At 42.5% G+C, this 288,358-nt stretch overlaps 1 protein-coding gene across 1 annotated transcript; it reads right to left on the bottom strand.

Moving 5' to 3' along the window:
* Positions 1-84,171: 84,171 nt before the first annotated feature.
* Positions 84,172-243,343, bottom strand: vps50 (VPS50 EARP/GARPII complex subunit). The gene is made up of 28 exons (XM_033991520.2): positions 243,195-243,343; positions 240,366-240,434; positions 238,583-238,705; positions 227,168-227,239; positions 225,080-225,133; positions 223,206-223,276; positions 222,820-222,937; positions 208,943-208,978; positions 194,959-195,041; positions 193,104-193,146; positions 189,613-189,711; positions 184,909-185,049; positions 170,807-170,933; positions 169,992-170,077; positions 168,842-168,936; positions 168,051-168,149; positions 156,909-156,999; positions 150,317-150,499; positions 145,938-146,056; positions 141,904-142,010; positions 141,164-141,285; positions 126,254-126,334; positions 106,987-107,132; positions 105,584-105,680; positions 105,338-105,496; positions 89,579-89,700; positions 86,975-87,164; positions 84,172-86,040 (listed from the first exon to the last, which is right to left on the bottom strand). Exons 1-28 carry the CDS (start codon positions 243,225-243,227, stop codon positions 85,921-85,923), a joined length of 2,886 nt encoding a protein of 961 aa, XP_033847411.1. The 5' UTR covers positions 243,228-243,343; the 3' UTR covers positions 84,172-85,920.
* Between the last annotated feature and the right edge of the window lie 45,015 nt (positions 243,344-288,358).

The following is a 288,358-nucleotide window of genomic DNA, read 5'->3' as shown; positions in this document are numbered from 1 at the left end:
TTCTCTGGGAGGCTTTAATAGCTTTGTAGCCCGTATAGAATTTATTTGCTGTGAGATTGGCAGCCCCATGCAAGATAATCCAACCTGAATGATGATGGTGGCACCCAGTGTAACTTCTGGAATAAGGTGAATATGAACTGACTATGACTATGACTGATGAGTCCCATTGTGTATTACACAACAGGACCAACCACAGTATACTTAAATGCAGAAGTAGATGACTCATTAAGGCCATGAGTGATTATGTAAAATAGAATTTGGATGATAGTTCACACTTTAGGGTAGTCCAATGAATTGAACTTATAGCAGATAGTTCCTTACTGTAAACAGTTATAGTGCAGTTTCTCCTGAGACACATGTTTAAGCCAGACCTTTCGCAGAGCTGTGTCAGAATCCTTTGGCCAACATGCAGAATTCAACCTTCTTTTGTCATAAAGAAGCTAATCAACAATTTCTTTAAAAACGCTGTTGAGTTACAATCACTTATTCCTTAATTATGGAGGATGTTTGTAGGGTCACATGTCTGCTGCTGTGTGTTGACTATTTGCTGGATGCCACTCTTCATCCTTTTTAAAGGAATAGCAAGCTTTCCTTATGATGCCTGCTCCAAATACACTGCCTGGCCAAAAAAAAAGGTCACACACTTGTTGGACTACATTTAGCTTTGATTACAGCACACATTTGCAGTTACATTGTTTCAATAAGCTTTTACAATGTCACAAGATTTATTTCCATCCAGTGTTGCATACATTTTTCACCAAGATCTTGCATTGATGATGGTCGAGTATGATCGCTGCACAAAGCCTTCTCCAATACATCCCAAAGATTGTCAATGGGGTTAAGGTCTGGACTCTGTGGTGGACAATCCATGTGTGAAAATGACATCTCATGCTTCTGAACCACTCTTCCACAATTTGCGCCCAATTAATTCTGGCATCCTGGTCACACGGGAGGAGCTCGGAGTAGAGCCGCTGCTCCTACACGTCGAGAGGAACCAGTTGAGGTGGCTCGGGCATCTGCTTAGTATGCCTTCTGGACGCCTCCCTAGGGAGGTGTTCTGGGCATGTCCCACCAGGAGGAGGCCCCGGGGAAGACCCAGGACACGCTGGAGGGACTATGTCTCTCGGCTGGCCTGGGAACGCCTTGGGGTCCCACCGGAGGAGCTGGAGGACGTGTCCGGGGTGAGGGAAGTCTGGGAGTCCCTGCTTAGACTGCTGCCCCCGCGACCCGGCCCCGGATAAGCGGAAGAAAATGGATGGATGGAATCCTGGCATTGTCTTCTTGGAATATGCCCGTGTCATCAGGGAAGAAAAAAAATCCATTGATATTCAGGTAGTCAGCTGACCTCTTTCTTTGAGCACAGACTGTTGCTGAACCTAGACCTGGAGGACACTCGTACCTATTTGTTTAGTTAAATCCAGGTGGCGACATTTTTTTGGCCAGGCAGTGTATGTTGTAATGATTGAATTTCCTGTGATGGAAAAGACAGAAAATGTGTGTGTTTGTGTTTCATGAGTGACAGAAGTCACGGGCTCAGAAGTGCCCTCTGCCGTAAGTCAGGCATATTGTGTGCCTCACCAAGTGAAACCTTTTACTGCTGTTTGATAATTAATCTGCGAGACTAAACACATTTCAGAAATAGATTTCATAGAATAGAATAGAACAGAATATGGAAATACAAAGCATATCATCAGAGTGTTTTATTTTGTTATATACAGAGGGACAGTGACACATTATTTGCATCACATACCAGCACAGTTTGTGAGGAGTGATACTGTACACCGAGTGGCACAGCAAGGTGCTGCCTCACGGTGCCCCCCCTCCCTGTGTTTGAATGGGAGTTACGGACATGATATTTTTAATTGAAAAAAATATTGTTTGGATTGGATTCAAACTGAAAAATTGGTTTATAATACATACCAGATGACAAATATCAACATTTATTATATTTTATTATTATTATTATTATTATTTTGTTTTGGGGTTTTTTGAAGATTGACAGGTGAGGCTCTGCTTCCCCTGCGTCACCTGAATTCTGAATGCATGTCACTGACAGCAACTTGCCAAACCTGATGTGATGTAGTTTCATTAGTGAGATTCAGCTGATTGTGTTGTGATAGTGCTCTGAAGGGGGAGTGACTTAGCACAGAGAACAAAGAGAGGGGAGACTCAGATTGTCTGTCAGATGTTTATTATGCTTGAAATTGACAAATGAAATGCAAAAAAGTGATGGAGCAGATTTCACGTTTGGAATACTATTCTGCAGCAGATTGGACATGGAGGATCCCACTTAGTTTGTGAAGATAGTTTATTCACTGGATTATATTCTTTGGACCTGTACGGAATGAATGAGACCCACAACCAGAGTCCTCAAAGTTAAGTGAAGCCCAAATCCACATTTTTTACTTTTCTGTAAAAATAGCTTTCCTGTCAGCACTGTGGTGATTGAAGGTGAAGAATATTTGCATATTCAGAAAGATGAGTGCCACTGCTTACACTCAATGTGTAGATTGTTTGTGTGGGTGACGCAAAAATATATGTACATTGCTGTAAAGTTGTAAAGTAAAGGCGACGGCCCGAATGTTAACAGATTAATATAATGTTAAAGTAATGCCTCCTATTTTGTTTTGCAAATTACATTCTAGAATATATGTATAATTAAATTCCTCAGTTCAATTCTGTCAACAGGACTAAAGCTTTAGAGGCACAGTTCACACTTAGCTAACAAACAGAAACTGTAAACAAACACAAACTGTAAACAAACACAAACTGTAAACAAACACAAACTGTAAACAAACACAAACCATAAACAAACATAAACCGTAAACAAACACAAACTGTAAACAAACACAAACCGTAAACAAACACAAACTGTAAACAAACACAAACTGTAAACAAACACAAACTGTAAACAGACAGGTGTGTTAGCTTCAGTGTAGGTAGCGCCTCCCATCAGCAGTTATAAGGCAGTGTCTCACATTTATAATCTTTTGGTATTCCAGAATATAGTGTATGAATTATACAAATAGTGTTTTTAATCATCGAGCCCATTTGAAATGGTAGGATTGTGAAAACATTGGATTGGGTTCACAAAAGACATTTAATTTATACTGAGATTTATACTGCCTGCTTTTGTCTCATGTGGATAGGTCCAGTAATTACAGAGATATTAACCATAAACCAGGGACAACAAATCTGCATTTTGACAGCTAAAAGTCAAAGATGATTAGAGACTCATGGTTCTCTGTATTCTAGGCAGGTACAGAGACTGGCAAAAAGATGACTCCCATCCTCCTGATAATGAGTTGCTTGGCTAGGCTAAGTTAAAGTTAGTGATGACAGGCAAGTTAAGAGCATAGATCTACAATAAGAACTGGATAAGACATTCCGGTCAGATTTGTTTACTTTGGATATTGTTCTTCACGTAAAGCCAGGAACAGTGAACACAGTTAACAGAGTTGTTGGACAAATCGTTGTTTCTGACAGGCAAAGGTAGTCCAGGTTTGAGTTTGCTGATGCTCAAAAGATGCTCAATCTGTTCAGTCTTTGATATTACACTCCGTATGTTTATGTGTCCTTCGAAAATCCCTTTTGGTTTATTGAGAGGATTCCACAGGACTGATTAACAGTTTGAAATAGTTTAGTCTGTTGTTGTTTCAGTGACATGATAGTCTGTAGCGCATTTGTGGGTCGCAGCCGCAGGGAGGTCATGTTTGTCTGTGTTTTTATCAAACTGTTTATCTGTATGCTACCTTGTATTCCTGAGAGGAGAGCGTCGGCAAGGCGAAGTGTATTTGGGGTTGTTTCTATAGAATCGCAGGCGAATCCACAGGTCCAGGGTTTAGGTCAGGGGTGTCCAAACTTTTTTCAATAAGGGCCACGTATAAAAACACAGACAAAACTAAGGGCCGATTGAGGGCCATAGACTGATTGCCGCTGGCACTGTGTGGGGGGTCAAGTGCCTTTCTTCAGTACAAAACGTGGCTGAAGAAAACTTGCTGGCTCCACGTAACCACCAGCACGACGGATGGCCAACATGTACAGAATTCAATTCAATTTTCAATTGAATTGATTCGATCCATTTATTTTTGTAACGCCCAAAATCACAACAACAGTTGTCTCGAAGGGCGTTCATGTTTTGGTTGATGGGGGAAACTGGAGTACCCGGAGGAAACCCATCCAGACACGCGGAGAATCATGCAAAACTCCACACAGAAAGGCCTGGGCAACCCGGGGATCCAACCAAATCCTCTTGCTGTGAGGCATGAGTGTTGCCACTCAACCACCATGCTGCCTACACACAAAAACAAAACAACAGGAAAAATCAGACAAAACAAGAAAAATCGGCCAGGCGAGGAGGAGGAAGGGGGGGCGGAGGAGGGCCAGGCGAGGAGGAAGAGAGCCGGGCGAGGAGGATGAGAGCCAGGCGGGTGGAGGAGGGCCAGGCGGGGAGGAGGAGAGGGTCCAGCTGTCATCGGGGCATCTGAAAGAGTTACACTCCACAGGGGGAGTGGGACAGGGGACAACATGTGAATAGCATTGCTGATGAGAGAATAGGGCAAAGTAGAGGATAGTGCTCAGGTTGCCATACTTCCCCCAGCTAGTTATCTGCTACTGCAGCCTATCTTATCCCGGGTTTTAATGTCCCTAACTCCCTCACTAAGTAACCTGGTCATAAGCTCCTGAATCACATTCAGGACATGAGATAGGTGCAGCACATTGATGTTAGACGGAGAGAAAGGCTTTATTTTCCTGTGTCCATTCAAAGCAATGTAATCAGGCAGCTTCCTAGGTGTTTTTTGGAAAAAAAGGGTTGGTGCACCTTGCCGCCATCTTGTCACGCAGTTCTTAATAATAACCATGCATGTGTTCTTTGTATTTTGTTTAGATTTTATTGTTGGTATCAATATAAATCTTGAACCTCCTCCACAATTTTAAACACAGGGCATCTTAAAATGTGATGCCGTGTGAACATAACCTTTTGCTGATATCTTCTGTGTGTGTGTGTGTGTGTGTGTGTGTGTGTGTGTGTGTGTGTGTGCACGTGCACATGCATGCATGTGTGTACATGTGTGGGGAAATGAAGTCTGTATACACATTCACATCATGGGGACTTGCTTCCCTTATGAGAAGAAATGACGTGAATCGTCTAAAGTTTAGATATGGGTAAACGTTACTGTGGCTGCACTTATTCTAAAGTTCAAAACCGCGGTCAAAGGTTAATGTAACTGTACAAATTTTTCTCATGTATTTGATCAGAATTTGTTTTTCCCCAGTACCAATATGAGGTATAAACACTTGAGGTAAAAAAAAAAAAAAAAAGCCCACTGCATCTAATTATAAAGCGTTATATTGTCCAAAAATAAGTGCACTATTAGCATGCTCCTCCTTGAACCACCACCTTAACATGGTGGAGGGGTTTGAGCATCTGAATGATCCTGGGAGCTATGTTGTTAGGGTCTTCATGCTCAACACCAACGCTGTTTACAGTGTGGGCAGAGAGCTGCTGACCTCGACTGGGGATGTTGTCAGACGGTGAAAGGAATACTTTGAGGATCTCCTCAATTCCACCGTCATGTCTTCAAAGGAAGCAGAGACTGGGGACCTGGAGGCAGACTCGTCCATCACCCTGGCTGAAGTCACTGAGTTGGTTGGCAAGCTTCTCAGTGGCAAGACGCTAGGGGGGATAAGATCTGTCCTGAGTACCTGAAGCCTCTGTTCAACATCAAGTGGTGGTCGGGGACGGTGCCTGTGGAATGGCATATTATCATGATGAACACATTTCACTCACTTCCCCTTCATGCAATCAGCATGCATTTTACTAATTTAACTACTGCACATTGCATCAGGGTTGTGAAGTTGTAGTGTATTGTGTTGTGCCAATCTTTTGCAAAAAAGGACAGGCTCAAATAAAGCATGGGAGAGATCGTAGGTTTACTCAAACATGCATGGATGACATAAAAAAAATTTAAAAAAAGACCAGCACACGAGGAAGCAGCGTTATAACATGGTAGACAGCTCCAAAAGGCCTTCTACTCCTTAATGGGCCTCTCTAAACTATGTTATAATGTTTCCCCATCAAAAACATACCTGGAGTTTCATTCACACATATTTAACACACAAACCCTGCATATTTAGGTGTATTTAGAGTTATTCTCTCAAATGGAAAACATTTTTAAACTCCATACACCTTCACTAGAATCACTTGGATCATTTCAGCCCTGGAATTGCCGATCTCTACTGAACTAAAGGTAAAAGGAGCTCTTAAATTGAACTATCACTGCATGACATCACAAGGTCAAACGGAGCATTTTCAATTTTGGGGATGCCAACAGTCAGGTAATCCAGGATTACTCAAACACAGCTTTTTTAGGAGGCAACAACATTCTAACATGTCTTAAAGCTCACAGGAGTCCATTTTATGTAATATAGAACCTAAAATATCAGTCTCCAGGAAATGAATATGCCTATGTGATGCCCCCATAAAGCATGCAAAGCTGTGTGTGTGTGTGTGTGTGTGCAGGTGCAGGCAGCTCTGAAGAGGCAGTGGGTGCAGTACAAGATGCAGTGGGGCCAGCGGAGGAAAGAACACTGCTCCATGCGCTCCACCTCCTACACAGCTACCTCCATCACGGAGGTACCAGCTTTCATGTTCCCTCAGGACCCCCATGACAACGGCCGGCACCCCGACCACACCGAGCCACTGTTCCCTAAGATGGCTGATACCTATGCGTGAGAGGAGGGTTGAAGGACAGCTCCATTGTCTCCCCCATGGACCCTGTTTTTGTGGGACATACCAGATCTCTTGTCTGACCAGCCAATTCCCTATACATAAGGGCCTCAAACCTCCATCCTGACTTGGGAAAGTCCAACCACAGCCACTGATTTGTAGCAAGTGTCTCTCAAATGCAGAAGATATCTCCTTTTAAAATTTCTCGTATCATTCAGGAAAAAATATATATAACTTCTTATACGAGAGATAAATAAGAGTTTGGTGCTTCGCTTGTTGATTCTGCAGAAATCCAGTCTGTTTCTTTTGTTTTTTTTTTTTTTAATATAAGAGGCCATGTTTGTTTTGACACATACGGACCATGCTTGTCTCTGATTGGGTAATCCAGCTGTGAATCATGGCCTGTGGAATTGGGGAGAAAGGCTACGGTTCCAGACCCACTTATTTTATTGGGTGGACAGGTGACCAGACCACCTCTTCTCATCACAAACAAATCTAGTATTTGATTTAGAATATTTACTTTTATTTACTTAATAATTCTCATTTTTGACACATTTTATGAGCCTGAGCTGCTTTCAGTCTTGCTGCTTTCTACCTACCAGTAGGACAAGACAATTATATATATATTAAAGGTACACTATGTTTTCTGGTGGAACTGCTTGACTCCAAGAAGTTATTGCTTGCCTGGAATGTTCCATAATATGACATGAAGTTTAAATCTAGTTTTATAGGGTTGTTAGGTGGGATTTCACTTATGGGTCCAAGGCACAGTAACTGATTGAAAAGAATAGACATGCTTATAATTTACTTTACTCTACTTTTTTTCTTTTTTAGCTACAACGAACCTCACGTTAAAAAGGGATTGCAGTTGCTTAAAGAAGACATATTGTGCTTGTGTCTGCTATACATTTATGACACCTGTGGATCATAATTTGTACATTTGATGTGATTTTCATCACAAAATTAATCTAAAATGATTGAACAAAAGAAACAAGTCCACTGACTTCCACATTAGAAAACTACAGTGGGCACTGGCGTCGCCATAAATGTCATCCCGAAGTTGTCGCCACCTCCGATGGGCAGCTGAAATTAAGTTAGCTAGCCACAGATGTTTGTTTTTTTTGTAATTTGTACCAAAATGACAATGTGATGCTGCCAAATCCTACACAGATTACAATCATTAGAGAACGAAAGAAAGTACAGAGCAGTGGGGATAACCCAGTGGCATCTTGAAAATAAGCAATTTAATATTGCACAAACATGTATGTAAAAATGCATGAATCACTCCAAATACAACTTCGGGTGATTAAAGGATGAGAGGAACATAAATAACATCGTTAATAGCTCTGACAAGTCAATTTTGCAGAATAGGTCCGCTTTAATGCTAACAAGATGAAAGTGTGAAAGTGTACAGGACTGAGGTAAAATGCCAGGCTAGACTGAACTAGTGTTAATGGGATATGTTATTCCTACATTATTGACATTTTTAAACAATTTTTGAGTAAATATACAAGGTAACTGTCTCTTGTATGATGAATAAGAAACAAGAATTAACATAGTATTTATTTGCATAGTATTTATTGAACTGCAGGTGTTTGTACTGTTCCATAACACCTTGAAAAAAACTACATTATTACTGATACAGATATGAAACTTTGCCTGGTGGTGTCATTTGCTTGTTTTCATGGAGACAGATATGTTTAATGCTATACTGTAATACATTCCTGTCAAAGTAATGCAGTCTTAATGGAGACAAACCAGTGGTGGATACTTCACCTTAAAAATGTTACATAATGCAACTTTAACAATTAGTAGTAGTAGAGTCAAACTACTCAAAACAAGACCAGTATTCTAAATTCAAACCTCTTTAACCCAAAAATGCTTTTTCAACATATGAACAAAGAGGGTGAATAGTACAGGTGTCTCTTACTACTGTAGATAACCCAGAGTTAGGCAGGGCACCAGGGGTAGGTATAGCATTAGCCTGAGCAATGAAGACCCCTACTGGTGGTGCTGCTGCTTCCCCTTACATGGAGCTTTGCGTTTGCGCTGGTTAAAGGGCATATGATGTTTTTCATATTTTGCTCATTCTGACTTGGTTTGGTGGGATAGAACCAGTGGTAAATATTTATCACAGTTTTACATCACTTAACTGACAATTTGTGGAAACAAGTTGAAAAGAAAAATACAGAAAGCAGTGATGAGTTCCAAAAGGGAATACATCCAAAATGTAGTGTCGTAACCGGTGGGGTTGGGTGGACCAAAGACGTGCAGACCCGGGGCAGATTTACAGTGTTTATTTACAAAGTGGTGAAATTCAGTTCAAACACAATTATTATCCAGCGGGGAACAGGAGCCAGAGTCCAGGGCAGGATCCAGGAGCGGAGCGCGCGGTACGGTGCTGGAGCGAGGTGTGGAGGATGAGCCGGGATCCGGGAACGTGGGCCACAGAGGCAAAGACCAGTAGACCAGAGCCAGGGAAAGGAGCAGGATGCAGGGCGAGGTCCAGGGGCGTAGTGTGCAGGAGACAAGGTGAAACAGTACCATGCCAGGTCGGAGAAGCCAGGCGGGAGTGGGGCCGGGAGTGCGGGAGCTGGAGCAGTGCAGGAGACAGGATGTGGATGATGATACGCAGATGAACCGGCACCGAACAGGATGTAGATAAGCAGACGATCTCCCCCCGAGTGTCTGGTCCTGGCTCCACTTATCCTCCGCAGCAGGTGGAGGTAATTGCACTGATGCGCTCCAGGTGCGCGCGGGAGGAGCCAGGAACTCCGCCCAGCTCCAGGCTCAGACAGGTAGGGGAGGGGAAAGCACACAGGGAGACAGAAAATGCAGGCATCATGACATGTAGAGACTTTTTCCCCAAAGTAATTGTGTTAGTAACTTCATTACTGTGTGATGAATGTAATTCATTACTAGATAAAGTAACTAGGCCTATTTAATTACAATCCTAATTCCAGCTGTTTTTACAAGTAAAAACAAGCTATATTCAGCCTTATTTGTGTGTCAAATTACCAAATGACTCTGGGTACATGTGGTTGGTGATTTTGAGCTCTCCTCCACAGACCTCAAAATCACCAACATGGACTCACAGCTGTACAGCGCAGGGCAAACAGCTATCCCCTTTATGCAGCAGACACTGTCCAAGCAATGCATTTACCAAATGCACGGATATTAGAACATTACAAATATGTACATGACACATGAAGGCGCTGGAAAACCAGAGGTGAACCACCAAGCAGACATAAGACCAGCTGCACTTACAATAAGAGCAGAGGATAGAGAAAAAGCAGCCCTGGCATCTTTTTAGTAATCTGTCAACTCCAAGCGGGCATACCACTGTAGTCGCCCATTTGTTTTCCCATCACAGATGATAGCAAAAGACAAAATTTAAATATGTCAACTGGACAAATTGTTGTAGGAGTGAAGACGTTTCACTGCTCATCTTCAGTTGAAGAAGCGGATTGCATGTGCAGTGAAACAGTTGTCCAGTTGACAGATTTAAATTTTGTCTTTTAGTATGGATCAGACCTGGACGACTGAGGGATTACAAAGACATCCTATCACAAGAGTTGAAAAATAATGATGTGTATCCATAAAATCCATAATAGTTGGCATATTTCCTCATGTGTGTTGAAAACAGTGAGTGTTCAACCACCTTTACAGCCACCTAATGCTGCTTCTGATTGGTCAGCTGTACAGTCAATCTCCCTTTTAGACAAACACTGTCTCAAACAAAGGACAAACTTTGCAGCTCCTCTGAATGAGACAAGAGATTCGGATCTGTCACCTGCTGAGACACACCGTAAAATAACAAGCCCTGTTACATTAGGTAGATTATTCGATGCCAGTCAAAAAAACACCGTTGCTAATGCCTTTACAATTAAGCGCTGTTATTCCCAACACTGCATTTAACAAAGTAAAGGCGTTGTCATTTATTTTTAATAGTCTATTCATAAGGTTTGGCCCTTGTTTACTATATAGTTGATAGGTAACAGTTATGAAATTACATATCATATATCATATCTGCTGCCTGTGTCCAGGCTGCCCAGGAAATAAAATGATAAACTTCACCAAAATTTACAAAAAAAATTACTGTAAAGACTTGGAAAGACTAGAAGAAAAAAAAAATCTTCAATATACTGATGTTAAAGTGGGACTTAACACCTAAACTCCGCCCCCAAAACCACAGTAGTAGCTGAAGGACTAAGGTGGAAAGTGAGGGGGTGGTAGGGCGAGGTCTAGAGAAATAAGGAACATTCAGCAGACTTGAAACCCCACCCCTTCAGCCAGGTATTTGTAATTAGAAACACCTGGCTGTAATCAGGGTAATCTTGCGTGATGTCACATAGTACTTGAAATTGCAGAGGCTACTGAAGGCAGCAGAAACTTAGATTTTGGCATTTTTGACCAGAAAGCTATAAATTTAACTAGTTTGCCAAAAATGACTAGGAACAGGAGCTAATGCTGTTTAAACACCATATACATAGTTTAGTTGTCTCAAAGTCGATTTAGTGTTTAGTTCCACTTTAACTTTGTTAGTGTAGTTTGTAATAGTGTAGTTTGTCATATGCACTTTAGCAGCAGTATTCATAAATGGACATAGACAACCTGCTAGCCACCACATTCCACATGGGAAGTGAGCGTGGGTGTACTTCTGGGTGTGCTCCACTGACTCTGGCTCCAATTCACTTTCTATTGAAAAACATCAGCCCTCTCTGTGTAACTGCTGCTGTCAGATTCATCATTTTGGTGTGATGTTATTTCGCTATTTTGTCCGTAAATTAAGATATGAACATCAACATCATCAAATCAGGTGCCTTCTTTCCCTGAGGTCACTCTTGCTAGTGTTTAGCAACAGGTGTGATTGACATCGCCACTAACCACCTGCTAAATCAGTAATGTGAACCTTCAACAACCTGACTCTAGATTGGCTCTTTGGTTGCTATGATACTCGTGGTCCAAATACGAAAGTGGACTCCAAATTGGCTCCTATAACTGCTCGCCTTGACAAGTTTGATTTGGCTCGAGCTGAACGCTGTGGGTTATGTCACGCACTTAATCCACATCTTCATACAGTCTATGGCAGCATTGAGCACTGGAGCCACTCTCTGTACTGGGGCTGTTCTGCTGAGTCAGGCCTGGACTGGAGCCGGCTTTTTGTGCTTTTTATGCTCTGAACCACTCTCTTGGACCTGTTCCTCTTTGTAAGGCATTTAATCCTTACAAAGCATAGCATTCATAGGCTCCGTCTCAATGTGTCTGTGTCTGGCTCTCTCTCACTGCAGCTGCCAGGACCGTGTAATAGTGTCATGTTATGGAAATGTTTAATAGCAAACTGTCTAATTTTTAAATAACCTATAGAATAGGGATGAGACGATATTAAAGTTTAGACTAATTTTTTATTGTGGTCAAAATAATCGCAATTAATGATATTATCACAATAATTATTGACCTGTTAACATTCCCCTACTTTACAACTCTACAGCATACTATACTTTTGCATCACCCACACAAACAATCTACACATCAAATGAAAGATACGGCGCTCATCTTTCTGAATATGCAATACCTGCCAATCACCACAGTGCTGACAGGAAAGACGTTTTTACAGAAAAGCCAAACATTTGGATTTGGACTTCACTTAACTTTGACAGCTCTGGTTCTGTCAAACATCAACATATTCACACAAAGTTGGTCTCATTCGTTCTGTACAGGTCCAAAGAATATAATCCAGTGAAGAAATTATGTCTGCGAAATAAATTGGATCCTCCATGTCCAATCTGCTGCAGGAAATTATTCCAAATATGAAATCTGCTCCGTCACTTTTTTGTCATTTGTCATTGTTGTTTTGTCAAGTTTGTTCCCCAGTGTTAAACAAACGCATTAGCTTCTGATTGACACCAAGGTTGGCAAATAAAAAGGGGGTTGTGGATTACAGGAGCCTCAGACAGCGAATCAGTGCTACAGATGACTGAACGTATATGCCCCACTCTCCGCCTTGTAGAATCAACCAATTACATTACACACATTTAGTGATGTTTTCCCCTTACAGCCAATGAGCAGTGGAACACAATGATGTATGGTATGTCATGGTTTTCTCTAAACAGACGGAACATGAGGAGTATATGAAGGCTGTGTCCCAATCCGCCAAATGCGCTGTTCAAATTACCATTCAAAGTATCCGACCGAAAATGTGTACTCCTCAGTGTAACTGTCATCTTGTCGAAGTGGGACAGTCCTTGTCGCACCGGAAGTGACGCAAGTGCCCATCGACAAACACTTAGAACGATGCATTTAAGCCACTTTGACTTGACTTAATTGTAGGTAAAATATATCATGTGTAATTGTTAGGCTTGCTTCTGTTGACATAGTGCACATTCAGACCATTGTCTATTGATTGAAAGGTATTGTTTTATTCTGCAGTTTGCATTATTGTAGGTAAAAATATAAGATGTGCACACATTGGCATCTCATCTGGCGTGCTCTGGTGCCTGTGGAGACTTACGGATCAGACTTGTTTATTGTTGATATCAAAATATAGTTCAGACAGCGATAACTGTGCTGCCCAATAGGTACAGAAGCTAACAAGTTCCATTGCTATGGCAGAGGTCCGACTTATGGGTAAACACCAGAACTAACATCTAAACATCGCACTGAAACTGCAAACCTGAGGCAGTCTGGTGTCGTAAAAGCGATTATAATCGTACATGATGATCACGATTATTCGTGGCATAAAAATGCCACAAAGGATTAAATGCAGACCTTTTTTATCACAATTAGCAATATTATTGTATATTGTCCCATCCCTACTATAGAATACTGGTGTTGGATATGGGCTTTACTTAAGTAGATTTTTTCATGTGATACTTTTACTTTTTTTGCTCCAGTATCTTTACTGTTACTTACAAAGTAACTAAGTGAGTACTTCTTCTACCACATCACTCTTGTCCTCCAACTGCCTTATTTCCATAAAACAACAATTTTTCTCCTCACCACATTCAAAGCTGTTCATATAACCTCCTCCACATCTCTGTCCCTTTCACATCTCTGACCTCCTCCACGATGCCACTCCCTCTCCTTTTCTCCAGCTCTCTGTCCTCTTTGTCCCTCTCGTCACCATGGGGGGCGGATCCTTCAGCTGCTCTGCTCCCACACGACCTCTGCAACATCGACACCCTTCCTCTCTTCAAATCATGACTCAAAACTGACCTGTTCAGACATTGTCCACCCATCCCCTTTTGTATTGTGTGTTTTTATCCACCTGATATTTATGTTTTGACCTTTTTCTGTACAGTGTACTTGGGTGTTTTGAAAGGCGCTTATAAATAAAATGTATTTACAAAGTGTTTTTGTAGTGGTTTAGGGGATGATATAAATCCCTGTCTGTCTCATCACCACATAACACAGTTGGATTTGTTTTTTCTTATGTTCCTCGGGTACTGGCAGATACTTAAAGCCATATTGAAAACAGCATCGGAACTAAAAAAGCTAGACTGGTGCACCTCTAATGTATGTCATAGATGATGTTTGTTTGCTATATGATATATAGCAAAAAAAAAAAAAAAAAACAGCAAACAAACAAACCCAGTGCAAACTGGGTTGTGTGAAATGACTACTCTGTGTGAGTGGGTCACAGGAACAACATGTGATCACAAATCCAAAATACTGTTACTACTGGTACGGCTCATTGGAATGGTTTGGTTTTCATGTTTTGGGTCACCTACTTGACAATATTTTGAAGAGTTTATATAACGAATTGTTGATATCTAATTTATTGTCTGATTTATTGAAGTTTAACTCAAGAAATGATGCAAAGTCTGTTGCTCAAATACTAAAATCTAATCTTGTCTCTGTACATCTTTTGGTTTGTAATATATTAAAATGAACCCTGGCACTTAAAATGCTTGTATTTATAAGAAAATGTGGAAAAAATACAAAAAAAAAAACAATACAGACTTATAGTCAAGTAGAAGTTACATGTTTCATGTGTCATTTTAAGATGTTTTTCTATCCTCCATTAGAGTCTCACCTTCACTGTAGAGACCAGAGTCAATGAAGTACACAGCATATCATCTGTGAAGTACACACATAGTCATCTGGTCGGGACCCTACTGTATGTACTGAGATGACAATATAGACCTGTATTTATCAGGATTAACAAAGCTGTATTTGCAGTACAGTGTTTATGTAGCAGATCTCTGGACATACAATACTACAGATAGTACTACAGTGCTAACACACTCCTCTTGACCCAAGCCCCAGTATCTGCTCTGACCCAAACTGAACCAATCTGCTCCAATATAACTGGCTTCATTTAGGTCTCAAAGGCCCTATATGTGTTTTTCTTCAAAGTATCTGAGTAAAATGAGTCTCAGCCAAGTACAGATACTGTATATTAAAAATTATAAAGCCTCTTTTTCCCAAGAATCAGGAAGTGTATGCTAACATGCTAGTTGGTCTTAGCATTATCAAGACAGCAAACTCCATTCTATCCTCTGAAAGTTGTGAAAAGCTCTTATAAATGAATTACAATGAATAATTAGGATTTCTGGAAAGCATAAGGAATGTGAGAAAAAACTGTTAAAAACATGGGTAAAAAGACAGGTACAGTGCCTTTACTATTATCACAGCAAAACTCTGTCGCTCTTAGCTATTTCAGATCAAGCAAACTTAAATATTAGACAAAGTTAACTCGCAAGTTAACACAAAATGCAGATTTTATTGCCGATTTTATTTATTAAGGGAAAAAAAAAACATCTGAACTTACATGGCCCATGTGAAGAAGTAATTGCCTCCTAAACCTAATAACTGGCATGAACCGTTGTTTTAAATCAGCCACATTGGAGGGTTTCCAAGCATGAAGCGCCTTTTTAAGGTCATGCCACAGCATCTCTATTGGGTTCAGGTCTGGACTTTAACTAGGTCACTCCAAAACCCTCATTTAGGGTTTTTTTTTAAGCCATTCGAAAGTGGACTTGCTGGTGTGCTTTGGATCCTTGTCCTGATGTAGAACCCAAGTGCACTTCAGCTTGAGGTCATGAACTGATGGGCGGATATTCTCCTTCAGGATTTTTTGGTAGAAAGCAGAGTTCATGGTTCCTTCAATCACAGCAAGTCGTCCAGGTCCCGAAGCAGCAAAGCAGCCCCAAACCATGATGCTACCACCCCCATGTTTCACTCTTGGCATGATATTCGTTTTATCAAATGCTCTGTTCATTTTATGCCAAATGTAATAGGATGCACTCCTTCCAAAAAGTTCAACTTTTGTTTCATGAGTTCACAGAATATTTTCCCAAAAGCTTTGGGGATCATCAAGATTCCCAAAGCTAAAGTGATACGAGACTTTATGTTCTTTTTTTGTCAGCAGTGGCTTTCACCTTGGAACTCTGCCATGCATGCCATTTTTGCCTAGACTCTTTTTTTATGGTTGAGTCATGTACACTGACTTTTACTAACACAAGTTATGCCTGCCGTTGTATAGATGTTGTTCTGGGTTCCTTTGTGATCTCTTGGATCAGTCATCGCTGTGGTCTTGGGGTAATTTTTGTAGGCCAGCCACTCCTGGGAAGGTTCACCACTCTTCCATGCCTTCTCCATTTGTGGATAATGGCTCTCACCGTGGTTTGCTGGAGCGGTTTACCTTGTCAGACAGGTGCTATTCATGTTATCTCTTGATCTGAAAGGTCTGGCAACAATCAAGTCCATGTGTGGCTATGAAATTGAACTCAGCTGTAATATGATTAATCACAGTTACCTCATTATTTAACAAGGGGTGCAATTACTTTTTCACACAGGATCGTCTAGGTTTGCATATTATTTTTCTCTTAACAAATAAAATCATCAAAAAAAAATGCATTTTATGTTTACTTGGGTTATCTTTGTTTAATATTTAAATTAGTTTGATGATCTAAAACAGTTAAGTGCGACACACATGCCTGGATTTCAGTGGCATTCATTTCTTGATAAATAAAACGTGAACAATCGACTTTGGTTTGACAGTTGAAAACCACTCAGATACATGAGTAATCACAGATGTTTTTTAAAAACAGTCACATTTGTGTTTTATATTATTCAATTATTAAATTGAATATTGTTATAAACGCATATTTTGATTATGTAGATTTTTAAGCTTTGACACGTTCTGATGACAGTGTTTTAAATAGTTGATAAGAACCCAGGGAAATTCTGGTGAAGCTGGAGTGTTGACATTGTGTCTTATTCCTACAATTTGGGTTCATCACGTCTCACTGGACCCCTCCCCGAAATGCCACCTTAACGTGGTGGTTTGAGCACCCGAATGATCCTGGGAGCTATGTTGTCGGGGGCTTCAGGCCCCTGGTAGGGTCACCCATGGCAAACAGGCCCTGAGGGACGAGTTTGACTAAGAGCGATTCAGAAGCCCCACATGAAGAGGAAAACAACAAGGCCACTTATGTTGCCCCGACTGGCGTTACTGGGGCCCCACCCTGGAGCCAGGCCTGGGGTGGGAGCACGGCAGCAAGCGCCTAGTGCCCGGGCCTTTCCCCACGGGGCCCGGACGGGGGCCGTCCTCCCCTGGACCCACCACCTGCGGGTGCAGAGAGATCCGGGCGGCAGTCGAAGGCGGGGACCTCGACGGCCAGATCTCCGAACATGGAGACTAGCTCTGGGGACATGGAATGAGTCCCTGGAGGAGTCCCTGGGAGGGGTACTACACAGTGCACCAACCGGGGACTCCGTTGTTCTCCTGGGGGACTTCAATGCCCATGTGGGTAATGACAGTGACACTTGGAGGGGCATGATTGGGAGGAATGGCCTCCCCGATCTGAACCCGAGCGTTTTTTTTTTTGTTATTGGACTTCTGTGCTAGTCACAGTTTGTCCATAACAAACACCATGTTTGAGCACAAGGGTGTCCATCAGTGCACGTGGCACCAGGACACTCTAGGTCAGAGGTCGATGATCGACTTTGTTGTCATGTCATCTGACCTCCAGTCGCGTGTCTTGGACACTCGGGTGAAGAGAGGGGCAGAGCTGTCAACTGATCACCACCTGGTGGTGAGTTGGATCCACTGGTGGAGGAGGAAGACCAGGCAGGCCCAAGTGCATTGTGAGACTCTGCTGGGAACGTCTGGCGGAGCCCTCTGTCAGAGGGGTCTTCAACTCACACCTCCAGGAGAGCTTCTCCCTGATCCCAGGGAACGCTGGGGATATGGACTCTGAATGGGCCATGTTCTCCACCTCTATTGTTGATGCAGCTGCTCGTAGCTGTGGTCGTAAGGTCTGTGGTGCTTGTCCCGGCAGCAATCCCTGATCCCTGTGGTGGACACAGAAGTAAGTGATGCCATGAGGCTGAAGGAGTCATATCAAGCCTTGTTGGCTGGGCCAAGCGTGCCGCGGCTCGTGCGGTCGCAGAGGGTAAAAACTCACGGTTGGGAGGAATTCGAGGAGGTCATGGAGGAGGACTATCGGATGGCCTCAAAGAGATTCTGGCAAACCGTCCGACGCCTCAGGAGGGGGAAGCAGTGCTTCACCAACACTGTTTACAGTGCGGGCAGAGAGCTGCTGACCTCAACTGGGGATGTTGTCGGGCAGTGGAAGGAATATTTTCATGTCTTGTGAGGAAGAAGCAGAGACTGGGGACCTGGAGGCAGACTCGTCCATCACCCTGGCTGAAGTCACCGAGGTGGTTGGCAAGCTCCTCAGTGGCAAGTCTCCGGGCTTGAACGAGGGGGAAAGATGAGGCCCAAATATAAACCCTTCACCAGGACACAGGGCCAAGAGGAGAGATGAGGCCCAAACACCAATTCTTCACCAGGATACAGAGCTCAGGTGAGAGATGAGGCCCAAACACTAACCTTCCACCAGGACACAGTGTCCATGGGAGAGATGAAACCCAAGCACCAACCCTCTACCAGGACACAGGCCTCAGGGGAGAGATGAGGCCCAAACACCAACCTGCCACCAGGACACAGGGTCCAGGGGAGAGATGAGACCCAAACACCAACCTGCCACCAGGACACAGGGCCCAGGGGAGGGATGAGGCCCAAGAGTTAAATGTTAAGAACAACAAACTACTATAGGATCCTGGTTTATAGGATGAAAGCAGTTCTGAATGATAAGAAGGCCCAAGACCATTAAGACATTTAAAAAACAGTAAAAGAACTTTGATCCTGAAACACATGGGAAGCCAATGCAGTGGTGTTAAAACTGGTATAATGTGGTTATTTGAACACAGGGCTCAAGTGGTTCCTACAAACACAGAGGGAAAAGTGAAGTGGGGACAACATGTGGAGAAAACCCTCTCTGCTTTTATCAATAGATCTAAGAGCTAAAATCAACACAACAGTGAATCTGAACCTATGACAAAAGGTGTAACTATTCCTTACACAGCTGGTCTGTCTGAAAACCTTCAGAGAAATTTCAGACTGGATGTAATGATGGTCTATCGCAAATGCTTTAAGACAGAAACTGGTTCACCCAAAGGACAAAACCCTGATCCACAAACAAAGTAATGTGGTCTACTCCATTCAGTGTAGTGAAGAGTGCAGTGAGCGTTACATTGGAGAAACTAAACAGCTACTCCATACACCATCAAGAGATCAGCTCTGGACCCCAGTCTGCTATACATTTCTATCTCAAAGACACTAACCACTCCTTTGCAGATAGTGAGGTACAGATCTTAGCCAGAGAAAAGAAATGGTTTGAGAAAGGAGATAAAGTAGCAATTTTTGTTAGGAAAGACAATCCTTCCTTGAACAACTTAGACATCATCCATCTTCCTCTATCCTCAAATTTAAATCAAAACAAGGAAACAGGTAACAAGGAAAACAACAGGTCATATGCTAACAGGCAGGAGATTAGGGGCCTGAACGATTATTTAAAATATGACTTGCTCACACTTAGTGTAGTTAGCTCCTCCTTTCAGACAAATATAAGGCAGTGTCCACCAACAATCTGACCAGAACTGAAGAAGTGATCTTACCAGAACTGAAGAAGCAATCTGAGTAGAACTGAAGAAGCAATCTGACCAATACTGAAGAAGCTATCTGACCAAAACTGAAGAAGCAATCTGACCAGGGGTGAAGAAGCAATCTGACAAATTTTTCTTTTGCTATTTTCTTTTTTGCATACTAGACTGAGAGATTCACAGACATCTTAAATGAGTGTTGGAGATGATTAATTGTACAAAAGTATTTCTGTTGTCTGTGGTGGCTTTAACAAAGTTTGAATTTCTTATATTTAAATTCTTTGATGCTCTGTGTACATTTCCTGGTTAATTGTAATTTTCCTTTTCCTCCATTTTCTTTCTGCTGCCCTACAGTTTCTGTTCAGTTGTTTTAGTTCTGCTTTTCTCCAGGCAGGTATGGGTTTGGCATGAGTCTTTACAAATTCCAGTGGAGCAACCTGGCCAAAGGCAGACTGAAGCTTACTGTTAAAATGGTCAACACAGGGGGCAGGCAAAACAAGTGGAGGAAGATTTTCTAAAACTTCAATAAAATGTGTAGCCACTTCAGAGGTCAGATGGTGCTTCCCCACTGTTCTCACAGAGGTCTTCCTCTACAAAACCAGTGATTTAAAAAAAACACACAGTCTAGGTCAGACACAGCCAAGTCAACAACAGAGGATACATTAGTGGACAGGTACTCTTACTCGAGTAATATATTCAAGTAACAGTACTGTACTACAAGTGTAGTGCAACTACAAGTGACTTGAGCTTTATGTAACAAAATGAACTGATTTGAAATATATCCTTCAAATATTATTTAGTTTTTCTCCTTTGGTGTCTAACCTTTGAAAATGCATCATTTAATGTTTTGCACTACCACTTACAATATTATCATATGTTTTGCCCAGATAGTTACTTTAACAATTACAACTGGATTGTACAAATGTGTTTTTTTTGGGGTTTTTTTTTACTGTTAATGAAGTAATTCCTTTGATCATTCTTTGTACTTCTACTTGACTAATACTATTACTTTGAAGGAACAGTATTCTTACTTGGGTACTTTTTTGTTGCTTTACCCACTTATGTTTTAGGACGTACTTAATGAGATTTTATAATGGTTGTGTGAATATTGGCTGATGTTTTTCTGGTTTCGCATCGTCCTATCCTAAGGTCCTTCATGGCCAATCCAGGCTGAGGAGATGAGAACTTTAAAGGGGGGTATTAAGCAAAATAGTTTTTTTTTTGTTTGTTTGTTTGTTTTTTTGCTTTCTCCCATGACATCTTATAACATTGCTCCCTCATCAAAAACATGCCCAAAGAGGTTTTAGATGCCATCCATGCATCTTTCAGTAATTTAGTGATCTCTCCTGCATCCTATTCAAATCCTCCTTACAGTTAGCTGTAAGATTCTGTCCATTGCTCCACCCACAAGCCTAAGTCACCCATGCTCCCAGACAACAAATCTTCAAAAATATACAAAAACATGATACAAAGCTGTACACAGCAACTTGCAAACCTGATGCGTTAATACCCCAAAGAAGTAAATTGCCAAAAAAAATAAATAAAATTGCATCCATGTTTTAGTATGGCAGTATTTGTCCAGGCCTCAGGGTTGGAGGTATCTGAATTTCACTGTGCCTTTTACTTGTTCATGATCCTATACTTGGTACAGACTTTTGCTGTGTGAGGTATTGTTATTCACTCTCTTCTCTCAACTGTGTCACATCGATTAATAAAGTTTCTGAAATTCATCTTGGCTCCTGTATTTTCTTCACTTAAACATTATTGATGAAAAAACCCTATACCCAATTACCTTTCAATGTATTTGAGCAAAATGTGTCTTGCCCAATACAAATATATTATATAAGCAGATATTGAGGTCATAAAAAGTTTGCTACGTGCTGTCTGCATTTAATTGCTTAATGTTTAATGAGAATCAGGGAGTGCACTGTTAGCATGCTAGTTGTTGTTACATTACCCTGGCTGTGATATTACACAGTGACACCTTTCTAGGATCATGGAGTGGTTTCATTGTAGTTCTCTATTCTCCGCCTACTTTGGGGCTTTTTGTTAATTTTGAAAACGTACCATGACAGACAACGAAGTGTCTGGGATAGTGTCAGTTATTGTTATTAGAATAAATTTAAACATACAGGCCCTTTAAAAATACAGGCCCTTTAAATATAAAATATAAAAATAAAAAAGAGCTCAAAAGAGTCCAAAAGACTGGATATTTTTATATTAAATATGACAGAAGTCAATGTGACAACTAATTTCATCTAAAAACTAATCAAAGAGAAACAACCAAGACTAGGATTTTTATTTTTTTTTAAATGATTCAAACTGCCGGAGCAGTAGTGTTTACCCTTTGGAATCATGCATAATCAAAATAAAATGCTGCTCTAAATAAATGTGGGATCGTAACTCTTATTACGATAACAAATGTGTTTTTTGTGCACAAATCTCTCACTTGTGTTGCTTGCTCTGCTTCTGTGCTGATTCTTGTGTTGGTTCAGCATTAATCACTAAAAATTTCAGTGCTTTTCTAAAATGAGATCCGATTTGTCGGAACGACTGACAGGGGGGACCACAGAGACAGAACTCGGGGAAAAGTTTAACAATGTTTAATAACAATTTTAAATGTGCAAATGAAGAAGGCAGATCGATAAGGGAGTTGACAGCGGGGTGTTTGCTGTGGTCCACGAGTAGAGCATGAGCAGCGGGGTCTGAGACAAGGTGAGCTGGGTCAGAAGAGGTGAGGTTCACACCGGTCATGGAGAGCTGGGTCGGAGACAGAGGCACAGAGCGGGAGCGGGATCTGAGGCGTAAAAATGTCCAACTTAGAACCAGTCACAAAGAACAAAAGAATTTTGTCCTCCCCAGGCGCAGCTTGATTGCTGATTACGTGCAGATGTGCACGGGAGGAGCCCAAATCTCCGCTCAGCTCCAGGCTCAGATACAGAAGGGAGGGGGGAAAACAATGCAAAAAAGGCAGGATAGTCTGGGATCATGACAGTACCCCACCCCAAGGGCGATCTCCCGGTGGACCCCCAGGCTTGTCAGGATGGGCACGATGAAAGTCTCTGACCATTTCAGGGTCTAGAATGCATGCCCTGGGCACCCAGGAGCACTCTTTGGACCCATGCCCTTCCCAATCCACAAAATATTGAAGTCCCTGCCAGCGGACACCAATGAGCCGCCGGACTGTGAAAGCCGGGTGACCATCCATGACTCAGGCAGGAGGAGGGGGAAGGAAAAGGTCACTGGTATGGATGGGCTTGAGTTGAGACACATGGAATGTAGGGTGGATGCGGAGAGAAGGGAAGCTGAAGCTGAAGCTGTCGTACTGTGGATGGATTGATGACTTTGGTGATTTTGAAGAGGCCCAGGAAGAGAGGAGAGAGGTTCCGGGAGTCAGTTTTGAGTGAGATATGTTTGGATGAGAGCCAAACTGACTGACCTGGCTGATATTGGGAAGCGGGGATGCAATGCCGGACTGCAGCTGCCTTCGTCCTGGCCCCAGATTGGAGAAGGGCTGCTCTGGTTCTTCCCCAGACCCTACGGCAGCGTTGGCACCGCCAGGTCCTCCAACGGGAATAGTGGGGCCTGGTACCCTAGTGGGGCTTGTAACGGGGATAAGCTGGTAGCGGAACTCACCAGGGAATTGTGCGAGTAGGCAGAAGGCCTGTCACGAAGTCCATTGCCACGTGGGACCACGGTCGTTTCAGGACTGGTAGCGGTTGGAGTAGACTGGAAGGTAGCGAGTGGGAGGCTTTACCCTTGGCACACAGCTGGCACGCTGAGACATAAGCCCTGGTGTCTTTGTTGATGGTGGGCCACCAGAAGTGACCTCTCAAGAGGGAGAGTGTGTGATTGACCCCTGGATGGCAAGCAAACCGTGAGTAGTGAACCCATTCATGTACCTTGGAGCGGACAGGATCTAGAACAAAGAGAGTACCAGGTGGGCCATTACCTGGATCAGGATGGGTGCTGAGATTGGGCTGACGTAGGATCGGGGCTGAGGTGAATAGGTCCTTCAGCTTTTCAAAGGTGGACTGGGCCTCAGGGGTCCAACAGAACTGTCTGGAGGGAGAGGTGAGTTTAGTGAGGTGAGAGATAACATGGCAAGTCCCTGATGAAATGCCTGTAGAAGTTGGCAAACCCAATAAATCTTTGTAGTTGTTTCCTGTTGGTGGGCGTAGGCCAATCAGTGACTGCTTTAACCTTTTCTGGGTCGGCTTTTACCTGTCCACACCCCACAATAAAGCCCAGGAAACTGACCTTATCCGCATGGAACTCACACTTCTCTGCCTTGACATAGAGTTTATTTTGCAGTAGTCGCTGGAGGACCTGTAGCACATGGTGATGGTATTCCAATGGGGACTTAGAAAAAATCAGAATGTCATCTAAGTACACAAATACAAAATGATTGAGAAAGTCCCAAAGCATGTCATTGATGAGAGTCTGGAAGACTGCTGGAGCATGGGTTAATCCAAAAGGCATAACTAAATATTCAAAATGTCTCAGGGGAGTATTGAAGGCAGTCGTTCATTCGTCCCTTTCTCTAATGCACACCAAAGGTCGAACTTGGTGAAGATGGTGGTTTTGTGGAGTGGCGTAAAAGCGGAGTCAATGAGTGGCAATGGTATCTATTTTTAATGGTGATGTTGTTGAGGCCCCTGTAGTCGATGCATGGTCATAAGGTTTTGTCCTTTCTGGCGGCAAAGAAAAAAACAGCGCCCAAGGGTGAAGAGGACGGATGGATAACACCAGCGGCTAGGGAGTCCTGAATATCCCATCATGTTGTCCAAACCATCAACCTGTATGCTCGACCCTATTCCAATCAGACTCCTCAAAGAAGCCCTCCCCCTAATAATAGATTCCATCCATAACATAATAAATATGTCGTTAGAAAATGGCTACATTCCTCAGTCCTTTAAGTATGTTGTGATTAAACCCCTTTTGAAAAAACCTAACCTAAATCCTGATGAACTAGTCAACTATAGACCTATCTCTAATCTTCCCTTCCTCTCAAAAATTCTAGAACGAGTGGTGGCGAAACAGCTCTGCCGCCACCTGCAGGACAATAATATATTTGAAAAATTTCAATCTGTATTCAGAGCTCACCACAGCACAGAGACTGCACTGCTTAAAGTAACAAATGACTTACTACTAGCTGCTGATAACGGGCTGGCTTCAGTCCTGGTCCTACTGGACCTCAGTGCAGCGTTTGACACCATTGATCACAACATTCTACTGCAGAGGTTAGAATGTGACATTGGAATCAGAGGGACCGCCCTCAAATGGTTTAAATCCTATCTATCAGATAGGTACCAGTTTGTTAGTATAAACCAGAGCACCTCTCCCTGTTCTAAAGTAGCCTGTGGTGTTCCACAAGGATCTGTGCTTGGTCCAATCCTATTTACTCTGTATATGTTGCCATTGGGTAACATTATCAGAAAACATGGCATTAATTTTCACTGCTATGCTGATGACACTCAGCTGTACTTATCAATGAAACCAAATCAGACTGATCAAATAGATAAACTCAGTGCCTGTGTGAAGGACATTAAAACCTGGATGACCTTGAATTACCTGCTCTTAAATCCTGAAAAAACAGAGGTCATTGTCGTTGGTCCCAAAGGTCAAAGAGATTCTCTGTCGGACCAGATAATCTCACTCGACAATGTGAGTATAGCTTCTAGCCCTACTGTAAAAAATCTTGGAGTCCTATTTGATCAAAATCTCTCATTCACAGCCCATATAAACCTAGCTTGTAAAACCGCATACTTTCGCCTGCGAAATATAATTAAAATTAGAAATATTTTAGCTAAAAACGATGCAGAAAAACTCATCCATGCATTTGTTACTTCCAGACTTGATTACTGTAATTCTCTGCTTGCCGCCTGCCCCAAAAGTACTATAAGGAGCCTCCAGTTGGTCCAAAATGCAGCGGCCAGAGTCCTAACAGGAACTAAAAGAAGAGACCACATCAGTCCTGTACTAAAATATCTGCACTGGCTTCCTGTCGAGCTTAGAATCAAATTCAAAGTCCTCCTCCTGACATACAAAGCCCTAAACGGTATGGCCCCATCCTATCTGCAAGATGCTATTGTCCCGTACCAGCCAAACAGAGCACTCCACTCTCAGACTGCAGGACTATTAGTGGTTCCTAGAGTGTCCAAAAGTACAGTGGGAGGGAGAGCATTCAGTTACCAAGCTCCTGTGCTATGGAATCAACTCCCTGCTGATGTTAAACAGGCCCCCACAGTCTCTGTATTTAAGACCAGGCTTAAAACCTTCCTCTTCGGTATAGCGTATGACCAGGTTACATAGTGAGGGAGTTAGGGACAATAAAATAGATAGATAGATAGGCTGCAGTAGGAGATAACTAGCTGGGGGAAGTATGGCAACCTGAGCACTATCCTCTGCTTTGTCCTATTTTCAGCAATGCTATTCACATGTTGTCCCCTGTCCCACTCCCCCTGTGGAGTGTATCTCTTTCAGATGCCCCGATGACAGCTGGACCCTCTCCTCCTCCTCGCCCGGCTCTCCTCCTCCTCGTCTGGTCTTCCTCCTCCTCGCCTGTCCGATTTTTCTTGTTTTGTCTGATTTTTCCTGTTGTTTTGTTTTTGTGTGTAGGCAGTACGGTGGCTGAGTGGCAACACTCATGCCTCACAGCAAGAGGGTTTGATTGGATCCCCGGGTCGCCAGGCCTTTCTGTGTGGAGTTTGACATGTTTCTCCCCGTGTCTGGATGGGTTTCCTCCGGGTACTCCGGTTTCCCCCATCAACCAAAACATGAACACCCAACTGTTGTTGTGATTTTGGGCATTACAAAAATAAATTCATTGAAAAAATTGAATTGAATATATTGCTGCATAGTCTCCCGTTCTGGTTTGGAGAGATTATAGAGCCAATACAGGCACTCACACGCCTGGCAGCATCGCAGGTCCTACTCTGCAGTAAGGGGCACGCAACCCAGCTGCATTGGCTCCTTTGGTAGAGGTGTCGCTGGGAGTTGGTTAACTGGTGGTGGCAGTTCACAGACCAGATAGATGAATGGCGTTTCTCCCTCTCGGCTAGGGAAATCAAAGATTTTAAGTCAGGTGGGTCGTCTCGAGAAACAAATTCGTCCTTTAATTTTTTACTTAGTCCTTTCACGAAAACTGCTTTTAGTGTGCTGTCGGTCCAATCCACCTCCACCGCCAGTGTCCAGAACTCAATGGTGTAATCTGCCACTTATATGGATCCCTGAAGGGCGTCAGCTTGATAGTACGGGTGATGGAACACCAGTTTAAAGTCTCTCACAAAACCACCAAAAGGCAAACGGTCTATAGCAGTGTTAAAAATTTTTGCCTCTGCCCATTGGAGTGCTATCCTCCTCAATAATCCACACATGTAACGTATTTTCGCAGCGTCTGATGTAAAGCAGGCTGGACATTGTTGAAACATGGAGCTTCATTGAAAAAGGAAACCCTGACACAGGCTGGGCTGACCTGAATATGGTTCCGGATCCTTGCCTCTCGATTCCGGAGGGTGCAGCACTGTGGTGGGAACTGAGAGCGGGAGAGTGAGCAGAGCGGAGACTTGGTTGGACACCTGGGAAATTTGCTGGGTCAGAGTGTAGTTACAGTCAAGCAAGGTCCGGATGGTTTGTTCATGTTGTCCAATGATTATTCCATGAGGCTTCCAGTTTAAACTCTCCCACAAAACCATCAAAAGGCACATGGTCTATAGCAGTTTTTGAAAATTTAGCCTCTGCCCATTGGAGTAATCACTCTACAAGCAAACTGTTAAAATTCTGGATAAAAAAAACAAACCATTTTCACCACTGTCCAATGTTACCATACCTTTAAAATACAGTTAAAACAATGGCTAATTGCAAGCCAGATCTGTGAACACTGACTTTATCCACTGTCGCTGCCCCATGCTGGCCTCTTACCCTGTATCTGTGCGCGATTGTCATGTGTGTATGCATGTGCTTTCTTTATGAGTGGTGGTGTGTAGTTGAATGATTGTTGTGAGTCTACCATTTTATGTAAGAGTGTATATATTTCTCAACTGTTTTCTATGTATTTATTGTATTGTAATTTTTACTCTTGTTTTTTAGGTGGACAGTATCTACTGTCAAGGGACGATGGATGAAAAATAGCCTTTGGCTAATTCTGGCATATTTACAGAAGTGTTGATTAATATGCACTGTCTCTGAAATAAATAAATTAATTAATTAATTAAAAATGCGAAAACGCCCAGTGTAGTGTTTGATCAGGCCCCATGTTATGTAGCTTGCCTTACGCCTACTAAAGTTGACGGCTGGTGATTAATTAGCTATACGCCGTTGGATGTGTGAGCATAGGTGTAAAATGGACAGTAAATTAATGATCTTTTTATTTTTCATAATTTAATAGAAGAAGAGTTAAGGCGTCATCAGTTCTTTTTAGATTGAATGAAGTAAGTAACTCATGTATTCTGTGGAATATCAATAGGTAAATCTAAGGTTCCAGGTCATTGTTTTCCCATTTGTAGCTACTTCATAACTTGAACAAAATATACCTTCTTAATACGCTATAACAGAGACAGAGGTAACCAATATAATTTTTACATTCATAGTTTATAAACCAGAGTTTATAAACCAACACACCATCAGGGAATAACTGCACATACCTTTATTGAATGTAACTGTTTCTTTCCCCCAACCAGCGCTGAAGAATGTACTTAAGTTAACCTGAGTGTGCCAGTGCTGGAAAGTTTTTTTAATCATGAAGACACATGGCCTGACTTTTGGCTGAGCAGGGAATCCTTGGCAGTGCTAATGTGTCTTCTGGAGCTGGACCGACGGCACGGATGGGGTGCTGAGCTTGAGGTGTTGGTCTTCCTCTTCTGGCTGGCAAGTAGAACATCATACCGGGTGGTCTCCCGAGTGTTTGAGATACCACGCTCCACTGTCCACCGCATCGTCCACAGGGTCACTAGGGAGGTGGTGGCCCTGCGACACAAAGTCATCCACCTCCCTACCAATGATGACTTTGAGGCAGTGACCCTTGGGTTTGTATAGCTGGCGAGACACAGGGCCTTTAGGAGAGCAGCTGAGGCAATAGATGGCTGCCATGTAAGAATCAGGCCACCCAGTGGCACTGATGGTCAGAGCTACAGAAACAGGAAACTGTTTTCCAGCATAATCCTTCAGGCTGTCTGTGACCATCAGGGCCATAGACATAGACACCTACGTGGGGTTGCCTGGTTCTGTTCATGATGCCAGAGTGCTTCAATACAGTCCTCTGTACCAGAGAGGACTGGATCCTCCTCCAGGGCACTTCATCCTTGGAGATGGAGGGTACCCCTGTCTCCAGCGTCCACTCCCCCTCATCACTTCCTACAAGCGGCCAGTGCAATGTGTAGGAGCCCAGCACTTCAATTTTCATCATTCCAAGGCACGTTCAATTATTGAGCGTGCCTTTGGAATGATGAAAACAAGATTCAGGTCCATCTTTTTTCATGCACTGGAGGTTCATCACACCTTTGCACCAAATGTAAGTGAAATGTTAAATATTATGAAATATGTGATTGTGAAAGACTAAATCTGTCGTAATGACAGGCTAATCGGAACAAGCAATGGAAGACTTGGGAATGAGTTACAGTGTTTATTTACAGGTTGTGAATAATAGTCCAACAAAGTTAATAGTTCAGGTGGGGAACACGAGAGGGATGCGGGTCTGGATCCAGGAGCGGAGCGAGCAGCGCAGCAGGGCTGGCAGAGCGGACAGCACCGGGGTAGGAAACCAAGAGCGAGCCCGGGAACGAGGAGTGCAGGGACGGAGACAGGGCAATCAGAGACAGAACCAGGAGCAGGGTCCAGAGACATAGAGAACGGTGAACAAGACGAGGCAAGACTGTACCAGAGTGGAGAGGCGAGGCAGGAGCAGAGCCTGGTGCACGGGAGCCGGGAAGGTCCGGAGAACCAGATCTGGAGAGCAGCATACAGGAGACCAATGAGCAGGGTAAAAAGACAAAAATGCAAAATCAAGACAAGCTAGAGTATTCACGTGAACACGCGGACGATCTGGCACCGAGTGTCTAGTCCTGGTTCCTCTTATCCCCGGCAGGTGGTGGTGATTACGCTGATTAGGTCCAGGTGCGCACGGGAGGAGCCAGAAGCTCAGCCCAGCTCCGGCAGGAGGGGGAGGGAAGTAACAGGGCAGGAGACAAAACAGGGACAGGAATAGTGTGGATCGTGACAAAATCATATTTTCTTGTCATAGGTCATCACTGTTTGTCATAGGTCATCACTGTTTGTGCCGTCCTCCACAACATCTGCCTTGGGGCAGGAGACGCTGTGGACCTGGAGGACAAGCCACAGGAGAATGTAGTGGAGGAGGAGGGGGACAATGAAGTCGAGGCCATTGCTGGAGCACAGTGGTGGACCAGCTGTCTGCTGAGGTCTCTGCCCTGGAGGAGGTTCCCATGGATCAGGATTATATGTAGGTATTTACATAATAGCAATTTTCAAATTCTTATTGGAAGTGTTTCAGCGTGATTACCTGTAAACACTGTAACTGTAAAGAGATGTGATGTAACATGAGCAGTACTGTCAATATTCTTTCCGATTTCTCTAAAGGGACATGCCAGTCATCTATTGCCCCAGCCAGCCCTGCAAACCCAGCCCATGAACGATGCGGTGGACAGTGGAGCAGCACCCGATGTGAGAGCCCCACATACCAGCCAGAAGATGAAGACCTCAATCTCAGCACTCTCAAGTCGGTCCAGGCAGATAAGGTTGATTAGCACTGCCAAGGTCCCTGGAAGTGTGTGTTAATGATTAAAACCTGGCACTGGCACACTCAGGTTTATTGATTTGCACTTTACTTTAGTGTTTAAAGTTATTACGTTAATAAATTGTAAATAGTACTGTATTTTTACATGACATTACATGTCTTTGTTTAAGACATGTAAGATGAATGTAAATATTTGTAAAGAAAAAGTCATAAATGTTTCAAAATCAAACTGTTTAATTTTCATCAATTAATTTTTCCAGAAAACCAAATAATCTTTCAAAGCACTCCTTCCTCTCCTCCACATCCCTCCCATCACGCTCCCTCTGCATTCTTAAATCCTCCCTGTAGAGCTTCACAGTTTCACTTTCCCGCTTCCTTTTTCCTGCTTGCCCTCCTCTCCTTTGTTGCGGCTACTGCTGCTACTCGTCCTCCTCCCGCTGCTGTTGCTGCTGTTGCTGCTGTTGCTCCACCTCCTCTTCCTCTTCTTCTTCCTCTTCCTCCTCCAGCGGCTGCAGCTGCCAGGCAGTACTTGGCCCTGGTGTGTCCTCAGGGATAGAGGCGATGAGGACAGGGGGGTTGATGGAGGCCCTCTGCCCCAACACCTCATCCATGGGGACAAACCAGGGCCAAGTTTCAGCTGTTGCCTTCCCTGCCACACCTTCCCCGCTCTTTGGATACTTGCAGTCTTTTGACAGAATAAATGTTAATACAAGACATGTGAAAACAAGATTAATACAATGGTTTATAAGTACAAATGAAAACAGTACACATTCAGATCATGTACACACTTTATATTTCTTTTGCAGATTTTCCCACCTTTTTTTGGCCTGAATTTGTGTGACCTTCCCCTCCAGGCCCAGCTTCTGCAGTATTGTCCTGAGTCATAAAGAAAAACATTCACAATTTACCAAATTATAAATACAACAGCGTATAATACATTGACAATCAGAATGTTCTACAACACTGTTACAAATTTCCTAGAGTTATTGGAAACATTTGTTCATTTGCTATGCAGCACATTCTATCATTCCATTTATGTAGTTCATTATGTCTTTTTTAATATATTTTTGAGTCTTCTTTGGTAAAGAAGGTAGTTTTGATGATGATGATCAAATGAATAATTCCAACGTTTTTGTGAGCAACAGTCTACTGAAAAACATGTACGTTTATTTCTCCACGTGATCTCAGATAAGCATCTTCAGGGCCATTGGTTAGCCTCTTCTGTACTTCTGCTCACAGATGTACCGGCTTCTGCTCACAGAAGTACAGGTTTCTTCTCACAGAAGTACCGGCTTCTGCTCACAGAAGTACAGGCTTCTGCTCACAGAAGTACAGGCTTCTGCTCACAGAATTACAGGCTGTGGATAAGACAGGAATGAAATAGGTAAATCCAGCTTAAGTCATTACTATCCACATATGTACAAATGTAAATGTATTAAATTCGCAGTAAGGGCAACTTTAATGTATTTCTAGGGAATTTGTTATATTATCTGGGTATATCACAGTGCAGAGAGATCTGGGCGGCAGCCTTGACGACCAGATCTCCAGACATGGAGACTAGCTCTGGGGACATGGAATGTCACCTCGCTGGGGGGGAAGGAGCCTGAGCTTGTGCGGGAGGTTGAGCATTACCGACTAGATATAGTCGGCCTCACCTCCACGAACAGCTTGGGCTCTGGAACCCAACTTCTTGAGAGGGGTTGGACTCTCCATTTCTCTGGCGTTGCCCGCGGGGAGCGGCGAGCTGGTGTGGGCTTGCTCATTGCCCCACAGCTCAGCCGCCACGTGTTGGAGTTTACCCCGGTGAACAAGATGGTCGCGTCCCTGCGCCTCCGGGTCGGGGACAGGTCTCTTACTGTTGTGTCGGCCTACGGGCCAAACAGCAGTGTGGAGTACCCGGCCTTCTTGGAGTCCCTGGGAGGGGTACTGGACAGTGCACTGACTGGGGACTCCGTTGTTCTCCTGGGGGACTTCAACGCCCATGTGGGTAATGACAGTGACACTTGGAGGGGCGTGATTGGGAAGAACGGCCACCCTGATCTGAACCCGAGTGGTGTTTTGTTATTGGACTTCTGTGCTAGTCACAGTTTGTCCATAACTAACACGATGTTCGAGCACAAGGGTGTCCATCAGTGCACGTGGCACCAGGACACTCTAGGTCGGAGGTCCATGATCGACTTTGTTGTCATGTCATCTGACCTCCGACCACGTGTCTTGGACACTCGGGTGAAGAGAGGGGCTGAGCTGTCAACTGATCACCACCTGGTGGTGAGTTGGATCCGCTGGCAGAGGAGGAAGCCGGACAGACCTGGCAGGCCAAAGTGCATTGTGAGGGTCTGCTGGGAACGTCTGGCGGAGCCCTCTGTCGGAGGGGTCTTCAACTCCCACCTCCGGGAGAGCTTCTCCTTGATCCCGGTGGAGGCTGGGGACATGGACTCTGAGTGGGCCATGTTCTCCACCTCTATTGTCGATGCGGCTGCTCATAGTTGTGATCATAAGGTCTGCGGTGCTTGTCGCGGCGGCAATCCCCGAACCCGGTGGTGGACACCGGAAGTAAGGGATGCCGTCAAGCTGAAGAAGGAGTCCTATCGAGCCTTGTTGGCTCGTGGGACTCCTGAGGCAGCTGATGAGTACTGGTGGGCCAAGCGTGCCGCGGCTCGTGCAGTCACAGAGGCAAAAACTCGGGGTTGGGAGGAGTTCGGGTGGAGTGCCATGGAGGAGGACTATCGGACGGCCTCAAAGAAATTCTGGCAATCCGTCTGACGCCTCAGGAGGGGGAAGCAGTGCTTCACCAACACTGTTTACAGTGCGGGTGGAGAGCTGCTGACCTTGACTGGGGATGTTGTCGGGCGGTAGAAGGAATACTTTGAGGATCTCCTCAATCCCACTGTCACGTCTTCCGAGGAGGAAGCAGAAACTGGGGACCCGGGGGCGGACTCATCCATCACCCTGGCTGAAGTCACTGAGGTGGTGGCAAGGCTACGGGGGTGGATGAGATCCGTCCTGAGTACCTCAAGTCTCTGGATGTTGTGGGGTTGTCTTGGCTGACATGTCTCTGCAACATCGCGTGGCGGTCGGGGACAGTACCTGTGGAATGGCAGACCGGGGTGGTTGTGCCTCTGTATAAGAAGGGGGATCGGAGGGTGTGTTCCAATTACAGGGGAATCACACTCCTCAGCCTTCCCGGTAAGGTCTATTCCAGGGTACTGGAGAGGAGAATCCGACCGATAGTCGAACCTCGGATTCAGGAGGAGCAGTGTGGTTTTCGTCCTGGTCGCGGAACACTGGACCAGCTCTATACTCTCCATCGGGTCCTTGAGGGTTCATGGGAGTTTGCCCAACCAGTCCACATGTGTTTTGTGGATCTGGAGAAGGCATTCGACCGTGTCCCTTGTGGTGTCCTTTGGGGGGTGCTCCGGGAGTATGGGGTCCGGGGCTCTTTGCTAAGGGCTGTCCGGTCCCTGTATGACCGGAGCAGGAGCTGTTTTTGCATTGCCGGCAGTAAGTCAGACCTGTTCCCAGTGCATGTTGGACTCCACCAGGGCTGCCCTTTGTCACCGGTTCTGTTCATTATATTTATGGACAGAATTTCTAGGCGCAGCCAGGGGCCAGACGGGGTCTGGTTTGGGAACCACAGGATTTCATCTCTGCTGTTTGCAGATGATGTTGTCCTGATGGCTTCTTCAAGCCAGGACCTGCAGCAGGCACTGGGGCGGTTTGCAGCCGAGTGTGAAGCGGCTGGAATGAGAATCAGCTCCTCCAAATCCGAGTCCATGGGTCTCGACCGGAAAAAGGTGGCTTGTCCTCTCCGGGTGGGTGGTGAGTCTCTGCCCCAAGTGGAGGAGTTCAAGTATCTCGGGGTCTTGTTCACGAGTGAGGCAAGGATGGAGCGTGAGATTGACAGGCAGATTGGTGCAGCGTCTGCAGTGATGCGGTCGCTGTATCAGTCCGTTGTGGTAAAGAAGGAGCTGAGCCCAATGGCAAAGCTCTCGATTTACCGGTCAATCTACGTTCCTACCCTCACCTATGGTCATGAGCTATGCTCTGGGTAATGACCGAAAGGACAAGGTCGCGAATACAAGTGGCTGAAATGGGTTTCCTCCGCAGGGTGGCCGGGCGCACCCTTAGGGATAGGGTGAGGAGCTCGGTCACACGGGAGGAGCTCGAAGTAGAGCCGCTGCTCCTACACGTTGAGAGGAACCAGCTGAGGTGGCTCGGGCATCTGCTCAGGATGCCTCCTGGACGCCTCCCTAGGGAGGTGTTCTGGGCATGTCCCACCGGGAGGAGGCCCCGGGGAAGACCCAGGACACGCTGGAGGGACTATGTCTCTCGGCTGGCCTGGGAACGCCTTGGGGTCCCACCGGAGGAGCTGGAGGACTTGTCCGGGGTGAGGGAAGTTTGGGACTCCCTGCTTAGACTGCTACCCCCGCAACCCGGCCCCGGATAATCGCAAGAAAATGGATGGATGGATGGATGGATATCACAGTGTTTTTACCCTTACTTCCACGCCACCTGTGCAGAGAATTTGGCCCCTGTGAACAGGTGCACATTCTCCCCCCTCAGGCGGATATACTCCGCCGTCTGCTCCTTGCTCCTTAAAGACAAAAGAATATTCTTAAATAGCAAACAATATTAAACATTATGATTAATACACAAATATACAAGTGTAAGGGATAATCCACTCATTGTTACAATTACACAGCGATTACTGTAAACTCAATTTAACGGGAGTCGCCTCATACAGATCAGAATTTAATTCTAACAGTTTCATGTAGCAACAGTTTCATGTCACACTTCTTGAACCAGTTGAATCCACGTGAACCAGTACTTACATTTAAACGTGTACTGTACGCTCTCCATTTTCTTCTCTTTTTTGCGTAGTTGCAGTGCATGATGGGATATAGCAGTGCGTGAACTGTGCATGGATGCACACTTCGGTTACATCCGATCTCCATGGAAATGGTGGAAAGGGCAGGGAAGGTTTGTCGCGCGCATTCAGTCAGGTGCATTGAAATGGGACAGCCCTTGTCGCGCCAGAAATTATGTAACTGCCCTTCGACGCACACTTCCAATGGTGATTCTAAGGCCATTTTGGAGAATTGGGACATGGCCATAGAAGGGAGGGGGAAAACAGAGCAAAAATGCAGGACAGACTGCTACAGCCGACTCGTTCGCAGACACCACATCACTAGACAGTATAGCAATACTTCTGCTCAAGAAAAGTCAATTTTATTTATTTATTTATTTATTTATTTTGTTTTCAATAAAGTAGTGTTATTTTTTTCTATTTCATAGCGTAGTAAAAGAGTTAATTCTGTCAACAGGACAAAAAGTTGTGGAAGTGAAGACATTTGGCTGCTCATCCAAGTTCTTCAGTTCTGGTCAGATAGCTGGTGGACACTTCCTTATATGTATCTGAAGGGAGGGGCTAACTACACTGAAACTGTTAACAGCTACTGTGTCCAGTTTCAGCCAAATGTGCCTATATTCACCCTTAATGGTGGTGGCTAGCTCAATTGTTCTCTTTGTTTCCTTTTTTTCCTTTGTTTTGCTTTGGATCTGAGGACGGAGTTATAGATGGGGGACAGCTGATGTTTAAGGCTCCCATTATAGTTTAAGGTATATAGTTTTTTTTTCTCTGGCTAAGACATCTTCATAAATCACAAATGTATGTAAATTAAATAGGCAAAGACCACTCACATAGCAATGCAATCAGAACTATCACTACTAAAGTGTACAAAAGTTTGTCTGAAACTGAACTAGTGCTATTTAATAGTAATTTCAGATGAATAAGTGTACAAGCATGTAGTCATGAATCTGCTACCAACAGAAATGAACACAAACACAAAGACGCTAATATTTGGGACAATAATTACATTTACATGTTTACAGTCAGAAGCAGTCTTTGATGTTTTTTCTTCTTGTCAGTTCAAAATGAAACGTATTCATGTATTCATATATTTTAATCATGGGTTCTGGGATGTGAATTGTTAAGCCCATTTTTTGTAACAAATTTTAGTTTTACATATATTCATGCATATTAAGTTCTATGTGAATGTCCATGTCCTTTCCAAACCCATCACATGTTCTTTCTACTAATATGTGGCAAATTCACCATTAGCCACAGGTTCCTTCACTGGTTGTTGTGTGCTTGTCCGTGAATATCACTTTCATCCATACACATATGGACAAAATTTTCGGAACCCTTCAATTAATGAAAGAAAAACTCACAATGGTCACAGAAATAACTTGAATCTGACAAAAGTAATAATAAATCAAAATTCTATTAAATTTAACCAATAAAAGTTGGACATTGCTTTTTAACCATGCTTCAATAGAATTATTTAAAAAAATAAACTCAAGAAACAGGCCTGGACAAAAATGATGGTACCCATAAAGACTGAAAATAATGTGACCGAAGGGACAGGTTAATCCAAGGTGTGTCCACTAATCAGCATCACAGGTGTCTACAATCTTGTAATCCGTCATTGGGCCTATATATAGGGCTACAGGTCGTCACTGTGCTGTTTGGTGACATGGTGTGTACCACACTCAACATGGACCAGAGGAAGTAAAGGAAAGAGCTGTCTCAGGAGATTAGAGAGACAATTATAGACAAGCATGTTAAAGGTAAAGGCTATAAGACCATCTCCAAGCAGCTTGATGTTCCTGTGAGTACAGTTAAACATATTATTCAGAAATTCAGATCCATGGGACTGTAGCCAACCTCCCTGGACGTGGCCACAGGAGGAAAATTGATGGCAAATCAAAGAGATGGATAATACGAATGGTAACAAAAGAGCCCAGAAAAACATCTAAAGAGATTAAAGGTGGACTTCAAGCTCAAGGAACATCAGTGTCAGATCGCACCATCCGTCGTTGTTTGAGCCAAAGTGGACTTAATGGGAGACGCCCAAGGAGGACACCATTGTTTAAAACAAATCATAAAAAAGCCAGATTGGAATTTGCCAAACTACATATTGACAACCCACAAAGCTTCTGGGAGAATGTCCTATGGACAGATGAGACAAAAATTGAAGGTTTTGCCAAGGCACATCAGCTCTATGTTCACAGACAGAAAAATTAAGCATATCAAGAAAAGAACACTGTCCCTACTGTGAAACATGGAGGAGGCTCTGTTATGTTCTGGGACTGCTTTGCTGCATCTGGCACAGGGTGTCTTGAATCTGTGCAGGGTACAATGAAATCTCAACACTATCAAGGGACTGCAGAGAGAAATATGCTGGCCAGTGTCAGAAAGCTTGGTCTCAGTCACAGGTCATGGGTCTTGCAACAGGACAATGATCCAAAACACACAGATAAAAGAGGAAAACATTGGACTATTCTAAAGTGGCCTTCTATGAGCCCTAAGCTAAATCCTCTTGAGCATCTTTGGAAGGAGCCGAAACATGCAGTTGGGAAAAGGCACCCTTCAAACCTGAGACAACTGGAGCAGTTTGCTCATGAGGAGTGGGCCAAAATACCTGCTGACAGGTGCAGAAGTCTCATTGACAGTTCCAGGAATCATTTGATTGCAGTGATTGCCTCAAAAGGTTGTGCAACAAAATATTAAACACACATGTTAGATTGTGAGTGACACCAAGGTTGGCCAATAAGGTGGGGGTTGTGGGTTACTAGAACCTCATACTGCAAATCAGTGCTACAGATGACTGAAAATTTACACCCCACTCTACCCTTTGTAGAATCAAGTAATTACATTACACACATTTAGTGACATTTTCTCCTTACAGGCAATGAGCAGTGGAACACAATAATGTATGGCATGCCATGCTTTTCTGTAAACAGATGGAGTTTGACAAGTGATCTTCAAACAATACCTATACAATGGGGCTCCAAGTTAAATAACTTAGTTCTAGCAGACTCACAATCAGGCTATACATGGGACTATTTTTTAAGAGGGCAAAAGCTTGCAGGCTAGCAAGAAGGGGTTGAGGTATGACTCAGTTATGAAGATTTTGAACACTTCCTTACTGGGCTCAGGCTAAAAGCTTTATGTGGATAATTTTTATACTAGCCCCATTCTATTTTGTAAAAAATGTGTCAGCCTGTGGCACCATCAGAACAAACAGACAAGTATACCCCAAGACTACACAAAATATGGTGGACTGCAGAATGCCCTATGGCAGTATAAGAGGACCCCCTACGTTTTGTCCCATAGAGGAAAGTGAAGGATGACACAGGCCAGGACTAAAACAAATATGTATATGATGTTATTGTGAATTATTGTGCCTTCTTTCTCTATAAAGGACACTGTAGATCAAAGGGTAAAATCTCTGTAAGCACCAAAAGGCCTTTAGAGAAACTCTTGTCTTGGAGCAGGCAGAGGCAGGAGCCATCAGAACACAGCAGGAAGAAGGAAGCAGGGAGAAGCATCATCGTCTTGTGTGCATCAACTCGGGCAGTGACAAGACACAAGGCAAGTGGAAGTGCAAGAAGTGACATGCCAAAACTCCAGTGAAACGTTTAACCTGCAACATACCCCTGTGCTTCTAGCAAAAAAGAGACCGCTATAATAACAGGCACACAGAAAACAAGCCATAATCATGTACAGTGTGTTTTCAGTTTGCAGTGTATGTTTGTTACATTATGACGTGTGTGTGTTTGTTCACTGTTTGCAGTGTGTGGAGTTTGTAAAAATATATTTATTTTGACCCATGCCACTTGTTTTGACTATATTTTATATACAAATATACATTTATGTTGTGTTTTGATATGCTATATAAATGTACATCAATAATAGAGCAGCTAGGTGTGCAGATACACACAGAAGATGCTAACCATCACAGAAAAAATTGAACTTGTGGACATGCTGAGGGAAGTTACGTGGCTGTAGGGTGCCATTACGGAATAAATGAATCTTCGGTTCATCAGATAAAGAAAGAGGAAAATAACATAAGGACGACAGCAGAAATACATTTTAACGAGGATGCAAAAAGAGTTGTAGCTGCCCACAACAAGACCATCGTAAGGATGGAGTCTGCTTTAGCTTTGTGGATCAGTGACTGCAGGAAAAAGAACATTGCGAGATAACATTACAGCAGAGCGGTGCCAGGACAAAGAGGCACAGTCAGAGGAACTGTGAAATATGCATTAGTTACTATTAATAATTTCTTATGTGTCCAGCCTCATAGGTTGATCATTAAATTTAAATTTGTTATAGTATTTCTAAAGGCTGTCATTTTTATTTACAGTACAGAATAGTATTTGGTTTCGTTCTATAATATTGTTTGTATTTTTTTTAATCTACGAAGGTTTGAACTTTGAGAGTGTTTAAACAAGAGAGAAATGTGAGAAAACGTTAATGCCTGTCTGAGAAAAGTGTATAAAGTGTGTGGAGAGGGCTTTAAAAAAAAATATATATATATATATATATATATATATATATATATATATATATATATATATATATATATATATATATATATATATATATATATATATATATATATACATATACAAGTCTGGGAGTCCCTGCTTAGACTGCTGCCCCCACGACCCGGCCCCGGATAAGCAAAAGAAAATGGATGAATGGATGGATATATACCCCTCCCTGAACGCCACCTTTACGTGGTGGAGGGGTTATAGTGCCCGAATGATCCTGGGAGCTATGTTGTCGGGGGCTTCATGCCCCTGGTAGGGTCACCCATGGCAAACAGGTCCAAGGGGACGGATCAGACGAAGAGCGGTTCAGAAGCCCCTTATGAAGAGTATAAAAACAAGGCAAGCTACGTCGCCCGGACCGGTGTTACCCTGGAGCCAGGCCTGGGGTGGGTGCTCGACAGCGCGCACCTGGTGGCCGGGCCTTTCCCCACAGGGCCCGGCCGGGCTCAGCCCGAAGGAGTGACGTGGGGCCGTCCTCATGTGGACCCACCACCCGCAAGAGGATCCGTAAGGGGCCGGTGCTTGAAGATCTGGGCGGCAGTCGAAGGCGGAGGCCTCAACGACCGGATCTCTGGACATGGAGACTGGCTATGGGGACATGGAATGTCACCTCGCTGGGGGGGAAGGAGACGGAGCTTGTGCGGGAGGTTGAGCGTTACCGACTAGATATAGTCGGCCTCGCCTCCACGCACAGCTTGGGTTCTGGAACCCAACTTCTTGAGAGGGGCTGGACTCTCCATTTTTCTGGCGTTGCCCGCAGGGAGAGGCGGCGAGCTGGTGTGGGCTTGCTCATTGCCCCACAGCTCAGCCGCTTCGTGTTGGGGTTCACTCCGGTGAACGAGAGGGTCGCGTACCTGCGCCTTCGGGTCGGGGATAGGTCTCTCACTGTTGTCGGCCTACGGGCCAAACAGCAGTGCAGAGTACCCGGCCTTCTTGGAGTCCCTTGGAGGGATACTAGACAGTGCACTGACTGGGGACTCCGTTGTTCTCCTGGGGGACTTCAACGCCCATGTGGGTAATGACAGTGACACCTGGAGGGGCATGATTGGGAAGAACGATCTCCCTGATCTGAACCCGAGTGGTGTTTTGTTATTGGACTTCTGTGCTAGTCACAGTTTGTCCATAACAAACACCATGTTCGAGCACAAGGGTGTCCATCGGTGCACGTGGCACCAGGACACTCTAGGTCGGAGGTCGATGATCGACTTTGTTGTCGTGTCATCTGACCTCCGACCGCGTGTCTTGGACACTCGGGTGAAGAGAGGGGCTGAGCTGTCAACTGATCACCACCTGGTGGTGAGTTGGATCCGCTGGCAGAGGAGGAAATCGCACAGACCCGGCAGACCCAATCGTATTGTAAGGGTCTGTTGGGAACACCTGGCAGAGCCTTCTATCAGAGGGGTCTCCGGGAGAACTTCTTCCTGATCCCGGGGGAGGCTGGAGACTTGGACTCCGAGTGGGCCATGTTCTCCACCTCTATTGTCGATGCGGCTGCTCATAGTTGTGATCGTAAGGTCTGCGGTGCTTGTCGCGGCGGAAATCCCCGAACCCGGTGGTGGACACCGGAAGTAAGGGATGCCGTCAAGCTGAAGAAGGAGTCCTATCAATCCTCGTGGGACTCCTGAGGCAGCCGATGAGTACAGGCGGGCAAAGCATGCCGCGGCTCGTGCGGTTGCAGAGGCAAAAACTGGGAGGAGTTCGGGGAGGCCATGGAGGAGGACTATCGGACGGCCTCAAAGAAATTCTGGCAAACCATCAGACGCCTCAGGAGGGGGAAGCAGTGCTTCACCAACACTGTTTACAGTGTGGGTGGAGAGCTGCTGACCTTGACTGGGGATGTTGTCGGGCGGTGGAAGGAATACTTTGAGGATCTCCTCAATCCCCCCGTCATGTCTTCCGAGCAGGAAGCAGAGACTGGGGACCCGGAGGCGGACTCGTCCATCACCCTGGCTGAAGTCACCGAGGTGGTTAGCAAGCTCCTCGGTGGCAAGTCTCCGGGGGTGGACGAGATCCATCCCGAGTACCTCAAATCTCTGGATGTTGTTGTACTATCTTGGCTGACACGTCTCTGCAACATCGCGTGGTGGTCGGGGGCGTGGCGATCGGGGACAGTACCACTGGAGTGGCAGACCGGGGTGGTGGTCCCTCTGTATAAGAAGGGGGACCGGGGGTGTGTGTTCCAATTACAGGGGAATCACACTCCTCAGCCTTCCCAGTAAGGTCTACTCCAGGGTACTGGAGAGGAGAATCCGACCGATAGTCAAACCTTGCATTCAGGAGGAGCAGTGTGGTTTTCGTCCCGGTCGTGGACCAGCTTTATACTGTCCATCAGGTCTTCGAGGGTTCATGGGAGTATGCCCAACCAGTCCACATGTGTTTTGTGGACTTGGAGAAGGCATTCGACCGTGTCCCTCGTGGTGTCCTTTGGGGATGCCCCGGGAGTACGGGGTCCGGGGCCCTTTGCTAAGGGCTGTCCGGTCCCTGTATGACCGGAGCAGGAGCTGTGTTTGCATTGCCGGCAGTAAGTCAGACCTGTTCCCGGTGCATGTTGGACTCCGCCAGGGCTGCCCTTTGTCACCGGTTCTGTTCATTATATTTATGGACAGAATTTCTAGGCGCAGCCAGGGGCCAGAGGGGCTCTGGTTCGGGAACCACAGGATCTCTGCTCTTTGTGGATCCTGATGGCTTCTTCGAGCCAGGACCTGCAGCAGGCCCTGGGGCGGTTTGCAGGCGAGTGTGAAGTGGCTGGGATGAGAATCAGCTCCTCTAAATCCAAGGCCATGGTTCTCGACCGGAAAAAGGTGGCTTGTGGGTGGTGAGTCTCTGCCCCAAGTGGAGGAGTTCAAGTATCTCGGGGTCTTGTTCACGAGTGAGGGAAGGATGGAGCGTGAGATTGACAGGCGGATCGGTGCAGCGTCTGCAGTGATGCGGTCGCTGTATCGGTCCGTTGTAGTGAAGGAGCTGAGCCGGAAGACGAAGCTCTCGATTTACCGGTCAATCTACGTTCCTACCCTCACCTATGGTCATGAGCTCTGGGTAATGACTGAAAGGACAAGATCGCGGATACAACCGGCCGAAATGGGTTTCCTCCGCAGAGTGCCCTCACCCTATCCCTTAGGGATAGGGTGAGGAGCTCAGTCACACAGGAGGAGCTCGGAGTAGAGCCACTGCTCCTACACGTTGAGAGGAGCCAGCTGAGGTGGCTCGGGCATCTGCTCAGGATGCCTCCTGGGCGCCTCCCTAGGGAGCCGAGGGACTATGTCTCTCGGCTGGCCTGGGAACGCCTTGGGATCCCACCGGAGGAGCTGGAGGATGTGTCTGGGGTGAGGGAAGTTTGGGAGTCCCTGCTTAGACTGCTGCCCCCGCGACCTGGCTCCGGATAAGCGGAAGAAAATGGATGGATGGATGGATAAATATATATATATATATATATATATATATATATATATATATATATATATATATATATACATTTATATATATATTTAGCTGAGCTTGCTAAATCTGCAATCTGGTGCAGCCATCTTTTTAATGTATCTGCACGCTGTCCTTCAAATAAATTTTAAAAAATAATTATATAAATATATATATATTAATTAATCGTAAAAAATAAAGCTTTCTACTGCGGATTTTGCCTATTGTGGGTTATTTTTGGAACGTAACCCCCGTAATAAACGAGAGAACAATGTACTTTTGAAATTCAGAAAAATCAGTTTTGTCTTGCTCATAGACTATATACAAGATTATCCAAACATGAAGCATTCAAAATACAACTTTGAGCAAACAAATTTGATACAAAGTTGACACAAGTTGTCTTTACACAGCCTTGTACAACGCCTTGTAACAGATCTGCTAAAATGCGGTTATAGAGAATGAAGCTCTCTCTGAGCTTGTAGACACTGGGGTATCGTCCTGCATCCAAGACAAGGACAAACTAAATGATAAAGAGAGCAGGACAAATAGAACAGGGAGTAGGACAAATGTAGTTTCATGTGTGCGTCCAGATGAAGTGTGTGTAATGGGGTCATCTAAATGCATGAGGAACACAGGACATGGCCAGCGTGGAGGGGGTGATGTCCACATGATGGTACTCAGACTTTGCCTCACAACAACCCATACACATGGTCATATAAGAAATAAAAACATAACTGTGAATGTTAAAACTCCACTTAAACAGGGGGTATTCCACTTTTATGATGTTTTTGTATATTTATGGAGAATTGTCATGTGAGAGCATGGGTGATGTAGTCTTGTAGGCAGAGCATTGCACAGAATCGTGTAGCTAACAGTAAGCAGGGTTTGAACAGGACCTGGGAGAGATCGCTAAAATACTCAAACATGCATTGACGAAATGTCAAACCTTTTCAGGCATATTTTTGATGAGGGAACAACATTATAACATGGTAGAAAGCTCCAGAGTCCATTTTACATAACCCCCCTCTTTAATATTTTATGTATATATCAGATGAAGTAAATCAGTTGCCAATTTCTTTTGTCAAATCAGCAACATTTTGTTGAACTGTGATTTTGATGTGAGTAGGAGACTAGATCTCATGACATTTTGACTGAAAAAGTGCCTCCTGCTGTTCTTGAAGTTTCCGTTGCAATACTGGAATGTCCCCATTGTCTTTTACCTAATCTTAGATTTTGCTTTTATTTATTTTTTTAGTGTGATACTACTTTCACTAATCTACCTCTCTCACCATCACGATAAAGAGCTGTGCAGCTGTTGGCCCAATGGGATCCAATAAAAATGCAGTCACAATAAAGAGCCATGCAGCTGGTGGCTCTTTATTGGTGGAGTTTTTTCCGTTTTGTACCAAATGGCTAAGCAAAGCTGCTTAATCCTATATCGCTGATTAAGAAAATAAAATTGGAGAATGAAGAGTGTACAGAGCAGTGACTATGTATCTGTGGAAGTGATACTGTCTCAGAGTCTTGTTCACAGGTGAGGTTAGGATGGAGCATGAGACTGACAGGTGGATCAGTGCAGCGTCTGCAATGATGCAGTCGCTGTATTGGACTGTTGTGGTGAAAAAGGATTTGAGCTGAAAGGCAAAGGTCTTGATTTACCAGTCAGACTACGTTCCTACCCTCACCTATGGTCAAGAGCTTTGGCTTTTTGACCAAAAGGACAAGATTGTGGATACAAGCGGCCAAAATGAGTTTCCTCCGCAGGGTGGCCGGGCGTCCCTTGATAGGGTGGGAAGCTTGGTCAAACAGGAGGAGTAGTACAATGTAATTGTAATATATAGACCACCTAATGAGAAGGATGTATTCTTTGACATGCTAAAAGATGTACTCAAAGCTTGTAATGACACGGAAACCATAGTAATGGGTGAATTTAATCTGAAATGGATGGACAAAATACGATCTAAAAAGTTAAGGCACCTGGCTAAACAATTTAATTTTACTCAGGTAATAAAGAAGCCAACTCCACCAAAACATTAATAGACTTGATTCTCACTAACAAAATTGATTGTGGTAATAAAACTTACAATTTGATAACAGGTTTATCAGACCATAATCTAACCTTAGTCTCAAGGAAACTTACCAAATCTCGTTATAGAAATCAAAATAGAGAGAAGGTGTATATTTCATTTATTCCAAAGCGTGACCTGGAGCTATTAGATACTGAAATAAAAAACACTGTCCAAATTGATTTAGTCAGCGGTCAGGATCCTGAGCAAGTGTGCAATACTCTTAAAAACTCAATTGCCCAAATTATTTCTAAATTTACAAAAACGCAACCACTCTCCCATGGCTGAGGGAAGGAATATGGCTTTTAATGAAAGAAAGAGACACCGCCTTAAAAAAGTATCTCAAGACAAGACTTAGTACAGATCAATGGACTTTTAAAAGCCTTAGAAACAAGGTCACAGGTCAGTTAAGAAAGGCAAAAGCGGATTTTTTCTTAGACATCATTAAACAGGCTAAAGGTAACAGTAAAATGATATGGAAGTGTATTGATAAATTATCAGGGAACGAGCGGACGGGGAATGGCCCCATTGAACTTAACATAAACTCTTGCACTGACAGAGCACTTTTGTCTGGAGCACAAGCCACTGTAAAGGACAGCCTAACTGTAGCCACCATGTTCATCAACTATTTTATTTCCTCCATCTCAGAACTGTGCAATGTATCAAACCCAGAGCTGCCTGCTACATCATTTGCAGCTTCAGTTGGGACCGTGGATTGTGGCAACACAGGAGGCCCATCCTCCACTCAGGTGGAGACACTGGACCTTCATAGTGTGAATGAAGACAAAGTAAGCAAAATAATTTCATCATTCTCCAACTCAAGAGCAAAAGACTCATGGGGGCTTGATTCACTCTTTTTAAAGAAATAACTGCTGAAGAACCACAGAAAACTGCTGTGGTGATGCCTATTTTTAAAGCAGGAAATGGTAAAGATACTAAGAACTACAGACCGATTAGCATCCTCCCAGTTGTCTCTAAAGTTATTGAAAAAATTGTTGCTGAACAGCTGGTTGATCACCTCGACAATGGAAATATGTTACATCCTATGCAATTTGGTTTCCGATCAAAACATTCCACGGACACAGCATGCTGCTATTTCCTCGAGTTGATCAAATCCAGTCTTGACAAAGGAGGGGTGGTTGGGGCTGTTTTCCTGGATCTTCGTAAGGCATTTGAAACTGTAAACCACTCTGTGCTTTTGACCAAAATGCAAAACTTTCATTTATCTGCAAATACTATGAATTGGTTGCATGTGTGTGTGTGTGTGTGTGTGTGTGTGTGTGTGTGTGTGCGAGGAAGAGGAGGATGAGGATGTTCTGTCCTTTATAATCTGTGTTTTTTATTAAAGTTACATACCACTTAAGACAACTCCAATAGATTTCTGATGCCCTGTTCCACCTTGTGATGTCATGATGTGGGAGTTTTCAAGTTAACAGCTCCTTTTACCTTTAGTTCAGTAGAGATTAGGAATTCCAGGGCTGAAATCATCCAAATAATTCTAGTGAAGGTGTATGCAGTTACAAAACACAGTGGAGCACTTCCTCAGTTACCACATGATGACATCACAAGGTGGAGGACAACACAGCCTAAATATACTGGGCTGTGTGTTAAATAATTCTGGGCATGGTTTTGATGAGGAAACAATACTATAACATAGATCAAAAAATTGGTTGATATGGGCCCTTTAAATACTAAAGTGTTTCTGAGCCTCTCCCCACACCCTGACCCACTTCTGGCCCCTGCACCCTTCACCTGGACTGAGAGCTCAGTGAGATCATTTGAGCACCGGGAGCCTGCTCTTACTAAAGCCATGGACCTGAAAGAATTGCTCCCATAGACTGTATAAATAAATGGACATAGCTAACCTGCTAGCAGGCACGATTCAAACAGGAAGTGATCATGGGCACACTCCTGGCTCCATTGACTCTGGCTCCAATTTGTCCTCTCTCTGTATCTGCTTCTGTCAGACTTATCATTTTGGTTAAAAAGTTCATTCATATTAAACTGCTCTACATGATCCTGGGGTTTTTATTTCACTATTTTGTTCATAAACCAAGATATGAACATTAATAACAGACAAATGAGCTGACTTCTTTCTCCAAGGTCGCTAGCTTTACAACAGGTTTGATTGACAGCACTGCTAAGTGCTTGCCCCCTGCTACTCAGTCTGCCCCTCAATCTGTTGCTGAGTTTGCCCCTCAGCCTGCTCCTCAGCCTGCTCCTCAGTCTGCTCCCCAGCCTGCTCCTCAGCCTGCTCCTCAGCCTGCTCTTCAGTCTGCTCCTCAGTCTGCTCCTCAGCCTGCTCTTCAGTCTGCTCCTCAGTCTGCTCATCAGCCTGCTCCTCAGCCTGCTCCTCAGCCTGCTTTTCAGTCTGCTCCTCAGTCTGCTCCTCAGCCTGCTCCTCAGTCTGCTCCTCAGCCTGCTCCTCAGCCTGCTCTTCAGCCTGCACCTCAGTCTGCTCCTCAGTCTGCTCCTCAGCCTGCTCTTCAGTCTGCTCCTCAGCCTGCTCCTCAGCCGGCTGCTCAGCCTGCTCCTCAGTCTGCTCCTCAGCCTGCTCCTCAGTCTGCTCCTCAGCCTGCTCCTCAGTCTGCTCCTCAGCCTGCTCCTCAGCCTGCTCCTCAGTCTGCTCCTCAGCCTGCTCCTCAGTCTGCTTCTCAGCCTGCTCCTCAGCCTGCTCTGTTTGATCTGAGGGTGAGAGGAGGATAGGAGGTCCCAAAGAGAAAGGGGGGTCTTATCCAAGTCTTCCATCAAAATTTTAACAAAACATTTATGTTTGAATCAGTCCTAGTTCTAATTGTTGTTTTTCAACTGAGGACTAAACTAGGTCTTAAATAGGGCTGTCCAAGATCTAAACCAGGTCTGAACCAGGACTAAACCAAGTGTGAAGCCCCAAAGAGTGTCTTATCCTCAGCGTTTTCTCTTCTGTGAAACATTTCCATTTTAAATCCACAGTGGGATTAGCAGCTCATGTGTTATGCATATCTCTCTCTGATGATTGTGGAGCGGCACGAGGAGGACGTAGACGCAGAGGTGACGGGTGGATCCAGTGCTGCTCCTGCAGCCGATTGATGGACTGGAGACAGGGCATCGCGGGGACGCAGACACCACATGTCAGGCGTGACCGGCAGGTGTTGGGGCGAGTGGCTATGCAGAGGACCACAATAGGCACCCCACACACCGTTGTGGTGCTCTAGATACCCACACATGCAGTGTTCATGTGTTAATTAGTTCTGTTGTTTAATTATGTTCTCATTACCTTTTATATGGTTGACCCTTTATCCTGGCTCTTCCACCTGTGACCTGTTTGTGTGTCAGCCAATCATAGCTTGCTACCTTTACCTCTCGATCAGTCACCTCTTGAGACGTTCAAGTGCACTGTGTTCCTGTGGGTCAGTGTGGCTTTGCTCCGACACCATGAGCCTCCTAGATCAGATTAGGTATTAACTTCTAATGTGATTCTGTTCCATTTGTGTGTGTGTGTGTGTGTGTGTGTGTGTGTGGGGGGGGTGTGTGTGGGGGTGTGTGGGGGTGTGTGTGTGTGTGTGTGGGGGTGTGGGGGTGTGTGTGTGTGTGTGTGTTTTGTTTGTTTTTTTTATAAAGATGCTCATATTTTGCCTGTGTACTCATTGTTTGTGCTCCAGGGCTGCAACAAAATCTTTTTGGTTTTCCCAAGAAAAAAAGGAGCTGAATATATCCTGTGCTCTTACTATTATAAAAAGACACAACAATAACAACTGAGCCTGGGCTGTCAGAGGCTTAACCTGCAGATAGAGGGCATTTACATGTTTGTCTCATTCGCTGCATGTGGATAGGCCTCAAGTGAAAGCTTAGAATCTCCAGAATTCACTCACTGAGCAGTAGAGGCTGCACTAGAACAAGTTAAGAATTGCCGCTGAGTGCTGAGGTTAAGATTCACATTCAGACCAGACAGATCTTTCACCTCATATCTGGAGACACACGGGTCATATTTATGGAATTTAAAATCAAAATCTATCATGTTTAATGGACATTTTCCCAGTGATTTTTTGTTCACACTCAAAATACATCAGTTTTTTTTAAATTTACAGCCTTCAAAAACCCATTAAAAAAAGTCAAAAACATACACAATCAGTTTGGTTTCACATGTTTATTGGATCAGAATAACTTTAAATTAGTTGCAATAGTGCATTTGTGTTTTACATCATGATCTCATGTTTGCTCCAGTCCCAAGCCTCAAACATAGTGGCATCAGCAGGCTCCATATGCATCACATACACACAGCAGGCTCACACAGCCAAGGGACGCTCAGTGTGGAGGAGGGTCAGCGTGGAGGAGGGTCAGCGTGGAGGAGGGTTAGTGTGGACGGTCACTGTGAAGGGTAAGTTAGGTGGAGGGAGAATCTGGAAAAGAGTGAGTCTGGAAGGACAGTGTGGGAGATGATTAGTCTGGAGGGTAAGTCTGGAGGGTCAGAGTGGAGGATCAGTGTGGAGGGTCAGTGTGGGAGACCCTGACCCTCCACACTGACCCACTTTCTGGAGGGCCAGAGTGGAGGGTCAGGGTCTCCCAGGGTCAGTCCATAGGAAGGTCAGTCTGTAGGAGGGTCAGTCTGTAGGGTGCGTGTGGGAGGGAGTTAGTCTGGAGGGTCAGTGTGGAAGGTGAGTCTGGAGGGTCAGTCTATAGGGTCAGTGTGGAGGGTGACTCTGAAAGGTCAGTTTTTAGGGTCAGTGTGGAAGGTCAGTGTGGGAGAGGGTCAGAACATTTTGTACAAATCTAAACTACATGGGTCGGCAGTTGTAAATAATGCAGAATAAAATAGTGTTTGTTGAGGAAATGATGATACTTCAGACGGCAGCTGCAAGATTAATGGCAAGGAGGGTCCAGCCTGTGCTCCAAAGCCCAACTTTGGAGTCAGCAGAGGTCAGAGGGGAGCCCAAATCTATACCTCCCACAGCAAAACTCTGGAGTCAGCAGAGGTCAGAGGGGAGCCCAAATCTATACCTCCCACAGCAAAACTCTGGAGTCAGCAGAGGTCAGAGGGGAGCCCAAATTTATACCTCCCAAAGCAAAACTCTGGAGTCAGTAGAGGTCAGAGGGGAACCCAAATCTACACCTTTTCACCAATACCATACAATTGAGATAATAACGAAAGCTGTGCAGGTCACTGAATTTTAGTATACTTTTGATGAACTTGTGATTAGCTTTGTGGGATATGTCAAGTCTACAGCTAATTCTGTGACAAAAAAATCACTTTGGTTGAAGCAGATTTCGGATTGTAGAAATACATGATATTTGTGGAAAAAACATAATTTTCCATTTGTGCTAAATGGTGCTGGAGTGGAAAACCTTTGTTTGGTTTAAGGTGAGGTATATTTCAAATGTCTCTCATCAATGATAATGACGTCAGTATTAAAACCCTGAGTTAACACTTAATTTAACAGAAAAAAACAAAAATGCAAAAAAACACAAATGAATGAAGGGCTGTAGCCTTTAGTCAATGAATCAGTCGAGTCTTAATCAAGTCATTATTCTATTTCAATTATAAAGGGTAAGTGTTTGTCCACTGATCCAAAGGTTGGAGATTTAAATCCCGCCCTCAACATAAAAATCATTGGTAGAACGGTCAGATCCACTGACTCACAGGCTGGCGGTGCGATTCCAGCTCCAAAAAATTGTAACACCCCCAGTGTCTGCGAACACTAGTGTATGAATGTGTGTCTGAATGTCAGTTTGAGCGCCTAGAACAGACATGTCAGACTCAGGCTCATGGGCCAAATTTGGCCCTTAATATAATTGTATTTGGTCTGTGAGTTCATATAAAATATGTATTAGAGCTGGCCCGCTGGCCACCATGCCAGTATAGCGCATGCACCGTTAATACTACAAATCCCAGAATGCTTTGCAAATGCGTTGGTGCCAGCCCATCAGTTCACTAATCACTCCCACCACACTTATTAGCATCTGCTACCTGTCACCTCACTCAAATTTAATCCACCCCTTCTGAAAAATGGCTAAACGAAAGAGAGAAAACAGGAGCTTTCAAGGCAGGTGAGAGGCAGATTATATGTCCACCATTGTTAAACTGTTTACAGGTTTACAATGGTGGACATATACATATCCAAACCTGTTTTATGTGTGGAGCCAATGTGTCTATAAGAATATAACATGTGACGACGCTATGAAACAAAACAACAGGACAAGTATAAGGATATGAACGAGAAGCAAAATCTCCAGAAGGTGAAGGAGATGAAAATAAATCTGGGTTCAGAGCAAACTATGTTCACCAAAGCAATATCCCAAAGTGAGTGCTGTAAAGGCTAGTTTTATTGTGGCAGCAGAGATTGCCAAATCAGCCCGGCCCTTTAATGAGGGAGAGTTTATTAAAAAGTGCATGGTCAAAGATTGTGACATTGTTTGCCCAGATAAAAAGCAAGTGTTTTTAAATGTGAACCTGAGCAGAAACACCATAGCTGAGAGTGCTTGTGAGCTTGCCACCAATGTACAAGAACAGCTGAAGAAGGGGAACGATTTTATGGCTTAATCACTCGCTGTAGACGAAAGCAGCGACACATCTGACACTGCCCAGTTATCAGTCCACTCTGTGGAGTGGACTCGAATCTTTCCATTATGGAGGAACTTTTAGGATTAAAATCCATGCATGGCACAACCACAAAAAAAAGAAATCTTCGAGGCAATTGTATCAATAAAATGAGGCTGCCCTGGGATAAACTTGTGGGACTGACGACAGATGATGCACCCGCATTGTGTGGTCAAAAGAGTGGACTGATGAGCAAGATTCAGGAAAAGATGCAGGAGAATGATGCAGGTGAGCTTACAGTTTACCACTGCATCATACACCAAGAAGCCTTATGTGGCTAGCCTTGAAAATGGATCATATTATCAGCACCATAACTCGAGTTGTTAACTTCAAAAGAGCCAAATGTTTGAATCACCGGCAGTTCCAGTCCTTTCTGGAGGAGTTAGGTTCAGAATATAGAGACGTGCCCTATCACACAGAGGTGTGATGGCTTAGCCGAGGAAAAGTACTGTAGAGATACTTTGAGCTACATGAGGAGAGCTGTCTGTTTATGGAGAGCAAAGGCAAAGACACAAAAGTTTCAGTGTAAGCTGGCATTCCTGTGTGACATCGTGAGCCATCTCGATGCTCTAAACCAGCAGCTTCAGGCGGGACCACATCATTACAGACATGTATAGTGCAGTGAGGGCTTTTGGAGCCAAGTTGAGCTTGTGGGAAACTCAGATGCTGCAAGGAAATTTGGCTCATTTTCTGTGCTACCAAATCATGAAAGAGCAGACCGCTGTGTTGCTCACTGCAGAGTTTGCTGAAAAACTAAGCATACTTAGTGCAGAGTTTTCCCGATGATTTGCAGACTTTGAAACCCAGAAATTCAGATTTGACCTACTCAGCAATCAATTGTGGTTGACGTGAGAAGCGCACCAACCAACCTCCAAACTGAGCCAATTGAGCTCCAATGAAGTGATATGCTCAAGTCAAAGACTCGGCACAATTCCCACGGTTCCCGAACACTGCCACAACTCCGTGCACAAGCTGCTCAAATGCTCTCAATTTTTGGCAGAACAACTCTTCTCTTTGATCAGGATGAACAAAACACCACACAGGAGTTGTCTCATGGATGACCTGATGACCTTCTTTCAGTCCTGAGGATTTCCTCATCTCTGAGCTTGACCCCAGACTTTGATGAAGCATCTGCTTTGGACCCATGTGCATCAGAGTAAATCAAAGTGCAGCAAAGTGACCTTGAATGTGTTCTTTATGTCTTTGGACTGTTCATAGTTGAAAGATTGGATTTTCAATGAGGCAAGTTGTTATTTTTGACTGGTTGTTGGCTTGTGAAAAAATATTTACATTTAAAAGGAGACCAAAAGCGACAGATATTTTTTAGAAATATTAATTCATACTACTCTGTGTAGTCTTCTACAAGTCTGTGTGGCCTTATACTAGTCTGAGACATCTTATATTAGTCTGTGTGTCTTATACTAGTCTGTGTGGTCTTACACTAGTCTGTGTGGTCTTATACTAGTATGTGTGGTCTCATACTAGTCTGTGAAGTTTTATATTAGTCTGTGTGTCTTATACTAGTCTATGTGGTCTTATATTAGTCTGTGTGGTCTTATACTAGTCTGTGTGGTCTTATATTAGTCTGTGTGTCTTATACTAGTCTATGTGTCTTATACTAATCTGTGTGGTCTTATACTAGTCTGTGTGTCTTATACTAGTCTGTGTGTCTTATACTAGTATATGTGGTCTCATACTAGTCTGTGAAGTTTTATATTAGTCTGTGTGTCTTATACTAGTCTGTGTGGTCTTATACTAGTCTGTGTGTCTTATACTAGTCTGTGTGGTCTTATATTAGTCTATGTGTCTTATACTAGTCTGTGTGGTCTTATACTAGTCTGTGTGTCTTATACTAACCTGTGTGCCTTATACTAGTCTGTGTGTCTTATACTAGTATGTGTGGTCTCATACTAGTCTGTGAAGTTTTATATTAGTCTGTGTGTCTTATACTAGTCTATGTGGTCTTATATTAGTCTGTGTGTCTTATACTAGTCTGTGTGTCTTATACTAGTCTGTGTGGTCTTATATTAGTCTATGTGTCTTATACTAGTCTGTGTGGTCTTATACTAGTCTGTGTGTCTTATACTAACCTGTGTGGTTTTATACTAGTCTGTGTGTCTTATACTAGTCTGTGTGTATTATATTAGTCTGTGTGTCTTGTACTAGTCTGTGTGGTCTTACACTAGTCTGTGAGATCTTACACTAGTCTGTGTGGTCTTATACTAGTCTGTGTGTCTTATACTAACCTGTGTGTCTTATAGTAGTATGAGTGGTTTTATACTAGTCTGTGTGTCTTATACTAGTCTGTGTGTCTTATACTAGCCTGTGTGGTCTTATATTAGTCTGTGTGTCTTGTACTAGTCTGTGTGGTCTTATACTAGTCTGTGTGTCTTATACTAACCTGTGTGTCTTATACTAGTATGAATGGTTTTATACTTGTCTGTGTGTCTTATACTAACCTGTGTGTCTTATACTAGTATGAGTGGTTTTATACTAGTCTGTGTGGTCTTATACTAGTCTGTGTGTATTATATTAGTCTGTGTGTCTTATACTACTCTGAGTTGTTTTATACTAGTCTGTGTGTCTTATCCTAGTCTGTGTGTCTTGTACTAGTCTGTGTGGTCTTACACTAGTCTGTGAGATCTTATACTAGTCTGTGTGGTCTTATACTAGTCTGTGTGTCTTATACTAGTCTGTGTGTCTTATACTAGTCTGAGTGGTTTTACACTAGTCTGTGTGTCTTATAAAAGTCTGTGTGGTTTTATACTAGTCTATGAGGTCTTATATTAGTCTGTGTGGTTTTCTACTAGTCTGTGTGGTTTTATATTAGTCTGTGTGTCTTATACTAGTCTGTGTGTCTTATACTAGTCTGAGTGGTTTTATACTAGTCTGTGTGGTCTTATACTAGTCTGTGTGTCTTATACTAGTCTGTGTGGTCTTATATTAGTCTGTGTGTCTTGTACTAGTCTGTGTGGTCTTACACTAGTCTGTGAGATCTTATATTAGTCTGTGTGGTCTTATACTAGTCTGTGTGGTTTTACACTAGTCTGTGTGTCTTATAAAAGTCTGTGTGGTTTTATACTAGTCTATGAGGTCTTATATTAGTCTGTGTGGTTTTCTACTAGTCTGTGTGGTTTTATATTAGTCTGTGTGTCTTATACTAGTCTGTGTGTTATACTAGTTTGTGTGGTTTTATACTAGTCTGTGAGGTCTTATATTAGTCTGTGTGTCTTATACTAGTCTGTGTGTCTTATACTAGTCTGTGTGATCTCATACTAGTCTGTGTGGTCTCATACTAGTCTGTGTGGTCTTATACTAGTCTGTGTGTCTTATACTAGTCTGTGTGGTTTTATACTAGTCTGTTAGGTCTTATATTAGTCTGTGTGGCCTTATACTAGTCTATGTGTCTTATACTAGTCTGTGTGTTACACTAGTCTGTGTGGTCTTATAGTAGTCTATGTGTCTTATACTAGTCTGTGTGGTTTTATATTAGTCTGTGTCTTATACTAGTTTGTGTGTTTTATATTAGGTTGTGTGTCTTATACTAGTCTGTGTGTCTTATGCTAGTCTGTGTGGTTTTATACTAGTCTGTGTGGTCATATACTAGTCTGTGTGTCTTATAATAGTCTGTGTGGTTTTATACTAGTCTGTGAGGTCTTATATTAGTCTGTGTGGTTTTCTACTAGTCTGTGTGGTTTTATATTAGTCTGTGTGTCTTATACTAGTCTGTGTGTTATACTAGTTTGTGTGGTTTTATACTAGTCTGTGAGGTCTTATATTAGTCTGTGTGTCTTATACTAGTCTGTGTGTCTTATACTAGTCTGTGTGATCTCATACTAGTCTGTGTGGTCTCATACTAGTTTGTGTGGTCTTATACTAGTCTGTGTGTCTTATACTAGTCTGTGTGGTTTTATACTAGTCTGTTAGGTCTTATATTAGTCTGTGTGGCCTTATACTAGTCTATGTGTCTTATACTAGTGTGTGTTACACTAGTCTGTGTGGTCTTATAGTAGTCTATGTGTCTTATATTAGTCTGTGTGGTTTTATATTAGTCTGTGTGTCTTATACTAGTCTGTGTGGTTTTATATTAGTCTGTGTCTTATACTAGTTTGTGTGTTTTATATTAGGTTGTGTGTCTTATACTAGTCTGTGTGTCTTATGCTAGTCTGTGTGGTCTCATACTAGTCTGTGTGGTCTCAAACTAGTCTGTGTGTCTTATACTAGTCTGTGTGGTCTTATATTAGTCTGTGTGTCTTATACTAGTCTGTGTGTTATACTAGTCTGTGTGGTCTTATATTAGGTTGTGTGTCTTATACTAGTCTGTGTGTCTTATATTAGTCTGTGTGGTTTTAGACTAGTCTGTGAGGTCTTATACTAGTCTGTGTGGTTTTATACTAATCTGTGTGTCTTATATTAGGTTGTGTGTTTTATACTAGTCTATGTGTCTTATACTAGTCTGTGTGGTCTTATATTAGCCTGTGTGGTCTTATACTAGTCTGTGTGTTATACTAGTCTGTGTGGTCTTATATTAGTCTGTGTGTCTTATACTAGTCTGTGTGGTCTTATACTAGTCTGTGTGTTATACTAGTCTGTGTGGTCTTATATTAGGTTGTGTGTCTTATACTAGTCTGTGTGTCTTATATTTGTCTGTCTGGTTTTAGACTAGTCTGTGAGGTCTTATACTAGTCTGTGTGGTTTTATACTAATCTGTGTGTCTTATATTAGGTTGTGTGTTTTATACTAGTCTGTGTGTCTTATACTAGTCTGTGTGGTCTTATATTAGTCTGTGTGTCTTATACTAGTCTGTGTGGTCTTATACTAGTCTGAGTGTTATACTAGTCTGTGTGGTCTTATATTAGGTTGTGTGTCTTATACTAGTCTGTGTGTCTTATATTAGTCTGTGTGGTTTTATACTAATCTGTGTGTCTTATATTAGGTTGTGTGTCTTATACTAGTCTGTGTGTCTTATATTAGTCTGTGTGGTTTTATACTAATCTGTGTGTCTTATATTAGGTTGTGTGTTTTATACTAGTCTGTGTGTCTTATACTAGTCTGTGTGATCTCATACTAGTCTGTGTGGTCTCATACTAGTCTGTGTGTTATACTAGTCTGTGTGGTCTTATACTAGTCTGTGTGTCTTATACTAGTCTGTGTGGTTTTATACTAGTCTGTTAGGTCTTATATTAGTCTGTGTGGCCTTATACTAGTCTATGTGTCTTATACTAGTCTGTGTGTTACACTAGTCTGTGTGGTCTTATAGTAGTCTATGTGTCTTATATTAGTCTGTGTGGTTTTATATTAGTCTGTGTGTCTTATACTAGTCTGTGTGGTTTTATATTACTCTGTGTCTTATACTAGTTTGTGTGTTTTATATTAGGTTGTGTGTCTTATACTAGTCTGTGTGTCTTATGCTAGTCTGTGTGGTCTTATACTAGTCTGTGTGTCTTATGCTAGTCTGTCTGGTCTCATACTAGTCTGTGTGGTCTCATACTAGTCTGTGTGTCTTATATTAGTCTGTGTGGCGTTATACTAGTCTGTGTGGTCTTATACTAGTCTGTGTGTTATACTAGTCTGTGTGGTCTTATATTAGTCTGTGTGTCTTATACTAGTCTGTGTGGTCTTATACTAGTCTGTGTGTTATACTAGTCTGTGTGGTCTTATATTAGGTTGTGTGTCTTATACTAGTCTGTGTGTCTTATATTAGTCTGTTTGGTTTTAGACTAGTCTGTGATGTCTTATACTAGTCTGTGTGGTTTTATACTAATCTGTGTGTCTTATAATAGGTTGTGTGTTTTATACTAGTCTGTGTGTCTTATATTAGTCTGTGTGGTTTTAGACTAGTCTGTGAGGTCTTATACTAGTCTGTGTGGTTTTATACTAATCTGTGTGACTTATATTAGGTTGTGTGTTTTATACTAGTCTGTGTGTCTTATATTAGTCTGTGTGGTTTTAGACTAGTCTGTGAGGTCTTATACTAGTCTGTGTGGTTTTATACTAATCTGTGTGTTTTATATTAGGTTGTGTGTTTTATACTAGTCTGTGAGGTCTTATACTACTCTGAGTGGTTTTATACTAGTCTGTGTGTCTTATACTAGTCTGTGTGGTCTTATATTAGTCTGTGTGTCTTATACTAGTCTGTGAGGTTTTATACTAGTTTGTGTGTCTTATTTTAGGTTGTGTGTCTTATACTAGTCTGTGTGTTATACTAGTCTGTGTGGTCTTATATTAGTCTGTGTGTCTTATACTAGTCTGTGTGGTCTTATACTAGTCTGTGTGTTATACTAGTCTGTGTGGTCTTATATTAGTCTGTGTGTCTTATGCTAGTCTGTGTGCCTTATACTAGTCTGTGTGGTCTCATACTAGTCTGTGTGTCTTATACTAGTCTGTGTGGTGTTATACTAGTCTGTGTGGTCTTATATTAGTCTGTGTGTCTTATACTAGTCTGTGTGGTGTTATACTAGTCTGTGTGGTCTTATATTAGTCTGTGTGTCTTATACTAGTCTGTGTGGTTTTATACTAGTCTGTGTGTTATACTAGTCTGTGTGGTCTTATATTAGTCTGTGTGTCTTATACTAGTCTGTGTGGTCTTATACTAGTCTGTGTGTTATACTAGTCTGTGTGGTCTTATATTAGTCTGTGTGTCTTATACTAGTCTGTGTGGTTTTATACTAGTCTGTGTGTCTTATATTAGTCTGTGTGGTTTTAGACTAGTCTGTGTGTCTTATTTTAGGTTGTGTGTCTTATACTAGTCGGTGTGGTCTTATACTAGTCTGTGTGGTCTTATATTAATCTGTGTGTCTTATACTAGTCTGTGTGGTTTTATACTAGTCTGTGAGGTCTTATACTAGTCTGTGTGGTTTTATACTAGTCTGTGTGGTCTTATATTAGTCTGCGTGTCTTTTACTAGTCTGTGTGGTCCTATACTAGTATGTGTGGTCTTATACTAGTCTGTGTGTCTTATACTAGTCTGTGTGGTTTTATACTAGTCTGTTTGGTCTTATACTAGTCTGTGTGGTCTTATACTAGCCTGATTGTCTTACACTTGTCTGTGTGGTTTTATATTAGTCTGTGTTTCTTATAATAGTCTGTGTGGTTTTCTACTAGTCTGTGTGGTTTTATATTAGTCTGTGTGTCTTATACTAGTCTGTGTGTTATACTAGTTTGTGTGGTTTTATACTAGTCTGTGAGGTCTTATATTAGTCTGTGTGTCTTATACTAGTCTGTGTGTCTTATACTAGTCTGTGTGATCTCATACTAGTCTGTGTGGTCTCATACTAGTCTGTGTGGTCTTATACTAGTCTGTGTGTCTTATACTAGTCTGTGTGGTTTTATACTAGTCTGTGAGGTCTTATATTAGTCTGTGTGGCCTTATACTAGTCTATGTGTCTTATACTAGTCTGTATGTTACACTAGTCTGTGTGGTCTTATAGTAGTCTATGTGTCTTATACTAGTTTGTGTGTTTTATATTAGGTTGTGTTTCTTATGCTAGTCTGTGTGGTCTTATACTAGTCTGTGAGGTCTAACATTAGTCTGTGTGGTCTTTATACTAGTCTGTGTGGTCTTATACTAGTCTGTGTGTCTTATATTAGGTTGTGTGTCTTTTACTAGTCTGTGTGTCTTATGCTAGTCTGTGTGTCTTATACTAGTCTGTGTGATCTCATACTAGTCTGTGTGGTCTCATACTAGTCTTTGTGTCTTATACTAGTCTGTGTGGTTTTATACTAGTCTGTGTGGTCTTATATTAGCCTGTGGGGTCTTATACTAGTCTGTGTGTTATACTAGTCTGTGTGGTCTTATATTAGTCTGTGTGTCTTATACTAGTCTCTGTGGTTTTTTACTAGTCTGTGTGTTATACTAGTCTGTGTGGTCTTATATTAGTCTGTGTGTCTTATACTAGTCTCTGTGGTTTTTTACTAGTCTGTGTGTTATACTAGTCTGTGTGGTCTTATATTAGTCTGTGTGTCTTATACTAGTCTGTGTGGTTTTATACTAGTCTGTTTGTCTTATATTAGGTTGTGTGTCTTATACTAGTCTGTGTGTCTTATATTAGTCTGTGTGGTTTTCTACTAGTCTGTGTGGTTTTATATTAGTCTGTGTGGTTTTCTACTAGTCTGTGTGTTTTTTTTATTAGTCTGTGTGGTCTTATATTAGTCTGTGTGGTTTTACACTAGTCTGTGTGTCTTATAATAGTCTGTGTGGTTTTATACTTGTCTGTGAGGTCTTATATTAGTCTGTGTTGTTTTACACTAGTCTGTGTAGTTTTATATTAGTCTGTGTGTCTTATACTAGTCTGTGTGTTATTCTAGTTTGTGTGGTTTTATACTAGTCTGTGAGGTCTTATATTAGTCTGTGTGTCTTATACTAGTCTGTGTGTCTTATACTAGTCTGTGTGATCTCATACTAGTCTGTGTGGTCTCATACTAGTCTGTGTGGTCTTATACTAGTCTCTGTGGTCTTATACTAGTCTGTGTGTCTTATACTAGTCTGTGTGGTTTTACACTAGTCTGTGTGTCTTATAATAGTCTGTGTGGTTTTATACTAGTCTGGGAGGTCTTATATTAGTCTGTGTGGTCTTATACTAGTCTGTGTGTCTTATAATAGTCTGTGTGGTTTTCTACTAGTCTGTGTAGTTTTATATTAGTCTGTGTGTCTTATACTAGTCTGTGTGTTATTCTAGTTTGTGTGGTTTTATACTAGTCTGTGAGGTCTTATATTAGTCTGTGTGGTCTCATACTTGTCTGTGTGGTCTTATACTAGTCTGTGTGTCTTATACTAGTCTGTGTGGTTTTATACTAGTCTGTGAGGTCTTATATTAGTCTGTGTGGCCTTATGCTAGTCTATGTGTCTTATACTAGTCTGTGTGTTCCACTAGTCTGTGTGGTCTTATAGTAGTCTATGTGTCTTATACTAGTTTGTGTATTTTATATTAGGTTGTGTGTCTTATGCTAGTCTGTGTGGTCTTATACTAGTCTGTGAGGTCTAACATTAGTCTGTGTGGTCTTTATACTAGTCTGTGTGGTCTTATACTAGTCTGTGTGTCTTATATTAGGTTGTGTGTCTTATACTAGTCTGTGTGTATTATGCTAGTCTGTGTGTCTTATACTAGTCTGTGTGGTCTCATACTAGTCTGTGTGGTCTCATACTAGTCTGTGTGTCTTATACTAGTCTGTGTGGTGTTATACTATTCTGTGTGTTATACTAGTCTGTGTGGTCTTATATTAGTCTGTGTGTCTTATACTAGTCTGTGTGGTCTTATACTAGTCTGTGTGTTATACTAGTCTGTGAGGTCTAACATTAGTCTGTGTGGTCTTTATACTAGTCGGTGTGGTCTTATACTAGTCTGTGTGTCTTATATTAGGTTGTGTGTCTTATACTAGTCTGTGTGTCTTATGCTAGTCTGTGTGCCTTATACTAGTCTGTGTGGTCTCATACTAGTCTGTGTGTCTTATACTAGTCTGTGTGGTGTTATACTAGTCTGTGTGGTCTTATATTAGTCTGTGTGTCTTATACTAGTCTGTGTGGTTTTATACTAGTCTGTGTGTTATACTAGTCTGTGTGGTCTTATATTAGTCTGTGTGTCTTATACTAGTCTGTGTGGTCTTATACTAGTCTGTGTGTTATACTAGTCTGTGTGGTCTTATATTAGTCTGTGTGTCTTATACTAGTCTGTGTGGTTTTATACTAGTCTGTGTGTCTTATATTAGTCTGTGTGGTTTTAGACTAGTCTGTGAGGTCTTATACTAGTCTGTGTGGTTTTATACTAATCTGTGTGTCTTATATTAGGTTGTGTGTTTTATACTAGTCTGTGAGGTCTTATACTAGTCTGAGTGGTTTTATACTAGTCTGTGTGTCTTATACTAGTCTGTGATGTTTTATACTAGTTTGTGTGTCTTATATTAGGTTGTGTGTCTTATACTAGTCTGTGTGGTCTTATACTAGTTTGTGTGGTTTTATACTAGTCTGTGTGTCTTATGCTAGTCTGTTTGGTCTTATACTAGTCTGTGTGGTCTTATACTAGTCTGTGTGGTCTCATACTAGTCTGTGTGGTCTCATACTAGTCTGTGTGGTCTTATACTAGTCTGTGTGTTATACTAATCTGTGTGGTCTTATACTATTCTATGTGTCTTATACTAGTCTGTGTGTTAATACAATTCAATTCAATTCATTTATTTTGTAACGCCCAAAATCACAACAACAGTTGTCTCAAAGGGCGTTCATGTTTTAGTTGATGGGGGAAACCGGAATACCCGGAGGAAACCCATCCAGACACGGGGAGAAACATGAAAAACTCCACACAGAGAGGCCTGGGCGACCCGGGGATCGAACCAAACCCTCTTGCTGTGAGGCATGAGTGTTGCCACTCAGCCACCGTACTGCCTACACACAAAAACAAAACAACAGGAAAATCAGACAAAACAAGAAAAATCGGCCAGGCGAGGAGGAGGAAGACCAGACGAGGAGGAGGAGAACCAGGCGAGGAGGATGAGAGCCAGGCAAGGAGGAGGGCCAGGCGGGGAGGAGGAGAGGGTCCAGCTGTCATCGGGGCATCTGAAAGAGTTACACTCAACAGGGGGAGTGGGACAGGGGACAACATGTGAATAGCATTGCTGATGAGAAAATAGGACAAAGCAGAGGATAGTGCTCAGGTTGCCATACCTCCCCCAGCAAGTTATCTCCTACTGCAGCCTGTCTTATCCTGGGTTTTAATGTCCCTAACTCCCTCACTATGTAACCTGGTCATAAGCTATACCGAAGAGGAAGGTTTTAATCTGGTCTTAAATACAGAGACTGTGGGGGCCTGTTTAACATCAGCAGAGAGTTGGTTCCATAGCACAGGAGCTTGGTAACTGTGTGGCCTTATACTACTCTGTGTGTTATACTAGTCTGTGTGTTTTACTAGTTTGTGTGGTCTTATACTTGTCTGTGTTGCGGGCATGTCATTTTTAACACTGTTTCTTTTGTATAGCGCTTGCACTTTAATTATTTGTGTTCACTGTAAATAACAGTATCTGGTCATTGACAACTAACATTACTACTCATTGTTTTATTGTAAATATTTATTTGGTTGCCCGGAAATCACGTGACCAGTTCCAAGGTAGGGCGCGGCAAATTTAAGCCGGCCTACTGAATCATAGTAGGTATGTGGAGAAGCAGCCACCAGACTTGGGTCTGTGCTGCTGTCGGGACGTTGATCGGTGTTATTGCTGGCTCTTCTGTTATGACTTTACTGCACCCCCAATAAATGATGAAAAGGGATCTTTTCTCTGTGATCATTTTAAAGAGTGCAAAATCGTGGTGTTTCTGCCCGGTTGGATTAAGTTGGACGGAGTAACTATTTGGACTATTGCTGTGGATTACTGCACCACTTGGCACCTGTCAGAGGATTTGGTGAATAAACCACGAGGGAGCAGCTAGCGCGGAGCTAACACGGAGCTAGCGCGGAGCTAGCGCGGAGCTAGCGCGGAGCTAACGCGGAGCTAACGCGGAGCTAACGCGGAGCTAACACGGAGCTAACACGGAGCTAACGCGGAGCTAGCGCGGAGCTAACGCGGAGCCAACGCGGAGCTACGGCTAAGGCTACAAGGCTACTACTCCAAGGACAACAACGCAAATCATAATCAAATCCAAGGTAAAACTGACAACTTTTCAATCATGTCTGCCTCACAACAGCAAATGTCTTCTGAGTGGGAGAATATGTTTGAGGAAATAGAAGTAAAGTTAATCACCTTACCTGTGTTGGAGCTTATTGACATTTGTGCCATGCTGGAAATAAACATTAATGATGAGGATAAGGACTCCCCCCGAAAACTGAGAAGGCTCATACTTCAGCATTTTGACTGTGAGGATATTATTGTGCTAGAAGATGGAGGGATGTCTTTATTGTTAAAAGTAAATGATCGCATTGATGAACTGAAAACGCTGTCTAAGTCTGGTCCTACATCACCCCGGCACCCTCTGGTGGACAAGGTTGGCACTGCACCAAACACTGAACCTGCTGCAAACCAATGCACTACTCTTCCCAGTGCTACATTTAATGTACCTGAAAGAACGTTTGTACAACAGTTATACAGAAAAGACTTTAAAATAATTGGACAAATTGGGGAACATAATCAAAAAGACAAGTTGGGATTTGCAAGTTTAGACCGCCAAATTGCAAAAGCAATCAAGAAGGGATACGATGAATGTGATATTGTGGATGCTGTTGTTCAAGCTATTGTTCCTGGCACAAAACTCAGAAGTTACCTGGAGAGTAGAGCTGACCTTTCACTGCAAGCTCTGAGACAAATTTTAAGGACTCATTTTGTTGAAAAAGATGCTACTGAGCTGTATCATTCCCTCACTCGTGCTGCCCAAGAACCCAGAGAGACCCCTGTTCAGTTCCTTGTTCGAGCCATGGACTTACGGCAACAAATACACTTTGCTACTGAGAGAGCAGAAAATGGATTACAGTACAGCCCAGAGCTGATTCAGAATCAGTTTTTACAAACAATACTCACCGGACTCCAAGATGACACCATCCGCACGGATTTAAAACCATACCTCCAACACCCGGGAGTAACGGATGAAGTCCTGCTGGAGAAAATGACTGCTGCCTACAATCTAGAAATGGAGAGGAGGAGCAAGCTGTCAATGACAAAGGCCAGAGTTAAAGTGTCAGCAGTGAGTAATGATTCGCACTCTACAGTTGCAGAGAACCATGGTCACCAAAGTAATCCTACAAGCAACAAAATGCCAGATCAAGCCCAGAAACGTGACACACTGCTGGAGAAGGTGGACCAGGGAAATAAAGCCATTTGTGAGGCAATTCAGAACCTCACCACTCAGCTGTCCAGCCTACACCAGCTTCCAAGGCAACAACCATTACCGCCACCACAAGCAAGGGGACAGGCCAGACAAAACTATAGCAGGCCACAACCAAGAACACGCACCTACAGACAGTGTCAACAGTGTCAGCAGACAAATCCAGGAGGAAGATGTGATCACTGTTATAAATGTGGTAGTACAGACCACTGGGCCATCGGCTGCCGCAAAGTTCCCAGAAATGCCACAGCCTCCATCAACAAAGTTGAAAGGTTGGTACATCTTGGTAAGACACAACAAAACCGGTTCTGCACCACAGCGCCCCTCACTGGCAAACAACAACAAACAGCCAAGCTAGTGGGGAGAAGGTGTCTTGTTCGAGCCTCGCTGAACAATGTGGACACCACAGTGCTATGGGACACCGGCTCACAAGTTTCCATCGTCGGAGCTGAGTGGAAACGGAGACACTTACCGGATGTTGCACTGAGGCGTGTGGAGGAGTTACTGGACGAAGGAGGACTTGACCTATCTGCGGCAAATGGTACACACATTCCATATAAAGGCTGGGTTGAAGTGGAGTTTAGGCTGTCTAAAAATGCTGTCGCTGGAATGAGTGAAAAACCTGTTGTTGTCCCAATTCTGGTCACCCCTACTGAACTTGAACGTCCCATAATCGGATTCAATGTAGTTGAAGAGCTGGCTTTAACAAATGAAGGGACAGAGAGCTGTATTTCCAGCGGTCATATGATAAAAAGACTTTGTTCAGCGCTGGAAGTGGGACAGAAAACTGCAAGAGCTGTCCTCTCTGTTTTAAAGAGACAGTCACGTATGGACCAGCCCCATATTGCACGTCTTGGGAGGATGCCTATCCATGTCCCAAGGAACAAAACCATTGAAGTCCAATGTAATTACGTGCAGGGTGTGTTCAGTGGAGCTCACGCCATTTTGGAACCTAGCCCAGAGACGCCATGGCCCACCGGTTGTAAAGTGAGGGAACAGCTTATTCTACTCCCCCAGACCAACACAAGAATTAAAGTGTTTGTTGAGAATACCACAGACACTGACCTTACGCTATGTGGCCGTACGACGCTTGGCTGGTTACATAGTGTTGATGCAATCTGTCCATTAGAAGCTAAGGCACCAGACCGCAGCACCTCATCACCGTTGGAGCAATCCAGTCAAGTACCACAGGGGGAGCCCTGGGACCCGCCCGTGGACCTGAGTCACCTCTCTGCAGAGCAGCAGCAAGGAGTGCGGCAAATGCTAAGGGAGGAGTGTGATGTTTTTGCCAGAGATGAGTGGGATGCTGGCTGTGTTACTGGCTTACAAATGGACATTAACCTAAAGGACAATATTCCCGTGCAAAGAACATACAATGCAATCCCACGGCACTTGTATCAAGAAGTTAAAGCTCACATTCAGGACTTGTTAAATAGAGGCTGGATTCAAAAGTCATATTCTTCCTACTCATCACCTGTCGTGTGCGTGAGGAAGAAGGATGGTAGTCTCCGTTTGTGCATTGACTACAGGCTGCTAAATGAGAAGACACTGCCAGACCGTCACCACATCCCCAGAATCCAAGAAATCCTGGAGAACCTCGGAGGAAACTCTTGGTTTACGGTTCTTGACCAGGGCAAAGCATACCACCAAGGCTTCATGAGTGAGAAGAGCAGACCCTATACAGCATTTATAACACCATGGGGGCTCTATGAATGGATCAGAATCCCATTTGGACTCTCTAATGCTCCGGCTGCTTTTCAACGCCACATGGAGGGATGTCTGGGCAACCTCCGGGATGAAGTCTGTGTGCCCTACCTGGATGATGTCCTTGTTTACAGCCGCACCTTTGAACAACATGTGCACAATGTTCGACAAGTCCTGAGGAGACAGCGAGAGAGTGGAATCAAACTAAGAGCAGGAAAATGTGACTTCTTTAAACCACAAGTCACCTATGTGGGGCGTGTCATCTCTGCAGAGGGCTACAGGATGAATCCGAAGGAGGTGGAGGCAGTGAAGGCGCTTGTACACCAGACCCCAGCCACCGTCAGAGAGGTGAGAAAGCTTCTTGGTTTCTTAAGCTATTATAGGGCCTATATCCAAGATTTTTCTATAACTGCTAAACCTCTGTATGAGTTGCTTGCTATGCCCAAGGGTCAACCGAAAAGCAGCTTAAAGAAGAAGGCAACAAAGTGCGTCAGTGCCCAGCTTCCACCCTCCTATCCTGTCCAATGGACAGAGAGGCACAGAGTCACGTTGGAAACCATTGTAAAACAGCTGACAAACCCACCTGTCATGGCCTATCCTGATTTTGAGTTGCCATTCATTCTGCATGTTGATGCCTCTGAAGATGGACTCGGTGCAGTTTTGTATCAGCGTCAAGAGGGAATCCTGCGTGTGATAGGCTACGGCTCCAGAACACTATCCCCGGCTGAAAAAAACTACAAGCTGCACTCAGGTAAACTGGAGTTCCTTGCACTAAAATGGGCCATTACAGAGCGTTTCCGTGACTATTTGTTCCATGCGCCACACTTCACTGTCTACAGTGACAACAATCCACTCACTTATGTCACCAAGTCTGCAAAACTCAACGCCACTGGACACCGCTGGGTTGCAGAGTTGGCAGACTACCGGTTCACTCTGAAGTACAGACCTGGAACAGCCAACAGGGACGCTGACTTCCTGTCCCGTAGACCAACGCCCATTGAACATATCATTCAGGAATGCACGGAGGAATGTGAGCCAGAGGTCATGGGGAGCATCGGCAAGGCCCTTAGGACTAGCCAAGCAGGTGAAATAAACTGGATTTCTGCTGTCACCTGCAATGCTGAGGTCTTACTACAAAATGGAAGCACTGTACCACCTACTCACCCACTCTCCATTGAAGATATCAAAGCCAAACAAGAGACCGATTCAGTCATCCAGAGAGTCTCGAATCTGAAAAAAAAGTATACTTACCTGAAATATAAGGACAAAATAGCTGAAAATGGACAAGTGAGAATATTGCTGAGGGAATGGCAAAGATTAGTGCTGGATGAAGATGGACTTTTGTGGAGAAAAACAAGTGGCAGAACTCAACTGGTGGTGCCAGAGTCCATGAAGCCCCTGGTGTACAGGTACCTCCATGAGGAGATGGGACACTTGGGAGCCGATCGGATGGTTGCTCTGGCCCGAGAACGTTTCTTTTGGCCAAAGATGAGGCAGGAGATGGAGCACTATGTTACACAAGTTTGCAACTGTATCAAAAGGAAAAAACCCAACAGAGTTACAAGAACACCATTGCAAAGCATTGAAACCTCTGCACCATTTGAAATGATCTGCATTGACTTTCTACATCTGGAAAAATGCAAGGGGGGTGAGGAGTACATCTTGGTTTTAGTGGACCATTTCACCAAATATGCACAAGCCTATGCCACCAGAAATAAGGCTGGGAAGACCGCTGCAAAGAAGCTGTTTGATGATTTCATCCCACGCTTTGGGTTTCCATCAAAGATCCACCATGACCAAGGGCGAGAGTTTGAGAATCAGCTATTTGAAAAACTCCAGAAGTACAGTGGCATTCATCACTCCCGCACCTCACCATACCACCCCCAAGGCAACCCTGCAGAGCGCTTTAATAGGACCCTATTAAGTATGCTGCGAACACTAGGGGAGACTGAGAAGACAAGATGGAAGGAGCACCTAAACAAGGTTGTTCATGCCTACAATTCCACCATTCATGAGGCAACAGGGTACTCTCCCTTCTTCTTGCTCTTTGGACGTGAACCAACTCTCCCAGTTGACCTTTTGTTTCCAAGGAAGCTCGACGACAACTCAGAGAAACAGACCCTTGCTGGTTACGCAGAGAAGTGGAGGGAGGCAATGCAGGAAGCATACTCCATTGCGCTGAAAAGCATGAGAAAATCTGCAAAGAGGGGGCAGGATTATTACAACCAGCGTGCCTGGAGCTCTACTCTGATGCCAGGTGACCATGTGCTGGTGAGGAATCTGACACCTCGAGGTGGTCCAGGGAAGCTCCGCAGTCACTGGGAGGACACGGTACATGTGGTCATTGAGAGCCGAGGTCCAGAGAGCCCAGTCTATGTGGTGGAGCCTCTGAACACTGGAGGAAGAAGACGTGTGCTGCACCGAAGCCTGCTCTTGCCCTGTCCTTACCTGGTTGAATCGGTTCCTGTGGTCGCCAGTCCGAAAAGGAGAAGAACCAGGGTATCACCACCAGAAAGAAAACAAAAAGCTAGGTACAACATCCAGCCTACAGCCACTGAGAGCTCTAGTGATGAAGACTACCACCTCTTCATTCCACCTGCTGCTCTGTCACTAAACCCTACTGCCAGTGAATTCCAGCCCAGGGGCCATACACAGAGACAATCAGAGCCAAGAGCTGTACCTGGAGCTGACGTTGTCGTCTCAGGGGCAGATTCTGATGAGGAGCAAATGCAGGAAATAGCAGTGCCTGAATCTGGAGCATCCGCCTCTGACACCTCTGATGCTGAGCCTTGTCATTCGAGACCGGTTAGATCGAGACAGCCTAGGCGCCTCTACACCTATGACCAACTTGGTGAGCCGACGGTCCGAGAGCTCCAGAGCTGTCCAGTTGGTGTGACGAGATCAGCAAGGGTTCGAGACAGTTATTCCAGCTCACCTGCCACTCCATATCCTTTTATAACCAGTCGTAATGCAGTAACTAATAAGCACTTTATAAAGTAACAGTTTAAGCACCTTATAACTTGCACCTTTTTAAGTAATCATGTGTGATACTATTTCATGTGCTTCATTATGTTTGGTAAATAGTACATGTTTTATATTTAGTCTGGTTAGACATGGTTATTATGTCTTGCATAATCTTGGGTATTTGAGTAATTTTCCTTGAGTCAATCCTGAAGATTGGGAGGCCTACCAATGCTTCAATGGACTGACCTGCCCAGAAGACACAAGGGACTTTCTCTAGTCTTGTATTGTCACCATGCCAAGGACTATTGAGGAATGGACACTGCATTGAGGTTGCTTAAGTTTGTACTGTATTAGTTAATAACACCTGCTATTGTGACCTGGTAATAGTGAAATCTCATGGCACTGGTGAGGTTAAAGGAAAATGTTTAACGTAACATTTTTTTTAGTGGGGGAGGGTGTTGCGGGCATGTCATTTTTAACACTGTTTCTTTTGTATAGCGCTTGCACTTTAATTATTTGTGTTCACTGTAAATAACAGTATCTGGTCATTGACAACTAACATTACTACTCATTGTTTTATTGTAAATATTTATTTGGTTGCCCGGAAATCACGTGACCAGTTCCAAGGTAGGGCGCGGCAAATTTAAGCCGGCCTACTGAATCATAGTAGGTATGTGGAGAAGCAGCCACCAGACTTGGGTCTGTGCTGCTGTCGGGACGTTGATCGGTGTTATTGCTGGCTCTTCTGTTATGACTTTACTGCACCCCCAATAAATGATGAAAAGGGATCTTTTCTCTGTGATCATTTTAAAGAGTGCAAAATCTGTGTGGTCTTATACTACTCTGTGTGTTATACTAGTCTTTGTGTTATACTAATCTGTGTGGTCTTATTATAGTCTATGTGTCTTTTACTAGTCTCTGTGGTTTTATACTAGTCTGTGTGTTATACTAGTCTGTGTGGCCTTATACTAGTCTTTGTGGTCTTATATTAGTCTGTGTGTCTTTTACTAGTCTGTGTGGTCTTATAGTAGTCTGTGTGTTATACTAGTATGTGTGTTATACTAGTCTGTGTGTTACAATAGTCTGTGTGGCCTTATACTAGACTATGTGGTCTTATACTAGTCTGTGTGTCTTATACTAGTCTGTGTGGTCTTATGCTACTCTGTGTGGTCTTATACTAGTCTGTGTGTTATACTAGTCTGTGTGGCCTTATACTAGTCTATGTGGTCTTATACTAGTCTGTGTGTCTTATACTAGTCTGTGTGGTCTTATGCTACTCTGTGTGGTCTTATACTAGTCTGTGTGGTCTTATATTAGTCTGTGTGTCTTATACTAGTCTGTGTGGTTTTATACTAGTCTGTGAGGTCTTACACTAGTCTGTGTGTCTTATACTACTCAGTTTGGTCTTATATTAGTCTGTGTGTCTTATACTAGACTGTGTGGTCTTAAAATTGTCTGTCCATCCATCCATCCATTTTCTTCCGCTTATCCGGGGCCGGGTCGTGGGGGCAGCAGTCTAAGCAGGGACTCCCAGACTTCCCTCACCCCAGACACGTCCTCCAGCTCTTCCGGTGGGACTCCAAGGCGTTCCCAGGCCAGCCGAGAGACATAGTCCCTCCAGCGTGTCCTGGGTCTTCCCTGGGGCCTCCTCCCAGTGGGACATGCCCAGAACACCTCCCTAGGGAGGCGTCCAGGAGGCATCCTGAGCAGATGCCCGAGCCACCTCAGCTGGTTCCTCTCAACGTGTAGGAGCAGCGGCTCTACTCCGAGCTCCTCCCGTGTGACCGAGCTCCTCACCTTATCCCTAAGGGTGCGCCCCGCCACTCTGCAGAGGAAGCCCATTTCAGCCGCTTGTATCCGCGATCTTGTCCTTTCGGTCATTACCCAGAGCTCATGACCATAGGTGAGGGTAGGAACGTAGATTGACCGGTAAATCGAGAGCTTCGCCTTCCGGCTCAGCTCCTTCTTTACCACAACGGACCGATACAGCGACCGCATCACTGCAGACGCTGCACCGATCCGCCTGTCAATCTCCCGCTCCATCCTTCCCTCACTCGTGAACAAGACCCCGACTCCTCCACTTGGGGCAGAGACTCACTACCCACCCGGAGAGAGCAAACCACCTTTTTCCGGTCGAGAACCATGGCCTCGGATTTGGAGGAGCTGATTCTCATCCCAGCCGCTTCACACTTGGCTGCAAACCGCCCCAGTGCCTGCTGCAGGTCCTGGCTCGAAGAAGCCATCAGGACAACATCATCTGCAAACAGCAGAGATGAAATCCTGTGGTTCCCAAACCAGGCCCCCTCCGGCCCCTGGCTGCGCCTAGAAATTCTGTCCATAAATATAATGAACAGAACCGGTGACAAAGGGCAGCCCTGGCGGAGTCCAACATGCACCGGGAACAGGTCTGACTTACTGCCGGCAATGCGAACACAGCTCCTGCTCCGGTCATACAGGGACGGAACAGCCCTTAGCAAAGAGCCCCGGACCCCATACTCCCAGAGCACCCCCCAAAGGACACCACGAGGGACACGGTCGAATGCCTTCTCCAGATCCACAAAACACATGTGGACTGGTTGGGCATACTCCCATGAGCCCTCGAGGACCCGATGAAGAGTATAGAGCTGGTCCAGTGTTCCACGACCAGGACGAAAACCACACTGCTCCTCCTGAATCCGAGGTTCGACTATCGGTCGGATTCTCCTCTCCAGTACCCTGGAATAGACTTTACCGGGAAGGCTGAGGAGTGTGATTCCCCTGTAATTGGAACACACCCTCCGGTCCCCCTTCTTATACAGAGGGACCACCACCCCGGTCTGCCATTCCACAGGTACTGTCCCCGACCGCCACGCGATGTTGCAGAGATGTGTCAGCCAAGACAGCCCCACAACATCCAGAGACTTGAGGTACTCAGGACGGATCTCGTCCACCCCCGGAGCCTTGCCACCGAGGAGCTTGCCAACCACCTCAGTGACTTCAGCCAGGGCGATGGACTAGTCCGCCTCTGAGACCCCAGTTTCTGCTTCCTCCTCGGAAGACGTGACAGTGGGATTGAGGAGATCCTCAAAGTATTCCTTCCACCGCCCGACAACATCCCCAGTCGAGGTCAGCAGCTCTCCACACGCACTGTAAACAGTGTTGGTGAAGCACTGATTCCCCCTCCTGAGGCGTCGGACGGTTTGCCAGAATCTCTTTGAGGCCGTCCGATAGTCCTCCTCCATGGCCTCCCCGAACTCCTCCCAACCCCGAGTTTTTGCCTCTGTGACTGCCCGAGCCGCGGCACGCTTGGCCCGCCGGTACTCATCAGCTGCCTCAGGAGTCCCACGAGCCAACAAGGCTCGATAGGACTCCTTCTTCAGCTTGACGGCATCCCTTACTTCCGGTGTCCACCACCGGGTTCGGGGATTGCCGCCGCGACAAGCACCACAGACCTTACGACCACAGCTACGAGCAGCCGCATCGACAATAGAGGTGGAGAACATGGCCCACTCGGAGTCCATGTCTCCAACCTCCCCCGGGATCAGGGAGAAGCTCTCCTGGAGGTGGGAGTTGAAGACCGCCAAACGTTCCCAGCAGACCCTCACAATGCGCTTGGGCCTGCCAGGTCTGTCCGGCTTCCTCCTCCGCCAGCGGATCCAACTCACCACCAGGTGGTGATCAGTTGACAGCTCAGCCCCTCTCTTCACCCGAGTGTCCAAGACACGCAGTCGGAGGTCAGATGACACGACAACAAAGTCGATCATCGACCTCCGACCTAGAGTGTCCTGGTGCCACGTGCACCGATGGACACCCTTGTGCTCGAACATGGTGTTTGTTATGGACAAGCTGTGACTAGCACAGAAGTCCAATAACAAAACACCGCTCGGGTTCAGATCGGGGAGGCCGTTCCTCCCAATCACGCCCCTCCAAGTGTCACTGTCGTTACCCACATGGGCGTTGAAGTCCCCCAGGAGAACAACGGAGTCCCTGGTTGGTGCACTGTCTAGTACCCCTCCCAGGGACTTCAAGAAGGCCGGGTACTCTGCACTGCTGTTTGGCCCGTAGGCTGACACAACAGTGAGAGACCTGTCCCCGACCCGAAGGCGCAGGGACGCGACCCTCTCGTTCACCGGAGTGAACCCCAACACGCAGCGGCTGAGCTGTGGGGCAATGAGCAAGCCCACACCAGCTCGTCGCCGCTCCCCGCGGGCAACGCCAGAGAAATGGAGAGTCCAACCCCTCTCAAGAAGTTTGGTTCCAGAGTCCGAGCTGTGCGTGGAGGCGAGGCAGACTATATCTAGCCTGTAATGCTCAACCTCCCGCACAAGCTCAGGCTCCTTCCCCCAGCGAGGTGACGTTCCACGTCCCCAGAGCTAGTCTCCATGTCCGGAGATCCGGTCGTCGAGGTCCCCGCCTTCGACTGCCGCCCGGATCTCTCTGCACCCGCCCTAAAATTGTCTGTGTGGTCTTAAAATAGTCTGTGAGGTCTAACATTAGTCTGTGTGGTCTTATACTAGTCTGTGTGGTCTTAAACTAGTCTGTAATGTCTTACATTAGTCTGTGTGGTCTTATACTAGTCTGTGTGGTCTTATACTAGTGTGTTTGGTCTTATATTAGTAAGGGTGTGTTTTATACTAGTCTATGTGGTTTTATACTAGTCTGTGTGTTATACAAGTCTGTGGTCTTAAACTTGTTTGTGTGGTCTTATATTAGTCTGTGGTTTTTATACTAGTCTGTGTGGTCTTATACTAGTCTGTGTGGTCTTATATTAGTCTGTGTGGTTTTATACTAGTCTGTGTGGTCTCATACTAGTCTGTGTGGTGTTATACTAGTCTGTGTGGTCTTATACTAATCTGTGTAGTTTTATACAAGTCTGTGTGGTCTTATAGTAGTCTGTGTGTTTATATTAGTCTGATTGTCTTATACTAGTCTGTGTGGTCTTATACTAGTCTGTTTGGCCTTATACTAGTCTATGTGCCTTATACTACTCTGTGTGTTACACTAGTCTGTGTGGTCTTATAGTAGTCTATGTGTTTTATACTAGTCTGTGTGGTCTTATACTAGTCTGTGTGTCTTATACTAGTCTGTGTGGTCTTATACTAGTCTGTGTGGTCTTATACTAGTCTATGTTTCTTATACTAATCTGTGTGTCTTATACTGGTGTGTGTGGTTTTATACTAGTCTGTGAGGTCTTATATTAGCCTGTGTGGTCTTATACTAGTCTGTGTGTTATATTAGTCTGTGTGTTACACTAGTCGGGGCGTGTGCGGAGAGATCCGGGTAGCAGTCGAAGGCGACCAGGACGAGGTTTTCGTCCTGGTCGTGGAACACTGGACCAGCTCTATACTCTCCATCGGGTCCTCGAGGGCTCATGGGAGTATGCCCAACCAGTCCACATGTGTTTTGTGGATCTGGAGAAGGCATTCGACCGTGTCCCTCGTGGTGTCCTTTGGGGGGTGCTCTGGGAGTATGGGGTCCGGGGCTCTTTGCTAAGGGCTGTCCGGTCCCTGTATGACCGGAGCAGGAGCTGTGTTCGCATTGCCGGCAGTAAGTCAGACCTGTTCCCAGTGCATGTTGGACTCCGCCAGGGCTGCCCTTTGTCACCGGTTCTGTTCATTATATTTATGGACAGAATTTCTAGGCGCAGCCAGGGGCCGGAGGGGGCCTGGTTTGGGAACCACAGAATTTCATCTCTGCTGTTTGCAGATGATGTTGTCCTGATGGCTTCTTCAAGCCAGGACCTGCAGCAGGCACTGGGGCGGTTTGCAGCCGAGTGTGAAGCGGCTGGGATGAGAATCAGCTCCTCCAAATCCGAGGCCATGGTTCTCGACCGGAAAAAGGTGGTTTGCTCTCTCCGGGTGGGTGGTGAGTCTCTGCCCCAAGTGGAGGAGTTCAAGTATCTCGGGGTCTTGTTCACGAGTGAGGGAAGGATGGAGCGTGAGATTGACAGGCGGATCGGTGCAGCGTCTGCAGTGATGCGGTCGCTGTATCGGTCCGTTGTGGTAAAGAAGGAGCTGAGCCGGAAGGCGAAGCTCTCGATTTACCGGTCAATCTACGTTCCTACCCTCACCTATGGTCATGAGCTTTGGGTAATGACCGAAAGGACAAGATCGCGGATACAAGCGGCTGAAATGGGCTTCCTCCGCAGAGTGGCCGGGCGCACCCTTAGGGATAGGGTGAGTAGAGCCGCTGCTCCTACACGTTGAGAGGAACCAGCTGAGGTGGCTCGGGCATCTGCTCAGGATGCCTCCTGGACGCCTCCCTAGGGAGGTGTTCTGGGCATGTCCCACCGGGAGGAGGCCCCGGGGAAGACCCAGGACACGCTGGAGGGACTATGTCTCTCGGCTGGCCTGGGAACGCCTTGGGGTCCCACCGGAGGAGCTGGAGGACGTGTCCGGGGTGAGGGAAGTCTGGGAGTCCCTGCTTAGACTGCTGCCCCCGCGACCCGGCCCCGGATAAGCGGAAGAAAATGGATGGATGGATGGTTACACTAGTCTGTGTGGTCTTATAGTAGTCTGTGTGTCTTATATTAGTCTGTGTGTCTTATACTAGTCTGTGTGGTCTTATACTAGTCTGTGTGGTCCTATATTAGCCTGTGTGGTCTTATACTAGTCTGTGTGTTATATTAGTCTGTGAGGTCTTATACTAGTCTGTGTGGTTTTATACTAGTCTGTGTGGTCTTATATTAGTCTGCGTGTCTTTTACTAGTCAGAGTGGTCCTATACTAGTTTGTGTGGTCTTATACTAGTCTGTGTGGTCTTATATTAGTCTGTGTGTCTAATACTAGTCTGTGCGGTCTTATACTAGCCTGAATGTCTTACACTTGTCTGTGTGGTTTCATACTAGTCTAGTAGTCTAGTAGTACTAGTAGTCTAGTACTACTAGTATTAAGGTTGCGTGGCTTATACTAGTCTGTGTGGTCTCATACTAGTCTGTGTGGTGTTATACTAGTCTGTGTGGTCTTATACTAGTCTGTGTGTTTATATTAGTCTGAGTGTCTTATACTAGTCTGTGTGGTCTTATACTAGTCTGTGTGTTATACTAGTCTGTTTGGTCTTATACTAGTCTATGTGTCTTATACTACTCTGTGTGTTACACCAGTCTGTGTGGTTTTATATTAGTCTGTGTGTCTTATACTAGTATGTGTGGTCTTATACTAGTCTATGTTTCTTATACTAATCTGTGTGTCTTATACTGGTCTGTGTTGTTTTATACTAGTCTGTGAGGTCTTATATTAGTCTGTGTTGTCTTATACTAGTCTATGTGTCTTATACTAGTCTGTCTGTTATACCAGTCTGTGTGTTACACTAGTCTGTGTGGTCTTATAGTAGTCTATGTGTCTTATATTAGTCTGTGTGTCTTATACTAGTCTGTGTGGTCTTATATTAGCCTGTGTGGTCTTATACTAGTCTGTGTGGTCTTATACTAGTCTATGTGTCTTATACTAGTCTGTCTGTTATACTAGTCTGTGTGTTACACTAGTCTGTGTGGTCTTATACTAGTCTGTGTGGTCTTATAGTAGTCTATGTGTCTTATATTAGTCTGTGTGTCTTATACTAGTCTGTGTGGTCTTATACTAGTCTGTGTGGTCTTATATTAGCCTGTGTGGTCTTATACTAGTCTGTGTGGTCTTATACTAGTCTATGTGTTATACTAGTCTGTGTGGTCTTATACTAGTCTGTGTGGTCTTATACTAGTCTGTGTGGTCTTATATTAATCTGTGTGTCTTATACTAGTCTGTGTGGTTTTATACTAGTCTGTGAGGTCTTATACTAGTCTGTGTGGTTTTATACTAGTCTGTGTGGTCTTATATTAGTCTGCGTGTCTTTTACTAGTCTGTGTGGTCCTATACTAGTATGTGTGGTCTTATACTAGTCTGTGTGGTCTTATACTAGTCTGTTTGGTCTTATACTAGTCTGTGTGGTCTTATACTAGCCTGATTGTCTTACACTTGTCTGTGTGGTTTTATATTAGTCTGTGTGTCTTATACTAACCTGTGTGTCTTACACTAGTCTGTGTGGTCTCATACTAGTCTAGTAGTCTAGTAGTACTAGTAGTCTAGTACTACTAGTATTGAGGTTGCGTGGCTTATACTAGTCTTTGTGGTCTTATACTAGTCTGTGTGGTCTTATATTAGTCTATGTGTCTTATACTAGTCTGTGTGGTCTTATACTAGTGTGTGAGGTGTTATACTAGTGTGTGAGGTCTTATATTAGGTTGTGTGTCTTATACTAGTCTGTGTGTTATACTAGTCTGTGTGGTCTTATACTAGTGTGTGAGGTGTTATACTAGTGTGTGTGGTCTTATATTAGGTTGTGTGTCTTATACTAGTCTGTGTTTCCTATGCTAGTCTGTGTGGTTTTATACTAGTCTGTGAGGTCTTACATTAGTCTGTGTGTCTTATACTAGTCTGAGTGGTTTTACACTTGTCTGTGAGGTCTTATATTATTCTGTGTGGTCTTATAGTAGTGCATGTGTCTTATACTAGTCTGTGTGGTCTTATATTAGGTTATGTGTCTTATACTAATCTGTCTGTTATACTAGTCTGTGTCGTCTCATATTGAGGTTGCGTGGCTTATACTAGTCTGTGTGGTCTTCAATTCAATTCAATTTATTTTTCACAATGGTCAAAGTTTAGTAAGGCACATACATACATACACATACGTAGCAACATACACACACGTATCAACATACTATCTACAATTCTGTGTTTATATGCTACAAAGTGAAAGTGTCTATCGTTCACCTATTCCCAGTTGACCCTGTGAAAAACATGGAACCCCCAAGAAGCTGTAAAGCTTATGTAATGGGGTCCATCACCCTGTGCGAAACACCCAATGATGGCTTGGCAAGTATTCCTTTTCTTTTACTTTGCCCTACACACATATATATATATATAATATATCTACATATCTATCTATATCTATACATATATATATACACACATACATACACATATATATACATACGTATAACACACACCAACACATACATACATATACATACAATATACACCCATATATTGTATATATCTATATACATACATGTATACACACAATATACATACACAACCTATACATCATATATATGACAACATGTACAATATCTATATATGACACATGCATAGCATACATATATACATGCAGCTGCACACGTATATAAATATATGTATAATACACACACACACATCCACATACGTTTACATACACACACCCGTTATGAGCAGAGAGAAGATCCAATGCAGAACTTGAGCCGCACTAAGTAAGTCAGGCACTATAGCTTCCCAGTAGTTTGCATTTCAGATTTCTTTTAAATATATGTAATGAGGGAGACTGTTTAATGTCAATGCTTAATTCATTCCATATTTGTGGACCTCTATAGCAGACACTAAAGCTGGTACATTTTAATTTCCTAAATTTTCCTTTTAAAATAAATTTTTTCCTTGTGTTGTGCTGATGAGAGGATGATTGCAGTGGGATAAGGTCACACAATCGACTTTTTAGTTTGTGAACCACACTGTACATTGTACAAGCATTGTGATATATGTTACTTTCACATAGCTTTAGAAGACCATATCTGTGGAAGAGTGGATTTGTTGGGGAGTTTGACAAGGACCAGGTGATCGCCCTTATGGCTTTTTTTTGTAATATCTGGAGTTTAGCAGTGTAAGTGGGATCGGTGTTGCACCATATCACATTGCAATAATTCAGGTGCGTCTCAAACAAGGATCTATACAGTGTCAGCAGTGCTTCTGATGGAAGTACATGTCTTATTTTAAACAGTAGGCCAACAATTTTGGATAATTTTTTAACCAGCTCATCAATGTGTTTTCTGAAATTTAAAGATTTATCAATGTATACTCCTAAGAATTTAGTGGAATCAACTTGTTGGATAACTTGGCCATCTATTTTTATGCATAGGTCCTCATCACAGGATTTATGTCTGTTTGGCAGGAAGACAATAAAGAAGGTTTTGTTAATATTTAAAGACAGTTTGTTGCATTTGAACCAAGTATTTACCTTTACGAGATGTTCAGTTAGAAGTTTCCCTAACTGATCCAGGTTTTTATGTGATATAAACAGATTTGTGTCATCAGCAAATAGTACTTTGTGAATGTTGTTGGAACAAAAGACAAAATCATTTATATAAATAATAAATAAGAGTGGCCCCATAATGGATCCTTGTGGGACTCCTGTCTCAATGATTTTTGTGTCTGAATTTTGTTCCTCAACATGCACATATTGCTCTCTTCCACAGATATAACTTCTAAACCACTGGAGTGCTACTTCTCTGACACCATAGTGCATCAATTTACCAAGAAGAGTTTCATGATCTATAGTATCAAATGCCTTTGAAAGATCTAGAAACACCCCAATACCGTACTCTCCTTTTTCAAAAGCATCATTAATTTTCTCAACAAGATCTAAAATAGCCATACATGTGGTGCTGTTTTTCCTAAAGCCATATTGTGAAGGTACTAATATGTTATACTTATCCAAATATTCTACAAGTCTGGAGTATACTACTCGTTCTAATACTTTAGAGAGAGTTGGCAGGATGGATATAGGTCTGTAATTTTGAGTGTCATTTTTATCCCCAGACTTGTATATGGGTATTATTTTTGCCATCTTGGTTAATTTTGGCACAATGCCTTGTGCTAATGAAAGATTAGTAGTGTAGGCAAGAGGCTCAGCAATTTCATTTACTATGGCTTTAATGATTATGCTACAGATGTTATCAGCACCAGTAGTATGAGAAGACTTTAGCTTGTTTATGATGTTGATGACTTCTACTTTACAGGTAGGTTTGAAAAAGAGTGAGTTAGAATAGGAGCCCTGAAGATAATGCTCATAGTGGGCACCCCCTAGTTGACATATATTTTTAGAAAGTTGTTTACCAACAGAGGCAAAGTAATTATTAAAGATATTAGATAAGTTGGTATTTCCATTTAGTTCATTTTGCACCACCGTGTCCGGAAGGACTGAAGGTTTTTGTGTGCGGCTGAGGATCTCATTTAACACCTTCCAAGATTCCTTTTGGTTCCCAAGAACATTATTGAATTTGACAGTAAAAGACATTTGTTTGCTTGTTCTTATTATTTTTGTCAATTTATTTTTGTATTTAGTATATAACATTTTGTTTTGGGTGTTAGGATTTTTAACATACTGCTTATATAATTTCATTTTCTTTTTTATAGACTTTTGAATTCCTTTTGTTATCCATGGTTTGGCATGTGTACTATGCTGTTTAATTATCTTTTCCGGAATAGTTTTAGTAACAGAATCTGTTATTTCAGAAATTAGTGAATTATATGCACAGTTGGGGTCTGAGGTATTGAATACTGAGTCCCACCTTTTAGTTTGAAGATGCAGAATCAGATTTGCAAGGGTTTTGTTGTTTAGAACCTTCATTTTTCTCTTTGCGCATAGGTCGGGTATTTTGTTCTTCAAATTCAAATAATGTATAATGGGATAATGATCTGTGATATCGGAATATACTATTCCAGATTTACATTCAGTTTCTGCTATATTAGTTATTATGTTGTCCAAGGTTGACTTACTTCTCTCTGTAACTCGAGTATGTTTATTGATAGTTGGGAAAAATGATGAGGAGAAGAGAGTATTGAGAAAGTCTGTTCCAATGTTATCTTCTTTAGATATGTCTATGTTAAAGTCTCCCATGATAAGACAGTTTGTATTAGTTTGGTTTATGTGAAGTAAAACATTCTCAAGTTGATCTCTAAAAGTATCACAGTCTGAATCAGGTGGACGATAAATTACTCCTATGATAATAGTTTTTGAATTTATGTTTTTTAGTTCTACAAATAATGAATCAGAATAACCATCATCTAACTTAATATCTGTTCGTTCCTTTACTGAGAATTGGGAGCTTATATATAGACATACTCCTCCTCCAATTTTACCAATTCTATTTTTGTGATATAGTGAGTATCCGTCCAGATTAAAATAGTCAAGATATGTTAGTTCATTTATCCAAGTTTCACTACAACCTATTATCTCAAAGTCATGGCCTATAGTGGCAAGTAGTGAAACCAGGTCGTTGTGATGCTTTTTGATACTTCTGATGTTTAGATGCATCAATGAAAAGGTAAAGTCACTCTTAACATTTATTAAATCTTCTGCATTATAATATTCACAGTTTATGTTCCCTAAAGTACCAGAATGGTGCTGGTCAAATTTTTCATATTCTCTACTACAATTTATGTTTATCAAACCCATATATTACCATTAATTTAATATCAGACATTATTCTTGTCATCGGTAGATACACGTTGGCCCTTACCAGTATTACCATCTTTCTTATATTAGTCTGCGTGTCTTTTACTAGTCTGTGTGGTCCTATACTAGTCTGTGTGGTCTTATACTAGTCTGTGTGGTCTTATACTAGTCTGTGTGGTCTTATGTTAGTCTGTGTGTCTTATACTAGTCTGTGTGGTCTTATACTAGTCTGTGTGGTCTTATATTAGTCTATGTGTCTTAAACTAGTCTGTGTAGTATTATACTACTCTGTGTGTTATACTAGTCTGTATGTCTTATACTAGTCTGTGTGGTCTTACACTAGTCTGTGTGGTCTTATACTAGTCTGTGTGTTATACTTGTCTGTGTGGTCTTATATTAGGTTGTGTGTCTTATACTAGTCTGTGTGTCTTATGCTAGTCTGTGTGGTTTTATACTAGTCTGTGTGTCTTATGCTAGTCTGAGTGGTTTTACACTTGTCTGTGAGGTCTTATATTAGTCTGTGTGGTCTTATATTAGTCTATGTGTCTTATACTAGTCTGTGTGGTCTTATATTAGGTTATGTGTCTTATACTAATCTGTCTGTTATACTAGTCTGTGTCGTCTTATATTGAGGTTGCGTGGCTTATACTAGTCTGTGTGGTCTTATATTAGTCTATGTGTCTTATACTAGTCTGTGTGGTCTTATATTAGTCTATGTGTCTTATACTAGTCTGTGTGGTCTTATACTAGTGTGTGAGGTCTTATATTAGGTTGTGTGTCTTATACTAGTCTGTGTGTTATACTAGCCTGTGTGGTCTTATATTAGGTTGTGTGTCTTGTACTAGTCTGTGTGTTATACTAGTCTGTGTGGTCTTATAGCAGTGCATGTGTCTTATACTAGTCTGTGTGTCTTATACTAGTCTGTGTTTTCTTATTCTAGTCTGTGTGGTTTTATACTAGTCTGTGTGGTCTTATGCTAGTCTGTGTGTTATACTAGTCTGTGTGGTCTTATAGCAGTGCATGTGTCTTATACTAGTCTGTGTTTTCTTATTCTAGTCTGTGTGGTTTTATACTAGTGTGTGTGGTGTTACACTAGTCTGTGTGTCTTATACTAGTCTGTGTGGTTTTATATTAGTATGTGTGTCTTATATTAGTCTGTGTTGTCTTATACTACTCTGTGTGGTCTTATACTAGTCAGTGTGGTCTTATATTAGGTTGCGTTTCTCATACTAGTCTGTTTGTTATACTAATCTGTGTGGTCTTATACTAGTCTGTGTGGTCTTATATTAGGTTGCGTTTCTTATACTAGTCTGTTTGTTATACTAATCTGTGTGGTCTTATACTAGTCTGTGTGGTCTAATATTTGGTTGTGTGTCTTATATTAGTCTGTGTGGTTTTATACTAGTCTGTGAGGTCTTACACTGGTCTGTGGTCTTGTAGTAGTCTGTGAGGTCTTAAATTAGTCTGTGTGGTCTTATACTAGTCTGTGTCTTATACTAGTCTGTGTGGTCTTATATTAGGTTGTGTGTCTTATACTAGTCTGTGAGGTCTTATATTAGTTTGTGTGTCTTATACTAGTCTGTGGTCTTATACTAGTCTTTGAGGTCTTATACTAGTCTGTGTGGTCTTATACTAGTCTGTGTGGTCTTATACTAGTCTGTGTGTCTTATAGTAGTCTGTGTGTTATACTAGTCTGTGTGTTCTTATATTAGGTTGTGTGTCTTATGCTAGTCTCTGTGGTTTTATACTAGTCTGTGAGGTCTTATTTTAGTCTGTGTGGTCTTATACTAGTCTGTGTGGTCTTATACTAGTTTGTGGGGTCTTATATTAGGTTGTGTGTCTTATACTAGTCTGTGTGTTATACTAGCCTGTGTGGTCTTATATTAAGTTGTGTGTCTTGTACTGTGTGGTCTTATGCTAGTCTGTGTGGTCTTACACTAGTCTGTGTGTTATACTAGTCTGTGTGGTCTTATAGCAGTGCATGTGTCTTATACTAGTCTGTGTTTTCTTATTCTAGTCTGTGTGGTTTTATACTAGTCTGTGAGGTCTTATACTAGTCTGTGTGGTCTTATACTAGTGTGTGTGGTGTTACATTAGTCTGTGTGTTTTATACTAGTCTGTGTGGTTTTATATTAGTATGTGTGTCTTATACTAGTCTGTGTGGTCTTATATTAGGTTGCGTTTCTTATACTATTCTGTTTGTTATACTAATCTGTGTGGTCTTATATTAGGTTGTGTGTCTTATACTAGTCTGTGTGGTCTTATATTAGGTTGTGTGTCTTATACTAGTCTGTGGTCTTATACTAGTCTGTGTGGTCTAATACTAGTCTGTGTGGTCTTATAGTAGTCTATGTAGTCTGTTCAAAGGAGAATCTAATTTTTATAGTAATTTTACTATTGGTTAGTATTTAGTTTTCGATACACTTACAACTTTAACTGTATCACTTGCTGAAAACCACTGCACTGTTAAAGGAGGCATATTGTGCCGTGATCTGGCTAGGATAGTTTGCGCTTTTTGTCTATAATAAGTTAAAATAATGATTATAAATAGTTAAAATGCTTCATGAAACACACACACGATCGCACAAGTATGGGGAAGGTGAGCACACTCACAATAAGCACAAGTATTTAATTTTAATTACAAAATTCACTTTCAGTTGAAGTCAGACCACCTCATTGAGCCAGAGCCAGGAATCATTATCAATCAATAAAATCACAAAGGGCTGCAATTAGTTAAAGGAAAAAAACAAAAACAAAAAAGACAAAACAAAACATTGGACATGATGCTCCATTTCTTTATGTTACAATTTGGTGTTTTGGTTCAAGACGATTATCCAATCAGAGAGCAGAATGACCCTCACACGGGTCTCTCATTTGGGTTGCCAGTTTCAATGCTAATGTAGGTTTAAATCTAAAATGCCTCTCTGATCTGAATGGTCACTAACTGAACCCAGCACCTGCAGCCAATCATTAATCAGTGCTAGTGCAGCCTCTGCAGCTCAGAGAGTGAATTCTAGAGATTCTGAGCTATCACATGATATATACATATACTGAGAATGAGAAAATTTTGTATGTGTCCTCTATCTGCAGGTTAAGGCACTGGCAACCCAGGTTCAGTAGTGATTCTAATACTTTTATTTAAAAGTATAAGACCGTAACCTACATACAGTTCCTTTAATAACATGTTCCCTGATGTAAAAAGAAAAACAGCTTCTAACATTGTAGTATAATTTTTGACCCACAAACAAGTTCTCAAATGCGAATTCTGATTAGAAAAATATTCATAACAAATAAAATCATAATTAAATGACAGAAATCACAACTATGAAGCCCCGACTCCAGGCTCGTTTCTGATGAGGTCATCCCAAGCAGAACATGTCACCTTTAGGGCAGGGTGGCAGCTCTAGAGCTCGGGATTGTGTCATCACACCTCAGAGAATTGTTGTTAATGATAAGGTCTCTCTCATTTTTTACCATCTTAAGGATGTGAAAAACAGAACTAGTTAATTTTAAATGATTTGGTCCAAAGTTATTATATAGTTATTATATTAAACATCTCTTACCTTATGCATCCTAATTCACCACGATGAGTTTATGAACACTTTTCACAACTTTGACAGGCCAGAACGGAGTTTGGCTAGCACTAATGCTAACAACAACTGGCACACTAACACGCACTTCAAGATTATGGGACAATAAATCTATTTTAAATTAGATGCAGACAAGTCACAGCGGACTTATTTTGACCTCAAGAGTTGTTTATACACTATATCTGCCCTGGGGCAAGACACATTTAGCTGCAGTACAGGGAATGCAATCCTCAACTGTGGAGATTTTAAGATGCTAAATACCAAATACAGCATTCACTCATTTAGTCATTCAAACGTTTTCTGACGCTATAGTGTGATAAACGTATTTACCAGTTGTGACCCAGTTTGTAGATTTGTTTCCCAGCAGGTTTACTTTTTTATTATATTGTTTTGGCAAATATATCTCTATGAAGATTTTAAATCAACATGGTGGATTTTTAACGTTCAATCCCAAGCTCTGCAGTCATGTTTGGGATGGCTTGTTTCTTCAGATTCAGATTCTTCATGTTTGGAGTGTCACCGTGGAGGTGATGTGGAGGAGATGTGGTAAATGAGTTTGCACACAAGAGGGTCCCCGTTGCTGCTCCCTCCAAAAGGCTCCATGTTCGTCCACTTAGAGTCCAGAGTTTTGGACTCAGACAGCCTAGAAAGAGACATTCCAGAAATACCATGAGAAGATGGACTTTGGGAGTGAACAGGTCCAGAGAATGTCCCTCAGTCTCCATCTCTCTTCCCTTCTCTCCTCCATTTTATCTCTTGGGGCGATCAATGTCGTCGATGGCGGCCAGAAGCTTCTGCCGGGCCTTCTTGTTGATGTGCGAGCCCAGGCACACGTTCACCAGGTTAGCCAGCTGCTTCATGGAGTACTCCTGAAACACCAACACAGCACTTTAAGCAACGTGTATACTAAAGACATGCACCAATATGAAAAGAATAACCATCTATGGACTGATGCTTTGTAGATGTGTGAACAGCTAACCCTTTATGTAAACTATAATAATAAGATTGATATAGGAAAAACATGTCCAAGGCTTAGGTTTTCCTTTTTTTTTTTTTTTTACTTTTAACAGTGTTTTACACAAATTTATTTTGTGTAAATTTTTCTCTCTTCTTCAGTCTCCTCAGTTTGGTTATTAATAAAATGTGGAAGAGATATCAGAGGTCGGGACTTGCATGGCTTGGACTCAAATCAGGCTTTTGATGAACTTGGGACTCAACTTGGACTTGAAGGCCAGTGACTTGACTTGACAGACAAGCCCTGTGACTTGAGACGACTTGAGATTTCTCCTTAAAAAACCAAAACAAACATGTCCCTCCACACGTGGATTTAACAATACCTGAAATACTTTGATATTGTAGACAAAGACTGGCTGTTGAATGTGTGCACTTGTTTTATACAGTTATTATTGTGGCACCCATGGGACTGGTGTTTGGGTGACCTGTCCATCTCTCACCCAGCCTCATCTGGCCCCCTTTCCCCTCCCTCACCCTATGGTTCTTGATGAACTGTTCCATGTCGCCCTCTGTCAGGTAGTACTCCATCCCTCACCGAGCCCCTCCCTCACCCAGCCGGCCCCTCACCTGGGCTGCCCCTCACTCAGCTCATTCTTAACCCTGTCCGTCCCTCCTTCACCCCCCTCACACCCCTCACCCTGTGGTTCAGGTAGTAGCCCGCCCCTCTTCCAGACCCTCCCTCACCCAGCCCCGCCCTGACCCTGTGGTTCTTTATGAATTGCTCCATATTGCCCTCTGTCAGGGAGTACTCCGCCCCTCATCCGGCCCCTCACCCAGCCCTGTCCTCACTCTGTGGTTTTTGATGAACTGCTCCATGTCGCCCTCTGTCAGGTAGTAGGCTTTGATGTAGGTCTCCACAAACTCCTTGTCAGGTACGGGCCTCAGGTCTGTGAGCTTCTCCAGCTTCATGAGAAACTGCTGGAAGTCCAACTGCATCAGTGCACGGCCCTCATTACTGCACTTCTTCACGTTTGCATAGCTACAAAGGACACAAGATGGGTCAAATACTAAACAGGACAAAGAATGGATTAAATACTACAGAGGGTCAAATACACAGGATGGGTCAATTATAGGGGACATAAGATGGGTCAAACAATACAGAGGACACAGGACGAATCAAGTTCTAAAGAGAACACAGGATGGGTCAAATACAGAACACACAAGACGGGTCAAATACAGAGGACACAAGATGGGTCAAATACAGAGGACACAAGAGGGGTCAAATAAAGAGGACACAAGACAGGTCAAATACAGAGGATTCAAGACAGGTCAATTATAGGGGACACAGGATCTGTCAAACACTACACGAATCAAATACTAAAGAGGACACAGGATAGCCCCTCCTTGAACCGCCACCTCAACGTGGTACAGGTGTTTGAGCACCCGAATGATCCTGAGAGCTGTTGTCTGGGGGTTCATGTCCTGGGTAGGGTCACCCATAGCAAACAGGTCCTGAAGCAAAGCCTGGGGTGGGTGCTCAGCAGCAAGCGCCTGGTGGCCGGGTCGGGCTCAGTCTGAAGGAGCAATATGAGGCTGTCCTCCCGTGGACCCACCACCTGCGGGAGGATCAGTAAGGGGCCAGTGCAGAGAGGTCTGGGCAGTAGTCCAAGGTGGGGGCCTTGATGACCGGATCGATGGACATGGAGACTGGCTCCGGGAATGTCACCTCGCTATGGGGAGGAGCCTGAGCTTGTGAATTACTAACTAAATATAGCCAACCTCACCTCCACGGTTTTTGTCCCGGTAGTGAAACAGTGGACCAACTCTATCCTCTCCATAGGGTTCTCAAGGGTTCATAGGAGTTTGCCCAACCAATACACATGTGCTTTGTGGATCAGGAGAAGGCATTCGACAAATATCCCTCGTGGTGTCCTTTGGGGGGTGCTCCGGGAGTACGGCCATTTGCTAAGGCCTGTCCGGTCCCTGTATGACCAGTAAGTCAGACCTGTTCCCGGTGCATGTTGGACTCCACCAGGGCTGCCCTTTGTCACCAGTTCTGATCATTGTATTCATGGACAGAATTTCTAGGAGCAGCCAGGGGCCGGAAGGGGTCTGGTTTGGGGACCACAGTCTCTCATCTCTACTGTTAGCAGATGATGTTGTCCTGATGGTTTCATCAAGCCAGGACCTGCAGCTGACACTAGGATAGTTTGCAGCTGATGTGAAGCGGCTGGGATCAGAATCAGCTCCTCCAATTCCAAGGCCATGATTTACAACTGGAAAAAGGTGGCTTTCCCTCTCCAGGTGGGTGGTGAATCCTTGCCTCCCCAGTGATGCAGTCGCTGTATCAGGCTGTTGTGGTGAAGAAGGAGCTGAGCTGAAAAGCTCTTGATTTACTGGTCAATCTGCTTTCTTGCCCTCACATATGATCATGAGCTTTGAGTAATGGCCGAAAGGACAAGATGACAAAATGATTTTCCTCTGCAGGGTGGCTGCGCGCTTCCTTAGAGATAAGGTGAGGAGCTTAGTCACACAGGAGGAGCTTGGAGTAGAGTCCTCGTCGAGAGGAGCAGCTGAGTTGGCTCGGACATCTGTTCAGGATGCCTCCTGGATGCCTCCCTAGGGCTGTGTTTCGGGCATGTCCCACCAGCAGGAGGACCCAGGGAAGGCCCAGGACACACTGAAGGTACTGTGTCTCTTGGCTGGTCTGGGAACGCCTTAGGGTCACACTGGAGGAGCTGGAGGATATGTCTGGGGTGAGGCAAATCTGAGAGTCCCTGCTTAGACTGCTGCCCCCCCGTCCCGGCCGAGGATAAGCGGACGGAAATGGATGGATGGACACAGGATGGCTCAAATACAGAGGACACAAGACGGGTCAAAGACAGAGGAGACAAGGCGAGTCAAATATACAGGACACAGGATGGGCCAAATACAGAGAACACAAGACAGGTCACTTATAGGAGACACAGGATGGATCAAATACTGCAGAGGACACATAGCAAGTTAACATACAGGATTGTGTATAGAAGATAGCAGACAGGTCAAATACTACAGAAGATAAAGAATAGAGGATAGGTCACATCTAAAGAGGACACAGGATGGGTCAAAAACAGCACACAAAAAACGTCAAGTGTACTGGCGACACAAGACACACCAAATTAAAGAGGACAAAAGCTAGGTCATATCTACAGAGGACACAAGATGGGGTAAATACAGGAGACAGGTCAAATACTACAGAGGACACATGGTGGACAGGGCGGGTTACATATAGAGGACAGACAACAAGTCAGATAGAACAAAGGACAAAGGACAGGTTAAGTACAAACAGGACAAACAGCAGGTCAAATGCAGAGGAGAGAAGACAAATAGTGCATAAGAGAGAAGGTAGTTCACATGTACAAATCTCCAGAGGGCAAATATACAGAGGACAGAGGAGTATAAGATTAGTCCTACCCTTCGACCAGGGTGCGGTTAGCCAGTCGGATGCAGTGCTCCCACAAGACGTTGGACACAGCCAGAGGGATACGCACATGTCTGGACACGTCGGCCAGGCGCTGGTGAAACTGTTCAAACTCCTGACACATGGAAACACAAATCAGATAACTGTTATTAAAACTAGTAATGAAACTAGACATTTGAGCAGGTATCAATACTAAAAAAGTCACATTCACAGGACAGAAATGGATCTTTCCTGAATCTGTTTAGAATGATGTTGAGCTGAACATCATAAGACACATATTATTATAAACCCATGGACCGCTATGAACCTACCTGGACCACATGGAAATAGAACACAAAGTACCAACATTTAATATTGAAAATCACATTCTATTGTAGTATCAGAATTGGTATTGAGTATCGAGTTTATTCCTTACCAACAAAAATCGTGTTTGAACTTTTAGTAATATGACAGCAAAAGTTACAGTATTTTCCGAACTATAAGTCACACTGTTTTCATAGTTTGGCCGGGGGTGCGACTTATACTATGACGCAAATTATATGTGAAATGATTAAAACATATAATTTCACATCTTCATTATTGTCACACTGACAACCGAGCGTGGGTCCTCTAGGCTTGTGTACCAGTATCTATTACTCCTGTACCATTGAAAATTGAAAATTTAAACATTACGGTAATTTAAAAGACATCTGAGAAAGACTGAACAAAAATGCCCCCTAAAAGAAACTTGTATTCTGCTGAGTTTGATGACAGCCACTCAGAAGTGAAAGAGGCGCTTCATGTACCTCCGGAGTTGTTCAGAAGCGTCACCACGGATGAAGAATTCACTGGATTCAGTCATTTGGACTGAGATCGAGAGTAAACTTGTTAAGCTTGTTTTTCTGTTTTAGTTATCTGACTAACATTAACTGTTAATATCTTATGTTAACATACCAGACACGTATTCAGTTCTGTCTATGCTTCATGTAGCTGAATAAATATAAATGTGTTACATTAGCGTGTTGTACTGATATTCAGCCTGTTGTTCTCTATTTTATTGTTATTATTAAAAGTTGCCTTTAAAGATAAAAATGTCTGTTCTTAGTCTTATCATTGTCATTTTGTCAAATAAATTTCCCCCAAAAATGTGACTTACAGTCCAGTGTGACTTATATATGTTTTTTTTCTCCATTTTTATTCTTTTTTCGGCTGGTGCGACTTATACTTTGGAGCAACTTATTGTCCGTAAAATACGTATGTAGAAATATTGTAGCAGTGTAGTCCTATTTCAGACCTGGTCGATCCTTGTTTAGCCCTAAAACTGTCCTGTAGTAGACCTGGCTTAGATCTGATGGTACTCAGAAAAACAAATCTAGAGAATACATACAGCTATATGCACAATGTATTATCTGTTCTATAACTGTTTAACTTCAGCTCCAAATATACAAAATTAATGCACAAGAATGTTTATCAGAGGAATTGGCTGTAATCAGCTTTTAAAAGAAAAGAGAACAGAAAGAAGTCTTAGACCCCTAAAAGTCTAATACCCCTGCTCTGCCCTTGTCCAGAAACTGGGTGTCTAAGCAAGTTGCCAAAACATTCAATAAAACAGAAAAGTGCATATGACAGATTAGACCACTCACTTCATTAAAACATACAGTGGGACAAAAATGTTAGCCACCAATTGTACAAGTTCTCCTACTTAAAGATGAGAGACCTGTAATTTTCACCATAGGTTCACTTCACAAAACTCAACCCACACACAAGAAAAAAATCCAGAAAATCACATTTGATTTTTAAAGAATTTATTTGCAAATTATGGTGGGAAAAAAGTATTTTGTCAATAACAAAAGTTTATTTCAATACTTTGTTATATACCCTTTGTTGGCAGTAACAGAGGTCAAACGTTTTCTCTTACCTAAGTCTTCACAAGGTTTCACGCACTGTTGCTGGTAGTTTGGCCCATTCTTTGGGCCAACTTTCAACTCCCTCCAAAGATTTTCTACAGGATTGAGATCGGGAGACTGGCTAGGGCACTCCAGGACCTTGAAATGCTTTTTCGGTTGCCCGGGCGATGTGTGTGGGATCACTGTCATGCTGAAAGACCCAGCCACGTTTCATCTTCAATGCCCTCGCTGATGAAAGGAGATTTTCACTCCAAATCTCATGATACATGGCCCCATTCATTCTTTCCTTTACACGGATCAGTAGTCCTGGTCCCTTTGCAGAAAAACAGCCCCAAAGCATGATGTTTCCACCCTCTGGCTTAAGTAGGGGGACACGTCTGGCATCGAAGGATTTGGGTCGCTGGTGATGTGGTGTGTTACTGATGGTAGCCTTTGTTACTTTAGACCCAGCTCTCTGCAGGTCATTCACTAGGTCCCCCCGTGTGGTTTCTGGGATTTTTGCTCACTATTCTTGTCATGATTTTGACCCCATGGGGTGAGATCTTGCATAGAGCCCCAGATTGAGGGAGATTATAAGAGGTCTTATATGTCTCCCATTTTCTAATAATTACTCCCACAGTTGATTTCTTCACACCAAGCGGCTTACCTATTGCAGATTCAGTCTTCCCAGTCTGATGCAGGTCTACAATTTTGTTTCTGGTGTCCTTTGACAACTCTTTGGTCTTGGCCATAGTGGAGTTTGGAGTCTGACTGAGGTTGTGTACATGTGTCTTTTATACTATAACGAGTTCAAACAGGTGCTATTAATGCAAATAACGAGTGGAGAACTGATGAGCCTCTTAAAGAAGTTACAGGTCTGTGAGAGCCAGAAATCTTGCTTGTTTGTAGGTGACCAAATACTTATTTTACCAAGGAATTTACCAAGTAATTCATAAAAAAATCCTACAATGTGATTTCCTGGATTATTTCCCTCCATTCTGTCTCTCATAGTAGAAGTGTACTTACGATGAAAATTACAGGCCTCTTACATCTTTTTAAGTGGGAGAACTTGCACAATTGGTGGCTGACTAAATACTTTTTTGCCCCATCGTAATCCTATTTAAGATTTTAATTTTAACTAGTTTGACCTAGTTTGAGAATATTGTTGTTTATAATATTACTTCCTTCTGTTGGCAGTAGATAGAGGTAGGTGTAATTCTATGAATTTAACACCATAAACAAGGGGCAAAGCCCGTCTCATTTACACATAACACACAATATAAAACAACTTTAAAAATGAATGTTAAAACTAGGGGCGGGGCAATAAACAATGATATTGTTTATCATGATAAAAAGGGTCGACAATAATTGTTTTTGGGACATTTTATCAGAATCAGAAGACTTTTATTGCCATCGTCAGTGAACACAGTTCACAAACTAGGAACTTACTTTTGTGATAAAGTGTAACATAAAACACACTGAATGAATACAAATACAAATAAGGGCATGCAGAAAGTTAAAAGATATGCTTAAAAAATAAAATAAAATACTTAGAGGTAGAGTGACCGGTATTATAAAGTGCCGAGTTTTGTGCAGATATTACAAAGCGTTCATAAGAGAAATGGCAGAGGGGAAGAAACTGTTCTTATGACAAGAGGTGCTGGTCCCAATGGACTGTAGTCTCCTGCCAGAGGGAAGTGGCTCAAATAGTCCATGTCCAGGGTGAGAAGTGTCAGCTGCTCACCCTGGACATACTGCTCCCCCCGAGTCCTGGAGACGTACAGGTCCTGTAGAGATGGAAGGCTGCAGCCAATCACCTTCTCAGCAGAGGCACAATGCGCTGCAGTCTGTCTGTCCCTGGCAGTGGCCCCAGAGAACCACACAGTGATGGAGGAGATGGGGATGGACTCAATGATGGCCGTGTAAAACTGCACCATCATCTGGGCCGGCAGCTTGCCTTTCCTCAGCTGCCGCAGGTATATCAGATCGGCATGGCGGTTTGGCTTGTGCTTGTTTTCTGCATATGTTGTTTATTCTGCCCAACAAACACTAAAGGGGGTGTTTTTAAATCGCATTTCTATAGTATAGTAGCCCCCTGAAAGAGGGCACCTAGTAGCCGCCTGAAAGAGAGCACCTGGTCCTCGTCCAGGTGGTCTGAAAATATGTTTTCAGGCACCTTCTATCATCTGTTGCCTCTGGGTGTCATCAAGAACATCCTAAGCTGGGCTTTTTTGATGAAGGAGCTGATGGTCGGCTCCCACTTGTGATCCTGGGTGATGCAGGTGCCCAGGAAGCGGAAGGAGTCCACAGTGGTGATGGGGGAGTCCGTCAGGGTGAGGGGAGGCAGAGGAGCTGTAACTTTCCTGAAGCCCACAATCATCTCCACTGTCTTCTCGGTGTTAAGCTACAGGTTGTTGCTGCTACACCAGGACACCAGCCGGTCCACCTCCTTCCGGTAGGCAGCAGACTCATGTCCATCCGAGATGAGTCCAATGAGTGTGGCGTCATCCGCAAACTTAACCAGTTTGACGGAGTCGTGGCTGAGGCGCAGCAGTTGGTGTACAGGGGGAAGAGCAGGGGAGAAAGTACACAGCCCTGTGGAGCTCCTGTGCTGATAGTCCGAGTGTCCGAGACATTCTTCCCCAGCCGCACGCACTTCCTCCTGTCAGGAAGTCAGTGATCCACCTGCAGGTGGAGTCAGGCTAGTTGAGCAGAGCGAGCTTGTCCTGGAGCAGAGCAGGGAGGATGGTGTTGAATGCAGAGCTGAAGTCCACAAACAGGATCCTGGCGTAGGTTCCCGGGGAGTCCAGATGCTGGAGGACAAAGTGAAGGGCCAGGTTAATGGCGTCGTCTTCAGACCGGTTGGCTCTGTAGGCAAACTGCAGAGGGTCCAGGAGGGGGGAGGTGAAGGACTTGAGGTGGTGCAGGACCAGGTGCTCAAATGACTTCATGACTACAGACATCAGCGCCACAGGTCTGTAGTCATTAAGTCCAGTGATCCTGGGCTTCTTGGGGACGGGGACAATGGTGGACAGCTTGAAGCAGTCTGGGATGTGACATGACTCCAGGGAGGTGTTAAAGATGTCAGCGAAGACAGGAGCCAGTTCCTCAGTACAGTGTCTAAGGGTGGAAGGAGAGACACCATCCGGGCCTGGGGTCTTACGGGGGTTTTGCTTCCTGAAAAGTTTAGTTAGGTCCTGCTCCAAAACTGTGAGGGCAGTGGGGGAGGAGGAGGGGTCCGAGGTGGGTTTGGCTGTAATGTCCATGATGGTGAGGGAGGAGCGGTGTGAGTCTTCAAACCTCGCATAAAAGCTATATAATTTTCCTCACTGGGCCACGGCTCTGTAGGCTCCACTGACCGTTGTGTAGCAATGATCCAGTGTCTTCTGCTCTCTCGTCGGGCATTTAATAAACTGTTTGTACTTGGGCAGTTCCTGGCTCAGATTTCTCTTATTAAAATCCCCCAGGGTGATCAGTAAAGAGTCCGGGAAGGTTTGCTCCACATTCAGAATCTGCTCTGCGAGCACGCGCTGGGCCTCGTGCATGTCCGCGCACGGAGGGATGTAAACAACGGCCAGAATGAATGAAGCAAACTCACGTGGAGAATAGAAAGGCTTACAGTTAATGAACAGATATTCCACGACGGGAGAGCAGTGTTGGGAGATCACAGTCACATCCGTACACCAGGCGTTGTTGATGTAGAAATAGACACCTCCACCTTTCATCTTTCCCCAGAGAGTCCCCGTTGTCTGTCCGCGCAGAGGAGCTGGAATCCCTCCAGTTGAAGCGCACAGTCCGGGATACGCTCGTTGAGCCATGTCCCCGTGAAGCACAAGATGCCAGAGGAAGAAAAGTCCTTGTTTCTCCTCATCAGCAGCGCCAGTTCGTCTGTCTTGCTGCTGAGAGAGCGAATGTTAGAGAGGGAAATCCCAGGTAAGGGTGTGTGAGTGCTGGTCTCTGAAGGCGCACCAAGGCCCCTGCCCGCTTTCCTCGTCTTCAGCGTCTCATTCTTTTGGCCAAAGAGCGAACAAAATCTACTGCAGGCACTAAGAAAACTGGCAGTAGATCAGCAGGAGTCATTGTTCTGATAGTTAAGAGCTCTTCACGGGTGTAAGAGCATGCTGACACAGGACAAACACACAAAAACAAAAAACACACAGCACACCAAATCACCAGGGTGACCGTACATGGCGCCATCTTGGATCAACCGTGATAATGGTATCATGATAATCGTGATAATCACTAACAAAGATAATCGCCATCATATCACCTGAATGTGCAGAAAAAAAATGACTTATCCACAGGGGAGTCGATGGGGAGACAAAAGGGTCTGTTGTCCGGGGCCCCTGGGTCTTAGGGGCCCAGGAACTGTATTAGAGGGAAGGCATGTGAGGCTTATTGCCCCGTGCCTCCATATTTCAGTTGATCCATAATATTCTTTGTATAAGCTATAATTATTCATATCCATAACAACTTTAATCATTATCGTGATATAATCGTTAATTGCTATTATTTTGGCCATGATAATTGACACACAATATTTTGCTATTATGCCATGTCTAGTTAAAACTTGCCACTTGTGCATCAATTGTTGCACTCTGGGCACTCTTGTTTCTTTTATACATTTTTTTTAGATGAATATTGCAATTTGAAATGTGCAAATTATAATATAATGAGCCACATGTGTCACAGTTTTTAATTATGTAGCAGACACAAGCACAATAGGTCTGCTTTATTGCTTGAGTTGTGTACAATAGAATATAGAAAATAGAAAACCTGTGTTGTCATCCTTTAACATGTGCACTATAGCGTGTCAGATTCTATGGAGGTTGAATGTTGTAAACCACAGTAATGCTAGAGTTTAATTGTCTGGGACTTCCATGGCTATGTGCTCACATGTCAGGTAGACAGGGACTTAGGCTCTAGATATATTTGTGTGCTCAAATATTCATGAAACTGCATCCAAGAAGTACAGCATTTCCATGAAAATCACACTGTCACAAACGTAGGGCTTATGGCTTATTAAAAATGCAGGATGTTAGATGCATACGGAAGAATGCAAAGGGAAAGGTCTGTCGCTAACAGCCCCACAACAGTTTAGTTTAGACACTTTCTCAATGGAGTAATTTTGTCCATGCATTCCTCACCACTTTATATGCAAATGAGCAGTGAGTACCAGTGATCAGCCTGCATTCAGGACTGTGATTGAACAGGCCTGCTCCAGCAGCACTCCGGAAGACATGTGACACGACACATATTAGCCCTGAAAATAACACTATACGATGGATGTGCAGAGGCAATGGACTCAACAACACAGCTGGGTTTGAAAATGCACCAATCACCACCTCCTATTTAAACGGATTTTACATGTGACTTAACAGTGCCCTCAGACACAAGGTGGACATATTCAAACGAAATTAAGCTTTTACAGGTTGAACAATTCTAATGCCTCACAGGAGTTTTTCATTTGGGTTGCCAGTCTCAATGCTGAAATCCTAAAAGTACTCTCTCTGATTTGAATTGGCACCATCTAAACATCAGCATCAGAAGCCAATCATTAATCAGTGGTAGTGAAGCCTCTGCACCTCTGTGAGTTCCTGGAGGTTCTGAGCTTTCACATGAGGCTTGTCCATGTAGTGAGAATGAGAAAAATGTGTATGTGTTCTCTATCCACTGGCAACCCAGGTTCAGTTGTGATCGTCATACTTTTTAAAACAGTAAGAGACGAAGCTACATACAGTTCCTTCAAAAGTAGCTCTATTTTTAGAATGAAAATGGTCTTTGAGTGGATGGCACAGATTTGATGAAAGCTGGGGCGCCAGATTTTTAAACCATTAAAGGAGATATTTAAATCTATCATGGTAGTTCCCAGCTCTTATAATCCCTTTGTCTTATTGCCAAGCGTTATTTTTGTGGTACATGCTCAGATTTAGAACAGCTTTTACAGATGTAGAAGTGAAGCAGGGTGGAGATGTCATTCTACAGTCAAAACAGCCACCATCAGAGAGCTCATACAGCACACTGCTCCTTTTTCTGGGTTTGCAATCAATAACAATTTTTATGATTAGAGCATTGATGTGTGGAGAAGTCTGATTATGTCACAAATTGCTGTTTTTACAATATAATGGGGACTAGCCAAAATGTCCACATTGTACTCAATTTTTCCCACGTATATGAACAAAATATGTCATGCCCCTGTACAGATATATTGTATAAGCAGCTCTTGAGGTCAACATAAGTCCACAGAGTACTGTCTGCATCTAATTATAAAGTGCATAAGTGGATGCCAGGAATGCCTAAAGTATGTGAGGAATAACTTTGAACCCCTGCAAACTGTTTAAGATGAGCCATTTAAAAAAAAAAATAGAACATCTTTACTTGCTTCTCCACAAACCTGACTCTTATTGGGCCTGGAGGAGGGCCTCCTGCTGCTTGTTTCCATGCAAGTGTTGTTCCTTTGCCTATAATCTTCCATAGCGTGGCATAAAATATCCATCTCCATGGAAAATGTTCCGAAGTATGGTTTTGATCTTGTATTTCCCTGGAATCATATAGGTGATGTGTCACCTCCAGACAGCTACATACTGTACCTTTAAGACAGTAAAAAACAGGTAGTCCCAGCTTTAATAACCACATATTTCTCGTTTTTCTTCACATTTATCCAGCAGTGCAGTGGAGCTGTAAGAAGAATGGCACTCATGTTCTCCTCGCTTCACAAATTACATCATACTCAATTTAGGAGATGATGACAAAGCAGGAAGGCTTTTCTAGGAGGAATTAACATTATAAGATAGATCAGAAAATAGTGCAATAGGGGCTTGTTAAATTAAAACAAAAATACACATTTAATTACTAGTTAAACTGCGTAAAAGTAAAATCTTAACAGCAACTAAACCAAAACCAATCCAAGTCTAATGTAGGGCTTGATAAGGAAAATTGTGAATATATTTTTTTGGTAAATATATTTTTTTGGTAAATTTTTCTTTTAAAATCAGTACAATACTGTAAAATGGAGAAGTCTGTGTTGATGTGATATATTTATTTTATTGCAATTTTGATATTTTTGCGACATATTGTGCAGACCTATGGCCTACCCCTGCATATAGAGTGACAGTGTTCCATCTGGCAGTGTCTCTATAGACACATGACAGTTACACGATAGGAACAAATTCGGGGTTGGGTGCACTCAGCTCACACCAAGTGACAACTGTGACTGTTGTTGAAACTACCACACTACGGGATGTTCAGACAGGTCTATAGTAAGTTGACATAAGCACCAAAGCTAGTGCTAGTGTGCGGTGGAGGGACTGAAATTTGTTAGTGCTGCTGACCTAAAACTATTGAGAAAATACCCAAACACACACAATATTTTCCTGGCTGTTTCTTATCCCGTGCAATTGAACGCCTCTCCTAGTCTGCACCTAATGTAAATCAGACTATACGGTTACATGCAGTGGGTCTGGGAGTATGTACCGGCTTCTCCAGATATTTTATTGGGACCTTTGAGATTTGATTCATGACTCCTCAATCGTAGTTCCCAAGTTTACATGCATTTTGAAAAATGTGTTGAAACTGAACTAGACCAGTTTTTGTGTTTTATTTTCATGCATGGAAACATGGTCACTGTTAAATCTCTGTAGGGGTCAGATCTGGGGAAGGCATTCTGCATGTTCTCTATGGCAGTGTTTTTCAACCACTGTGCCATGAGATATTGTCTAGTGTGCCATGGGAAATTATCCAATTTCACCAAATTGGTCTCAAAAATATTTTTTGAAAACTAATTATTGTCTGCAAATAGTGTGCCATTGTGCTGTGTCTGCTCTAGTGATTGGCAGAGTAACCATGTAATACACTTCCATATCAGTAGATGGTGGCCGTGAGGCCATTGTAGCCAAGACTTCACCAGCAGACTTAGTTCATGTGTTGGATGTTCTGCACATGGTAAACATTGTAAAGTTACGACCTGTAAAAAGTCTCATATTTGCATCTTTAAAGCCTTGCTGTTTCATACGCAGGTCCGGTGGTTGTCGCGCGGCATGTTCTTGGCCCGTGTGTATGAGGAACTAACAATGTTTCTGACAAATGAGAGGTCCGATTACGCAAAGCTGCTTGCAAGTGATGACTGGTGTGCACGGCTGGCATACCTGGCAGATATTTTTCAGATCTGAATTAACTGAACACACAAATGCAAAGCCGAAATGAAAAGCTACTTACAAGTACAGATAAAATAAAAGGATTCCATTCAAAGGTGCAACTCCAGCAACATGTCGAAAGTGGCAACCCTGAAATGTTTACACTCACCAAGCAACGGCAACATGTTAACACTGCTGCATTGTGGGAAATAATTCAACATTTTTTTTCAGCCAGAATGTCTTAGCTGAGCATCAGTTGTTGAAAAGGACATAACTTTACTGAACCTCATTCTGGCAAACAAAGATATTGCTCACATTTTCCACGGCATATCTGTGTGAGGTGAGCTTTTCAAGCCTGACTGCTATAAAAACTAAAAACAGAGAGAGACTGAGTGCTGTTGAGGAAGAGCTTCGTGTGTGTCTTTCTTCAATTCATGCCAGGATATCAGCTTTGTGTTCATCCAAACAGGCCCAGGATTCACAGAGTGAGTAGAAATATTTTATTTTATTATAAAATACTTTTTCTTTGTGCTTGATTCCTGTTCAAGACACTTTGATGAGAACAACTTTATATTGTAAATTTAGGTTTTATTTTTTTAACATTTTCTGCAGGTGGTGTGACGCGTGATTTTTTTCAATGAAAAAAATGTGCTTTGGCTCAAAAAAGTTTGAAAAACACTGCTTTATGGAGATGACCCAGGTCTCCCACCTCATGCTTGACCACACTGACAACACAATTGCACGTCACTCACAATAAAGCTGAGATTGCCAGAAGTGAACTAATGATTGGCTCATGATTGACTGCCCTTATGGAAATCTTCCTGAGAGCTGCGAGCCCTTTGTAGCCTCAGATAAAAGATGGATGGGCAGATAAATGTAGGGAATATTAAAGAGACACATTAGAGGAGACAAGCGGGAGGAGCTAAAATAGTGAAGAGCAGAGTCTTTAACCAGACTGAACCCTGGTACAGTGCTGCAGACTGCGGTGAATTATTCACACTGAGCATCACTAATTATTCAGTCTGAATGATGGTGGGAATTCACCTCACAGGGACACCCACAGATATGAACACTATACCACTGACAGAACACAACCTCCAACGGTAGTAATGACGAATGCTCAGAAGAACAGGCTTGTGTGATATGATAAAACAAAAAAACAAAAAAAAAAGTTATGACCTTTTCACTCAATATTTATTTATTAATTTTATTTTTGTCTGATTAAAAACAAAAAAACATCAGTATTAATTTCCTGTACCAATACAGGATTTAAAATCAGTACTACGTAAGAGAAAAAATGTGAAATTGCTTTTACTAACAAATGTAGACATTATAGATATGCCAATATGTCCGTTGGCTAATATATCAAGAAGATATTTGCACTTTTTAGTGTATTGGCTACCTTAAATCTCCAGCAGAGGCCAATATTTTGTTTTGGCTGACCTGCTGCCTAAAGAATAGCTATTAAAAACTAAAGAATGACTGCATAGCTCTCTTAAAGGTTTGTGGGTGAGTTTTGGAGTAAATTTAAATTATAGAATTTAAGGAAAATAATACAAATCCGATGAAGAGACAAACAACAAGGCAAGCTACGTCGCCCGGACTGGCGTTACCTGGGCCACACCCTGGAGCCAGGCCTGAGGTGGGTGCTCAGCAGTGAGCGCCTGGTGGCCGGCCTTTCCCCACGGGGCCCGGCCGGGCCCAGCCCGAAGGAACGACGTGGGGCCGTCCTTCCGTGGAGTCACCACCTGCGAGAGGAGCCATGAGGGGCGGGTGCGGAGAGATCTGGGCGGCAGTCGAAGGCGGGGACCTCGACGACCGGATCTCCGGACATGGAGACTCGCTCTGGGGACATGGAATGTCACCTCGCTGGGGGGGAAGGAGCCTGAGCTTGTGCGGGAGGTTGAGCATTACCGGCTAGATATAGTCGGCCTCACCTCCACGCACAGCTTGGGCTCTGGAACCCAACTTCTTGAGAGGGGTTGGACTCTCCATTTCTCTGGCGTTGCTCACGGGGAGCGGCGGCGAGCTGATGTGGGCTTGCTCATTGCCCCACAGCTCAGCCGCTGTGTGTTGGGGTTCACTCCGGTGAACGAGAGGGTCACGTCCCTGTGCCTCCGGGTCGGGGACAGGTCTCTCGCTGTTGTGTCGGCCTACGGGCCAAGCATCAGTGCGGAGTACCCGGCCTTCTTGGAGTCCCTGGGAGGGGTACTAGACAGTGCACCAACCGGGGACTCCGTTGTTCTCCTGGGGAACTTCAACACCCATGTGGGTAACGACAGTGACACTTGGAGGGGCGTGATTGGGAGAAACGGCCTCCCCGATCTGAACCCGAGCGGTGTGTTGTTATTGGACTTCTGTGCTAGTCACAGTTTGTCCATAACAAACACCATGTTCGAGCACAAGGGTGTCCATCGGTGCACGTGGCACCAGGACACTCTAGGTCGGAGGTCGATGATCGACTTTGTTGTCGTGTCATCTGATCTCCGACTGCTTGTCTTGGACATTCGGGTGAAGAGAGGGGCTGAGCTGTCAACTGATCACCACCTGGTGGTGAGTTGGATCCGCTGGCGGAGGAGGAAGCCGGACAGACCTAGCAGGCCCAAGCGCATTGTGAGGGTCTGCTGGGAATGTCTGGCGGAGCCCTCTGTCAGGGGGGTCTTCAACTCCCACCTCCGGGAGAGCTTCTCCTTGATCCCGGGGGAGGTTGGAGACATGGACTCCAAGTGGGCCTTGTTCTCCACCTCTATTGTCGATGCGGCTGCTCGTAGCTGTGGTCGTAAGGTCTGTGGTGCTTGTCGCGGCGGCAATCCCCGAACCCGGTGGTGGACACCGGAAGTAAGGGATGCCGTCAAGCTGAAGCAGGAGTCCTATCGAGCCTTGTTGGCTCGTGGGACTCTTGAGGCAGCTGATGAGTACCAGCGGGCCAAGCGTGCCGTGGCTCGGGCAGTCACAGAGGCAAAAACTTGGGGTTGGGAGGAGTTCGGGGAGGCCATGGAGGAGGACTATCGGACGGCCTCAAAGAGATTCTGGCAAACCGTCCGACGCCTCAGGAGGGGGAAGCAGTGCTTCACCAACACTGTTTACAGTGCGTGTGGAGAGCTGCTGACCTCGACTGGGGATGTTGTCGGGCGGTGGAAGGAATACTTTGAGGATCTCCTCAATCCCACTGTCACGTCTTCCAAGGAGGAAGCAGAAACTGGGGACCCAGAGGCGGACTCGTCCATCACCCTGGCTGAAGTCACTGAGGTGGTTGGCAAGCTCCTCGGTGGCAAGGCTCCGGGGGTGGATGAGATCCGTCCTGAGTACCTCAAGTCTCTGAATGTTGTGGGGCTGCTTGGCTGACACGTCTCTGCAACATCGCATGGCAGTTGGGGACAGTACCTGTGGAATGGCAGACCGGGGTGGTGGTCCCTCTGTATAAGAAGGGGGACCGGAGGGTGTGTTCCAATTACAGGGGAATCACACTCCTCAGCCTTCCCGGTAAGGTCTATTCCAGGGTACTGGAGAGGAGAATCCGACCGATAGTCGAACCTCGGATTCAGGAGGAGCAGTGTGGTTTTCATCCTGGTCTTGGAACACTGGACCAGCTCTATACTCTCCATCGGGTCCTCGAGGGCTCATGGGAGTATGCCCAACCAGTCCACATGTGTTTTGTGGATCTGGAGAAGGCATTCAACTGTGTCCCTCGTGGTGTCCTTTGGGGGGTGCTCTGGGAGTATGGGGTCCGGGGCTCTTTGCTAAGGGCTGTTCCGTCCCTGTATGACCGGAGCAGGAGCTGTGTTCGCATTGCCGGCAGTAAGTCAGACCTGTTCCCGGTGCATGTTGGACTCCGCCAGGGTTGCCCTTTGTCACCGGTTCTGTTCATTATATTTATGGACAGAATTTCTAGGCACAGCCAGGGGCCAGAGGGGGTCTGGTTTGGGAACCACAGGATTTCATCTCTGCTGTTTGCAGATGATGTTGTCCTGATGGCTACTTCGAGCCAGGACCTGCAACAGGCACTGGGGCGGTTTGCAGCCGAGTGTGAAGCGGCTGGGATGAGAATCAGCTCCTCCAAATCCGAGGCCATGGTTCTCGACCCGAAAAAGGTGGTTTGCTCTCTCCGGGTGGGTGGTGAGTCTCTGCCCCAAGTGGAGGAGTTCAAGTATCTCGGGGTCTTGTTCACGAGTGAGGGAAGGATGGAGCGTAAAATTGACAGGCGGATCGGTGCAGCGTCTGCAGTGATGCGGTCACTGTATCGGTCCGTTGTGGTGAAGAAGGAGCTGAGCCCAAAGGCGAAGCTCTCGATTTACCGGTCAATCTACGTTCCTACCCTCACCTATGGTCATGAGCTCTGGGTAATGACTGAAAGGACAAGGTCGCGGATACAAGCAGCTGAAATGGGCTTCCTCCGAGTGGCCGGGCGCACCGTTAGGGATAGGGTGAGGAGCTCGGTCACACGGGAGGAGCTCGGAGTAGAGCCGCTGCTCCTACACGTTGAGAGGAACCAGTTGAGGTGGCTCGGGCATCTGCTCAGGATGCCTCCTGGACGCCTGCCTAGGGAGGTGTTCTGGGCATGCCCCACCGGGAGGAGGCCCCGGGGAAGACCCAGGACACGCTGGAGGGACTATGTCTCTCGGCTGGCCTGGGAACGCCTTGGGGTCCCACCGGAGGACCTGGAGGACGTGTCCGGGGTGAGGGGAGTCTGGGAGTCCCTGCTTAGACTGCTGCCCCCGCGACCCGGCCCCGGAGAAGCGGAAGAAAATGGATGGATGGATGGATGGATGGAATACAACTCCGTCCTTATCGGCCCAAAAACAGTTGTCCAGCTTTTTGGTCATCGGTTTCTCTGGATTCTAAACCCCCCCATATGTGGGCTCCAAACATCACAAACTATGAAACAGCAACACTACTCGATCACACAGTAACACCAGAGATTTGTTAGAAAACATTACCACATGTGACAGAGTTTAGCTTAGCTTAGGTCATTGAAGTAGCAATGACCACTGAAATGAACATGCTATAACCACCACAACTACAACTAAATATATTTAACATACATCTATATATCTAACATAAGCAGGACAACAAAGCACCAAAAACAGACAGGGTCACAACCATTTGACAATAAAATTAAAGTTATGTTTTCATCAAGCTCCACAAATCATCAATTGAACTGAGCTGGAGTTGGGGAAATATTCATTACAGACATATAAACAACTCCCATTTATCTGTGCAGTATACAAAGGTCAAGAATCATGTTATTTTGCTGCCTCATTAAAATGAATGGGACAGAATATTATCAGTAACAGCTACATGTGCAGCTGCGTTGTTACGATATAAACATTTCAGACTTGATTACAATACTAAGGAATAGACTTGATAGTCAATACCAATTCTAATACCACGAAGATAATAAAAACACTATATAGGCAATAGAATGAGATTTTCAACATTAAAACATAGTCATTTACATATATTTTATATTTTCATGTGGCCTTATATCTGTATAATCCCTCAGTGGTCCATGTAGGTTCCATGGGTGTATACTAGTCTATGTGTCTTGTAAAAGATACAACTCAAAATCTGAAGCTGTTCAGGAAAGGTTTGTTTCTGTCCTGTTTATTTTTTTCATCGATACCTGGTCAAATGAGTATTTAGTTTCGATACAAATTTTAGTATCAATTAGTATCTGATTTTCAATAGATTTGACAATCTTCATCAGTACTGGAAGAGCCTTTATCCCTCTGTGTGTGCAGGACAGCAGTGTTACCTTGAGAAGCACATCCACATAGATGTTGTGCTGTGACATGATGTCCCTGATATCCCACTTGACTCCTGCCATCAGCAGCAGCATCTGCTCATAGTCAATGGCCTTGGCCGCTACAATCCAGTATATGGGCTTCCTCAGCTCGCTGGCCGTGGACACTGTCTGCACAGGAGTATACAGGTCTCACATATCATACAGTTTAGGACACAGTTGCAAAGTGGTACTTTGTGTGAACTGTGTGTGAAGTACCTGTGAGTAGAATTGCTGCAGGAAGGGCTTCTTGGCTGGAGGCATCATGGAGTCCAGATGAGACTGGAGCGCCTCAAACTGCTCTGCCAGAAACACGCTGGAACAGGTCATTTTAAAATAGTCAATTTCTGTGCATCCCTATGTGCAAGAATACTGAATGATGTGTCATCTTTAAGGCACCAGACAGCTGGCTTGAGCCTATTGTGCTTGTCTGGGACCCAGAATACACACTTCTTAAATACTTTCCAAAAATGTAAGTCAAATGGTTGTGATTGACAGCTAATATGGGATTTGTCCATCCGTATCAGAAAAGATACAGAAAAAATATATCCCAGGGGACTGACACACACGGTGGATTTCTGCAGAATCAATAAGCAAAGCACTAAACTCTTTAAATGTGAGGTGAGAGAAATATGACTGCATGATCACATTTGGCTGGGCTTGAGACTCAATGGAGAGTGTGGGGACCAGACTGATATCGTTGTGTATAAAAAATACAGAGAGATATCAATCTGGATTGACAATTTTGTCTCTTTAAATCTTCAAGACATGTTTTTGATCCTCTTGAGCAGATTCTAGACTGAGACAGTGACACAAATCTGTAAAATCCATCATGCACAAAAAAAATAGCTCTTTAACTAAGAGATGGCACACACAGGGCAGGGAGGCTACAGGAGGAGGCAGGGGGGCTACAGGAAGAGGCAGGGGCACACCACACATATGAAGATTTAAAATCAGGTACACCCATGCTTATCACACAGAGAGACACTTGTACATGCATGTTGTGCCCTTTGGATGTATGAGGATGTGGTGCCATGTGCTCAGTGTGTGTGTGTGTACCATAGACTATATATAAATGGACGCTAGCCGCCCTGCTCCAAATAGGAAGTGATCAATTTACATCAGAATTCCAATATGAAACTCGGTTCCAAATTCACCCCTATAACTGCTAGCCTTGATGAGCTTCATTTGATTGGAGCCGAACACTATGGGTGACATCACACTGCCTCCACTTCTTTATACAGACTATGGTGTGCACAGATCAATGTGCTGTTGTGGTGGCAGATATTATTTTGAAATTTGTTTGCTGAAGATGTTGTATTTGTGTGCTCTTTTGTATGTGTTTGTTCTGCTAGTGGGTGCTCATTTATTGGTACTCCGTCTGTTAGTGGGTGCTTGTGCTGTGTGCTGGTTTTGACATGGACATATTTTAGGTATTTGTGTGTGTGTTTTCCTGCTCTGTGGGTGCTTGCTCTCGGTGCAAACTCTCAGGTTTGTGATCTGTTTGTTGGTGCTTGCTTGTGGGTACTTTTTTGCGGGTACTTGCTTGCAGGTGTTTGTTTGCGGGTGAATGCTCAGAAGGTGCTCATTTGTATGTGCTCATTCTGCCAGTGGGTTCTCACAGAGACTCGGTGGCCACCACACGCTGGGCCAGGCCGAACAGGGCGCTGCTGTTGCAGAGGTCGACCAACTGGCTCAGGTGAGGGCTGGGCACCTTCTCCTTCCTCTCCTCAGATGCGCCGTGGACCGTTGCTCCCTCAGCGCTCTCCTGAAACACAATTTAATCATTGGCATCTTCACAGAGAGCTGACACTTACTGAGGAGTGAGGCTCATATACTTGTTGTTCCTGTTCCATGAAACATATCAATTGCTATGGAAACAGATCCTGCAAGTAAGCCTGGTGAAGGCCAAGTATTGAACAAGAATTTTACAAGGCTTCATAAAATAAAACCTAGATCAGGAGAATGTCAGCTGCTGTTCATTGAGAGTTAAAAAGTATAACCTCAGGTGGAACTGTAGCTCTCATTTATATTAGAATCTCAAATGTACTTTTGCAAAGACATTACATGATTGTCTTTAAACATTGTCTTTAAACAGAGAATACAGAATAACGTTTATGAATAATAAACAACACGCACCACTGTTTCATCGTGCGCACTAATCAATTTAAATCTATACAAGTGTATATTTTTGAACAAGGAATCATTTATATAAATCAAATGTTTGTGGGCACCATAATGAAATGCACCAGGAGGATTTGAGACGGATAATCAGAGATATAGGAAGGATGACAAGCACATCAACAGGAGCTGATCTCCCTCACAGCCACGAGGGACTTCCACTGCATTAGTTTACTATGTGTTTGCTTCAGACCACAGCAGTGTGAAACCAGAGCAACAAAACCGCAAGGATCCAGCGCCCAAATCAAATGCAACATACAATCAACTTTTTAATGTGTTGCTAATGAAGTCTGTGCAGTGGCCCCAGTGGAACTCCAGCCTCTGTATTCAGGCACATCATATCGTCTCACTCAAATATGAGAGTAAGAAGCATGTCGAAACTCTCAAGACTAAAAACAACAGTGTTAGACTGCTGTGGGAGGCAAGTCATCAGACGAGATCAAAATGCCAGTGCAGGCTCAAGGATTCTATAGGGGATTTTCACTCAAAAGAACAGGCAGCCCAACAATCCTCTGGTCCCAAGTTAGTCAGAAGAACACCCAGCCCCCATACACACACTGGACGTAAGTGGAGCTTTGAGCATTCCAGATAAAAGAGGTGGGTTAATCTGGCTTTAAAACTGCATCAATATTGTGTGGCACATTTAAATGTTTAATTAGGTGGGGTAGGAAAATCTATATTTTTAAAATTCATTCTACTGCTTTATAGGGTTGCAAAAAGTATTGAAAACACAGATATAAGGCCACATAAAAGTATTAAAGAAGGTATTAAAATTAAATGTTGAAACTGAAAATTGATCATAATTGGTATCGAGTCTATTCCTTAGTATCGAAATCATGTTTGACATTTCAGTATTGTGACAACACTCTTTATGACATTGTAAAACATGCATATAAAACAGAATAAAATAATAATAAAGCTATAACTATTCTATTTGAGTGCTGCTTTTAAGAATGTTTTATATTGTATTTATGATTTCTCTTGTCCCCTCCCTGAACCGCCACCTTAACATGGTGGTTTGAGCACCCGTGGCAAACAGGTCCAGGGGGACGGGTCAGAAGCCTTTCATGATGAGCAATAGATCAAGGTCAGCTTTGTCGCCCAGACTGGCCTTCCCGGGGACCCACTGTGGAGCCAAGCCTGGGGTGGGTGCTAACCAGCGACGGCGTGGTTGCTGGGCCCAACCCAAAGGAGCGACGTGGGGACGTCTTCCTGTGGACCCACCACCTGAGGAGGATCCATGAAAGGCAGATGCGAAGGGTGTATCTGGGCAGTGATCAAAAGTGGGAGCGTGTTACCAGCTAGATACAGTCGGCCTCACCTCCACGCACATCTTGGGCTCAAGAACCGAACCCAACTCCTTGAAAGTGGCTGGACTCTCCATTACTCTGGCATTGCCCGCGTGGAGAGACTGCGAGCTGGTGTGGGCTTGCTTATTGCCCCACAGCTCAGCCACCTCATGTTGAACGAGAGGGTCACATCCCTGCACCTTTGGGTCGGGGATAGGTCTCTCACTGTTGTGTCGGCCTACGGCCTTCTTGAAGTCCTTGGGAGGGGTACTAGAAAGTGAACCGACTGGGAACTCAGTTGTTCTAAAGGGGGACTTCAATGCCCATGTGGGCAATGACCGTGGCACTTGGAAGGGCACGACGAAGAACTGATCTGAACCCGAGTGATGTTCTGTTATTGGCACAAGGGTGTCCATCAGTGCATGTGGGATCAGGACACCCTAGGAGGAGTAAGCAGTGCTTCACCAACACTGTTTACAGTGCGGACGGAGAGTTGCTGACCTCAACTAGGGATGTTGTCGGATGGTGGAAGGAATACTTTGAGAATCTCTTCAAACCGACAGTCACGTCTTTGGCAGAGACTGGGAACCCGGGGGAGGACTCATCCATCACCCTGGCTGAAGTCATCGAGGTGGTTGGAAAGCTCCTTGGTGGCAAGGCTCCAGGGGTGGAGGAGATCCGTCCCAAGTACCTCAAGTCTCTGGAGGTTGTGGGGCTGTCTTGGCTGACAGGTCTCTACACCATCGCGTGGTGGTCGAGTACAGTACAGCTGGACTGGCAGACCGGGGTGGTGGTCCCTCTGTATAAGAAGGGGGACTGGAGGGTGTGTTCCAATTACAGGGGAATCACATTCCTCAGCCTGCCCAGTAAGGTCTATTCCAGGGTACTAGAGAGGAGAATCCGACTGATAGTTGAACCTCGGATTCAGGAGGAGCAGTGTGTTTTTTGTTCTGGTCGCGGAACACTGGACCAGCTCTGTACTTTCCATCAGGTCCTCGAGGGTTCATGGAAGTTTACCCAACCAGTCCACATGTATTTTGTGGATCTGGAGAAGGCATTCAACCATGTCTTTTTGGGGGTGCTCCGGGAGTATGGGGTCCGAGGCCCTTTGCTAAGGGCTGTCCAGTCCCTGTATGACCAGGGCATGAGCTGTGTTCGCAATGACGGCAGTAAGTTAGACCTATTCCCAGTGAAGGCTGGACATGCCAGGGCTGCCCTGCACAGCCAGGGAGCCGGAGGGGGTCCGGTTCAGCAACCACAGGATCTCATCTCTGCTGTTTGCAGATGACATTGTCCTGATGAAGCAGGTGCTGCCGAGTGTGAAGCGGCTGGGATGAGAATCAGCTCCTCCAAATCCGAGGCCATGGTTCTTGAACGGAAAAAGGTGGCTTGCCCTCTCCGGGTGGGTGGTGAGTCTCTGCCCCAAGTGGAGGAGTTCAAGTATCTCGGGGTCTTGTTCACGAGTGAGGGAAGGATGGAACGTGAGATTGACAGGCAGTTTGGTGCAGTCCCTATGGTCATGAGCTTTGGGTAATGACCGAAGACAAGATCGCGGATACAGGCGAATTAAATAGGTTTCCTCCGCAGAGTGGCTGGGCGCTCCCTTAGAGATAGGGTGAGGAGCTCGGTCACATGGGAGGAGCTCGGAGTAGAGCCGCTGCTTCTCCATGTCGAGAGGAGTCAGGTGGCTTGGCCATCTGTTCCGGCTTCTCCCTGGATGCCTCCCTGGGGAGGTGTTCCGGGCATGTCCCACCCGAAGGAGGCCTGGGGAAGACCCAGTACATGCTGCAGGGACTATGTCTCTTGGCTGGCCTGGGAATGCCTTGGGGTCCCACCGGAGGAGCTAGAGGACGTGTCTGGCGGGTGAAAAGTCTGGGAGTCCCTGCTTAGACTGCTGCCTCCACACCCCGGTTCTGGATTAGCGGAAGTAGATGGATTTCTCTCATGGATCAACAAAGTTTCAGATCTGACTGGAACATAATGATAAAGCTTCAGAACGGACTCTAAATAGGGCAAAGTGGACCTGGCAGAGTGGACCTGGCAGAGTGTACTTAGGGGCGAGGACCTAGGGGAGTGGACCTAGGAGAGTGGATGAGAGGAAACTAATCTGGCAGAATGGACCTAGGGGAGTGGACCTAGGAGAGTGGACCTAGGGAGTGGACCTGGGAGAGTGAACCTACAGAGTGGACTTGGGGGAGGGGACCTGGCGGAGAGTGGACCTTAGGAGTGGACTTGGGGCTGTGGGTCTGGAGGTGCCTACAGCAGGAGGTGGGACACGAGGGTTCATGAGCCCTTCTCAGCCTGGCTCATGTGGGTGGGGGTTTAGCTGTGTCGGTGTATGTGCATGTGTATGTGCACCTTGTGTGGCTCTCAGTCAGACTGTATATATAAATGGGAATAACTGTGGCCCCTCTCTATGTAACTGCTGCTGTTAGGCTCAGCAGTTTGGTCTTATGTTTGTGCTAATCCATGTACATGATGCTGGTGTTTTTATTTGACTATTTTGTCCCTAAATCAAGAAGATTAATAACAGACCAATAAGGTGTCTGTGTAATCCCTCAGTTGTCCAGGTATGATCCATAGTAAAAGAAAAAATCAAATCTGTCAATTGGATAAAGAGCTGTAGGAGAACTGAAGAACTGAAAAGGCAGCTTTGATGAGCAGCGAAACGTCTCCACTCCTACAACTTTTTGTCCAGTTGACAGATTTGAATTTTTCTGCTTTCTTTCCCCACTCCCACTAGCTTTAACAACAGTTTTGATTGACAGCATTGCCAAGTGGCCCGCCCCCTGCTAAACCAGTGATGCAGGTGGGAAGGAGTGTTACCTGCAACAGCCTCGCTCCAGATTGGTTCTTTGGTTGCTATGACACTTGCAGTCAGAATTTCAAATACTATATGGAACTCGGCTTTGCTTTTTAATCATTTTATACCTCTTCCAGTGCTGGAAAATTTGTTTGATTATGATTGTCTTTTACGTAAACCACATTTTCACATGTTTTAACAACATTTCTGACAAGCCAGCGACATGTCCGGGACAGAAACCAAAGGAATTTTTTCTGTGAACACTGTTGGAACTATCACCAACAAATTTATGATCCCTGTGACTTCCAGTGGTAAGCAGCCCACAGTCACTTTCAGAGAAGAGGGTCAAAAAACAGCTACTTTCAACTTAAAACTGAGTGATACAATGTCTTTTCGAAATCTCTAAAGACAAGAATGCCAAGCCAATGCAAGAACTGACAAAAGACAATGCTAATATAGTTACACTACCCAAAATACAGCTTACAAACTGATTTTTGTCACTGTCACAGACTGATGTCAACGTACAAACAGAAAATGGATTTTTGTCACAAAACAAAAGCAATGAAGTTGGCAAAAGAGCGCAGGCAGACGCGATCTGTGCCAAATGTCAAGGTGGGAGATTCACTGCTATTAGGAGAGGGTGCTATCAGAGATGTGAGCCACAGAGGAATCCAAACATGCTATTAGGAGACGGTGCTATCAGAGATGTGAGCAACAGAGGAATCCAAACTTGCTCCTATCCCAGTTACACTATTTCTGAGATTACAAAACTCATTGTTTTGTAATCTCAAAATTTTTGTCAACACAACGAGGGTGCAGTTGACACCAGAACGGAGCAGACTGAAATCTTAAAAAGGGATTTCATTAAATTATTTGAGGCGCTTGATAAAGTGGAGGTTAAGACATTCATTAGTGGACCTCTTCCTAACATAGACAGAAGGCTGATGAACAAATTTACCTGGGTGTTTAAACTGAACACATGGCTGTTCAACGTGACTACACTACATTGAGAACTTTGATCTATTCTGGAAACAAGAGGACGTGTTTAAGGAAAATGGCCCCTAACTGAGCAGAGGTGGAGGTGAGAGTGCTGATGGAGAACCTCCTCCACACTCTGAGGCACCAGCCTGGACAGGGTCCTGGCCCAGTGAGAGAAAAGAGGAATGAGAGAAGCATCCCTGCTGTGCCAGCCAGAGACCGAGCCAATGTGTCAGCACCACCAGCACTCTCCCCGGCTCCGCTTCTTTGGCCCTCACCTGGTCCCTCACCTACACGTCCCCCTCTCCATCTCCTCGACCCTCACCTGCTCCCTCACCTAAACTCCCCCCTGCTAGCCCTTCCCTGCCTTCACCCAGAGCTGTTATCACAAAGAGCTAGGACACACAGGGCCTCTGCTGTCCCAGGACATACAGTCATGATAAAGATATCATGGTGAGAACCTGTGATCGAGCTATATCTATAGTTACACCACGAAGACTGATTAACAGAAGGATAGACTGTCCAATCAGAGAAATTTAGTTCACATTGCCTGTAATAAGACAATATCTAGTCCTGAAACTAATCTGATACTTGATATCAGATCTTTACGTAACAACATTTTTAATTAATGATTTTATTTCTTGACTTTGTTTTTAACCGAAACACGGGTAATACATTTCTGGTGGAATCAACTCTACCCAACTTCAAATTTGAATCTGAAACACAAGCAAACTAAAAGGGTGGTGGTGTGTGTTTGCTTTTTTAAAAATAATTGAGTTACTCACAGGTTGTCATTTGGTGTGTTTTCTTCCTTTGAGTATGTTTCCTTTAAACCTGAGCTAAAATCATACTCTACTGAGTCATGTACAAACCTCCCAAGCACTGTCTGAGTTTTATTGATGATTTTTCTGATATGCTAATGTGTTTTCCAGAAACACTAAAGAGCTCATTTCTGTCCTTTGGTCTGACTCAGCATGTCAGCAAGCATATCCACAACAGAGGACACACTCTGGACAGGCTCATAAAAGAAGTAAATATTGTCAAATGTCAATGTTGCTCTGTCTGATCATTTCAGTGTCTTCTTTGACTTGTCTGTTATTCCCAAACCAGCGGCTGGTCCTGCAGTACATTTACGGCATGTTAGTGCCACATGAACCATCTCACACCGCTGTTCATTGGCTTTAAGGGGAAAACATCACTATACATGTGTAATGTAACTGCTTGATTCGGGGGGAGGGGGAGAGTGGGGCGTACTCGTTCAGTCATCTGTAGCACTCATTCACTGTCCGGAGCTCCAGTAACCCACAACCCCCACTTTATTGGCCAACTTTGGTGTAAATCACAAGATAACAAGTTTGTTTTGCACTGAGGAACAAAGTTGCCGCTGTCAGAAGTTTATTATGCTTGAAATCGACAAAAGCAAAAAATGCAAAAAGTGACGGAGCAGATTTCACTTTCCTACAGCAGATTGGACATGGAGGATCTAACTTCTTTTGTGGACATAATTTCTTGACTGGATTATACGGAACGAATGAGACCAACTTTGTGTGAATATGTTGATGTTTGACAGAACCAGAGCGCTCAAAGGTAAGTGAAGTCCAAATCCACATTTCTGACTTCTCTGTAAAAAACTGCTTTCCTGTCAGCACTGTAGTGATTACAGTTGTAAATGGTTTACATATTCAGAAAGATGAGTGCCGTAGCTTCCAATTGATGTGTAGATTGTTTGTGTGGGTGACGCAGAAATATACGGACATTGCTGTAAAGTTGTAACGTAAAGGCGGCGGCCTGAGGGCGGTTTGACGGGACGTTAAGGGGTTAATCTTCTCTTTTAATGTTACCTTTTAATTTGTTGTATTGTGATTTTAATGTCTTTCTTATTCTGTAAAGAACTTTGAAATTGTGCACGAACTGTGCTATGCAATTAAACTTGCCTTGCCTACTGAGGTGCACCATAGACTGTATAATAGACAAGGCCTAAGGGAGTGTGACGTCACCTATAGCATTCGTTTGCAACCAAATGAAACTCATCAAGGCTAGGAGTTACAGTGGCTGTGTCTGTAACCAGGGACTGTATTTGAAATCTGAGCTCAAAATGAAAGAACCAATGAGGAGTGAGGCTGTTGAAGGTACACACCCCCTGCCAAACCAGCGGTGTGGGCACTTAGCAACGAAGCTGCCAATCAATTTGTTACTAATACTAGCGAAAGTGTCGGAAAAGCATGCACCAGATTTTACAGTTATAAATGTTCATATCTTAATTTAGAACCCGGTGGTGGACACCGGAAGTAAGGGATGCCGTCAAGCTGAAGAAGGAGTCCTATCGAGCCTTGTTGGCTCGTGGGACTCTTGAGGCAGCCGATGAGTACAGGCGGGCCAAGCGTGCTGTGGCTCGTGCGGTTGCAGAGGCAAAAACTCGGGGTTGGGAGGAGTTCGGGGAGGCCATGGAGGAGGACTATTGGACGGCCTCAAAGAAATTCTGGCAAACTGTCCGACGCCTCAGGAGGGGGAAGCAGTCCTTCACCAACACTGTTTACAGTGCGGGTGGAGAGCTGCTGACCTCGACTGGAGATGTTGTCGGGCGGTGGAAGGAATACTTTGAGGATCTCCTCAATCCCCCCGTCATGTCTTCCGAGGAGGAAGCAGAGACTGGGGACCCGGAGGCGGACTCGTCCATCACCCTGGCTGAAGTCACGGAGGTGGTTAGCAAGCTCCTCGGTGGCAAGGCTCCGGGGGTGGACGAGATCCGTCCCGAGTACCTCAAGCCTCAAGGATGTTGTGGGACTGTCTTAGTTGACGCATCTCTGCAACATCGCGTGGCGGTCGGGGACAGTGCCACTGGGAGGAGCTCGGAGTAGAGCCGCTGCTCCTACACGTTGAGAGGAACCAGTTGAGGTGGCTCGGGCATCTGCTCAGGATGCCTCCTGGACGCCTCCCTAGGGAGGTGTTCTGGGCATGTCCCACCGGGAGGAGGCCCTGGGGAAGACCCAGGACACGCTGGAGGGACTATGTCTCTCAGCTGGCCTGGGAACGCCTTGGGATCCCACCGGAGGAGCTGGAGGACGTGTCTGGGGTGAGGGAAGTTTGGGAGTCCCTGCTTAGACTGTTGCCCCCCGCGACCCGGCCCCGAATAAGCGGAAGAAAATGGATGGATGGATGGATGGAAGGTTTAGATGAACTTTTTACAGTCAGAATAATGAGCCTGATAGCAGCATTAACAGAAAGGGTGAAGATTTTTCAATGAAATTCAATTGTAATCAGAGATCGAAGGAACCATTTCACACCCATGTTCACTTCATACTTGGAATGCCGCAGCCAGTATGTTAGTTATGTCCATTTATACATAGTCTATGAAGTGGACACGGGCTCCCCTGTCTACCTGGACATCACTTTATAGGCTGATGGCAGACCCAGACTGGCATCAGTGTGGGGTGTACATCATAATTGCATGATAGGCTAAATGGTGTGATTAACCAAATCACACTGTTACATGGACTTCCTTTCTCCTGCAAAATATTGCTGTTAGATCAGAGAGTAGAGTGTGGTGATGATTCTGAGCAAAGATTTAGGCACTCTGTCCTTAACTCAGTGTTTCCATTCCACAGTGAAAAGACGAAGTTTGTAGTGTCATAGTACTATTACACATAGTACATTGCTGATAACTTAATGATCATAGTGATGCAGGATAATGTAATTTTCAACTGATACAATAACCGATAATTTCAAGATGTGGGTGTGTGTCATCAATAATGGAAAAAAATGACGAATAAAATAAAACCAATTTTGAAATGTGCAGCTTTTTTGAAAAAAATATTTGTTTGCTTTATTATATAGGCCTAAATGTGAATAAAGCAGACCATAAAATCCACACAAACCCTTAAAAATATGACATTTACAAATATGAAGTAACATATTAGCCTGCTCAAACGTTCAATATAATTTAATTATAGACTTTTTATGTCCCTATGTTTCATACAGGGCTACATTAATTATTCTTACCACATTGTAAATGTTGTTTTTTTGTACTATTATTAACAATATGCTTCAGATTAGTCACATTCTAACATGGACCATGGGCTTCATGCATGCTTTCTGATGAAACGGATTCTGAGTGATACTACGTCAAAGCAGCCACTGACTATAGAGTGAATATAGGCCGTAACACAGCCCTGTGCGCTGTTTAGTGAAATGTGTTTGCATGACACACTTGATTTCCGTATGCACACATGGTCACAGCAGCAGCACCAGCAGGCAAACTTGTCTGGCTGCAGCATGCGTCCTCTTGTTTGATTGGGTGTTAAAATACAACAAGATCCTCACATAGTCCAACCCCATCAACCCAATAGCATCCACGTTAAGCTACAGCGCTAATGACTGTCGCAGTCTTGGCTGCCCATTGGGGTTGTCCCATGTTTTCAGTCATCCTCGCCATGAAAACTTTTCAATGACTTGATAGATCTAATGTGAGAAGCCTGTATTCCCTCCTGTGTCGTGAGGCTGGTACAAATCTTGTTTAATATCTTAGCTCTAAAGATAAAACAAGCCCGAATATGTAAACCCCTGTCCTCTGCTCTCTGCCTCTGACCCAAGGCTGAATCAGGGGGTGGAGCCAAGGCTCAGAGTGAGTGCTATGAGGGAGGGCCTTGGAGGAAAAAAGTCAGTGTATTTAGGGCTTCCAATTATTGGTGAAATATGTTATTATTGGATTTCTCCATGTGATGTTATAATTCCCACTATTGACCTATATTTATCAGTGACCATTGTTATAGTGCATCTCTAACTGATCATGAAGATAATAGTGCAATTTAGCTCAAAAACATGGATCTTACAAGTGACAGTGACACAGGGACAAACTTTAGAGCAAAGACAATCTGTAATTTATAAAAAGCAGTTTCCATCCATCCATTTTCTTCCATTTTCTGGGTCTCCTAGACTTCCCTCACCCCAAACACGTCCTCCAGCTCCTCCGGTGGGACCCCAAGGTGTTCCCAGGCCAGCTGAGAGAAAAAGTCTCTCTAGCGTGTCCTGGATCTTACCCGACTGGGACATGCCCGGAACACCTCCCTAGGGTGGTGTCCAGAAGGCATCCTGAGCAGATGCCCGAGCCTCCTCAGCTGGCTCCTCTCGACGTGTAGGAGCAGCAGCTCTACTCCGAGCTCCTCTCGTGTGACCGAACTCCTCACCCTATCCCTAAGGGACCGCCCAGCCACACTGCGGATGTGAGGGTAGAGGTTTGCCTTTCAACTCAGCTCCTTTACCACAACGGACCGATACAGTGACCGCATCACTGCAGACGCTGCACCGATCCACCTGTCAATCTCACGTTCCATCCTTCCCTCACTCGTGAACAAGACCCCAAGATACTTGAACTCCTCCACTTAAGGCAAGAGCCCACCCGGAGAGGGCAAACCACCTTTTTCCGGTCGAGAACCATGGCCTTGGATTTGGAGGAGCTGATTAGTTAGTTAGTTAGTTACTTTATTGTCCCCGAGGGGAAATTTGTCTTCACAGTCAAAAACACACAGAGAAAAACGCCATACATACATACAATGCCACACAAACACATCACATATATTGGACAAACACAAAGGCAGGTAATTGACATTGTAAAAGTGCATAATGATAATTAGAGTTCCGTAGTCTATAAATTGTTCAAGTTAATAATGGCTGTGGGTATGAGACTATTTTTGAAGCATGCTTTGTTACATCTGAGAGTCCTGTATCGTCGTCCTGAAGGCAGTAGAGTAAAGTACTGGTGCAGTGGGTGAGTGTGGTCCTGTGTTATTGTCTGTGCTATACGAGTGATGGCTTTAGAGTTTAACTGTGACAGACTGGGAGTAGGGAGACCAATGATTTTTGCTGCTAGGTGGGTTATTTTTGTAAATGAATTACAGTTTTTAACTGTGAGCATGGTAAGAAAACATGGTGAACAGTACAGTAGGACAGGTTGGATGATGCTGGTGTACAGAATAAGCAGTAGATGTGGTGAAACATGGAGTCCTTTTAACTTACGGATAACAGAAAGTCTTTGATTGCATCTTTTTGAAATGTCCAGAGTGTGAAGGTCAAAAGTCAGTTTATGACCAATTGTGAGTCCAAGATATTTGAAATGTTCAACAGTGTCTATTGTGATATTGTCAATACTGGTAGGGTCAAATATTCCAGGGCCAAGGGTCATTTCTTGTGTTTTCTTGAGGTTGAGTTGAAGATGATTTTCTTTACACCATGTGGTGAAGTGTGATACAGAGTTCTGATATTGTCCAAGTGATGTTCTCATTCCAGCCACTTCACACTTGGCTGCAAACTGCCCCAGTGCCTGCTGCATGTCCTGGCTCAAAGAAGCCATCAGGACAACATCATCTGCAAACAGCAGAGATGAGAATCTTCTCCGGCCCCAGGCTGCGCCTACAAATTCTGTCCATAAATATAATGAACAGGACCGGTGACAACAGCAGTAAAAGTAAAGGGCCTGGCGGAGTGCACTGGGAACAGGTCTGACTTACTGCTGGCAATGCGAACACAGCTCCTGCTCAGGTCACACAGGGACGGAACAGCCCTTAGCAAAGAACCCCGGACCCCATACTCCCAGAGCACCCCCAAAGGACACCACGAGGGACACAGTCAAATGCCTTCTCCAGATCCACAAAACACATGTGGACTGGTTGGGCAAACTCCCATGAACCCTCGAGGACCCAATAGAGAGTATAGAGGTGGTCCAATGTTCCATGACCGGGACGAAAACCACACTGCTCCTCCTGGATCCGAGGTTCGACTATCAGTTGGATTCTCCTCTCCAGCACCCTGGAATAGACCTTACCGGGAAGGCTGAGGAGTGTGATTCCCCTATAATTGGAACACACCCTCCGGTCCTCTTTCTTATACAGTGGGACCACCACCCCAGTCTGCCAGTCCAACGGTACTGAAAAGCAATTTGCAACCTTTGTAATTTTGGTCACATAGCGAGCCCAAGGCAGAAGAGCTCCCCTGGACCCTTTTTTTCCTTTCCCATTAAGTAAGCTGAAACACAGTTAAAATGTGACACTAGTTTGCTGACTGATTATGTGCACCATTGCGCATACAGTCTTCTCCTTTTAGCCAGGTATTGTGAAATTATATGAAATGAAACATGAAAAAGTGGACATACGCTTCAGAGCCAGGTGGCAGCATAACGGGAGAAAATATGAGAGTACAGTGTTGCAGTGTTCCCTTGCTATATCGCAGTTCACTTTTCAAGGTTTTTAAGGTGTATAAACATGGTGTATAAACATGCATTGTGTTCTGCGTCCTGACAGCCAAATTTACATAAATGTTCGATGTTAACAGTGTGACTCTGAAATACTGGGGTGTCAAAAACACGTTGGACACCTTTACACCTTTACATTTGACGCGCGTCACGGACACTCTTGACGCCCATCCAGAGCGTCCGTTGCATCAGGACGACAGCAGCAGTAAATTTTAACAAGGATGTAAAAAGGGTTATAACTGCCCGCAACAAGACCATTGTAAGGATGGAGTCTGCTTTAGCTTTGTAGATCAGGGACTGCAGGAAAAAGAACATTACGAGACACTACAGTGGAGCGGCGCGAGGATGAAGAGGCGCAGTCAGAGGAACTGTGAAATACGTGTGAGTCACTATTAATCATTTCTTATGTGTCCAACCTTGTAGGCTGATCATTACATTTTTTTTTACAGTATTTCTAAAGGCTGTCATTTTTATTTACAGTATAATCTACAAAGGTTTAAACTTTGAGAGTGTTTAAACAAGAGAGAAATAAAAATATTAATGCCTGTCTAAGAAAAGTGTATGAAGTGTTTGATGAGGGATTTTACAACCTTCGGCAGCACGGTGGTTGAGTGGCAACACTCATGCCTCACAGCAAGAGGGTTTGGTTCGATCCCCGGGTCACCCAGGCCTTTCTGTGTGGAGTTTTGCATGTTTCTCCCCGTGTCTGGATGGGTTTCCTCCGCGTACTCCGGTTTCCCCCATCAACCAAAACATGAACGCCCTTCGAGACAACTGTTGTTATGATTTTGGGCTTTACAAAAATAAATGAATTGAATTGAATTAAAACATATATAATAACTGTAAAAAATAAAGTTTTCTACTTTGCAGATTTAGTTTATTGCGGGTTATTTTTAGAATGTAACCCTCGCGATAAACGAAGGAACACTGTACACACTTAACATAATAAACTGATTACCAACATGAGTACAGTCATAAAGCATAACACCCTTAAAACTGTCAATTTTTTTTTTTTTTTTTTTTTTTTAATTCCATGAGCCTCGAAGATTTTAACTAAAAGTTTACCTAGTAATCTGCAGCTAACATGGGGAAAGGTCCACTAAAATATTTTCATATTTGGACAGATTGGCAACAAACACTATGTTTTTACTATTAGAGGAAAAGAAGCTAAACACATCAGTGTAGCTTGGAGGTAGGATAACATACATTTTTTTATTTATTTGACTGAAAAAGCATAGTTTAATTATGCCTAAACTAATATTTATTCATAAATCGTGTAATATAAACCTCAAATTGATGCATTCAATTCTAGGAATAATGTTTCTGCTTTTACCGAGTGGTCCAAGTGCACTGCGTCATGTTTCCACTGTTCACCGTCAACGAGTGCAATGTGTCTGTAAAGTTAGATTTAAATTATAAGGAAAAAAATCATCTACATGACGAAAACCTTGTTTGCTCCTGCTGCTTCCTTCTTTACTGTCTTTTTAATCATTTTACCTCTTTCAGTGCTGGAAGATTTGTTCAGATATGATTTCCTTTAAGTAAACCAAGACTTTTAAACCATTTTTACATTTTAACTAAATTTCTGACGAGCCAGCGACATGTCCGGGGGAAGAAACCAAAGCTGTTTCAGCTGAACATATGGCTGTTCAATGAATGTGTAGATAGAGGACTGCACTACATTGATCTATTGATCTATTCTGGAAACGAGAGGACTTGTTCAAGGGAAATGGCCCGCACCAGAGCAAAAGTGGAGTGAGAGTGCTGACGGATAACTTCCTTCATGCTCTGAGGCACTGGCCTGGACAGGGCGATAAAAAAAAAAAAAAAAAAAAAAGTGAGAGAAGGGCGAGAAAAAAGGAATGAGAGAAGCATTCCTGCTGTGCCAACCATGTCAGCAAGCCCACCCTCTGGACCTGCTCATTACAAAAGGAGTAAATATTTCAAATGTCAATGTGGTGGATGTTGCTCTGTCTGATCATTTCTGTGTCTTTTTTGATGTGTCTGTTATTCCCAAACCAGCAGCTGGTCCAGCAGTTGTTCAAAGGAGACACATAAATGATAAAACAGGTGCATTGTTCATGGAAATGATACACTTTCAAAATGCCTCATGTTCTAATGTTGATGATTTGTTCACTTGTTGACTCACTTTGGTGACAATCTCTTGGACAGTTTTGTCAGTTACAGGTGCAGTGAGTTCATCTACATGCTGCCTCGATATGTTACCCACTAAATTTCTAAAGTGCTCAACAGTTTGCTGCCACCACTCACTCACATAGTTAATATGTCACTTCAATCTGGAACATTCCCAAGAGCTTTGAAAACTGCAGTTATCAAGCCTCTCCTGAAGAAGAGCAGTCTTGATGCCATGATATTGAACAATTACTGACCAATCTCAAATCTGCCGTTTCTAGGCAAAGTCCTTGAAAAAGTTGTTTACCAACAGCTTATTAACTCAGTGTGTGGATGCAAAACAACTTTCACAACTTATCCATGCATTTGTCTCCAGTAGGTTAGACTACTGTAATGGCCTGCTCACGGGCCTCTCCAAACATCCAGAATGCTGCTGCTCGGATCATGACTAGAACCAGGAAGTACGAGCACACAAGTCCTTGGATCAGGTCTTCTCTGCACTGGCTTCCTTAGTTATACACTTTAAAGCAGCTCTGCTTATGTATAAGTCGCCCCATGGCTTAGGTCCAAAGTACATCTCTGAAATGTTAGTGCCATATGAACCATCTCGCACTCTGAGGACTTCAGGGACAGGCCTCCTACTGGTGCCCAGAGTCAGGACTAAACATGGGGAATCAATGTTTCAGTTTCATGCAGCTAAAGAAAGACTGGAACTTGACAGAGTTGATTTCTTTGAATGCTTTTAAATCTAAACTGAGAGGTCTCAAGGCTGACTCAACATGTACTTTAAAGGTAAAATAAAGGTAAAATAAAATAAAGCTAAACCAAACCAAACCAAACCAAACCTGGAACAGTCTTCCTGAAGATGTTAGACAGGCCTCTACTTTGACAATGTTTAAATCCAGACTCAAAACAGTTCTGTTTAGCTGTGCATACAACTGAAAGGTTTTTATTCTGCACTCTTCTGTTTTAATGTTAATTTTATAATGTTTATTTATGATTATTTTACTTTTGATATATGTGATTTTAATGTCCTTCTTATTCTGTAAAGCACTTTGAATTACTCTGTATGAGTTGTGCTATACAAATAAACTTGCCTTACATTTATCTAAGCTGACTAATGGTATTTTATTTTGATCTTAGGTGAAGACCACCTGGATGGTTTTATCACTGAGGAAGTGGAACATGATTATTATCCATCCATCCATTTTCTTCCGCTTATCCGGGGCCGGGGCCGGGTCGCGGGGGCAGCAGTCTAAGCACTCCCAGACTTCCCTCACCCCGGACACGTCCTCCAGCTCCTCCGGTGGGACCCCAAGGTGTTCCCAGGCCAGCCGAGAGACATAGTCCCTCCAGCGTGTCCTGGGTCTTCCCCGGGGCCTCCTCCCGGTGGGACATGCCCAGAACACCTCCCTAGGGAGGCGTCCAGGAGGCATCCTGAGCAGTTGCCCGAGCCACCTCAACTGGTTCCTCTCGACGTGTAGGAGCAGCGGCTCTATTCTGAGCTTCTCCCGTGTGACCGAGCTCCTCACCCTATCCCTAAGGGTGCCCCTGCGGAGGAAACCCATTTCAGCCACTTGTATCCGCGACCTTGTCCTTTTCGTCATTACCCAGAGCTCATGACCATAGGTGAGGGTAGAAACGTAGATTGACCGGTAAATCGAGAGCTTTGCCTTTGGGCTCAGCTCCTTCTTTACCACAACGGACCGATACAGCGATGGCATCACTGCAGATGCTGCACCAATCCGCCTGTCAATCTCACGCTCCATCCTTCCCTCACTCGTGAACAAGACCCCGAGATACTTGAACTCCTCCACTTGAGGCAGAGACTCACCACCCACCCAGAGAGGGCAAACCACCTTTTTCCGGTTTTCCAGTTACAAAAAAATTGATTTGATATGATCTTAACATTTTTAAGTGAATGAGACAAAACTGCTAATTTTACAGATGTTCATGATGACCATTAGATAATGATACGTGGTGACATGTAGACATTATTTTAATAATCAAGTAATCTTTTTTTTTTTTTTTTTACCTTCCATTGAATATCCTTATATTAGCTGTTATTATATAAAGCTATGGTTTATAGTTAAATACAATCAGTCATTTATAATTAAATACAATCAGTCATTTTTCTGCTTGAAAAAAACATAAACATTTCAGTTCTACTACAGGCCAGGTCAAAATGTCCCTAGGTAAGGCAAGGCAAATTTATTTGTATAGCACAATTCATACACAAGGTAATTCAAAGTGCTTTACAGAATAAGAAAGACATTACAATAACACAAATCAAAACATAAATAATCACAAATAATCATCATAAAATTGGCATTAAAACAGAAGAGTGCAGAATAAAAAACCTTTCAGTCATATGCACAGCTAAACAGAACTGTTTTGAGTCTGGATTTAAACATTGTCAAAGTAGAGGCCTGTCTCACATCTTCAGGAAGATTGTTCCAGGTTTTCGCTCCATAAAACTTAAATGCTGATTCCCCTTGTTTAGTCCTGACTCTGGGCACCAGCAGGAGGCCGCTCCCTGAAGTCCTCAGAGTGCGAGATGGTTCATATGGCACTAACATTTCAGAGATGTACTTTGGACCTAGGCCATGGGGCGACTTATACATAAGCAGAGCTGCTTTAAAGTGTATAACTAAGGAAGCCAGTGCAGAGACCTGAGCACAGGACTTATGTGCTCGTACTTCCTGGTTCTAGTCTAGAATATTTATTCTATCCTGCTGTGGTTTGAGCTCTGCCTTCTGCCCTGTGCTCGAGTCATTTTGCGGCGCTAGCTCTGTGTGCCCATGGAAGTATTCATTGATATGCCTACTGACGGCATCTTTTATTGAACTGGTTTGTTTTCATCTTAAGCTCCTCCATACACGCCACTCCCTAAACTCACTTATGGATCTAAAATACCCTGATCTCTTCAGTGATGTGCAGCCAGTGCTGTGCAGGCTCCATGCAAAAACATACTCTGCATGGAAACAATTGCTGCAATGGTTTGGTCAGTGCGCTTCAGTTTCAAGTGGTTTTAACGAGTTATATTAAACAAATCGTGGAGACAGTTAAAAACTCGATTTACTAATTTAATAATTTCAGCCCTAGTGAGATGCAACAATTATTTGATGTGTCTTTTGATGTCATGTAGTAAAGGAATGTTGTAGCACATTTACACAGTAGTACTCCACCTGATCACATTATGCAAACATAATTTGTTTGGCATTTTGCCATGTTTCAGTTAAAAAGGTAACAACATTTGGAAGTACATACAACTGTCTTTAAATAACCTAATTCATGTGTCTGTAATGGATTTAATGTTTGATTATTATTGACAAAGTATTTCTTGAAGTTCCTTCTGATTGTACAATGAACAATCTTTTTGCAAAGACATTTGTCTTTCTTTACAAACTGACCTAATGCACCTTTGTATTCCCTTGTCAATACAGAAACCCTAATTTAAGAAGGTATATTTCATCACATCTTTTGATCCATTTCCATAATGCATTTCCATAATGCAGCTCTATGGGCTGGACCCATTTTGGAATGAAGTTTGTTTTTTAACAAAAAGGTCAAAGTGGCTAACTGGAAAAAACTGATGGCTAATCCTAGCTTAATTGGGTGTGTAATATTATTTAAGAGAGACTTTTTAATAGCACAACTAGGTCAGCTCTTTCTGGTCAGATTGTGTTAAAACAAAGCTCAGATTAAAGTCTAACTTTAGTAACAGAGCTTCAGATGTAGTCTAACCTTTCAGTTAGCATCACACCCCTGGGAATGTTGATAACATCAGCTGCATTATTATAGTATCAATTATTAAAAACACAGCGCTTATTGACATAGGCATCTGAAAAATGACTTGGGTCACGAGGCAATTATCTTATGAGGACAAGAATATATAAAGTATAATATATTTTGGCATCAGTTCTCACAGCAGTACAAGTCTGAATGCTCCAGAAGTTTCTCTAGCATTGTGGATGATACCTTCTTTTAAGACCAGAGCATTTTGTGCACCTGTGTTTGCAAAGGGAGCCTGCTCCACATGTCCAGTATAATTGTCTCTACAGCATTAGTGAGCAGGGTAATTGAGGGTGCTAATGGAGGGTCCGGTCCATCCAGAGCCCACCATAATGACCCCATAATGGACCCGGCAGCCATAGACTGCTGAGGGCTGAGGGCCGTGGATGTGCTCACATGGCCAGGGACAGGGTAAGGGTAAGGTAACCCGACACAAAATGACAGAAAATGTGCGAAAACAGACTCACCATATCAATGAGGCTCTCCTGGATCCGGTTCAACGTGCTGCGTAGTCTGCTACTGATCAGGCCAAGCCCCGACGCCTCGTACTGCACACACACACACATACACATGTTTACACACATTAGACACATGGGACAGCGCATCCACACAGGTGCTGAGGGGAGTACCGATCCCTCCACTGCGGGATGTGTCCCTTCTGAATCACTTAACCCTTTAAGGACTGAGCACAGTATGGGTCAGTATAGCTCGCCTAGACTTTTATTCTCTTTTTAGCCATAAAAATCATCTTAAACGAAGTATCCGAATTTACTGCATTTTTTCACACAACTACTTCTATTTTACATATCCATTTGTATTTTTTCTTTTACACATCAAATAAATGACTGGGAAAATCCCCGCAGCACCCGTGCTTTCATTCGTCACCTTCGAGGGACAACAGAGGCAGATTACCGTAATGATGGTAAAATATTTAGATAGCCCCATGTCTCCGCTTTGAGACGCCGTTTGAATTTACATGAGAGCATGACTTGTTGCGGAGTTACGCTGCTGGAAAGTCCGCAACCGCGCTCTATCGGCGACGATAGGATCCGACGCTATAGGGTTAAAGGGCCCATGTGACACAGATTTCTGAACTAAGTTCTAATGTTGTTTCCTCATCAAAGTGGACTTGTGTTTTGCTTCATTCACATAATTTAACACACAATCTTTGCATATTTAGCATGTGTTCTTCTCTCAAATGAAAAAACCTTGTGATGTCATATGGCAATACAGGAAGTGGCTGTCAACTTGAAAACTACCACTACTGACATCACAAGGTGGAACAGAGCATTTTGATCTTTGGAGATGTAGACAGACTAATAATCCAGTATTACTCAAACATGTGAATTGAACAAAACACAACTCCAGGTATGTTTTGAGGAGGTGACAGCATTATAACATGGCTCCAAGCTCACAACAATCCATTTTGGTTAATATGTACATATATTTGTATAATTTAAGATGGGGGTTGGGCAATATGGCTTCTTGATTAAATCAGTTTCTTTATTTTCAAAATATGATGTATTCAGTGATGGCAGCTACACTTCCTGGCAGAGTAATGATCCCCTCTTAGGCTGGTTTGGTCTCCTAAAGCTCTCTCCTTGATGCTGGAGCTGTGGAAAAGTCCATTAGTCGGTCTGTCAGAGCGAAAAGCCTCCTTTTTTCATTGGTTTTGCAGGACAGAATATACAGCTCTGTACTACAGAATATACAATTTTGTACACTGTTTCCTAATACTGGAGTTCTAAAAAAATCTCACTACATTTTCCCATGCGCTCTCATTAATGATGTTGTTTTCCATGTATGTTGGTTAGTCTTATCCCATTCCTTTCCTTTACTTTATTTTTTTTAAAGGACAATGTGCAGTTACATTAAAAGTTGGCTGCACCAGATTTAGCATAATGCTACTTTCCGTCTGTAGTCCTAAAACAACAACTAATATAACAGTTAAACAGCAATTAAAACAACAATTAACACATACAATGTAAAAACAATACAGTACAGATCGGTGCAAGAATTCAATAGTACAGATTATTCAGTGTTCAACAGACTAATAAAACAAGTAATAAAGCAACAATAAAATAGTCAAGTAGAAGTAAAATTGCAGCAGTTCCTTAAAGTGCAGGGGGTCAGTATTATTTAAAGTGCAAGAGGTAAGTAAAGTGCCTCAGTATGTTTAAAGTGCGTCAGAAAAAACAATAGCAATAGCGATAACAATAGCTACCAGATGTACCCACGAGGGTAGCATCCGGTAGCTATATATATCCAACTGGTGTGGATACAGCAGTAAATAAGTCGTCTGATAGTCTGGATACCCGTGGTATTGTTAGTGAGCACAAGACTGGTGCTCTAAAAGCCAATCTTTGATGGCCCGTGAGAAGCTGTGAAAATATGCCATGTTCTTTAAGTTGTCTGGGAGCCCGTTCCATTCTTTAATGGCTTTGTAGCAGAAGGCAGATTGGGAAAAAGCAGGCTTCATATTCTACTAAATCCTACATATTCCATTTTCTTCCACCGAGCAGAATACGAGGGATTGCAAAAGTTTAACAAGCTTTTTATTTGTCCATCCCTCCATCTATTTTCTTCCGCTTATCCGGGGCCAGGTCGCGGGGGCAGCAGTCTAAGCAGGGACTCCCAGACTTCCCACACCCCAGACATGTCCTCTAGCGGGACCCCAAGGCGTTCTCAGGCCAGCCGAGAGACATAGTCCCTCCCGTGTGACTGAGCTCCTCACCCTATGCGTAAGGGTGCACCCAGCCACCCTACAGAGGAAACCCATTTCAGCTGCTTGCATCCTGTACCTAGTCCTTTCGGTCATTGCCCAGAGCTCATGACCATAGGTGAGGGTAGGAACGTAGATTGACCGGTAAATCGAGAGCTTTGCCTTTGGACTCAGCTCCTTCTTTACCACAATGGACCGATACAGTGACCGCAGTGACAGCTCAGCCCCACTCTTCACCCGAGTGTCCAAGACAAGTGGCCGGAGATCAGATGTCACGACAACAAAGTCGATCATGTGCACTGATGGACACCCTTGTGCTCGAACATGGTGTTCTTTATGGACAAACTGTGACTAGCACAGAAGTGCAATAACAAAACAACGCTCGGGTTCCTTTCTTTCCTTCTTTCTTTATTAGTTTATTTGACAGGTACAGTGGGCAAAAACTTTAAAGATGCTTTACACCAGATTATAGCTGAAGCTTGTTTCCATCTGTTGTCCCTGAGCAAGTGAGAAATAGAATATAAAATGTAAACAATATAATCAATACACACACACACGCACTACAAATGACTAATTATTACACAATAAAATTTTACAATAAAATCTCACTAAAACTATATCATACAAATTACCATTCTTAATGCTGACACTGCTGATTCTCTAATAATAATTTCTTAACATTAAATGAAAAGTTTTTCATGTCAGAGGAAAGTTTCAGACTTTGTGGCAGTTTGTTCCATCCTTTGATGACTTTGAAAGAAAAACGCTGTCTGTGCGAAGGCCGAGCTCCGTTTCGGTAATCTGTAGTCATTGTGACTTGCGGACCTGGAGGTCCTTGCTGTTTGTTCAGAGCAGAGCTGCACATTTTTTTTCATTGGAGGGGGCACGGCATTATTTAAGATTTTAAAAACTAAATGCACATTTGAAAAGGTAATTAAACTGTCAAAGTTTAACATTGGACAATGATGACATCGCAGTGGCTTTTTGTCCAGTATCTTAACAGCTTGATTATATAAGGACTTTAGAGGTTTTGTTGTTGTCTCACTTGCTTGAGACCAACAAGATATACAATAATTAACATGTGAAATAATGATTGCATCTAGAAACACTTTTGCACCATCGTTGGTAAATTTTTTCGAATGTGTCTAAACAGACAGACTATATTTTTAAGTATTAGAAACTTTTTTAACAGATTGGGGAGGTCATTCCTCCCAATCACGCCCCTCCAAGTGTCACTGTCATTACCCACATGGGCATTGAAGTCACCCCGGAGAACAACGGGCACCCTGGCTGGTGCACTGTCTAGTACCCCTCCCAGGGACCCCAAGAAGGCCATGTACTCTGCACTGCTGTTTGCCCCGTAGGCCGACACAACAGTCAGAGACCTGTCCCTGACCCAAAGACGCAGGGATGTGACCCTCTCGTTCACCGGAGTGAACTCCAACATGAGGCGGCTGAGCTGTGGGGCAATAAGCAAGTCCACACCAGCTCGCCGCAGCTCCCCGCGGGTAACGCCAGAGAAATGGAGAGTTCAGCCCCTCTCAAGGAGTTGGGTTCCAGCTGTACGTGGAGGTGAGGCCGACTATATCTAGCCGGTGACGCTCAACCTCCCGCACAAGCTCAGGCTCCTTCCCCCCCAGCGAGGTGACATTCCATGTCCCCAGAGCTAGTCTCCATGTCCGAAGAGCTGGTCATCGAGGCCCCCGCCTTCGACTGCCCCCCGGATCTCTCTGCACCCACCCCTCATGGCTCCTCCCTCGTGGACGGCCCCACGTTGTTCCTTCGGGCTGGGCCCGACCGGGCCTGGCAAGGCCCCGTGGGGAAAGGCCCGGCCACCAGGCGCTCGCTGCCGAGCACCCACCCCAGGCCTGGCTCCAGGGTGAGGCCCCTTTAATGCCAGTCTGGGTGACGTAACTGGCCTTGTTGGCTTCCTCTTCATGTCTTTTTATTTGTGTTGTTTTATAATTGGTAAGCATGGTACAGCCAACCTTCCCCTTCCCTTTGGCCAACTATAGTGCTCTATATTTTATTCTCAATCTTCTCCACTGCCAAATATTCCCTGGAATAAATGTATCCTATTCGATGAACTCCTTACTCTGGATCTCCACTCTGAAAGGGTACAATAATCAAGGGAGAATACTGATTTTGATTGCCTTCACTCTTGACAAAATTGTCGTAAAATAATTCAAATTCCATCTTTCTACAACCTCCTTTATTTTGATTATTAACAAGTCATATCTGTTTTTATTGGCTCAAGACTTTTGTCAATTTTACACCAAGAAATTGATTTCAAATTCCAGTCAATTCCATATAGATTTTTTATATTGTCTCCTATGGCTGTTCGGTTTTGTGTTATTGGAAATTATTTTGTAGCCAGATCCAAAATCTCCACATTCTGACATTAGAGCTGGTAAAGAAGTATTAGGATTAGACGAATATATCATCATAAAACATTATCTACAAATAGTGTGAGTTTTTGCATCCCTCGATCCATAGCTACACCCTGCATGTTATCATTTCATTTTAGTGACAGACTATGGGTCTCAGGAAATAATGCAAACAAAAAGGAGCTCACTGAATATCTCTGTTTGATCCGGTGAGATAAACCACCTGACCGGATCAAATGCCTTCTTAGGGTCCATTCCCATAATACACACATGGACAAAATTGTTGGTATCCTTTGGTTAATGAAAGAAAAATTCACAATTGTCACAGAAATAACTTGAATCTAAGTAATAATAAATACAAATTCTATGAAACCAATGAAAGTCAGTCATTGCTTTTCAACCATGCTTCGACAGAATTATAAAAAAAATAAATAAACTCATGAAACTAAAAAAATGATGGTACCCCTCGAAAAGACTGAAAATAATTTGACCAAAGAGACATGTTAATCCAAGGTGTGTCCACTAATCAGCATCACAGGTGTCTACAATCTTGTAATCATTCAGTGGGCCTATATATAGGATTACAGGTCGTCACTGCGCTGTTTGGTGACATGGTGTGTACCACACTCAACATGGACCAGAGGAAGCAAAGGAAAGAGTTGTTTTAGGAGATTAGAAAGAAAATTATAGACAAGCATGTTGAAGGTAAAGACTAGAAGACCATGTCCAAACAGCTGGATGTTCCTGTGAGTACAGTTAAACATATTATTCAGAAATTTCAGATTCATGGGACTGTAGCCAACCTCCCTGGACGTGGCCACAGGAGGAAAATTGATGACAAATCAAAGAGAGGGATAATACAAATGGTAACAAAAGAGCCCAGAAAAACTTCTAAAGAGATTAAAGGTGGACTTCAAGCTCAAGGAACATCAGTGTCAGATCGCACCATCTGTCATTGTTTGAGCCAAAGTGGACTTAATGGGAGACGACCAAGGAGGACACCATTGTTTAAAACAAATCATAAAAAAGCCAGATTGGAATTTGCCAAACTACATGTTGACAAGCCACAAAGCTTCTGGGAGAATGTCCTATGGACAGATGAGACAAAAATTGAACTTTTTGCCAAGGCACATGAGCTCTATGTTCACAGACGGAAAAAATGGAATTAATAACTCTCTAAATATCTTGTACCATTCTGAGCTGTAGCGGTTCGCCTCCAAGGGCTTGTTAGCTTTAGTTTTGAAATTGTAGATTCAATTTCATTCCATTCCTTGACCCTGATATGGCCTTGAACTTTTTTACTAATACATTTAATGAAATTGTCGACCAGCATGTGCCTAAAAGAAAAATTAGAATGAAAAATTGTAATAATCCCTGGTTCAATTCAAAAACTGCACAATTAATTAGAGAAAGAAATGCTGCCTGGAAAACCGCTCACACAACTAGGTCTGAGTTGGATTGGGCATGTTTTCGTCAGAAGAGAAATAAATGTCTAGCAGCAATTAGAAAGGCAAAAACATCCTACTTCATGTCTGCATTGATAGAGAGCCACGGAAATCCAACTAAGTTCTGGACACAACAATTATACCTTACCAACTGATATTTTATTAGATTCCTGTATTATAAATTCTAAAGAGGAAATATGTGATGCTTTCAATAGGGATTTTATCTCTGCATGTGATATGTTGAACAATGATGGTCCTTCTGATCTTGATTATGTTGAATCTGAACCTCGGACAGATAACCACATTTTTTCTTTAAGACCTTTCAGTTCCATGGAGGTCTTAAATGCTCTCTGCTCCATAGACCCAAAGAAGTCATACTCTAGACCTTGTAATGACTGACTCCCTCCCTGTCACTGGATTACAGGTGTATGATGTTGGTGTCTCTGACCACCTGGCAGTCACCATCCCTGTGCCCTGTCCCACCACCAAACCAACCCGACAAATCACCTTCAGGAACATTAAAAACATGGACTCCTTCTGCCAACAGCTCCAGTTTCTCTCCCCCCATCTTCACTCATCAACCGACGACTTAATGGATTTTTACAATGCTAACCTTGCCTCCATCCTAGACTCCCTTGCTCCATTAAGAACCCGGACTGTAATTTTCACCCGCTCTGCCCCGTGGTTCACAGAGGAGCTCAGAGAAATGAAGAGGGTGGGCCGTGTCCTGGAGCGTGCATCCATAAAATCCGGCCTAACGGTGCATCAGTTGGCCTACCGGGAACACCGCACAACATACTGCAAAGCACTCACCAAGGCCCAGTCAGAACACAACTCCACCAGAATAAATAACAACATAGGTAACTCAAAAAAACTTTTCTCCACAATAAATCACATCCTCAATGCTCATATCCCCCCATTCCACAGCAGTACAGATTTAAACTGCAACCTTTTCATACAATTTTTCACATCAAAAATAGATAACATCCGTACCTCATTTCCACCATTCAACAGCGCCACACTCGACCTACCCTTAACACCAGTCACAAACATACTCACCCATTTCACTGTCACAACGCAGCAGGAGGTCGAGAAGATCATCCATAAATCTAAACCATCCACTTGCCCACTCGATCCTCTCCCATCACCCCTGCTCAAAACTCACTGCTCCTCCATCAGTCCCCTCATCACAAAAGTAATCAATACCTCCCTAGAAACAGGCCATGTCCCCAGCACCCTCAAAACTGCCATTATCAAACCCCTCCTCAAGAAACCCACCCTGGACGCCAAACCTCTGTCAAACTACAGACCAATATCAAACCTCCCATTTCTCGCAAAAATCCTAGAAAAGGTTGTCTCCTCCCAGCTCCACCGCCACCTCAAATCCAATAACCTGTATGAAAAATTTCAATCTGGTTTCCACCCCTACCACAGTACAGAAACAGCCCTCATCAGAGTCACCAATGACCTGATGAGGGCTTCTGACTCTGGTTCCACATCCCTCCTCATTCTTCTCGACCTCTCTGCTGCGTTTGACACCGTAGACCATCACATCCTCCTACACCGTCTCCAGCATTACACAGGTCTCTCTGGCACTGCCCTTCACTGGTTTCACACCTACCTCACCGACAGAACTGAGTACGTAGCTCTGGGGGTCCCCCAGGGCTCCGTTCTCGGCCCAACCCTCTTCACCATTTACATGCTTCCCCTCAGTCAGCAAGCATGGAATAAATTTCCACTGCTATGCTGACGACACACAACTCTACCTCACCATCTCTCCTTCCTGTACCCCCTCTGCCGCAGTCTCCCATCTCAGCTCCTGCCTGGAGGAGATAGAGGCGTGGATGAGTCAAAACTTCCTGCAGCTAAATGGCTCCAAAACAGAAGCCATCCAATCTGGTACCTCTCATCAACTCCGCCCCTCTCCAATCACCTCTGTTTCATTTTTCGGACACACCATTCCCCTCTCTCCCTCTGTAACAAACCTGGGGGTCAAATTTGACCCCCACCTCTCCTTTGACAATCATGTCACCTCCATTTGCAAAACTGCCTTCTTTCACCTCCGTAATATCTCCAAACTTCGCTCTTCTCTCTCCCTCCCTGCTGCAGAGAAGCTCGTCCATGCCTTTGTCTCCTCTAGGCTTGACTACTGTAACGCACTCCTCATCGGGATCTCTGGCAGGAGCATTCAAAAGCTCCAGTATGTCCAAAACAGCGCCGCCAGGGTCCTGATGAGGGTGCGTAAACACGAGCACATAACCCCCATTCTTCACTCTCTGCACTGGCTCCCCATTCACTTTCGCATTCAATACCAAGTCCTCTTGCACACCCATCACTGTCTCCACGGTGCGGCCCCCACCTCACTGAACTGCTCACACCACACACCTCCACTAAGACTCAGTCAGGCCAACAGCACCGTCTGGTCATGCCCAGGACACGGCTCAAGACCATGGGCGACAGAGCCTTCTCAGTGGCTGCTCCCCATCTGTGGAACGCCCTCCCAGACCATCTCAGGGCTCCACAGACGGTGGATGCTTTTAAAAGAGAACTAAAAACTTACCTTTTTACCTTGGCCTACAGATAAACACCGGCTATTGTTTTATTGCTTTTACACTAATTGTCTTCTGTTTTTAATGTTAATTGTCTTCTGTTTTTAATGTCTTTTTACACTGTAGCACTTTGAGATTTGTTGTTCAAATGTAAAGTGCTTTATAAATAAAATGTATTATTATTATTATGATTAAGTCCACGGGAGCTGACGATCTCGATCCAAAACTTCTTTTATTAGCTGCCCCATATTTTATTCAACCTCTTTTACATATTTTTAATTTGTCAATTCAAATGGCAATTATACCAGAATTATGGAAAACAGCACGTTTTGCCTTTACATAAAGGTGGGACAACTAAAAATGTAAATAATTTCCGGCCAATATCTAAATTACCTTGTCTTGCAAAAGTTTTAGAAAAGTTAGTTTCAAATCAAGTTACAGGTTATTTAAATAATTTCTCCATTTTGATGTCTCATCAGTCGGGTTTCAGAAAAGGGCATAGTACTGTCACTGCAACCAGAAAAGTTTTAAATGACATTTTCTCAGCCCTTAATGATAAACAAGATTGTGTAGCTCTGTTTTTTGCTGTAACTAAAGCTTTTGATTCAGTGGATCATGGAGTCGTCCTGAAGCGTCTGAAGCAGATTGGATTTGACAATGCTACATGTAACTGGTTCCAAAATTATCTTTCAAACAGAACCCAAGCAGTAGTAGCCGATGGTTTTAAATCAGATTTTTTAACTTTAAGTAAAGGAGTGCCCCAAGGCTCAATTTTGGCCCCCCTACTTTTTACTATTTTTATTAATTCTATTGGTCACAATTTAAAAGAAAGCCACATACATTTATATGCAGATGATGCTGTTTTGTATGCAACTGCTCCTTCTGCTGATCAGGCACTTTTAAAACTGCAGCAAGATTTTAATGAAATCCCAAACTCCCTCATAAATCTTAAGCTGTTTTTGAATGCAAGTAAAACTAAGTATATGATTTTTTCTAAAAAACATTTCAGTAACATGCAAGCTACAAACCTTTACACACTAAATGGTACATCCATTGAAAGAGTCGACACTTATAAATATCTTGGGTTTTGGCTTGATGAAAACTTGTCCTTTAAAAAACATATCTCAGAATTATGTAATAGCTTAAAATCTAAATTATCATTTTATTACAGAAACAAATATTGTATCCCAATGAGTTACAGAAAAGAAACAGTGCAAGGAACCTTCCTATCCGTACTGGATTATGGGGATGTGGTGTATATGCAGACTTCAGCCTCTGCTTTGAAACCATTGGATCCACTATTTCACTCCGCCCTTCGCTTTGTTACAGGTTCAAGTTTATTTATATAGCACATCACACTGGTGATGGATTTGTAACTCATCACTGTTTTCTCTATGAAAAAGTGGGTTTGCCATCACTGTCTGTTAAAAGAGAACAGCACTGCATTAAGTTTATCTATAAGGGATTACTTCAAAAACTGCCAGAATACCTCACCTGCTTGTTAATTATTGATATCGGAACATTTAACACCAGATCACGTGACTGCATAAGGCTAAGGATGAGCCACACCAGAACTGAGATGGGAAAGAGGGCTTTTAGCTGTTTTGCTTCACAAAAATGGAATATGCTCCAAGGAAAAGCAAAACTGGACACATTGGTGACACAATTGCAATTTAATAATCTGACAACAAACTTTTATACACACACCTGCGCTTGTTATTGATGTTTTTTATGGACTTATTTGTTTTGATTGTTTTTTCGGTTTGTGTTGTATTTTAAACAGGGTACCCATGAAAAAGAGAGCCCAAGTGCTCTCATTGGGTCCCCCTGTATAAATAAAGATAAATAAATAAATCAATAATTTCTCTCTGTAATCTCAAATACAACACATTGGTTATGTTCCTCAGTTATCATTAGTAACATCCATTTATCTAAAAATAAATCAATTTCTGTTTTATTATCAACTGTTGACTTTGCATATTAATTTGCATAATACAGTTCAAAACACGTTTTAATCTTCCCAGTTATTTCATTTCTTTAGACTTATCCTATAAATACTACTTCTGGCATTTTCCTTTTTTAAACTTGTAAGCGTTTGTTGATTTCCCTTCAATTTCGTAATATCTTTGTTTCATCCATCCATATTCGTCTGTTTCCATGGGCAGCAGTCTAAACAGGGATTCAGACTTCCCTCACCCCAGAAATGTCCTCCAGCTCCTCCGGTGGGACCCCAAGGCATTCCCAGGCCAGCTGAGAGACAGTCACTCGAGGGAGTCCTGGGTCTTCCCTGGGGCCTCCTCCCGGTGGGACATGCCCGGAGCACCTTCCTAGGGAGCCGTCCAGGAGGCATCCTGAACAGATGCCCGAGCCACCTCAGCTGGCTCCTCTCAACATGGAGGAGCAGCAGCTCTACTCCGAGCTCTTTCCGTGTCACTGAGCTCCTCACCCTATCTTTAAGGGCAGGTCATCCTGCAGAGGAAACTCATTTTGACAGCTTGTATCCGCGATCCTGTCCTTTCGGTCATTACCCAAAGCTCATGACAAGAGGTGAGAGCAGGAACGTAGATCGACAAATAAATTGAGAGGTTTGCCTTTAAACTCAGCTTCTTCTTCAACACAACAGTCTCATACAGCGACCGCAGCACTGTAGATGCTGCACTGATCGGCCTGTCATGCTCCATCCTTCCGTCACTTGTGAACAAGACCCCAAGATATCTGAACTCCTCCACTTGAGTCAAGGACTCACCACCAATTCGGAGAGGGCAAGCAACCTTTTTCCGGTCAAGAACCATGGTCTCGAATTTGGAGGAGCTGATTCTCATCTCAACCACTTCACACTCGGCTGTAAACCACCGCAGTGCATGATGCAGGTCCTGGCTCAAAGAAGCCATCAGGACAACATCATCTGCAAACACCAGAGATGAGATCCTGTGGTCCCCAAACTGGACCCCCTCTAGCCACTGGCTGTGCCTAGATAGTCTTTCAGTCTGTCCCTAAAAACAATGAAAACAACCGATGACAAAGGGCAGCCCTGGTGGAGTCCAACATGCACCGGTAGCTGCAGTACATCCAGAACGCTGCTGCTTGCGTTCTGACTAGAACCAAGAAGTACGAGCACATAAGTCCTGTGCTCAGGTCTCTGCACTGGCTTCCTGTAGCTCAACGAATATTTAAAGCAGCTCTGTTTGTGTATAAGTCTCTCCATGGCCTAGCACCAAAGTACATCTCCGAAATGTTAGTGCTATATGAACCATCTCGCACTTTGAGGACTTCAGGGACAGGCCTCCTGCTAGTGCCCACGGTCAGGACTAAACATGGGGAATTGGAAGTTTTCCTGAAGATGTGAGACAGGCCTCTACTTTGACAATGTTTAAATCCAGGCTCAAAACAGTTCTGTTTAGCTGTGCATACAACTGAAAGGTTTTTATAAAGGTTTTTTATAATGCACTCTTCTGTTTTAATGTTTATTTTAATTTTATGATGATTATTTGTGAATATTTATGTTTTGATTTGTGTGATTTTAATGTCCTGTAAAGCACTTTGAATTACTTTATGTACAAATTGTGTTATACACATAAACTTGCCTTGCCACCGGGAACAGGTCTGACTTAGTGCCGGCAATATGAACATATCCTGCTCTGGTCATAAAGACAGTGGACAGCCCTTAGCAAAGGGGCCCAGACCCCATACTCCCTAAGCACCCCCCAAAGGTCACTACGAGGGATACGATCAAATGCCTTCTCCAGATCCACAAAACACATGTGGACTGGTTGGGCAAACTCCCATGAACCCTCGGGCAACCAATGAAGAACATAGAGCTGGTCCAGTGTTCCACGACCGGGATGAAAACCACACTCCTCCTCTTCTACCGAGGTTCAACCGAGGTTCAACTTTCGGTCGGATTCTCCTCTCTAGTCCCTGGAATACACCTTACTGGGAAGGCTGAGGAGTGTGATTCCCCTGTAAATGGAACACACTCTCCGGTCCCCCCTTCTGGGACTATCACCCCGGTCTGCCATTCCACAGGCACTGTAGCTGACGGCCATGTGATGCTGCAGAGACAAGTCAACCAAGACAACCCACAACCCTCAACATCCAGAGACTTAAGGCACTTGGGACAGATCTCATTCACCTCTGTATTACTGCATACACATCCTATAGCACAGGTGGGATCATCTCTCATCATCATTTTCCTCTTTTGTACCTCCTCTCAATAAATTGAAATTAAGGCTGCAGAGTGTTTTCTTCTTCTCAGCTGTCAAAAGCAAATTCACATATACAGGAACATCTTTATATCTATCTGTGCTGTACATCAGAAAGTAGTCAGTTCTTGAGTAAATATCTTGAGTATATATATAAATTCTAAAATCTGCAGTCGTGGGATGCAACTCCAAACATTTCAGTCTTCTTTGCTTTCCCTATTGTCATAACAGTGTCCCATTTGGTAGAGCTTAACATTTGGTTTTCTAAAAATCGTAAAAACAATGTCCTTGAGGGTTTTTCTAAACTTTTAGTCAGAGAACTGTCTCTTTATCCTGCCACCATGTTTGTAACCTAGTTGGAAGTAATGGAAAGCCTCTAAAACACTCAGATGATCCCACGCTGTGCTCCCCTCAGCTCAGAGACAGCACATCAATGGACATATAAACCTGTTAAAAACATCCATCTCTCACCTTTGACCTGCTGCTTTCTGAGAAGAGCAAGAGGAATTAAATTTGCTAATAGGCTCTATTTGTGTTCTGGAGGGTGTTTCCCAACTAGGGGAGCAGAAGCACTTACCAAAAGGTACAAATTATTTCAGATTTAAAAGAAAGGTGGGACTGAACATATCTGAATATATGCCCCCTCCTCCCCCAGGAGGTGTCCAGACGTGAAAGGGCAGTGTCTCTACTCCGAGCTCCTCTCCTGTCACTGAGCTCCTCACCCTATCTCTAAGGGAGCAATAATATTGCAATATATAATATTATTTTATTATTACAATGTATTGCCCATCTCTGTACAAGGCATAAGACTGTTGGGAATGTCATCTGAATAAAAAATAAATAAAAAAATCTTTACACATAATTAAAATAAATGTGTCTTCAAATTGTTTCCAAAAATGTAGAACATGCACGTGTGAATAAGTGAGGGTCTGCTCTTTGAGGGCAGCCTGGTGCCTGAATCCAGCGCTGGTTGAGCACCGGTAGACTGGCTCATCTAAATGTGCCACTATTTACCTCTAGAATATTAATGCGAAAGGGAAAGTCAAACTTCTCCATCTCAATGGGAAGAGGGTACAGAGAGCAGTGCCCCAGGCGACCTGCCACCATATGAACCCTTTCAAACATTCACAAGGAACATTAGCATTTCCAGAGCAGGGGAAATATTAGCATTTTCAGAACCGAAGCTGTGAGGGAGTGTGCTAATGAGAGGGTGTGCATTTACCACAGCGGAGAAGCAAGGAAAGCAGAGCCATTTGTAAAAAGATCCAACTGCAATGTATACGTCATTCAGATATGTGCTTTGTTGTGACTGTTTGGAATTCAGAAAAAAAAAATGAAAGAAAACTTGTCTGACTAGAAAATGTCTAATAACTAGGTTTATATATATATATATATATATATATATATATATATATATATATATATATATATATATATATATATATATATATATATATATATATATATATATATATATATATATATATATATATATATATATATATATATATATATATATATATATATATATATATAACCCATTGAGTTTTTTCTTTTTTTTTTAACATTAGAGACCTGGCCAAAGTAGTAACCAAAACAATAAAGACAGTACAGCAAAATCCCAAAATGTTACATTATATAAATAATTGTATTGTGTTAAGCATGGTGTTGACTGCACAATTATTTTGTGTCTTATAAGAATGTTGGATGTCACACATGTCACACACATGTCACACTCTGCAAAGGTGCACACGATCAGTCATTGGTAACGTGTCTGGAAGTGTACACGTTAGCTGAGACTAGTGCTACGTGATATGCGTATGTAAAAGTTAGAAAATGTAAAGGAATCGGGAGAGATAGCCCTGCTCATGATGGAGCTCTTGTGTTATTAATAAGAAGCTCTTGTGCTGTTACTGAGGAGCTCTTGTGCTGTTTCTGAGGAGTTCTTGTGCTGTTTCTGAGGAGCTTTTGTGCCGTTTCTGAGGAGCTCTTGTGTTGTAAATAATTATAAATCAATGCCTACTTTTTACATTACATGACCTAGCCTCTTTTAGTACATGAGGGGGACCTACTGTGTCATTGCAGCCGAAGAAGGTGTATACGGCGTACAGGTAGTAGTCAAAGAGCTGGGACACACAGTGGATGACATCAAAGGCGATGGGCTTCAGGATGTTCATCATCTGCATGTACTTCCCTGTGGAGAGGCAAACTGCACTTAGCACAGGGACACTACATCCACTGTGCTCTGGTGTATAAACTAGACAGGCAAGTACATACACAAGCTACTATTATTAAAGTAAACATATTAGCTAGCTGAGGTAGTCCTGACTAAGCCTAGCTTAAGATCATCATGGAGATGTGTCCCAAAGTACGGCACTGCAGTGGGATTGAAGGATTGGTCAAATGCAAATGTAAGTGTACTATAATGTACCCTTACCATTATACAAAATAGCCTTTTGTGAGCTTTTAACCATTATATAACATTGTTTCTTTATCAAAAACATACCTTGAGTTGTATTTTGCTTTATTCAGACTTATTTAATACATCTTGTTTCCCAAGTCCCATCCCTTTGTGTGCTCACAGAACATTTGGTATTTAATTTTCCAGGATTGTTACGTTAAGTTCATAAATAATTGTAAGTAATTCTTTGCATACCTGGCGTAAAATCAATCATTGCCTGTAGATAGGCATTATTTTAAGTTCTACAACCTGAAATGCCAAAGCAAAGGTACTCAAGAGCATGTTTCAAGGCCAATAACAATACACATAATGCATAATATTGGTCCTTTAAAAGAGATCTTGCAGACTGACCTAGCAGACGGATGACATTGAGTGTGGTGTTGGTCAGGATGGGCACGTTGGCCTTGTTCAGGTTGTAGTCCGACTTCTTCTTGCTCCGGGTTGTTTCCCGAGAGACGCTGTGCAGAGGTCAGAGGTTGCATGAGTGAGAAAAGTGTAAGGTATCTAATCTGTGTTAACAAGACTAATCCTGCACTCTGACAGCCAGCGCAGACACATGTAATTACAGAATCAAAAGCCATTTGCAGACGGTTATTGAGAGAAGAGCAGCGTCACAGCAGCGGGTCAGTGAACCATTTGACCCACAGTAATGGAGGATTAACATTCTCACAGGGAGCAGGACATGGACATGACTGAATATTGCATCTTTATATATTACTATATTATATATCATAGAATGTACGAACATGCACGGCAAGCTGCGACACTGCCTTGTATCTATCTGAAGGCAATGTCCACCAGCAATCTCATCAGAACTGAAGAAGCGGCTTGGATGGGCAGTGAAATGTCTTCACACCAACAATGATTTGTCCAGTTGACAGATTAAATTTCGTCTTTTGCTATGGATCAGTCCTGGACAACTGAGGGATTAAACAGACAAAGGTTTCGCTGCAAAAATCTGATATAAATTAGGTTGACTTGTGTAAAATGTTCATGTGACAAGCAAATCAACACTGCACTGAATCTCTGGGAGGCTTTCATAGCTTTGTAGTCCGTATAGAACTTTTTTGTTGTGAGATCAGCAACCCCATGAAAAAAAATACACCCTGAGTGATGATGATGGCAGCTTTTTATGTTGTAAAAGCAGCACGTTTCACAAAATGAGATTGCTGTGTGCTGTCTGCAGCTAATAATAAAGTACACTATTCTGATTGGGACACACGCATACATACACATACATACATACACACACACATACATATATATATATTTCTCTCACTGTCTATATCTATAGTTCACTCGCTATGTATTTCAAATATTGCATTATTTTGATAAGCATTTGCCTGAAAAATATTATTTACATGAAGTAATAACGTATTAACTTGAGAACGTTAACATTCCAGCGATCATTTGAGACACACATTAATCTTCACTTGCACCTATGCTGTGTTCATGTGACGTCATCAACATGTCTTAAGAACGCATAGTTTTAAATTGAGGTGGGACATATTCATGGCAGAAATGTGCACTTACAAGTATTCCAAGTATATTACTGGTTCCATGCGCATGAAACTAAATCTGGCACATGGTTTATCTTCAGTCTTCTCTGTTACCTCAAATGAAGTAAGGACAAATTATTTTTCCACTATAGCATCGCAGACTAGTTGGAGCAATATGCTTTAATTATACAGGTGAAAGAACATTAAGCCAAAGGATTGGCAACAGGCCTTTATCTCAATATCAAGTTAATGAATGAGTCCTCCCAACCTCTTTTCTGATTATCATGATCACAAAGGCCAGATAATTCCAATCATTATTATATTATTATACTATTAGAGACCCTCCCAGCAGGACCTATTTAAAATTGCTGCACACAGCCTGGTGCTGACATTCTAGCCTATGCATTTGAATGAGGCAGCAAAGACAGTGCAGACAAACGGTTGTTGTTTATATGGTTGGCAAGAGTAAGACCAGTCATTATTTAACTTCAACAAGAGGTTCCAAATTTCAGTAATAAGTGTGAGCTGCGCCCGCGTGCTTGAGTGTGAGCTGCGCCCGCGTGCTTCTCGAGTGTGAGCTGCGCCCGCGTGCTTCTCGAGTGTGAGCTGCGCCCGCGTGCTTCTCGAGTGTGAGCTGCGCCCGCGTGCTTCTCGAGTGTGAGCTGCGCCCGCGTGCTTCTTAAGTGTGAGCTGCGCCCGCGTCCTTCTTGAGTGTGAGCTGCGCCCGCGTGCTTCTTGAGTGTGAGCTGCGCCCGCGTCCTTCTTGAGTGTGAGCTGTGGAAGTTTAGATTCTTTGCACTTCTAAAGGTTATGCAAATGACATCAACATTAATTTTTGGCAGCATTACAGAGTGTGCACAATTATTAGGCAAGTGATTATTTTGACCATATCATTTTATCCATAATTTCCAACTCCAAGCTCTATAAACTTGAATGCTTATTAGATATAATGCATATCAGGTGATGTATATTTGTGTAACAAGGGAGCGCCCCATATCAAGGTGTGCATAATTATTACACAGATTCGTCTCCTTGGGAAAAAATGGGCCAAAAAAAAATGCCCTCTGAAAAGTCAAAAATTGTAAAAGGTCTTTAAGAGGGATGCAGCACTGCATGAAATATCTAACATATTGGGCGTGATCACAAAACCATCAAACTTTTTGTTGCAAATAGTCAACAGGGTTGCAAGAAATGTGTTGAAGAGAAAAAGAAAAAGAAGAAAAGACCAACCTACCTGGAGTGTCAAGAAGTACGAGGTGTTCAGGTCTCAGAGACATGGCCAAGGTAAGAAAAGCTGAAACCCAACCACCTCTGAGCAAGACACAGAAGTTGAAATGTCAAGAATGGACCAAGAAATATCTGAAGACAGAGCAGAGATTTTGTGGACTGATGAGATGAGTGTGACTCTTAACGGACCAGATGGATGGGACCGTGGTTGGATCAGTAACAGACACAAAGCTCCACTTCGACTCAGACGCCAGCAAGGTGGGGTACTGGTATGGGCAGGTATTATTAAAAATAAGCTACTTGGAACTTTTCGGGTTGAAAATGGACTCAAAGTCAACTCTCAGGCCTACTGCCAATTTTTAGAAAGCAGTGGTACAGGAAAAAAGTCTGCATCTTTCAAGACTTTGATTTTATGCAAGACAATGCTCCATCACATGCATCAAAGTACTCCACCCTGTGGCTGGCCAGTAAAGGCCTTAAAGATGAAAAACTAAAGACATGGCCCCCTTCTTCACCTGACTTAAATCCTATTGAGAACTTTTGGGCCCTTGTTGAGCAGGAAATTTACAGTGAACGAAAACAGTACACCTCTGAACAGTGAGGCTACGGTTGCGGCTGCACAAAAAGTTAATTCTGACCAGATCAAGAAATTGACTGTCACTGAGTTTTTTTTAAGAAATGTGTATTTGTAAATTTTGAGTTTGTTTATTATTCTCACTTTAACAGGTTAAAATAAATAAGTGAGATGGGAAAATCTTTGTTTTTCATTTAGTTGCATAATAATTCTGCACACTAATAGTTGCCTGATAATGGTGTACATGTAGATATTCTCTTAAGAAAGCTAAAACTTCCCCTTTACTACTTAAATGTTCAGGTTTGAGGGTTTGTTAACATTTTGGATTGACCAAGAGGACCATAGTTGTACAATAACAAAATTAATGCTCAAAATTACAGCTTGCCTTATAAATGTGCACACAGTGTATATGAGTACATTGAGTGGCAACGTTATGAGTGTGAATGGCAGTAAGAATATTTTCTTCTCAAAATGCATCTAAAATGTGAATTAACTGCTACATCTTAAAAGCAAATATAAAAGCCTACAGCTCTGCTAAATATTTAGTTTGTACATGACATCTAAAACAAGAAAATCAAATCAACAGTAGAAAAACAGTTAACAGTTAAATTAAAGAGACACTGGATACACACATTTGTCACTGGTAGAGACTTTGGAGGCAGACACAGCTAAACTGAACCTTTCTCTCTTTAAATAACATGTATCTGTGTGTTGAGGAGATTAATTGTTGAAGAGCGAGTTGAAGTGTCCTTTATCTCCCGCTATCGATAGCCAACAGGCTAGGTAAGCTCTGCACAGTCACAGAAACAACAGAAAAACACCTTTCAGCTTTCATTTTGATGTATAAAGCTAATTTGAGCAGGGTCTTTGAGTGTTGATAACCTCTATTCTGCTACTAAAGCTCCGCACAGAACTTAAAAACTCTGGTTACTTAACATAACTCGGTTCTATGAGTGTGTGGGTCAAGGTCGGACTAAGACATACACAGGAAAATTAGGGTCCAAGTTGGTTTCAGACAGCACACGTGCGGGCTCGAGCCGGGCTGGATTCTGGATTATTTTTGGGGACTGATATAAACTGTGCACCTCTTGAGTGGGGCGTCCCCAGTCTTCTCGTCCACATAGTCTTGCTTCAGCTCCTCTGGGACATCACTGTCACTGTCATACTCTTGGTACACGCTCTTCTCCAGCTCATCTGACTCATACTGCGGCATAAACAAAACAGATAACATAAGTCCATATATGCTGCTCTGCAGAGAAACATAGTCATAGCCAAGTGATAGTTACATTTAGACCAGAACATGCTTTAGTACAACACATTGTAAGATTGCATTGATTGGATATTAAGTACTTTCCTGACAATGAAAAAAACAAAAAAAAGTCCCCAATTTAAATTGAAAGTGGTGTTTTATATTGTTATTGGCGTCAATACTGATAATAATAACAACTGATAATAAGAGTTGAATAATGTCTTATATGAATGTAAATACAGCACCCAATACCCATCCCATTAAGGTTCATACCACTGAGAGAATGACTCATCTCCAAATCCAATTAGGCCTGTTAAGTACTGTCATGGGCAACCGCTATGATGTTGTGTTCTTGGGCAAGATACTTAAACCACTCTGCCTAGAATCAGTGTAGTGTGTGTGTGTGAGAGTGATTGGTGGTGGTTATGGCAAATATCACGGCCGTCAATCTAACCCCAAGGTAGCTGTGGCTACAATAGTCTAAGCCTGTGGTCAATAATCGGACTCTTAATCCCAGCAAACCACTGTTTCACCTGTGAATATGTTGGCGACACTGACATCCTTCTTCCAATTGAGAAGTTACTGTCCATAGCCTGGTGATATATATATATATATATATATATATATATATATATATATATATATTTTTTTTTTTTTTTTTTGCCTCATAAGATTGTTGGATGACAATAAATTAAAAAAAAACAAAAAAAAACAAAACAACCCAACACACAAAAAAAAACACACACACACAAATACACCATATATAGGTACTGATGAGTATATTTGAATCTATCAATCATTAATATCTATTGACCTTATTTTGCAGAGAATTTAAGAAAGATTTTGCAGCTAAAATCTGATATAAAGTAGGTTGATTTGTAGCAAAGATGAAAAAGGTAGTTGCAGAAATCAATAGGTTGATTTGTGTGAAATGTCCAATGTTCATGTGACCAACAAGTCAACAGTGCACCGATTCAGTAAGAGGCTTTAATAGCTTTGTAGTCCATATAGAACTTACACAAAATTTTTGGTACCCTTCAGTTAATGAAAGAAAAACTCACAATGGTCACAGAAATAACTTGAATTTGACCAAATTAATAATAAATATAAATTAAAGCCGCGAGCGGCGATGATGATGGGGCGGTGGCCGGCCCCCCACGCGACCGCCCGGAGCCGGCCACCGCCCCCACGCACCATTTTCCCCGCATGGCCACCCCACGGCCGCAACCCGCCCCCCCTCCACACAGTTTCTATAGCGCAGTGTGGCCATCGCATTACAATGGCTGTCCACGGCGTTGAACCGGCAACCTCATGAATAATACAGGTATGGTGAATGAATGAACTTTTTTTCCCCCTTTTGAGTCCCACAATGATCTCACCAGGTTTCATGCCAATCGGACAAAGTTGTGTATTTTACCAATACTGTAGGGGGCGCTATAGTGTTCATTTAGATGACAATTAATAGTGCATTCTATTAATACCCTGATATCACATGTGTGATGAGAATTTCAGCTGTCTAGAACCATGTATGTGCGTGTAAGAAATTTTTTAACGATTTTTTTTTTTTTGTATTTGCGCCCCTGGTGGCCAACCGTGGAAAATGACTCATGGCCATAATGTAATTTTTTGTTTCTTCTCAAGCCACTGATTTATCCCCCGAATTTCGTAGGAATCCCCTACAGTAGGGGGCGCTATAGTGTTCATTTTTATTACAATTAATAATCCATTTTATTAATACCCTCATATCACACGTGTGATGTGAATTTGAGCTGTGTAGACCAATGCATGTGTGTGTCAGAAATTTTTCAATGATTTTATTTGGAGTCTTTGCTTTGTCTTTATGATTTGTCTTAAACAATGGTGTCCTCCTTGGTCGTCTCCCATTAAGTCCACTTTGGCTCAAACGACGGATGGTGCGATCTGACACTGATGTTCCCTGAGCTTGAAGTTCACCTTTAATCTCTTTAGAAGTTTTTCTGGGCTCTTTTGTTACCATGCGTATTATCCGTCTTCTGGATTTGTCATCAATTTTCCTCCTGTGGCCACGTCCAGGGAGGTTGGCTACAGTCCCATGGATCTGAAACTTCTGAATAATATGTGCAACTGTAGTCACAGGAACATCAAGCTGCTTGGAGATGGTCTTAAAGTCTTTACCTTTAACATGCTGGTCTATCATTTCCTTTCTAATCTCCTGAGACAACTCTTTCCTTTACTTCCTCTGGTCCATGTTGAGTGTGGTACACACCATGTCACCAAACAGCACAGTGACGACCTGTAGCCCTATATATAGGCCCAATGACTGATTACAAGATTGTAGACACCTGTGATGCTAGTTTAGATTAGATAGATTAGTGGACACACCTTGGATTAACATGTCCCTTTGGTCACATTATTTTCAGTCTTTTCTAGGGGTACCATCATTTTTGTCCAGGCCTGTTTCATGAGTTTATTTTTTTTACGTAATGTCTGACTGAATCGGTTAAATTTCATAGAATTTTAATTTATTATTACTTTTGTCAGATTCAAGTTATTTCTGTGACCATTGTGAATTTTTCTTTCATTAATCGAAGGGTACCAACAATTTTGTCCACATCTGTATTTGCAGTGATATCGGCAGCCCCATGCAAAATAATACAATTTGAATGAAAATGGCAGCACTCACACTAACTTCTGGAATAAGGTAAAAGTATAAATACATATACTTAAAAACAGTGGCGGGCCATGCATTTCGCCCTTGTGCCTTCAGTGACGTCCCACTTATACATTACGGATGGATGTGTAAAATAGAAGTAGTTGTGTGAAAAAAATGCAGTAAATTCTGATATTTAATTTAACATGATTTTTATGGCTATAAAAAAAGACAAAACCGTAATCAACATGAATAGCTCTGTTATCGCTTTCAAACGAAAAATGCTATTTTACTCCTGGCTGTCAGAAGCTACTGCCCGAACTATGCATCCCTCACTGATTCCATTCAGTGCAAGTCATCAGAGCAGTAATCATCATTCAAGTAATTATGAACATGTAAGAAGTTCAATTGTGTTGTGCAGTATTATCTCATGACGTTGTGCAAGGTACATCAAAATGCACTGTACATGTAAGAATTCATAATACATTTACAAATAAATATATGTTTAACATTTTTGTATTAGGTGGTAAATCTTTCAGACACAATCATTTTAAAAGTAGCTCACATACTGAAAAAGTCTGAGCACCCCTGCATTACAACATCACCTCAATAGGCTAGTCAAGCAACACTTAATTTTAGGAGATGTGAGGCACCGTTCATAGTTGCTAGTATTGAAATGACGGACAAACGCTTTTCCTTGGCCCTGGAATGCAGAATAGAGATCTGATTGGTTATTGAAACTGACTGTATCTGTGTCTACTTACAGTGGACAGGGCCTGCTCTGTTTACTCTGAAGGCCCCAGGAAAATTAAATTTGCCTGACAACCCAAGCTAGATGAAATATAATTGGAAAAAAAACTCTAACATAATAAACAACATTGGAAGCCACTCAATGAAGTGGATATAATATCTCATAAAGAGAACAGAGAATAGAGGATATTTTAGTTTACATATTTATTAAAATAAAATAAATTAACTTTTCTGAGCATGTTTAGGCCAGCAGAGACAGCCTGCTGCTCCTTAAAAACATTTTTTTGTAAATGAAAAATTTTAGTATATTGTACAAGCGGCACGTTTTCACAAAAGGAGACTGCTGTGTGGTGTCTGCAGCTAAAAATACAGTTGTGAAGCAAGACACGGGCACACTGTGCGATGGTGCATGCGAGTGAAAAAGACCAAAGTTTTCCTAGGCAAATATCAGGCTCCAGGCTCTGTGTGGAAACATCTCCATAATTGTAGCTTAGCTGAGGTGTAACAGGTTAGCTAAGGCTAATGCTAGATGCTAGCAGTGCATTTGTAAAAGTTAGTAAATGAAACGAGAAATGGAAAGAGATCTATGTTTGATCTTTGTCCTGGTACGTGCCACAGTTTTTAGCCACAACCCAAGATTTTCCCCACAATCAGAAATCTTTCATTGCAGACAGCCAAAATCACGCAGTGGACACCCAGCTTTATAAGGAAAAATATGAATATTCTCTAATTAATAAAGTTACTATACTCTATAGAAGCAATTAACATCCAATAAAGTCAAGAGAAATCACGCAACACAACTGGTCTAAGGCACAACTACGAAGAAGCGCACATACCCCGTTAGAAGCTAGCACGTCCTCACTCTCCTCGTCCTTCTGCTCGATGTGCATCTCAAAGGGATTTCCTCCCTGGAGGTAGAGCTGGAACAGGTTGAGCTCCTGGTCCGGCATAGGTCCAGATGAGGCCTGTTTGCTGGGGGACACGGAGGGAGAACGGCATTGGCCCAAGAACTTGAACTCCTAAAAGCACATGCAGGTTTGAAGGATTTTAGTACAGTGATTGTCTGAGTACTATTTAAGGCTAACCAGTTTCTAAGCTGGGTAGGCAAAAAGAAATAATTACATTTTTCACAATAGTATTATGATTGTCAGGAGATATGCTGAAAAATCTCTGATGCCTTTCGGCACTTTTCTGATGGATTAAGTATAAGACAAACGCGATGAGGACACTAGTCCATTTCTGCAGGGTGTTTGATTGACAGGCAATGATAAACAATAAAAGAATAGTTATGGAGCTATTCTTGGTTGCGTCTGGCATTGTTAAGTTGCATTTATGGACACCATCATAATTTATGTTATCGAACCTAATATACACACATCGACGAAGAATCAAATATTTGAATAAAATACATATCTTGTTATATTTTTGAAACATTCATTTCTTTTGCTACATTTTAATTATATATATATATATATATATATATATATATATATATATATATATATATATATACACAAAGCAAATAGGTACGAGCCTCCAGTATGTGCTCAAAGAATGAGGTCAACTGACTACCTGTATATACTGAAGGACAAGGTTATGACCATGGGTCCAAAGTGACAATGCCAGGATTCATCAGGCTCAAATTGTGAAAGAGTGGTTCAGGGAGTATGAGACATCATTTTCACACATGGATTGGCCACCACAGAGTACAGATCTTAACCCCATTGAGAATCTTCGGGATGTGCTGTAGAAGGCATCCTCACCCTCCACCTCTACCAGAGGCTTGGGAGCTTAAGGGTTCTATAGTTTCTTTGCTGTTGTACTGTCTGCTGTAGCCACTCCTCCAGTTTGAGAGGTCTGCCCTGAGTGCTCCGATGACCACAGGCATTATTGATGCCTTCACCTTCCAGGCCTTCTCCACCTCTTCTGTGAGCCTCTGGTATTTCTCTAGTTTCTCATGTTCCTTTTTCCTTATGTTCCCATCACTTGGTTCTGCAAAGTCCAGCACAATGGCTTTGCTCTATTGTTTATCCACCACCACCGGACATTGCGGTGGTGGATAAAATGGTGGATAAACCACCATTCTGTCAGTCTGTATGTGGAGGTGTTTCCCAGCTTCACCTTGGGGTCTCCAGTCCGTACTCTGCACAGATGTTTCTGTACACTATGGCTCCACTTGGTTATGCCGCTCTGTGTATGCTTTCCCTGCAGCATCTTATACCCTACAGTTATGAGCTGAAATGCCTCAAGGGACTCTAGCGCTCAAGGCCTGCTCCTGTGCAGCCGGGATGAGAGCCTCTGTCCTTCAAACCAGCTCTCTCAAGCCATTGATCAGATTTCTTGATATTAGTCACTTCATTTTTGTTCTGGTGAAGTCCCCTGCAGGGGCTCGTCCTCCCATGATGGTACCTCCAGCACCTCTTCCTCCACGGCCTGAGACACTGAGCACATCATCTGTTGGGGTCTTGTCCTTGATGCACTTATGGATCTTGGATGTTCCATCCTGGACTGTGGCTCTCACACTCAGTAGTCCTCGACCTCCTTCCTTATGTCTCATGTACAGTCTCAGAGTGCTGGATTTGGGATGGAACCCGCCATGCATGGTCAGGGGCTTTCAGGTCTTAACGTCTGTGGTCTGTATCTCCTCCTTTGGCCAGCTTATGATTCCTGCTGGGTATATGATTTGGGGGCGACAGTAGCTCAGTTGGTAGAGTGTTTGTCCACTGATCCATAGGTTGGCGGTATGATTCTAACTCACACAGATGAATGCTGTCGTTGTGTCCTTAGGCAAGACACTTAACCCACCTTGCCTTCTGTGTCTGCGTACACTGGTGTGTGAATGTGTATGGGTGAGTGGTTCCTTGAAGGTAGAAAAGTGCTATAGAAAAATGTGACCATTTACCATGATTACTGGCAGGCTGTAGCTGTTTATTGCCTAGGTGTTGTTTTTGCCATTGAGCTGACTCCTTAGGACTTGCCTTACTCGACGGAGGTATTTGGCTCTGGGCCATGGCTGCTTTCCTTGTTTCCTCTTCAAGGTTGCCATTTGCTTGTGGAATACCAAGGTACTTGTAACTGCTATTGTTCCTTCTGGGAGTGAGACCCCTACTGTGTGGACTACCTTCCCTCTATTTGTCATCATCTGGCTATACTTCTCAAGCCCCAGTGACATTCCCATGTCTGTGTCCTAGTGGTGTGGATCTATATTTGTATCTATCTATATCTATCTGTCTGTCTACATACATATACAGTGGGGCAAAAAAGTAAGTAGTCAGCCACCAGTTGTGCACTTAAGATGAGAGAAGCCTCTAATTTTCATCATAGGTTCACTTCAACTATGAGAGACAGAATGGGGGAAAGAATCCAAACACATTGTAGGATTTTTTAATAAAATAATTCATAAATTCCTTGGTAAAACAAGTATTTGGTCACCTACAAACAAGCAAGATTTCTAGCTCTCACCTGTAACTTCTTAGACTTTATTGTCCCCACGGGAAGATTCCTTTCCACATACACAGAGCACATCTGACATACACACAGATAAACACCAAACATCACAGTTACATAAACACATTACAAAAACAGACATTATGCCTCAGCGGGGCTGTTTAAAAAGGCAATGGCTGCTGGGATCAGGCTTCTACCGAACCGTGCCCTCCTGCACCTGATCGCCCTATACCTCCGTCCTGAGGACAGAGGGATTAGATGGTCCTGGAGGGAGTGAGTGGAGTCCTGTGTTATGGTGAGTGCGAAGCATTCAATAGCCCGATTATTTAGATCTGTGAGATTGGGTGTGGGGAGTCCTATGATTTTATTTATTATTTTTGATTCTATGAGTTTGGTCCGTTTTTTAACAGTAAGCATGTTATAGAAGCAGGTGGAACAGTACAGTAGGATGGGCTTAATGATAGATTTATACAACAGTAATAAAAGGTGTGGAGAAACATAGTCATTTGAGTTTTCTTATTACTGACAGTCTTTGTTGACTCCTTTTATGAATGTCTGTGATGTGATGTTCAAATTCTCCTCTGTCCTCCACTCATTACCTGTATTAGTGGCACCTGTTTGAACTCATTATCATTATAAAAGACACCTGTCCACAACCTCAAACAGTCAGACTGCAAACTCCACCATGGCCAAGACCAAAGAGCTGTCAATATAACACCAAAATTGTAGACCTGCACCAGGCTGGGAAGACTAAATCTGCAATAGGTAAGAGCTTGTGTGAAGAAATCAACTGTGAGAGCAATTATTAGAAAATGGAAGACATACAAGACCACTTATAATCTCCCTCGATCTGGAGCTCCATGCAAGATCTCAACCTGTGGGGTCACAAGAATGGTAAGCGAAAATTCCAGAAACCACACAGGAGGATGAGCGAATGACCTGCAGAAAGCTGGGACCAAAGTAACAAAGGCTACCACCAATAACAGACTACGCCACCAGGGACTCAATTCCTGAAGTACCACATCTGTCCCCCTGCTAAAGCCAGTACATGCCCAGGCCCTTCTGAAGTTTGCTAGAAGCATTTGGATGATCCAGAAGAGGACTGGGAGAATGTCATATGGTCAGATGAAACCAAAATAGAACTTTTTGGTAAAAACTCAACTTGTCATGTTTGGGGCTGTTTTTCTGCAAAGAAACCAGGACAATTTTGAGTTAAAACCTCCTTCCATCAGCAAGGGCATTGAAGATGTCCCAAACACACCGCCCAGGCAACAAAGGAGCGGTTTTGTATGAAGCATTTCAAGGTCCTGGAGTGGCTTAGCCAATCTCCAGATCACAAATATAGAACATTTTTGGAGCGAGTTGAAAGTCCATGTTGTCCAGCAGCAGCCCCAAAATATCACTGCTCTAGCAGAGATCTGCATGGAGGAATGGGACAAAGTACCAGCAACAGTGTGTGAAACCTTGTGGAGACTTACAGAAAACGTTTGACCTCTGTCATTGCCAACAAAGGGTATATAACAAAGTATTAAGATTAACTTTTGTCATTGACCAAATACTTATTTTACACCATAGCTTGCAAATAACTTCTTTAAAAATCAGACAATTTGATTTTCTGAATTTTTTTCTTATTTGACTTTCGTAATTGAAGTGTATCTATGATGAAAATTACTGGCCTCTCTCATCTTTTTTAAGTGGGATAACTTGCACAATTGGTGGCTGACTAAATACTTTTTTTGCCCCAATGTATACATGGAGGTGATCCGAGGAACGATAAGGTTCAACATTTGAGTATATTTCTTTGAAATTCTTGTTGTTATACAGGATCCTGCCCGCTATCTCGAACTGTGACCTCATCAAGCTCTAGAATGTGAACGCAATCTTAACTGAGCAGAATGTTTCCTTTTTTGTTCTAATATTGTCAGAAGAATGCCACTGTCAGTGTCACTTGTGAACCTGGATGTCATGTTTGTCCCAAATCCAAAATGAAACAAAGGATCTGGCAACATGCTGTCGTCATATTTTATCCAGACTAGTATTAAGGTGATTTGAGCCATTTTAATGTGGTTTAACTTTGTCTGAGAGCCACACAGAATTCAATCGCTTTTATGAGAAACTGTCGCCTGCAGACATACTGGAGCTGGCTTTGGGTCCATACTGTTGATTGGCAAATGAGTTTTTAGTGAGCTCTATCCAAGCATGAAAGAAACAAGATGAAAAATAGATTGTGTTGAAAATTAGCTCCATTTATCATTCAAAGGCCTGTGCATCTGCCTATTTGATGCATGCTGAATATAAAGCGTTCCTCTATAGACTGCATACATTACACCAACCCTGAGGCAGATGGATGCAGATTAGCTCAATGCATGCCTAGAACATTCCACAGTGGGGCTTTAATGCATCTACAGTGGGGCAGAAAGTAATTAGTTATTATAAGTCAGCCACCAATTGTGCAAGTCATCATAGATACACTTCAAATAAGACAGACAAAATGAGAAAAAAAAAAAAAACAGAAAATCATATTGTCTGATTTGCAATTTATTGCAAATTATGGTGGGAAATAAGTATTCGGTCAATATCAAAAGTTCATCTCAATACTTACTGTTATATACCCTTTGTTGGTCATGACTGAGGTCAAATGTTTTCTTTAAGTCTCCACAAGGTTTCACACACTGTTGCTGGTAGTTTGGCCCATTCCTCCATGCAGATCTTCTCTAAAGCAATGATGTTTTGGGACTGTCGCTGGGCTACACTAAGATTTTCTATGGGGTTGAGATCTGGAGACTGGCTAAGCCACTCCAGGACCTTGAAATACTTCTTAGAAAACTGCCCCTTTGTTTCCCGGGCGGTGCGTTTGGGATCATTGCCATGCTGAAAGACCCAAACACGTTTCAGTTTCAGTGCCCTTGCTGATGGAAGGAGGTTTTCACTCAAAATCTCACAATACATGGGCCCCATTCATTCCTTACTTTACATGGATCAGTCATCCTGGTCCCTTTGCAGAAAAACAGCCCCAAAGCATGATGTTTCCCCCATGCTTCACAGTAGGTATGGTGTTGTTTGGATGCAACTCAGCATTCTTTCTCCTCCCAACATGACAAGCTGAGTTTTTAATCAAAAAATTCTATTTTGGTTTCATCTGACCATATGACATTCTCCCAATCATCTTCTTGATCATCCAAATGTTCTCTAGCAAACTTCCGAAGGGTCTGGACATGTACTGGCTTAAGTAGGGGGAAACGTCTGGCAGTGCAAGATTTGAGTCGCTGGTGGCGTAGTGTGTTATTGGTGGTAGCCTTTGTGACTTTGGTCTCAGCTTTCTGCAGGTCATTCATTAGGTCCCCCCCATGTGGTTCTGAAATTTTTGCTCAACATTTGTGATCATTTTGGCCCCACGGGGTGAGATCTTGCGTGGAGCCCCAGATCGAGGGAGATCATCAGTGGTCTTGTATATCTTCCTTTTTCTAATAATTGCTCCCACAGTTGATTTCTTCACACCAAGCTGCTTAACTATTGCAGATTCAGTCTTCCCAGCCTGGTGCAGGTCTACAATTTTGGCGTTCCTTTGACAGCTCTTTGGTCTTGGCCATAGTGGAGTTTGCAGTCTGACTGTTTGGGGCTGTGGACAGGTGTCTTTTTTTACTGATAACGAGTTCAAACAGGTGCTTTTAATACAGGTAACGAGTGGAGGACAAAAAAGCCTCTTAAAGAAAAAGTTACAGGTCTGTAGAGCCAGAAATCTTGCTTGTTTGTAGGTGACCAAATACTTATTTGACCAATTACTTCATTAAAAATCCTACAATGTGATTTCCTGGATTCTTTCCCCCCTTTCTGTCTCGCATAGTTGAAGTGTACCTATGATGGATATTACAGGCCTCTCTCATCTTTTCAAGTGGGAGAACTTGCGCAATTGGTGGCTGACTAAATACTTTTTTGCCCCAGTTCATGCCTGGGTACAGAGCATCTTGTGCTGTGACTTACGTGCAGTTGGGAGATGTTGAAGTTGGACTTGACTGGACACAATTCCCACGTCTCATTTTCCAGGAACATCCTCAGCTCCTCCAGACGAGCCCTGTTTTCAAACCACAATCAGCATGCACTTTATGGTCACTAAGGCATAGTTGTCCTGGATTAAATGTGCTGCACATGATTTTTACTGTCTTAAAGGTCTTACATTATGCAAAATAGACTCTTGTGACCTACTAGACATGTTATCAAAAACATATCTGGAGTTGGGTTTTGTTTCATTCACACATGTTTGAGTAACATCTCTGTGTAATCCCTCAGTCATCCAGGTTTGATCCATAGCAAAAAAAATAGAATCTAGCAACTGGACAAATCATTGTAGATAGATTAGATTAGATAGATTAGATAGATTAGATAGATAAGATAGATAAGATAGATAAGATAGATAAAATAGATAGATAGTTTATTAATCCTCAGCCAGGGAAATTCACCTGTCCAACAGCAAAACAGAGACACAACACAAATTGCACACAGTTATAAAATCACAAAGAATACAAAGATAAAAATATAAAGACAAGATAATAAAGTGCACCCAATGAATAAGAGCTATTATACAGTCTTATAGCAGCAGGAATGGCTGATCTACTGAACCTCTCAGTTCTAGAATGCAGCGAGAGAAGCCTGGTGCTGTGGCTGCTTCTCTGAGCTGACACAGTCTCGTGCAGCGGGTGTCTGCTGTTGTTGAGGATGGTCTGCATCAGACTCCTCATCCTCTTCTCCACCAGCTCCCCAACAGAGTCCACCCTCCCACCCATCACTGACACACACTTCCTGATTAGTTTATCAAGCCTGTTACGGTCCCGCACAGTAATGCTGTTTCCCCAGCACACCACTCCAAAAAACACAGCACTGGCTACAACAGAATGATAAAAAGCATGCAGAGACTCATTACAGACATCAAAGGATTTAAGCTTCCTAAGAAAGAAGAGTATGCTTTGTCCTGTTTTGTAAGCTGCAGTTGTGTGCGCTGACCAGTTCACTTTGTTGTCAAGATGAACTCCGAGATATTTATAAGACTGGACAACCTCAATGCTCTCACCAGCAATTACAACTGGATGATGGGGAGGGAGTTTCGGTCTATGGAAGTTTACAATCATTTCCTTTGTCTTAGATGTATTTAGAACAAGACCGTTTCTCTCACTCCAGACTGTGAAGGCAGCAATAAGGTCTCTATACTCCATTTCGTTCTCTCCTTTTACACATGCCACCACTGCTGTATCATCTGAATATTTCTGGATGTGACAGGATTCAGACTTATATGTGAAGTCAGCAGTGTATAGAGTAAAGAGAAACGGCGACAGTACTGTCCCCTGCGGGGCTCCAATGTTTGTCACCACTGTCTCAGAGATATTGCCACCCACCCTGACGTACTGTGGACGTTCTGTGAGGTAGTTGTGAATCCAAGTGATTAACATGGGATCCACTCCAAGCACCTCCAGCTTTCCTCTCAGAATTTGAGGTTTGATTGTATTGAAGGCACTGGTGAAGTCAAAGAACATGAGTCTAACATACCCCCCTGTCCCATCCAGGAACGAGAGAGTTTTGTGTAACATGTATAAGACCGCATCATCCACCCCCATTTCCTCCTGATATGCAAACTGTAATGGGTCCACAGCTTGCTGCACCTGTGGTTTGAGAATCCGAAGTAAAAGCCTCTTAAAAGTCTCCATAATGACAGACGTCAAGGCCACTGGTCTGTAGTCCTTTACCCCTGTCGGCCTCCCTTCTTTAAGGACCGGAACAATGCATGACGTTTTCCACCGGACTGGGACTTGTCCAGTACGAAGACTCTGGTTGAAAATAGTTTTAAGAGGCAGGGCCAACTCGGACGCACACTCCTTGAGGAGCCTAGGTGCTTCCCCATCAGGACCAGCAGACTTCCGGGGACGCAGCCTGTGTAGCTCAGCACGCACTTCATCAACAGAGAAGCCACGAGCAGCAGAGGTGTAACAGCCACCGTGTGGAGCAAAGCAGGGCACAGCAGCAGAGGTGGAGCAGCCGCCGGGTGAAGCAGAGCCGGGCACAGCAGCAGAGGTGGAGCAGCCGCCGGGTGGAGCAGAGCGGAGCACAGCAGCAGAGGTGGAGCAGCTGCTGGGCGGAGCAGAGCGGAGCACAGCAGCAGAGGTGGAACAGCCGCCGGGTGGAGCAGAGCAGGGCACAGCAGAGGTGGAACAACCGCTGAGTCGAGCAGATCCAGACATAGCAACAAAAGTGGAACAGCCTCCGGGTGGAGCAGAGCAGGGCCCAGCAGCAGAGGTGGAACAGCCACCGGGTGGAGCAGAGGAGGGCACAGCAGCAGAAGTGGAACAGCCAATAGCAACAGAGGTGGAACAGCCGTCGGGTGTAGCAGGGCAGGGCACAGCAACAGAGGTGGAGCAGCCGCCGGGTGGAGCAGAGCAGAGCACAGCAGCAGAGGTGGAGCAGCCGCCGGGTGGAGCAGAGCAGGGCCTAGCAGCAGAGGTGGAGCAGCCACCGGGTGGAGCAGAGCAGGGCACAGCAACAGAGGTGGAGTAGCCACCAGGTGGAGCAGAGCAGGGCACAGCAGCAGAGTTGGAGCAGCTGTCAGATGAAGAAGAGCCGGGGGCTGAGTCAAACCTACTGTAAAAGCGATCAAACTCATTGGCCATGTCAGCATTGCCCAGTGTCTCAGCTCTTTTGTGCTTGTAGCCAGTGATGGTGTTCATGCCCTTCCACACTTCTCTCGTATTATTAGACTGCAGGTTCCTCTGTAGACCACTTCCGAAGTCCCTTCTGGCCTTCCTTAATCTCTTCCTCAGATCATGTTGCACACTCTTTACCCTATTCCGATCCCCAGATTTAAATGCCTCCTTTTTTAAGTTCAAGAGACCCTTAATGTTGCTTGTAATCCATGGTTTATTGTTTGAAAAGCAACGGACTGTTCTCATAGGTGCCATCACATCAGTACAGAAGTTTATATAATCAGTGACTTGATCCACTACCCCATCTATGTCATCATCCGACCCCTGTGCATCAGTAAGTGTTTTCCAGTCTGTGGACTCAAAGCAATCCTGCATAGCTTCGCCAACCTCTGCAGTCCACTTTCGGAATGATCGACTGGTTGGAGGCAGTCTCATTGCACGAGGTTTATAGAGGGGTCTGAGGTAAATCAGGTTGTGATCAGATTTACCCAGAGGCGGCATAGACATTGCACTGTAGGCATCTTTGATGTTGACATAACATAGATCTATAGTATTGTTATGCCTTGTGGGACAGTTGACATACTGCGTGAAACCTGCTAAATGTGAGCTTAAGTCTACATGATTGAAATCTCCTGATATGATAACACAGGCATCTAGGTATGCAGACTGTAGTCTTGCGACAGCTTCCTGGATGACGTCACACGCGACTGTGGGCTCTGCGCGAGGTGGAATGTAAACAGTAATGGCGACGACGTGAGTGAACTCTCGCGGCACATAATAAGGTCTTAAACTGACCGCTACAAGCTCCACATCACGACAGCAGATCTTGTCCTTTACTGTAATGTGTCCGGGATGACACCATTTGTTGTTCACAAGCAGCACAAGCCCACCCCCCTTGGCTTTTCCACACAGTTTTGCATCTCTGTCAGCACGTACCATAGTGAAGCCGGTTATGCTAACAGTGGTGTCAGGGATGTCATCATTGAGCCACGACTCAGTGAAGAAAAACAAGCTACACTCCCGGTCGGTCCGCTCGTTTTTCATCAGACCATCCAGCTCTTCACATTTGTTAGGAAGCGAGTTGACGTTCCCCATTATGATCGATGGTACAAACGGCTTGTATCTCCACCTCCTAGCCTTTAGCTTCACTCCGGCTCAGCAACCACGGAAAGGCTTTTTAAGTTCAGGCGGAATCGGATGTATAATCCCGTTTGATTTACATCGCAGATGTAAAAGCTCATCCCTTGTGTACTTAAACAGGCACATACTCCACGAAAAAAATGAAAAAACACACATAGAAAGACAGGAGCTGCTCGGACTTGCTGCCACAACGTCGGCGCATTTTTAAAAAAAAAAAAAAAAAAAGCCACTTCTTCAGTTCTCGTCAGATAACTGGTGGACACTGCCTTATATCTATCTGAAGGGAGGAGCTAACTACACTGAAACTCAAAACAAATATTTCCAGTTTGTAGGCTAGGTCTGTTGTGCTTTCCAAAGTGTGCACTGTGCCTGAGTCATACTTAGCATAGTCATTCAAGCCCCTAATGTGTGATTTCACACCTATTAGCATCCTGGCTAGGCCTATTGTTCTCTTTGTTTTGCTTTGGGTCTGAGGATGGTGTTATAAATGGAGGACAGATGATGTCTCAGGGCCCCATTACTATTCAGTTATGGATTGTCTTTCCTAATAAAATTTGCTTCTTTAACTCCCCTCTCAAACCATTTCTTTTCTCTGGCTAAGATCTGTACCTCACTGTCTTCAAAGGAGTGGTTAGCGGCTTTGAGATGGAGATATACGGCAGACTGATCCAGAGGAGCTCTCGCAACAGTGTTGATACATTCTCTTATGGAGTGACTGTTTACTAAAGTCAAACAGTGAACTGAAGAAGCGGCTTGGACGAGCAGCGAACCGTCGTCACTCCTACAACGTTTTGTCCAGTTGACAGATTTTATTTTTCTTTTGCTATGTTTGAGTAACCCTTTATTATTAGTCTATCTACATCTCCAAAGCTCAAATCACTGTTCCACCTTGTGATGTCATGAAGTGGTAGTTTTCAAGTTAACAGCTACCCTTTACTCTTTGGTTCAGTAGAGCTTGGAAATGCCAGGGGTAACATTATCCAAATAATTCTAGTAAAGAATCTTGAGTTTAAAAACACAGTGGAGCACTTCCTGCATTATCACATGACATCACAAAGTGGAACAGACAATATGGGCCCTTTAAAATTTCAAATGCTTTATGTTGACAGTTTGAAATCGTTTGAATATTTTCCTTCAATGCTTTTTTTTTTTTCCTTCGATTTGCTTTTGATTTTAACACAGAACAATAATGGAAAAAATGTATAATTTTGATTTGATTGAAAAGTATTGCAATCACAATATAAAGTTTGATATATAGCATGATATATTGCTAGAGTGAAATATGACAATACATGATAATACTGAAACAATTTAATACCACTGACATAATGGGAATAAAGCAGGGTAATTCCAGTAAACTGATTTTTAAATAGACTGTCGTTAAAAGGCATGGGCTGCAACAGAAAAAAAAGCCATAAAAGTCACTTATTCAACCTTCTACTGCTCAAATCTTATTCTTTTACAACGTATATAACAAAAATATTGCAAAGAAATAGTACAAACTAAATATACTGTTCCAGCTTTCATATACTGAATGATATAGTACTTTATAGTACTTATATGACAGGCCTACACAGGTCAGAATAGTTTAAAATACATCCATTAGCAGTTCATATTTCAGTCTCAGATATCACTGCTTAATTACTACAAAAATCCCATGCATATCTCAACAGTTTGTAAAGGTTTAAACTCCAGGGTAAACTTCTAAATGTTTGATATCATATTTACACAACACACTCCTAGTTCAGCAGTGATTTCCATAATATTTGCTGGTCATTTCTTGGACCACTACATGAGTTTTATTATCTTAACAGTAACAGTTCTCTTACTTTACTTGTCCAATCACAAGATGGAACAAGACAATGCCAGACACGTTATGATGGCTAAAATATATTTTCAAAAGAACTCTGTAGACTTTATTCGAAAAAAAAAAAAAAGACTGTCATGTGGACTGGAATGGCCCATTTGTGGGTGCTTTTGCACTAGGCTGAGGACCACAGCAGTAGCAGCACTTGGGAGGGCAGGCTGGGATTGCTGATTGCTCTGAGCCGTTTCATCACAAATAAAGAGAAGGCTGCTGGTTCCTGGGGAGCACTGCACAAATACACTTTCTTGGAGGAGTTTGCAGAGTTAAGAGAAAAGTGTGAGGACACAAACCACTGATAGAATTCTCATTGATACCAGTAAATATTTGTGTGAAATCATACAACAACAAAGCTGCGACACACACATGGCAGCTTTTGCAAAAAAGGGAGAATAGATAAAGAGGAAAGCTGAGACCACAAGCACTAAAGTCTGCTGAGACTGAGTATGTATTCTCGGGAAAACAAGCACCATGAGGACTCACAAGGGCAGTTTGTAGAGCAAAGCACAATGTAGGGGCCTAGTTTCAAGATCTTTACAGAAAAGAAAGTGTTAAAATTAAAATTGAAAAATAATTAAACATTCTTAGACATTTTTTTTACTACTCCACCAGGATTTTCACATTGCAGTTGTTCTTAACATACAACCCCAATTCCAATGAAGTTGGGACGCTGTGTAAAACTGTAAAAAGAATACAGAATACAATGATTCGCAAATCCTTTTCAACCTATATTTAACTGAATAAATTACAAATACATGATATTTAATGTTCAATCTGACAAACTTTATTGTTTTTATGCAAATATTCACTAATTTTGAGTCAGAGGTCATTGTCGTTGGTCCCAAAGGTCAAAGAGATTCTCTGTCGGACCAGATAATCTCACTCGACAATGTGAGTATAGCTTCTAGCCCTACTGTAAAAAATCTTGGAGTCCTATTTGATCAAAATCTCTCATTCACAGCCCATATAAACCTAGCTTGTAAAACCGCATACTTTCACCTGCGAAATATAACTAAAATTAGAAATATTTTACCTAAAAACAATGCTGAAAAGCTCATCCATGCATTTGTTACTTAAAGACTTGATTACTGTAATTTTCTGCTCGCAGCCTGCCCCAAAAGTACTACAAGGCCTCCAGTTGGTCCAAAATGCAGCGGCCAGAGTCCTAACAGGAACTAAAAGAAGAGACCACATCAGTCCTGTACTAAAATAGCTGCACTGGCTTCCTGTCGAGCTTAGAATCAAATTCAAAGTCCTCCTCCTGACATACAAAACCCGAAATGGTATGGCCCCATCCTATCTGCAAGATGCTATTGTCCTGTACCAGCCAAACAGAGCACTCCGCTCTCAGAATGCAGGACTATTAGTGGTTCCTAGAGTGTCCAAAAGTACAGTGGGAGGGAGAGCATTCAGTTACCAAGCTCCTGTACTATGGAATCAACTCCCTGCTGATGTTAAACAGGCCCCCACAGTCTCTGTATTTAAGACCAGGCTTAAAACCTTCCTCTTCGGTATAGCTTATGACCAGGTTACTTAGTGAGGGAGTTAGGGAGTGACATTAAAACCCGGGATAAGATAGGGCTGCAATAGGAGATAACTAGTTGGGGGAAGTATGGCAACCCCCAGCTATTTTTGTCCTATTTTCTCATCAGCAATGCTATTCACATGTTGTCCCCTGTCCCACTCCCCCTGTGGAGTGTAACCTTTCAGTATGTCCCGATGACAGCTGGACCCTCTCCTCCTCCCCGCCTGGCCCTCCTCCACCCGCCTGGCTCTCGTTCTCCTCGCCTGGTCTTCCTCCTCCTCGCCTGGTCTTCCTCCTCCTCGCCTGGTCTTCCTCCTCCTCGCCTGGTCTTCCTCCTCCTCGCCTGGTTTTCCTCCTCCTCGCCTGGTCTTCCTCCTCCTCGCCTGGCCCTCCTCCGCCCCCCTCCCTCCTCCTCGCCTGGCCAATTTTTCTTGTTTTGTCTGATTTTTCCTGTTGTTTGATTTTCCTGTTTGTTTTTGTGTGTAGGCAGTACGGTGGCTGACTGGCAACACTCATGCCTCACAGCAAGAAGGTTTGGTTCGATCCCCAGGTAGCTCAGGCCTTTCTGTGTGGAGTTTTTCATGTTTCTCCCCGTGTCTGGATGGGTTTCCTCCGGGTACTCCGGTTTCCCCCATCAACCAAAATATGAACGCCCTTCGAGACAACTGTTGTCGTGATTTTGGGCATTACAAAAATAAAATGAATTGAATTTGACGTCTGCAACACGTTCCAATAAAGTTGGGACAGGGGCATGTTCACCATTGTGTTACATCACCTTTCCTTTTAACAACAATCAATAAGTATATGGGAACTGAGGACACTAATTGTTGCTTTGCAGGAGGAATCCTTTCCCATTCTTGCTGAATGCACAACCTCAGTTGCTCAGCAGTCTGGGGTCTGCATTGTCGTATTTTGCACTTCATAATGCACATTTTCAATGGGAGACAGGTCTGGACTGCAGGCACTGAGCTACGCTGTTGTAACATGTGCAGAATGTGGCTTTGCATTGCCTTGTTGAAACAAGCAGGGATGCCCCTGATATAGACTTGGATGGCAGCATATGTTGCTCCAAAACCTGTATGTACCTTTCAGCATTAATGGTGCCTTCACACATGTGCAAGTTACCCATTGGCACTAACACACCCCTATACCATCACAGATGCTGGCTTTTGAACTTTGCGTTGATAAAAATCCAGATGGTCCTTTTCCTCTTTTGCCTGCAGGACAAAATGTCCATGATTTCCAAAAACTATTTGAAATGTGGACTCGTCAGACCACAGTACACTTTTCCACTTTGTGTTAGTCCATCTCAGATGAGCTCAGGGCCAGAAAAGCCAGCAGTGTTTCTGGGTGTTATTGATACAGTGAGGCAAATGAGTATTTGAACCCCCTGTGATTTTGCAAGTTCTTCTACTTAGAAATCATGGAGGGGGCTGAAATTTTCATCTTAGGTGCATGTCCACTGTGAGGAGGAAAAAGAATGATGAGTACCATCCAAAGAACACCATCCCTACTGTGAAGCATGGGGGTGGAAACATCATGCTTTGGGGGTGTTTTTCTGCACATGGGACAGGACGACTGCACTGTATTAAGGAGAGGATGACCGGGGCCATGTATTGCAAGATTTTGGGGAACCAAGGAGTGGCTCTGTAAGAAGCATATCAAGGTTCTGGAGTGGCCTAGCCAGTCTCCAGACCTAAAACCAACAGAAAATCTTTGGAGGGAGCTCAAACTCCGTGTTTCTCAGCGACGGCCCAAAAACCTGACTTATCTAGAGAAGATCTGTGTGGAGGAGTGGGCCAAAATCGCTCCTGCAGTGTGTGCAAACCTGGTGAAAAACTACTGGAAACGTTTGACCTCTGTAATTGCAAACAAAGGCTACTGTACCAAATATTAACATTGATTTTCTCAGGTGTTCAAATACTTATTTGCAACAGGACCATACAAATAAATTATTAAAAAAAAACATACAATGTGATTTCCAGATTTTTTTTTAGATTATGTCTCTCACAGTGGACATGCACCTAAAATGAACATTTCAGACCTCTCCATGATTTCTAAGTGGGAGAACTTGCAAAATCACAGGGTGTTCAAATATTTATTTGCCTCACTGTATATGGTTTTTGCTTTGCATGGTACAGTTTTAACTTGCTCTTGGAGATGTCGCGATAAACTGTGTTAACTAACAATGGTTTCCTGAAGTGTTCCTGAGCCCATGGGGGAATATCCACATTCATTATTCATTATTACACATTCATGTCTGTTTTTAATAAAGTACTCCCTGAGGGATCGAAGGTCTCGGGCTTTCAATGCTGGTTTTCAGCCTTGCTGCTTACGTGCAGAGATTTTTCTTGTTTCCAAATAACCTGTTCACCTGTGGAATGTTCCAAACAGGTGTATTTTAAGTATTCCTCAACTTTCCCATTCTTTTGTTGCCCCTGTCCCAGCTTTATTGGAATGTGTTGCAGACATCAAATTGAAAATGAGCGAATATTTACATAAAAACAATAATGTTCATCAGTTTGAACATCATGTCTTTGTAGTTTATTCAGTTCAATATAGGTTGAAAAGGATTAGCAAATCATTGTATTCTGTATTTTTTTGTTTTACACAGCGTCCCAACTTCATTGGAATTGGGGTTGTAAGTGGGTATTTTGCACTTTAGAATAGGTGTCATTGAAAAATGAAGACAAATGACTGGCTAATATGGCTGTTATGCATATAGTGTTCCCACAATATCACATTAAATATTGTACCATGAGGTTCATGCTAAAATAATGTTGTACTGTGAGATTTGGATACTGTTACATCCCTAGTTTTCATGAGGGAACATGCTAGAAATCTCCAAAACTGGTGGTTTAAAGTGTAGTTTGAAGTCTCACCTGTGGTTTAAAGAGTAGTTTAAAGTAGTCACCTGTGGTTTAAAGTGCACTTTAAAGTCTCATCTGTGGTTTAAAATGTAGCTTAAAGTCTTCAATTGTGGTTTAATCCTAATGCGGCGGATGCTATCATTGCAGATAGAGTGCGGTTGCGAACTTTCCATTACCGTAACTGCGCAACCAATTGTGCTATTATGTAATTCAAACAGCATCTCAAAGCAGAGGCATGGGACTATTTAAATATTTTACTGTCATTATGGTAATCTGCTTACGTTGTCCCTCGAAGATCACGAATTAGAGCGCAGGTGCCCCTGGGATTTTCCCAGTGCCGTTTAAAGTGTAGTTTAAAGTCTCACCTGTGGTTTAAGGTGCAGTTTAAAGTCTCACCTGTGGTTTAAGGTGCAGTTTAAAGTCTCACCTGTGGTTTAAAGTGTAGTTTAAAGTCTTCACTTGTGGTTTAAAGTGTAGTCTAAAGTCTCACCTGTGGTTTAAGGTGCAGTTTAAAGTCTCACCTGTGGTTTAAAGTGTAGTCTAAAGTCTCACCTGTAGTTTAAGGTGCAGTTTAAAGTCTCACCTGTGGTTTAAAGTGTAGTTTAACCCTATAGCGTCGAAGGCTATCGTCGCCGATAGAGTGCGGATGCGGACTTTCCAGCAGCGTAACTCCGCAACCAGTCGTGCTCTCATGTAAATTCAAACGGCGTCTCAAAGCGGAGGCACGGGGCTATTTAAATATGTTTCCGTCAATTACGGTAATCTGCCTCTGTTGTTCCGTGAAGGTGACGAATGAGAGCATGGGTGCTGCGGGGATTTTCCCAGTCATTTATTCGATGTGTAAAAGAAAAAATATGGATGGATGTGTAAAATAGAAGTAGATGTGTGAAAAAATGCAGTAAAGTCTGATACTTCCTTTAATATGATTTTTATGGCTAACAAAAATATAAAAGTCTAGGTGACCTATACTGGCCCATAGTGTGCTCAGTCCTTAAAGGGTTAAAGTCTCACTTGTGGTTTAAAGTGTAGATTATTCACCTGTGGTAGTGTTTGAAGTAGTTGACACTCTGGCGTTTGATGGACTCTTGCAGCACCTCAGATTTACTGTCACAGAACTCCTCTCCCACCTGCATGAGCCTGTCCACAGGACAGAGGGAGACATGACTCACAACTAATAAAAAATATACACTTTTGGATTTGACAAACCAGAATAACATTCTCTACTGTCCCTAATACTCGTACTTTTTTATTACAATTTTAGTGCCAACTGGGTTAATTTGTTTACCTGGCCAGCCAAAACCAGGAGGCTTTGACAAAACTTCATGAAGATGAGTGAATCTGGACCTGTATCCTGTCTCTAATTCCAGAGGGCATGATTGGTAAGCAGATTAACGAATTAAAGATATGCATGGTCCGTTTGTGTCTTAAACAAACACAGCTACTTACATGTAAAAAAGGTGAAAAAAACAACAGAGGATAAGAGAAACAGCTCAGATTTTTGCAGAATCAGCAAACAAATCAAAGTGTTAATCATCTCAGGTAAAAGAAGTTTTACTTTTTGTTCCGAATGTTACGCACATTTTAAAAAGGAAATGTCTTCTGCATTTGAGAGACATCTGATAAAGGTTAGGGCAGTGGTCTGTCACGCTCTGTGGTATAATTCCAAACCCTTCTGGATTTGAACAGAATGTCATGGTTTGTCATGCAATTAATCTGTAGCTTTGTGGTCTAAAACAGTCTAAAACAGTAAAAGTCTTTCTTTAGAATAAAACAATGCTGCTTGATTTAAAACAAAAAAAACAGGTGTGTAAAAGAAGAGAGTGGGGCACCTGCTGATGATGTCCAGCACCACTATGAAGTCATCGTACTTAAAACTGGACATGTCTGTGCCCAGGATGAAGGGCTTGACCTTCAGCTGCACGTCCTGTGGAGAGCAGACAGGACTGTCATTGATATGAAACCATACACACAAACACAAACACTCAGACCATACCCACATACACTCAGACCATACCCACATACACTCAGACCATACACACAAACACTCAGACCATACACACAAACACTCAGACCATACACACAAACACTCAGACCATACACACAGACACTCAGACCATACACACAAACACTCAGACCATACACACAAACACTCAGACCATACACACAAACACTCAGACCATACACACAAACACTCAGACCATACATAGATACAAACACAAACACTCAGACCATACATAGATACAAACACAAACACTCAGACCATACAAACACTCAGACCATACACACAAACACTCAGACCATACACACAAATACTCAGATCAATAGAATAGAGGCGTTAATTGTCAGCAGCTGTGCAATTAATTACTGCAGTGTGCATGCATATTAATTAGGCTAACCACTCCTATAAGGTCACTTCAGTGAAAGGTTACTCTATTGAAAAGCGTGTTATGCAAAAATGACATTAGGCCTACCTACTGTCTTTAAAACTGAGCCTATTATAAACCCAACTTGAAATGTAAAAGAGTCAGAGCAAAGTTTTATAACAGTTGAGGATTACATCACTAAGTATATTGGCGGTTATACCGGCTACACTCAAAGATTGCAACCATACACGCAAACTCTGCGGAGCTACAGCTGCTTTAGACACTGGACTGTCATATGAAAACATATAAACAAATATGGCTGCATAATTATGTGGTTTTTGATACAATAAAGATATATATGTATACACTTTATAAATACACAGCTTAGTTCAGTATAGTATTTAGTATTTATTGAGTTTAAAAAGTGTAACAGATAAAAAAATAATAATAAAATAATGAATTTAAAAAAGGCAATAAAACAGTCCATTTCTGTCTGCTGGACAAATACATTTAGTCAGCTGCAATATTGACTATTGTCTTTTTTATTGCAATATCAACACATATTGTGCAGCTCTACACAAACACTGAGGAACTGAGACTGGTTTAGATACTGCACCTGCCAAATCCGCGTCAGCCCGTGCTCCAGCTTCTTCTTCACGTACGAGCGGTCCACCCCCTCGTCTGATTCCTCTGCTATGCCACCTACAGGATTTGTTTTAACAGCACATTACTATTTTTGATTAAATAGTTTTTAGTTTTAGTCAATAGTTGGTCAAGTCATAATTGGGCCTGTCACAATAACACATTTTGAAGTATGATTTATTGCTGCAGAAAAATATCCTGATTAACTATGATATTGAAACTACTTTATAATCACTGACACAAAAAACCTAAAATGAATATTCGATATCCAGTATTTGGCTTGCTGCTGTGGCCGATAACCAATACCAATATTTAAGTTTTAAAACACATAACACTGCCCGCAAATTTATCTTAAGTTGAAGTAAAGATCCTAAGAGCTGTTCAATAGTAACAATATTTATAGATAGATAAATGTTTTTTATTCATTAGTGTAAATATACAGCCATATAGCTGTTCTATTTCCATTTTGACGCATTAGTCTTGTTAAAATGATCTGCCTTGATGATCGGTATCGACCATTGATAACAATTGATACTATATAGCTGAATAATTGATGATATCAACAGATGCCAATACTGCAACTGATACATTGCTCATCCCTACACTTAATATTTATTGACAGTGTATTGACAATACTTTTTCACAAAGTCAATATAGTAATTATGGCCACATGAGAAGAAAAAACTAATTCTAAACAAGACTCCAGAGATCGCAGGCAGGGTAAATGAGTCAGATCATGTCTAGGTATTGGCTACTGTATGTGTAGGGGAGAATGGAACAGACTATTACCTGGAGTGTTCTCCTGCTTGTCGTGCTCCTCGTGCCACTGCATTGTACAGTGGTAGCTGAGCATTACTTCCCATAATGCCTTGCAGAGATCTGTCAGACACGGAATGTAACTGTCCAGTGTAATGTGCTGTGAAAAAAGAAGAAATAAAAAATAAATAAATAAACCGGTCACAATATAATCTTAAGAACTTACAAACAGAATCATGACCATTTTAGAAGCATATATAATATATACATATATATATATACATATATATATATATATATATATATATATATATAAGCATAAATATGTGTTTCCAGTTAAATCCATAATGTAAAACCTCTGCTCTCAGAGAAGATCATACTAGTCTTGTTAGCACTTGGACGGGAGACCGCTGGGGGCCAGTGACAAAAAAATGTTTAGTGTCCTTAAGCAAGGCATTTTACCCACATTGCCTGATACAGTGAGGCAAATAAGTATTTGAACACCATGTGATTATGCAAGTTCTCCCACTTAGAAATCATGGAGGGGTCTGAAATTTTCATCTAGGTGCATGTCCACTGTGAGAGACATAATGTAAAAAAATAATTGGAAATCACATTGTATGATTGTAATTTACTTGTATGTTACTACTACAAATAAGTATTTGAACACCTGTCTATCAGCTTGAATTCTGACCCTAAAAGACCTGTTAGTCCAACTTTAAAAATCCATCTCCAGTCCACTTATTATCATAAATTAGAAGCACCTGTTTGAGGTCGTTAGCTGCATAAAGACACCTGTCCACTCCATACAATCAGTAAGACTCCAACTACTAACATGACCAAGAGCAAAGAACTGTCAAAATGCACAAGAGATAAAATTGTAGACCTCCACAAGGCTGGAAAGGGCTACGGGGCAATTGCAGAGCAGCTTGGTGAAAAAAGATCCACTGTTGGAGCAATTATTAGAAAATGGAAGAAGCTAAACATGACATGCTCCATGCAAGATCTCACCTCGTGGAGTCTCAATCATCCTAAGAAAGGTGAGGAATCAACCCAGAACTACACGGGAGGAGCTGGTCAATGACCTGAAAAGAGCTGGGACCACCATTTCCAAGGTTACTGTTAGTAATACACTAAGACGTCATGGTTTAAAATCATGCATGGCACGGAAGGTTCCCCTGCTTAAACCAGCACATGTCCAGGCCCGTCTTAAGTTTGACAATGACCATTTGGATGATCCAGAGGAGTCATGGGAGAAAGTCATGTGGTCAGATGAGACCAAAATAGAACTTTCTGGTCTTAATTCCACTCGCCGTGTTTGGAGGAAGAAGAATGATGAGTACCATCCAAAGAACACCATCCCTATTGTGAAGCATGTGGGTGGTAGCATCATGTTTTGGAGGTGTTTTTCTGCACATGGAACAGGACGACTGCACTGTATTAAGGAGAGGATGACCGGGGCCACGTATTGTGAGATTTTGGGGAACAATCTCCTTTCCTCAGTTAGAGCATTGAAGATGGGTCGTGGCTCGGTCTTCCAACATGACAATGACCCAAAGCACACAGCCAGAATAACCAAGGAGTGGCTCCGTAAGAAGCATATCAAGGTTCTGGAGTGGCCTAGCCAGTCTCCAGACCTAAAACCAATAGAAAATCTTTGGAGGGAGCTCAAACTCCATGTTTCTCAGCGACCCAGAAACCTGACTCATCTAGAGAAGATCTTTGTGGAGGAGTGGGCCAAAATCCCTCCTACAGTGTGTGGAAACCTGGTGGAAAAACTACAGGAAAAGTGTGACCTCTGTAATTGCAAATAAAGGCTTTTCTTTTTTTTTTTGATTTTCTCAGGTGTTCAAATACTTATTTGTAGCAGGACGTACAAATAAATTATAAAAAAAAAAAAAAATCATACAATGTGATTTCCAGATTTTTTTTAGATTATGTCTCTTACAGTGGACATGCACCTAAGATAAAAATTTCAGACCCCTCCATGATTTCTAAGTGAGAGAACTTGCAAAATTACAGGGTGTTCAAATACTTATTTGCCTCACTGTATAAAAGTGGTATGTGCGTGAAGGTTGAGGTGGTGGTCAGAGGGTCGATGGTGCAGATTGGCAGTCTTGTTCCAATCAGTCTGCCCCAGGGCAGCTGTGGCTACAATAGCACCTTATCTCCACCAAGTGTGAATAATGAATGATGCATAAAATGACTGAGTGTCTGGAAAAGCACTATACATAGCATTATTACTATCAAGGACGCTTTTTATCACCATTACTGTATATACCGTATTTTCCGCACTATAAGGCGCACCTAAAAGCCTTTCATTTTCTCAAAAACCAACAGTGCGCCTTATAATCCGATGCGCCTTATATATGGATCAATATTGGTCAATTATGACACCCGTAGTCAGGAGGCGTCGCCGAAGTAATAGCGGACTGAGCACACTATGGGCCAGTATAGCTCACCTAGACCTAGACTTTTTTTCTTTTTTAGCCATAAAAATCATGTCAAACGAAGTATCAGAATTTACTGCATTTTTTCACACAACTACTTCTATTTTACACATCCATCCGTATGTTTTCTTTTACGCATCGTATAAATGACTGGGCAAATCCCCGCAGCCCCCGCGCTCTCATTCGACACCTTCAGGACAACAGAGGCAGATTACAGTAATGATGGTAAAATATTTAGATAGCCCCATGCCTCCGCTTTGAGACGCAGTTTGAATTTACATGAGAGCACGACTGGGCGCGGAGTTACGCTGCTGGAAAGTCCGCAACCCGCTGTATCTGCGACGACAGGATCCGAAGCTATAGGGATAACGGGGAGACGGGGAGACAGCGCCGGGCGACATACACCACAATCTGCCAATGGATCGCGGATGCCTGGGCTGAGGTATCAGTCTCAACTGTGGTCCGAGTTTCACGAAGGCAGGAAATGTCACTGAACTGTTAAGACAACAGCAGCGACACGGATAATGGCGATTTTGACGAGACGGAATCGGGCACTTTGAATGACCTCGACCAACTGTTCAACTCAGACACTGAAGAGGAAGAACTCGACTGATTCGTGAATGAGGAATAAACTGAAAAAGTGAGCTTTACGTGTTTCTTTCATGTGTTTACAACTGAACAAGGCTGGGAGATATTGTGAATATGGACATTAACGTTTGAACAACGTTGAGTTATTGTTATTGCTTTGCACTATTTCGAGAGTTACTATATTGTGAATGCAATAACTTGTTTTGTGAGTGAACAAAGTTTTCAGAACGTTTTTTTTATTCTATTAATAAAGTTTGACTGACTGACTTATCTGACTGTTTTGTTGACATTCCCTTCAGCGCAGCTCCATCTCGTGGATGCGTAACACAACCCCAGCTACTACAGTAGTTTATATTCTATGCGCCTTATAATGCGATGTGTCCTATATATGAAATTTGTTTTAAAATAGGCCATTCATTGAAGGTGCGCCTTATATTCCGATGCGCCTTATAGTGCGGAAAATACGGTATGTAAACTAACAGCTGCACCAGCTCTCATCCAGGCATCAGACTACAGGACATTTTTCAACCTGCATGTTGGACCTGAGGTATGAATTTTTCAAATGATAACTTAAGGAGGGTAGGGGTAGGTGAAAGCAAGAGAGAACAAGCATTAAATGCAGGACAATACAGGTTTTCAAAAACCCATTAACAAAGTAAGTACGTAATTAGATAATAACAGATCTCTAAATGAATTTATACCCAGGAATCAACGACAAAATGTAGCTGAAGCATTATCATCAGTAGACTGGGAATTAATCCTGTCCAGAGATGATCCTCAACTTTGTAGCAGTCAACTTAATACTGTTAAATATGTTATATCTACCTTCTCCACTAGGGGGAAGAGTAAAATAAAGACAAAACGTTATTTGCCATGGCTGAACAAAGAATATTGGAATCTGATGAAAACTAGAGACCAGTTGCTGAAACAATTCCTGAAAACAGGTCTAATCACAGACAGACAGAGATTTACTCATATGCAAAATAAAGTAACTACAAGTCTTTGGCAGGCCAAAGCTAACTTCTTTATAAATGTAATAGAAAACGCAAAAGGCAATGGTAAATTAATTTGGCAACACCTAAACAAACTACTTGGCCGTCAGTCAAACAAAAATAAGACAGTGGACCTACATGTAAATAACACCATTGTTAAAGAACCTATTTACTTAGCTACTCATTTAAAGAACTTTTTCAATTCAATTCAATTCATTTATTTTTGTAACGCCCAAAATCACAACAACAGTTGTCTCGAAGGGCGTTCATGTTTTGGTTGATGGGGGAAACCGGAGTACCCGGAGGAAACCCATCCAGACACGGGGAGAAACATGAAAAACTCCACACAGAAAGGCCTGGTGACCCGGGGATCGAACCAACCTTCTTGCTGTGAGACATGAGTGATGGCACTCAGTCACCGTGCCGCCAAGACACAAAAAACAAAACAACAGGAAGAATCAGACACAACAAGAAAAATCAGACACAACAGGAAAAATCAGACACAACAGGAAAAATCAGACAACATAAGAAATCGGCCAGGAGACCAGACGAGGAGGAGGAGAGCCGGGCGAGGAGGAGGAGAGCCAGGCAAGGAGGAGGTCCAACTGTCATCGGGGCATCTGAAAGAGATACACTCCACAGGGGGAGTGGGACAGGGGACAACATGTGAATAGCATTGCTGATGAGAAAATAGGGCAAAGTAGAGGATAGTGCTCAGGTTGCCATACTTCCCCCAGCTAGTTACTCCTACTGCAGCTTATCTTATCCCGGGTTTTAATAACCCTAACTCCCTCACTATGTAACCTGGTCATACGCTATACCGAAGAGGAAGGTTTTAAGCCTGGTCTTAAATACAGAGACTGTGGGGGCCTGTTTAACATCAGCAGGGAGTTGATTCCATAGCACAGGAGCTTGGTAACTGAATGCTCTCCCTCCCACTGTACTTTTGGACACTCTAGGAACCACTAATAGTCCTGCATTCTGAGAGCGGAGTGCTCTGTTTGGCTGGTACGGGACAATAGCATCTTGCAGATAGGATGGGGCCATACCGTTTAGGGCTTTGTATGTCAGGAGGAGGACTTTGAATTTGATTCTAAGCTCGACAGGAAGCCAGTGCAGATATTTTAGTACAGGACTGATGTGGTCTCTTCTTTTAGTTCCTGTTAGGACTCTGGCCGCTGCATTTTGGACCAACTGGAGGCTCCTTATAGTACTTTTGGGGCAGGCGGCAAGCAGGGAATTACAGTAATCAAGTCTGGAAGTAACAAATGCATGGATGAGTTTTTCAGCATCGTTTTTAGGTAAAATATTTCTAATTTTAAGTTATATTTCGCAGGTGAAAGTATGCGGTTTTACAAGCTAGGTTTATATGGGCTGTGAATGAGAGATTTTGATCAAATAGGACTCCAAGATTTTTTACAGTAGGGCTAGAAGCTATATTCACATTGTCGAGTGAGAATATCTGGTCTGACAGAGAATCTCTTTGACCTTTGGGACCAACGACAATGACCTCTGTTTTTTTCAGGATTTAAGAGCAGGTAATTCAAGGTCATCCAGGTTTTGATGTCCTTCACACAGGCACTGAGTTTATCTATTTGATCAGTCTGATTTGGTTTCATTGATAAGTACAGCTGAGTGTCATCAGCGTAGCAGTGAAAATTAATGCCATGTTTTCTGATAATGTTACCCAATGGCAACATATACAGAGTAAATAGGATTGGACCAAGCACAGATCCTTGTGGAACACCACAGGCTACTTTAGAACAGGGAGAGGTGCTCTGGTTTATACTAACAAACTGGTACCTATCTGATAGATAGGATTTAAACCATTTGAGGGCGGTCCCTCTGATTCCAATGTCACATTCTAACCTCTGCAGTAGAATGTTGTGATCAATGGTGTCAAACGCTGCACTGAGGTCCAGTAGGACCAGGACTGAAGCCAGCCCGTTATCAGCAGCTAGTAGTAAATCATTTGTTACTTTAAGCAGTGCAGTCTCTGTGCTGTGGTGAGCTCTGAATCCAGATTGAAATTTTTCAAATATATTATTGTCCTGCAGGTGGCGGCAGAGCTGTTTCACCACAACTCGTTCTAGAATTTTTGAGAGGAAGGGAAGATTAGAGATAGGTCTATAGTTGACTAATTCATCAGGATTTAGGTTAGGTTTTTTCAAAAGGGGTTTAATCACAGCATACTTAAAGGACTGAGGAACGTAGCCATTTTCTAACGACATATTTAATATGTTATGGATGGAATCTATTATTAGGGGGAGGGCTTCTTTGAGGAGTCTGATTGGAATAGGGTCGAGCAAACAGGTTGATGGTTTTGACGACATGATGACTGAGGTAATCTCCACCTCATCAACAGGAGTAAATTTATCTAATATTATTAGAGGGTCCATATGGGATATTGGCATTACAGACTGGATTTGCTCAGAGCTGATTTTTGGAGTAGCTTTGTTAATTTTGTCTCTAATGGTTGTGATTTTGTAATCAAAGAAGTGAAGAAAGTCATCACAACTAATGTTCGAGGGGATAAGAGACTCATTAGCAGTGTGGGAGTTTGTCAGCCTGGCTACAGTGCTGAACAAAAATCTGGGGTTATTTTTGTTTACTTCTATTAGATTTGAATAGTATCTAGTTCGGGCTTTCCGCAGAGCGGCCTTATAAGTGAGCAGGCAGAGCTTCCATGCCTTCAGAGACTGCTCAGAGCGCGAGCGGCGCCAAAGCTTCTCTGTGCGTCTTACATGTTGTTTGAGTGTCCTGAGCTGTAACGTGTACCATGGAGCCGGAGGTCTTGGTTTAATGCTTTTCTGTTTTAGCGGAGCTACAACATCGATAGCAGATTTTAAGGTGAGCATTGTTCTGTCAACCAATCGATCAGTGACAATTGGATTAAAATTATTGCCATTGTCACATGACATATCTTTCAGTAATGGCTCAATAATTTCTTTAAACTCTGTAACCGATTTATCTGATAATGTTCTTTTCATTATAGTTTTTTTCTGTGGGGCTGGATAGTCTTTTAGTATAAATTGAAAGGTAATTAAGAAATGGTCAGAGAGTATAGGGTTTTGAGGAAGGACAATTAGATCATTAATCTCAATACCATAGGTTAGAACGAGATCTAGAGTGTGATTGTGACAGTGAGTCGGCTTATTCACACTCTGGGTGAAACCGATCCCATCCAGGAGTGCACCAAAAGCATTACTGAGGCAATCACTGCCGTTATCTACATGAATGTTGAAATCTCCGACTATAACAATCCTTTCCCAGTTCAAGACTAAACTTGAGATGAAATCAGAAAACTCTGTCAGGAAGTCGGCATATGGACCAGGAGGTCGATAAATTATTATAAATATAACAGCTTTTTGGTTTTTCCAATTGGGGCACGTAATGGAGAGTGCGAGGCTTTCAAAGGAGAGGTAAGTATAGTTGGGTTTGGGGCTGAGAATTAGACTAGAATGAGAGATGACGGCCACACCACCACCTCGACCTGTGCTCCGGGCACTCTGAAAGTTCATGTGACTTGATGGTGTAGATTCGTTTAGTCTAACATAATCATTTTCCTGAAGCCATGTTTCAGTTAGGGCTAACAGATCAATATTAAGGTCGCCAATTAGTTCATTTATTAAAAGAGATTTGGAGGAAAGAGACCTGATGTTTAGCAGTCCACATTTTACACACTTATCATTTTGTTTATTCGCGGCACATTTATTTATTTTTGTTAAGTTATGAGATCTGACAGCTTCCTTGTCAGAGTTTAGGGGTGTTTTATTTGTGCTTTTTGTACGTGGGGCACACACAGTCTCTGTCTGTTTTTCATGTTTTCATGTGTTTTTTCTTGCTTTTCATAACCTCTGTAAAGGAGATCACCCAACACTTCACTCCACCTGCTTACACTGATAATATCAGTGACCCTGATCAGGCTCTGTTCAGGATCACTGATATTTCAGACCATGAAGTTGCCAAAGTGATTACAGATTTAAAAAACTCAAAGGCGCTTGATGCAACTGGTCTAAATACACATGTTTTGAAAGGATTTAAGGATCCTCTCAAGGTTCTGGAGTGGCCTAGCCAGTCTCCAGACCTAAAACCAATAGAAAATCTTTGGAGGGAGCTACTGGGAGGAGCTACTGTACCAAATGTTAATATTTGGTACAGTAGCCTTTGTTTGCAATTACAGAGGTCAAATGTTTCCTGTAGTTTTTCACCAGGTTTGCACACACCGCAGGAGCGATTTTGGCTCACTCCTCCACACAGATCTACCCTAGATCAGTCAGGTTTCTGGGCTGTCGCTGAGAAACACGGAGTTTGAGCTCCCTCCAAAGATTTTCTATTGGTTTTAGGTCTGGAGACTGGCTAGGCCACTCCAGAACCTTGAAGACACGAGGATCTTTAAATTCACCCATCTTCTCAATATGTCCTGCCAACATTCTTTTGTCCCAGCTGATTGGAAAGTAGCTGCAGTAACACCAATTTTCAAATCAGGTGCTAAAACAGACATAGCTAATTATCGACCTATAAGCATACTTCCTGTTATATCGAAAATAGCTGAGAAGTGGGTGGTCAAACTTCTCACTGCTCACCTATAAAACACCAAACCTTCCTTACATCCACTATAGTTTGGCTTTCGAACCCATCACTCCACAGACACTGCCCTGTTGGGGTGTCTTCTTAGACTGAAGAAAGCCTTCGACTCTGTAAACCACCAGATCTTGCTGTCCAGGTTTACTCAGTTTAACATCTCCAGCCAAGCTCTTCAATGGTTTACATCGTATCTGTCCCACAAGAAATGGGTCAATCCTTGGGTCAGTTTTATTCTCCCTCCTTACCAATAACCTACCAAATGCTTGTCCAAATATATTCTCACAGATGTATGCGGATGATGCAGTCATATACACTCACGCCAAAAACGTTCAGCAAGCTGCTGATGACCTCACAGCTGCTTTATCGTCGATGCATAACTGGCTTAAGGATTCCTGCCTCTTGTTAAACACCACAAAAACGGTCTGTATGTACTTTTCAAAATGTCATACTGAACTAAAGCAATCCAATGTCTTTCTTAACGGTGTAGAGCTTGATCTGGTCTCAGAATTTAAATACCTTGGATTAATCCTAGATCCAACACTGTCCTTTAAAAGTCAAGTAAAAAAAGTCACCCAGGTAATTAATTTCAATTATCAGAATTTTCGCCACATCTGGAAGAACTTAAACATGACTGCTGCTAAAACCTACTTCTACTCTATGATCATCTCCCACATAGACTACTGTTTAACTACTTGGTCTCTTGCCTGTCCCACAACAATTAAAACCATTGAAAACTTCTATAAAAGAGGTCTAAAAATACTTGATAAAAAACCCATTTCCCACATTCACTGTCACGTTCTGAAAAAGCATAGACTATTGGACTTTAACAGCATGGTCAACCTCAAAAGAGCTTGTCTAATTTACAAGGTCCTACACTCCCTCGCACCACCACCTTTGAAGGAGTACATTAAATATAGAGACAATCTTGCAAGGACCACACGAGCCACCGCCAGAGGTGACCTGCTGATCCTCCACAGACAGACCACCTTTGGTCAGAATGTATTATCCTGTGGAATAGTCTCCCGGTAACCCTGACAGAATGTCCCACATATAGTTCTTTTAAAGCTCAGACGAGAAACTGGTTATGGTCCAATGGTTCAATCAAACATGCACTCACCTATAGTAGCAATGTGGTTTTAACTATTCCATAGAGATATATTTGCCTGTATGGACAAAATATGAAGGGGCGGGGGTGGGCAAAATATGAAGGGGGTGGGTGCAGAATATAATTGTCCTGAACGAGTGGCCAAACTGACTGAAATAATTTGTAATTTGTTTTTTAAGCTTTATTTATCAGATTAACTGTTAATATCTTATGTGAACACTTATGTGGACACTTATTCAGTGACATCACAAGGTGGAAAAGAGCACGTTGAACTTTGGAGATGTAAATACACATAATAAAGGGTTACTCAAATGGGTGTGAATGAAACAAAACACAACTCCAGGTATGTTTTTGAGGAGTTAATATTCTAACATGACTTAAAGCTCACAAGTCCATTTTGTGTAATATAGGACTTTTAAATAACTGTCTGACTTTGTTGTCTACAGTGGCATATCCTTGAATCATGGCATTATGCAAACCTAATTACTGCACACTAATTGTTATTCAGGCAGAATCCTCTGCAGCAGTACAGAGGAGCTCAGCAGGGGGCCTACACCTTAAGAACTGTCTTAATGAGCTACAAATGAACTACTGATTACACTTATGTAATGTGAACTATCTGCAGAAAAAAACATGGAGGCAAACATGAAGAGGAGGGGGGTAGTACATGCAGTACAAGTAGGTACATAGAAACAAACGCAAAAGAGAGTAATATAATTTTCAGCACATGCCCTGGTGTATTCCCAAGACTTGGATATTGAGATATAGTGATTCAGTGCTTCTCTCTAAATGCACTTCCGAGATCAAACACAAACCTAAACCAACACTAAGAATTTCTTACTGTTTAAGTTAAAAAGAAAGGTTGCAAGATTTTTTTTCTTTCATATCCCCAGATCCAAGGTAAAAATGTTCAAAAGCTCATTTCACTGACACCATTGTGAAGTTGATTTAGGTAGTCCACATTGCCACTAGTTTTTGGCGGACTTAAAAAACGTTTGATCAGAGACCAGCACATTTGGGCTGGTTTGAAAACAAAAGCTGAACTATGGAGCACATACATGAGACCACCTGTTTAAAGCATTTTCAGAGGGGCTCTTGTCGCACTCTTTTACACAATACAGTGAAAGTGTGTTGTAAAAACACCCGACCTCGGGGTGACCTGCGTGTATGAATGAGTGCAACCTGTGTCTGACAAGGCTATTTTAGATAAAATCCATCAGCAAGACACTACTGGCCTTTCTTTACATGTTTGCAACACAAAACCATGCACAAAGAGGTACAATCCTCCAGCTAAGGTAACCCTGACTAAGCTGACCACTGGCACACCCCCTGCCTCTGTCTGTGCAGGTAAGCCTTCATCTGTCTGTGCCCCTCAGAAAGCCCCCAGAGCACGTTGCCCTCATGGGACATTTACCACAGGTGAAAGCGTATAGGTGCTGGACTTCAGCACCTTTTCCTCATTTCCCACAAAGTAGGCAAGACAAGGCAAGTTTATCTGTACAGCACAATTCATACACAAGGTAACTTTACAGAATAAGAAAGACATTAGGTCACAATGAAACAAATCAACACAAATAATCACAAATGATCATCATAAAATTAACATTAAAGGAGAAAAGCACAGAATAAAAACCTTTCAGTCATATGCACAGCTAAACAGAACCATTAAGAGCCTGGATTTAAACATTGTCAAAATAGAGGCCTGTCTCACATCTTCAGGAAGATTGTTCCAGATTTTAGCTGCATAAAACTGAAATGCCGATTGCCCATGTTTAGTCCTGACTCTGAGGACTTCATGGACCGGTGAACCTGCTTGCACCCAGAGTGCGAGATGGTTCAAATGACACTAACATGTCGGAGATGTACTTTGCTGCTACGCCATGGAGAGACTTGTACACAAGCAGAGCTGCATTAAAGTCTATTCTCTGTGCCACAGAAGCCAGTGCAGAGACTTGAGCACAGGACTCACATATGAAGTACTTCTTAGTTCTAGTCAGGACCCGAGCAACAGCGTTCTGGATGTACTGCAGCTGTCTTAACGCATGTTTGGAGAGGACAATTAGCAGGCCGTAACAATAGTCTAACCTACTGGAGACAAATGCATTGATAAGTCTCAGTAAGTCTAGTTTTGACAGTACACCTTTGATTTTTGCAATGTTTTTAGATGCAGATGTTAGTGATTTGATGTGGCTGTTAAAGTTCAAGTCTGAGTCCATTATTACCCCTAGATTTCTAGCCTGATTTGAAGGTTTTAGAGAGAGAGGCTGGAGGTGACTGCTAACACTTTCTCTATGTTTCTGTTGGCCAAAGATGATGACTTGAGTCTTGTCTAAGTTTAGCTGGAGAAAGTTGTTTTGCATCCACACACTGATCTCTTGGATGCAGTGGCAGAGTGAATCCACTGGTCCATATTCACCTGGTGCCAGTGAGACATAGATCTGAGTGTCATCTGCATAGTTGTGGTCGGACACATTTTTGCTGCGTATTAACTGGCCTAATGGCAGCATGTAGGGATTGAACAACAGGGGTCCAAGAATTGACCCCTGGGGCACCCCACAGGTCAGGGACAATTTATCTGAGACACATTTTCCAATTTCAACAAAGTACTCCGTTTCCTAGCTAGGACTTGAACCAGTTTAGTGCCATACCAGAGATGCCCACCCAGTCCTCTAGTCTCTGTAAGAGGATCCCATGATCAACAATGTCAAAGGTAGCACTCAGCTCTAAGAGGACCAAAATTGAGACTTTGCCTGCATCAGTGCTCAGGCGTATGTCATGTGCCACCTTGATAAGAGCAGTCTCAGTGCTGTGGTGGGTCTAAAACCTGACTGGAAAATATCAAAGGAGTTGTTTATTTGGAGAAAGTTAATAAGCTGTTGGTAAACAACTTTTTCCGAGTACTTTGCCTAAAAACGTCAGATTTGAAATTGGTTGGTAAATGTTCAATATTGTGGCATCAAGACTGATCTTCAAGAAGTGCAATTAATAAGAATTTATACAAGAGTGAACAACTGTATAGTCCAGATAGACAAAGACGCTGAGAGACAGATTCATTAAGCCAGATCTAGTGTAAGTACTACAGAAAATTAGCATGTGCCTTTTTGTGCTGGCGTGGCAACTTAGTTACCATTAGAAACCGCAAATGTTATTAGTGGTGCAAATGTGACATATAAAAGGGTTTACTGCATGAGCAGGGAGTATGCAGGTGTGTGTGCCTTTGTTGTTATAATAATAATAATGCCATAAATGTACGTTCTGTAATTGAGTAGAGTAATCATTGAATTAGATTTCACACTGTGGACAGCTGAGAGTGCTTAAAACTGGTTAAACACTGCCATATTATGACGACTATAGTCCTGTAGTCAGTTAGTTGATTAATCAGAAGTCTTAGTTCACCAAAAATGTGCATTAATTGACTAATCATTTTATTTAGACTATAAGGATTTATATAACACAGCAGCAGAAAGGAGAAGTGAGTGAGCTGAAGATTTGGTATTTTTCTTTTTTTTTTTTTGGTAAACTTGCCATGAGTACATTGTTTCTTAGTAGTTTTCTGAATACATAGTTTTGCAGGTGTAGTCTTGTGAGTGCAGATACAGTATGCAATAGTTTTGAGAGCTCTTCCCATGCCCCCTTTTAGGCAACCTCCACATGTCTTAAGCCCACTAAGGATTTCTTTAGACGACTACAGTCCTGTACATTCTTTTACATTTGGAGTTAGTGCGGGGCTGTGGGCAGGGCTGTGAGATAGGTACGCCCTAGCCTCAAATACAAGACAACGGAGGATAACCCAAACATGGTTAAAAGCTCCTCATTTCTACCGTTTTAGGCGCAGAGAGCAAAACTGCAACTAACCACTATTTTAGTAGTCAACTAGTCAGTGAGTCATGTTTTGATTAGTTGATGTCAAATGATTATTTGTATTCTACAATGAGACTTTTAAAATATATTATCACCTCTGTCTTTGCTATTAAAATGTCATTTTATAATCCAGATAACCATTATTACAATCAAAACTTGGGACAGATTCATATAGCTGTTTAATGTCGTAAAATATGTGGTAGATAAATTTCTAATTGTATATCTGGGGAAAAATATCCAAATCTGCACTAAAATATCGGCAGACCTTATCTGCAGGCAAGGTCCGCAAGAAATTTGGGGGCCCAGGGCAAGAAGGCTCACATGGGCCCTCCTCTAATATAAATGAATAGATAGGCAGGGGTTCCTAGTCTATGTATCAACTCTTCTGCTTATATGCCATCAGTTGCTCTGTATTATGAACAATCAGTATCAGCATTGGCCACAGGAAAAAAACATCAGTGAATCTCTAATCAAAACATAACTATCAATTTTTCATAGCCGACTTGTCACGATTGGTGGATTAATGGCTGCAGCCCAAGCAGAGAGAATTACCGTGCATAGGTCCTTGTACTGCATCTTCTGGAACTTGGTGTCAGCGTTCCCAGCACACAGCTCCACATATCCGAGCACCACCTGGAACACCGTGTTGTGGATGGCCTGGGTGAAGTGCATGTGCAGCTGGTCCATAGCCATCTGAGTGGACAAGAGCAGGGGGAGAGGTTAGAGAAGTAGACGGAAGTATAGAAACATCCCTCTGTACAAGCTCTCACCACAAGAACTGTTTCTTCCCCTCTGCTGTTGTACTTGAGTACTTATAATACCTGTCACTGTCACTTTAAAGAAGGGGTATTTTCCTTCTATGGGCTTTATCTGCTAACACATAACATATTTAGATCACTATATTAGCTTTTATTGTTTTGAAAATGCTAAATTCATATAGCATGTATTAACATGTTTTACAAGTTTCACTTTTGTTTTTGGCGCTCTGCTCCCCACTCCCCCTTCAGAGCAAAATCACAACACAATCAGTGTGTGCCCGCTAATGAAACTACTACCCATTTTGTCTTTGGCACAGATGTGAAGTGAAAAGTATTTCAGGAAACTTCCTCAAGAAGTTCATTGAGAGGGGGACTTCCAGTGTCATGGTGACAGCATAGACGGTTACATGTGGCCTCCCTCCTCAAATCTAATCCAAAGTCTGATTTCATGACTGAATTAGAAAGATTAAAAGGTGTTAATTTAACTGCTTATGTGCTCTCTCGCCACCCTGAAGAAATAAGAAAATAAAACACCTCGCGTAAAGATACAGCTATGCTGCAAGAAAGTGTGGTGCGAGTGAAAAAAGCAGCGGATGAACGTGACACTCTGCTCCAAGCTCTTACTGTTAAAGTTACAGAGCACGAGGGGATAACCTGGGGGAACTCTTGTTCACGAGTGAGTTAAGGATGGAGCGTGAGATTGACAGATGGATCAGTGCAGCGTCTGCAGTGATGCGGTCGCTGTATTGGACTGTTGTGGTAAAGAAGGAGCTGAGTCAAAAGGCGAAGCTCTCGATTTACCGGTCAATCTACGTTCCTACTCTCACCTATGGTCATGAAGTCTGGATAATGACCAAAAGGACGAGATCGCGGATACAAGTGGCCGAAATGGGTTTTCTCCATAGGGTGGCCGGGCGCACCGTTAGGGATAGGGTGAGGAGCTCAGTCACACGCCTTCTGGCCTGAGCTTGGCCCATTACTTCTAGACATTTTTAACTATTCTATAATCAAAGGGTCTTTCAATGATAGCGCCAATGTGGCGATTATTTCTCTTTTACTCAAAAAGGGCAAGCCACCGGCCACTCAGCCTTCTGATCACAGAGCTCAAAGCTTCTGCAAAAATTCTTGCTAACAGACTAGAACAACATATCACTCATTTAGTTTATTATGATCAAACTGGCTTCATTAAATCTAGACTAGCTTCTGACAATATCCGATGCCTGCACCATATCATAGATTCATCTTGTCAATCTGCAAATCAAAATGCTATCCTGGTACTGGATGCTGAGAAGGCATTTGACCGGTTGGAAAGGGGCTATCTGTGGGATGTGCTGCATCATATGGGTTTTCCATCTGGTTTTACTAACATGATTAGAACTCTGTATGCTAATCCTACGGCATTTGTGTTAACGGGTAATGTATGTTCACATAGGTTTTCTGTGTCTCGTTCCTTGTGCCAGGGCAACCCCCTATCCCCACTTTTATTTTGTCTATCTTTGGAACCCATTGTGCAACTAGTAAGACAGTCTAAAAAAATGGCACCTATTATAATACATGATACACCTCACCATATCCCGTTGTGTGCAGATGACATTTTAATCCACACCAGCAATCCATCACAATCAATACCTTATCTTCTCAACATATTTGAAATGTTTGGAAACATTTCGGGTTATAGGGTGAACTGGGCTAAATCTGCCTTTGGGAGGGGTCCTCATTGATTCTTCCCTTAATTCCCTGATTGAAAATAACTACAAAAATCTGTTCTTTACTATAATGGAGATCTTAAAAGGTGGGCCTCTCTCCCAATGTCATTTCAGGCTTGTATGTCTTTAATCAAAATGAATCTATTGCCCTGTATAAACTTTATGAGCTCCATGCTACCATTAGCCCCACCACAAGGTTATTTTAAGAAACTACACTCACTTATAAGCCTATTTCTGTGGAATCAGGGCTTCAACCCAATATAGGCTAAATTCTTCCGGAGGATGCAGCATGGGTACCAATTGAAGCGCACTTGATTAAACCTCAAACTATGCCCACCCTGTTACATGCTACATTGCCATATAAAACCGTTAAAAGCCATTATGGATTCCGTTATTGTTACACATCTTCTAGCTGTATGGAGCCAAGTTAACAAGTTATTGGGAAAAGATGTCCAATATTTCCTTCAGACACCAATCTTTCATAACCACTCCTTGTAATAGATAAGAAGCCCACCTATTGTTTTACCGTGGGAGCAAAACGGGGTCCGTGATTTCAGTAATATTATAGGTCAGAATGGACTAAGAGAGTTTTATGATCTACAAAAATGCTATAACTTACCAGATGTACATTTTTTCTTCTACCTACAGTTGCACACAGCAATGCGTTTCCATGGTGTTCCTTGGGGGTGCATGCTCGAAAATCACCCCCTCCATACTATTCTGGCTAAAGCACAAAGCTCTGGTACAATTTCTGATCTGTATAAATTACTTATTACTTGTCAAGAGTTCACAGCAAAATGTACCTATTGAGCAGCTTTGGAAAACTGAACTGAGGGATAACTCAGAATGGGATTGGAATCAGATCTGGTCAAACATCTCCCTCTTATCAAGGAATCCCAATCACCAGATAATTCATTACAAAATAATTCATCAAGCCTACCTATACCCTAGAACAGTGGTCCCCAAACTACCACATTTGTTCCGGCCCCCTGAACAATACCAGAGAGCATTTTGATTTTTTTTCATATATGTGTATTTGTATTTGATAATAAAGTTGGACTTTTGCAATAAAATGTTGCTTAGTTATGAACTGTTTTCATTAGTAACTATTTAGTTAGTAACCTTTTCACGCATGAAACTGCTGAAAACCCCAATGAGATCAAGATTGACAGATGAACATCTGCATCAGTGTTTGAGACTGGCAGTGACTAAAATGGAACCTGACATTCAACTTCTCACCAGCCAGATGCAGGCCCACAGTTCACACTGATGAACATACAAAGGTAAGCTCACTTTTCTGACTTTAATGAGTCATTCTGAGTATAAACAAATATAATCAAAATAAGATCTACTGGGATAAAATCCATCTCCACAACCATACTGGTAGTGGTACTGGTTGTGCTGTGTAGGTGCTGTATCACTTAGTTCAGTTTCTCAGCCTGTTTGCTTTGTGGTTTTCACAGGGACGTTGATGAGAGAGAGTTGCAAACAGCAATGTCTACAAGCCTACTGGAACCTACAAAAAGAGTATAAGGAAGGAACACAAGAACTTTGAGAGACTGCTCATATGAGTCATTTAAGTAAAAGATTCTGCTCTGACAACTAAGCTGAACTTGGACCTGTTAAGATTGTGCACAGCACAACAGAAAGTTTATGTTCCAAGGACTTTTTTTCTGTGAAGAGCCCAGGGAGGGTAATTTGGTTATTATTTATTTCATTAATAGTGTTATTATTTATTTCCTGACTTTTGATCTGTGAAGAATCCAGAAAGGGTTATTTGATTATGTGTGGCTTTCTGGAAAACAATACATTTTTACATTTAGGCACTCCTGCAATTTTCATACTTTTTCTGTTACAAACTGACCCCGGCCCCCCATCAGAGAAGCGAAAAGTTATGTGGCCCTCACAGGAAAAAGTTTGGGGACCCCTGCCCTAGAAGATTGCATCAAATGAAAATAAAAGACAACCCTCACTGTGATTTCTGCACCGACAAAAATATTGACATGTTTTTTCATATGGTCTGGGAGTATCCTGAGATGGCACAATTCTGGGAAAATGTCTCAAAGACACTGTCTAAATTAATAGGAGTAACCATACCGTGCACTCAGAGGTTTATTTTGCTAAATGTTATCTCCAAACTCAATTTGACAATCAATGACCAGTGTGCATTACTAACAGGCCTCAAAGCTGCCAAAATAATTGTAATATACCACTGGAAGTCACTTAAACCTCTGTCTGTAAAAGGGTGGCTTCTATCTTACAGAGAAATCATTCAGCTGGAGTTTTCTGCTGCTAGAATGCATGGAGTAAAAGGCAAAAAAACTTTTTTTTGCAGGTCTAACTCACTAGCCAAAATCGAGATCTGAATATATTACGTTTTGTTTTTTTTGTTTTTGTTGTTTGTTTTTTTTTGGGGGGGGGCGTGTAATCGGATTGTAACCTGTATAGCTGCAGTTGAGTTGCAGTAAAAAATTTGATCACAAAAAAACAACAACAAAAAAAACAAAGTTCATTGAGAGAAGGCCAAGGGTTTGCAGCACTGTCAACTACTTGGAGGATTTTTATTTAGTTGAGTTATTTAACTTTTTTCTTTGCTGCATACTTTCATATTTATCTTCCTATATTTGATGTTGTCTGCATGTATCTAAAATGTAGAAAGTAGTAAACATAAAAAAAAAAAAAAAAATGTATTAGCATTAGTAGTGTATTAGCATGAATTTGTTCAAGTAATGGTAAAGATTGATTTCTGATTAGCACAGGGGCTGTCTGGGAGCTCGTCCCATAGTACTGACCTGAGTCTTTCCCAGCAGCGAGTAGGCCCTTTGCACCTTAGTGTAGTGCACCACCTCAAAGTGCTTGCACGTCTTTGACAGGGCTACATCCAGCTGTTCCTGTAGAGAGAAACACACTGGCGACAGTGAGAGAGTGATAAGAGAGAGGGTGGGAGAGAGGGGGGAGCAGAGCGGGAGAGGGACAAAATGAGAGAGTGAGAGGGAGGAAGAGAGTGCACGAGAGAGGGGGACAGAGGGAGAGAGGGAAAGAATGAGAGTGCAAGAGGGAGCAAGAGGGAGAGAGGGACAGAGAGATAGAGGGAGAGAGAAGTAAAGAGGGAGGAAGGGTGGAAAAGGGGGGCAGCAAAAAAGGAGAGTGGGTGGATGATGAGCAAGGAAAGAGAAATAGAGAGGGAGAGTGGAGATGGGAGAGGGTGGAGACAGATGAGAAGAATAGAGATCAAAGAAAGGATGAAAGAAAGAGAAGATGGAGGGAGAAGAAAAGCGAGAGAGGAGAGAGATGAGTAAGGAGAGGAAGGGAGGGTAGAGTGGGGGAGAGAGAGAGGAGAGAAACAGAAGAGAATAGAGCAGATGAGCGGGGAGGAGAGAGAGAAGGCAGAAGTGAATGAGGTCACAGGTCATCAATCTGAGCTGGTGTAAAATACATCAAGTATATGAAGTACATGTACTGGGTCAAAAGTCAGAGGTCAGAGTGTACATGCATGGGGCCATTTAAAGGATACTGTACTTTTAAAGGACCCATGTATATACACACATGGACAAAATTGTTGGTACCCTTCGGTTAATGAAAGAAAAACTCACAATGCTCACAGAAATAACTTGAATCTGACAAAAGTAATAATAAATAAAAAATCTGTGAAATTTAACCAATGAGAGTCAGACATTGCTTTTCAACCATGTTTCAACATAATTACTTAAAAAAATAAATTAATGAAACAGACCTGGACAAAAATAATAGTACCCTTAACTTAATATTTGACTGAAAATAATGTGACCAAAAGGACGTGTTAATCCAAGATGTGTCCACTAATCAGCATCACAGGTGTCTACAATCTTGTAATCAGTCAGTGGGCCTATATATAGGGCTACAGGTCGTCACTGTGCTGTTTGATATGGTGTGTACCACACTCAACATGGACCAGAGGAAGCAAAGGAAAGAAGAGATTAGAAAGGAAATGATAGACAAGCATGTTAAAGGTAAAGACTTTAAGACCATCTCCAAGCAGCTTGATGTTCCTGTGACTACAGAAATTTAAGATCCATGGGACTGTAGTCAACCTCCCTGGACATGGCCGCAGGAAGAAAACTGATGACAAATCAAAGAGATGGCTAATACGAATGGTAACAAAAGAGCACAGAGGAGGAGGACACCATTGTTTAAAACAAATCATAAAAAAGCCAGATTGGAATTTGCCAAACTACATGTTGACAAGCCACAAAGCTTCTGGGAGAATGTCCTATGGACAGATGAGACAAAAATGGAACTTTTTGCCAAGGCACATCAGCTGTGTTCACAGGAGGCTCTGTTATGTTCTGGGGCTGCTTTGCTGCATCTGGCACACGGTGTCTTGAATCTGTGCAGGGTACAATGAAATCTGAAAACTATCAAGGTATTCTAGAGAGAAATGTGCTGGCCAGTGTCAGAAAGCTTGGTCTCAGTCACAGGTCATGGGTCTTGCAACAGGACAATGATCCACACAGATCAGAACACCCATGAAGGGCTAAGAGGAAAATATTGGACTATTCTAAAGTGGCCTTCTATGAGCCCTGAGCTAAATCCTACTGAGCATCTTTGGAAAGAGCTGAAACATGCCGTCTGGAAAAGGCACCCTTCAAACCTGAGACAACTGGAGCAGTTTGCTCATGAGGAGTGGGCCAAAATACCTGCTGAGAGGTGCAGAAGTCTCATTGACAGTTACAGGAATCGTTTGATTGCAGTGATTGCCTCAAAAGGTTGTGCAACAAATTATTAAGTTAAGTGTGCCATCATTTTTGTCCAGGCCTGTTTCATGAGTTTATTTTTTTTATAATTCCGTTGAAGCCTGATTGAAAAGCAATGTCTGACTCTCATTGGTTACATTTCATAGAAGTTTAATTTATTACTTTTGTCAGATTCAAGTTATTTCTGTGAGCACTGTGAGTTTTTCTTTCATTAACCGAAGGGTACCAACAATTTTGTCCATGTGTGTATATACATGGGTCCTTTAAAAGTACAGTATCCTTTAAATGGCCCCATGCATGTGCACTCTGACCTTTGACCCAGTACATGTACTTTATGTATCCTACAACAGCTCAGATTGATGACCTGTGACCTCATTCACTCATTCACCTCATTTCCCCCATCATCCCTCTGCTCATGTCAAGATTAAAGTGCATATGACAGATGTTTATCTAATGCTGACTGATGGATAGTACCTGTGCTAAACATTTATCACAGTTTTATATCAACTGAGTGGCAGTTTGTGAAAAAATGTTGAACAGAAAAGTATAAAAATATAAGAAGTATCAGTGAGTTCTAAAACAGAATCTCTCTACCTATGACATCAACACGGAAAAGTACATCCAAACTACAGAGACAATTTGCGCATGAGGAACGCATTTGTGTGGCAGTTTAAACCTTCATTTAACAGAATAAGGCTGTTATAATTTACTTTGAAAAGTCTAATTATAACTGTTGTGTAAATTAGAGGCGTATGGCCTTCGTTAAAGCAGACCTATTATGCTTGAGTCTGCTGTACAATTATAATCTATAACACCCATGGATTATTATCATGTTATACATTTTAAATCACAGTATACATCTAAAACAACTTCATAAAAGAAACAATTCCACAAAATTCCGCTTTAGAAAACTGCGGTGCCCAATAAAAGCAGAGATAACTGAAAACTTTATCATATTTATACCAAAATGACTACGCAACGCTACCAAATCCTACGAATATCGCCAACTAAGAAAATAAAACTGGAGAACGAGGTAAGTAGAGAGCAGTGGGTGTCTGTCGTGGCGGAGATAAAGGGGGCTGATTGGCAATATATATAAAGATTGCTCAAATGTGCACGAATCACTTCAAAAACTTTGGGGGAATAAATGTTGAGAGGAAGCAACTATAACATGGTTAAACACTCTGAAAAGTGATTGTGGTTGCCATGTAATTGCTACGTAAATGTCATATCTGCTGCCTGTGTCAAACCAGGAAGTAAAATGATAAACTTCACCAAAATTTTAAAAACCATATAATGAGTAGTCTAACCTGTCATATGCACTTTAAGCCCATAAGACAACAAATGTGCCCCTTGGATTTGATCCAACCAAGACTCTGCACGGATTCATGGCTACTGCTGTGTTATTGGGCAAGAGACTTTACCCACCACGCAGGTGTATGAGTGTAGTGTGTGAGTGAGGGAATGGTGATGGGTGGAGAGAGAATGAATATTGTTAAAAACAGTATGGATGTTAGTGTGGTAATATGATCCATGACACAGTTACTTACTTCTATCTGCTCTAGTGTGTCCTGCAGTTTGGAGTTCAGCTCACTGTAAACACAACACAAACACATTACAAGAGACAGAGGGACGAGATTCAAGATGAGACAAAAATTGTATTGCAGGGGTACACAAACATGAAACTGTACACAAGTGAGTGACTTAATGCAGGGAGTGAAGGGAGGAGAGACTCAGAGCGTCCAAAGCAAATGTGAAACTTATAAAACATGTTAAAATGTTTTTTGCTGAATATATAATAAAAAAAATAAAATAAAATAATAGGCAACATGGTGATCTAAATATGTTGTTAGCAGTTAATATCCCACAGAATTAAAATACCCCACTATAATGGAGAAGGGGAGCAGTTAATATTATTATTGTTAATATCCAGAATTGTGCTATTCTATGGTGAGTTTAAAGGTCCCAGATGCTAACAGAAATATGTCCTGTATCTGATTAACCCTTCAAGGACTGAGCACATTATAGACCAGTATAGTTCTCTCTCTTATCATTTTTAGCCATAAAAATCATGTTAAAGGAAGTATCAGAATGTACTGCATTTTTCACACAACTACCTCTATTTTATATATCCATCTGTATTTTTCCTTTGACACATCGAATAACTGACTGGGATTGGTCATTTTCTAGGGACAATGTGAGCAGATTACCATAATGACAGTAAAATATTTAAAGATGATTCTGCTTTGAGATGCCGTTTTTACTTGATAGCACAATTGATTGCAGAGTTACTGTAATGGAAAGTCCACAACCGCACTATCGGCGATGATAGCATCCTCCATAATAGGGTTAACAATGTTTTTCAGGTCCCAAAAGGAATGCCACATCAAAATGTAGTTATTGTGAGCAAAAACACCACAACTAAACAATTATTCACAAGTACTGAATAATGGTTAAGTATACCCAAGTATTTCATAATTACATTTTGCCCTGAATCTTGCCCTCCTTAACTGCTACAAAAATTTATCAAGAAAGAAGTTAGAATTTTTAACATATTAAACACTCACAAATATTTAAAGAGGACATATCGTGCTTGTGTCTATTATACAATTATGACTATGAAACCCATCATTATCTTATATATAATATATTGGACATTTTAAATCACAATATTCATCTAGAAAATATATAAACCACTATGACATGGCTAAAAGCTCTAAAAAGTCAATTTTGCAGACCATGTCTCCTTTAAGAGTGAATCCCGACATATGGCAGTAAAAGTGATCCTGATTCCATTTGAATGACATGGTAAGTAGGAGTGTATCTGTATCAGAGATGTGACTTTAGAGGACATCACACAGAATACATGAATAACTAATGAAAGGAAGCACTAATTAATCAGGCCCTGAAGAGAGCAGGAGGAAAGAAGGGAGATAAAACTGTGAAAACATTGGTGCCAGATCCAGTAAGGGACTCCAACCAGCTGTGGGCTCTGATTAATAATAAGGTTTGACTAACACCTTATTATTAATCTGTCTACATCTCCAAAGCTCAAAATGCTCTGTTCCACCTTGTGATATCATTTAGTGGTAATGTTCAAGTTAACAGCTCCTTTTACCTTTAGTTTAGTATAGATTGGCAATTCCAGGGCTGAAATTATCCAAATAATTCTAGTGTAGGTGTATGGAGGTTAAAAACATGGTGGGGCACTCCCTGTATTACCAAGTGATATCACAAGGTGATATTTGAGAGAACACCACAGCCTAAATATGCAGGGTTTGTGTGTTAAATAAAACAAAACACAACTTTGTGTTTTTGATGTAGAAACAACATAGATCAGAAAACAGTGTAATATGGGCCCTTTAAATGCAACAAGGACTCTTATAAAGCATACAAACGTTTTACCTGATGCAGCTGTAGTGCTTGAAGGTGCTGGCGGCCTTCTGACACTCCAGACACAGCTGAATGGCTCCTGGGTAGTCCTCCTCCTGTACACGTACGAGCACACAAACGCACATAAACGCGCGCGCACACACACAGACACACACACAAGATACCTTTGAAGCAAATATTTTGTCCCACTGTGGTACAAGTGCGTTTTGCTGTACTGAAAAGGGATGTAACCAATATAATATTTTCACAATATGCATCTCACAGTATATTTATTGCAATATTTTGTGGAGGCCAAAACATGAACGCCCTTCGAGACAACTGTTGTTGTGATTTTGGGCGTTACAAAAATAAAATGAATTGAATTGAATTGATTTGAGGCTAACAAAATTGTCAATATGTTTTATATGTTTGTCCTTTTAAAATGCCATGACAAGGCTCTGGTTGTCATATTCCAAAGAATTCACATTTAAAAGTGCTTAAGAACTGAGACTCCCGCTTCCACCCAATGGACTGAGCAGAACCTGTGGTATCGCCACTTTACTTTCACTGATGTGGAACCCCTTTTGGACAGACGAAGGTTTATTAACATTACAACACGTTAGCTGTTAACTGTGACATGATTACCAAAAAATAAACTCGCAAATATATGCAGAAGACTATTCAGACAAGTTCGGCTCCCCCAGCTAACATTTCGCCAGAGGTTAGCAACATGGTGGACACTGGACAGGTGGCAGAGGAAAGGGTGGAGGATTCCTCTCTCAAGGTAAGATCATTGCAAAACGAACTGAAAACTCTCTGGGAGAGTATATTGGCTGACATGAAAGCACAAGTGGAGAATATGAAAACAGAACTTCAGGGAGAAAAAGCCCAACTCCACCATGAATCCAAAGCCGACACAGCTGTGCTTAAGGCCAAACTGTCTCAGCAAATAAAGACACTGAAAACACACACACAGAGACCCTAAAAACTCAGCGTGAGATGGAAAAAAAATAATAAAATCACTCAATGACAACAGTGACACGATGACTGCAATGGAGAAATCATACGAAACTCTTCTGAAAGAATACAAAAAAGTTTGGGAGAAATGCCTGGATCTTGAGAACCAGAGCCACAGACAAAATCTGCGGATTGTGGGAGTCACGGACGGCACTGAGGGAGGTAATGCCAGCCGCTTTGTGGCGCATCTCTTGCAGCAGGATCTGAGGACAGATAACTTCGATTCCCCTCCACTCATTGACCACTCATAGGACTGGCGGGGTGACTGTCGTCGTGGGCAACTCACCCGCATGCACTACTATGTTGATGAAGAAAAAATATTACAACTCTCCAGAGAGAAAGGCGGACTTTTATACATCAGCTCCTCTGCATATTTTGCCAGACATCTCCCCAGAAGTGAGTAGACTCTGAGCATCATCCAAAGGGGTAAAGGCCAAGCTACGTGCAGTTGGAGTCTCATACAGCTTATACTATCCAGCAAGGTTGACAGTAGCCATGAAGGAATATACGCACATTTTTACTGAACCACAGGAGGCAGAGAAGTTTATCAGAAACATTGCACTAGCAGCTGAAAAATTGAGAAACACCTTAACTTATTTCAAGCCACTAATGACACACCAGACGTACTTTATGGGAGACTCAAAAAGCATATTAACATGGTCAGCTGACTGCATGGAGCAGTTCCAATAATAAAAAGAAAAGAGAGAAAGAATCCAATATTATTTGCAAAATCAAAGAAATAGACCAACTATATGAGACCTCTCCCTCATCTGACCTGTATAATAAAAAGGAATGTCTCAAGACTGAACTTAATTTATTGTATAGTTTTGAAACAACCATGCTATTAACACAGCTGAGACATACATACTATGAACATATAGAGAGAAAGTAGGTAGACTCCTAGCATTCCTAATTAAAGAGCAAGAGGTGTCGAGATCAACTATTGAAGTCAGTACTGGTTCGGGATGAATAACAACAGCTCCAAAAGAGATTTATGATATGCTTAAACAATATTATGGTGAACTTTAGTAAACAAAGAAGTTAAATCTGTCAACTGGACAAATCTTGTAGGAGTGAAGACTCACCTGTCTCTCCTATTATGGCTAACTTATACATGGAACAAATTGAACAGGAGGCTTTGGGCTCATTTCCAGGTATGCCACCAACACACTGGTTTCGATATGTGGACCAACTGGACCAAAATCAAAATTCAGTATCTGGAATATTTTACTGCACATATAAATGCTGTGGATCCAAACATCAAGGTCACACGGGAAGAAGCCAAGGAGAACAAACTGGCCTTTTTAGATTGTGCAATAACAATAGGAGAGGACCGGCGACTCCAGGTAGAAGTCTTCAGGAAGCCCACTCACACTGACCAATACCTGCTGTTTGATTCACACCATCCACTGCAGCACAAACTTGGGGTGATCCGGACACTACAACACAGAGTTCAAGTGGTGCCCGCAAACACAGAGGGAAAAGTAAAGGAGGAGCAACATGTGGAGAAAGCCCTCTCTGCTTGTCGATATCCAAAATGGGCCTTCAATAGATCTAAGAGCTAAAAAACAGGACAGCAGAGAATCTGAACCTAGAAGGAGAGGTGTTACCATTCGTTACACTGTGGGTGTGTCTGAAAAACTTCAAAGAATTTTCAGACAGTATGAGATTCCTGACTTTTTCAAACCCACAAACACTTTAAGGCAAAAATTGGTTCGCCCTAAGGACAAAACCATGAGCCATAAACAAAATCATGTAGTCTACTCCATTCAGTGTAGTGAAGAGTGCAGTGAGCGTTACATTGGAGAAACTAAACAGCTACTCCATAAGAGGATGTACCAACAGCGGCGGGAGAGTTCCTCTGGACCCCAGTCCGCTGTACATCTCCATCTGAAAGACACTAACCACTCCTTTGAAGATAGTGAAGTTCAGATCTTAGCCAGAGAAAAGAAATGGTTTGAGAGAGGAGTTAAAGAAGTTATTTTTGTTAGGAAAGAGAATCCTTCCTTAAACAGAAATGGGGGCCTGAGACACAATCTCTCCCCCATCTACAACTCCATCCTCAGACCCAGAACAATGAGAACAATAGCAGGGTCGTTAAGGGCTGAATAGGTTAGTCTCAGCTGAAACTGGAGACAATAGCTGTTTGCAGTTTCAGTGTGGTTAGCCCCTCCCCTCAGATAGATTTAAAAGGCAGTGGCCACCAGCATTCTGACCAGAACTGAAGAAGCGGCTTGGATGAGCAGTGAAACGTCTTCACTCCTACAAGACTTGTCCAGTTGACAGATTTAACTTCTTTGTTTGCTATGGATCAGACCTGGACGACTGAGGGTCTACACAGACATTATGGTGAACTGTATACATCTGAATCAAAGGAGGATTCTAAATTAATTGACAACTTCTTTAAAGACTTCAGTAATCCTCAAGTTAGTGCTGACCACAGAGCCATATTAGAAAAATCCATAACATTAGATGAAATAAAAGAAGTAATATTTAAAATGCAAAACTCAAAGGCCCTGGTCCGGATGGATATACTGTAGAGTTCTATAAAATGTTTAAAGATCAGATCTCCCCAGTGCTGTTGGAGGTGTTTAATGACACCTGGTTAGAGGTTTGCTGCCTCCATCATTCTGTGAAGCTAGTATTTCACTCATACACAAATCTGGTACAAACCCTTTAGAGCCAGGTTCACACAGAGCAATACATTTGTTAAACGTTGATTATGAAATCCTATCAAAGATCTTGGCCACATGTCTAGAGAATATACTTGCTATTGTTATATTTTAAGATCAGACAGGCTTCATAAAAGACAGGCACCTGTTTTTCAACATTAGGAGATTACTAAATATCATTTACACTCAAGAAAATAAAAATTATCAAAAGTTGCTGCTCTTTGGATGGAGAAGGCCTTCGACAGGGTGGAGTGAGACTACCTATTCTTGGCCCTGTCGAGGTTTGGATTTGGCCCCACTTTTGTATCTCTGGTCAGAATGTTGTATCTACACTCGAGAGCATTGTTACAAACTAATAATGTTCATTCATCTTAATTCTCTTTAGGCCAACCAACAAGACAAGGTTGCCCATTGTCCCTGTTATTGTTTACCCTAGTAATTGAGCCCTTGACCATAGCAGTAAAAACGGATGTGGGATATTCGGGTATCATTAGAGGGGAAATGATCGGGATCAAGACGGCTGCTGCTGCTGCGACAGGCCGGGTTGTTCAGCTCTGACAATCTATTAAATATCACCCAGAGGAAGTGCCATCCAAGCTTTAAACAAAGCATTTGTGAGTCTTTGAACACTTTGTTATCCCATATTGGGAAAATTTCTTTGACAAGGTATATATCTGGGAGTCACTTGAATGATATGTATTGGCAGCCTGATTACTGAACAATACAACTCAGAAACATAACTTACCAAAATCATACTGAGCGATGGCAAAGAACATGGCAGAGGACATGGAAGAAGTGAAAAAATCGAGTTTGAGTAACATGGTTAAACAAAAAGATATGTTTAAGTTAATTGATGAAGTGTGACAACTGAGGGATATAATCAAGGAAAAAGACAAGAAGATTCACAAATTACAAAAAAGAGTGGATGACTTGGAATATATACAAGGATGGATGACTTGGTGATATCTGGACTGGTGACAAGACATCGCACCTATGCCAGAATTACAGCAGGTGACAAGGAGGGTGAAGACGCTCCACCAGGTGAACTACACACAGTTGAACAAGTCATTGATTTCCTTCACAGCAAAGACATCTCTGCTTGTCACACTATCCCTCTGAAACAAGGGAATAGCCCAAAGATCATTTTGAGATTTGCAAACTACAAACAAGAAGTTGAAGTGCTAAAGTTAACTAAAAAACTCAAGGGCTCAGGTGTATATGTAAATGAACCTCACAAAAAAAAAAAAAAAAAAAATGCAGAGATTGCATGACAGGCAAGAATCTTAAAGAAACAAAAGAAGATCCAAGATACATGGACAAGGAACTATAAAGTTATGATCAAACTAAATGGAACACCAGAGCAAGGCAAAATAATGGCAATATGAGAAATTGAAGACTTGGACAAATTTAAGTAAGAATAAAAGACTGACTTGGAAAAGAAATAAATCAAGCAAAATCGAGAACATTATACACTTTAATAAATTTGAACATCAGGATTACAAGTCTTATGGTGTAGAAACTGACATTGATCCTGATGGCTATTAGTCTGAGAATTTAAATTTGGACCGTGGATATAATTCTGAAGATGATAGTCTCTATAAAAACATGGACAAAATAAAAGATTATTTAAACAATCTTAAATTCAAATTTAGTATTGTAGCTATTTCAGAGACTTGACTTTGTGACAATAAAGAACTGGATAATGAATTAGAAGATTAGAAAATAGGAAAAACAGGGGAAATAGGGGAAAGTCGCTTTATTTGTAAAAAGGGGTATAAAATGTAAGATTATGGAAGAAATGACTTTTTTTCTGTTGATGAGTTGATGGAGTGCATTACTGTTGCAATAATGAATTAATACATAAAAGTATATTGATTAGCTGTATGTATAGGACCCCAGGATCATGTATTGATGAATTTAATGGGGAACTTACCAAGTTATATTCTAAACAAAGTAGTAAGGGTCTTTTGGCATGTGGGGACTTTAATATTGACTTATTGAAATCATCATCACAATAAGACAAGTGATTTTGTTAACAATACGTTTGGTTTGGGTATGTACCCTTTAATATCAAGACCTAGAAGAATAACTAAGTATAGCGTGACTTTGATCAATAAAATTTTTTTTCAACTTAACGGATAGAAAAGTTAAAGGTGGGTTATTTCTGACCGATATAAGTGACCATTTGCCGGTTTGTGCGGTGTTTGACATTAAGTTAAAGAAAAATAAAGTAGACACATAAGTTACAGAGAGCTAGACAGCCAGAGACTATTGAGGCATTTAAAGCGGAGCTTGGTAATCACGACTGGAAAGAGGTCTATGTTGAAGATACAAATGATTCCTATAATGCATTTCTTGACACATTTGTCATTGTATGACTATTGTCCAGCGAGGAAAGTCAAAGTTAAATATAAACGTAGACATAATCCATGGATGACAAGAGGTCTGGAAAAATCATGTAGAAAGAAAAATCTGCTGTATAAGAAATTCATAAAAATCCCAATTAAGGAAAATTAAGAAAAGTACAAACAGGATAGAAATAGACTAACTACAATTGCAGACCTATTGGGAAAGTTTAAAACGAATATCAAGGCAACTTGGACTATAACTGATCAGCCTAATTCCAAACACTCATTAACACAAACAATGAACAATGATGGAAAAATAACTGACAATGTACAAGAAATTTCTAATGAATTTAATACCTTTTTTGTTAATGTTGGCACAAACTTAGCAAATCAAATACAGCAAACTCATGTTGCAGATGGGAAACAGATTGTAATAATATTGATAAGTCAGTGATCAAGGATGTCATGAAATGTATAGTTAAGCAATTAACTTATATCTGCAACAGTTCTTTTGTAACAGTGACATTTCCTGAGGCCCATTTTATTATTAGATCAAATTTAAAAAATACTGGAAAAGTTGTTTGTTCAACAACTGGATAGTTTTAGAAAAATCAAACACATGTGATCAACAGTATGGATTCCGTAGTAATAGATCCACATCTGTAGCAGTGATGGATTTTATAGAAAATGTAACATCAGCAGTTGATAATAAACAAAATACAATTGGTATATTTTATCGATCTACGTAAAGCATTTGACACCATTGACCATAATTTACTTTTACAGAGGTGTGATTGTTATGGGATCAGAGGGGCGGTTAATAGTTGGTTAAAAAGCTACTTAAACAATAGGCTTCAATATATAGAAATGAATGGTACAGTATCACTTCATGAAGCTACATCATGCGGAATTCCCCAAGGTTCTGTTCTGGGGCCAAAATTATTCATTCTTTAATAGAATATTGAAGCTGGTTATTTTTGCAAATGATACAAATTTATATTGTTCAGGTTTGAATGTTGATTTAGTTAATTTCACAAGTTGAAACTGAGTTGATACAATTTAAAAAATGGTTTGATTTAAATAAGTTATCATTGAACGAGAAGAAGACAAAATTCATGATTTTTGGATCTGTTAAGGTAAATTCTAATGTAAAATTATTTAGTAATGGAATCGAAATAGAACGGGTTTATGAGACAAGGTTCTTGGGAGTGATCATAGATCGTCAGATATGTAGGAAACCACATATACAGTACATCGGGAGTAAAACATCAAAAACTGTTGGTATACTTTATAAAATCAAATATGTATTGAATAAGAAATGCCTGCATATATTATATTCATCACTTGTGCTTCCCTATTTATCTTATTGTTCGGAAATTTGGGGAAATGCCTGTTGAACATATGTAGATGTTATAATTAAACTACAGAAAAGGGCAATAAGAAAAAATAATAAAGCAGGATTCCGTGATCCGACTATTGAACTATTTATAAAATCGAATATATTAAAATTTACAAACATAGTTAAGTTTTAGGAATAAGACTTTGGAATGATCTCACTGATGAATTGAAGTTAATTAAAACTCTGTCTAAATTATAATCAAGTATGAATTCACTCATACATATTGATGGATTCAAGATATATATTCAAGTTATGTTTATTAATCTCACTGTGCATCTTAAAGGTAATGTAATGTTCACTCTTATTATATTCATTATATTCATTATATTAACTATGTAATCTGCACTAATATCTGTTCTTGAGTCTTGCAGAAAATGTCTTGTGAAATTTACAGGACCACACGGGAGAGGTCGAGGTGACTGCGAACTTGCAAAACCTTGTCCGTGAAACATCTTGGGAGGGTGTTTGCGCAAAAGGGAATGACCTCGAGAAATGCAGGAACAGAATGTATTTTTATTTGAATTTCGTAATTTGTTTTACGCACTGCTTGCTAAATATATTTCCCCCTCCCCTCGAGAGTGGGCAGTGCATTTGTAACCAGGGTTCCTAATTCTAATAAAAGGAGGTGAAAGGTGGTGGAGACTTCAGGAGGTTGTAATCTGAGGTTGTAATCTGAAGGTTTTGCCTCCCCGTCCTTTCTCCTCAATATTGAGACAAAATAATCTCTCTTGTCTTCTCTTCTCTTTTGAACTGTAACTTAGGTTAAAGGTGAACCTATCACATACACATTGCAGTAGGTTATGAGAGCCAAGATGTCTGTGTTTAAGATAATGATATAAGTAAATAAATTGTGTTATGTTATGGTACTGTATTGTGGAGTTAAGTGTTGGTCAGGATGGGTTTACATAAGCATGAGGCTTCAGTCCAATCCTTTTTTGGTTGTAATTAATGAAGGAAATGTTTTGTTTTGTCTTTTTCAAAAAAAGACAAATGTAAACAACCAAAATAAAATATATTCAATGGAACATACGGTATCTTGGTATGCCGATGAGTTGTTGTTTGTTAAGCACTCCCTACCAATCATGATGTCAGTACTGAAGGACTTTGGGATAGTATCGGGATGTTTTTTTTTTTTTTTTTTCTAAAAGTACCCTTTTTTAATTAAGAACACATTGAAACAACACTCTCTCCCCATCTCATTAACATTTTTTTTTTCTTTTTTTTTTTTTTTGTGCCTGTCATGGTCTACTGCAATTTAAAATTTTACATAGACTACATCTGTCAAAGGTGCGACTCTCCAAAATTTCACCTGGAGTGGATACAGCTGTGACCGCTGTGGGCAGGATCAAGCCTCACTTGCGCATACCTTTTGGAGTTGTCCAAAAATATCCCCCTATTGGACAAAAATATTTCATATGCAGTCAAATGTTCGTCAATTGCGGTTTGATCCTGATCCTGTGCTCGCACTGTTTGCTGTGTCCCTTTTCGGAATGAACAAAAATCATTTGTCAAATTTGTAACATTATTGGCTAAAAGACTCATCTTATTGAATTGGAAACAAAAGAAACACATTTACATAAATTATTTAATTAATCTATTGCACGTGTGTCAAACTCAAGGCCTGTGGGCCAAATGTGGCCCGGAACGTCATTTTATGGGGCCCGCAACAAAGTAAATTAAATGACATAAAATATCAGTTTAGCAAGAGATACACAGTTACACAGCCATTTTTCCATATCTATCCAAATCCACATGCTATATTTGCAACCTAAGTAATAAATATAGAAACAGGTAATTAACAAGATTAAAAAGTAGTTGCATTTATTTTACATTAGATTTGCTTACATTTAGTTACATTTACTTAGTTACATCTGGCCCTTTGAGAGCAACAATTTTGTTGATGTGGCCATCTGTGAAAATGAGTTTGACACCCCTGAGCTATTGTATGACATAATGAAACACGTCCAACTAGACAAAAATTTTATTTGAACTTAGAGGGAAAGTGGACACTTTACATTTGCCTATTCACGTGTTTGTGCTGCAGAAACATCCCATGTCAAGTTAAGAGTGTTACCTGAACCCCGCACCCTCCCTCTTTTATGTTTTTATTTTATTTGTTTTTATTTATTTATTTTATTATTATGTCTGCTACCTTCTTTATGTAATTACTTTTATTGATTTCATAATTATTATCATTATTATCATCATTACCATTATTATTATTATTATTTATTATGTTTTTTACTGTACCTATTAAAAATTTTTTTTTTTTTAAAGTGAAAAGTGCCTAAGAACTGTTAATGTAGTCTGTAGATCATGGTCTGTGTTGTTCCCTTCGTTTTGTTGTTTTTTTGTAGTTTTTTTTTAAATTTGCATCAATTTAAGCAAATTGGATATATTGTGATAGCCCACAATAATATTGTGTGACTTTTGACAATATATTATCATAATAATTAGGTTAATATATTAGGTATCATCACTAATACTGAATTACTGAAGGTCTGTGCTCAAAACTGTCAGTGGAAAATCATCTAATGAAAACCAGAGGGGTGCATCCAGTCTATACTCTGTATCAGTGGTCCCCAACAAGATTTTCATTATATATCTACAGACAAGCTTATTAGCACGTCATGAGGGATGGGTGAAAGTATCGTCGGAGAAGATGCGGTCGCTGATAAATTATTTACTGTTTTAGTGCAGCCCGGTAGCAAATGTGTAACGGCCCGGTACCGGTCCCCGGCCCGGTGGTTGGGGATCACTGCTCTATATGATGGGTATGTACCTCTGCAACAAATATGAAAAATGAGCAAGAGGGAACAACTGTATGGTAGACTTTGCTGTATACAGAGATTTTGCACTGATTTTGACTGATCATTATGTCAAATGATAAATGATAAAATCCAAGATGGCGCCACGTACGGTCGCCCTGGTGATTTGGTGCGCCCTTATTTGTATTGTATGTATTTGTATTTATTCAGTGTGTTTATGTTGTACTTTTTCACCGAATCAAGTTCCTAGTTTGTGAACTGTGTTCACAGACCATGGCAATAAAAGTCTTCTGATTCTGATTCTGATGTTATAATTTACACAATTTAAATCACAATATTAATCTAAAATGACTTGAATGAACCGTATTTTCCGGGCGATAATTCACACTTTTTTACATAGTTTGGCTGGGGGGGCGACTTATACGCAGATGTGACTTATATGTGAAATTAAATTAAACTCTCTAGGCTTGTTTACCAGTATGACAATTCTATGTGTTTGCTAGTTCAATGGTGTGAACTGTGATGAAGAAGTAAGACCACACTAAACATCAGTGAAAAGAACTCTCGTGTCTCTCATGTTTGTGGACAAGCTGGCATATGTTACATTAGCGTAGCGTATCTGGCTAAAAGTTAATATCTTACGTAAAAGTACTCAGTTTGTAGTTTATGTGTTATGTTAGCCTGCTATACTGCTATTCAGCCTTTTGTTCTCTATTTTATGTATTTATATTTTATTATAACTTGCCTTTATTGATAAAATGTCTATGTCTCGGATTTTTCCCCATAAAATGCGACTTATAGTCCTGTGTGACTTACAGTGAGACAAATAAGTATTTGAACACCTTATGATTTTGCAAGTTCTCTCACTTAGAAATCATGGAGGGGTCTGAAATTTTCATCTTAGGTGCATGTCCACTGTGAGAGACATAATCTAAAAAAGTCTGGAAATCTAAAATCTAAAAAATCTGGAAATCACATTGCATTTTTAAAAATAATTTATTTGTATGATACTGCTGCAAATAAGTATTTGAACACCTGAGAAAATCAATGTTAATATTTGGTACAGTAGCCTTTGTTTGCAATTACAGAGGTCAAACGTTTCCTGTAGTTTTTCACCAGGTTTGCACACACTGCAGGAGGGATTTTGGCCCACTCCTCCACAAAGATCTTCTCTATATCAGTTAGGTTTCTGGGCTGTCGCTGAGAAACACGGAGTTTGAGCTCCCTCCAAAGATTTTCTGTTGGTTTTAGGTCTGGAGACTGGCTAGGCCACTCCAGAACCTTGATATGCTTCTAACGGAGCCACTCCTTGGTTATTCTGGCTGTGTGCTTCGGGTCATTGTCATGTTGGAAGACCGAGCCACGACCCATCTTCAATACTCTAACTGAGGGAAGGAGGTTGTTCCCCAGAATCTCGCAAGACATGGCCCGGTCATCCTCTCCTTAATACAGTGCAGTCGTCCTGTCCCATGTGCAGAAAAACACCCCCAAAGCATGATGTTTCCACCCCCATGCTTCACAGTAGGGATGGTGTTCTTTGGATGGTTCTCATCATTCTTCTTCCTCCAAACACGGCGAGTGGAATTAAGACCAGAAAGTTCTATTTTGGTCTCATCTGACCACATGACTTTCTCCCATGACTACTCTGGATCATCCAAATGGTCACTGTCAAACTTAAGACGGGCCTGGACATGTGCTGGTTTAAGCAGGGGAACCTTCCGTGCCATGCATGATTTTAAACCATGACGTCTTAGTGTATTACTAACAGTAACCTTGGAAACGTGGTCCCAGCTCTTTTCAGGTCATTGACCAGCTCCTCTCATGTAGATCTGGGTTGATTCCTCACCTTTCTTAGGATGATTGAGACTCCACGAGGTGAGATCTTGCATGGAGCCCCAGTCCGAGGGAGATTGACAGTCATGTTTAGCTTCTTCCATTTTCTAATAATTGCTCCAACAGTGGATCTTTTTTCACCAAGCTGCTTGGCAATTGCCCCGTAGCCCTTTCCAGCCTTGTGGAGGTCTACAATGTCTCTTGTGCATTTTGACAGTTCTTTGCTCTTGGTCTTACTGATTGTATGGAGTGGACAGGTGTCTTTATGCAGCTAACGACCTCAAACAGGTGCTTCTAATTTAGGATAATAAGTGGACTGGAGATGGATTTTTAAAGTTGGACTAACAGGTCTTTTAGGGTCAGAATTCAAGCTGATAGACAGGTGTTCAAATACTTATTTGCAGCAGTAACATACAAATAAATTATTTAAAAAATCATACAATTGATTTCCAGATTTTTTTTAAATTATGTCTCTCACAGTGGACATGCACCTAAGATGAAAATTTCAGACCCCTCCATGATTTTTAAGTGGGGGAATTTGCAAAATCACAGGGTCTCACTGTATATATATATATATATATATATATATATATATATATATTAAATTATTTAGCATTTTTTTTGCTGGTGTGACTTATACTCAGGAGCAACGTATAGTTCGGAAAATATGGTAATAAAAGAAACAAGTCCACTGACTTCCGTGCTAGACAACTGCATTGCCCAGTGGGAGCAGACATCGCCGTGAAAGTCACCACAACAAAGAGCCGGCAGCTATGGAGGATAGCTGCAGATCACACTAGTAAACCGCTGTTTTGTTTTTGTTTTTTTCCATTTGTACCAAAATGACTAAGCTACACTGCCAACTCCTTTCCGTATCACAGATTAAGGAAATAAAATTACAAAAACTGTTTAATTTATTGATTAGTATCTGACTATCGATATTCATGACAACCCTAGTTTCTTATAAAGTTGAATAGTGATACTTTTACTGACCCAGCAGTGAAGAACAGGAGGATGGTACATATGCATTAGTCTAGACCGAGTGTGGGGCAGGATGACCTTCAGAGCAGGTCACTGTACATAGCCCCAGGGAAATCAGAGGAAAAAGTACCTGGGGCAGAGTGTAGCACAGACAGGTGACATCCAGAGGCATTATGGGACTAAGTGGATGTAACAGAAATAAAGTAGAATTGTCGGGAGTGGACAAATTTCCCGGACAGCAGAACGGACAGCAGTCAGCCCTGCTTACATGTACAGCAGCAATCCTGCCTTTGTACTGCTGACTCCTGGTTTTGGTCAGGCTTCATCCTGGTTTATACATGGCTTATTCCTGGTTTTGGTCAGGCTTCATCCTGGTTGTTCATGGCTTACGTCTGGTTTAGTCCTGGTTTAGGTATGGCTCAGTTTAGTTCCGCTTTAGTATTTGTTCAGTCCTTGCTTAGTCCTTGTTAATTAATGTTTTAGTCTCAGTTTACTCCTGGTTCAGTCCTGGCATAGTCCTGGCCGGCCTATTCAATTAAATTTATTTTTGTAAAGCCCAAAATCACAACAGCAGTTGTCTCTTAGGGATGAATATAAGAACTGAGTTAACCAACAGAAAGTTAGAAAATCAACAATGAAATTATTTAAAAGAAAGCAAGAACATACATAAATGTCCCAGAAAATCCCGTCCTCACCCCCTCTTGTTTAGTCCTTGTTAAGTAATGTTTTGTCCTAGTTTAGTCCTAGTTTAGTCCTGGCATAGTCCAAGCATAGAAGTGGACACAGTTTTCTTACATATATTTGAGCTATGTGTCTCTCCTACTTCGCAACTGTCATGCAGTCAGGTGTGGGGAGTTCACCCAGAAACAAGCACGGTGACACATTATTCAATATGAAAAGTGGCTTGCCCGTGGACTAGGTCTGAACTGTTAACCCCGTGGCCCTCTCACACACTCACTAATGTGAGCTTGATCATAGGGTATACAAGGGTATCCTTACCTCCAGCATCTCACTTAGGCGTACGTCTGTTCTTTGCTGCAAAGACAAAAGGTGACATACACATTATAGTCTGACAGAAGGGGACAATAAGCAAATATGCACAAGGCTTTCTAAATGAGTTTAACCTGGACATATGAACAGATCCATCCAAACACTCACGGTAAGAGAATGTAGTTGGAGACTTAGGAAACATGTGGTAAAATTTGTGTTGTAACAAAGAGTAAAATTCTCTCAGTTACAATGCCAAGGAAACAGCGCAATACTCAAGACCTATTTTGATACCTCAAGGATCCTAAAAACACTTTTTTTTATACAACACAACACTATACAAAATAATAGTAGTAGCTTCATAAATGTTGTTATACTAGTTCTGATATGAATCAAGACCAGACTAAAACTATTCAGGAACACCTAAGTTATAGATAGGGATGCACCAATATGATACTGCTATCGGATATCGGTAGGGATATTGAAAATTTTTGGTGGTTGGGATATCGGTTCCAAGTTATCGGTTCAGCCAATATGCCTATTACAGCATTACTATGAGAGGAAGAGAGACATGACCTTGCTTCACTCAACTGTCTCTAATCAACTTTACATATACTCCACCAATGCACAACAAGTACAGAACTGATCAGCAGAATTGTTACTACCGGCTGTTCAGTTTATGAGATTTTTAGAAACATAGGCCTATTTTCATTACTATATTAAAGAAAACCTATTGTGTCTGCTATATAGTTATAATCTATGACACCCATGTTATAATTTCCACATTTTTGCAATATTCATCTAAAATTACTTTTTTTAAAAAAAAAAGAAAAAACAAGTACGCTGACTTCTGTGTTAGAAAACTCCAGTGCCCAATGGGAGCTGACGTCATCACTATAAAGAGTTGGCATCTCCGATGGATAGCTTCAGCTTCATGCTAGCAAGCAGGTGATTTTTTTTTCATTTTTACCAAAATGACTACACAATGCTGAAGAATCCTGTGTGTCTTACTGATGAAGAAAATAAAAATATAAAATATAAATTGGTGTAATAAGATAATTTACTGGCCCAAAACATTTCATAATCTCAAAACTTGTGTTTTGTCACTGCTATAACAGCTTTGAAAAAATACATTTGGATATTTTCTTTTACCTTATATATATATATATATATATATATATATATATATATATATATATATATATATATATATATATATATATTCATATTCTCTGTCTTAGCATCAGTTAATATCTGGTATCAGCAGATAATTAAAGTAATATTGGAACAGAAAAGGCTGGATCGGTGTATACGTAGTTATAGGTTTATACTTTTTTTACATTTCTGGGTCAAGTGAAAGCATTCAGCATGTACCACAACTCCTTGCAAAAAAGTAGCAGTTTTATAAATGTTACTAAGATGTTATACTAGTTATAATATGAATAATGACCATCTGGTGAGTATCTGGTTTAGTGTTTTTTGTTGTTTTTTTGACAGCCAGAGGTCAAAACGTGCAGCATTTTGGCATGTATTACACACTGAATATACTAAAGCATTTACCTGAAAACAGCAGAAGCATTCACACATTGTACCATGTGTATATATTTTAAGGTAGTCGTACTCTGATGGTATATGTATGCTCCATATGAACTGTGCTTAAATGTGAATTTAAGTATTCTGTGTAATGTGCAGGTACTTAGTAGATAAAGCATAAAAAGAACAGAAACTAACCGTGTGCAGCTTTGTTATACTTCCTTTTATAAATGATTATAGATGACACACTGAGATTGAAATGGGCTAATCTTTAAAACAGCAATTCAAAAGAATTGCCAACTCAAATAATTACTCTACACTGTTCTTCTACTGCACAAGAAAATCTATTGCATTTTCTGGTCCATGTACATTTACTTTCACTGCGTACCTTCTCCTAACTAGCTATATTAGATCGGTTTCAAGGTGTGTACTGGTTTAGTATCTCAGTATTACTTAAGTATTAGTTTAGTCCTTGCTTAGTCCTGGTTAAAGGGTTTGTACCAGATGCCCATATAATTGTGGAAATGTCACAATATATCTTGCCTCAGTATAGATATACAGTATATGTAGCTCTTGGGGTAAAAATGAGTCAGCTGTGTGCTACCTGCAACCAATTATAAAGCATTTTATTGTCTGATCATCATGGTAATGCTAACAACAACTAGCATGCTAACAGTGCATTTCGTAATGGCAAAACTCAGCTTTGGTTTCTGTTCAGAAAAGTGCTTATAAAGTCACCGGGGTGAAAAACTAGTTTGCTCTAAATGCAAAAATTAAGGGAGTGAAGTGAAGAATAACTCAGTGCAAATGATCCTGGATAAGTCCCGTTTAAAATCAGGCTGTGTGTTGGTTTTGTATTAGTTTAGTCAAGTCTTAGTCCTGGTTTGGGTCAGGCTTTGTTTTGGTTATGTATTATTTTAGTCCCATCTTAGTCCTGGTTGAGTACTGTTTTAAGCTAGGCTCTGTGCTGGTTTTGTATTAGTTTAGTCTGTCTTAGTCCTGGTGAAGTCCTGGATTGAGTCAGGCTTTGTCTTGGCTTTGCATTAAGTTATTCTTACACAAGTATTGGTTAAGTCCTGGTTTTTGTCAGGCTTTGTATTGGTTTTATATTAGTTTAGTCCTGATTATATCCTGGTTTGGGTCAGGCTGTGTATTGGTTTTGTATTAGTTTAGTCCTGTCTTAGTCCTGGTTAAATCCTGTTTGGGTCAGGCTGTGTGTTGGCTCAGTTTAGTACTCTCTTAGTCCTGGGTTGGGTCATGCTTTGTGTTGGCTTTGTATTAGTTTAGTCCTGTCTTAGTCCTGGAAAAGACCTGGATTGAATCAGGCTTTCTCTTGGCTTTGTAGTCGGTTACTCTTACTCAAGTATTGGTTAAGTCCTGGTTTTTGTCAGGCTTTTTGTTGGTTTCTATTAGTTTAGTCCTGGTTATGTCCTGGATTGGGTCAGGCTGTGTATTGGTTTTGTATTAGTTTAGTCCGGTCTTAGTCCTGGTTAAATCCTGGTTTGGGTCAGGCTGTGTATTGGTTTTGTATTACTTTAGTCCTGTCTTAGTCCTGGTTAAATCCTGGTCTAGGTCAAGCTGTGTATTTGTTTTGTATTAGTTTGGTCCCATCTTAGTCCTGGGTTCGGTCAGGCTAAAACAGAAACATCATGGGAGGATGTTTGTGCGAAGGGGAAGAGTGACCTTCTGGAAATGCAAAAACAGAATATATTTCTCTGTAAATTTCGTCATATGTTTTTACACTGCTTGCAGAGTATATGTCCCCCATCCCTTCAGAAGTAAGCGGTGTATGTGTTTGTAACTAGGGTTTCCTAACTTTAATAAAAGGAGGAGAAACACGGTCTGGGCCTTCAGAAGGGGTGCGAGGTGACTTGTAACTGAAGGTTTTTTGCCTCTCCGCTCTTTCTCCTCAATATTGAGACAAAATAATCTCTCTTGTCTTCTCTTCTCTTTTGAACTGTAATATAGTCAGTCAGTAATCAGTTATGTAGTATTTTAGTCCCGTATTAGTCCTGCTTGAGTACTGTTTTAAGCCAGGCTTTGTGTTGTTTTCTATTAGTTTAGTCCTGGTTAAGTCCTGGTTTGTGTCAGGCTGTGTGTTTGCTTTGTATTAGTTTAACCGTTGTTAAGTCCTGGTTTGGGTCAGGCCTTGTGTTGGCTTTGTATTCGTTTAGTTCTGTCTTACTCCTGGTGAAGTCCTGGTTAACATAAGGTTGTGTGCTGTTTTTTGTATTAATTTAGTCGTGTCTTAGTCTTGGTTAAGTCCTGGTTTGTGTCAGGCTGTGTGTTGGTTTTGTATTAGTTTAGTCTTGTCTTAGTCTTGGTTAAGTCCTGGTTTGGGTCAGGCTGTGTGTTAGATCTGTATTACTTTAATCATAGTTAAATCCTGGATTTGGCTTTGTGTTGGTTTTGTATTAGTTTAGTCCTGGTTAAGGCCTGATTAAGTCCTGGTTTAGGTAAGATTGTGTACTAGTTCAGTATTATTTTAGTCCTTTCATAGTCCTGGTTAAGTCCTGGTTTGGGTCAGTCTGTGTGTTGGCTTTGTATTAGTTTAGTTGTGGTTAAGTACTGGTTTGGGTCAGGGCTGTATGTTGGTTTTATATTAGTTTAGTCCCGATTGGCTTAGTATTAGTTATGGTTAAGTCCTGGTGTCGTCCTAGTAAAGTCTTGGTTTGAGTCAAGGCTATGTGTTGGTTTTGTATTAGTTGGGTCCTGTCTTAGCCTTATGCAAACCAGGACTTAACTAGGACTGTGTGCTGTTTTTGTATTAGTTTACTCATGTCTTAGTTCTGGTAAAGTCCTGGTTTATGTGAGAATGTGTGATGGTTTTGTAGTAGTTTAACCGTGGTCCTGGTTTGGGTCAAAGCTGTCTGTTGATTTTGTATTAGTTCAGTCCTGGTGATGTCCTGGTTAAGTCCTGGTTTGGGTCAGGTTGTGTGTTGGTTTTATATTAGTTTAGTCTTGGTTATGTCCTGGTTTGAGTCAGGCTGTGTTTTGGGTTTGTATTAGTTTAGTCTTGGTTAAGTACTGTGTGTTGGTTTTATATTAGTTTAGTCCTGGTTGTTTGTCCTGGTTTGACTCAGGCTATCTGTTAGAGCTGTATTAGCTTAGTCGTGGTTAAGTCCTAGTTTGAGTCAGGCTTTGTGTTGGCTTTGTATTATTTTAGTCCTGGTTAAGGCCTGGTTAAGTACTGGTTTGGGTCAGGTTGTGTATTAGTTTGTTTGTTTGTTTGTTTGTTTTTTGTTTTTTTTTATTAGTTTAGTCCTTTCTTAGTCCTGGTTAAGTCTGGGTTTGGGTCAGGCTGTGTGTTGGCTTTGTATTAGTTTAGTTGTGGTTAAGTCCTGGTTTGGGCCAGGCTTTGTGTTGGTTTTGTATTAGTTTAGTCCTGTCTTAGTCCTAGTTAAATCCTGGTTTGAATAAAGCTGTGTGTTGATTTTGTACCAGTTTAGTCCTGGTTAAGTCCAGTTTTGGGTGAGGCTGTGTGTTACTTTTTTATTAGTCTAGTCCTGTCTTAGTCCCGGTTAAGTCTGAGTTTGGGTCAGGCTGTATATTGTTTTTGTATCAGTTTAGTCGTGTGTTAGTCCTGGTTAAGTCCTGGTTTGGGTCACGCTTTGTGTTGGCTTTGTATTAGTTTAGACCTGGTTAAGTCCTGGTTAAGTCCTGGTTAAGTCCTGGTTAAGTCCTGGTTAAGTCCTGGTTAAGTCCTGGTTAAGTCCTGGTTAAGTCCTGGTTAAGTGCTGGTTTGGGTCAAGGCTGTGTGTTGGTTTTGTATTAGTTTAGTCCTGTCTTAGTCCTTGTTAAGCCCTAGTTTAGGTCAGGCGTTGTGTTGGCTTTGTATAAGTTTAGTCCTGGCTTAGTATTGGTTAAGTCCTGGGTTGTGTCAGGCTGTGTGTTGGCTTTGTGTTAGTTTAACCGTGGTTCAGTCCTGGTATGGGTCAGGCCTTGTGTTGGTTTTGTATTAGTTTTGTCCCAGTTACGTCATGGTTAAGTTGTGTTTAAGTCGTGGTTAAGGCCTGGTTAAGTCCTGGTTAAGTACTAGTTTGTGTCTGGCTGTGTCTTGGTTTTGTATTAGTTTAGTCCTGTTTTAGTACTTGTTAAATCCTGGTTAAGTCCTGGTTTGAGTCAGGCTGTGTGTTGGTTTTGTTTTAGTTTATTCTTGTCGTAGTCATGATCAAGACCTCGTTTGGGTCAGGCCTTGTGTTGGTTTTATATTGGTTAAGTCTTGGTTAAGTCCTGGTTTGGGTCAGGCTGTGTGTTGGTTTTGTATTAGTTTAGTCTTGCCTTAGTCCTGGTTAGGACCTGGTTTGGGTCAGGCTTTGTACAAGTTTAGTCTTGTCTTAGTCCTGGTTAAATCCAGGTCTGGGTTAGGGTCGACTTTGTATTAGTTTAGTCCTGTGTTGGCTAGTTAGTTAAATCATGGTTTAGTCCTGGTTTGGATAAGGCTGTCTGCTATTTTTGTATCAGTTTAGTCGTGTCTTAGTCCTGATTCAGTCATGGTTTGGGTCAGGATTTATGTTGGCTTTGTATTAGTTTATTTGTTTTAGTCTTAGTTAAGTCCTGGTTTTGGTTAGGCTTTGGATTGGCTTTGTATTAGTTTAGTCCTGGTTTGGGACAGGCTGTGTGTTGGTTTTGTATTAGTTTAGTTGTGCTTAGTCCTGGCTAAATCCTGGTTGTATCTTAGTCGTGGTTCAGTCATGGTTTGGGTCAGGCTTTATGTTGGCTTTGTATTAGTTTAGTCCTGTTTTAGTCCTGGTTATTTGCTGGTTAAGTGCCGGTTAAGTCCTGGTTAAGTCCTGGTTAAGTCCTGGTTTGGGTCAAGGCTGTGTGTTGGTTTTGTATTAGTTACGTCCTGTATAAGTCCTCGTTAAGCACTGGTTTGGGTCAGTCGGTATGTTGGTTTTGTATTAGTTTAGTCCTGGTGATGTCACGGTGATGTCCTGGTTAAGTCGTGGGTTGGGTCAGGCTGTGTGTTAGATCTGTATTAGTTTAGTCATTGTTAAGTTCTGGTTTGGGTCAGGCTTTGTGTTGGCTTTGTATTAGTTTAAACCTGGTTAAGTCCTGGTTTGGGTCAGGCTGTGTATTAGTTTTGTATTAGTTTAGTCCTTTCTTAGTCCTGGTTAATTCCTGGTATGTGTCATGCTTTGTGTTGGTTTTGTATTAGTTCAACTGTGGTTAAGTCCTGGTTTGGGTCAGGCTTTGTGTTGGTTTTGTATTAGTTTAGTCCAGGTGATGTACTGGTTAAGTCCTGGTTTGGGTCAGGCTGTATATTGGTTTTGTATTAGTTTAGTCCTGTCTTAGTCCTGGTTAAGTCCTGGTTTGTGTCATGGCTGTGTGTTGGTTTTATATTATTTTAGTCCTGTCTTAGTTCTAGTTAAGCCCTGGTTTGGGTCAGTCAGTGGGTTGGTTTCATAATAGTTTAGTCCTGGTGATGTCCTGGTTAAGTCCTGGTTTGGGTCAGGCTTTGTAATGGCTGTGTATTAGTTCAGTCCTGGCTAAAGCCTGGTTAAATCCTGGTTTAGTCCTGTTTTAAGTCAGGCAGGTTGTGTGTTGGTTTTGTATTAGTTTGGACATGTCTTAGTCCTGGTTAAGTCCTGGTTTGGGTCAGGCTGTGTGCTGGCTTTGTGTTAGTTTAGTCCCAGTTAAGACTTGGTTAAGTCGTGTTTAAGTCCTGTTTAAGTCATGGTTAATTTCCAGTTAAGTCCTGTTTAAATCCTGGTTTGGGTCAGGCTGTGTGTTGGTTTTGTATTAGTTTAGTCGTGTCTTAGTCCTGGTTAAGTCCCGGTTTGGGTCAGGCTTTGTGTTGGTTTTGTATTAGTTTAGTCCCGGTAAAGATCTGGTTAAGTCCGGGTTTGGGTCAGGTTGTGTGATGGTTTTGTATTAGTTTAGTCTTGACTTATTCCTAATTAAATCCTGGTTTGAGTCAAGCTCTGTGTTGGTGTTATATTAGTTTAGTCCTGGTAATGCCCTGGTTAAATCCTAGTTTGCATCAGGCTGTGTGCTGTTTTTGTATTAGTTTAGTCGTGTCTTATTCCTCGTTAAGCCCTGGTTTGGGTCAGTGGGTGTGTGGGTTTTGTATTAGTTTAGTCCTGTCTTAGTGCTGGTAAACTCCTGGTTTAGGTCAAGCTGTGTGTTGGCTTTAAATTAATTTATTCCTGGTTAAATCATTGTTAAGTCCTGCTTTAGGTCAGGCTTTGTATTAATTTACTCATAGTTAAGTCCTGGTTAAGTCCTGGTTTAGGTCAGGCTTCATGTTGGCTTTGTATAAGTTTAGTCCTGTCTTAGTCCTGGTTAAATCCTGGTTTGGGTCAGGCTGTGTGGTGGTTTTGTATTAGTTTAGTCCTGTCTTAGTCATGGTTAAGTCCCGGTTTTGGTCAGGCTTTGTGTTGGCTTTGAATTAGTTTAGTCCAGGTTAATTCCTGGTCAGGTTTGGGTTTGGGTCAGGCTGTGTTTTCGTTTTGTATTAGTTTAGTCCTATCTTAGCCCTAGTTAAATCCTGGTTTGAGTAAAGCTGTGTGTTGGTTTTTCTATTCATTTAGTCCTGGTTAAGTCCAGGTTTGGGTGAGGCTGTGTGTTACTTTTTTATTAGTCTAGTCCTGTCTTAATCCTGGTTAACTCTGACTTTACATAAGGCTGTGTGCTGTTTTTGTATTAGTTTAGTCGTGCGTTAGTCCTGGTCAAGTACTGGTTTGGGTCACGCTTTGTGTTGGCTTTGTATTAGTTTAGACTTGGTTCAATCCTGGTTAAGTCCTGGTTAAGTCCTGGTTATGTCCTGGTTATGTCCTGGTTATGTCCTGGTTATGTCCTGGTTTGGGTCAGGCCTTATGTTGGTTTTGTATTAGTTTAGTCCCGGTTAAGTCCTGGTTAAGTCTGGGTTTGGGTCAGGCTGTGTGTTGGTTTTGTATTAGTTTAGTCCTGTCTTACTCCTGGTTAGGCCCTGGTTTGCGTCAGGCTTTGTATAAGTTTAGTCCTGCCTTAATCATGGCTAAGTCCAGGTTTGGGTTAGGGTTGACTTTGTATAAGTTTAGTCCTGGTTAAGGCCTGATTCAGTCATGGTTTGGGTCAGGCTTTATGTTGGCTTTGTATTAGTTTAGTTGTGTCTCATTCCTGGGTTGGGTCAGGCTTTGTGTTTCTTTTGTATTTTATTTGTTTCTTAGTCTTGGTTAAGTCCTGGTTTGGGTTAGGCTTTGGATTGGCTTTGTATTAGTTTAGTCCTGGTTTGGGACAGGCTGTGTGTTGGTTCTGTATTAGTTTAGTCCTGGCTTAGTCCTGGTAAAGTCCCGGATTGGGTCAGGCTTTGTGTTGGCTTTGTATTAGTGTCGTCCTGGATACGTCCTGGTTTGGGTCAGGCCATAATTTGTTTTTTATTAGTTTAGTCCTGTCTTAGTCCTGGTAATGTCTGAGTTTGGGTCAGGGTATGTGCTGGTTTTGCATTACTTTAGTCATGTCTTAGTCCTGGCTAAATCCTGGTTGTGTCTTAGTCCTGGTTCAGTCATGGTTTGGGTCAGGCTTTATGTTGGCTTTGTATGTTTAGTCCTATCTTAGTCCTGGTTATTTGCTGGTTAAGTGCTGGTTAGGTCCTGGTTTGGGTCAAGGCTGTGTGTTGGTTTTGTATTAGTTTAGTCCTGTATAAGTCCTCGTTAAGCACTGGTTTGAGTCAGTCGGTATGTTGGTTTTGTATTTGTTTAGTCCTGGTGATGTCCTGGTGATGTCCTGGTTAAGTCGTGGGTTCAATTCAATTCAATTCATTTATTTTTCTAACGCCCAAAATCACAACAACAGTTGTCTCGAAGGGCGTTGGGTCAGGCTGTGTGTTAGATCTGTATTAGTTTAGTCATTGTTAAGTTCTGATTTGGGTCAGGCTTTGTGTTGGCTTTGTTTTAGTTTAGACCTGGTTAACGCCTGGTTTGAGTCAGGCTTTGTGCTGACTTTATATTAGTTTAGTCCTTGTTACGGCCTAGTTAAGTCCTGGTTTGGGTCAAGCTGTGTATTAGTTTTGTATTAGTTTAGTCCTATCGTAGTCCTGGTTAAGTCCGGGTTTGTGTCAGGCTATGTGTTGGCTTTGTATTGTCCCAGTTAAGTCTTGGTTAAGTCCTGGTTAAGTCCTGGTTTGGGTCAAGGCTTGGTTTCATATTAATTTAGTCCTGTCTTTTTCCTCATTAAGCCCTGGTTTGGGTCAGTCGGTGTGTTGGTTTTGTATTAGTTTAGTCCTGGTGATGTCCTGATTATGTCCTGGTTTGGGTCAGGCTGTATATTGGTTCTGCATTAGTTTAGTCCTGTCTTACTCCTGGTTAAGTCCTGGTTTGGGTCAGGCTTTGTGTTGCCTTTGTATTAGTTTAGTCCTGGTTAAGTCCTGGTTAAGTCCTGGTTTTGGTCAAGGCTGTGTGTAGGTTTTGTATTATTTTAGTCCTGTCTTATTCCTCGTTAAGCCCTTGTTTGGGTCAGTGGGTGTGTGGGTTTTGTATTAGTTTAGTCCTGCCTTAGTCCTGGTAAAGTCTTGGTTTAGGTCAAGCTGTGTGTTGGCTTTATATAAATTTCCATCCATCCATCCATTTTCTTCTGCTTATCCGGGGCTGGGTCGCGGGGGCAACAGTCTAAGCAGGGACTCTGCAGGTCCTGGCTCGAAGAAGCCATCAGGACAACATCATCTGCAAACAGCAGAGATGAAATCCTGTGGTTCCCAAACCAGGCCCCCTCCGGCCCCTGGCTGCGCCTAGAAATTCTGTCCATAAATATAATGAACAGAACCGGTGACAAAGGGCAGCCCTGGCGGAGTCCAACATGCACTGGGAACAGGTCTGACTTACTGCCGGCAATGCGAACACAGCTCCTGCTCCGGTCATACAGGGACCGGACAGCCCTTAGCAAAGAGCCCCGGACTCCATACTCCCAGAGCACCCCCCAAAGGACACGACGAGGGACACGGTCGAATGCCTTCTCCAGATCCACAAAACACATGTGGACTGGTTGGGCATACTCCCATGAGGCCTCGAGGACCCGATGGAGAGTATAGAGCTGGTCCAGTGTTCCACGACCAGGACGAAAACCACACTGCTCCTCCTGAATCCGAGGTTCGACTATCGGTCGGATTCTCCTCTCCAGTACCCTGGAATAGACCTTACCGGGAAGGCTGAGGAGTGTGATTCCCCTGTAATTGGAACACACCCTCCGGTCCCCCTTCTTATACAGAGGGACCACCGCCTTGCCACCGAGGAGCTTGCCAACCACCTCAGTGACTTCAGCCAGGGTGATGGACGAGTCCGCCTCTGGGTCCCCAGTTTCTGCTTCCTCCTCGGAAGATGTGACAGTGGGATTGAGGAGATCCTCAAAGTATTCCTTCCACCGCCCGACAACATCCCCAGTCGAGGTCAGCAGCTCTCCACCCGCACTGTAAACAGTGTTGGTGAAGCACTGCTTCCCCCTCCTGAGGCGTCGAACAGTTTGCCAGAATCTCTTTGAGGTCGTCCGATAATCCTCCTCCATGGCTTCCCCGAACTCCTCCCAACCCCGAGTTTTTGCCTCTGTGACTGCCCGAGCCGCGGCACGCTTGGCCCGCTGGTACTCATCAGCTGCCTCAGGAGTCCCACGAGCCAACAAGGCTCGATAGGACTCCTTCTTCAGCTTGACGGCATCCCTTACTTCCGGTGTCCACCACCGGGTTCGGGGATTGCCGCCGCGACAAGCACCACAGACCTTACGACCACAGCTACGAGCAGCCGCATCGACAATAGAGGTTGAGAACATGGCCCACTCGGAGTCCATGTCTCCAACCTCCCCCGGGATCAGGGAGAAGCTCTCCCGGAGGTGGGAGTTGAAGACCCCCCTGACAGAGGGCTCCGCAGACCCTCACAATGCGCTTGGGCCTGCCAGGTCTGTCCGGCTTCCTCCTCTGCCAGCGGATCCAACTCACCACCAGGTGGTGATCAGTTGACAGCTCAGCCCCTCTCTTCACCCGAGTGTCTAAGACACGCGGTCGGAGGTCAGATGACACGACAACAAAGTCGATCATCGACCTCCGACCTAGAGTGTCCTGGTGCCACTTGCACCGATGGACACCCTTGTGCTCGAACATGGTGTTCGTTATGGACAAGCTGTAACTAGCACAGAAATCCAATAACAAAACACTGCTCGGGTTCAGATCGGGGAGGCCGTTCCTCCCAATCCTCCAAGTGTCACTGTCGTTACCCACATGGGTGTTGAAGTCCCCCAGGAGAACAACGGAGTCGCCGGTTGGTGCACTGTCTAGTACCCCTCCCAGGGACTCCAAGAAGGCCAGGTACTCTGCACTGCTGTTTGGCCCGTAGGCCGACACAACAGTGAGAGACCTGTCCCCGACCCGAAGGCGCAGGGACGCGACCCTCTCGTTCACCGGAGTGAACTCCAACACGCAGCGGCTGAGCTGTGGGGCAATGAGCAAGCCCACACCAGCTCGCCGCCGCTCCCCGCGGGCAACGCCAGAGAAATGGAGAGTCCAACCCCTCTCAAGAAGTTGGGTTCCAGAGCCCAAGCTGTGCGTGGAGGTGAGGCCGACTATATCTAGCCGGTAACGCTCAACCTCCCGCACAAGCTCAGGCTCCTTCCCCCCCAGCGAGGTGACATTCCACGTCCCCAGAGCTGGTCTCCATGTCCGGAGATCCGGTCGTCGAGGTCCCCGCCCTCGACTGCCGCCCGGATCTCTCCACACCCGCCCCTCATGGCTCCTCCCGCAGGTGGTGGGTCCACGGGAGGACGGCCCCACGTTGTTCCTTCGGGCTGGGCCCAACCGGGCCCCGTGGGGAAAGGCCCGGCCACCAGGCGCTCGCTGCCGAGCACCCACCTCAGGCCTGGCTCCAGGGTGGGGCCCCGGTAACGACAGTCCGGGTGACGTAACTGGCCTTGTTCTTTTCCTTTTCATGGGGGGCTTCTGAACCGCTCTTAGTCAGACCCGTCTCCCAGGACCTGTTTGCCATGGGTGATGCATGAAGCCCCCGACAATATAGCTCCCAGGATCATTCGGGTGCTCAAACCCCTCCACCACGTTAAGGTGGCAGTTCGGGGAGGGTTTTATATTAATTTATTCTTGTTAAATCATTGTTAAGTCCTGTTTTAGGTCAGGTTTTGTGCTTGTTTTGTGTTAGTTTAGTCTTGTCTTAGCCTTGGTTAAGTCCTGGTTTGTGTCAGGCTTTGTATTAGTTTACTCCTAGTTAAGTCCTGGTTTTGGTCAGGCTTCATGTTGGCTTTGTATTAGTTTAGTCCTATTTTAGTCCTGGGTTGGGTCAGGGTTTGTGTTGGTTTTGTACAAGTTTATAATAATAATTATAAAAATAATAATGGCTTACACTTGTAATGCGCTTTTCAAAGCCTCTCAAAGTGCTACACTATAGTCATTATTCATTCATTTCCACACTTGGTGATGGTAAGGTACTATTGTAGCCACAGCTGCCCTGGGGCAGAGTGACGGAATTGAGGCTGCCAATCTGCGCCATCGGCCCCTCCAACCACCACCTATCATTCAAGCACACACCACTTTCATACTAGGCAATGTGGGTGAAGTGTCTTGCCTAAGGACACGACGACAGAACTTGGTCCGAGCGGGACTCCATCTCCGACCTTAGGGTTGAGGGACCAGCACTCTAACCACTGAGCCACTGTCGCCCCAAGTTTAGTCCTGTCTTAGTCTTGGTTAAGTGTTGGTTTGGGTCAGGCTGTGTGTTGGTTTTCTATTAGCTTAGTCCTGTTTTAGTCCTGGTTAAATCCTGGTTGGGGTCAGGCTTTGATTTTGCTCTGTATTAGTTCAGTCCTCTCTTAGGTCTGGGTTGGTTTAGGCTTTGTGTTGGTTTTGTATTAGTTTAGTCCTGGTTAAGTCCTGGTTAAGTCCTGGTTAAGTCCTGGTTAAGTCCTGGTTAAGTCCTGGTTAAGTCCTGGTTAAGTCCTGGTTAAGTCCTGGTTAAGTCCTGGTTAAGTCCTGTTTTAGGTCAAGCTTTGTGCTGGTTTTGTATTAATTTTGTCATGTCTTAGTCCTGGTTGAGTCTTGGTTTGGGTCAGGCTCTGTGTTGGTTTTGTATTAGTTTGGTCCTTTCTTAGTCCTGGTTAAGTCCTGGTTTGGGTCCGGCTTTTTGTTGGTGTTGTATTAGTTTAGTCCCGTCTTAGTCCTGGATTGGGTCAGGCTTTGTGTTGGTTTTGTGCTAGTTTAGTCCTGTCTTAGTCCTGGTTAAGTCGTGGTTTGGGTGAGAATTTGTGTTGGCTTTGTATTAGCTGAATCCATGTTAAGCCCTGGTTAAGTCCTGTTTCAGGTCAGGCTGTGTATTGGTTTTGTTTTAGTTTAGACCTATCTTAGTCATGTCTTAGTCATGGTTTGGGTTAGGCTGTGTGCTGCTCACCAGGGTCTTGATGGTTCTGAGGGACTTGAGCAGACCGGTCAGTAGCTGTCTCCTCCTCTGATTGGCCAACAGACCCAGGCAGGCCTCGGTGAAGCCCTCCTTAGCCCCGCCCAGTTGCCTTCACACAGGAAAAGGATACATTTACAGCAAGGTTTTAGTATGCAACACTTCTCTTTTTTTTCCAAGTAAACAATATCATATTTATCTTCCTTTGCCAATCCCTAGTCTACATGATTATTGAATGTATATTTACAATGACAAATATTGATGCCGTGTCCCAATTCAACGGTTGCACACTTCGTCAGCATAGCCCTTCGACGGGTGCAGCCGTTGAATTGGGACACAGCATAAGTGTAAAAGCACTGTTGGTCGTATAGGGCCGTTACCTTCGGGCATTGGTGCAGATGACTGCTGCCAGCTGCAGGTTGGTCTGCAGAGCGGTCACCCTCTCCAGCTCCTGCCCACAAACGCAAGCGCACGCGCACACGCACACACACACACACACACACACACACACACACGTTGATCAGGATAGCTCTAGGTTTGGGCAAGTGAAATTTAAGACCTTTTAAAGACTTTTTTAATGCTGTTTGAGTAAAAAGTAATGCTGTCATCATAGGCAAAATTAGGCAAATGTGTTTATTAAGTACATTTTTTTATAGTTAAAAATCAATAAAAAGCAATAATAATTTATTTATGATTTGATTATTTTCTTTATCATAATTATTTATTGATTGTATTTTGATCAATGATGAAGACCTCACTTCACAACAGTCCACACTAAAAACATACGCTCACTTTTAAACATGTTTTTGGCACCTTTACAAAACAGAAGAAATTCAAATCTGTTACGGGACAAAACTGTTACACTGAAGACATGTCGCCCTCATCCAAGTGGTTTCTTCTGTTCTGGTCAAGTTACTGGTTATTGCCTTATGTCTGTCTGAAGGGAAGTGCTGAAAGTAACACTAACTAAAAGTTGTTCACTCGAAAGCTTTTGTCCATTTGACTTTCTTCTGCTATGGATCATACCTGGATGACTGAGGGATTGCACAGACAATAAAACCTAAGCTAAAAATACAACTGGGAGGAAACAGTGTCCCCATCAAAAACACACACCCAGATCCTGGACTCTCTGTGCCCTATAGGCTTTAAGAAAGACATCAGTAATCATTATGTATTTCCTTCAAAGAACACATATTATGCTAAATTTTGTTTCATTTAAATAATCCAGAGGGCTCTTCTCTGCGCCTCAAAATTCCTGTTTGCACTTTGCCCAGATTGTTGGTTTATGGACTTAAAACTTATGTTGTTGTGACCCATCACTGGACTCTGCATACTCTGAACAAACACATGGCTGTATTAGCATAGCATTCGGAGAGGACAAGGGCTTCTGTTGTTTACTTTCTAATTTTTCATTCCATTGCTGACAGCGGATGGAGCCCAGAGTCTAAATGCCTCATTGGAAACAAAGGTGTAGTGAGTATATTCTCCAAATGAAGATATTATTTTAAGTTACAAAATGTGACATCCTTATCAAAAAGGGGACCAAAAGCATGTTTAAACGACGCCACAAGAATCAAGCATAATGTGTTCTTTTCACACAGACAATACGATCTTCCAAGGGTTAAAATTCACCCAGTGTTTGTGTTTAAAGAGGGGGTATTATGCAAAATGTATTTTTTCTTCCATGTTATAACTTTGTTCCCTCATCAAAACCATGCCTGAAGAGGCTCCATCCATGTATGTTTGAGTATTTTAGTGATCTCTCCCAGGCTCTATGCTAACCCTCCTCATGGTTAGCTGTAAGATTCTGTGCAATGCTCAGCCCACAAGCCTATGCATTCATGCTCCCACATGACAATTCTCCATAAATATACAAAAACATGATACAAAAAAAAACAAAAAACCTGATGCCTGGTGTGGTAGTTTCATTAGTGGGATGCATGCCGATTGTGTTGTGACAGAGCTCTGAAGGGGGAGGTACTTAACACAGGGATCAAAGGGAGGGTCAAAAACAAAAGTGAAACTTATAAAACAGGTTAAAAAGTTGTTTTTGTTGGATAAAGTATTTTCAAAATAATAAAAAGTAACATGGTGATCTAAATATGTTACATTTCATACCCCCTCTTTAAATCACACTGTCTTCTTGGAGAGTACTCAGATTTTTACAGCATTCAACTGGTGTGTTAATTATTTCTTTAGGTCAATTTGAGTAACCACTTAAGCACCAGATAAACAATTTGCAAATAGTTTGTACCTTTACATAAGCCGGCTGCTTCTCCAGGATCAGGTCTGCCACCTTCTTAGAAACCTGCGGAGGGCAGATTTTCAACTGAGAAAACACAACTATTACTATTGCAGGTGGGAATCATCCTCCATACTCTTGACATTCACTCGTATGTGCTCTGCTACTGAGGCTGTGCCACACTCTCACCCTGGGCTCAGACTGCAGGCAGTGCAACTCTGGTCCAGTGGCTGCAAGTGTACTACAAAATATGAGAGGAGCTCAGACAGCACGGCATGCAGTCGGAGGTGGTGCCACAGAGATGCCGCAGAGGTGCCTCAGAGCTCCAGCTCAAATACGTTGGATTCTATCTTTGCTGGATGCCGGAGCAGGCTGCGAGCCTTTTCCCTTAATAAATAGTTATCGCATGAACACGTGGTCTCGCGCGTGCAGCTTCAAAGGCAGTGACCGCAACAGTAGAGCCTCCGGTTCTCATGTGAGTGTCACACCGCAACTAAACCGGTCCAACGCAGTTGCAAAAGGACCAGGTGCAGTCTGAGCAAGGTGTCAACATCTGCTTTAACAATTGGAGAGGCCAGCCAGTTGTTTTAGAGGCTTGCGCGTGCGTACCAAGGACCACAGCAGGCTATAACAGCAGTGAATAAACCCGTGATAAACTCATGGAGGAATTGGATATCTGAGGAGATTTCTAGTGAGTGTGCATGTGCAGATGACAACTTTCAACACAAGTCTCTAAAAATAACTTGCTTTTGGGTTCACGTTTCTAGTGATTAGATGTTAGTTAGTAATAAAGGCAGTCATTTAATCAAACAGTGAGCTAGTTTCAGGGCTAGTTTTTTCTGTGAAATGGAGGATCTGGACACAGAAGTGAAGTGACAGCGGCTGAAGAGGAGACGGTCTGGTCTGTGACCAGTGTGTTTATGAAACAACAGTGTTAAAAGAAAAACGGCATTATTACGTGTGTGGCAAAACATATGTGGCTGTTTTGGACCTACTCCGCTCCAGGGAAATTGTGAACAATATACAAATATAACACATTGCTTACTTTCTTATAAAGGTACAAAATGTTCCGTTTCCCATGCAGCAGATGCCATTTATCACACTGAGGGAGCATAGCAGCTACATTCCGGTCATTTTGGTCTCGTTTCTTCTGTGTAGCCTCCTTTCATACAGGAATGCAAGACTCCCACGAAGGGAGACTTATAAGACACTGGTGCAACCTCACTTTGTCAGATTCTGCGTTGGACTCTGCACACTTTGTTGGACTCTGCACGCTACTCTGCACACTTTGTTGGACTCTGCACGCTACTCTGCACACTTTGTTGGACTCTGCACGCTACTCTGCACACTTTGTTGGACTCTGCACGCTACTCTGCACACTTTGTTGGACTCTGCACGCTACTCTGCACGCTACTCTGCACGCTACTCTGCACGCTACTCTGCACGCTACTCTGCACGCTACTCTGCACGCTACTCTGCACGCTACTCTGCACGCTACTCTGCACGCTACTCTGCACGCTACTCTGCACACTTTGTTGGACTCCGCACGCTACTCTGCACACTTTGTTGGACTCCGCACGCTACTCTGCACACTTTGTTGGACTCCGCACGCTACTCTGCACACTTTGTTGGACTCTGCACACTTTGTTGGACTCTGCACACTTTGTTGGACTCTGCACACTTTGTTGGACTCTGCACACTTTGTTGGACTCTGCACACTTTGTTGGACTCTGCACACTTTGTTGGACTGCTTTAGACTTTGCTTTGAATTTTGCTATTTGCGATACAGCACCACCTCAGGAGAGGGGTATACTCTCTTCTCCCTTGGTTCTGTCAGTTTGAGCGAGTGTGGTGAAAACATGATCTGTACCAAATGAAAACTGTAATAATGTTTCAACTTCAGTCCTCAATCCAACCAAATCACCAGACAAACAGTACACTAAAGCCACCATGTAACCAGACAAACAGTAGTCTACCACCACCAAGTGACCAGACAAACAATACTCTAAATTCCCTTGAAGTGTACTGTAGTATCAGCCCATACTCACACTAGTACTCTCAAGCCCTGATAGTGTCATGTATTGTCATGTTAATACTTACAGCAGCTTGCTGTGTCTTGAGCTTGTCCCTGTATTGCTCTAGCTCATGCGGGTTGAGCTCCGGGGGCAGCTTCTGTTCAAACACATACACATGCTCAATGAGAAGACCACTCACCAACAGAAGCAGAAATATCACTTTAAGGACAAAGTTGAACCTGAATAACTGTAGGTCTTGATCTAAACAGAACTAGCATAACACCACATGGCAATATCCAGTAAGACATCGTGCTTATGTCTGCTATATATAATCTATGACACCCATGGATCATTATGTTATAATTTGAACATTTCAAATCATTGATTTGAAATGTTCCAATTGATCCAAAATGATTTAATGAAAGAAGTAAGTTGACTGACTTGAAAACTCTGGCACCCAATGGGAGCTGACGTCGCCATAAACATCACAACAAAGAGCTGTGCAGCTGTCAGCATCTCCAATGGATAGCTGCACATTACAATAACCAACTGTGGATTTTTATTTTTATTTTTTCATTTGTACCTAAATGACTATGTGACACTGCTGAATCCTACTTGTATCACAGATTAACAACATTTTATTGGAGAATGGAGTAAGCAGAGAGCAGTGTCCTGGTGGCAGTGAACATGGGGATTAATCAGTAAAATGGTGTTTTGAAAGTAAACATTAAAGACTGCTCAAACATGCATAAATCACTCCACATACAACTTCAGAAGGTAAATGATGAGTTGAAACAACAGTCGAGTTTGCAGAAATGATGCACATTGAGGAATAAATTAAGTATGTTTCCAGCAGTCATGGAAGCATACTTTATGCTTATGAGAACTTATAAAAAAATACACTGGGGGTAGGGGAATTTTCAGGGCATGTATGAAGGAGAGTAAAGATTACTCAAACATGCACAAATCACTTGAAAAACAACAGTTGCACTGGTTTTCCCTTCAGACTTAACACACTCAAATTGATTTTGCACAGTATCTCTCCTTTAAAGAGGGTCTATTCTGCAAAATGGTCAGAGCTTTTAACCATTCTCATTTCTTTTCATTTACCTTCTGAAGTCATTTTTGGAGTGATTTGTGAATATCCGAGTAATCTTTAATTGCTCATTTTCAAGATGCCATATTGCCAATCAATCCCCATTTTCACTTCCACTGGTGCACAGCCGTTGCTCTGTACTTACTACTACTCGTTATTTTCTTAATCGGCGACGTCAGCTCTCATTGGGCACAGCAGTTTTCTAACGCAGAGAGCAGGCTTGTTTCTTTTATTAATTTTATTCATTTTAGATTAATATTGAGATTTAAAATGCATACATTATAACATAATAATCCACAGGTGTCATAGATTATAACCATATAGCAGACACAAGCACAATAGGTCTGTTTAAAAAACACTAACAGGTATACTTGAAATTATATGCCATTATATAAAAAGGAGAGTTGTTTAGTATCATTATTGATATGATCGTATCGTGATATGATTGGGTATTGAATCCAGTATCAAATATCAGGCCTTTTCCTTAGAATCAACACGGGAATTTTAGTAATGTAACCAGTGGGCACTGCCCGGAGAAAGTGAGCGGGAGTGAGGACAGGATGATCAGAATCAGAATCAGAATCAGAATCAGAATCACTTTTATTGATCCCCGAAGGGAAATTCTCTTAGTTACCAGATGCCACAACCACAGGATAGAATTTAAGAATAAAAATAAAGTCATTTAAATAAGAATAAAATTTGTGCAATAAGAATAAAGTGTCATGCAATAAGAAATAAAGTGTCAGTGTTTCTAAAGTGTCAGTGTTAAACAAAATAAATAAATAGATCACCTCACAAAATCACACACTATTTACATCTATGTACAAGGTGGAATATTGGAGTATTGAAGTGTTTGGTTAGAGAACGGAGTTTAACAGTTTGATGGCGACAGGCAGGAAAGATTTCCTGTGTCTCTCAGTGGAGCAGCGTGGCAGTAACAGTCTGTGGCTGAACGAGCTCTTCAGATTGGCCAGCACCTCGTGGAGGGGGTGGAGGGGAGAGTCCAAAATAGTCCTGACTTTGGTCAACATCCTCCTGTCTGACACAACAGTCAGAGAGTCCAGCTCCTCCCCCACAACATGACCAGCCTTCCTGATGATCTTATTGAGTCTATTCGTGATGAGCGAAAGTTCTCATCATAATAATGACAAACATGAGGCAAAACAACTTCAAAACTAAGAGCTCTTCCACCGCAGATGTGTGGAGGGAGGGGCAGGGTTTTACTAAAGCAGAGCCAACCAGCCTGAGCAGATGTTACAGACCAGTGGCCCAGAGGATGATCGGTAATGAAGTTCCTCTTGACTGAGAGCCTCATTTCAGATAGAGCTGTTCTCCTAGGATTCTAATGAGATTTCACAGAAGTGTTCTGCACAGCCACACAATCCATCAATGAAGAGCTGAGCAGGCCAGAGGGCGGCTGTCACTCACACAGGATAAATTCAGGACAAAACAAGACGAACAGGGTCCTAAACTAGACCCAAATATAGTCCGAACCCAGTCCCAATACCATATCCAATATTTGTCCTTCTGTTCTAGCCAATATCGGTATTAAGTTTCTAAAATCTAGTACAGACCAAATTTACAGACTAGTTTACAAGTTTACAAACTAACATTTTGCTTTTGCAATATCTGGGATATAAATTCATATTTTCACAAATTTGTCTTTTCAAAAAGACAAATCTAATGCACTGCGGACAAACTGGGACTAATACACTGATGCCAAATATCAGCTACATTTTCAATATCGGACCAATGCTGATACAGATGTTGCCGATAACCGATAGACCATCCCAAATACTGACCCTGTCCACATCCAGTACAGACCCAGCCCTAAGCCAATTCTGACCCAAGCAAAATTCAGTACTGATGTGGGCCAAATCCAGTTCTAAACCAGTGCTAACCCAAACAAGTGAATGAGCTAGTCTAGAGCTCATCCACACGAGTACTGCTTTTGAACGTTAAAGGCCCCATATTCAGCTGTTTTCTATGTTCTGATGTTGTTTCCTCATAACAAACAGTCCTGGAGTTGTGTTTTGCTTCATTCACATATGTTTAAAACACAAATCCTGCATATTTAGGCTGAATTCTCAAACAGAAAACACTTTGTTCCACTTTGTGATGTCATGTGGTAATACCGGAAGTGCTCCATTGTGTTTTTAAACTCCACACACCTTCATTAGACTTCAGCCCAGAAGTTACCAATCTCTAATGAACTGAAGGTAAAAGGAGCTGCTGACCTGAAAACTTGAAAAGCTTCGGAGATGCAGATTGACTAATAATAAAGGATTACTCAAAACAAGGGTGAATAAAACAAAACAACTCCAGGTATGGTAACAATATTCTAACAAGGCTTAAAGCTCAGAAGAATTCATCTAGTGTAATATAGGACCTTTATGTATTTTCTTTTATATTACTCTGTGTCCTTATATCTGTGTAATCCCTGAGTGGACCAGTAGGTTCCATAGTGGTCCATGGGTGTATACTAGTCTATGTGGCAATTCAGGTACAGCTCAAGATCTTTCTAGATAAGATATTCAGGAAAGGTTCATTTCTATCCTCTGAAATTGACTTTTTTAGTATCTATACCTGCTCAAATGAGTATACTAGTTTTAGTATTGATTAGGATCAGATGTTGAACCAAACCTAGTCTGGTATCTGAACCAAACCTCATCTGGACCTGGCCCAAACCTCGTCCAGACCAGCCCAAAGCTTGTCAGTCTTAAGATAGTCCAACCCTAGTCCCATCCCACCTCTGTTAGATCTGGACCAGTGGAATGTGAAGGTTTAAATCCCCCTTCTGCTCTTAAATTCCCTTCTCTAATGCCTCTTGACAGGACATCAGAATTAATTTGCAACACAATGTATGCATACACACGCAAGCTATTCATGAGAGCACAGATCTACAACATAACCGTAATGCTGTAGTGTCAGGAACAATGCCTCAATAATGCTGCCAATCACAATGAATCATTAATCAGGTTTTCACAATTTTTTAAATTGGGTCCATCATGATTCATTGCATTGGGCACAGATTTGAAAGGAGTCTAACTTAAATACAAAATAAAACATTTTCCTTTAAAGCAGTTTTACAGTCTAGACATTGTATTTTCTGTTGAATGTGCCATATTTCCCAGACTATGTGTTGTCCCGGAGTATAAGTCGCACCAGTGAAAAAAAAAATTGTAATAATGAAGAAAAAAAACATATATAAGTCGCACTGGACAATAAGTCGCACTTTTGGGGACATTTATTTTACAAAATCCTAGACCAAGAACAGACATTTTATCTTTAAAGGCACGTTATAACAACAACAACAGGGACTTCCGGGTCGGCACAGAGAGAGATGGCAGCCTAATTCTGTTCTCTTGCCAGTACATAGCAAATTACACCCCCTCAGCAACTAAGACAACTGAATTCAACAAATAAATTGCGGAATGGATGGGGGAAACAAACAAGAAGGACGCCGTACTAAAAGTGTCCGAAACAAAGCATTGGAACAAGATGTTGAAAGAGAAGAAAACCTGGAGTCCACTGAAGCTAACATGCGAGTGGCTAACGCACCAGCGTGGCAGGAGATTCTACCAGGCCTGGTAACAATATTGGAAGATTTAAAGCAGGAAATAAAAAACAGATTTGCGTCGTTTAAAGAAGAAGTGAAGGCTGATATCAGGAACGAATTTGACACATTTAGAGCTGAAATAAACAAGAAACTTTCCGACAATGAGAAGGAGTTACAGGAGCAGAAAGCAGCTATAAAGGACGTGCAAACGCGCGTTAATGAAGCCGAGGAGTGGAATCTAGAAGTTAAAGAAATCTTGCTAATGCTTCTTATGGAACAAAAGATGTTAAAAGACAAACTAACGGATTTGGAGGGAAGGTCAAGGCGAAACAACGTGCCCATTTTTGGAGTACCAGAGGGCGCGGAGGGAGACTCGCCCCCCCGCTATGTGGAGGAGCTGCTGCGGAGAGAGTTGGATTTACTCGCGGAGACCCAGCTCAAGATTCAACGCACACACAGGGCTTTGGGTGAAAGACCGACACACGGAGCGACACCACGGTCTATGATTGTGAACTTTCTCCAGTTTGACACGAAAGAGTTGATACTCAAGAAAGCCTGGCAGAAGCGTTTGAAAATAGATGGAAAACCAATATTCTTTGATCACGATTATGCCCAAGATGTGGTTCAAAAACGAAACGCTTATGGAGGCATAAAGAAGGCGCTAAAAGAAAATGGGGTCAGATTTCAGACACCTATGACAAAGATAAGAATTCACTGGACGGACGGGACCAGAACATATGGAAATCCACATGATGCAGCTGAGGAAATGAAGAAACGGGGTTATGATGTGATGGCTGGATCTACGGAGAGAGAAGACGAGGTGCAGCGGAGGATTCAACAGGCCTGGTCATGGGAACGCGCACACAGGATACACGGAGCAGATCTCCAGGACGGAGAGCGAGGGAGAGACTACGGGAGTTTCGGAGATAAAATATAAGAGATTGATGGGAGGTAACTGCTAATAGGAAAACAAACAAATACATTTAAATATTAAAGAATAAATAAAAAGTTTACCGATATAAACACTACTAAAATAGACAAGCATGTGGAAATCCGGCAGTACGCTTCTCTTTAAAAAAAATTATAATAAAAAAAATGATACTGGCAAGAGGGAATTGAAAGTAGTTGGACATAGTAGAATGGAAGTTAGACTTTTTGAGTCAACACTTATATCTACACAGGGGCCCTTCTTTTGTGGGAGGCTTTACCTCTCCCCTACCAACAGGACACTAGGGTCACCCATAGGCCCAGACTTTTACCAGGGGGTACTATTCTTTAACATTTTAGTTAGGGTTCATAATGTTCACTAGGTTGTTACGGTCATGCTGTCAGTATTTTTTTCCTTGGTTAAAGATGTGTACCAGTAAAGTGAAGATTGTCTCTCTGAACGTGAATGGCTTAAATAATCCAATTAAAAGGGGCAAGGTTCCTAAAAAGTTGAGAAGGAAAAGGCAGACATAATTTACCTACAAGAAACTCATCTGTCTGATACAGAGCATGAAAAATTAAGTATGCTAGGTTATAGAAATTTATTTTATAGTTCATTTAAAGGAGGTAGTAAACATGGAGTAGCAATCTTAATACATAACAATATAAAATTTGGGGGCCTGAAAGAAATTAAAGACAGAGAAGGTAGATATATATATTAGTTAAGGGGAAACTAGAAGAATATGTGGTTACATTGTTGAATGTTGAATGCTCCACCTGAATCTGATAAATCCTTTTATAAATCTGTATTTGACATAGTGACTATGGAAACAGAAGGAACATTAATATGCTGTGGAGATTGGAACATTGTCTTGAATCATACTTTAGACTCAAGTAATAAGAAAAACAGTAGAACATATTTGTCACGATATATCAATACAACATTAAATGAATTGGGGATCATAGATGTCTGGCGAGAATGTCATCCATTAGAGAGGGACTGCTACTCGGCACCACACTCAACTTATACAAGAATAGACTACATTTTCATGAACAATGAAGACAGGTTTAGAATATTAGAATGTAAGATAAGAGCAGCTGATCTGTCAGATCACTGTGCATTGAGTCTAACATTGGACCTTAGTAGAAAAATTAAAAATACAAACTGGAGACTCAATATTGGAAAGCTTAACAATAAACAATAACTATAAAAAAGAAAACTGTAATAGAGAAACAGATCCCACAATGGTATAGGATGCTATGAAGGCAGTAATGAGAGGCAAACTGATATCACATGCAGCACATACTAAAAAAAGAAAAATGTTAGACTATCAGACTGCCACAGAGGAATTAGAAAAACTTGAAAAACTACATAAGAAATATAACAATCCAGAGATACTTGATAAGATTAAAGAAACAAGGGGAAAAATTGATAAGATATTAACAGAAGAAGTGGAAAAAATATTAGGTTTCTGAAACAACATTATGAAGGAGGATCAAAATTAACAAAATCACTTGCGAGATGTTTGAGAAATAAACAACAATCTAACACTATCTACAAAATAAGAGAGCCTATAATGGAAAACTTAGCTTACAAACCAGAAGAAATTGAAAAAACATTTGAAAAATATTATTCTAAACTTTATTCCCAACCTAAATCAGCAGATGAGACAATTAGAGCTTTTTTAAACTCATTAGATTTACCAAATATAGGAGTGTCCCAAAATTCAATATTATGTTCGCCCATCACAGAAAAAGAACTAGAAAGTACAATAAAATGAATGAAGTCCAACAAGACCCCTGGAACGGATGGGTTCCCAGTGGAATGGTACAGGACCTTCAAAGAAGAGTTGAACCCATTATTATTATCATCGTTTAACCATACTCTGAAAAATGGAGTTTTACCTCCCTCGTGGAGAGAAGCAATAATTATGATTATCCATAAAGAGGGCAAGAACAAAGAATATTTTGAAATTATAGACCAATATCAATATTAAACTGTGACTACAAAATATATACGTCAATTATCTAATCAATCTAATAGATTCCAAACATTTCTTTCCGATATGATAGATGAGGATCAGGCAGGTTTTATTAGAGGACGACAAACCCAAGACAATATAAGGAGGACTTTACATATAATTGAACAAGCACAAAAAACAAACGAAAACACACTTCTTTTGAGTCTGGATGCCGAAAAGGCTTTTGACTGCATCAGTTGGAGATTTTTGTATTGCTGTTTGGAAAGATTTGATTTAATACACAGTCAATCAATTGTGTCAAAACATTATACCAAGATCCAAAAGCGAGACTAAAGATAAATGGCAGTCTCACAAACTGGTTTACCCTAGAAAGATCTGCGAGACAGGGGTGCAGCTTGTCACCAACCCTCTTTGCAATATTTATTCAACCATTGGCACAAGCTATAAGGCAGGAAGAGGGAATAATAGGAATAAAAATTAAGGACACAGAACACAAGGTGGGGCTATTTGCTGACGATGTCTTAATTTATTTAAAACAACCAGATGTATGTTTGCCTAAATTAATGGACTTAATAAATTATTTTGGCTATCTATCAGGTTATAAACGCAGGTTCTCCTCTTAAACTGTAATTCTCCATTAAAAATATCGCAGCAATATAATTTCAAGTGGAATAAAAAATCAACAGACTACTTGGGAATAAAGATTACAAATAACTTTAACACATTATATGAGACCAACAATAAACCCTTGAACCAACAAATATACAAAGACATGGAAAGATGGGAGGTTTTATTGTTAGATCTACATGCTAGAATCGAGACAATTAAGATGAATGTCCTGCTGAGAATTTTGTATCTTTTCCAGTCCCTGCCAGTGTCAATACCAGCTAATCAATTTGTGGAGTAACAAAAATATCTCAAGATTCATATGGAATGGAGCCAAACCAAGAATTTAATTTTCAACACTTCAATTACCAAAAAATGAGGGTGGATTGGCCCTGCCAAATCTAGAAGAGTATTTCTATGCAGCCCAGCTCAAATCTTTGATTTGTTGGTGTGACTCTGAATGCACGGCAAACAAAAGATTGTTTAAGGAAAACGTAACAAAGTTAGACTGTATAGTCAAGTTCACTCTGGATGTCTGGTTCAGAATTGTTTCATTCATTTAAGCCCTTAGGACTAAGAGTTTGTAAGGTCCCGCAGAAGCGAGATTGAACAGGTGCCTGCTCCGCGGAGGGGTGGAGACCACGACCACGTGTTAAAGAGACGCGAAGCCTATTGGATTTTTACCTTACAAACTCTTTGTCCTAAGGGCTTAAATGATGAACTGTTGTTTAATGTAATGTTGTGATGTGGATATGTAGAACTGTTTTTTGCCCTCTCTCTGAGTTATGAGGTAGATGTAATGGAACTTTTTGGGGGTGTCAGTTATGTCATTTATGTCAATTATGCTGTTTTTTACAAAAATCCAAAGTATATAGTATATATCTGCTATTTTTTCTGATTGGTAATAATCATTATATTTTTCTGGTTATTATCCATGTATTTTAAATCACAAAAAACGTTTGTAGAGGAAATTATGCACAATCTTGCGGGTGTTTTTTGGGTTCTGATTTTGAATACATGTGTCTTACGACTATTGGTTGATTAAACTATAGGGGGCGGTCCCTTGATTTATATAAGGGGAGCGGAAGGGGCTGTCCTCATACCTGAAGAAGGTCAGAGAGACCGAAACGTTGTATGGAATAGAATTGCATTAAGAGTGAGACAGTGTGCGGGAGTTTTTCTTTAGTTTTTAGACAAGTGCTTCATCTCCTACGCACCTGTTGCCCAGTCGGGTGTGCAGAGTTTACACAGAAACGTGGTTCAGAATTGTAAAAAGATTCAAAATAGAAAGAGATTAAACTTTTGAGTTGGCTACCATATGATACAAATTTTAAACCAGGAATTATAAATGCCAAATTTAAAGAGTGGGCAAATAAAGGATTGAACATTATAGGAACATTCATTAAGGAAGGGGAGTTGGTAAGCTTTCAAAATATAAAGCACAGATTTGATTTAGAACATCAGGAATTCTATATGTACCTTCAAGTGAGAGACTATTACCAAAGAGAAATCAGACCGGACCTCCCGAGGGAACTGAATATAATCACTGTGACACTTTGGGATGCATATAAGAACAAGAGTGCAAAAATTATATCTAAATGGTATAAAGGTTTGGGGGATAACAGGAAAAATATGTCGTTATACATTAGGGATAAATGGGTGAAAGAAATTAAAGAAGAAATAAGTGATGATAACTGGTATAAAATTTGGCAAAATCACCTCAACTAATTCAACAAATTGGAGAATCTTTTGCTGGAAGAACATCATCAGATTTTTCATCACACCAAAGATTAAAAAAGCATCTCTATCAGTGGATCAACCATGTTGGAGACATTGTGGGGAGTATAATGTGGGACATGCATATGTGTTTTGGCAGTGCAGCAAGGTGTCACAATTTTGGGAAACTTTGGGCAAAGAAATGGAGAAAATATTGGGGTACACACTATCAAGGACATGCATAACGATGTATTTTGGGCGGACTACTGACGCGCATATCCCAAAAAAGGACTACTACTTAATCAAGATATTACTGGCAGCATCAAAAAAAGCCATTACATGCAAATGGCACAAGGAAGACCCCCCCTACGCTTGACAACTGGAGGGACATTGTGGAAGAAATTCATGCCATGGAGAGACTCACATATATTTTAAGGTTACAAAAGGAAAAATATGAAGAAAACTGGGATAAATGTTTTTTGTATTTAAAATGACGGCTGACCGAATGTTCACTGTTCTATTGTTATATCTTTGAAAATAATAAAATATAAGTTACAAAAAAATAATAACAACAACAACAGAGAACAACAGGCTGAATAGTAATACAGCACGCTAATGTAACACATAGACAACAGACTGTCTGGTATGTTTACGTAAGATATTATCAGTTAATCAGATACGCTACCCTAACGTAACATATGCCGGCTTGTCCACAAACACGAGAGACGTGAGAGTTCTTTTCACTGATGTTTACAGTGGTCTTACTTCTTCATCACAGTTCACACTATAGAACAAGCAAACACATCAAATACAACATAAGCTCTGACTCATATTACATATACACACAAAACTGCACATGAACACATGGAAAATATACACACCACTTTGGCCTGCTAGTTAACAAACTGGTGAACCCAAAACTTTATAGTTTACTTCTCAGTTGTTTCTGTTTTCAGCAGTGTTCCGTCGGGTCAGACTTCACATTAGTGTAAAAAGCTGAACCGGAAAACAGGAAGCAGTTTTTGCGACCTGAAACTAGACTTATGATAAACTAAACATTTACAATATTGTTCCAAATAAAAAATGATCACCTTTATGGTCTAATAAATGAAGGGGAAATTAAATCTGAAATGTATAAAAGAAAATGAGTCAAGTAAATTTTCTTACAGGTGTTACAAATACAACAGTACCATCTTGTGGTCATACAAGTGAACTGTAACAATCAACCGTTACATAACACATATTCAGCTACATGAAGCATAGACAGCAAACTGAATATGTGTCTGGTATGTTAACGCAAGATATTAAGCATAAAAAACAAGCTAACAAGTTTACTCTTGATCTCACTTCCAGTCACTAAATCCATTGAATTCTTCATCCTCGGTGTGGCTTCTGAACAACTCTGCCTGCTCCAGAAATAGATGAAGTACCGCTACGGAACTACTCCATGACAAGACCACATGCAAAGCGGCCAAAGTGGCCAAAGTCTCTGCCCATGTGACCTCCATCGATCAAGGCTAGTAGTTATAGTGGCTAATCTGCAACCAGATTCCTATTTGGAACACACCGACTCATGTTAGCTATGTCCACATACAGACCATGTTTGACACTGACCTCCAGCTCGTACTGCACCATGTCAAAGGAGTCGGAGGAGAAGTAGACCTCCTCAATGCTGTCGATGATCTCCTGCTCTGTGCTTGGGTCCAAAGGCTGCTCCCGTGGCTCACGCATCTCCTCCTGAGGGACACACAGACTGAGCAGTGTGCAGGACTACACTCTTCAAGAGCAGAGGGGCACAGCATTCACATGTCTCAAATTTTAATTAGTATTATTAATAATTCACATTTAAAGGGCCCATATTACACTATTTTTTTCTGATCTATGGTATAATGTTCATCTAAAACATGGAGTTTTGTTTTGTTTCATTCACATATGTTTAACACACAAACCCTGCATATTTAGTTCTTCTCTCAAAGTGAATACACTCACCTTGACCACCTTGTGATCATTAAATGCTCCACTGCGTTTTTAAACTCCATACTCTTGAATCATTTGGATCATTTCAGCCCTAGAATTGCCAGTCTCTACTAAACAAAAGGTAAAAGGCAGATTACTTCATGCTTCATGACATCACAAGGTGGAACAGAGCATTTTGAGCTCTGGAGATGTAGACGGACTAATAAAAAAGCGTTACTCAAACATGTGTGAATTAAACAAAACACAACTCGGGGTCTGTTTCTGAGGACGTAACAACATTCTAACACAGGAGTCAATTCTGCATAATATAGGACTTTTACAATGCTACAAGACACAGTTCAGTTTAATGGGCTGGCAAAAACATGCTTTCTATTGATGTGTTATGCAATAGAACTGCACAATTCTGTCAAAAAGCAGTACCATTTGAAAGAATTAGATCAGATTAAAATATTAAGTGCTAAAATTTCACTTTTAGTAGTGATGGGCCAAACAAGTCGATGTGACGACACGTGTTGGGCTCAGAAACTGAGGCTTGTGTCGCGCTGTCAATGTGTGTGTGTGTCCCTTTAAGAAAAGTCATGTGACTGATATATCTCCTGTGTTACTTGGTGTGGCTCATGTCAGGAGCTCTGAAGCAGCTTGTGTAGAGTGAGGCTTAAGTCTGTCTTTGTTCTTCACTACAGAACCACAAAGAAAAAGATGAGCCTATTCTTCTGTGTGGATCTTTTTGATCAGTCCAAGAAAAGCTCAGTGCAGATCTGCTGAAAGCACTGTGTTACTTTACTGTCATTTTCACAGCCATTTATAGCCTACGGTATTGTACAATAATATTAAATGACATAATAAATATCAGAGTGCATTTAGCAGAAATTAAGTGTTCAACGAGCCCTGTGTTGTGTCATGGGAAGTTATATTTTTAAACCACTAGATGGCACTAAAGAACGCAACACAGTGTTGACACTATTGGTTGTAGTCTCAACACTGGGTCAAGTGTTGGAAATGTGTTACACAAACTCTGAGACATCATCTACCCGTCTGCAGAGGTTGTTGTATCATTATATAAATCCAGCTTTTTCACTTCTGACACAGATTTTAACTATAAACTTTGCGTAAGTAGAAAGACAAAACATTATGAGATTTTCTGGGTCAACCATAACCAGAAAATTGTATTATTACATCAAATGATATGTCTAACCAGGATATCGGCTGAACCAATATATGGACGCAAATATCCCATGGAACACATTTTATTGAATTCTCGCCAATATATGAAAACAATATCAGATTAGTGCATCTACAGCAGCCTTTGCTATTTGATAGCTGTGACAGTTCCAATAGCTTATGTTTCATTGTGCAACCTTATGCCATACTTTGACCAGTGCGCTCAGACAGATGACCTGCAGTAGAAACAGCTCCTGACCTGACTGGGGATCCTCAAGCTCTCCACAGGGCTGAGGTCGGCCATGTTCTCCTGAGGGCTCTTCAGACCCTGGCACAGAAAACAGGTTAGAATACAGCAGAACATCCACAATTACACAGATGTCTTAACAATGTCTTAACATATATAATATTATATATATATATATATAACAATATTCAAATGACTGTTCATTCAAATCTAATCCAAACTCTCTTTAAAAAGCACAACTGAATACAGGTTTAAAAGGTTTCTAGACTCACAGAAAATGAAAAAGATCATACCAGGTATGGCATTGGCATGGACATTTCTCATTTCACAACAGTAGAAAAGCTACCTCTATTCTAGAGAAGGATGACTGCTTGGGGTATTGTATGGAGTAGACTACATTACTTTGTTTATGGCTTGGGGTTTTGTCCTTTGGATGAACCAGTTTTTGTCTTAAAGTGTTTGGTGTTTGAAAAAGAAAGGAATCTCATACTGTCTGAAAATTCTTTGAAGTTTTTCAGACACACCCACTGTGTAAGGAATGGTAACACCTCTCCTTCTAGGTTCAGATTCCCTGTTGTCCAGTTTTTTAGCTCTCTTAGATCTATTGAAGGCCCATTTTGGATATCCACAAGCAGAGAGGGCTTTCTCCACATGTTGCTCCTCCTTCACTTTTTCCCTCTGTGTTTGTAGGCACCACTTGAGCTCTGTGTTGTAGTGTCCGGATCACTCTGAGTTTGTGCTGCTGTGGATGGTGTGAATCAAACCGCAGGTATTGGTCAGTGTAAGTGGGCTTCCTGCAAACATCTACCTGGAGTCGCCGGTCCTCTCCTATTGTTACTGCACAATCTAAAAAGGCCAGTTTGTTCTCCTTGGCTTCTTCCCATGTGAACTTGATGTTTGGATCCACTGCATTTATATGTGCAGTAAAAAGCTCCAGATCCTAAATTTTGATTTTAGTCCAGTAGTCATCCACATATGGATACCAGTGTGTGGGTGAAGTACTTGGAAATGAGGCCAAAGTCTCCTGTTCAAATTGTTCCATGTATAAATTAGCCATGATAGGAGAGACAGGGGGGAGTCCCTGCTTAGACTGCTGCCCCCGCGACCCGGACCCGGATAAGCGGAAGAAAATGGATAGATGGATGGATAGGAGAGACAGGTGAGCCCATGGCACAGCCGTGGATTTGCCTGCCTAGAAGTTTCCTCTAAACTGGAAATATGTGGCATTAAGACAAATTTCCAGCAGTTTGCAGATTTGGTCCGGTGTCAGTTTAGTTCTCTCTTTTAGCTTAGTATCCTGCAGTAGCCTCCTCTTTGCTGCCTCCACCGCTACTAATGTGGGGATACAAGTGAAATGAGAGGTCACATCAAATGAAACCATGGTCTCATCTGGATCAAATTGGAGATGCTTGATTTTGCTCACAAATTCAGATGTTTGGCCACATTGTATGTGATAGAATCCACACTACATACAATGGGTCTGAGGGGTACTCCTTCTTTGAGGATCTTTGGGAGGCCACAGATACAAGGGATGGAATCACCAGGATGGAGTCTGTAATACAGCTGTCTATCAATGACTTCCTCCTTCTCCAGCTTCTGTAAGCAGTCTATGATTTTCTTCTTGTACCCACTGGTAGGGTCTCATTTCAGTAGTTCATAGGTGGCGGTGTCACTGAGGAGGCTGTTCACTTTAGCCTCGTAATCAGCTGAGTTCAGGATCATGGTGCATCTCCCTTTGCCAGCTGGCAAAATGTTGATGCTGCAGTCCTTTTCTAGAGCACTGAGAACCTTCCTTTCCTCTGATATTATGTTGGAGGGAAGAGGTTTGGCGCTGCTCAGTGTGGCTGTTACTTTCAGTCTCAGGTCACCAATTTCCGCCTCTGCACTCTTACACTTTCAAAACTATATGTAGACTGCAGTATTACACTTTTAAGACTGCTTGTAGACTGCACTCTTATACTTTTAAGACAGGTTGTGATGACCTTTTAGGTTAAAATCAACTGTATTTCAACATTGAAACTGGCAACCCAAATGAGATACCTGTGTGAGGCTTATCACTGATTGGATAATCGTCTTGACACTAAAACACCAAATCATAACATAAATAAATGGGCCATTGTGTCCAGTATATATATGTATGTATGTATATATATATATATATATATATATTTTTTTTTTTTTTTTTTTTATTAGGAGTAAATCAGAATTAAAGCTGTTATCAGCAAGTAGATTTGGTTTGAGAATGTTCACCTTGTATCTGTAGACACACTTTGCCCATGTTTGCGAAATTTATTGGTTCATGGTCCCTTTAAAGATGCAGTAACGTTTTGGTAGCGGGTCTGTGAACGTCTTGTCTCCTGGGAGATGTTATTGCTTTGTCTGGAATGTTCCATTTAACTATCTCTATGGAAACAAGCAGGAGATGCCACCTGGCCAAGTTAGTGGTCAAATGAAGAGGCAATTCTTTTGTTTAACGCCATAAAGATCACAAGCTTATTTTTTAATTCCTTTGATTTTAGAAAATTAACTGAACACCACCAAATGAAAAAGTTACTCAAAATGAGTATTCGGAATAGGTATTTTTGGTTATTGTATTTTGTTACTTCTAAACACTGGCTGTGACACAATCTGCTCCGGGAGAATAGTTCAAATATCAAGTAGAGTTAAGACAATGTCCTATTCCATGCAGCTTGTTTTAATATTTCATTCAGAGAGCTGTCAAATGAGCATCACCTTCCGAACAGCTGTATGTTGCTAATACAATGCTAATGCTATCCCCTGGGTCGCTCTCCGACCTCTCCGCGACTCCTGCACACACACAAGCCCGCCGTGTGCGCTCACCTGTCGGGCCATGAGTGACTTGATCTTCTGCATGCTGGATGTGCACTGTGTCCGGGGGAACGGTCACATAAACGGGTTCAAAGGAAACATCGCTCTTCAGAAGGCAACCATGACTGAGCGGACACGTGACTGCCATGTGACACCACCCCATAGATGCGCATGCATGGGGTGGTGCCGCCTGCCGGAGTCTGGAGGAACTACCACAGTATGATACAGTGATGGAACGGAATGAAGTAGAAGTAGTAAAGTACTGTCCTTAAGTCAAACTTGTAGGTATTTGTACATTACTTAAGTACTTTTAAGCTTGTTTTTGTTTTGTTTTTTTGTTTGTTTGTTTTTTTGTTGTTTTTTTTTATTGTTTGAGACAAGCCGAAAAGTCTGACAATTTATTTTTTATCAAGTTCATAATTTGAGCAAACAAAAATGTACAGATAAAACCAGCTCGGAAATAATAAGTCAGTTGTTTCCATCCATCCATTCATTTTCTTCCGCTAATCCGGGGCCGGATTGCCGGGGTCGCTGTCTAAACAGGGACTCCCAGACTTCCCTCACCCCGGACACGTCCTCCAGCTCCTCCGGTAGGACCCCAAGGTATTCCCAGGCCAGTCAAGAGACATAGTCCCTCCAGCGTGTCCTGGGTCTTCCCCGGGGCCTCCTCCCGGTGGGACATGCCCGGAACACCGCCCTAGGGAGGCGTCCAGGAGGCATCCTGAGCAGATGCCCGAGCCACCTCAACTGGCTCCTCTCGTTGAGGTGGCTCGGTGGCTGTTTCTGTTGAACAAAATCCAAGATAAATCTATAAAAATCAATACATTTGAAGCCTTATAAGACATCAAAATGTGTGAAATACTTTTACTTTTTATTCTTTAAGTACTATTTAAACAGGAACTTTAACACTTTTACTTAAGTATTTTTTGTGTGTTTGTTTTGTTTCAGTATTGGTACTAACAGAAATGAGTACTTCTTCCACCACTGTCAAAATATACTAAAGTACTGTTACTTCAAAATAGAAGTAGGGCTACATATAGAAATAATTACTCAAGTGGCCAGTCAGTTTAAGAGTAGCATGTCTCATTTAGCCTATAATTCAGTCAAACAAGATATTTAGTATTGTTTGTTTGTTTGTTTTTATACATACATTGGGCTTTTTCCAGGTACTTAGTATTAAACTATAACATGATTAGATCATTTTAGATTGTATTCATTGTAAATCACAACATTAAGACCAGGCCCATGAACTGCAGAATCTCTTTATAGTATTTTTTCACTGTAGCAAGCATCAGATTTTCATATATGTTTATGTATTGTTTAAAAATGGCTACGTGGTATTTTTGAACCTTATCGAACAGGAGTCTAGTTGTTTTTTTTTTCGTTTTTTTTTTTCTTCTTTTTTTAAGTTGTTGTGTTTTAGTATTAACTTTGATATTTATTCCTGCTCTTAAAGAGAAATTTGTTTTTATAGGGCCCAGAAAAGAGTATAGAGAAGTGGGCCTCAAATATAGGAAAATACAGGATTACTTGAACTTGCATGAATCAAAATACTTTGAGCAAGCTAATAATGACGGAACACCATCATAATAGGGTTAAAGGCTCAGAAAAGTTGATTTTGCATAATGGCCTATGTCAGGAACTCTTGGCACCACCTCTTTTTTTTTTTTTTTTTTTTTTTTTTTTTTTGCAAGAAACGCAAATGTTCAAATCATTTTGGTCAGTGCCTATCTCTTCAGTTTATGGGCCTGTTTCACTCCCCTCTGTCTCAGCCTCCTTTGTCTATTGGCCTGTCTCACTCTCCTCTGTCTATGGGCCTATCTCCTTTTCCTCTGTCTCACTCTCCTTTATCTATGGGCCTGTTTCACTCTCTTCTGTCTCACCTTCCTTTGTCTATGGGTCTATCTCACACTCCTCTGTCTATGGGCCTATCTCCCTCTCCTCTGTCTCACTCTCCTTTGTCTATGGGCGTGTCTCACTCTCCTCTGTCTATGGGTCTGTTTCACTCCCCTCTGTCTTGTCTCACTGTCCTTTGTCTATGGGCTTGTAGCACTCTCCTGGTCTATGGGCCTATTTCACTCTTCTTTGCCTCAGTCTCCTCTGTCTATGAGCCTGCCTCACTCTCCTCTGTTTATAGGCCTGTTTCACTTTCCTCTGTCTCACTTTCCTCTGTATGTGGGCCTGTCTCAGTCTCCTCTGTGTATGGGCCAGTCTCATTCTCCTCTGTCTACAGGCCTGTCTCACTCTTCTCTGCCTATGGGCCTGTCTCACTCTTCTCTATCTATGGGCCTGTGTCACTCTCCTCTATCTCACTCTAGTCTAGTTTTTAACAAACCTAATGCTTTAACTGTCTGTATTGACGTGTCGTTCTCATGACAAATACCAATCATATCTTGTCATCTGTCGGGCCATGAGATTGTTTTGTTTTTGTTTGTTTTTTTAATGAATTAGATAGGTAAAGACCTAACAGTCATGGGACACACTGAAACTGAGTGGTGGAAGAGGTAAAAGATACTGGACCAACAAAAAAACATTCAAGTAAAAATCTAGTTAAGTAAAAGTATTAAAGTACGTGTTTAAAAATGTACTTAAATAGTAAAAAGTAAAAGTATTTCAGACAGATTTTTTAGAATCAGATTTGTGCTGAATTTTGTTCAACAGAAGCAATTTAATCAATCATTCTTTTTGTAGTTGTTTTTATTTGTATATTTTTGTTTGCTAAAACTGCGACCGTTCCAAACTGATCATGTGTTTTTTGTCTCGTCCCACTCCTTCTAATCAGACAACTGTTTCCGACCCTGTGCTGAGTCTCTGGAGGACTTGGAGACACATAGGGACACATACAAATGTCCTCACTGCTCCGTGTACATGGCCCTTTCAGTCTCTCTGTGATGACATAATAAGTGTTTTGGGACCCATGCTAATGACAGCCCCTGGAGCAGGTTCCTCCCTAACCCCAGCTCACCTCTCACACTCTGTACTCTCACTCTCTGTGCACACCTGTGATTAGACCGGGACTTTTACTGTCTCCTCTGTGTCACACTGCAGGACCACAGCCGTTTCTATCAGCAAACGTATTCATTCTGATGTGTGTTCTGTAATGATGGAATATAATATCATGTGCAGTGCAACAAAACAATAAAATAATAAAATAAAAATAAATAAATAACAGATAAATGAAAATTGCAAGCAGTGAAAAAGGGCCCTTGCAACCCTTGCAACTTGGCAGAAAGTATATATATATATATATATATATATATATATATATATATATATATATATATATAACCCTTGCAACTTGGCAGAAAGTATATATATATATATATATATATATATATATATAATTTGAAGGGGGGGTGCTATAGAGCCATCTTAAAAGAAAAATGCATTTCACTACTTCCAGAAAGATAGTGTTTTGTTTTGTTTTTTCCAAAAAATTACATTTTGTTGAAAAATCACCATAACCACACCCAGTATTTTATTTAGTATTTTATTTAGAATATAATCAATAACCCTTTTTAAGTGTTTTTGTCAATCTCGAGTATGATCCACTTCCTGTAGGGTTTAGGGCGGGACCATAATATAATTTTTTACATGTCCTGACATGACTTATTTTTGATGCTAAATTATTAAGTATCAAGTGAAGTTTAATTTGTCTACGATGACATTTCTCTGTTTCAGGCACCCATTGGTACAATGTAAATCAATTTTTGAGGTCGTGCTATTGAGCTGTTTTTGTTTTGTTTGTTTTTTTCATCTTTTTGGGGTCTTCATTGTTTGCTAGTTGATTTTTGCCATTTTCTTTATCACATTTTAACAAGTACGAAAATAGAATATTCAATTCAATTCATTTATTTTTGTAACGCCCAAAATCACAACAACAGTTGTCTCGAAGGGCGTTCATGTTTTGGTTGATGGGGGAAACCGGAGTACCCGGAGGAAACCCATCCAGACACGGGGAGAAACATGAAAAACTCCACACAGAAAGGCCTGGGCGACCCGAGAGAGGTCGCCCGGGCCGATAGAACATAGCTGTGTCATTTCAGTGAACACTTCTGTTTAATCAGATTAAAAACATATTCAAACTTATGTGATGCTTCGACAGAATAAACAGGGGATTGCTGTGTGTCAGATGTCATCCCACTCTTCTGTATCTCTGTGTATGTTGTGCTTGGATAAATGTAGCAGGAGAATGGGCCTTGTCACTCAATAATATGGTTCATCATTAAAATAATAATAAAAAAAAATAATAATAATAAAAACTTGTCTTTGTGAGAGTTTAAGGCCGTGTCCCAATTCGCCAAATGCACCCTTTGAAGGGTCCCTTCGAAGTACTCTTCAAAGTGTAGTTTGAAGGTTCCGGTCGAGAATCTGCCCTCCACAGTGTAGCCGCCGTCTCGCTGAAGTGGGACAGGCCTACACCACGGACCGCACTTCCACCGCTGTCTTTGAGCGTAAGATACGCACATTACGTACGTTATTTTTAATGATTTATTATTTAATAGAAGAAAAGTCAAGATGTCATCGTCACAGCCGTTTCTTTCTGTTTAGATTGAATATCAATAGGCAAATATAACGTCCGAGGTGATTTTTTTACTCAATTGTATCTACTTCATAACTTAAACAAAATATACCTTGTGAAAACGTAATAACAGAGACAGAGGAAACAATATCATTTTGACATTCATAGTCTATAAACCAGAGAACACTGATTAGTGGTACATAAAGTGGGATATTGCAGTTTAATGATTCGGTATTTTGGCCAGTGGCCACACCACTTTAATAACAGTAGAGGGCACTGTTTCCCTTCTATGCCGTGCCAGTTCTTTTCATCTGATTATTATAAGGTATTTTCTAGCAGTGCGGCGCTACATCAAGCTAGTGTCTTGATTTACTAACATGAAAGTAAATGACACGTGCCCACCAGTGGGTGCAGACCTATGGAATGTACCGGAACACATGAAGATTTTGTGCACGTCTCAGGACTCTGTTCTGTCCTTTCCGGAGAGTCCATTGCTTCATTGTTCACATTACCTGTGTTCAACTCATTAAACTCTTCTGACTTTACGTTTCAGTCTCTTGGTCTTTGACGCTTACAATAGAAACGAACATTCTTACATTATTCTTATTGCAGTAATATTTTCTAATGATAATAATGCCTTCTTATTGTCTAGCAATAACTGCACATTCCTTTATTCCATGTAACTCTCCTCCTTTTTAATCATCAAACACACTGTACAGATCTTTATTCAGATTTAACAGTTTCATGTCACACTGTTGTAGATGAGGCAAACCAGTACGAACATTTGAACGTGTATGGCGCAGCGGACTCCATTTTCTTCTCTTTTTTGCGTAGCCGCGGTGCATGATGGGATATAGAAGTGCGTGAAGTGTGCAAGGATGCACGCTTCGGTTACGTCCGATCTCCATGGAAACGGTGCAAAGGGAAGGGCAGGTTTGGCGGCCGCATTCAGTAGGGTGCGTTGAAATGGGACAGCCCTTGTCGCGCCGGAAATTACATAACTGCCCTTCGATGCACACTTCGAATGGTGATTCTAAGGCCAGTTTGGCGAATTGGGACACGGCCTAAGTGTGGGATTGCACCAGTTCTGACAACCACGTTGTGTTACAGGGAGCTGGCTGCCGTTCTCCATGTCTGTCACCAGGTGGTGCTCTGCCTTCACATATAGACGAGCTGATAGTGTATTTCCACGGTGCATGTTGTGGTTTGCCTCAGAGGGATTGTTACTCCTCAGAAGAGCAGAGGAGAGCAGGGTCTGAGGAGCAGGGCCTGAGAAGAATGGCTCTTTGGAGTTATAGTCTGGTAGTACTGAGTCAGACCTGGGGTACTCATTATTTATAGCTCTTTGTGTAGTAGACCTAGTTTAGTCCTAGATTTGTCCTGGTTTAATTCTGCTTTGGTCCTGCTTTAGTCCTAGTTTTAGTCCTGGTTTATTCCTGGTTTAGTCCTGGTTCTGTCCTGATTTGGTCTTGCTTCATTCCTGGTTTAGTTCTAGTTCTGTCCTGCTTTAGTTCTCCTTTAGTCCTTATTCAACCTTGTCTAATCGTGGTTTAGTTGTCATTTAGTCTACTGTAGTCCCTGTTTAGTCTTGGTTTAGTACTAGTTCTGTCCTGGTTTAGACCTGCTTTGGTCCTGCTTTAGTCCTAGTTTTAGTCCTGGTTTATTCCTGGTTTATTCCTGGTTTAGTCCTAGTTTAGTCTTGGTTCAGTCCTGGTTTAGTTCTGAGTAGTGCTTACAGCCTTGATGTGGTGCAGCTGCTCCTTTACCACGCTCTGTCTGTCTTTGTGGCGCGTTACTCTGAGGCAAAAGTAAAAGAAAAACAAGGTTTATATTGACTGTTCTGCAGTCCAGCTTTAGTTTAAAGATGGAGTAATATGCAAAAGTGACTTTTTTGGATCTTTCTACCAGGTAAAAAACATACCTGAAGTGGTCTTATATGCATGCATGTTTGAGTAATGTAGTGATCTCTTCCATGCCCTATTCAAACCCTCTTTACAGTCAGCAGTATGAGCCTGTACAGTACTCTGTCCATCTATGTCACCCACGCTCCCAGATGTCAAGTTTACATAAATATACCAAAGCATGGTTCTACACAATGCACTGCTATTTCACAAACCTGATGCAATGTGCAGTCGTTTCATTAGGGGGATGCACAGTGATTGTATTGTGACAGAGCTCTGAAGGGAGAGTGACACAAAGAGCAAAGGGAGGGGGAACTCAGAGAGTCAAAAACGAAAGTGAAACATGTTAATACATTGTTTTGGGTGAATATGGCATTTTCAGAACGATAAAAGGTCAAATATGTTGTGCGTTAATACCCCTTAAATTAAAATGCACCCTGTTCAATTTCCATTGAAAAGGCAGTATTGAAAGGCAGTATTTTCTTTATATAGGTTACAACATCTCAACTCCACTTAACTCAGTAACTAACCCTGGCCTAACTCAGGACTGGTTAAGCACTACCCAACCACTGACTACCTAAGGACGTAGATGAGTTAGAAGTAACCCAGGACTCACAATGTTAGGTGTTGGAAATGGATAAAAGAGATCAGATTAAACCAGGACTAATTCAGAACTACAGTCCAGGACATGAGAGGTGTGCAGTCTATTAGATTGCATCAGAGTAGAGCTTCAGCCAGACTGAGGTGTGAACCAGGACTAAACCAGTTCTTAACCAGAACTCCAGGCCAGGTGAGGTGAGCGGTGGATTAGAGTGGATGTGAGACAGTTTGCTCTGTAATCAGCAGCACCTCACAGGCTATGGACCTACTCTGCTCACTCCTGTGCCCCAAAGCCAAAGACAGCAGTTCACAATAGATTCTGCTCATATCTGATGTCCCAAGGAACTATGTATGAGAGCAAAGGGAACTTCATTTGCAAAGCAAAATTAATTTAAAGTAATTCAAAGTGCTTTACAAAATAAGACATATATTAAAACCACAATATAAACAAGCCAAAACATAAATAAACATCATGAAATGAACATTAAAACAGGAGAGGCAGAATAAAAGCCTTACATTCATATACTCAGCTAAACAGAACTGTTTTGAGTCTGGATTTAAACACTGTCAAAGTAGAGGCCAGTCTCACATCTTCAGGATGACTGTTCCAGGTTTTATCTGCATAAAACTGAAACGCTCACTGACTTCCCCATGTTTAGTCCTGACTCTGGTCACCAGCAGGAGGTTGGGACTAAACCAGAATTAAACCAGGACTAAACCGGGACTACATCAGGACTAAACCAGGACTAAAGACAGGATTAAACCTGGACTAAACTAGGACTATATGAGGACTAAACCAGGATTAAACCAGGATTAAACCAGGATTAAACCAGGATTAAACCAGAATCAAACCAGGACTGCATCATGACTAAACCGGATAAAAGCAGAAATAAAGCAGGACTAAACCAGGACTAAAGCAGGAGGCCAGTCCCTGAATTCCTCAGAGTGTGAGATGGTTCATATGGCTCTAACATGTGGGAGATGTACTTTGATTTTAGGCTACAGAGAGGCTTGGACACAAGCAGAGCTGTTTTAAAGTCTATTCTCTGAGCCACTATAAGGGACTAACCCCGGACCCCAGTCCCCTCACTATAAGGAACTAACCCCAGACCCAAAACCCCAGTCCACTCACTATAAAGGACTAACCCCAGAGCCATGACCACTATTAGGGACTAACCCCAGACCCCAAACACCAGTCCCCTCACCAAAGGGACTAACCCCAGAGCCAAGACCCCGTCCCCTCACTATAAGGGACTAACCCCAGACCCCAAACAACAGTCCCCTCACTACAAGGGACTAACCCCAGACCCCAAACCCCAGTCCCCTGACTGTAACGGGCTAACCCCAGAGCCCAGACACCAGACCCCAGTCCCCTTACAATTAGAGACTAACCCCAGAGCCCAAAGCCCAGTCCCCTCACTGTAAGGGACTAACCCCAGACTCCAAACCCTAGTCCCCTCACTATAAGGAACTAACCCCAGACCCAAAACCCCAGTCCACTCACTATAAAGCACTAACCCCAGAGCCACGGCCACTATTAGGGACTAACCCCAGACCCTAAACACCAGTCCCCTCACCAAAGGGACTAACCCCAGAGCCCCAGACCCCGTCCCCTCACTATAAGGGACTAACCCCAGACCCCAAACAAAGGTCCCCTCACTACAAGGGACTAACCCCAGACCCCAGTCCCCTCACTATAAGGAACTAACCCCAGACCCCAGTCCCCTCACTATAAGGGACTAACCCCAGACCCCAGTCCCCTCACTATAAGGAACTAACCCCAGACCCCAGTCCTCTCACTATAAGGGACTAACCCCAGACCCCAGTCCCCTCACTATAAGGAACTAACCCCGGACCCCAGTCCCCTCACTATAAGGGACTAACCCCAGACCTCAGTCCCCTCACTATAAGGAACTAACCCCAGAGCCCAGACACCAGAGCCCAGACACCAGAGCCCAGTCCCCTCACTATTAGAGACTAACCCCAGAGCCCAAAGCCCAGTCCCCTCACTGTAAGGGACTAACCCCAGACTCCAAACCCTAGTCCACTCACTATAAGGAACTAACCCCAGACCCAAAACCCCAGTCCACTCACTATAAAGGACTAACCCCAGAGCCATGACCACTATTAGGGACTAACCCCAGACCCCAAACACCAGTCCCCTCACCAAAGGGACTAACCCCAGAGCCCAGACCCCGTCCCCTCACTATAAGGGACTAACCCCAGACCCCAAACAACAGTCCCCTCACTACAAGGGACTAACCCCAGACCCCAAACCCCAGTCCCCTGATTGTAACGGGCTAACCCCAGAGCCCAAACTCCAGCCCCCTCACTATAAGGGACTAGCCCCAGACCCCAGTCCCCTCAGTATAAAGGACTAACCCAAGAGCCCAGACCCCAAACCCCCAGTGCCCTCACTATAAGGGACTAACTCCAGACCCCCAGTCCCCTCACTATAAGGGACTAACCCCAGACCCCAGTCCCCTCACTATAAGGAACTAACCCCAGAGCCCAGACACCAGAGCCCAGACACCAGACCCCAGTCCCCTTACTATTAGAGACTAACCCCAGAGCCCAAAGCCCAGTCTCCTCACTGTAAGGGACTAACCCCAGACTCCAAACCCTAGTCCCCTCACTATAAGGAACTAACCCCAGACCCAAAACCCCAGTCCACTCACTATAAAGCACTAACCCCAGAGCCACGGCCACTATTAGGGACTAACCCCAGACCCTAAACACCAGTCCCCTCACCAAAGGGACTAACCACAGAGCCCTAGACCCCGTCCCCTCACTATAAGGGACTAACCCCAGACCCCAAACAAAGGTCCCCTCACTACAAGGGACTAACCCCAGACCCCAAACCCGAGTCCCCTGACTATAAGGGACTAACCCCAGAGCTCAAACTCCAGTCCCCTTACTATAAAGGACAAACCCCAGAGCCCAGACCCCAAACCCCAATGCCCTCACTAAAAGGGACTAACCCCAGACTCCAAACCCTAGTCCCCTCACTATAAGGAACTAACCCCAGACCCAAAACCCCAGTCCACTCACTATAAAGCACTAACCCCAGAGCCACGGCCACTATTAGGGACTAACCCCAGACCCTAAACACCAGTCCTCTCACCAAAGGGACTAACCCCAGAGCCCAGACCCCAAACCCCAATGCCCTCACTATAAGGGACTAGCCCCAGACCCCAGTCCCCTTACTATAAAGGACAAATCCCAGAGCCCAGACCCCAAACCCCAGTGCCCTCACTAAAAGGGACTAACCCCAGACCCCCAGTCCCCTCACTATAAGGGACTAACCCCAGACCCCAGACCTCCAGTCCCCTCACTATAAAGGACTAACCCCAAAGCCAAGGCCCAACACAAAACACAAAATATGCTACGGCAAGGGGGAGCCAGGACGCCAGATCAGAGGAGATTGGGCACAAAGCCCCAATAAGTATCACATTGAGTGAGGCAGCGACTGACCTGAAAGATAAGATCATGGCCCGAATTAACACAAGGCAACCCTGACACCACCTGCAGAGACTAAGTGAAGTACCATCTGAAAGTCTCCCAGAAGATGTGATTGTAGCATTGAGAGCGATCCCTCAACCATCACAGAGACTAATGCCCTCCATGAGCATCTGGCAGCATAAATGAACCAGCTGCTAATGGTCAAATCATCAGCAACACTGGCTATGGATAGCGACTCAGGAATACGGCCACCATCAGTCATCTCCTCTACATGGATGACATCAAGCTTGTATGCCTGTATGAGACATCGACTCACTGATCCACACCACCAAGATCTACAGCACAGACATTGGAATGTCATTCATGACAGTTACAAGTATCTTGGTATCCCACAAGCAAATGGCAACCTTGAAGAGCAAACAAGGAAAGCAGCCATGGCCAAATACCTCAGACGAGTAAGGCAAGTTCTAAGGAGTCAGCTCAATGGCAAGAACAAGACCCAGGCAATAAACAGCTACGCCCTGCCAGTAATCAGATACCCAGCAGGAATCATAAGCTGGCCAAAGGAGAAGATATAGACCACAGATGTTAAAACCTGAAAGCTCCTGACCATGCATGGCGGGTTCCATCCCAAATCCAGCACCTTGAGACTGTACACGAGCCGTAAGGAAGGACGCCAAGGACTAGTGAGCGTGGGAGCCACAGTCCAGGATGAAACATCCAAGATCCATAAAAACATCAAGGACAAGGCCCCGTCATCAAGGCCCAGATGACGTGCTCAGCGAATGTCTCAGACAGTGGAGCGCAGAGGAAGAGGTGCTGAAGGAACCATCATGGAAGGACAAGCCCCTGTATGGGATGTACCACCAGAACATAACTGAAGTGGCTGATATCAAGAAATCCTACCAATGGCTTGAGAAAGCTGGACTGAAGGACAGCACAGAGGCACTCATCCTGGCTGCACAGGAGCAGGCCTTGAGCACCAGAGCGATAGAGGCCCAGATCTACCACATCAGACAAGACCCAAGGTGTAGGCTGTGCAAAGAGGCCCCTGAGACAATCCAGCACATAACTGCAGGGTGTAAGATGCTGGCAGGGAAAGCATACATGGAGCGGCATATAACCAAGTGGCGGGCATAGTGTACAGAAACATGTGTGCAGAGTACGGACTGGAAACCCTAAGATCAAGGTGGGAAACACCTCCAAAGGTAGTGGAGAATGATCGAGCCAAGTGACTTCCAGATGCAGACTGACAAAATGGTGATGGCAAACCCCAACCGGATATTGTGGTGGTGGATAAACAACAGAGCAAAGCCGTTGTGGTAGACATCGCAGTAACAAGTGTTGGGAACATCAGGAAAAAGGAGGGACATGGTCGAATGCCTTTTCGAGATCCAAAAAGCACACATTGGGCAAACTACCAAACCTGATGGAGAATATAGAGCTGGTACAGTGTTCCACGACCAGGACGAAAACCACACTGCTCCTCCTGGATCCGAGGTTCGACTATCGGTCGGATTCTCCTCTCTAGTACCCTGGAATAGACCTTACCAGGAAGGCTGAGGAGTATGATTCCCTTGTAGTTGGAACACACCCTCCGGTCCCCTTAAACAAAGAGACCAACACCCCTGTCTGCCATTCCACAGGTACTGTGGAATGGCAGACAGGGGATTTTATTTATTACATCATTAGATGAATATTTTAATTTAAAATGTCCAAATTATAATATAATGACCCATTGGTGTCATAACTATATAGCAGCACAATATGTCTTCTTTAAACTTACTTTAAGTTAAAGTTATTATTTATTATTTAACTTAATAAGAGTATCCAGAATACAGTACTCTGATAAGACTATATAATCTGTGGTAGTAGGGCCACACAGTCCGTATAAACCAAAGCACCATCAAACATCAAGGTCCAGAAGAGAGCTGCACACGTGGAGACAGGAGGTGCCTCTATCTGTGTCAAAAACTCCAAATGGGACTGAAACAAAGCAGACCCAAAAAGGGGAGGGGCCACCAGGCATCAGACCCTGCCCCCTGTCACGTGACTGGGTACGCTAAGTGTCAGTCACGCAGACACAGGCAGGGCTGTCTCCTCCCTCACACGTGGACATTACATTACATCTCTCTATCATTTTTTTTCCTGCTGTTGTTCAATGTTTCCACGTCATCAGCTCCTCTCTCCTCTAAAGTCTCTTGATCTATAATTACAACAGTGCGGAGACTATAATATGGACTAAGGGCTGGGGAGACTGCAGACAACTGGCTGCTTATTCAAGAATATATCCCCATTTATGGAGCTTAAAGCTGAGGACAAAACTATAATGTAGAGTTGACCAGATTTTATTTATCATGGTCCACATACAATAAAACAGAAAGAACAGCTTAAAGAGGGGGTATTATACAAAATTGTTTTTGAGCTTTCTACCATGTTGTAATGCTGTTTCCTCATGGAAAACATGCCTGAAGAGGTTTTAGATGTCATCCATGCATGTTTGAGTAATCTAGTGATCTCTCCCAGGCCCCCTTACATTAGCTGTAAGATTCTGTTCAATGCTCCGCCCACAAGCCTACATCGCCCATGCTCTCACATGACAATTCTCATGATACAAAACTGTACACAGCAACTTAACAAACCTGATGTGATGTGCAGTAGTTTCATTAGTGGGAGGCAGCTGATTGTGTTGTGACAAGGGCTCTGAAAAATGAAATGAAACTTATTAAACATGTTAATATGTTGTTTTTGGTGATTATAGTAATTTCAAAACAGTAAAAGGTAACATGGCGATCTAAATATGTTATGTGTTAGCAGCTAATACCTCAGTCTTTAATGTGAAAAAAGCTGAAGTAGTTTATTTTAAACTGAGCTGCTCTTCCAATATATCTGCGCTGGTGTAAAACATGCACAATTCAGATGCGGAAGAGTTATTCTGGACAGACTTTAGCCCACTCCTTTAGACAGATATAAGCCACACCTCTTTGTCAATGCCCAATCTCGTCTGATCTGAGCTGATTTGAACTAAGCAGAGCCAGGCCTGGTTAGTTCTTTGGAGATGGGAGAGCCATGTGCGACAGTGTGTGTCCAAAGGGACTGGTGGCACAGACTGGCAAGTACCTCACCCTACACGTTCTATTCACCTTATTCTTATTCTATATCAATTCATATTATTTTGCATGAGGCTGTTGATCATGATAGCGAGTTATATGGTCTACAGAGCCGTTTAAAGCCTCCCAAAGAATCAGTGCAGTGTTGACTTGTTGCACGTGAACACAGAACATTTTAAAATGGCATTCCTGCTTAACCGGAAGTGCCACCATAAAGAAAATGTGGGTTAGTCGCATTATGGCAAAAGTGGGCCGGACTGAATACGATCAATAAAACCATTGAGAAAACCACATACACAGTCAGAGTGTTCCCAGAAACACTTCCATTGCTCCTGGAGCCATTATTATTGTGTACTGCAAAATGTAATAGAGCTCTGTCAACTACAAGAGGCTTGTTCAGGTTTGATCTGTCTGAAGGAAGCACTTAAGTACACAGAAACATGCCCTAGTTGTTCACGGCCAGGAGTATCTGTTATTATTTAAGTGCATTGAATACGCTAAGGTGTGAACTGCCTGTGAGTCCTATTTTACATGACCGTTCAAGACCCTGATGTATGAACACCTATTAGAATACTTTGAATAACCCTACTGTTGTTTGGGTCTGAGGATGAGTTGTGAATATGTGACCACTTGCACCTTAGACCCCCAAAGAGAGTGGAGAGAGAGGAGAGGCAGGTCTGAGCCTGTCTGTGCACTGTGGACCACCTATCACCTGCTCCCACCAACACACGACCCTCACCTACTCCCCCTCCCCTTTTAAATCTTTGCTCAGTCACGCCCCTCCCCTTTAACTGTTTAGTGAAGAGCAGCTGTCCCACTCTGATCATTCTACTTGTGTGGGCGGGTTTTTATCACATTGTGGGACTAAAATCTGTATATACTCATGGGGGCCTGAAGGGGGAGTGACTCAACGTGTAAAGCAAAGGGAGGGGAGACTGAGAGCGAAAGGGAAACAATAAAAGATAACATGGTGATGTGTTAGCACTTAATACCCCACAGAAGTAAAATACTCCCTCTATAATACCCCATAGAAGCAATATACCTCCTCTTTAATACCCCATAGAAGTAATATACCCCCTCTTCTTCAATGTCAATAAACAATTGAACCTTAAATATAGACTTTGATTTGGACACATGCAGTTTTGAGAGGGTGAAACACTGAGAGAACTAAAGTAGATCAGGCCTGGACCACAGCAGGAAAGTTGTCCAGATGTGTAGTTCAAGGAGGACGTCACCCACAAGATATGCACCCGTGCTCTAACCACTAGCTCCTCCCCTCTGCCTGCAAGAACTGCAACCACTCTTACTCTATACCTCCATCAAACTGGGTCTTCTATCCACCCTCCTCCTCCTCCTCCTACTCCTCCTCCTCACTGTTCTGCTCTCTTCTGCTATTATCTCACATATCTTTGGTCTTCATAAACATATAAGTTAGCTGCTAGCGACTGGTGACTGGATGACTGAGTGAAAGAACAGATTTTCCACTGGGAGAGAAAGGAGGGAGAGAGGGAGCGTAGGCGGGGCCAGACAAAACGGAAAAATCAAACCATCTGTAATTCTCAGATGGAATGTATTCATTCACGGGCCAAAGCGTTGTGGAGGAGGTCAGAGCTCCCTCTCCCAAACATGCAGAGTCAAAGTCACAGTAAAATGGCCGACAGGACTGTTTAGGGTGAAATCTACAATAAAACGCAAGACCAAATATCTGAAGTAAGATCTACGGAATTATGTAGCAAAGGAAAAAATATAAATTTTTATATTTTATATTCAAATTCTCAAAGTGTCCACCCTTTCCTTTGCTGACAGAGCTGCAAGCCCTTGACCCTCTCTCAGTGAGCTTCATGATGAAGCCTTCTGTTTTCACGTCACAGCTATGCCGCATCAGGGTCAAGAAATCTCAAAATCAGTGATCAAAGCAAAGGCTATTTTGATGTATTACTTTGTTATTTAACATGTTTGGAGTTATTTTGAGTTTACTTTTTGTTTACTAGATTCCGTAAGTGTCCTTTATAGTTTTGATGGCTTCAGTGAGAATCTAATTATAGAAATAAACTTCTGACTGGTGGGGTAATTCCTAAAATGTTGGATCGGGTTATTTTGTGTCGGTTTGGGTTCATATGGTCACTTTTACAAAAAGGAACCACGCACCCAACACAAATGTTCAGATCATTTCATATTGTCAACATAAAGCTTTTGTCACTTTACACTTACTCACAGTAGGAAGAGGAACCACAACTTTCACTAGAGAGTATTGTTACACTGTCAAATATATTACTAAAGTAGGAGCAAAATTGTATTAAGAAAAGTATAATTTCTTTTAAAGTAATTAAAATAAATGTAACCGAGTACTACCCACCTCTGTGAGTAAGTAATAGAATTGGGTGACCTGTGATAGTGAGTTCAAACCACCAGTCTGTAGGTTGAAGGATGTGACCATTCTTATGGACATGTTTACGTTGTATCGCACAGTTAGGCCATGTTTCTGGAGTTTAAAATCTAAATCTTGCATATAGTTCCTTTAAGTAGTAATATGAATATTTTGTTATCAACATTAGAACATGTGAGTAAAGAAAACCACACAAGCCCTCTGAAGACAACATTTATACAAAATATACAGTGAAAAGACCTTTTCATGACTACTTTTACATTTTAGATAAACACTGAAGTCATCAAACAAATGAAGCAAGTTGTATGAAATTATGTAGAAAAAGAGAATAACACAATATTTTTTATATTTTGTATTTTATTTTTGAATGCGGTGGCGTTGCAAATCCTTGGCCTTCTCTTGCTGAGCTCCTCAAATGGTTTTCACTTCACAGCTGCGCAGAGTCAACAAATGCTAAGAGTACAACCAGTGAGCAAAGCAAAGGTTAAAGGCTTAAAAAAAAAACAAGTTTGGATTTATTTTGACTTGATTTTTTGTTTGCTATGTTCACCATGTGCCATTCATAGTTTTGATGCTTCAGTGAGAATCTACAATATAAGTACTCATGTAAATAAAGAATTTACATTAATGAAAACCAATAACGTTTGTTGACTTAACCATAAATGTGAACTGTATTTATTAAATAATAATAATGATAATAATAATAATGTTGATATTGTTCAAGCCTAACTTTAAAAGGTATAATTTATTTTCCCCTAAGGCTCAGACACTGTCCTTCCAGGATGAGGTATTGGGGTCCCATCGGGTGCTGGCAGGGGGTTCTCTGTGCATTAATTGGGTCCACTCTGGCACTAATCACTCTAATGTGGGAAACAGGCCCCTGTGACTTTAAGAGCAGCCCCTGCTCGGCTGCACCGGGGGCCTGCAGACACACTGATGTCTTCCAGATGTGTGAGCAGAGCCTCCAGTCTCACTGTGTTTACAGGCTCACTGCTCACACCAGGGACAAGTACCAGCTCAACAGTACAGGGAAAGAACAGGAACGGGACAGGTACCAGCTCAACACTAAAGGGAAAGAACAGGAACGGGACAGGTAACAGCTCAACAGTACAGGGAAAGAACAGGAACGGGACAGGTACCAGCGCAACACTAAAGGGAAAGAACAGGAACGGGACAGGTAACAGCTCAACAGTACAGGGAAAGAACAGGAACGGGACAGGTACCAGCTCAACACTAAGGGAAAAGAACAGGAACGAGACAGGTAACAGCTCAACACTGTAGGGAAAGAATGGGAACGAGACAAGTACCAGCTCAGCACTGTAGGGAAAGAATGGGAATGAGACAGGTACCAGCACAACACTACAAGGAAAACCACAGAATCAGACAAGAGCTAATATTATGTAATATAATGTACAAGGTTTCCTCATCTCAAACGGACCTGGAGTTGTGTTTTGTTTCATTCACACATGTTAACACACAAACCTCCAAGTTATTTTCTCAGAAAAAAGTTTGTTCCACCTTGTGATGTCACGTGGAAATATAATAAGTGCTCCACTGTGTTTTTAAACTCCATACACCTTCACCAGAATTATTTGGATCATTTCAGACCTGGAACTGCCAGTCTCTACTGAACTAAAGGTAAAAGTAGGAGCTGTTAACTTGAAAACTACAACAGACAGACTAATAATAAAGGATTACTCAGACATTTGTGAATTAAAGAAAACCCAACTCTGGGTATGTTTTTGATGAGGTAACAGTGTTATAACATTAAAAGCTCACAATAACATAGGGCCATAAATAAATGTGCAGTATTTATCTTTCAGCTGTTTAAGAGTTTAAGTTTAAAAGAAGTGGAGTGAAGGTGGAGTTATGTTTCAGCGTCATAAAATACACACCAACACAGGAAGCAGGAGAGGTAACTACTACTGTTCTGTGACGGTGGACTAGTCTCATGAGGATTAGGTAGGTTATGTCAGATGCCCTTCCTGTCTCCAACCAATTTTGTGCCTGGAGGAGGCTTGGTCAGTGTCAACAACAACAACAACAACAACATATTTGAATTCAGAATCTGAATCTTTATACACAAAGGATGAAGATGAAGATGGAATTTATGGTGCCTTCACACCGGGGCGGTGTGAATGTTGGAATGTTTTGTCTTTGTGAATGATGCAGACCTGGTTGAGAGAGTGGCATTAGTGTATTTATTACATAAAACCCATCAACGGAGGTGATCAGCTCGTCAACGGCGTGTCTGTGTCCGTGACTAGCCTTTATGCTAGTCAGTGCGCGCAGCATTATTAAATTGTTGCTAGATTGTGGCTGATGACTTTCTACTTTTACCAGATAATGACATCGCTACATTACTGGAGTGTAGTCTCTTGGTTGACACTTCAGCTTTTTCAACTCTAGTGTCTGGTGTGACGCCTGAACGCTCAAGACAGGCTGCGTCAACACCAGATTCACATTGCTCTGACTCTTGAAAACGCGCCTCAAAAAAACGCAGGGCAGCCAAGACGCGTGTTCACCACAGACTTTGCATGTAAACTCGACCCTAACGCCATGGTGTGAATGCACCATTACATATCTGGGGTATTAAAGAGGGGGTATAACACTTCTCTGGGGCAATAGCTGCTAACACAACATATTTAGATCACCATGTTACCTTTCATTGTTGAAAATGCTATATTCACAGAAAACAATTAATACGTTCTGAGTCTCCCTTCCCTTTGTTTTCTGTGTTAAGCCTCTCCCCCTTCAGAGCACTATCAAAACACAATCAGCTGCATCCCACTAATGAAACTACTGCACATCACAGCAGGTTTGGCAAGTTGCTGTGTACAGTTTTGTATCATGTTTTTGTATATTTATGGAGAATTGTCGTGTGGGAGCATGAGTGTTGTATGTGTGCGGAGCCTTGTACATGGGCAACATAGATTTGTGGGTGGAGCATTATACATGGGTGACATAGGCTTGTGGGTGGAGCATTGAATCAGAATCTGTTAATTGCTAGAAGAGTTTGAAGAGAGCCCGGGAGAGGTCGTCAAATTACTCAAACATGCATGGATAACATCTAGAAAGTTAAATCAAAATCTGTTTTACATGACAGCCCTTCTTGAAAACAGTTTGTGTCATAACAGTCAGAGGCAACTTGTTGACCCAGAGGTTGGTAGTACGATCACCACTCATATTCCTGCTGCTGAAGTGCTGATGTAACTACAGTTATGTCTTGCAGAATATTTGTGACTGTTTGACAGTTGAAGAGTGCAGAATGGCATTGAATATCGAAGTTTATTTCCATTTATCTGTTTTTTGTTTTTTGTTTTGTTTTTTTTTACTTTCTTGTAGCAATGGTTTTAACTGTCAACCACAGAGCCTGTATAGTCCCAGTAGGGGAGAGTGCGTTGGGCTGTCTGAGCCCTGTTATTAAGTGCTGGGTTGATTCCTCTCTACGTCCTCCTGTGTTACTGACTGTTTAAAACACCGCCCCACTGAGCAGCTTTATGCACTCACACACACTTATTTATTATAATAATAATAATAATAAAATAATAATAACAATAAAATAATAGAAATAAAAATAAAAATAAAAATAAAAATAAAAATACATTTTATTTATAAGCGCCTTTCAAAACACCCAAGGACACTGAACAAGATCAAATTAGATAAAAACATACAAATACAATAAAACATGACAAAAAAATTATTGATAAAAGATGTGTGCTTGGTTACAAGAGACAGGACAGTCTGAACAGGTGAGTTTTGAGTCTGGATTTGAAGAGTGGAAGAGAGTCTAAGGTGCGGAGATCAGGAGGGAGAGAGTTCCAGAGCTGGGGGGCAGAGCGGCTGAAAGCCCTGTTCCCCTTGGTCACAAGTCGGGCAGAGGGTACAGTGAGCTGGAGAGAGAAGGAGGAGCGGGGAGGCAGGAGCAGCAGTGTGGAGGAGGTCAGATATGTATGAAGGGGCTAGGTTGTGTTTTGCTTTGAAGGTGGTAATTAGTATTTTGAAGTTAATTCTCTGTTTTATGGGGAGCCAGTGGAGTTGTTGTAGGATGGGGGTGATGTGGTGGATAGTGGGGGTCCGTGTTATGACCCGGGCTGCAGTTCTGAAGGAGCTGCAGTTTCTGGAGGGATTTATTATTTATATGACCCAAACCTGACTCCTGTGAGCTTTAAGTCATATTCTAATGCTTCTACCTCCTCAAAACATACCTGGAATTGTGTTTTGCTTCATTCACAACAATGATTGTTTCTTTCTCCAAAGATATCTGTGTAAACCCTCAGTCGTCCAGGTCTGATCCATAGCAAAAAACGAAGATAAAATCTGTGAACTGGACAAATCGTTGTAAGAGTGAAGACGTTTCACTGCTCATCCAAGCCGCTTCATCAGTTCTGGTCAAAATGCTGGTGGCCACTGCCTTATATCTATCTGAGGGGAGGGGCTAACCACACTGAAACTGTAAACATCTATTGTCTCCAGTTTCAGCTGGAACTACCCTATTCAGCCCTTAATTCAGAACAGCACGGTGGCTGAGTGGCAACACTCATGCCTCACAGAAAGAGGGTTTGGTTCGATCCCCGGGTTGCCCAGGCCTTTCTGTGTGGAGTTTTTCCCCGTGTCTGGATGGGTTTCCTCCGGGTACTCCGGTTTCCCCCATCAACTAAAACATGAAGACAACTGTTGTTGTGATTTTGGGCGTTACAAAAATAAATGAATTGAATTGAATTAATGACTCTGCTATTGTTGATAGAGTTATAGATGGGGGAGAGATTATGTACGGCAGACTAAGGTTCAGAGGAACTCTCACTCCATTCAGGGCAGTGAAGAGTGCGTCTCCCCCCCCCCCCCCCCCCCCCCCCCACACACACACACACACACCCACACACACAGTGGAGCAGAGGGGAACTTTTGGTTTACAGTACAACCAAGTTCTTGAGGGTTAAGCAGTGGTTAGGCTATACATATATATTTTATTTTAGACCAGATGCCCTTCCTGTCTTCAGCAGCCACATTACCGGGGACATAACGACTCTAGCAAAATGTGAACCTGCAATTGAAAGTACAATTTATTTCAAAAAGTTACTCAGGTAAATGGAAGTTATTTATTATATAAATGCCTGTGCCTATTTGCTGGAGCACCCATCCTGTGACAATGAGCCTGTAGGAGCACTCATGTGGCACCCAGCCTGCAGGAGCACTCATCCTGGTAGTGACAAATTTGTTTTGGGCTATCCACCCATGCCAACACCAATAGATAAATTAGATGGTGCAATAGATAAAACATAGTCCACAAACACAGAAAATATTAATAAAACACAAAAAGGTAAATAAGAATTAGTTCATAGTTCACAGTAAAGGGCAGAGTGCAGTGTGCTATCAGTCCTTGCTTAGTCGCCTCAGTGCAGTGTGGGTCCTTGTTCAGTCGCCTCATAGTGCACTGTGGGTCCTTGTTCTAAAGGCTCATAGTGCAGTGTGGGTCCTTGTTCAGTCGCCTCATAGTGCAGTGTGGGTCCTTGTTCTAAAGGCTAATAGTGCAGTGTGTGTCCTTGTTAAGTCACCTCATAGTGAAGTGTGGGTACTTGTTCAGTTGACTCATATGGCAATGTGGGTCCTTGTTCAGTCACATCATAGGGCATTGTGGGTCCTTTTTCATTCGCCTCATGTGGGTCCTTGTTCAGTCGCCTCATAGTGCAGTGTGAGTTCTTGTTCTGAAGGCTCATAGTGCAGTGTGGGTCCTTGTTCTGAAGCCTCATAGTGCAGTTTGGATCCTTGCTCTGAAGCATCATAGTGCAGTGTGAGTCCTTGTTCATTTGCCTCATAGTTCATTGTGATGTGCGTCCTTATTCTGAAGCCTCTGAAGGTGCAAATGAGTTTTTAATTCTGTTCATGCCACCGCATGGGGCCCTGAACTTTCTATTAGAATGAAATAACTCCAGAGCGTGCAGAGGATCATTCAGGTGCTCCTGTTCACCCACACATCAGGAGCACCTATCCTGTAACACATATCTGTAGTAGTATCCCATCCTTGGCCAGTAGGAGCACTCTGGATGTGCAGAGGAGTAGGAAAGGCCCTGGTTAGTTCCTTTGTGGTGAACGTTGTTTGCTCTGGACTCTAACCCTACCATTAGAGTGCAGCCTGAGAGCAATGCTGATGTGGACTGCTCTGCTCTGCTAGAACAGGAGAGATGCCAGTGCAATGTGGAACAGGAAGTACACAAGTGTACAAATAACTTGCCATTTTGCCAACAGAATATTTTGTATTTGACAAGTCAAAGTACAAATCATAATCCTAGATGTCTATAATCCTAGATGTCAGCACCGACATAAATAAAAGTGCTTATAGAACACATATTATGCTAAATATACTATTCTTGTGACATTCATTCTCTTTTAAAAATGCTTTTGATCATTTTGGGATAATTATTTCACACTTTCTAACTCACACAGTGTGTAACTTCAGGAGGTCATGCCATACCGTGGAATATTATAGCCAAAGGAACAAATGTTTTCCATGCTATTCATGAATCATGTAACATGATTCATGATTATGCTAACTGAACAAAGAAAATAAACTCACTAAATTCCATGAAGACCCTCCTTCTCCTGCATGCCTCCATGAAGCCAGGCTTGGGGTTGGGGCTTGAATGCAAGCACCTGATGGCTGGGTCTTTGCCCATGGGGCTCAGCCCAAAAGGACAAAGTGGGCCTGCCCTCCTGTGGGTTCACCACCTGCAGAGGGTCTCATAGGGGTCAGGTGCGAGGAGGATTGGGTAGCAGTCGAGGACGGGTGTCTCTATGACCCAGTCTATGGACACAACATCTAGCTGTGGGGGTAAGGAGCCTGAGCTTGTGCAGGAGGTTGAGAGGTACTGGCTAGATATAGTCAGGCTCACCTCCATGCACAGCTTGGGTTCTGCTACCCAAGTCCCCGAGAGGGGTTGGACCCTCCACTTCTCTGGCATTGCCCATGGGGAGAGCCGGTGAGCTGGTGTGGGCTTGCTTCGCCGCCACATGTTGGAGTTAACCCCAGTTAATGAGAGGGTTGCATCCTTGCACTTTAGGATCAGGGACAGTACCCAGCCTTCTTGGAGTCCGTGGGAGGGGTACTGGACAGTGCACCACCCGGGGTCTCTGTTGTTCTACTGGGGGACTTCCACTCCCACGTGGGCAACGACAGTGACACTGAGGGGTGATCCGGAAGAATGGCTCCCTGATCTGAACACAAGTGGTGTGCTATTACTGGACTTCTGCACGACCCACAGTTTGTCCATAACAAACACCATGTTTGAGCATAAGGGTGTCCATCGGTACACGTGGCACCAGGACACCCTAGGTCAGAGGTCAATGATCACTGCATGTCTTGGAAACTTGGGTGAAGAGAGGGGCTTTCAATTCACACCTCCAGGAGAGCTTCTCCCTGATCCCAGGGAAGGTTGGAGACATTGAGCCCGAGTGGACCATGTTCTCCACCTTCATTGTCAATGCAGCTGCTCATAGCTGTGGTCGTAAGGTCCCTGGTGCCTGTCATGGCGGCAACCCCCGAACCAGGTAGTGGACACAGGAAGTGAGGGATGCCATCAGGCTGCAGAGGGACTCAAGCACTGTTGGCTTGTGGGACTTCTGAGGGAGCTGACAGGTACTGACAGGCCAAGCGTGCCACAGCATGTACAGTCGCAGAGGCAAAAACTCGGGGTTGGGAGGCATTAGGGGAGGCCATGGAGGAGGTTATCAGATGGTCTCAAAGAGATTCTATCAAGCAGTCTGAAGCCTCAGGAGGATGAAGCAGTGCTTCGCCAACACAGTTTACAGTGCAGGTGGGGAGGTGTTGATCTCGACTGAGATGTTGTCGGACGGTGGAAGGAATACTATGAGGATCTTCTCAGTCCCTCTGCCATGTCTTCCGAGGAGGAAGCAGAGATTGAGGACTTGGAAGCGAACTCATCCATCACACTGGCTGAAGTCACTGAGGTGGTTGGCAAGCTCCTTGGTGGCAAGGCTCTATACTCTTCATTGGGTGCTTGGGAGCTCATCGGAGTTTGCCCAGCCAGTCCACATGTGTTTTGCTGATCTGGTTAAGGCATTCAGCTGTGTCCTTCATGGTGTCCTGCGGGGTCCCGGGCCCTTTGCTAAGGGTTGTCTAGTCCCTGTATGACCAGAGCAAGAGCTGTGTTTGCATTGCCAGCAGTAAGTCAAACCTGTTCCCAGTGCATGTTGGACTCTGACAGGGCTGCCCTTTGTTGCCGATTATGTTCATTGTTTTTATATATAGAAATTTCTAGGTGTTGCCAGGTTCCGGAGGGGGTTCGGTTTGGAGAACAGGATCTCATCGAGCCAGGACATGCAGCAGATATGGGGCAGTTTGTAGACAAGTGTGAAGTGGCTGGGATGAGAATCAGCTCTTTCATTTCCGAGGCTGTGGCTCTCAACTGGGAAAAGGTGGCTCGCTCTCTCCAGGTGGGTGGTGAGTCTCTGCCTCAAGTGGAGGAGTTCAAGTATCTCGTGGTCTTGTTCACGAGTGAGGGAAGAATGGAGAATGAGATTGACAGGCAGATCAGTACAGCCTCTGCAGTGATGCAGTCATTCTATTGGACTGTCGTGGTAAAAAAAACAAAAAAAACAAGGAGCTGAGTTGAAAGGCAAAGCTCTCGATTTCAGTCTACATTCCTACCCTCATCTATGGTCATGAGCTTTGGGTAATGACTGAAAGGACAAGATCGCAGATACAAGCGGCTGTAATTTATTTCCTCCACAGCGTGGCTGGGTGCTCTGTTAGGTATAAGTTGAGGAGCTCAGTCACACAGGAGGAGCTCGGAGTAGAGCTGCTGCTTATCCACATCAAGAGGAGCCAGTTGACGTGGCTAGGGCATCTGTTCAGGATGCCTCCTGGATGCTTCCCTAAGGAGGTGTTCCAGGCATGTCTCACTGGGAGGAGGTCCTGGGGAAGATCCAGGACACGTTGGGGGGATTATGTCTCTCGGCTGGCCTGGGAATGCCTCAGGATTTCCCCGGAAGAGCTGGAGGAAGTCTGGGCCACTCTCCTCAGACTACTGTCTGTGTGAGCCGGCCCCAGATAAAGCCAAAGAAAATGGATGGATGGATGGATGGATGGATGGACACTGCTGTAAGGGCACAAGCTTTTTCAGTGCATTAAACAAAAACAGAAACAAAAAAAGCTTTTATTTAAGGTAAGCTAAAAAGCTACATACTGTGGCTTTAAAATATTAGAGTCATGTGGATGAACACAGTTTGACCACACAAGTGCAGACTTTTACCTGTGACGCCACAATACAATAAACATTTTTGAGTGCTCAGAGACGACTTCGGATTTATGGATTAACAAAACACGTTTTTAAGGAAAGGACAACATATATCATGGTTAAATGATATAAAGATATTATGAGGGTATTATATCTTTATCATTTAAACGATACCGTAAGTTTATTTTATCTTCTTTGGGGGTTTTATTCATGTTACTGATATGCAAACTATGCAAACTCTCTTAACTTTATTTTTGATAAGTGTATTCTTCTGCTGGTTAGGGATGAGTAAAAGTCGTTCTGATTCAGACTCTGGTTAAAAGGTCCTCATATTTCCTTTAAGTGTGTGTAATCCCTCAGCTGTCCAGGTATGACCCCCCCAAAAAAACAATCTTTTCTGTCAACTGGACAAAACAGTGCCACCCATGTGTCCTGCCTCATATATGCACAAATAGACCAATGGTACACAAATGTCATACAGAACATGACAGGCTAAGCAAGGCCGGGCTAAGTTACTACTTGGATGGGAGACAACTGGAAATTTGCTGTTGTGTTCTTAAGCAAGACTCTTCACCCACATTGTCCAATATGAATGTGGTATGTGTTGGTGATGGTCAGAGGGGCGATGGCACAGATTGGCAGCCTCATTTCTGTTACTATGCCATGGGTCAACAGTGGCTACAATAGTATCTTACCACCACAGAGTGTGGAAAGAATAATGTACAAAATTTTAAAGTGACAACGACGGCGACGGCAATCTTGTCCTGGGTAACTTGAATGAGGAGGGTAGTGCTCTGTTACATGTATTGGAGTAAGTTATTTGTCAAACTTCTAATCAAACTTCTATCCATACTTTTACTACTTGATTAATGCATTTGACAGTGTAACATTAGTAAACACTGTTACTCTTCCCTCTTATTTGGAAAGCAGTGGCTAACGGATTGCTATGTCCATCTATATACAGTCTATTTATAGTGTATATATAGTCTATATACAGTCTATATAAAGTGCATATACAATCTGTATAGTCTACATACAGTGTATATACAGTCTATATAGTTCATATACAGTGCATATACAGTCTATATACAATGTATATACAGTCTATATGCAGTCTATCCTTTGAAATTACAAGATTCTGTACATTTTTTATGTTGTGTCTTACAAATGACATTGACCTCAATTTATAAATCAGAAGCTCAATCCAGACAGTTGCTCTTACTCTTGGTTCTTGGTACTTTGTACTTCTACTTGAATAATATAATTGATATAATATAATTGTGAAGTACCTTATTTGAACTTGACTCAAACTTCTGGCTGTTCTACCTTTTAGGTTGTCAAATCAATATTAATCAATATTAAAACTAGTATTGAAACTAGATACTTTTTACAGCAGGTATCACTACTAAAAAAGTCCCATTCATAGGACAGAAACAAACCTTTCATAGCTTTAAAATGACCTTGAGCTGTATCAGTAAGTATAAGACATGTAGACTAGTATACCATGGTTCCACCATGGAACCTACCTGGACCACTGAGGGATTACACAGATATAAAGACACATGGGAATAGATAAGAAAGTACGAACATTTAATGTGGAAAATTACATTTTGTGATTTTATAATAAAGAGTGTATTTATTATCATCGTGGTACTGGAATTAGTATTGAGCATAAAGTCTATTCCTTAGTATTAAAATCAAGTTTGAAATGGTAGTATCATGAAAACACTACTTCCTTTCCCTGGTGAGAAATCCTGAGGGAAACGAGAGCATATGGTAGAGCAGTCTGACACACAGATCTGCTGGGGAAGGCGTGTTCCAACTCAAAACTCCATCCTGCGCTCTCTCCTTTCCTCTTCCCTGACCCCAGACTCCTCCCTCCACATCTCCCCCCCCCCCTCCCCCCCTCCCTCCCTCCCTCCCTCCTCCCTTCTCCTGAGCCCAGTGGCTGGAAAAAATGACACAGCTGCCGACTAATGTTAGAGGTAGACTCCAGATGCACATTTTCAGTTTAGACAACCACTTTACTTTGACCACTTTATTTTGCCAAGTCTGAAGACAATAGGAGCGCATTTCAACTTGTGTGATGCAAAGAGTGTTTTTAGAGAGCAGAAGTTGTTTTCCCATAGGACCCTGTACTATAGTATATGTAGACCATCACATTTTACATTTCCCAGTAAATCGTAAAATTAATCTAAAAGGCATAATACAAGTAGAACCATTGAATTCCCGCAGAATGCATTGCGAGAGTTAAAGCAACAGCTGACAGGGACAGATCTTTAACTGGACACAACACGACTGATTTGAAGCAGATACAGGAGCTGTTTTATCACACTCCTTATCCTGATGATGAATAAAACACAATTAAATAAACCAGCTAGAATTAGCCACTTACCTTAGGTTGATCTGCTAAAAGAGTGACAATTGCCACATCTAAGACAAAAATCAAATAATCCAGTCTGTTTATGTGAGATCCAGCTTGACAAAAACATGTCAGGTTATTATTAGAGTGCCAGTCCAATCTGATCATTATTTATGATAGAAATCAGGTTTTATCTGAGTTTAACCTTTAGACTTTTTTCGCCCAGATGCCAGAGTCACGTGAATTGAAAGTAGTGTGCTGCATGTCCGAATCGCTCTGTAAATGAGGCTCAATAGGGTCTACTGTAGGGTCTACTATAGGATCTATTATAGGGTCTGCTATAGGGTCTATTATAGTCTGCTATGGCGTCTGCTATAAGGTCTGCTATAGGGTCTGCTGTGGGTTCTGCTGTAGGGTCTGCTATAGCGTCTGGTGTAAGATCTGTATTATCTATGCAGACCTATGTTTGAACCAGAATATGAAATACCCCTTAACATCCTATAATACAGTCTCAGAGTGTGATACTCACCTCCAGTGTGTAGTTGAGAGAGAGAGTAAGAATCAGCTGACCAAAAGAGAGTAAGAATCAGCTGACCTTAAGAGAGTATTAATCAGCTGACCATAAGAGAGTAAGCATCTGCTGACCATAAGAGAGTAAGCATCTGCTGACCATAAGCCTCAGCAGCAAATAATGTAAATGATTACACTTACCTTTTTGCTATGGAGAGACAAATCCAGAGCCACCTTTTCTCCAAACATCCCATGATTCCCGGGAAGATGCATGTGTAGCATGGCTCAAATCAGATCCATGTGTAGCATGGTTCAGATCAAATGCATGTGTGTCACGATCCGCACTATTCCTGCTCCATGTTTTGTCTCCTGCCCTGTTCCTTCCCTCCCCCACCTGCCGGAGCCGGAGCTGGGCTGAGCTCCTGGCTCCTCCCGCGCGCACCTGCAGCTTGTCAGCGCAATCATCTCCACCTGCCATGGATAAGAGGAGCCAGGACCAGACACTTGGTGCCAGATCGTCCGTGTGTCCACATCCTGTTCTCTGGACCCTCCCGGCTCCCGCGCTCCCAGTTCTGCTCCAACCCTGCCTCCCAGTCCTGGTATAGTCTTGTCTCGTCTTGTTCCCCGCGCTCTACGTCTCTGGACCCCGCTCTGCACCCTGCTCCCTGTTCTGGCTCTGGTCGCCCTGTCTCCGTCCCTGCACTCCACTTTCTCGGAACCCCGGTTGACACTCTGCTCCCCGCCCCGGCGCTGCCCGCACCGCTTCGCCCCTGGATCCTGGCCCGCACCCCGTCTCCTGTTCCCCGCCAGATCAACTCACCTTATTGTACTCTTATTCACTACCTGTAAATAAACACTGTAAACCTTCCCTGTTCTGCATTATTTGGTCTAATTTGCCTGCCTTTATGACAATGTGTAGCGTGGCTCAAATCAGCATGTGTAGTATGGTTAAAATCAAAGGACTAGGTCAAACTGCTGAACTCAAGACATGACTAACCTTTATATATATATATATATATATATATATATATATATATATATATATATATATATATATATATATATATATATATATATATATGTGTGTGTGTGTGTGTGTAATCATTTACATTATTTGCTGCTGAGGTTTATGGTCAGCAGATTGATACTATATATACTATATATTAATTATTATATATTGATTTAATAATAACAGTTAAGTACTGTTGTGTCAAGATCCAGTCTGCCTTGTGTTTTGTGCGGTTTGAAACTGTAAAATAAACATTGTTAAACTATTCCCAGAATTCTGTCGCATTGGTCTCTTTGTTTGCAGATGCCTTCATCCTGGCCCCAGATTGGAGAAGGACTGCCCTGGTTCTTCTCCAGACCCTGTGGCAGCGTTGGAGGTGGTGTTGGACGGAGGGCATTGCCAGGTCCTTCTCCTCAGACGGGAAGAGTGGAAGCTGGTAGCTTAGAGAGGCTTGAAAAGGGGATAGGCCGGTAGCATAACTCACCAAAGAATTCTGAGAGTATTCTATCCATGGCAGGAACGTGCTCCAGATAGAGGGATTAAAGGAAACCACACAGCGTAGCGCCATCTCAAGGTCTTGGTTTGCCTGCTCGATCTGTCTGTTGGTCTGGGGGTGAAAGCCAGAGGTAAGACTAACTGATGCACCCAGGCCCTCACAGAAGGAACGTCAAACTTGTGCCACGAATTCCACAGTCCGAAACTATATCCACCAGGATTTCATGGAGTCTGAATACATGGTTTGTGATCTGATCTGCTATTTCCTTGGCTGCCGGGAATTTCGGTAGAGCGACGAAATGGACTGCCTTGGAGAACTGGTCAACTATAGAGAGAATGACCGTGTTACCTTGAGACGGGGGAAGACAAGTCACAAAGTCCACTGCCACGTGAGACCAAGGGCATTTCGGAACAGGCAGCGGTTGCAGCAGACCGGAGGGCAGCGAGTGGGAGGCTTTGCTCTTGGCACACACCTGGCACACCAGCACATACACCCTAGCAACCTTGTCAATTGTGGGCCACCAAAAGTGCCGTTTTAACAGGAAGACTACCAATTGTGAGCAATGAACCCACTCCAGTACCTTGGAGCGGACCAGATCTGGAACAAAGCGTGTACCGGGAGGGTACAGGGTTTAGCTGACTGTATCTAAACTAAGTTCTTCTGATCAGTCTAAACCAAGAAAGGATGCCCCACCCCCTCCAACCAGTGACACCAGCTAGTTCTCTATCCTCCACATCATACTTACTCTCTGCTGTTAATAGAGCCTTCAGTTTATTGAAGGCTGACTTGTCTTTTGGGGTCCAGCAGAACTGTTTGGAGGGAGAGGTGAGTTTAGTCAGGGGAGCTACAACACAGCTAAAGTCTCTGATAAAGCGTTGGTAGAGGTTAACAAATCCAATAATCTTTTGTAACTGTTTCCTGTTGTTGGGTGTAGGCCACTGAGTAACGGCCTTAACTTTATCCAGGTTGGCTTTCACCTGTCCATTCCCCACAATCCCCTTCATGTAGAGTTTGTTCTCTAGTAGCCTCTGGAGGACCTAACGCATATGGTGCTGGTGTTCCTGTGTGGTCTTAAAAAAAATTTGAATATCATCCAGATACACAAACACGAAACAACTGAGAAAATCCTGTAGCACATCATTGATTAGAGCTTGGAAGACAGCTGGAGCATTGATTAGTCTTAAAGGCATTACTAAGTACTCGTCCCAGTGTGTCCTAGAGGAGTTTTGAATGTAGTTTTCCAATCGTCGCCTTCTCTTATACGCACCAGATGATAGGCGTTTCTAAGGTCTAGCTTAGTAAAGATGGTGGCCCCGTGAAGTGCCGTGAAAGCGGAGTCAGTGAGTGGCAATGGATATTTGTTTTCAAAGGTGATTTTGTTGAGGCCCCTATAGTTGATACATGGCCTTAATGTTTGTCTTTCTTGATGATGACGAAGCATCCAGCTCCTGGGGGCGAAGAGGAGGGGTGGATGATACCAGCTGTAAGAGAGTCACGGATATGTTGCTCCATAGTCTCCCATTCGTGTTTGGAGAGATTATAGAGACAACTGGAGGGCAAGGGAGCGCCAGGCAGGAGGTCGATAGTGCAGTTGTTTGGTCTGTGGGGAGGAAGAGACAGCGACTGACTTTTACTAAAAAGATCCCGTAGTTCATGTTATTCGCCCAGCAGAAGAGAGATCCAGCTTGTCTGGAGGATGACTGGAGTGTAAGTTGGCGCCCCTGCTGGAGACAGACTAAAGGGACTCCACTCCGACACCTTCCCCCTAGCCCAGTCAATTATGGGGTTGTGAGTTACCAGCCAGGGGTGACCCAGAATGAGCGGCGTAGTGGGAGCAGAAATTACATATAACCGCCTGGTTTCATTGGTGATTACTGGACAAGACTAAGGTAACAGGCTCGGTAATATGTGTTACCCTGGCCAGTAGCCTCCCATTTAGAGCTAGGGCTGTGAGTGGTTGCTTCAGTGGCTCCAGTCCCACCCGAGACTGTTCAGCCACCTGCTGGTCTAGGAAGTCTTCCTCCGCTCCAGAGTCATTGAGGACCAAAATGGGTAGGGTAACAGTTCTAAAGCACAAGGTAGTGTCAAGCTGAAATCTATTATGCTTCTTCTCTGGAATGTGTTGCTGACCCACCATTATTCCCAGTCCTACTAATGGGAGCCTGCTTTTGGCCGAACCAGGCAAGTTGCGAGGAAATGTTCATGCCTCCCACAATACAGACTTTATGTTATGTCCCCGCCCACATCCAAGATGGCAGCAGCATGTCCTTTGTCTGTTTTATGTGTGTCTGTTTTTCCCAGTTTTAATGGATTTTAGAGCATTTTCTCCCTGAAAATGTGACAATTCTGTTTTATCATCTAATATACTTGTGGACTGTAGACCTACACTACTACCCTGTTTTTTATGAGCCTGTGCTAACTGGCATGAGCCTGCTAAATCACTCTGGGACTTGTGCTAACCGGCTTGAGCCTGTTACATCATTCTGGGGCCTGAGCTAACTGGCTTGAGCCTGCTACATCTTCCTGGGCCCTGTGCTAACCGGCTTGAGCCTGTTACATCATTCTGGGGCCTGTGCTAACCGGCTTGAGCCTGTTACATCACTCCTGGAGCTAACTGGCTTATGTCTGGCCCTGTGACATCCTCCTGGAGCTAACTGGCTTAAGTCTGGGTCTGCAACATCCTCCTGGAGCTAAGTGGCTTAAGTGCGGTCCCTGCAACATCCTCCTGGAGCTAACTGGCTTAAGTCTGGTCCCTGCAACATCCTCCTGGAGCTAACTGGCTTAAGTTTGGGCCTGCATCATCCTCCTAGAGCTAACTGGCTTAAGTTTGTTAAGTGCTAAAATTGTGGATGATGGCATTATTTACTCTTCTTATATGCCTCTTGGCCCTTTCGGACCTTTGGATAAGCAATTATTTATGGACACATAGCAGGGGAACTTCCGAAAATCATCTTGATCTGCAAGGCATTTCTGGCAAAGGCACATGCTCTATAGCGTTGCAAAAATCAGAGCAGTTACCGGTTCAGTTGGATCATGACATTAAATACATGCCTGTTTTGCCCAGAGACCTACCTAAACTTCAGTATATTTTGGCTTTGTATAATTATCTCACTTGTTAATTCAATGGAGGTCTCAGTTTGGCTTCAACATATCATAGTATTGAATCAAAATCAAATGTGAAACAGAGACTGTTGATTGTCTTGCTTCTACTTTTGTCAGGAAATGTGCAATCAAATCCTGGCCCTGAGCTGCAATATTCCCAGACTCCTTCTGATTTTAAAACATTGTCTGGTGTCAAATATATTCATCTTAATGTGCGCAGTTTACAACCGAAGATGGACATGGTCAGAATTTGGGTTAAATCTACAGATGCGGATGTTATAATTTCTGAAACTTGGTTAACTAAATCTATTACTAATGAAGACATTAACATATTTGGGTACAATGTCTATCGCACTGACAGGCCTAAAAAAGGAGGCGGTGTAGCTATTTATGTCAAATCAAGATATAATGCCTCTATTGTTTTGTCCCAAACGATATGCAAACAAATGGAGTTTTTGGCCTTGAATGTAGAAATTGCTAATACTCTTCCTATAATTGGGTATAATTACTCTTCCTATTGTTGGGTGTTACAGGCCCCCATCTGCTTCAAAAGAGGCATTATCTTCATTAAAGCACCTTTTGGCTAAATTAAATTACACTGAACTACTAATGGCTGGAGATTTGAACTGGGACTGGCTAAATGCAACTTCTGGTGAATTTAAAGTATTTTGTGATTCTATCAATCTTATCCAGTTAGTCAATCTTCCCACCAGGCCAAATCTTAAATGCCCTGAAAAGTCCACTTTAATTGATTTGGTTTTAACAAACGTGCCTCATAAATTCTATTCGCTAGGCCTCTTCTGTAATGACCTAAGTGATCACTGTGTTGTTGCTGCTTGTAGAAACACTAAAATTTCAAAGCCATGCATAGTTTGTAAGAGGAATCTTAAACAATTTAATGAGCAGGCCTTTCATCATGATTTGTCAATAGTTAAATGGGAAAAAATCAGACTATTACCGCTTGGACATATTTTAAGGAAAGTTTTATGCAAATTGTTAATAAACATGCCCCTTTACGGAAATTCAGAATTCAGGTTGAGAAAATCCCTGGTTTTCACAGACACTCGCAGATAGCAAACACAAGTGTAACAGAGCATGGGACAAAGCGAGACAAACTGATACTTCCACTGATTGGTCTGTTTTTAAACAGCTTAGAAATAAATGAACTTCTCTTATCAAAGGGCAAAATCTGAATGTTTTTGTCTGTCACTACTGAGAACCTCAACGATCCACAGAAATTCTGGAAAGTAATCAAGTCTCTATCTGCCAATAAAATAATTCAAGCTCTTCCTAAATTTGTTGTGAAAGATTCAGTCTCAATTTATGATAAAACTGAAATTTTGAATTGCTTTAATGAGCATTTTTTATCAGCAGGTTCCTTGTTTGACTGGACAGGAACTTCTTTAACAAACTCTTGCCCAGAATTCCCTACGTTTTCTGGAAACCGTTTTAACTTTGTACCGTTTACTGTTCATGAAGTGCATAAAGCTCTAAAGGCTTTGGATCATAGAAAACCTCCTGGACCAGACTTGATGGAACCTTATTTTTTGAAGCTGGCAGCGGATTTTATTGCAGAACCACTCTCAATTCTTTTTAATCTTTCAATCAAAACCAAAGAAATTGCATCGGTTTGGAAATCAGCTTTTGTTCTGCCTTTATTAAAAGGAAGTGATCCATCTGTGCTGACTAATTATAGGCCAATATCAAATCTGTGTGTTTTATCCAAAATTCTGGAATCTCTAGTTTGTGACCAGTTGAAAGAGTTTTTGTACTCTAATGATATAGTTTCCAAATTTCAGTCAGGCTTCAGGAAAAAACACAGTACTAACCCTGCTACTATGAAAGTGATGAATGATATTATTGTGGCACTGGATCAGAAACAGTACTGTGCGTCACTCTTTATTGACCTCTCAAAAGCTTTTGACACTGTTGATCATGCTGTCTTAAAAAACGGACTACTCAGCCTTGGATTGTCAGAGCATGCAGTAGCGTGGTTCTCAAATTACCTGAATGACAGAACCCAATGCATTAAACATGGTTTTTGTTTTAAATTTGTTACTGTCCACAAGGGGGTGCAGCAGGGCTCAGTTTTGGGTCCCCTTCTGTTTATTTTGTACATCAATGACTTGGGTCAAAATGTCTCTTTTTTTGCATTTTTATGCTGATGACAGTTATTTACTGTTATGGATCATCACTTGCTCATGCCATTGAAACCCTACAGAAAGCATTTGTTGCTCTTCAGCACTCACTTATTCAGCTAAAACTAGTTCTCAATGCTGACAAGACTAAGCTAATGTTGTTGTCTAACTCTAAGAAGTTCCCTGAGCCTATTCCAGTGGTGTCCACCCTTGAAGGAAATGTCATAGAGGTGGTTCATGAATATAAATACCTTGGTGCCTGGATTGATGACTCTCTCACCTTTAAACCACACATGGAAAAACTCGTAAAGAAACTGAGACTTAAACTTGTTTTTTTTCTTCCGTAATAAACAGTGATTTTCTTTTGCAGTAAAAAGGCGTCTTGTCACTGCAACCTTTTTATCTGTGCTAGATTATGGTGACATTCTGTATATGAATGCTTCTTCTTCATGTCTTCTAATGTTGGACACAATGTATCATACTTCCCCGAGGTTTATTACCAACTGTAGATCTATGACCCATCACTGTGACTTGTACTTAAGAGTAGAATGGCCCTCTCTGGCCACTAGAAGGCAGGGGCATTGGTACACTTTTATTTACAAAGATATATTTGGATTGCTGCCTCCTTATATTTGTACTTTGATTACAAGGAAAAATAGTGGCTCTTACTCCTTGCGATCAAATGATCAGTTGTTGCTGTCTGTTCCTTTTGCCCGCACAGAGCTGGGGAAGAAAGCCTTTGTTCACTCTGCACCTTTTACTTGGAACTTGTTGCAGAAAGACTGGAAATTGACTGAACTGTTGTCCTTAAATGTTTTTAAAACTAAACTCAAAGCCTTACAGACTGCCTCAATAATGTGCAACTGTTTTTCATGATCTATGCAATTTTAATGTTGTTTGTTTGTATCTACTTGTTTTGAAATGTGCTGCCTCTTGGCCAGGACTTCCTTGAAAAAGAGGTTTTTTCTCAATGGGACCTTCCTGGTTAAATAAAGGTTAAATAAAAATAAATACAGGTACTCACCCACCTGGCAGCGTTGCAGATGCTCTCCGGCAGTTAGGTATGCCCGATCCAGCTGCATTCGCTCCTCTGGTAGGAGTGTTGCAGAGGGCCGGTTAACTTGTTGTGGAAGGGCAAAATGGCTCACAGCCCGGGCCGGCGAATGGTGTGTCTCTTTTTGACGACGACAGGCGGTTGTTCGCTAGGGAAATCAAATATTTAAGGTCAGGTGGATTATCTTGAGAAACCAGCTCATCCTTTAATTTGTCACTTAATCCACACATTTACCGTATCTTCACAGCGTCTGATGTAAAACAGGCTGGACGTTGTTTAAACATAGAAGAGAATTGAGTGCAGCACCACGGTAGTCCCGGAGACAACAGCAGTGGCTGCAGGAGCTGAAGGTGAGAGAATGAGCAGAGCAGAAACCTGGTCGGAGAGCTGGGTAACTTGCTGAGTCAGGGTGTGGTTACACAGCACGGTCCGGATAGTCTATTCGTGCTGTCCAATAATGAATCCATGATGCAAAAATGCCCAGTGTAGCGTTGGATTTGGTCCCGAGTCTAATTGGTCCATGTTGGCCAGATCGTTCTGTCAACAACTGACAGGAGGACTAAAGATTCAGACTCGGGTGAACAGTTTAAACAAAGTTTATTTACAGGTAATAGAATGCAAATGAAGGTTAACGGAGCAGACAGTTGCGAGTGGGGTTGTATGTAGTAGTCTTCGAACGGGTCATGGGTATCGGGGTCAGAGATGAGGAAGTCCATACCAATTGAGGTGAACTGGGTCGGAGGGTGAGATGTTCGTACCGGTCGTGGAGAGCTGGGTCCGAGGCAGAGGTGCTGTGCAGGTTTAGGGAGCGGGATCTGGCGAGGAACAAAAGATATCCAACTGAGTACAAAAGTCATAAATACAAAGCAAGACAGAGCCAAGCAGGGCAGTACCACTGAGGATACGCAGACGATCTGGCACTGAATGTCATAACTTGGACATTTTAAATCACAATATTCATCTAAAATGGTTTACTACAAGAAACAATTCCACGTTCCATGTTAGAAAACAGCGGTGCCCCATCAGAGCTGAAGTTGGCATAGACGTGCAGCTGTCGGCCCTCTTATGGATAGCTGCACATCATGCTAATGAGCAGCGGTTTATTTTTTTTTTTCATTGTACCAAAAGACTATACAATGCTGCTGAATCATATGCGTATCACTGATTAAGAAAATAAAACTGAAAAAGGAAGTATTATACCAATGGCAAGGCAAGGCAAGGCAAGTTTATTTGTATAGCACAATTCGTACACAAGGTAATTCAAAGTGCTTTACAGAATAAGAAAGACATTAAAATCACACAAATCAAAACATAAATAATCACAAATAATCATCATAAAATTAACATTAAAAGAGAAGAGTGCAGAATAAAAACCTTTCAGTCGTATGCACAGCTAAACAGAACCGTTTTGAGCCTGGATTTAAACATTGTCAAAGTAGAGGCCTGTCTCACATCTTCAGGAAGACTGTTCCAAGTTTTAGCTGCATAAAACTTAAACGCTGATTCCCCATGTTTAGTCCTGACGCTGGGCACCAGCAGGAGGCCGGTCCCAATGGAGTTTAAAATGAGGGTTGATTGTAATAATTGATTATAGATTACTCAAACATGCACGAATCACTCCAAACACAACTTCAGAGGTTCAAGGAGAAGAGAAACAACTATAATATGGTTAAATGTTCTGAAAAGTCAATTTTGCAGAATAGGTCTGCTTTAACTAAAACGTAGTCAGCATCATTAAAGATAAATGATGATACTATCATAAAGTTGCCACTTTTTTCTAATTTATTTATTTTGGAGAAGGTTTATAATTTCTTCCTGGTTGAACAGTGGCAGCAGCTATGGCATATGCAGAGGCATTTCCTTGTCACCTTGTTTACCTTGTGTGACAACACTGTATTTTGTTAACAATGGGGTATTAATGGGGTATTATGCAAACACATTTTTGGTGCTTTCTCCCATGTTATAAAGTTTTTCCTTCATCAAAAACATGCCTGAAGAGGTTGAAGATGTCATGCATGTTTTACTATTTTGACAATTCTACAAAAGTATACCAAAACATGATACCACAAAATACACTACAACTTCACAAACCTGATGTCATGTGCAGTAGTTTCATTAGTGAGCCAATTATGTTGTGGTAGCTCTCTGAAGGGGGAGTGACTTAGCACGGACAGCAGTGGGAGGGGAGACTCATCAAAAATAAAAGTGAAACTTATTAAACATGTTAATACATTGTTTTTGGTGAATATACCATTTTCAAAACAATAAAAGGAAACATGATGATCGAAATTTGTTATGTGTGAGCAGCTTATACCCCAGAGAAGTGTTATGCCGCCTCTTTAATGCCCCACAGAAGTGTCATGTCCCCTCTTTAATGAAGGTCAAACCAGACAAATTCCTTCCTTGAGCGTAAATTGTCTCTGCATTTTGGATGGAGTTTTCCATGATGACATACTGTAGGTGGAAGGATTCTGTTTCAGAACTCACTGATAAAACTCACTGATAGTTTCTGTGTTTTTGCATTTTTCTTCTTGACAATTTTTCTACAAATCGCCACTTAACTGATGTAAAACTGTGATAAATATTGACCACAGGTAAAAAAAAAAAAAAAAAAAAAAAAAACTTTTCTGGAGATGTTTACTTTTGTAATAGTTTATGGAGTTTAAAGTGAAAGTGAGTGAAACGGGTTCATGTAGCTGTGAGTGTCAAACATAACACACGCTTAGAAGAGTGAAACGGGTTCATGTAGCTGTGCGTGTCAAACAGCAGTATTACAGTGTTGTTTAGGACACTGTGCTTTGGTGTTTTGGTTTGGGGGGCGTGGCTTCTTCAACAAGTTTGGGTGAGAAATGTGTAAATGGGGCCCTATCTCTCTCTCTTCTACCTCTCTCTGCTTACCCCTCTCTCTCTCTCTCTCTGTCTTGCACCCACCCTTCTCTCTCACTCCCTCTCTCTCCTCACTCTTTCTCTGTCCTCTTTTTATCTTCTCTCTCTCTCTGCCCCCACCTCTTGCTCTCTTTCCTCTCTCTCTTCCATTGCTCTCTCTTTTCTCCCCCCATGTCTCTGTCTCCTCATTCTTTCTTTGTCCTCTTTTTATTTTCCTCTCTCTCTGCCCCCTCCCCCTCTCTTTCTTGCCCCCACATCTCTCTTTCCCCCCTCACTCTTATCTATCTCTCCTCTACGCCACCTCTCTCCTTCCTCATTCGCTCTCTGTCTCTCTTTTTACCTCTTCTCTTCTTTTTCTCTTCCCTACCCCCCATCTTCCCTCTTTCTTTCTTTCTTTCTTTCTTTCTTTCTTTCTTTCTCTCTCACTTGTCTATCTCTCCTCTACAGCACTTCTGTCCTCTTTTTACCTCCTCTCTCTCTGCCTCCAGCTCTCTCTGGCACACCCCTCTCTCCCTCTCTCTCTCCTCCACCTCCCCCTCTCTCTTTGTGAGCCTTGTGTTGTCTCACATCTGGAGGATCACTCAGAGCAGCGACGTGCTGTCCACGTTTCAGATGGAAACGGTGACCAGTCTGCGTGAAGCTGCACTGTTAGACACAGCACTATACAGAAGCACTTACATGTCGACACGAGGTAAAAGACTCAAATACGATCAGTGAACACAAACAACAACATGAGCTTTAGCAGAACTGCGAAGGAACAAAGTCAAAGCAGTGAAGTACTCTTCTTAAGCAGCAATTTTAGGAGTCTGTACTTTACACAAAAATAAAAGCAAAACAAAAATAAAAGCAGCAAGAAAAAAATACAAATTAAATTGTTTCTGTTAAGCAAAATTCAGCCCAAATCCTAATCAAAATCAGCACATTGAGTTATTTTGGTCCCTCCACATGTATCATGATTCTTGAAATAAGGGTGTATTTTTGGGAAGATACACACTGGGCAGGGCCAGTGTGTTTGGTAGGGCCACTGAACTTGTTCTGTGTCTATTTTTACATGTGTTTTGGTGAGTAAATTATTAATTATTATGTGATTATGTAATATTAATTTATGTAGGTTGTGTTGTGTTTCATTCACACGTTTGAGTTAAATTATTAGTCTCCAAAGCTGTAAATACGTTGTGATGTCATGAAGTAGTAGTTTTCAAGTTAACAGCTCCTTTTACCTTTGGTTCAGTAGAAAATAGTGAAGGTGTATGGAGTGGAGTAGTGTGGTGGAATGGAGCACTTCCTGTATTACCACATATAAATGCAGGGATTGTGTGTTAAGCAAAATTAAACGGCACAACTTTGGGTATGTTTTTGATGAGCGAGCAACATAACATAGATTAAAAAATTGAGTAATATAGGCCCTTTAAATAGTGTAATATGGGCCTTTGACCGAGTGTGACCAACAGGAGCAGTAGCTCTGGGATATTACTCATAGTGGCTCTCTAACAGAGTACAACTCGTACTTGAGTACTCACTCGAGTCTCTCATATGTACTCAAGTACATGTGAGCGACATAAACCCAAAAGGAGCCAAGTGTGATGAAGCTCTGGACACAGGATCTGAGGCCAGACTCCTCTAACCATCACTCCCCAGACCATATCTCCTCTAACCATCACTCCCCTGACCATAACTCCTCTGACCGAAACTTCTCTGACCATAACTCCCCTCACCATAACTCCTCTGACCATCACTCCCCTGACCTTAACTCCTCTGACCATAACTCCTCTGACCATAACTCCTCTGACTGAAACTCCTCTGACCATCACTCCCCTGACCATAACTCCCCTGACCACAACTCCTCTGACTGTAACTCTTCTGACCATAACTCCACTGACCATCACTCCCCTGACCATAACTCCCCTGACCACAACTCCTCTGACTGTAACTCCTTTGACCATAACTCCACTGACCATCACTCCACTGACCATCACTCCACTGACCATAACTCCTCTGACCATAACTCCTCTGACTGAAACTCCTTTGACCATCACTCCCCTGACCATAACTCCTCTGACCATAACTCCTCTGACTGAAACTCCTCTGACCATCACTCCCCTGACCATAACTCCCCTGACCACAACTCCTCTGACTGTAACTCCTTTGACCATAACTCCACTGACCATCACTCCACTGACCATCACTCCACTGACCATAACTCCTCTGACCATAACTCCTCTGACTGAAACTCCTTCGACCATCACTCCACTGACCATCACTCCCCTGACCATAACTCCCCTCACCACAACTCCTCTGACTGTAACTACTTTGACCATAACTCCACTGACCATCACTCCACTGACCATCACTCCACTGACCATAACTCCTCTGACCATAACTCCTCTGACTGAAACTCCTTTGACCATCACTCCACTGACCATCACTCCACTGACCATAACTCCTCTGACCGTAACTCCTCTGACCATCACTCCCCTGACCATATGTCCTCTAACCATCATTCCCCTGACCATAACTCCTCTGACCATCACTCCCCTGACCATACTGGTATGTGTGTATGTGTATGTGTATTATTTTAGAGAATCAAAAAGTGCAAACAAAATGATCAAATGAAGTTCAGAATTCTCCCGTTTGACATTTAGTGCATATTTTTCAGAGTTTTCAGGCTGAAGAAAAGCCTGAAGAAAAGCAAAAAACTGAAAAGCTCCTCTGTGTCCAACCACAGCCGCTCAGCGCAGTAATTATCCCAGAGCGCTACCTCCACGAGATATTTTGAGTTTATTATGGCCTTTCTGACCACACTGATTCATCTGGACCAGAGGAGCAGAGCCAGTGGAGCAGAGATAGAGGAGCAGAGTCAGAAGAGCAGAGTCAGAGGAGCAGAGTCAGAGGAGCAGAAACAGAGGAGCAGAGTCAGAGCAGCAGAGCCAGAGGAGCAGAGACAGACAAGCAGAGCCAGAGGAGCAGAGATAGAGGAGCAGAGTCAGAGGAGCAGAGACAGAGGAGCAGAGTCAGAGGAGCAGAGCCAGTGGAGCAGAGATAGAGGAGCAGAGTCAGAAGAGCAGAGTCAGAGGAGCAGAAACAGAGGAGCAGAGTCAGAGGAGCAGAGACAGAGGAGCAGAGTCAGAGGAGCAGAGTCAGAGGAGCAGAGCCAGTGGAGCAGAGACAGAGGAGCAGAGCCAGTGGAGCAGAGACAGAGGAGCAGAGTCAGAGGAGCAGAGTCAGAGGAGCAGAGTCAGAGGAGCAGAGCCAGTGGAGCAGAGACAGAGGAGCAGAGCCAGAGGAGCAGAAACAGAGGAGCAGAGTCAGAGGAGCAGAGTCAGAGGAGCAGAGACAGAGGAGCAGAGACCGAGGAGCAGACAGGAGCAGAGCCAGAGGAGCAGACAGGAGCAGAGCCAGAGGAGCAGAGTCAGAGGAGCAGAACCAGAGGAGCAGAGCTAGAGGAGCAGACCCAGAGGAGCAGAGCTAGAGGAGCAGAGCTAGAGGAGCAGACCCAGAGGAGCAAACAGGAGCAGAGCCAGAGGAGCAGACAGGAGCAGAGCCAGAGGAGCAGAACCAGAGGAGCAGAGCCAGAGGAGCAGAGCTAGAGGAGCAGACCCAGAGGAGCAGACAGGAGCAGAGCCAGAGGAGCAGACAGGAGCAGAGCCAGAGGGGCAGACCCAGAGGAGCAGAGCTAGAGGAGCAGACCCAGAGGAGCAGACAGGAGCAGAGCCAGAGGAGTTCACATTTCATCACATGCACAGGTGACCTCCCACCTGTGCTCCCACAGCACCACTGTGAACTGTGTCAGCTTCTGTAGCAGAGTGGTTAGCGTTCTGTAGCAGAGTGGTTAGCATTCTTGTTTCACAGCAGAAGGTCATGTGGAGGTGGCCTACCTCTGGTTTCTCCGGTAACACTGGAAAAATACAGAACCGGTCAAAAGTTTGGACACAATTTTTTCATTTTAGTTTTTTCTTGATTTCTATAATTTTTTACATCAAAATTATGAATGACACATGTGGATTGTAGCAAACACAAATAAAATCAAAATAACTCCAAACCTGTTTTTTTAAAAGCAGCCACTTTTTGCTTTGATCAATGCTTTGACCTCTTGTCATTTCTTGACCCTGACGTGGCTCAGCTGTGAAGTGAAAATCAGGGATTGATCATGAAGCAGCTCAGGGGTTTGCAGCTCTCTCGACAAAGCCAAGGGTGAATATAAAATACAAAAATATATATTTAATGGGAGTTATTTAGCTTTTTTTCTTTGCTACATAATTCCACACATCTTACTTCATATACTTGATGTCTTTTGCGTGTTTATGAAATGTGGACAGTAGTAAACATAAAGAGAAAAATAGAAACATTAAATGAGAAGGAGTGTCTAGACTTTTGACTAACTATGAATAGCAGAAAAAACAGAGAAAAACATGGGTCAAATCAAATTATCAATTCAAATCACCTGAGGTAAAGTAATGATTATTCACTGGCCACAATGGACCCTGGCAAGGCGTCTGACCTCAGGACAAAAACAAGAAAGGGTTAAAAAAACACACAACTCCAGAGGCTGAAGTGACTGCTAAAGAAACTCTACATGAGTCATCCTCTCCACCTCCTCCTCCCCCATACTGACCCTCACAGCCCCGCCCCTCACTCATGTGGCCCCACCCCCTGACAGATGTGCACCAATGAGGGAAACAAAGAGGGAGAGGAGCCTACAACGCTCTGGCCCCACCTCCCCACTGCTGTACAGATGTGTTCCATGAGGGGAGGGGCCTCAGTGTGTGACGCCTGCCACTGCTCCTCTGCTGTTACCTTTAACAAAGAAAATGTTTAAAGCAGACCTGACTAATCTTTTAACAATGTTATAGTTGTTTCCTTCTCATTTACCCATTAAAGTTGTTTTTGGAGTGATTTGTGCATGTTTGAGCAATCTTTAATTATTCATTTTTGTGCCATCAGCACATGCCCACTGCTATCTACTCACTTTGTTCTAAAATTGTATTTTCTTAATTGGTGATACACATAGGATTTGGCAGCATCACACTGTAATTTTGGTACAAATGCCAGTGTGCTCTGCTGGTATCCACCAGAGGGGCCTCAGCTTTTTGTTGCGATGACGTTTATGGCCACATCAGCTCCTGTTGGGGACGTAGTTTTCTAACACGGAAGTCAGCCGCCTTGTTTCTTTTATTTATTTATTTTTTTTTAGATCAATATTGTATTTTAAATGTCCATATTATAACATAATGATCCACGGGTGTCATAGATTATAACTGTACAGCAAACACAAGCACAATGTGTCTTTAAAGATACTGTTTAAAGAACTCTTTTATTGTAATTCAGTTAAAGGCCGTCTCTCTCTAGCCTATCTAGTCTGGTCTGGTCAGGTCGTGTTTGGCCCAGTTTGGTCCACTCTGGAGCAGGTCTGTGAGTGCACTGGGCTGTGTCTCTTCAATGACTGAGACTGAGGCACATGTCATTATGAAACCTCAAGAGCACCAGCTTTCCTCTGCACCCTGTAATCACACACAGTAACAGTCCTCCTCTGCACCCTGTAATAACACACAGTACAGAGGATCAAACTGCATCTGAACTCCTCTGCAACCTGTAATAACACACAGTACAGAGGATCAAACTGCATCTGCCCCTCCTCTGCACCCTGTAATAACACACAGTACAGAGGATCAAACTGCATCTGAACTCCTCTGCACCCTGTAATAACACACAGTACAGAGGATCAAAGTGCATCTGAACTCCTCTGCACCCTGTAATAACACACAGTACAGAGGATCAAACTGCATCTGCCCCTCCTCTGCACCCTGTAATAACACACAGTACAGAGGATCAAACTGCATCTGCCCCTCCTCTGCACCCTGTAATAACACACAGTACAGAGGATCAAACTGCATCTGCCCCTCCTCTGCACCCTGTAATAACACACAGTACAGAGGATCAAACTGCATCTGCCCCTCCTCTGCACCCTGTAATAACACACAGTACAGAGGATCAAAGTGCATCTGAACTCCTCTGCATCCTGTAATAACACACAGTACAGAGGATCAAACTGCATCTGCCCCTCCTCTGCACCCTGTAATAACACACAGTACAGAGGATCAAACTGCATCTGCCCCTCCTCTGCACCCTGTAATAACACACAGTACAGAGGATCAAACTGCATCTGCCCCTCCTCTGCACCCTGTAATAACACACAGTACAGAGGATCAAACTGCATCTGCCCCTCCTCTGCACCCTGTAATAACACACAGTACAGAGGATCAAACTGCATCTGCTCCTCCTCTGCACCCTGTAATAACACACAGTACAGAGGATCAAACTGCATCTGCCCCTCCTCTGCACCCTGTACTAACACACAGTACAGAGGATCAAACTGCATCTGCCCCT

The sequence above is a fragment of the Periophthalmus magnuspinnatus genome, chromosome 11 (genome assembly GCF_009829125.3).
Source record: "Periophthalmus magnuspinnatus isolate fPerMag1 chromosome 11, fPerMag1.2.pri, whole genome shotgun sequence".
Lineage (NCBI taxonomy): Eukaryota > Metazoa > Chordata > Actinopteri > Gobiiformes > Gobiidae > Periophthalmus > Periophthalmus magnuspinnatus.
Note: the sequence above shows the minus strand (reverse complement) of the source record. Positions and strands in the feature narration are given on the sequence as shown.

Coding starts and splice junctions, on each gene's coding strand:
- vps50 (XM_033991520.2), bottom strand. CDS start 243,227: ATGCAGAAGATCAAGTCACTCATGGCCCGACAG. Junction 168,150..168,841: donor GTGCTGGACATCATCAGCAG/GTGCCCCACTCT, acceptor TCCTGTGGACAG/GCTCATGCAGGTGGGAGAGG. Junction 89,701..105,337: donor ATGTGGATGTGCTTCTCAAG/GTAACACTGCTG, acceptor TCCATGTGTCAG/GAGTTTGAACAGTTTCACCA.